Here is a 243,793-nt window from a genome sequence, read left to right as displayed (position 1 = left end):
CAATTAAATGAACCAGAGACTAATTTGATGTTAAAACATCAATAAAAATACACCTTTTAAAACCAAATGTCACTCAGCCCAGGTTCTGTTGTAAAATTTGTGGCAAAACTGGAGCAGAACAATGAGCCCTGGAGCAAGAGAGAGAGAGTAACCTTAATGCATTAATCCAAATAATAACGCCCTCCTCCGACGACTGTCTATCACTTCTATGTCATAGTAGCCTCCCTCACTGCCGCCCAGCCTCCCTCTGGGACCGTCCTCCTCCCCTCAGGGCAGGCTAGTAGTACCATCCAAGGCCATCATTATCCCTTTCTGTCACCACGCCCACAGGCTTGCCTCCTCCAACATGGAGCCGCCAATGGGTCGGCGTCTCCCGTGACGTCATCCTACCGCGTCCTGTCTGTATCTCAGCAGCAGCAGCCAGCAGCAGAAGCCCCCCTCTTCTTGTCTCCTGTCTCCGGACGGAACGTCTTGCACCGGGAGCCGCTCTTAAAGGGGAAATGCACCGAGACCGGACTCCGACACCCAGCTGGGGGGTGAGGCACCGGGCTGGGCAGTGGGAGGAGCCCCAAGGAGGGCGAAACAGGCACTTTGCCACCTGTCAGTAGGAGCAGTACTGCGGGGTAACGGGTCAAGTGTACAGCCCGGGCTATCTGCTCAGGTGTACCGGCTGCAGGGTGGCCCATAGGGAGCCTGCGGCAGATGTGTGCACTGGTCCCATCTCTCACTTACAACTCACTAATGTCTGTGTCTGCAGAGACCATTCTATAAGTGTTTATTTGTTCTACTTGTGTATTGTATGTTGTCCCCCAAGGCATGGAGTTCCAATAATTCTTAAAAAGTTCTCTCCTATGCATACTGTATTGTTCTATGCATGCATGTATGTCAGCATTACTGTTACATGTATCCATAGTATAGTTATTTTATCTTATTTGTATTTTGCATGTGTATGCATAACGCCTATATAGATATGACACTTGCAACCTTAACTTTTATTTCTCTGACGTCCTAGTGGATGCTGGGACTCCGTCAGGACCATGGGGAATAGCGGCTCCGCAGGAGACAGGGCACAAAAGTAAAAGCTTTAGGATCAGGTGGTGTGCACTGGCTCCTCCCCCCCATGACCCTCCTCCAAGCCTCAGTTAGGTTTTTGTGCCCGTCCGAGCAGGGTGCAATCTAGGTGGCTCTCATAAAGAGCTGCTTGGAGTAAAAGTTTTGATAGGTTTCTTATTTTCAGTGAGTCCTGCTGGCAACAGGCTCACTGCAACGAGGGACCTAGGGGAGAAGAAGTGAACTCACCTGCGTGCAGGATGGATTTGCTTCTTAGGCTACTGGACACTAGCTCCAGAGGGACGATCACAGGTACAGCCTGGATGGGTCACCGGAGCCGCGCCGCCGACCCCCTTGCAGATGCCGAAGTAAGAAGAGGTCCAGAAACCGGCGGCTGAAGGCTTTTCAGTCTTCATGAGGTAGCGCACAGCACTGCAGCTGTGCGCCATTGCTCTCAGCACACTTCACACCAACGGTCACTGAGGGTGCAGGGCGCTGGGGGGGGCGCCCTGGGCAGCAATGTTAATACCTTTTCTGGCTAAAGAATACATCACATATAGTCCCTGAGGCTATATGGATGTATTTCACCCCTGCCAGGTCTCAGAAAAACCGGGAGAAGAGCCCGCCGGAATAGGTGGCGGGGCCTATCTCCTCAGCACACAGCGCCATTTTCCCTCACAGAACTGCTGGTGGGAAGGCTCCCAGGCTCTCCCCTGCACTGCACTACAGAAACAGGGTTAAAACAGAGAGGGGGGGCACTTATTTGGCGATATGATTATATATTAAGATGCTATAAGGGAAAACACTTATATAAAGGTTGTCCCTGTATAATTATAGCGTTTTGGTGTGTGCTGGCAAACTCTCCCTCTGTCTCCCCAAAGGGCTAGTGGGGTCCTGTCCTCTATCAGAGCATTCCCTGTGTGTGTGCTGTGTGTCGGTACGTGTGTGTCGACATGTATGAGGACGATGTTGGTGAGGAGGCGGAGCAATTGCCTGTAATGGTGATGTCACTCTCTAGGGAGTCGACACCGGAATGGATGGCTTATTTAAGGAATTACGTGATAATGTCAACACGCTTCAAGGTCGGTTGACGACATGAGACGGCCGGCAAACAAATTAGTACCTGTCCAGGCGTCTCAAACACCGTCAGGGGCTTTAAAACGCCCATTTACCTCAGTCGGTCGACATAGACACAGACACTGACTCCAGTGTCGACGGTGAAGAAACAAACGTATTTTCCTTTAGGGCCACACGTTACATGTTAAGGGCAATGAAGGAGGTGTTACATATTTCTGATACTACAAGTACCACAAAAAAGGGTATTCTGTGGGTGTGAAAAAACTACATGTAGTTTTCCTGAATCAGATAAATTAAATGAAGTGTGTGATGATGCGTGGGTTTCCCCCGATAGAAAATTATTGGCGGTATACCTTTTCCCGCCAGAAGTTAGGGCGCGTTGGGAAACACCCCTTAGGGTGGATAAGGCGCTCACACGCTTATCAAAACAAGTGGCGTTACCGTCTCCAGATACGGCCGCCCTCAAGGAGCCAGCTGATAGGAGGCTGGAAAATATCCTAAAAAGTATATACACACATACTGGTGTTATACTGCGACCAGCTATCGCCTCAGCCTGGATGTGCAGCGCTGGGGTGGCTTGGTCGGATTCCCTGACTGAAAATATTGATACCCTTGACAGGGACAGTATTTTATTGACTATAGAGCACAGAGAGATATTTGCACTCTGGCATCAAGAGTAAGTGCGATGTCCATATCTGCCAGAAGATGTTTATGGACACGACAGTGGTCAGGTGATGCATATTCCAAACGGCACATGGAAGTATTGCCGTATAAAGGGGAGGAGTTATTTGGGGTCGGTCCATCGGACCTGGTGGCCACGGCAACAGCTGGAAAATCCACCTTTTTTACCCTAAGTCACATCTCAGCAGAAAAAGACACCGTCTTTTCAGACTCAGTCCTTTCGTCCCCATAAGGGCAGGCGGGCAAAAGGCCAGTCATATCTGCCCAGGGATAGAGGAAAGGGGAAGAAGACTGCAGCAGGCAGCCCATTCCCAGGAACAGAAGCCTTCCACCGCTTCTGCCAAGTCCTCAGCATGACGCTGGGGCCGTACAGGACCCCTGGATCCTACAAGTAGTATCCCAGGGGTAAAGATTGGAAATTCGAGACGTCTCCCCCTCGCAGGTTCCTGAAGTCTGCTTTACCAACGTCTCCCTCCGACAGGGAGGCAGTATTGGAAACAATTCCCAAGCTGTATTCCCAGCAGGTGATAATCAAAGTACTCCTCCTACAACAAGGAAAGGGGTATTATTCCACACTATATTGTGGTACTGAAGCCAGACGGCTCGGTGAGACCTATTCTAAATCTGAAATATTTGAACACTTACATACAAAGGTTCAAATCAAGATGGAGTCACTCAGAGCAGTGATAGCGAACCAGGAAGAAGGGGACTATATGGTGTCCCGGGACATCAGGGATGCTTCCTCCATGTCCCAATTTGCCCTTCTCACTAAGGGTACCTCAGGTTCGTAGTACAGAACTGTCACTATCAGTTTCAGACGATGCCGGTTGGATTGTCCACGGCACCCCGGGTCTTTACCAAGGTAATGGCCGAAACGATGATTCTTCTTCAAAGAAAATGGACGATATCCTGATAAGGGCAAGGTCCAGAGAACAGTTGGAGGTCGGAGTAGCACTATCTCAAGTAGTTCTACGACAGCATGGGTGGATTCTAAATATTCCAAAACCGCAGCTGTTTCCGACGACAATTTGCTGTTCCTAGGGATGATTCTGGACACAGTCCAGAAAAGGGTGTTTCTCCCGGAGAAGAAAGCAAGGGAGTTATCCGAGCTAGTCAGGAACCTCCTAAAACCAGGAAAAGTGTCAGTGCATCATTGCACAAGGGTCCTGGGAAAAATGGTGGCTTCTTACGAAGCGATTCCATTCGGCAGATTTCACGCAAGACTTTTCAGTGGGATCTGCTGGAAAAATGGTCCGGATCGCATCTTCAGATGCATCAGCGGATAACCCTGTCTCCAAGGACAAGGGTGTTTCTTCTGCGGTGGCTGCAGATTGCTCATCTACTAAAGGGCCGCAGATTCGGCATTCAGGACTGGGTCCTGGTGACCACGGATGCCAGCCAGAGAGACTGGGGAGCAGTCACACAGGGAAAAAATTTCCAGGGAGTGTGATCAAGTCTGGAGACTTCTCTCCACATAAAACAATGCTCTAAGCTTAGCAAGACCTCTGCTTCAAGGTCAGCCGGTATTGATCCAGTGGGACAACACCACGGCAGTCGCCCACGTAAACAGACAGGGCGGCACAAGAAGCAAGAGGGAAATGGCAGAAACTGCAAAGATTCTTCGCTGGGTGGAAAATCATGGGATAGCACTGTCAGCAGTGTTCATTCCGGGAGTGGACAACTGGGAAGCAGATTTCCTCAGCAGGCACGACCTCCACCCGGGAGAGTGGGGACTTCATCGGGAAGTCTTCCACATGATTGTAAACCGTTGGGAAAGACCAAAGGTGGACATGATGGCGTCCCGCCTGAACACAAGAGACCCTCAGGCAATAGCTGTGGACGTTCTGGTAACACAGTGGGTGTACCAGTCGGTGTATGTGTTCCCTCCTCTGCTTATCATACCCAAGGTACTGAGAATTATAAGACGTAGAGGAGTAAGAACTATACTCGTGGCTCCGGATTGGCCAAGAAGGACTTGGTACACGGAACTTCAAGAAATGCTCACAGAGGACTCATGGCCTCTGCCGCTAAGAAGGGACTTGCTTCAGCAAGTACCATGTCTGTTCCAAGACTTACCGCGGCTGCGTTTGACGGCATGGCGGTGGAACGCCGGATCCTAAGGGAAAATGGCATTCCGGAAGAGGTCATTCCTACCCTGGTTAAAGCCAGGAAGGAGGTGACCACACAACATTATCACCACATGTGGCGAAAATATGTTGCGTGGTGTGAGGCCTGGAAGGCCCCACGAAGAAATTTCAACTCGGTCGATTCCTGCATTTCCTGCAAACAGGAGTGTCTATGGGCCTCAAATTGGGGTCCATTAAGGTTCAAATTTCGGCCCTGTCAATTTTCTTCCAAAAAGAATTGGCTTCACTTCCTGAAGTCCAGAAGTTTGTCAAGGGAGTACTGCATATACAACCCCCTTTTGTGCCTCCAGTGGCACTGTGGGATCTCAACGTAGTTCTGGGATTCCTCAAATCACATTTTAAACCGCTCAAATCTGTGGATTTGAAATATCTCACATGAAAAGTGACCATGCGGTTGGCCCTGGCCTCGGCCAGGCGAGTGTCAGAATTGGTGGCTTTGTCTCACAAAAGCCCATATCTGATTGTCCATTCGGACAGGGCAGAGCTGCGGACTCGTCCCCAGTTTCTCCCTAAGGTGGTGTCAGCGTTTCACCTGAACCAGTTTATTGTGGTACCTGCGGCTATTAGGGACTTGTCGGACTCCAAGTTGCTAGATGTTGTCAGGGCCCTGAAAATATAGGTTTCCAGGACGGCTGGAGTCAGGAAAACTGATTTGCTGTTATCCTGTATGCACCCAACAAACTGGGTGCTCTTGCTTCTAAGCAGACGATTGCTAGTTGGATGTGTAGTACAATTCAGCTTGCACATTCTGTGGCAGGCCTGCCACAGCCAAAATATGTAAATGCCCATTTCACAAGGAAGGTGGGCTCATCTTGGGCGGCTGCCCGAGGGGTCTCGGCTTTACAACTTTGCCGAGCTGCTACTTGGTCAGGAGCAAACACGTTTGCAAAATTCTACAAATTTGATACCCTGGCTGAGGAGGACCTGGAGTTCTCTCATTCGGTGCTGCAGAGTCATCCGCACTCTCCCGCCCGTTTGGGAGCTTTGGTATAATCCCCATGGTCCTGACGGAGTCCCAGCATCCACTAGGACGTCAGAGAAAATAAGAATTTACTTACCGATAATTCTATTTCTCGTAGTCCGTAGTGGATGCTGGGCGCCCATCCCAAGTGCGGATTGTCTGCAATACTTGTACATAGTTATTGTTACAAAAATCGGGTTATTATTGTTGTGAGCCATCTTTTCAGAGGCTCCGCTGTTATCATGCTGTTAACTGGGTTCAGATCACAGGTTGTACAGTGTGATTGGTGTGGCTGGTATGAGTCTTACCCGGGATTCAAAATCCTTCCTTATTGTGTACGCTCGTCCGGGCACAGTATCCTAACTGAGGCTTGGAGGAGGGTCATGGGGGGAGGAGCCAGTGTACACCACCTGATCCTAAAGCTTTTACTTTTGTGCCCTGTCTCCTGCGGAGCCGCTATTCCCCATGGTCCTGACGGAGTCCCAGCATCCACTACGGACTACGAGAAATAGAATTATCGGTAAGTAAATTCTTATTTTATTTATTTATTTATTTTATGCCCCCCCCCCTCCCCCTCGGCTACTGCATGTAGGCAAGTAACGTTTCTCCTGAACGGCAGTGATCTGGGCACTTATTATGGTACATAGATGTTATTGTGCATAAAGCTTTATGCCTGTCTTTAGGCGTAGAACCACAAATACAGTATGTAAATACCGTAGATAGTGTGGGCACGTGGCCATATAGATAAGGCTTGCGCTTCGTTTGGATGTTGGATGGTCCCGAAAGTAATTTTCTTTTCATGCTGAAAAGCAACATTGTATAATCCTAAGGTGGCCATGGGCAGAAAGATTTTTCCAGCCGACGTATAACTGTTCTGATCGATTATGATTCATTGTATGTACATGGATATTAATCGTCCAATGGCAAAAAAAAGTCATGATTGTCTTTTTGTTCTTATTGTCAAATATGACAAGACCGTCGTTCTGTCAATTTAATTTGGTGTACTGTTCCTTGTATTGATGCCGTTTTAAATTTCTCAGTTTATTGTACTGTTGGTCAGCTGGTATGGAAAAAATATGCAGTGTATGGCCATCTTAAGGCTTGGTGTCACTTCCAGGTCCTGAGCACGAAGGTAAAACAGACACAACCATGAAGACAGGCTAAGTTCTGTGCATTAGATAGAATTGTATGTAAACTGCAGATTTGTTGTTGCACCTTAGGGCAACACAGAAACAAATATGCCTGCAGAATATGACTCTCCCCTTTTACAAGGCTGTCTGGTGGCGGTAGGGTTGCCATTTAAAAGTAAACCCACAATGAAGACCTAGTAGAGAGATGCACTGTAATATGTATTACATACCTCTAGTTGTTCTGTGAAGATGTTTCAACGGGTCCAGTAGAAGCCATTGGCACTTTAAGAATTTGATAGTGTGGGCTGGCTCCTCCCTCTATGCCCATCCTACCAGACTCAGTTTAGAAAATGTGCCCGGAGGAGCCGGTCACGCTGAAGGAAGCTCATGAAGAGTTTTCTGCATTTATTATCTCTGTTTGTTATTTTCAGGCAGGGCTGGTTGGCACCAGCCTGCCTGCTTCGTGGGACTTGGTTCCCCACTGACAGGACACTGAGCTCCTGAGGGAACTATTCGAAAGCCCCACCACGGCAAGCATACATTCCCACAGCACGCTGCCACCCCTAACAGAGTCAAGAATGAAGAGTGGTGAGTACTGAGCCGGTGTACCGGTTAGCGGGGCGCCGGCCATTATGGCGGCACGAGGGTACAGAGACGCACGGCTTCTCAATGGGGCGGAATGTGTCTCTGGACACAGTACACAACTGTGTCTCTGTATACTGAACACAGTACCCAGACTGGCAAACGCAGCCTTAAAATGGTTCTGCTCCATTTTAAGCACAAAAATTACCTTAGCCAGTATAAAAAAAGCGGGAAGACCACGCGCCATTGAAGGGGTGAGGCTTCACTATGAGAGGATCCAGCAGCTAACCAGCGCCATTTTCCCTCTGCAGTGGACACAGACGCTGACTGACAGGGACGCGCATCTGCTCTGGTGTTAATCCAAATTACCTCAGCGGTAACAGGGGGTCATAGCAGGGGGGGAGCGATTATTAGTGTACTAAGTCCCCTATCAGGGTACTTAGTCTGCAACCCGGCTAAGCTTGGTATTAGCGATAAGGGCGCAGTGGGGGCTGGCTCCAAAAACTCTGTGTCTCCCTGAAGGGCTCTTTGTGGGTTAATTGTGCTTAACATTTTCCTGTATGTGTGTTGTTACATTACATTATGTCAGGCAAAGAGTGTGTTTCATGTACAGCGGAGTGTATTTCCTCACCAGGGGGGTTCATTCTCAGGGCAGTGCACCTTCCCAGAATAGCAGGGCTGAACCGGAGTGGGTTCATTCTCTTAAAGAAATGATCTCCACTCTTTCTACAAAATTGTCACACAATGTGAAAGAGACGCAATACTTAAAACATACGATGGATGAGTTTATGAACAGAGACTCAGGGGCAAATGTATTAACTTGGAGACGGCATAAGGAAGTGATAAAGCAGTGATATGTGCAAGGTGATAAAGGCAGCAGCCAATCAGCTCCAATATGTAAATTAACAGTTAGGATCTGATTGGCTGGTGCCTTTATCACCTTGCACATATCACTGGTTTGTCAGGGGGGGGGGGGAATGCGGCTCTGTCGCAGGGAATAGAGGCTCTTTATAGAGGCTATCAGAGACGTTCTGCATATTCCTGATAAGGTGTCAGAGGAGTGTGAGGAATCTTATTTTAATGTAAAAAAGAAGTCCTCGGTTACTTTTCCTGCGTTAGAGGAATTGAATACCCTGTTTGAAAAACCATGGGTTAATCCTGATAAGAAATTTAAAATCCCTAAAAGGTTGCTCTCATCTTTTCCTTTTCTTTTGGAAGATAGGAAAAAATGGGAAAATCCGCCCATAGTGGACGCATCAGTCTCTAGGCTGTCACGAAAGTTTGTATTGCCTGTCCCTGGTGCAGCCTCCCTAAAAGAAGACCCACTATTGCATGTGCGTGGATCACAAAAGCCATTGCTAAATGGTCAGGTAACCTAATTGAGGGGTTAGATTCCTTGCCAAGGGGGGATGTTTTACTCCTGCAGCATATACAGGACTCTGCAAACTTTATGGTGGAGTCCATAAAAGAGATAGGCTTGCTTAACGCATGCACCACCGCTATGGCAGTGTTGGCACGCAGAGGCTTGTGGCTACACCAGTGGACTGCGGACTACAGGAAAGGCGTGGAAGGCCTACCATTCACGGGAGAGGCCTTGTTTGGAGATGAACTAGACAAATGGATCTCCAAAGCTACTGCGGGTAAGTCTATGTATCGTCCTTCCGCAGCCCCCAAACCAAGAAGATTTATTCAGCTTCTAAGTTGCAGTTCTTTCGGACGGCCAAGTTCAAGGGCAAACCCAGAGGTGCTTCTACGTCCTCCAGCGGCGCAAGAGGTAAACCAAGCAAACCAGCAAATGCAGGCGCTCAGGAACAGAGCTCAGGCTCTGCTTCCTCAAAGCCTTCAGCATGACGGTTGACATCAATCCCTGGAAGGCTGTCAGGTGGGAGCCCGACTACGATTCTTTAGTCAGATCTGGTCAAATTCGTGTCATGGATCTTATTTCCCAGGACTACAGACTGAAGTTCCAAGAGCTCCCACCTCACAGATTCTTCAAATCAGGCTTACCAGTTTCACAAGAGGCAAGTATAACTTTACAGCATGCCAACCAAAAACTGGTATAGACTCAAGTCATTGTTCCACCTCATCTGCATAACAAGGGGTACTATTCCAACTTGTTTGTAGTACCGATGTCGGACGGTTCGGTAAGGCCGATTCTGAACTGCAAGTCGTTGAACCCGTACTTACGATTGTTCAAATTCAAGATGGAGTATCTGAGAGCAGTAATCTCAGGTCTGGAGGAGGGGGAATTCCTAGTGTCTCTGGATATCAAGGATGCGTACCTTCATATTCCGATCTGGCCGCCTCATCAGGCTTGCCTATGGTTTGTACTGCAGGACTGTCACTACCAGTTCCAGACCCTGCCATTTGGTCTCTCCACGGCACAGAGGGTGTTCACCAAAGTGATGGCAGAGATGATGTTTCTACTCCGCAAACAGGGAGTAAACATAATTCCGTACCTGGACGATCTCCTGATAAAAGCACCGTCCAGGGAAAGGTTGCTGGACAGCATTGGTCTCTCAACCAAACTCCTCCAGGATCACGGGTGGATTCTGAACCTTCCAAAATCCACCTGGAGCCAACACGGAGGCTTCCATTCCTGGGAATGATACTGGACACAGAGTCGCAGAAAGTGTTCCTTCCGTTGGAAAAGGCTTTGGTAATCTAGTCGATGGTTCGGGATGTCCTGAAGCCAACCCGGATATCGGTGCATCTATGCATTCGCCTTCTGGGGAAAATGGTGGGCGCTTACGAGGAGCTTCAATACGGAAGGTTTCACGCAAGACCCTTCCAGCTTGATCTGTTGGACAAATGGTTCAGATCGCATCTTCACATGCACCAGAGGGTCTGTCTGTCACCAAAGGCCAGGATCTCCCTTCTGTGGTGGCTACAGACTTCTCACCTCGTCGAGGGTCGCAGGTTCGGAATTCAGAACTTGATTCTGTTAACCACAGACGCAAGCCTCAGAGGTTGGGGAGCAGTCACCCAGGGGGTGCAGTTTCAAGGAAGATGGTCAAGTCAGGATGTCCTATTTCCAATCAATATTCTGGAATTCAGGACCATATACAACGCTCTTCTGCAGGTCTCACATCTTTAGTTGCCCTGTACAAAGAAGGGCAACTAAAATGGTGCATGGCCTACGTCACAAAACTTCACCGGAAAGGCTAAAAGATCTTAACATGTATAGTTTGGAGGAAAGAAGGGGGGGAAACATGATAGAAACTTTCAAATATATCAAGGGTCTTAACAAAGTTCAGGAGGAAAACATTCTTCAAAGGAAGAGAAGTATTAGAACTCGACATACACTGAGACTGGAGGGGGGGAGGTTCAGGGGAAATTTAAGGAAAAGTTTCTTCACAGAAAGGGTAGTGGATAAGTGGAATAGCCTCCCATCAGAGGTGGTAGAGGCTAAGACTGTAGAGCAATTTAAACATGCTTGGGATAGGCATATGAATATCCTTACAAAGAATTAAGGTTCAAAAAGGGTTGAGATTGCCTAAAGGATAAAAAAAAGGGGCAGACTAGATGGGCCGTGGTTCTTTTCTGCCGTCAAACTCTATTTTTCTTCAAGATCGGGCCATTCAGGCCCAGTCGGACAATGTGATGTCGGCGACGTACATAAACTGGCAGGGTGGAACGAAAAGCAGAGCAGCAATGTCGGAAATGTTAAGAATTCTCCTCTGGGCAGAAAAAAACACTGGCGTTGTCAGCGGTCTTCATTCTGGGAGTAGACAACTGGAAAGCAGACTTCCTCAGCAGACACGACCTGCACCCGGGGGAGTTGGGCCTTCACCCGGAAGTGTTTAGGTGCTTGACACGTCGATGGAGATATCCACAGATCGACATGATGGCCTCTCGTCTCAACAAGAAGCTCAGGCGGTATTGTTCCAGATCGAGAGATCCACAGACAGTGGCGGTAGACGCCCTGACGACTCCATGGGTCTGTCAGATGGTGTATGTGTTTCCTCCACTTCCTCTGATCCCAAGAATTCTAAAGTGGATAAAAAGGGAAAAGGTTCAAGCAATAATCATTGCTCCAGACTGACCAAGAAGGGTCTGGTATGCGGACCTTCTGAAGATGCTCCATGAAGATCCGTGGTCTCTACCTCTTCGCGAGGATATTCTGCAACAGGGCCCGTTCGTCTATCAGGACTTACCGTGGCTATGTTTGACGGCATGAAAGTTGAACGGTCTGATTCTAGCCAGGAAAGGTATCCCTAACAATGTTATCCCGACTATGATCCAAGCCAGGAAGGGGGGTAACGTCTAAGCATTACCATCGTATTTGGAAGAAATACGTCTCTTGGTGTGAGCAGAAATTATTCTGCAGTGGAATTTCATCTGGGACGTTTCCTGCTTTTTCTGCAGGCAGGTGTGGATGTGGGCCTACGTCTGGGCTCCATAAAAGTCCAGATTACGGCCTTGTCCATTTTCTTTCAGAGACAATTGGCTTCTCTCCCTGGGGTCCAGACTTTCTTGAAAGGTGTTCTGCACATCCAACCTCCCTTTGTGCCTCCCACGGGACCTTGGGATCTCAATGTGGTGCTGCAGTTCCTCCAATCGGACTGGTTTGAACCGTTACAGGAGGTGGACGTAAAATATCTTACGTGGAAGACCGTCACACTGTTGCCTTGGCTTCAGCAAGACGTGTGTCAGAGCTGGGGGCTTTGTCTCACAAAAGTCACTATTTAATTTTCCATGAGGACAGAGCTGAACTCAGAACTCGTCAGCAATTTCTTCCTAAGGTGGTATCTGCGTTTCACATCAACCAACCTATTGTGGTTCCGGTTGTTACCGACACCTCTGCTACTTCAAAGTCTTTTGGATGTTGTGAGGGCTTTGAAGGTGTATTTAAAGCGAACAGCTGGTCACAGAAAATCGGACTCGCTGTTTGTTCTTTATGATCCCAATAAAATTGGATGTCCTACTTCAAAACAGACAATTGCACGCTGGATCAGGCTTACTATCCAGCATGCTTATTCCACGACAGGTTTGCCATGTCCAAAATCTGTACAGGTCCACTGTACTAAGTCAGTGGGTTCTTCCTGGGCAGCTGCCCGGGGTGTCTCGGCTTTACAGCTCCGCCGAGCAGCTACTTGGTCGGATTCGAACACGTTTTCTAAGTTCTACAAGTTCTATACTTTGGCCTCTGAGGACTTTCAGTTTGGTCAATCAGTTCTGTAGGAACCTCAGCACTCTCCCACCCAGTTTGGGAGCTTTGGTACATCCCCATGGTACTAAATGTTACCCCAGTATCCTCTAGGACGTAAGAGAAAATATGATTTTAATTACCTACCGGTAAATCCTTTTCTCGTATTCCGTAGAGGATACTGGGTGTCCGCCCGGTGCTTCGTTCTTCCTGCACTGTTACTTAGTTAAGTAATGTTGGTTCAGCCGTTGCTGTTCCTGTTTCAAATTTGGTTAGCTTGGCTCTCCTCCTTGTTGTGTGTGTGCTGGTTCGGAATCTCACCACTATCCTTATCTATCCTTCTGTCAAAGTATGTCCGTCTCCTCGGGCACAGTTTCCTAGACTGAGTCTGGTAGGAGAGGCATAGAGGGAGGAGCCAGCCCACACTATCAAATTTTTAAAGTGCCCATGGCTCCTAGTGGAACCGTCTATACCCCATGGTACTAAATGGAACCCCAGTATCCTCTACGGACTACGAGAAAAGGTTTATACCGGTAGGTAATTAAAATCCAATTTTCTCTTACGTCCTAGAGGATACTGGGGTTCCATACACTGTGATACTGCAGCATTTGATACTATGGGGCCTTTTCAATGACTGTCGGATCTTCTCCGACGGAGAGGATCCGACAGTTCAGTATTCAATTAGCGGGCAATTCCAACAGGTTTTGCCCGTTTTAGACAATGATGAGCCGACTTTTTTTTTAATTCGAATCAGCATTGTCGAAAAAGGGTCCAAAATCCTGTCTGAATTGGGCGCTAATTCGACAGAACACGTGGATCCACGGCTAATCCGCCGATCCACGTGTTTTTCGACAAGTGCCGGTTTTTCCGACTGTTGTAAAAACCGGCACCAATTGAATAGACTCCAAGGTGTACATTAGATGTATGGACATAAAACAGGTTTTGTGGCTATATCGATTTTGAATTTAGTCTGTCCTCTTGTCTACTCTTGATAAATTCTCAGTAAAGATGATCATGTGTTTGCTGTAAAGTGACCAGATGCAGGACAATGATCTCATTTTTAAAGCGTATGACTATTACTACACCATTACCATAACTCAGGTGGAGGTCATCCAACTCGGGGGCGGCCATTAAATAGCCTAATCCTATTTAGTATTTCTATTCTATAGGGCACTTGTCTAACATAGCGGCTTCAGGTGTTAATTTGGAGATAAATTTCAAGTAAGACCTAACAGGTTTTTTTTTCTACTTTGTAATTGATGGGTAGATTAAGGGCAATAATGGAATTTTGGTCTGCTATAAATCCTGAGATAGAAGCTTGCACGGTCACGTGTATTCATTATTTTGGAAAGCGTTCTAACGCTGTGAACAAGGATGGTTCGATGAGCCGTTACATCATAATAAAAGTAGTTTCTGTGCATTATGCAAAAAAATCATATTAAAGGGATATTGCATGGAAACGTTTTTATTCTTCAGTTTATAATGTGCTTAAACAGCCCCTTTAAAATATAGAATGAGAAAGGGACCGGAAAAGGGACAATGACACTTGTTTGACATGACATAAGAACTTTAATGTTTGTCTTTTGTTTTCAAATTTGTACTCCCACCATACAGTTGCAAGAAAAAGTATGTGAACCCTTTAGAATTTCCTGGATTTGTGCATAAATTGGTCATAAAATGTGTTCTGATCTTCATCTAAAGGTCCATACACACTTAACGAAAAAATGAGCGACGTCGCTCATTTCTCTGACGTCCTAGTGGATGCTGGGAACTCCGTAAGGACCATGGGGAATAGACGGGCTCCGCAGGAGACTGGGCACTCTAAAAGAAAGATTAGGTACTATCTGGTGTGCACTGGCTCCTCCCTCTATGCCCCTCCTCCAGACCTCAGTTAGATTTCTGTGCCCGGCCGAGCTGGATGCACACTAGGGGCTCTCCTGAGCTCCTAGAAAGAAAGTATATGTTAGGTTTTTTATTTTACAGTGAGACCTGCTGGCAACAGGCTCACTGCAACGAGGGACTAAGGGGAGAAGAAGCGAACCTACCTGCTTGCAGCTAGCTTGGGCTTCTTAGGCTACTGGACACCATTAGCTCCAGAGGGATCGACCGCAGGACCCGTCCTTGGTATTCGTTCCCGGAGCCGCGCCGCCGTCCCCCTTACAGAGCCAGAAGCATGAAGATGGTCCGGAAAATCGGCGGCAGAAGACTTCAGTCTTCACCAAGGTAGCGCACAGCACTGCAGCTGTGCGCCATTGCTCCTCATACACACTTCACACTCCGGTCACTGAGGGTGCAGGGCGCTGGGGGGGGGGCGCCCTGAGCAGCAATAAAAACACCTTGGCTGGCAAAATAATCACAATATATAGCCCCAGAGGCTATATATGTGATAATTACCCCTGCCAGAATCCATAAAAAAGCGGGAGAAAAGTCCGCGAAAAAATTCACTCAGTGATAGTGTTTATCCCTCCATTATATAGCGCTCTGGTGTGTGCTGGCATACTCTCTCTCTGTCTCCCCAAAGGGCTGTGTGGGGTCCTGTCCTCAGTCAGAGCATTCCCTGTGTGTGTGCGGTGTGTCGGTACGGCTGTGTCGACATGTTTGATGAGGAGGCTTATGTGGAGGCGGAGCAGATGCCGATAAATGGGATGTCGCCCCCTGTGGGCCGACACCAGAGTGGATGGATAGGTGGAAGGTATTAACCGACAGTGTCAACTCCTTACATAAAAGGCTGGATGACGTAACAGCTATGGGACAGCCGGCTTCTCAGCCCGCGCCTGCCCAGGCGTCTCAAAGGCCATCAGGGGCTCAAAAACGCCCGCTCCCTCAGATGGCAGACACAGATGTCGACACGGAGTCTGACTCCAGTGTCGACGAGGTTGAGACATATACACAATCCACTAGGAACATCCGTTACATGATCCCGGCAATAAAAAATGTGTTACACATTTCTGACATTAACCCAAGTACCACTAAAAAAGGGTTTTATGTTTGGGGAGAAAAAGCAGGCAGTGTTTTGTTCCCCCATCAAATGAGTGAATGAAGTGTGAAAAAGCGTGGGTTCCCCCGATAAGAAACTGGTAATTTCTAAAAAGTTACTGATGGCGTACCTTTTCCCGCCAGAGGATAAGTTACGCTGGGAGATATCCCCTAGGGTGGATAAGGCGCTCACACGTTTGTCAAAAAAGGTGGCACTGCCGTCTTAGGATACGGCCACTTTGAAGGTACCTGCTGATAAAAAGCAGGAGGCTATCCTGAAGTCTGTATTTACACACTCAGGTACTAGACTGAGACCTGCAGATAGTGCTGCTGCAGCGTGGTCTGTAACCCTGTCAAACAGGGATACTATTTTGCGAACATAAGACGTCGTCTTATATATGAGGGATGCACAGAGGGATATTTTGCCGGCTGGCATCCAGAAGTAATGCAATGTCCATTCTGTCAGGAGGGTATTAGAGACCCGACACTGGACAGGTGATGCTGACTTTAAAAGGCACATAGAGCCTTATAAGGGTGAGGAATTGTTTGGGGATGGTCTCTGGGACCTCGTATCCACAGCAACAGCTGGGAAGAAATTTTTTTACCTCAGGTTTCCTCACAGCCTAAGAAAGCACTGTATTATCAGGTACAGTCCTTTCGGCTTCAGAAAAGCAAGCGGGTCAAAGGCGCTTCCTTTCTGCACAGAGACGAGGGAAGAGGGAAAAAGCTGCACCAGTCAGCCAGTTCCCAGAATCAAAATTCTTCCCCCGCTTCCTCTGAGTCCACCGCATGACGCGGGGGCTCCACAGGCGTAGCCAGGTACGGTGGGGGGCCGCCTCAAAAATTTCAGCGATCAGTGGGCTCGCTCACAGGTGGATCCCTGGATCCTTCAAGTAGTATCTCAGGGGTACAGGCTGGAATTCGAGGCGTCTCCCCCCCGCCGTTTCCTCAAATCTGCCTTGCCGACAACTCCCTCAGGCAGGGAGGCTGTGCTAGAGGCAATTCACAAGTTGTATTCCCAGCAGGTGATAGTCAAGGTGCCCCTACTTCAACAAGGACGGGGTTACTATTCCACACTGTTGTGGTACCGAAACCGGACGGTTCGGTGAGACCCATTTTAAATTTGAAGTCCTTGAACACATACATAAAAAAATTCAAGTTCAAGATGGAATCGCTCAGGGCGGTTATTGCAAGCCTGGAGGAGGGGGATTACATGGTATCCCTGGACATCAAGGATGCTTACCTACATGTCCCCATTTACCATCCTCACCAGGAGTACCTCAGATTTGTGGTACAGGATTGCCATTACCAATTCCAAACACTGCCGTTTGGACTGTCCACGGCACCGAGGGTCTTTACCAAGGTAATGGCAGAAATGATGATACTCCTTCGAAAAAAGGGAGTTTTTAATTATCCCGTACTTGGACGATCTCCTTATAAAGGCGAGGTCCATGGAGCAGTTGTTGGTCGGAGTAGCACTATCTCGGGAAGTGCTACAACAGCACGGATGGATTCTATACATTCCAAAGTCACAGCTGGTTCCTACCACACGCCTGCTGTTCCTGGGGATGGTTCTGGACACAGAACAGAAAAAAGTGTTTCTCCCGCAGGAGAAAGCCAAGGAGCTGTCATCTCTAGTCAGAGACCTCCTGAAGCCAAAACAGGTATCGGTGCATCACTGCACACGAGTCCTGGGAAAAATGGTAGCTTCTTACGAAGCAAAATTCCATTCGGCAGGTTCCATGCAAGAACCTTTCAGTGGGACCTCTTGGACAAGTGGTCGGAATCGCATCTTCAGATGCATCGGCTGATACCCTGGTCCTTGGAGACAGGGTTATCTCTACTGTGGTGGCTGCAGAGTGCTCATCTTCAAGAGGGCCGCAGATTCGGCATACAGGACTGGGTCCTGGTAACCACGGATGCCAGCCTTCGAGGCTGGGGGGCAGTCACACAGGGAAGAAATTTCCAAGGACTTTGGTCAAGTCAGGAGTCGTCCCTACACATAAATATTCTGGAACTGAGGGCCATTTACAATGCCCTAAGTCTGGCAAGGCCTCTGCTTCAAAACCAGCCGGTACTGATCCAATCAGACAACATCACGGCAGTCGCCCATGTAAACCGACAGGGCGGCACAAGAAGCAGGATGGCGATGGCAGAAGCCACAAGGATTCTCCGATGGGCGGAAAATCACGTCTTAGCACTGTCAGCAGTGTTCATTCCGGGAGTGGACAACTGGGAAGCAGACTTCCTCAGCAGACACGACCGACACCCGGGAGAGTGGGGACTTCATCCAGAAGTCTTCCAACTGTTGGTAAACCGTTGGGAAAGGCCACAGGTGGACATGATGGCGTCCCGCCTAAACAAAAAACTAGATATTGCGCCAGGTCAAGGGACCCTCAGGCAATAGCTGTGGACGCTCTAGTGACACCGTGGGTGTACCAGTCGGTTTATGTATTCCCTCCTCTGCCTCTCATACCAAAGGTACTGAGAATAATAAGAAAACGAGGAGTAAGAACGATACTCGTGGTTCCGGATGGGCCAAGAAGAGCTTGGTACCCAGAACTTCAAGAAATAATATCAGAGGACCCATGGCCTCTACCGCTCAGACAGGATCTGCTACAGCAGGGGCCCTGTCTGTTCCAAGACTTACCGCGGCTGCGTTGGACGGCATGGCGGTTGAATTCCGGATCCTAAAGCAAAAGGGCATTCTGGAGGAAGTCATTCCTACGCTGATAAAAGCCAGGAAAGAAGTAACCGCAAACCATTCTCACCGTATTTGGCGAAAATATGTTGCGTGGTGTGAGGCCAGGAAGGCCCCAACAGAGGAATTTCAGCTTGGTCGTTTTCTGCACTTAATACAGTCAGGAGTGACTATGGGCCTAAAATTGGGTTCCATTAAGGTCCAGATTTCGGCTCTGTCGATTTTCTTCCAGAAAGAACTGGCTTCACTGCCTGGAGTTCAGACATTTGTAAAGGGAGTGCTACATATTCAGCCCCTTTTTTGTGCCTTCTGTGGCACCTTGGGATCTCAACGTGGTGTTGAGTTTCTTAAAATCACATTGGTTTGAGCCACTTAAAACTGTGGATTTGAAATATCTCACGTGGAAAGTGGTCATGTTATTGGCCTTGGCTTCGGCCAGGCGTGTGTCAGAATTGGCGGCTTTGTCATGTAAAAGCCCTTATCTGATTTTCCATATGGATAGGGCAGAATTGAGGACTCGTCCCCAGTTTCTCCCTAAGGTGGTATCAGCTTTTCACTTGAACCAACCTATTGTAGTGCCTGCGGCTGCTAGGGACTTGGAAGATTCCAAGTTACTGGACGTAGTCAGGGCCTTAAAAATGTATATTTCCAGGATGGCTGGAGTCAGGAAAACTGACTCGTTTTTTATCCTGTAGGCACCCAACAAAATAGGTGCTCCTGCTTCTAAGCAGACTATTGCTCGCTGAATTTGTAGCACAATTCAGCTGGAGCATTCTGCGGCTGGATTGCCGCATCCTAAATCAGTAACAGCCCATTCCACGAGGAAAGTGGGCTCATCTTGGGCGGCTGCCCGAGGGGTCTCGGCTTTACAACTTTGCCGAGCTGCAACTTGGTCAGGGGCAAACACGTTTGCTAAATTCTACAAATTTGATACCCTGGCTGAGGAGGACCTTGAGTTCTCTCATTCGGTGCTGCAGAGTCATCCGCACTCTCCCGCCCGTTTGGGAGCTTTGGTATAATCCCCATGGTCCTTACGGAGTTCCCAGCATCCACTAGGACGTCAGAGAAAATAAGATTTTACTCACCGGTAAATCTATTTCTCGTAGTCCGTAGTGGATGCTGGGCGCCCATCCCAAGTGCGGATTGTCTGCAATACTTGTATATAGTTATTGCCTAACTAAAGGGTTATTGTTGAGCCATCTGTTGAGAGGCTCAGTTATATTTCATACTGTTAACTGGGTATTGTATCACGAGTTATACGGTGTGATTGGTGTGGCTGGTATGAGTCTTACCCGGGATTCAAAATCCTTCCTTATTGTGTCAGCTCTTCCGGGCACAGTATCCTAACTGAGGTCTGGAGGAGGGGCATAGAGGGAGGAGCCAGTGCACACCAGATAGTACCTAATCTTTCTTTTAGAGTGCCCAGTCTCCTGCGGAGCCCGTCTATTCCCCATGGTCCTTACGGAGTTCCCAGCATCCACTACGGACTACGAGAAATAGATTTACCGGTGAGTAAAATCTTATTTTTCCCCCTCCTTAAGCGACGTCGCTCATTTTATCGTCAAGTGTGTATGCCGCCAGCGACGACCGATGCGCGGCCCCACGGGTCGGCAACGATCGTCGCTGTCGGTAGGGCACGACCTTCATGCAGGGCTGGCGGGGGCGTGACGTCGCTGAGCGATATGAGCGGTCATATCGCTCAGTGCGTACAGGCGGACGCCGACCGGCCGGCCCGGGAGGGGAAACATTAGACGCGACATCGTCTAATGTGTGTGGGCCTTAAGTCACAACAATAGATAAACACAGTGTGCTGAAACTAATACCACACAAACAATATGTTCTTATGTTTTTATTGAACACACCATGTAAACATTCACAGTGCAGGGTGAGCAAAGTATGTGAACCCTTGGATTTAATAACTGGTTGACCCTCATTTGGCAGCAATAACCTCAACCAAACGTTTCCTGTAGTTACAAATCAGACCTGCACAAACAGTCAGGGGGAATTTTGGACCATTCCTCTTTACAAAACTGTTTCAGTTCAGCAATATTCTTGGGTTGTCTGGTGTGAATCGCTCTCTTGAGGTCATGCCATAGCATCTCAATCGGGTTGAGGTCAGGACTCTGACTGGGCCGCTCCAGAAGGCGTATTTTCTTCTGTTGAAGCCATTCTGTTGTTGATCTACTTCTGTGCTTTGGGTCGTTGTCCCATTGCATCACCCATCTTCTGTTAAGCTTCAATTGGTGGACAGATGGCCTTAAGTTCTCCTGCAAAATGTCTTGATAAACTTGGGGATTCATTTTTCCGTTGATGATAGCAATCTGTCCAGGCCCTGAGGCAGCAAAGCAGCCCCAAACATGATGCCCCCTCCACCATACTTCACAGTTGAGATGAGGTTTTGATGTTGGTGTGCTGTGCCTTTTTTTTTTTCTCCACACATGTATATTTGGGTGAAAGACTCTAATGCTGTTATACTTCCAGCCAGTCAGGAATGTGGGTAGTGTCGGACGGACCGTGTCATTCTGTAGTTAGGTGACAAACGTGAAGGTTTATCCCGCTAAGTTGATGTTATGGAAATGAGTATATTGCCTGACTCCCCGTATGTTAAGTTTAAGTAGGACGGATTGTTTTTATTAAATTTTTTTTATTTTTATATATATATATATATATATATATATATATATATATATATATAATATATATATAATTAGTGTGTGTGTGTATGTATGTGTGTGTGTATATATATATATATATATATATATATATACACACACATACATATTGGTGAATACGCTCGTTTTAGTTTTTACATTCCTTATCCTGGCTCTATAGGCCCTACACACTACGCAATTACACTGAAAGATATGAACGATCTCATATCGTTCATATCTTTCAGTGTGTAGGCATGAATGATGCGCTGCCCCACGTTCGTTCATCGTTGGTGCCGGCTCGTCTATACATGCATGCCAATATGGGCAATCTTGTCCATATTAGCATGCAGGGCTATGGGGCTGGGTGACGGGGGGAGTGAAGAAACTTCACTCCCCCTGCCGCCGGGTCGCCCGTCAGCCATATAGGCTGTTCGGCACCTCGGCGGAAAATGCCCAGTGGGTAGGGCCCATAACTCTTCAGATTTCTACAGTAGACTATTGTGCACAATAAAAGCAATACTGTTATCTGTAGTAAGAGACTTCAATAGTATGTAATGATGAGTAGTATAAACATCCATATTGTTCAGGAATTAACTGAAAGCTGCCAACTTTTATTAGGAAACCGACTAACCAACAACGTCCGATATCAGCTGAGCAGTAAGAAAATATTTATTTTACAAGTGATTCACTAAGTCAGTGGCTCCCAAGCTGAGTGCCGCAGGGTACTTGGTGATCCAGCACTAAATTTAATTATTTATGGTTAGTGTGATCGGCAAACCAGCGCTGGTGGCTGGCAGTCATAAAATATGTGGACAGATAGAAGCGCAACCCTGTCCATCGACCTTTTCATTGTTTCTACCTTTAGGGGTCATCCTTTTTACTGTGTGCCTTTTGACCCACACCCATTTAAAAACAAGTAACTGTGGGGGTCATTCCGACCTGATCACACGCTAGGTTTTTTCGCTGCGGTGCGATCAGGTCAAAATTTGGCAAAACTGCGTATGCACCGCAATGCGCAGCCGCGTCATACAGGTACAAAGGGGATCGTTGCTGAGCGATGGATTTAACAACGAATCCATTCGCACAGCCGATCGCAATGAGATTGACAGGAAGAAGGCGTTTGTGGGTGGCAACTGAATGTTTTCTGGGAGTGGTTGGGAAAACGCAGGCGTGTCCAAGCGTTTGCAGGGCGGATGTCTGATGTCAATTCCGGTCCTAGAGAGGCTGAAGTGATCGCAGCTGCTGAGTAAGTTCTGGGCATCTCAGAAACTGCGCAAAACATTTTTGTACCGCTTGGCTGCCAAAGCGTTCACACACTTGCAAAGCGAAAATACATTCCCCCATAGGTGGTGACTATCTGATCGCAGCACTGCAAAAAGTAGCTAGCGAGCGATCAACTCTGAATGACCCCCCTGTGTACCTGAGCAAAGCCATGTTGCACTATAGTGCAGAGAGAGTAAAGCTGGATACATACTATAATAATATCTGTCCAATTTTTTGGGTTGGAGTGAAAAATCTGGTAATGTACAGGTGAAACTCAGAAAATTAGAATTTTGTGCGTAAGGACCATGGGGTATAGACGGGCTCCGCAGGAGACATGGGCACTATAAAGAACTTTAGAATGGGTGTGCACTGGCTCCTCCCTCTATACCCCTCCTCCAGACCTCAGTTAGATCCTGTGCCCAGAGGAGACTGGGTGCATTACAGGGAGTTCTCCTGAGTTTCTCTGAAAAAGAATTTTGTTAGGTTTTTTATTTTCAGGGAGCACTGCTGGCAACAGGCTCCCTGCATCGTGGGACTGAGGGGAGAGAAGCAGACCTACTTAAATGATAGGCTCTGCTTCTTAGGCTACTGGACACCATTAGCTCCAGAGGGTTGAACGCAGGTCTCACCCTCGCCGTTCGTTCCGGAGCCGCGCCTCCGTCATCCTCACAGAGCCGGAAGATAGAAGCCGGGTGAGTATAAGAAGAAAGAAGACTTCACAGGCGGCAGAAGACTTCAGTTTTTCTCTGAGGTAACGCGCAGCGTTACCGCTGCGCGCCATTGCTTCCACACACAACACACACTGCAGGCACTGATGGGTGCAGGGCGCATGGGGGGCGCCCTGGGCAGCAATAATAAACCTCTAGGACTGGCTAACAGGCATATATAGGCTGCGGAAGCAATACATATTTTAAAATCCCCCACCAGTATTGAAAAATAGAGCGGGACCGAAGCCCGCCGCTGAGGGGGCGGAGCTTGATCCCACAGCACTAACCAGCGCCATTTTCTCCACAGCACACTGCAGATGACACAGGGCAAAAAAGAGGGGGGGGGGGGGGGCACTTGTAAGGCGCAGTGAGTGTATAGATATACATATATTTATGTAAAAGCGCTGTTTATCTGGGAATCTTGTTTCCAGTGTCAGTTGGCGCTGGGTGTGTGCTGGCATACTTTCTCTCTGTCTCTCCAAAGGGCCTTAATTGGGAACTGTCTCCATATAGATATATCCCTGAGTGTGTGTGGGTGTCGGTACGCGTGTGTCGGCATGTCTGAAGCGGAAAGGCTCATCTAAGGAGGAGGTGGAGCAGATGATTGTGGTGTCTTCGTCGGCAACGCCGACACATGATTGGATGGATATGCTGAATGTTTTAAATGCAAATGTGTCTTTATTACATCAGAGGTTGGACAAAGCAGAGTCCAGGGATGGAACAGGGAGTCAATCCATGGCTTTGGCTGTGTCACAGGGCCCTTTAGGGTCTCAGAAATGTCCCCTGTCCCAAGTAGCAGACACTGATACCGACACGGATTCTGATTCCAGTGTCGACTACGATGATGCGAGGTTACACCCAAGGGTGGCCAAAAGTATTCATTATATGATTATTGCAATAAAGGATGTTTCGTAACGTCCTAGAGGATGCTGGGACTCCGTAAGGACCATGGCGAATAGACGGGCTCCGCAGGAGACATGGGCACTTTAAGAAAGACTTTGACTCTGGTGTGCACTGGCTCCTCCCTCTATGCCCCTCCTCCAGACCTCAGTTTGAGACTGTGCCCAGAGGAGATGGGTGCACTGCAGGGAGCTCTCCTGAGTTTCCTGTTCAAGTATATTTGTTAGTTTTTTTTATTTTCAGGGAGCACTGCTGGCAACAGACTCCCTGCATCGAGGGACTGAGGAGAGAAGCAACCCTACTTCTCTGAGTTGCAAGGTCTTGTTTCTTAGGCTACTGGACACCATTAGCTCCAGAGGGATTGGAACACAGGTTCGTCCTGGACGTTCGTCCCAGAGCCGCGCCGCCGTCCTCCTCACAGAGCCAGAAGAAAGAAGCCGGGTGAGTATGAGAAGAAAGAAGGCTTCAAAGGCGTCAGAAGACTTCGTGAGCTTCACTGAGGTAACGCACAGCACTGCAGCTGTGCGCCATTGCTCCCATACACCTCACACACTCCGGTCACTGCAAGGGCGCAGGGGGGGCGCCCTGGGCAGCAATAAAAACCTCTCCTATGGCAAAAAGAGATATATACATGTACAGTTGGGTACTGTACATGTATATAAAAGAGCCCCCGCCATGTTTTACAAATTTTGAGCGGGACAGAAGCCCGCCGCCGAGGGGGGCGGGGCTTCTCCCTCAGCACTCACCAGCGCCATTTCTCTCCACAGCACAGCGCTGAGAGGAAGCTCCCCGAACTCTCCCCTGCTTACACACGGTGACAGTGGGTTTTCAAGAGGGAGGGGGGGGGGGGGGCACATAATTGGCGGTATACAGGTGTTTCAGTGCTATTGGAAGAACATACTGTGTTTTTTTCCTGGGTTATAGCGCTGGGGTTTGTGCTGGCATACTCTCTCTCTGTCTCTCCAAAGGGCCTAGGGGGTACCTGTCTTCAGAAAAGAGATTCCCTGTGTGTGTGCAGTGTGTCGGTACGTGTGTGTCGACATGTTTGACGCTGAAGGCTCACCTAAGGAGGAGGGGGAGTGCATGAATGTCAGGTCGCCGTCGGCAGCGCCGACACCGGACTGGATGGATATGTGGAATGTCTTGAGTGCTAATTTTAATTTATTACATAAGAGATTAGACAAAGCTGAGGCTAGGGAACGGGCAGGTAGTCGGACCATGCCTGTCCCAGTGGCACCGGGACCTTCCGGGTCTCAGAAGCGCACATTATCCCAAATCACTGACACAGATACCGACACGGATTCAGATTCCAGTGTCGATTATGAGGATGCAAAATTACAGCCAAAAGTGGCTAAAGGTATTCGTTATATGATTATTGCTATAAAAGACGTTTTGCATATCACCGAGGAACCCCCTGTCCCGGACACGAGGGTACACATGTATAAAGAGAAAAAACCTGAGGTCGCCTTTCCGTCCTCATATGAACTAAGCGAATTGTGCGAAAAGGCTTGGGAATTTCCAGACAGGAGACTGCAAATTCCCAAAAGGATTCTTATGGCGTATCCCTTCCCACAAAAGGACAGGATACGATGGGAATCTTCGCCTAAGGTGGACAAGGCTTTAACACGCTTATCAAAAAAGGTAGCACTGCCATCCCAGGATACTGCTACCCTCAAAGATGCTGCTGATCGTAAGCAGGAAGTTACCATGAAGTCCATTTACATGCATTCTGGTACTATTATTAGGCCGGCTATGGCATCGGCCTGGGTTTGTAGTGCTGTCGCAGCATGGACTGATTCCCTATCAGCAGAGATTGAAACTCTGGATAAGGATACCATTTTAATGACCCTAGTGCATATAAAAGATGCTGCGTTATATATGAGGGATGCTCAAAGAGACATTTGTTTACTAAGCTCTAGAATAAATGCTATGTCTATTTCTGCTAGGCGACTCTTGTGGACCCGGCAGTGGACGGGGGATGCCAACTCAAAACGGCATATGGAGTCGTTGCCTTACAAGGGGGAAGAGTTGTTTGGAGAAGGCCTCTCGGACCTGGTCTCTACTGCTACAGCAGGTAAATCTAATTTTCTCTATCGTCCTAGTGGATGCTGGGGTTCCTGAAAGGACCATGGGGAATAGCAGCTCCGCAGGAGACAGGGCACAAAAAGTAAAGCTTTAGGATCAGGTGGTGTGCACTGGCTCCTCCCCCTATGACCCTCCTCCAAGCCTCAGTTAGATTTTTGTGCCCGGCCGAGAAGGGTGCAATCTAGGTGGCTCTCCTGAGCTGCTTAGAATAAAAGTTTAGTTAGGTTTTTTTTATTTTCAGTGAGTCCTGCTGGCAACAGGCTCACTGCATCGTGGGACTAAGGGGAGAAGAAACGGACTCACCTGAGTGCAGAGTGGATCGGGTTTCTTAGGCTACTGGACACTAGCTCCAGAGGGACGATCACAGGTTCAGCCTGGATGGGTCACCGGAGCCGCGCCGCCGTCCCCCTTACAGAGCCAGAAGAGACGAAGAGGTCCGGTGAAATCGGCGGCAGAAGACATCCTGTCTTCAGACTAAGGTAGCGCACAGCACCGCAGCTGTGCGCCATTGCTCTCAGCACACTTCACACTCCGGTCACTGAGGGTGCAGGGCGCTGGGGGGGGAGCGCCCTGAGACGCAATATAACGGAATACCTTAGGTGGCAAAACAGAATACATCACATATAGCTCCTGGGCTATATGGATGTATTTTAATCCCCTGCCATTTTACACAGAAAAGCGGGAGATAAGGACGTCGTGAAGGGGCGGAGCCTATCTCCTCAGCACACAAGCGCCATTTTCCCTCACAGCTCCGCTGGAAGGACGGCTCCCTGACTCTTCCCTGCAGTCCTGCTTCAGAATCAGGGTAAAAAAGAGAAGGGGGGGCATTTTTGGCAGCAAATAACGATAATAACAGCAGCTATAAGGGAATAACACTTATATAAGGTTATCCCTGTATATATATATATATATATATATATAGCGCTGGGTGTGTGCTGGCAGACTCTCCCTCTGTCTCTCCAAAGGGCTAAGTGGGGTCCTGTCCTCTATCAGAGCATTCCCGGTGTGTGTGCTGTGTGTCGGTACGCGTGTGTCGACATGTATGAGGAGGAAAATTATGTGGAGGCGGAGCAGTTGCCTGTGTTGGTGATGTCACCCCCTAGGGAGTCGACACCTGACTGGATGATTGTATTTAAACAATTAAGTGATAATGTCAGCAATTTGCAGAAAACTGTTGACGACATGAGAAAGCCGGCAAATCAATTAGTGCCTGTCCAGGCGTCTCAGACACCGTCAGGGGCGCTAAAACGCCCGTTACCTCAGTGGGTCGACACAGACCCTGACACAGATACTGAGTCTAGTGTCGACGGTGACGAGACAAACGTAATGTCCAGTAGGGCCACACGTTACATGATCACGGCAATTAAAGAGGCATTGAACCTTTCTGACACTACAAGTACCACAAAGAAGGGTATTATGTGGGGAGAGAAAAAACTACCAATATTTTTTCCTGAGTCAGAGGAAATAAATGAGGTGTGTGAAAAAGCGTGGGTTTCCCCCAATAAAAAACAGCTAATTTCTAAAAAATTATTAGCATTATATCCTTTCCCGCCAGAGGTTAGGGCGCGTTGGGAAACACCCCCTAGGGTAGATAAGGCGCTCACACGTTTATCAAAACAAGTAGCGTTACCGTCTCCTGATACGGCTACCCTCAAAGAACCAGCTGATAGAAGGCTGGAAAATATCCTAAAAAGTATATACACACATACTGGTGTTATACTGCGACCAGCAATCGCCTCAGCCTGGATGTGCAGTGCTGGAGTCGCATGGTCGGATTCCCTGACCGAGAATATTGATACCCTGGATAGGGACAATATTTTGTTAACTATAGAACATTTAAAGGATGCACTACTATATATGCGTGATGCACAGAGGGATATTTGCACCCTGGCATCAAGAATAAGTGCTATGTCCATCTCTGCCAGAAGAGTGTTATGGACGCGACAGTGGTCAGGGGATGCGGATTCCAAACGGCACATGGAAGTATTGCCGTATAAAGGGGAGGAGTTATTTGGGGCTGGTCTATCGGACCTGGTGGCCACGGCAACGGCTGGAAAATCCACCTTTTTACCCCAGGTCACTCCACATCAGCAGAAAAAGACACCGTCTTTTCAAACTCAGTCCTTTCGTTCCCATAAGTACAAGCGAGCAAAAGGCCACTCTTTTCTGCCCCGGGGCAGAGGAAGAGGAAAAAGACTGCACCATGCAGCCGCTTCACAGGAGCAGAAGCCCTCCCCTGCTTCTGCCAAGTCTTCAGCATGACGCTGGGGCTTTACAAGCAGACTCAGATATGGTGGGGGCCCGTCTCAAGAATTTCAACGCGCAGTGGGCTCACTCGCAAGTGGATCCCTGGATTCTACAGGTAGTATCGCAGGGGTACAAACTGGAATTCGAGGCGTTTCCCCCTCGTCGTTTCCTGAAGTCTGCTTTACCAAAGTCTCCCTCCGACAGGGAGGCAGTTTTGGCAGCCATTCACAAGCTGTATTCCCAGCAGGTGATAATCAAGGTACCCCTCCTGCAACAAGGAAAGGGGTATTATTCCACGCTGTTTGTGGTACCGAAGCCGGACGGCTCGGTGAGACCAATTTTAAATCTGAAATCCTTGAACACTTACATAAAAAGGTTCAAATTCAAGATGGAGTCACTCAGAGCAGTGATAGCAAACCTGGAAGAAGGGGACTATATGGTGTCTCTGGACATCAAGGATGCTTATCTCCACGTCCCGATATACCCTTCTCACCAAGGGTACCTCAGGTTTGTAGTACAAAACTGTCATTATCAGTTTCAGACGCTGCCGTTTGGATTGTCCACGGCACCTCGGGTCTTTACCAAGGTAATGGCCGAAATGATGATTCTTCTAAGAAGAAAAGACATTTTAATTATCCCTTACTTGGACGATCTCCTGATAAGGGCAAGATCCAGGGAACAGTTAGAAGTCGGAGTAGCACTATCTCAGGTAGTGTTACGTCAGCACGGGTGGATTCTAAATATTCCAAAATCGCAGCTGATTCCAACGACACGTCTACTGTTCCTAGGAATGATTCTGGACACAGTCCAGAAGAAGGTGTTTCTCCCGGAGGAGAAGGCCAGGGAGTTATCCGAGCTAGTCAGGAACCTCCTAAAACCAGGACAGGTCTCAGTGCATTAGTGCACGAGGGTCCTGGGGAAAATGGTGGCTTCTTACGAAGCGATTCCATTCGGAAGATTCCATGCAAGAACATTTCAGTGGGATCTACTGGACAAATGGTCCGGATCGCATCTGCAGATGCATCAGCGGATAACCCTGTCGCCAAGGACAAGGGTGTCTCTCCTGTGGTGGCTGCAGAGTGCTCATCTACTAGAGGGCCGCAGATTTGGCATTCAGGATTGGATCCTGGTAACCACGGATGCCAGCCTGAGAGGCTGGGGAGCAGTCACACAGGGAAGGAATTTCCAGGGCCTGTGGTCAAGCCTGGAAACGTCTCTTCATATAAACATTCTGGAACTAAGGGCCATTTACAATGCCCTAAGTCAAGCAAAACCTCTGCTTCAGGGTCAGGCGGTGTTGATCCAATCGGACAACATCACGTCAGTCGCCCACGTAAACAGACAGGGCGGCACGAGAAGCAGGAGGGCAATGGCAGAAGCTGCAAGGATTCTTCGCTGGGCGGAAAATCATGTGATAGCACTGTCAGCAGTATTCATTCCGGGAGTGGACAACTGGGAAGCAGACTTCCTCAGCAGACACGACCTTCACCCGGGAGAGTGGGGACTTCACCCAGAAGTCTTCCACCTGATTGTAAACCGTTGGGAAAAACCAAAGGTGGACATGATGGCGTCCCGCCTCAACAAAAAAACTGGACAGATATTGCGCCAGGTCAAGGGACCCTCAGGCAATAGCAGTGGACGCTCTGGTAACGCCGTGGGTGTACCAGTCAGTGTATGTGTTCCCTCCTCTGCCTCTCATACCAAAAGTACTGAGAATCATAAGAAGGAGAGGAGTAAGAACTATACTCGTAGTTCCGGATTGGCCAAGACGGACTTGGTACCCGGAACTTCAAGAGATGCTCACGGACGAACCGTGGCCTCTACCTCTAAGAAAGGACCTGCTACTGCAGGAGCCTTGTCTGTTCCAAGACTTACCGCGGCTGCGTTTGACGGCATGGCGGTTGAACGCCGGATCCTGAGGGAAAAAGGCATTCCAGAAGAAGTCATCCCTACTCTGGTCAAAGCCAGGAAGGACGTAACCGCAAAACATTATCACCGCATTTGGCGTAAATATGTTGCGTGGTGTGAGGCCAAGAAGGCCCCTACAGAGGAATTTCAACTGGGTCGTTTCCTTCATTTCCTGCAAACAGGACTGTCTATGGGCCTAAAATTAGGGTCCATTAAGGTTCAAATTTCGGCCCTGTCGATTTTCTTCCAGAAAGAACTGGCTTCAGTACCTGAAGTTCAGACATTTGTAAAAGGGGTCCTGCACATACAGCCTCCTTTTGTGCCTCCAGTGGCACCTTGGGATCTCAATGTGGTGTTGAGTTTTCTAAAGTCACATTGGTTTGAACCACTTTCCACTGTGGACTTAAAATATCTCACATGGAAGGTGTCGATGCTGTTAGCCTTGGCTTCAGCCAGGCGTGTGTCAGAATTGGCGGCTTTATCATATAACAGCCCTTACTTAATTTTTCATTCTGACAGGGCGGAATTGAGGACTCGTCCTCAATTTCTACCTAAGGTGGTTTCTGCATTTCACATGAACCAACCTATTGTGGTACCTGCGGCTATCAGGGACTTAGAGGACTCTAAGTTGCTTGACGTTGTCAGGGCCTTGAAAATATATGTTTCCAGGACGGCTGGAGTCAGAAAATCTGACTCTCTGTTTATCCTGTATGCACCCAACAAGCTGGGTGCTCCTGCTTCTAAGCAGACGATTGCTCGTTGGATTTGTAGTACAATTCAGCTTGCACATTCTGTGGCAGGATTGCCACAGCCAAAATCAGTAAAAGCCCATTCCACAAGGAAAGTGGGCTCATCTTGGGCGGCTGCCCGAGGGGTCTCGGCTTTACAACTTTGCCGAGCAGCTACTTGGTCAGGGGCAAACACGTTTGCTAAATTCTACAAATTTGATACCCTGGCTGAGGAGGACCTGGAGTTCTCTCATTCGGTGCTGCAGAGTCATCCGCACTCTCCCGCCCGTTTGGGAGCTTTGGTATAATCCCCATGGTCCTTTCAGGAACCCCAGCATCCACTAGGACGATAGAGAAAATAAGAATTTACTTACCGATAATTCTATTTCTCGGAGTCCGTAGTGGATGCTGGGCGCCCATCCCAAGTGCGGATTATCTGCAATACTTGTACATAGTTACAAAAATCGGGTTATTATTGTTGTGAGCCATCTTTTCAGAGGCTCCGCTGTTATCATGCTGTTAACTGGGTTCAGATCACAGGTTGTACAGTGTGATTGGTGTGGCTGGTATGAGTCTTACCCGGGATTCAAAATCCTTCCTTATTGTGTACGCTCGTCCGGGCACAGTATCCTAACTGAGGCTTGGAGGAGGGTCATAGGGGGAGGAGCCAGTGCACACCACCTGATCCTAAAGCTTTACTTTTTGTGCCCTGTCTCCTGCGGAGCCGCTATTCCCCATGGTCCTTTCAGGAACCCCAGCATCCACTACGGACTCCGAGAAATAGAATTATCGGTAAGTAAATTCTTATTTTTTGCCTTATGTTCCCCCGCAACCTAAGAAGGCGCCTCATTATCAAATGCAGTCCTTTCGTTCAAATAAAGGCAAAAAGGTACGGGGATCGTCCTTTCTTGCCAGAGGTAAGGGCAAGGGGAAGAAGCTGCACACAGCTAGTTCCCAGGAGCAGAAGTGCTCCCCTGCGTCTGCAAAATCCACAGCATGACGCTGGGGCTTCCCTGGTGGAGTCAGCTCAAGTGGGGGCACGTCTTCGATTTTTCAGCCACATCTGGGTTCACTCACGGGTGGATCCCTGGGCACTAGAGATTGTTTCTCAGGGATACAGGCTAGAATTCGAAGAGGTGCCTCCTCGCCGGTTTTTCAAGTCGGCTCTGCCAGCTTCTCCTTCAGAGCGGGAGTTAGTGTTAAATGCAATTCAAAAATTGTATCTTCAACAGGTGATAGTCAAGGTTCCCCTTCTGCAACAAGGAAAGGGGTATTACTCAACCCTGTTTGTGGTACCGAAACCGGACGGTTCGGTCAGACCCATTTTGAATTTAAAATCCCTGAACCTGTACTTAAAAAAGTTCAAGTTCAAGATGGAATCGCTCAGAGCGGTCATCGCCAGCCTGGAGGGGGGGGGGGGGATTGGATGGTTTCCCTAGACATAAAGGATGCATACCTTCATGTTCCGATATTTCCTCCTCATCAGGCGTTCCTGAGATTTGCGGTATAGAACTGTCATTACCAATTTCAGACGTTGCCGTTTGGGCTTTCCACGGCCCCGAGGATTTTTACCAAGGTAATGGCGGAAATGATGGTGCTCCTGCGCAAGCAGGGTGTCACAATTATCCCATACTTGGACGATCTCCTCATAAAGGCGAGATCTCGAGAGAAGTTACTGGACAGCGTATCACTGTCTGTGAAGACGTTACAGCAACACGGCTGGATTCTCAATATTCCGAAGTCACAGCTGGTTCCTACAACGTGTCTGACCTTTTTGGGCCTGATTCTGGACACAGACCAGAAAAAGGTTTTTCTTCCGATGGAAAAGGCTCAGGAGCTCATGGCTCTGGTCAAGAACCTATTGAAGCCAAAAAAGGTTTCAGTGCATCACTGCACACGTGTCCTGGGGAAGATGGTGGCATCTTACGAGGCCATCCCCTTCGGCAGGTTCCATGCGAGGACTTTTCAATGGGACCTACTGGACAAGTGGTCCGGGTCTCATTTACAAATGCATCACAGGATCACCCTGTCTCCCAGAGCCAGGGTATCTCTCCTATGGTGGCTACACAGTGCTCACCTCCTAGAGGGCCGCAGGTTCGGCATTCAGGACTGGATCCTGGTGACCACGGACGCAAGCCTCCGAGGTTGGGGAGCAGTCACACTGGGAAGAAATTTCCAAGGTCTCTGGTCAAGTCTAGAGACTTGTCTCCACATCAACGTCCTGGAGTTGAGGGCCATATACAACGCCCTACGTCAAGCGGAGGCATTACTTCGCAACAAGCCAGTTCTGATTCAGTCGGACAATGTCACAGCAGTGGCTCATGTAAACCGCCAAGGTGGCACAAGGAGCAGGCTGGCAATGGCAGAAGCCACCAGGATTCTTCGCTGGGCGGAAGGTCATGTAAGCGCACTGTCGGCAGTGTTCATTCCGGGAGTGGACAACTGGGAAGCGGACTTCCTCAGCAGACACGATCTGCATCCGGGAGAGTGGGGACTTCATCAGGAAGTCTTCGCACAGATCGTGGGTCGGTGGGGACTGCCCCAAATAGACATGATGGCGGTATTGCGCCAGGTCATGGGACCCTCAGACGGTGGCGGTAGACGCCCTGGTGACGCCTTTGGTGTTCAGGTCGGTCTATGTGTTCCCTCTTCTTCCTCTCATACCCAAGGTGTTAAGAATAATAAGACGAAGAGCAGTGAGAACGGATTGGCCATGAAGGACTTTGTATCCGGATATGCTGGAGTTGCTCACAGAAGATCCGTGGCCTCTTCCTCTGCGACAGGACCTACTGCAACAGAGGCCCTGTATGTTCGAAGACTTGCTGCGTTTGACGGCATGGCGGTTGAACGCCGGATCCTAGCGGAAAAAGGTATTCCGGAGGAGGTCATTCCTACCCTGATTAAGGCTAGGAAGGACGTGACGTCGAAACATTATCACCGCATATGGAGAAAATATGTTTGTTGGTGTGAGGCCAGGAATACTCCTACGGAAGAATTCCATTTGGGCCGTTTCCTTCACTTCCTTCAAACTGGAGTGAATTTGGGCCTAAAATTAGGGTCCATAAAGGTTCAAATTTCGGCTTTATCCATTTTCTTTCAAAAGGAATTGGCTTCTCTTCCTGAAGTTCAGACATTTGTGAAGGGAGTACTGCATATTCAGCCCCCGTTTGTACCTCCGGTGGCGCCTTGGGACCTTAACGTGGTTTTAAGTTTCCTTAAGTCACATTGGTTTGAACCACTCAACGCGGTGGAGTTGAAGTACCTCACTTGGAAGGTGGTCATGTTGCTGGCCTTAGCTTCAGCAAGGCGAGTTTCGGAATTGGCGGCTTTGTCACATAAAAGCCCCTATCTGGTTTTGTGGATAAGGCGGAATTGAGGACTCGTCCTCACTTCCTTCCTAAGGTGGTCTCATCTTTTCATATGAACCAACCTATTGTAGTGCCTGTGGCTACGCGTGACTTGGAGGATTCAGAGTCCCTTGATGTGGTCAGGGCTTTGAAGATTTATGTGGCCAGAACGGCTAGGGTCAGGAAGACAGAAGCTTTGTTTGTTCTATATGCGGCCAACAAGATTGGCGCTCCTGCTTCAATGCAGACTATTGCTCGGTGGATCTGTAACACGATTCAGCAGGCGCATTTTACGGCAGGTTTGCCGTTGCCAAAATCGGCTAAGGCCCATTCCACTAGGAAAGTGGGCTCTTCTTGGGCGGCTGCCCGAGGGGTCTCGGCACTACAGCTGTGCCGAGCTGCTACTTGGTCGGGGTCAAACACCTTTGCAAAGTTCTATAAGTTTGATACCCTGGCTGAGGAGGACCTCCTGTTTGCTCAATCGGTGCTGCAGAGTCATCCGCATTCTCCCGCCCGGTTTGGGAGCTTTGGTATAATCCCCATGGTCCTTACGGAGTCCCAGCATCCTCTAGGACGTTAGAGAAAATAAGATTTTAAACCTACCGGTAAATCTTTTTCTCGTAGTCCGTAGAGGATGCTGGGCGCCCGTCCGAAGTGCGGACTTCTTCTGCAAAACTCGTATATAGTTACTGCTTGCATAAGGGTTATGTTGTAGTTTCATCGGTTTTGGACCGAGACTATGTTGTTTGTTCATACTGTTAACTGGGTAGTTTATCACAAGTTATACGGTGTGATTGGTGTGGCTGGTATGAATCTTGCCCTTGGATTAACAAAAATCCTTTCCTCGTACTGTTCATCTCCTCTGGGCACAGTTTCTCTAACTGAGGTCTGGAGGAGGGGCATAGAGGGAGGAGCCAGTGCACACCCAGAGTCAAAGTCTTTCTTAAAAGTGCCCATGTCTCCTGCGGAGCCCGTCTATTCCCCATGGTCCTTACGCAGTCCCAGCATCCTCTACGGACTACGAGAAAAAGATTTACCGGTAGGTTTCAAATCTTATTTTTACATATCACTGATGACCCATCTGTCCCTGACAAGAGGGTACACATGTTTAAGAAAAAGAAACCTGAGGTAACCTTTCCCCCATCTCATGAGCTAAACGCGTTATTTGAAAAGGCTTGGGAAACTCCAGACAAGAAACTGCAGATTCCCAAAAGAATTCTTATGGCGTATCCTTTCCCTGGGCAGGACAGATTACGGTGGGAATCCTCACCCAGGATGGACAAGGCATTAATGCGCTTGTCCAAAAAGGTGGCGCTGCTGTCTCCAGACACGGCCGCCCTCAAGGATCCTGCTGATCGCAGACAGGAAACTACCTTAAAATCAATTTATACACATACGGGGGCCTTGCTCAGACCGGCAATAGCGTCGGCTTGGGTTTGTAGCGCTGTTGCGGCTTGGACGGATACCTTGTCAGCTGACATTGATACCCTGGATATGGATACCATTTTATTGACCTTAGGTCACATTAAAGACGCAGCCTTGTATATGAGAGACGCTGAGAGAGACGTTGGTCTGCTAGGTACGAGAGCCAACGCCATGGCGATTTCTGCAAGGCGAGCCCTGTGGACCCGCCAATGGTCGGGTGATGCCGACTCAAAGAAGCATATGGAAGTTTTGCCTTACAAAGGTGAGGATTTATTTGGGGAAGGTCTCGCGGACCTGGTTTCCACAGCTACCGCGGGCAAATCTACTTTTTTACCTTATGTTTCCCCACAGCAAAAGAAAATGCTGCAATATCAGATGCAGTCCTTTCGGTCGCATAAATCCAGAAGAGGTCGGGGCTCTTCCTTCTTCACCAGAGGTAAGGGAAAAGGGAAAAAGCAACCTGCTACGGCTAGTTCCCAGGAGCAGAAGTCCTCCCCGGCTTCTACTAAATCCACCTCATGACGCTGGGGCTCCACTGAGGGAGTCTGCGCCGGTGGGGGCACATCTTCGACTCTTCAGCCACGTCTGGATTCGGTCAGAGGTGGATCTTTGGGCAATAGAAATTGTGTCCCAAGATTACAAACTGGAATGCGAAGACGTGCCTCCTCGCCGGTTTTTCAAATCGGCCTTACCAGCTTCTTCCCCAGAAAGGGAGATAGTTTTAACTGCTATTCAAAAACTGTGTAAACAAGTGGTTGTCAAGGTTCCCCTACTTCAACAGGGGCAGGGGTATTATTCAACCCTGTTTGTGGTCCCGAAACCGGATGGCTCGGTCAGACCCATTTTAAATTTGAAATCCCTAAACCTGTACTTGAAAAAGTTCAAATTCAAGATGGAATCGCTCCGGGCAGTTACCTCCAGCCTGGAAGGGGGGGATTTTATGGTGACACTAGACATAAAGGATGCATACCTTCATGTCCCCATATATCCCCTTCATCAGGCGTACCTGAGATTCGCTGTACAGGAATGTCATTACCAGTTTCAGACGTTGCCGTTTGGGCTTTCCACGGCCCGAGGATTTTCACCAAGGTAATGGCGGAAATGATGGTGCTCCTGCGCCGGCAGGGAGTCACAGTTATCCCGTACTTGGACGATCTCCTGATAAAAGCGAGATCAAGAGAACAGTTGCTGAAAAGAGTGTCGCTCTCCCTGAGAGTGCTGCAGCAACATGGCTGGATTCTCAATCTGCCGAAGTCACAGTTGCTTCCAACGACTCGGCTATCTTTCTTGGGCATGATTCTGGACACAGAACAAAAGAGGGTTTTTCTCCCGATGGAAAAAGCCCAGGAACTCCAGAACATGGTCCGAGACCTGTTGAAACCGAAAAGGGTGTCAGTTCATCAATGCACTCGAGTGCTGGGGAAAATGGTGGCGTCTTACGAGGCCATCCCCTTCAGCAGGTTTCATGCGAGGACTTTTCAGTGGGATCTTCTGGACAAATGGTCCGGGTCCCATCTTCACATTCATCAGAAAATCAGCCTGTCCCCAAGGGCCAGGGTGTCTCTCCTGTGGTGGCTGCAGAGTGCTCACCTTCTAGAGGGTCGCAGGTTCGGCATTCAGGACTGGGTTCTGGTGACCACGGACGTGAGCCTCCGAGGATGGGGAGCAGTCACGCAAGGAAAAAAATTTCAGGGACTATGGTCAAGCCAGGAGGCTTGTCTACACATCAACGTACTGGAATTGAGGGCCATAAACAACGGCCTGCGTCAAGCGGAGAATCTTCTTCGTGGCCTACCGGTTCTGATTCAGTCAGACGACGTCACAGCCGTGGCTCATGTAAACCGACAAGGCGGAACAAGGAGCAGGGTGGCAATGGCGGAAGCCACCAGGATTCTTCGCTGGGCGGAAAATCATGTAAGCGCTTTGACAGCAGTCTCCATTCCGGGAGTGGACAACTGGGAAGCAGACTTCCTCAGCAGACACGATCTCCATCCAGGAGAGTGGGGACTTCATCAAGAAGTTTTAGCAGAGATAACAAGTCGTTGGGGACTTCCTCAAATAGACATGATGGCGTCACGCCTCAACATGAAGCTTCTGAGGTATTGTGCCAGGTCAAGGGACCCTCAGGCTGTAGCGGTGGACGCCCTAGTGACACCGTGGGTGTTTCGGTCAGTCTATGTGTTTCCTCCTCTTCCACTCATATCACAGATATTGAGAATCATAAGACGAAGAAGAGTGCGGACAATACTCATTGTTCCCGATTGGCCTCGAAGGGCCTGGTAATCAGATCTTCAGGAAATGCTCACAGAAGATCCGTGGCCTCTTCCTCTCAGAGAGGACCTGTTGCAACAGGGGCCCTGCGTGTTCCAAGACTTACCGCGGTTATGTTTGACGGCATTGCGGTTGAACACCGGATCCTAGCTGGAAAAGGCATTCCGGAAGAAGTCATCCCTACTCTGATAAGGGCTAGGAAGGAGGTGACGGCGAAGCATTATCACCGTATCTGGAGAAAGTATGTATCTTGGTGTGAGGCCAAGAATGCTCCTGCGGAAGATTTCCATCTGGGCCGTTTTCTCCACTTTCTACAGACAGGAGTGAATATGGGCCTGAAATTAGGCTCCATTAAGGTACAGATTTCTGCCCTATCGATTTTCTTTCGGAAAGAATTGGCTTCTCTCCCGGAAGTCCAGACTTTTGTAAAGGGAGTGCTGCACATAGAGCCTCCTTTTGTGCCTCCAGTGGCACCATGGGACCTTAACGTGGTGTTGCAGTTCTTAAAATCTCACTGGTTTGAACCTCTTCAAACGGTGGAATTAAAATTTCTAACTTGGAAGGTTGTCATGTTGTTGGCCTTGGCATCTGCAAGGCGGGTGTCCGAATTGGCGGCCTTGTCTCACAAGAGCCCCTATCTGATTTTCCATGTGGATAGAGCAGAATTGAGGACTCATCCTCAATTTTTGCCTAAGGTGGTTTCATCGTTTCATATGAACCAACCTATTGTGGTGCCTGTGGCTACGGGGGACTTTGAGGATTCCAAGTCCCTTGACGTAGTCAGGGCATTGAAAATGTATGTAGCCCGGACGGCTCGGGTTAGGAAAACAGAGGCTCTGTTTGTCCTATATGCAGCCAACAAGGTTGGCACTCCTGCTTCTAAGCAGACTATTGCTCGCTGGATCTGTAACACGATTCAGCAGGCTCATTCTACGGCTGGATTGCCGTTACCAAATTCGGTTAAGGCCCATTCCACTAGGAAGGTGGGCTCTTCTTGGGCGGCTGCCCGAGGCGTCTCGGCATTACAGCTTTGCCGAGCGGCGACTTGGTCGGGTTCAAACACTTTTGCCAAATTCTACAAGTTTGATACCCTGGCTGATGAGGACCTCATGTTTGCTCAATCGGTGCTGCAGAGTCATCCGCACTCTCCCGCCCGGTCTGGAGCTTTGGTATAAACCCCATGGTCCTTACGGAGTCCCCAGCATCCTCTAGGACGTAAGAGAAAACAAGATTTTAAACCTACCGGTAAATCTTTTTCTCCTAGTCCGTAGAGGATGCTGGGCGCCCGTCCCAGTGCGGACAATCTTTTGCAAGACTTGTATATAGTTTTTGCTTACATAAGGGTTATGGTACAGTTTTTTGATCAGTCTCGGGCTGATGCGGTTTTGTTTCATACTGTTAACTGGTTCGTATATTCCATGTTATACGGTGTGGATGGTGTGGGCTGGTATGAATCTTGCCCTTAGATTAACAAAAATCCTTTCCTCGTACTGTCCGTCTCCTCTGGGCACAGTTTCTCTAACTGAGGTCTGGAGGAGGGGCATAGAGGGAGGAGCCAGTGCACACCCATTCTAAAGTTCTTTATAGTGCCCATGTCTCCTGCGGAGTCCGTCTATACCCCATGGTCCTTACGGAGTCCCCAGCATCCTCTACGGACTAGGAGAAAAAGATTTACCGGTAGGTTTAAAATCTTATTTTTAAATACAGAAATGTCGGCCCTCTGAAAAGTATAATCATGCATATGTACTCAGTACTTGGTTTGGGCCCCTTTTGCTAGAATTACTGCCTCAATGCGGCGTGGCATGGATTCTTTCAGCCTGTGGCACTGCTGAGGTGTTATGGAAGACCAGGATGCTTCAATAGCGGCCTTCAGCTCTCCTGCATTATTCGGTCTCATGTCTCTCATCTTTCTCTTGGCAATGCCCGATAGATTCTCTATGGGGTTCAGGTCAGGCGAGTGTGGGGGAGCTTCACTAGGAGTGGACTGAGTCTGGAGTTAGTACATCAAGAGCCACCACACACAGACGGATCCTGGACATGGGCTTCAAATGTCTTATTCTTCTTGTCAAGCCGCTCCTGAACAACAAACAACAACAAAAAAGAATCTATGGGTACATGAGTAATATGCATGATTATACTTTTCAGAGGGCCGACATTTCTGTATTTAAAATCCTTTTTTTATTGATTTTATGTAATATTCTAATTTTTTGTGATTTTGGATTTGGGATTTTCTTAAACTGTAAGCCACAATCATCAATATAACAAATAAAGGCTTGAAATATCTCACTTTGCATGTAATGAGTCTATATAATATATTACTTTTCACCTTTTTAAGTTGAATTACTGAAATAAATGAACTTTTGCACGATATTCTAATTTTCTGAGTTTCACCTGTGTGGGAACAAATGACAATCAACCATTTGCTCCTAAGAGCCGGAAAATGGCCAAAAATGGTTGTTCGGATAAGGAGATTTATGGTAGACTTACCATGGTTAAAGCTCTTTCTGCGAGGTACACTAGATTCCACAGGGAATACATCAGGGTGTAGAGTTGGATCTTGATCCGAGGCACCAACAGGCTAAAGCTTTGACTGTTGCCAGGGATGCATTGTACCGCCTCCTCTATAACCCCATCTCCAGGCACTGGAGCTCAGTTTCGTTAACCAGTCCAATGCAGTAGCAGGTAAAAGAGACGGCAGATGCTAGTCACATAGAACCACATTCTCACGACAGGAGAAGGGACTAGCCAAACAAACCCAAAGAAGCTAAGTGCGTCAGGGTGGGCGCACTGTGGAATCCAGTGTACCTCGCAGAAAAAGATTTAACCATGGTAAGTCTACCATAAATCTCCTTTTCTGCAGCGGGGTACACTGGGATTCCACAGATAATACATCGGTGATGTCCTAAGGCAGTTCCTTATGGTAGGGGACGCACCGAAGCAGGCACAAGAATCCGGCGTCCAAAGGAAGCATCCTGGGAGGCGGAAGTATCAAAGGCATAAAACCTAATGAACGTGTTCACTGAGGACCACGCAGCCGCCTTGCACAATTGTTCAGCGGATGCGCCTCGGCTGGCCGCCCAAGAAGGTCCAACAGACTGAGTAGAATGGGCTTTAATAGCAGCAGGAGCTGGGAGTCCAGCCTGCGCATAGGCTTGTGCAATCACCATTCTAATCCATCTGGCCAAGGTTTGCTTATACGCAGGCCAGCCACGTTTGTGAAATTCAAAAAGGGTATCTGACTTCCTGATAGAGGCAGTCCTCTCCACATAAATATGGAGAGGCCTAACCACATCCAAAGACCGCTCTTTGGAGGACAAACCAGAAGAGATAAAAGCCGGAACCACAATCTGTTGGTTAAGATGGGAAAGATGACACCACCTTAGGTAGATAGCCGGGGCGAGTTCTAAGAACTGCCCGGTCACAGTGAAAAATCAGAAAGGGTGGACGACAGGACAAAGCGCCTAAGTCTGACACCCTCCTAGCAGAGGCAGTAGCCGGCAGAAACACGACCTTAAGTGTAAGGCATTTAATGCCCATAGATTCAAGCGGTTCAAATGGAGACTCTTGTAGGGCATTTATGACAACAGACAGATCCCATGGAGCCACAGGAGGGACATAGGGAGGCTGAATCCGTAAAACACCCTGAGTGAAAGTATGAACATCAGGAATAGACGCAGTTTTTCTCTGAAACCACACCGACAAGGCAGATATATGAACCTTGAGGGAGGCCAGACGAAGGTCTAAATCTAAGCCATGTTGCAGAAAAGCCAAAAGCCTGGCAGTTCTGAAAGAATAGACATCATAATTCTTAGTAGCACATCATGTGAAGTAAGAGTTCCAGACCCTGTAATAAATCCGTGCAGAAGCCGGTTTGCGGGCCTTCAACATAGTTTGAATAACCGCCTCAGAGAATCCCTTGGCCCTCAGGAGTGAAGCTTCAAAAGCCATTCCATCAAAGCCAGTCTGGCCAGGTCCGGCTAGACACAAGGGCCCTGAACAAGGAGGTCTGGGCGTTGAGGAAGTAGAAGAGGATGCTCTATCGATATACCCTGCAGGTCTGAGAACCATTGCCATCTGGGCCACGCTGGAGCGACTAGAAGTAGCATTCCTCTTTCTTGCTTGAACTTCCTTAGTATCCTGGGCAGGAGTGACACTGGAGGGAACACGTATGGCAGCCAAAAGTTCCATGGAATTCCCAGTGCGTACACGAACGCTGCTTGAGGATCCCTTGTCCTTGATCCGAAGACCGGAACCTTGTGATTGTGTCGAGACGCCATCAGGTCTACATTTGGTAGGCCCCATTTGTCCACTAGGAGTTGAAAGACCTCCGGATGAAGACTCCACTCTCCAGCGTAAACGTCTTGATGACTGAGGAAATCCGCTTTCCAGTTGAGGACTCCGGGAATGAACACTGCAGTTATTGCCAGCAGATGGCGGATTTTTGATACTTCCAGCATTGCCATGCAGCTTCGAGTGCTGCCTTGATGATTTATGTTCGCCGCATGGTGGCGTTGTCTGATTGTACTTGAACAGGCCTGTTCTGTACCAGAGGCAGGGCCAGTGTCAACGCATTGAACACTGCCCGCAATTCCAGAATGTTTATCGAGTGGAGAGACTCCTCCTTGGTCCACCGACCCTGAAGGGAGTGTTGCTCCAACACTGCGCCCCAACCCCTCAGACTGGCGTCCGTCGTCAGAAGGTCCCAGTTGGAGATCCAGAAGGGACGATCCCTGCTCAATCGTTGGTCCTGAAGCCACCAGCTCAGTGACAGGCGGACCTCCGGAGATAATGAGATCATATGAGACCTGATCTGGTGAGGCAGGCCGTCCCACTTGGCCAGAATCAGCCTCTGGAGAGGGCGGGAATGGAATTGAGCGTACTCCACCATGTCGAAAGCAGACACCATGAGACCTAGCACGTGCATTGCCGAATGTATCGACACTTGCGGATGAGATAGGAAGCATCGAATCCTGTCCTGAAGTTTCAGAACTTTCTTCTGAGACAAGAACAACCGCTGGTTGTGAGTGTCCAACAACGCTCCCAGGTGCACCATGCTCTGAGCAGGGACCAGAGAGGATTTCTTCCAGTTGATGAGCCACCCGTGGGCTTGCAGAAACCGGATAGTCAAATCTAGATGACGTTGGAGAATCTCTGGGGAATTTGCCAGGATCAACAAGTCGTCCAAGTACGGTAGGATCCTGACCCCTTGACGGCGGAGTACAGCCGTCATTACCGCATAACGTTGGTGAAGACTGGTCAAACCAAAAGGTAACGCCCCAAACTGGTAATGGAGGTTGCCAACCGCAAACCTCAATTACTGCTGAGGCGACACTGCAATGGGAATATGCAGGTAAGCATCCTGTATTTCCAGTGAGACCATAAAGTCTCCAGGCTCCAAGGCTAGAACAATAGAGCAAAGAGTTTCCATACGGAACTTGGAGACCTTCACAAACTTGTTCATGGACTTGAGATTAAGAATGGGCCGGGAAGACCCATTTGGTTTCGGGACTAGGAACAGCGGTGAATAGAACCCCTTGCCTCTCTGAGCCAGAGGCACCTGTACTACCACTCCTGTGTCCAGGAGGGACTGTACCACTGAATGAAGAGTTTTTGCCTTCACCTGATCCGAAGGGACATCTGTCAGGCAAAATCGATGAGGGGGACGATTCTTGAAAGATACGGCATAACCTCGAGTGACGACTTCTCGTACCCAGGCATCGGAAGTGGTCTTCAACCATTCCTGGGTATACCCTAGAAGTCGGCCCCCCACCCTGGGATCCCCCAGAGGGAGGCCCGCCCCATCATGCGGCAGGCTTGTCAGTCTTGGAAGCGGGCTGACGGGCACCCCAGGCCCGTTTGGGTTTGGGCTTATTGGGTTTGGAAGTGCGAACCTGCTTTGGGTACGCCTGACCTTTTGCTTTCCCTGAAGGATGAAAAGAGCGAAAGGAAGTACTTTTAGCCTTCGGCACCGAAGGAGCAGTACTAGGAAGACATGTTGCTTTAGCAGACGCTAAGTCAGCCACTATCTTGTCAAGGTTTTCTCCGAAAAGACTGTCTCCTTTGAAGGGTATTACCTCCAGGGTTTTCTTAGAGTCCATGTCCACAGATCAGGACCTTAACCAGAGAATTCGGCGAGCCAAAATGGACGTAGTAGAAGCCTTGGCCGCCAGAATACCGGCATCAGAAGCCGCCTCTTTAATGTAATGAGACGCTGTAACAATATATGATAGGCACTGTCTAGCATGATCAGATGCATTGGAAGGCAACTCCGCCTGATCCCACGCTTCCACAGCTTCTGCAGCCCAAGTTGCTGCAATAGTGGGCCTATGCATCGCACCGTTTATGGTGTAGATTGCCTTCAAACAACCCCCCACACGCTTGTCCGTCGGCTCTCTCAAGGACGTGACAGTAGTTACAGGCAGAGCAGAGGATACTACCAGCAGCGCAACTTGCGAATCTACTGGCGGTGGTGTTTCCCAATTTTTACTAAGCTTCACAGCGAGGGGGTAGTGAGCCAGCATCTTCTTGTGAGGCGTAAACTTCTTTCCTGGATTTTCCCAGGACCCCTGACGTATGTCAACTAAATGGTCAGTGAGGTAAAACTTGTTTAACCACCTTCTGATGTTTAAACCTGTCCGGTTTCTTAGGGGCAGTGACAGGCTCTGGATCATCATCAACCTGAAGAATAAGCCTGATAGCCTCTAACAAGTCAGGAACATCCACCTGCGAAACAACTTCCCCATCAGAAGCATCAGGATCAGAATCTGTGGGGTCTGTATAAAGCGTCATCCTTATCAGACGAGGTGTCTGGGATACGGGTGGATTGTGAGGAAGTAACTGCCCTCTTAGAGGACCCTTTGGTCTTAGGCGGGCGAGGGTTAGACTTTTGAGTAGTCAGTGATTTGGTTCAATTGCTGTAACTGATTGGACAGTTGATCTGCCCATGGCGGGTTAACCGCAGGGACCATAAGCGGTTGTACTGGCACAGGAGGTCCCATAGGGGGCGTTAGTCTAGTTACCAGCGTATTCAATAGCGTGGAGAAGGTAGCCCAAGGTGGGTCATTTTGCACCCCTGTTGCTGCAGTCCCACTGGGGGGCAAGGAACCCCCAGAACCTGTACCCTCAGCTGCTATGTTATCCTCAAATGTGTCTGCAGCGTCAACACCATGCAGTGTGGGATCAGCCCCATCTCCGTTGCCCTTTGTGTCTGACATAATCAAAAGCACAATGCAAGGCAACACAGTACAATTACAATCTGAGAGTTGGACCACAACCTACAATGTGTGCAAGTACTTGTTTTCTCTTAAGGGATGTAGTGTTTGCGACGTACAGCGCACTTTCTGCTGCGGGGTACACTGGGCTCCATAGGGAATTACATTTGGGTGTAGAGTAGGATCTTGATCCGAGGCACCAACTGGCTCAAAGCTTTGACTGTTCCCAGAATGCCTAGCGCCGCCTCCTCTATAGCCCCGCCTCCGTGCACAGGAGCTCAATTATCAGCAGCAAAATACCTGAGAACCCCCTGTGCAGTGTATCAGCACAAACAGGGAATTCAAGAGGTATATGGTGACTAAAAATCACAGAGAAAAAAACACACTGAGTATATCCTGTGAACTGCCTATATTATGTTAAACCTGACACACTTAGCCCCCTCAGGTTATAGAATATAGGGATAGCAATCTGAGTGAGAGACACGAAATGGAGTTTACACAGCAGCTATATGCACACACACAACATCACAGTTTGTACAATGCAGAAATGATGACATGCAATAAAACTGCACTGGACTAGCAATACAGAGTAGTACTATGTATAGCTAAACACTGAATCAGATATAACAATGCACAGTAAAGACTGGATGTATATCACAGGGTACTTGTACTAAATAACCCTGACTAAATGCACTTTTTCTTAACGAACACTGTGAGCAGACATGTAGAATACTTATGTGTCCTGTAAAATGCACAGCGCTGACTGGCAGGCGGCTTTACAGAGGAGGATTTGCCCAGACAGTCCCAGAAACAGTGTTGATCTGTGTAATGGCGCCCAAACACTGACTGGGAGTGAGGGAGAGAGAGATATGCAGCTCCAGGGCGGGAACATTTACTCTAAATGGCGCCCTGGGGGAGGGGCTACAGGTCAAAGCCTTATCCCCCTGCTGGAATTCACCACCGGGTACTGGGGGTTAAGAAAAACGATTTTTTGAGAGAGAAAAACGGCCTGTGCCCATGCCCTGGTGGTCTAGTGGGGTCCCTGTACTGCCACAGTGTCCGTGCCAGCGCGCGCAGCACGCCTCCCACCGGCCGCACGGGATCGCGATTTACAGCGGGACCCGTTGCGGGGACCCCTTACCTCCTCCCAGTAGTGCGGCCACGCGATCCGGGAGAGCAGCGGTCGTGTGTGTGACTGACTTCAGAAGGAAACCGGAGCCTCCGCTGTAGGTACCTGACAACCAGGGCGCGGGAGTGTACAGTGCCGTTGGGGGAGGTGATGGAGCTGCAGCAAGAGATGTCTCACTGACATGTAACACTGTCAGTGTCTCTGCTGCAGCCCTTGAAGTCTTCACATTTTTTTAAAAGCTTCTTTTAGGGCTGATGGAGCAGCCCCCGTTAAGTGCCTGCTTACTGCAAGGCACCAACTACAAAATTGAGCTCCTGTGCACGGAGGCGGGGCTATAGAGGAGGCGGCGCTAGGCATTCTGGGAACAGTCAAAGCTTTGAGCCTGTTGGTGCCTCGGATCAAGATCCTACTCTACACCCAAATGTCATTCCCTATGGAGCCCAGTGTACCCCGCAGCAGAAAGTGCGCTGTACGTCGCAAACACTACATCCCTTAAGAGAAAACAAGTTCTTGCACACATTGTAGGTTGTGGTCCAACTCCCAGAGATGTATATATTTTATATTAAAAGGGTATGCATACAATATAACACATGTACAGTATGTGTGTATGTGTGTGTATATATATATATATATATATATATAGTAGCATCAGGAAATCAGCATAGGGGTATCGACGTTTCGGGACACGCAGGTCCCTTTGTCAAGATCACAAGCCAGTGTGAGTAACCCATATAGCCCTCCCCTTCATTAGATAACCAGAAACACCTGTTATAATCAAAGAATTATATACAAAAGCGCTGAATATACCAGCACAAACAACACTTATCATGACAAGACAACATATATAGACATACATCACAGTTATATTAAAATCAATGTGTAAACACTCACAGTTATATACTCAGACAGCACAGTAACGCGGTTTGCGTTCCACTGCGCCATACTTCCTGTATTTGGAACGCATCTTCCGGTCACATATTATTTATTTATTACCAGTTATTTATATAGCGCACACATATATTCCGCAGCGCTTTACAGAGAGAATTTGCCCATTCACATCAGTCCCTGCCACAGTGGAGCTTACAATCTATGGGGGCAAATGTATTAACCTGGGCATAAAGAAGTGATTAAACCAGTGATATGTGCAAGGTGATAAAGACACCAGCCAATCAGATCCTAACTGCTAATTTACATATTGGAGCTGATTGGCTGGTGCATTATCACCTTGCACATATCACTGGTTTATCACTACCTTATGCCTTCTCCGGGTTAGTACATCTGCCCCTATATTCCCTACCACATGTACAGACACATTCACGCTACGGTTAATTTTGTTGGGAGCCAATTAACCTGCCAGTATATTTTTGGGATTGTGGGAGGAAACCGGAGTACCTGGAGGAAACCCACGCAAGTACGGGGAGAATATACAAACTCCGCACAGTTAGGGCCATGCTGGGAATCGAACCCATGACATCAGTGCTGTGAGGCAGTAATGCTAACCATTACACCATCCGTACTGCCCATAAATCATTGTGGCAGCAGTGGCTTTGACTGTTCCCAGGATGCACTGCACCGCCTCCTCTATAGCCCCGCCTCCAGGCACTGAAGCTCAGTTTGTAAGTTGGTGAATGCAAGCAACTAACAGGTGGGGCTGCGCTAGGCAGCCCTGAAAAGAGCTTTTTTTAAAGAAGACTTCAAGGGCTGCAGCACAGGCATGTCAGTCTGACAGTCTGTGCTGCGGCTCCATCACCTCCCTCAGCGGCGCTGCATACTCCCGCGCCCTTGTTGCCGGGTACTTGCAGTGGAGGCTCTCCGGTTCCCTTAAGGCACACATAACCGCTGCTGCTCTTTTGGATTGCGTGGCCGCACTTCAGGGAAGAGGTAAAAGGGTCCCCTAGCTGGGACCGCCGAAATTGCGATCCGGTCGCGGTCCCAGGAGATGGACCGCGCCACTGGTGTGGACACTGTGGCCGTGCAGGGACCCCACTATATCCACCAGGGCAGGGAGCACAGGTCGGATTTACTAAAATCCGTTTAACATAGGCTCCATAGTACCCGGTGGTGAAGTCCAGCAGAGGGGATAAGGCGCTGACCTGTAGCCCCTCCTCCAGTTCCAGGCGCCATCTACAGCAGGTATTCCCGCCCTGGAGCTGCATCTCTCTCCCTCACTCCCTTTCAGTGTTTGGGCGCCATTTCACAGAGCTGCACTGATCCTGGGACTGCTGGGCACTGTCTCCTCTGTAAAGCCGCCTGTCTCATCAGCGCTGTGCATTTACAGGACACTTAAGTATTCTACATGTCGTTTAGACAGTGTTAGTTAAGAACAAGAGCACTACTATAGGAATATTTAGTACAAGTATTCTGTGATATACTTCCAGTGTTTACTGTGCATTGTTATATCTGTATACATACATAGCTATATGTAGTATTACTAGTCCAGTGCAGTTTTATTGATTATATGTAATAATTTCTCTTACGTCCTAGAGGATACTGGGGTCCACATTAGTACCATGGGGTGTAGATGGGTCCACTAGGAGCCATGGGCACTTTAGGAATTTGATAGTGTGGGCTGGCACCTCCCTCTATGCCCCTCCTACCAAACTCGGTTTACAAAATGTGGCCGGAGGATCTGGTCACGCTTAGGGAAGCTCCTGAAGAGTTTTCTGCATTTATTTTTCTGTTTGTTTTCAGGCAGGTCTGGTTGGCACCAGACTCTCTGCTTCGTGGGACTTAGGGGGGACAGACGACCCAACCTCCTTTAGGGTTAATGGTCCCATTCCCCGCTGACAGGACACTAAGCTCCTGAGGGAACCATTCGCAAGCCCCACCACGGCGAGCATACATTCCCGCAGCACGCCGTCACCCCTAACAGAGCCAGAAGTAAGAAGAGCGGTGTCCCGCTTAGCGGGTCGCCGGCTGAAATGAGGGTAGGAGCGCAACGCTGACGGGCAGGCTGTGGCTCCAGAGACATGCAGTGTGTATGTGTGTTCCACTGTGAGGGGCGAGCTGAGGCCACAACTAACAATACCTCCACTGGCAGTACAGCTTACAGGGGTTTTAACCCACTGTAAAGCAAACCATATAACCTTAACCAGTATAAAAGGGAAGACCGTGCGCCATTAAGGGGGCGGGGCTTCTCTATGAGCAGATCCAGCGGCTCACCAGCGCCATTTTCCCTCTGCAGCTCTCACTGAACAGACTGGCAGAGAAGCGGCGCAGCTCCTCCACAAGGACTCCAGATTACCTCAGCGGTACCAGGGGGTCATAGCAAGGGGGGGGGGGGGGGGGGGGGAGAGCAGTATAAGAGTACTGATACCCTATTAAAGGTACTTAGTCTGCGACCCAGCTAGACTTCAGCTTTAGCTAGAAGGGCGCTGTGTGGCTGGCTCCATCATATTCTGTGTCTCCCTAGAAGGGCTCTGTGTGGGTTAACTGTGCTTAAACTTTCTCCTGTGTGTGTGTGCGTGTGTGTGTGTACTTTCACATTACAATGGCTAAGGCAGGCATGTCCAAACTGCGGCCCTCCAGCTGTTGAGAAACTACACATCCCAGCATGCCCTGACACAGCTTTAGCATTCTCTGACAGCAAAACTGTATCAGGGCATGCTGGGATATGTAGTTTCACAACAGCTGGAGGGCCGCAGTTTGGACATTCCTGGGCTAAGGAGTGTGTTTGATGCACGGCAGAGTGTTTTTCTTCCCCAGGGGTATCGCTACAAAGTACTCAGGATAGTACACATTCACAGGCTAGTGCAGTGGTTCGCAAACTATGTGCCGTTGCACCCTGGGGTGCCTCGGACAGTTGCAGGGGTGCCTTGGTTTTGTGGTCCAGGACCAATTAAAATTATTTATGGTCAATGTAATAGGCAAAACTAGTGCTGGTGGCTGCCAATCATAAAATATGTGGACAAACAGAAGCAAATCTTTCCCCTCAACATACAGTTGAACCTAAGGATGACATATAAACACAATTTACTTATTTTAATATTTCTTGTCAAATTTCTCTATAAGAAACTTTTGGCCTAGGGGTGCCGTGAAAAAAATTATTATACGCTAGTGCGCCATGATTCAAAAAAGTTTGGAAACCACTGGGCTAGTGGATCCGAACCAGCATGGTTGGATTCTCTAAAAGGGATAATCTCAAATATTTCTAATAAATTATCCCAGAATGAGAAAAAGACGCAATACTTAAGACAGTCTGTGGATGACCTGATGAATAGAGATTCAGCTCCCATACCAGCGTCTCAGACCCTATCATTTGTCCACAAAAGCGTACACTGGCCCAGATCCTGCAGACTGACACTGATGACTGAGGAGGGTGAGATGGACTCAGTGGGGAGGGGGGGATGCAGCTCTGTCACAGGGGGTACTGGCTCTGATAGAAGCTATTAGAGACGTTCTGCAAATTCCTGATAAGGTGACAGAGGAGGATGAGGAATCTAATACCCCTTTCACACTGCCAATGCCGGATCCCACCCGGGAATTGGAACGGGTCCTTCCCGGGTGGGATCCGGCATTGGCAGCTGCTGCAGGCTTTCCCGGTTCGCCAATATGCCGAGCGGGTTGCCATCGCCGCAGGTGGGGGGAGGTGGAGGCGGCGCTGGGAGATGAGCTCATCTCCGCTCCGCCTCTCCCTATCTAGTAAACGGGTCCTAGGTCGCATCGACTCGGGAGCCCGTTTATGCAGCCACTGACCCGGTATTCAACCCGGGTATAACAGTGCTGGGATTTCGCCTATGCCCCTTTCACACCATACGTCGACCCGGCAATATGCCGGGTCGATACCGGGTTATTTGTGCGGTGTGAAAGGGGTATTATTTTAATGTAAAAAAGAAATCCTCTGCTACTTTTCCTGCATCAAAAGTGTTGAATTCTCTGTTTGAAGAAACCTGGGTTAATCCTGATAAAAAGTTTCAGATCTCTAAGAGATTACTCACATCCTTCCCTTTTCCTCAGGATGATAGAAAAAAATGGGAAAACCCACCAATGGTTGACGCATCGGTATCTAGGTTGTCTTGTAAGATAGTCTTACCTGTCCCTGGGGCAGCCTTCTTAAAGGACACGGCTGACCGCAAAATTGAGAACACTCTCAAATCCCTGTACACATCTGCTGGGGTGGCCCAGAGACCCACTATTGCTTGTGCATGGATCACTAGGGCCATTGCTAAATGGTCAGGTAATCTAATTGACCATTAATCTAATAGATAGTTTTACTCCTACAGCATATACAGGACTCTGCAAATTTTATGGTAGAGGCCATAAAAGAAATAGGTTTGCTCAATGCACGCACCACAGCCATGGCAGTGTCAGCACGCAGGGGCTTATGGCTACGCCAGTGAACTGCAGATGCGGACTCCAGGAAAGGCGTGGAAAACCTACCATTTACAGGTGAGGCCCTGTTTGGAGCTGAACTGGATACGTGGATTTCCAAGGCTACGGCGGGTAAGTCTACATGGCTTCCTTCCGCATTTCCCCCAGCTAGGAAAACCTACTCTGTTCCAACGCTGCAGTCCTTTCGGACAGCAAAATGTAAAAATAAAACCAAAGGTTCTTCGACGGCCTTCAAAGGCAATAGAGGTTAACCCAGAAAACCAGCAACTGCAGGTTCACAGGAACAGAACCCCGGTTCTGTTTTCTCTAAGCATTCAGCATGACGGTGGACCGCACTGCCTGTAAGACAGGCAGGTGAGAGCCCGATTAAGATATTTCAGTCACATATGGGCAACATCATGCTAGGATCCCTGGGTCAAAGATCTTATCACCCAGGGCTACAGACTGGAGTTTCAGGAACTCCCACCTCACAGATTCTTCAAATCAGGCTTATCAGCTTCTCAAGAAGCAAGTATGACTTTACAGGAAGCAATTCAAAAACTGGTACAGACTAAGGTCGTTGTTCCAGTTCCACTTCAGCTGCAAAACCAGGGTTATTATTTCAAACTTCTATGTAAAATTAGGTGGTAACAGTATTGGGCGCCAAACCCAAATGACAATGAACAAATGTGTAGGATCACAATCACTCAACACCCATATATCAAATAGTGGGGTACATTCCTTAACGGTACTTGAGTTCAAGCATGTAGAGAGACCTCTGCTTTCCTCTTGGATCGGCGGACACTTGTTATCAGGTTTTTCAGTCGTCCAATATCCTAAAAGACAAGAGGAGGAGAGTATCTCGTGTAACACCGTTTTATTCTTTCTTTAAAACAATTTTTTCATAAAAAACATCTAAAACATGTCTCCTAATCCAATAAAACAGAGCACATGCAGCCGGTGCACAGCTATACTGCGTGTAAGAATGGATAATTACCACATGGTCAGAGGAAACAAAGTCCTCAATGCAGCAAAGGTCTTAAATACCAGTCGGCCTCCCGGGAAATGGCGTTCTGGGTTTTGCGGCAATCACCTCTCCCACAGACAGCAAGATGTCACCTCTAACTGCGCCGACGCGTTTCAGGCCTTCCTAGGCCCTTTTTCAAGGCAGATGTGCTCAATCCTAACAATTTCCCCCTTTTATTTCCTGACTGACCAATCACATCTTTAATCAACACTAAACTTCTTGCATGTGTGTTAAAACATGGCTCCCTCCATTTGTTATCTACTGTTGTCATGACAACCTATCACCGTCAAAACACTGTATATAGATAAAAATAACTCCTATCTAATTATTCCAAACTGTTTGTGGTACCGAAACCGGAAGGTTCGGTAAGGCCCATTTTAAACCTCAAGTCGTTGAACCCGTACTTACAAGTGTTCAAGTTCAAGATGGAGTCTCTGAGAGCGGTGATCTCAGGTCTGGAAGAGGGGGAATTCTTGGTGTCTCTGGATATCAAGGATGCATGCCTTCATATTCCGATTTGGTCGTCTCATCAGGCTTATCTAAGGTTTGCATTACAGGACTGTCACTACCAGTTCCAGGCCCTACCATTTGGCCTCTCTACGGCACCGAGGTAATGACTGAGATGATGTTTCTCCTCCTCAAACAAGGTGTGAACATAGGGGGTCATTCTGACCCGATCGCTCGCTGCAGTTTCTCGCCGTTGGGAGGGCGGTGCGCGGCGGCTGTGTAACGTCACACGCAGCCGCTGCGGGCCGGGGAGCGACGAGTAGCTCCTGTTCAGCACGCTAAAGCTGCGCTGGTCGGGACCTACTCTGGAAGTGCAAAGGCATCGCCGCTGTGAGATGCCTTTGCACTTCTGTGGGGGGGGGGGGGGGGGCGGCACTGACATGCGGGGCGGACTAGCCTTGTGCTGGGCGTCCCCCCGCATGTCAGTGTGAATGATCGTAGCTGTGCTAAATTTAGCACAGCTACGATCAACTCGGAATGACCCCCATAATACCGTTCCTGGATGATCTGCTGATCAAAGCACCATCCAGGGAGAGGTTGTTGGAAAACATTACCCTCTCAACCCGACTACTCCAGGATCACGGGTGAATTCTGAACCTACCAAAATATCATCTGGAACCAACACGGAGGCTTCCGTTTCTTGGGGATGATACTGGATACGGAGGCACAGAAGGTATTCCTTCCTTAAGACGAGGCATTGGTAATCCAGTCGATGGTACGGGATGTTCTAAAACCAACCTGGATATCGGTGCATCTATGCATTCGCCTCCTGGGGAAGATGGTAGCCTCTTACAAGGCGCTACAATACGTAAGGTTTCACGCAAGGCCCTTCCAGCTGGATCTGTTAGACAGGTGGTCCGGTTCGTACCTTCACATGCACCAGAGGATCCGTCTGTCGCCAAAAGCCAAGATTTCTCTTCTGTGGTGGCTTCACATTTCTCACCTGACCGAGGGCCGAAGGTTCGGGATTCAAAATTGGATTCTGCTAACCACAGATGCAAGCCTCTGATCACATCTTCTTGAATTTCACGCCAATTCAGGTTCAGTCGGACAATGTGACGGCGGTAACGTACATAAGAACGAAGAGCAGAGCAGCAGTGTCAGAGGTGTCAAGGATTCTCCTCTGGGCAGAAAAAAAGCTGTGGCATTGTCAGCAATCTTCATCCCGGGAGTAGACAACTGGGAAGCAGACTTACTCAGCAGACACGACCTCCACTCAGGAGAGTGGGGAATTCACCTGGAGGTGTTTGGGTGCTTGACACATCGGGGAATGCCACAAATCGACATGATGGCTTCTCGTCTCAACAAGAAGCTCAAGCGGTATTGTTCCAGGTCGAGAGACCCACAAGCAATGGCCGTGGATGGGGATCCCGGATAGGGTTATTCCAACCTTGATCCAAGCCAGAAAGGGGGTAACGTCTAAACATTACTACCGTATTTGGAAGAAATACGTCTCTTGGTGTGAGAACAGGAAATTTCCTGCGGTGGAATTTCAACTGGGACGTTTACTCCTTTTTCTGCAGTCAGATGTGGTTGTGGGCCTACGTTTGGGCTCCACAAAAGTCCAGATTTTGGCCTTATCCATTTTCTTCCAGAAACAATTGGCTTCTCTACCTGAGGTTCAGACATTTTTGAAGGGGGTTCTGCACATCCAACGCCACCTTGGGATCTCAACATGATGTTGCAGTTTCTGCAATCGGAATGGTTTGAGCCTTTACAGGACATTGATGTAAAGTTTCTTACGTGGAAGACAGTCACACTGTTGGCCTTGGCTTCAGCAAGACGTGTGTCGGAGCTGGGAGCGTTGTCTCGCAAGAGCCCTTATTTGATTTTTCATGAAGATAGAGCTGAACTTAGAACTCGTCAGCAATTTCTTCCTAAGGTGGTGTATGCGTTTCATATTAACCAACCTATTGTTGTACCAGTGGTTACTGACACCTCTGCTACTTCAAAGTCCTTGGATGTTGTAAGGGCTTTGAAGATCTAAGTGAAGTGGACAGCTCGTCACAGAAAATCTGACTCGCTGTTTGTTCTCTATGATCCCAGTAAGATTGGGTGTCCTGCTTCTAAGCAGTCTATTGCTTGCTGGATCAGGCTTACTATCCAGCATGCTTATTCTACGGCAAGCCTGCTGGTTCCAAGATCTGTACAGGCCCACTCTACTAGGTCGGTGGGTTCTTCCTGGGCGGCTGCCTGGGGTGTCTCGGCTTTACAGCTCTGCCGAGCAGCTACTTGGTCAGGTTTGAACACGTTTGCTAAGTTCTACAAGTTCGATACTTTGGCCTCTGAGGACCTTCAGTGTGGTAAATCCGTTCTGCAGGTACCTCTGCGCACTCCCAACCAGTTTGGGAGCTTTGGTACATCCCCATGGTACTAATGTGGACCCCAGTATCCTCTAGGATGTAAGAGAAAATAGGATTTTAATTACCTACCGGTAAATCCATTTCTCGTAGCCTGTAGAGGATACTGGGCACCCGCCCAGTGCTTCGTTTATTCCTGCACTGTTACTTGGTTAAGTATTGTTGGGTCACCTGTTGCTGTTCCTGGTTTAAAGTTTGGTTAACTTGGCTTTCCTCTAGTTTGTGTGTGCTGGTTTGGAATCTCACCACTATCTTTTCTATCCTTCTCTCAAAGTATGTCCGTCTCCTCGGGCACAGTTTTCTAGACTGAGTCTGGTAAGAGGGTCATAGAGGGAGGAGCCAGCCCACACTATCAAATTCTTAAAGTGCCCATGGCTCCTAGTGGACCCATCTATACCCTATGGTACTAATGTGGACACCAGTATCCTCTACAGACTACAAAAAAGGATTTACCGGTAGGTAATTAAAATCCTATTTTCTGCATTGTACCTGTGACTGTGTGTGCCTATAGCTGCTGTGTGAATTATTTTCTGTATATCACACATATTGCTATATTCTGTATCCTGGGGATTTAAGTGCATCAGGATCTCATATACCATATAGTGTTCCACAAGATATACTGTTCAGTATTTTCCACTGTGTGTTTTAGTCACTTGATACCGCTTAAATCCTCTGTTGTGCTGTGAATTTGCAGTCACATAACACTGGGGGGTTTTGTCGGGTATTGTGTTTGTCTGGCTATATTGTACTGTTACGCCCTACGGCTACATTCCCAATAATGTCTGCTACACAGTGCTGCAAACACGCAGATGCTCCTGCATCATGCAGTGCTGACGTCACGGATTTATCTGAGGAAAAGATTTCTGCTGAGGGTTCAGGTAGTTGGGTGTTCAACCTCCGTCCCCCCTCCCCCTCCCCCCTAGTCAGCCCGCAGCACCTGTGGCACATCAAGACACACCTTGGGCTGCATTTTCCAATATCCTGACTACGCTTGTAACACTGCTTACGCCCCCTGTGGGACCTCCTGTGCCATTAAAGCCACATATTGTCCCTGTAGTTAATCCACCATGGGCGGATACTCTGTCAAGCCAGTTCTAGCAATTGAATCAGTCCTTGGTTAAACAAAAACCTAACCCTCGCCCTACTGGGACCAAAGGGTCATCGAAGCGGGCCATTTCTTCCTCACAATCTACTAATATTTCGGATGATTCTTCCAAATCGGATGGGGAATATACTGAACCATCAGATGCTGATACTGCTGCTTCTGATGATGATTCTACAACACAGGTTGATGTCCCTGACCTAGTGGAGGCTATCAAGCTGATTCTTCAGATTGATAATGACGTTGACCCTCCTGACATGTCTAAGAAACCTGATAAGTTCAAACATCAGAAGGTTACTAAATTAGTTTTACCACATTCTGACCATTTAATTGACATACGTCAAGAATCCTGGGGGTAAATTTACTAAGGTGGGAGATTTTTAGAACTGGTGATGTTGCCCATAGCAACCAATCAGATTATATCTATTATCTGCTAGAAGCAGCTAGATAAATGGTAAGTAGAATCTGATTGGTTGCCATGGGCACATCACCAGTTCTAAAAATCTCCCACCTTAGTAAATTTACCCCCTGGTCTTTTCCAGGAAATACATTTTCCCTGTCTAAAAAGTTGCTAGCTCGTTATCCTATTTCTGCGGAGTTGAGTAACAAGTGGGAAACCCCGCCACCAGTGGACTCACATGTAGCCCGTCTTGTGGTGTCATCTACTCTGCCTGTCACCATCGTCACCTCTTTGAAGGAACCGACGGATAAACGTGTGGAAGGTTGCTTGAAGTCTATTTACAGCCTTAAAGGTGTTGTACATAGACCCAGTATGGCAGCCTCTTGGGCTGCAAAAGGCATTGAAGCATGGGTTCAAGCTATTGAGGAAGAGCTTCATTTTTCTGACACTGCCAGACAATATCTGTCATATGTTACCACAGCCTCCCATTATATTCAGGAGGCGGCCTCTGATGCAGGCGTTATGGCAGCTAAGGCATCTACTACGTCTACGCCGAATTCTGTGGTTACGGTCCTGGTCGGTGGACCTGGACTCTAAGATGACCTTGGAAGTGCTCCCTTTTAAGGGAGATATACTATTTGGGGAGGATCTGAACAAGATTGCGACCGACTTGGCATCGGCCAAGACTGCGTTTCTCCCAAGTACTAATCCTTCGGCTCCGAAGGCTAAGAGTACTACTTTTCGTTCCTTTCGCCCTCCAGGTAAATCAAAGGGTCAGGCGTACCCGAGACGGTCTTGCACTTGCAAATCCTCTAAGCCCAACCCTAAACGTTCTTGGGACGCCCATCAGCCTGCTTCCAAACCCGACAAGCCTGCTGCGTGACGGGGCGGGCCTCCCCCTGGGGGACCCCAGGGTGGAGGCCGACTTCTGCAGTTCGTCCAGGTATTGTTAAAGACCACTTCGGACGCCTGCGTGCAGGAAGTGGTCTATCACGGGTACGCGATCTCCTTCAGGAGACATCCCCCTCGCCAGTTTTGCTCGACGGTTATCCCTTTGGATCCGTTAAACGCACAAACTCTACATTTGGTTGTACAATCCCTCCTGGATACTGGAGTGATTTGTGCCAGTGCCTCTGTCTCAGAGAGGCAGGGGATACTATTCAACGCTGTTTCTGGTTCCGAAGCCGAATGGATCCTCCCGGCCTATACTCAGCCTCAAATCATTGAACAAATTTGTCAGGGTATCCAAATTCCGTATGGAAACCCTGCGCTCTATTATACTGGCTTTGGAACCCAAGGATTAAATGGTATCCCTGGACATACAGGATGCTTACCTACACATACCTATTGCCATGTTGCATCAGTAATGGCGGTCATGACGGCCCTTCTCCGCCGTCAGGGTATCTGGATCCTGTCGTATCTGGACGACTTGTTGAGCCTGGCGATCTCCGCAAAAGTTCCTCTCCGTCATTTGGAACTGACGGTCCAATTCCTACAAGCCCACGGGTGGCTCATCAGCTGGAAGAAATCCTCGCTGGTCCCTGCTCAGAGCATGGTGCACCTTGGGGCGTTACTGGACACCCACAACCAACGTTTGTTCTTGTCTCCAGAGAAGTTCCTGAAACTTCAGGACAGAATCAGATGCTTCCTCTCTGGTCCAAGAGTGTCGATACACTTGGCGATACAAGTACTAGGCCTCATGGTGTCGGCTTTCGACCTGGTAGAGTACGCTCAATTTTATTCCTGCCCTCTACAGAGGTTAATCCTTTCCAAGTGAGATGGCCTGCCTCACCGGATCAGGTCTCAAATGATCTCCTTGACTCCGGGGGTTCGTCTGTCACTGAGCTGGTGGCTACAGGATGAACAGTTGAGCAGGGGCCGTCCCTTCTTGATCTCCAACTGGGTCCTCCCGACAATGGACGCCAGTCTGCGAGGTTGGGGCACAGTGTTGGAGCAAGACTCTCTCCAAGGAATCTCTCCTCCCGATAAATATTCTGGAATTGCGGGCAGTGTTCAATGCGCTGAAACTTGCTCTGCCTCTGGAACAGAACAGGCCTGTTCAAGTACAGTCAGACAACGCCACCATGGTGGCATACATAAATCATCAAGGCGGCACTCGAAGCCGCATGGCAATAATGGAAGTGTCAAAAATCCTTCAATGGGCGGAACGCCATCTGCCAACCATATCGGCAGTGTTCATTCCGGGAGTCCTCAACTGGGAAGCGGACTTCCTCAGTCGTCAGGACGTACACTCCGGAGAGTGGAGTCTTCATCCTGAAGTCTTTCAACTCCTAGTGGACAAGTGGGGCCTACCAGATGTAGACCTGATGGCGTTTCGTCACAATTACAAGGTTACGGTCTTCAGAGCAAGAACAAGGGATCATCAAGCAGCGTTCGTGGACACACTGGCAATTCCATGGAACTTTCGGAGGCCGTACGTGTTCCCTCCGGTGTCTCTTCTGCCCAGGGTGATACGGAAGTTCAAGCAAGAAGGAGGAATACTAATTTTAGTCGCTCCAGCGTGGCCCAGACGGCATTGGTTCTCAGACCTGCAGGGTCTCTTGATAGAGCGTCCTCTTCTACTTCCTCGACGACCAAACCTCCTCGTACAGAGCCCTTGTGTCTACCATGACCTGGCACGACTGGCTTTGATGGCGTGGCCTTGAAGCTTCACTCCTGAGGGCCAAAGGATTCTCTGAGGCAGTCATTCAAACTATGTTAAAAGCCCGTCAACCGGCTTCGGCTCGGATTTATTATAGGGTCTGGAATTCTTACTTCACCTGGTGTGCTACTAAGAATTATGATGCATACAAGTTCAGCACTTGCAGACTTTTGGCTTTTCTTCAACAATGCCTGGACTTAGGCCTTCGTTTGACCTCCCTCAAGGTTTATAGGTTTGCCTTGTCGGTGTGGTTTCAGAGAAAAATTGCGTCTATTCCTGACGTTCATACTTTCACAAGGGGGTCCCTCCTGTGGCTCCATGGGATCTGTCTGTTGTTCTGAATGCCCTGCAAGAGTCTCCATTTGAACTTCTTGACTCTGTGGACATTAAATGTCTTATGCTTAAGCTCGTTTTTCTGTTTGCTATTGCCTCTGCTAGGAGGGTGTCGGACTTAGGTGCTTTGTCCTGTCATCCACCCTTTCTGATTTTTCACCGTGACCGGGCAGTTCTTAGAACTCGAACCGGTTATCTACCCAAGGTGGTGTCATCTTTCCACCTGAATCAAGAGATTGTGGTTCCGGCCTTTATTTCTCCTGGTTTGTCTTCCAAAGAGTGGTCTTTGGATGTGGTACGGGCTCTCCGTATATATGTGGAGAGGACTGCCTCCATCCGGAGGTCACATTCTCTTTTTGTCCTTTATGGTTTTCACAAACGTGGCTGGCCTGCGAATAAACAAACTTTGGCCAGATGGATTAGAATGGTGATTGCACAAGCTTATGCGCAGGCTGGGCTCTCAGCTCTTGCTGCTATTAAGGCCCATTCTACTCGGACCTTCTTGGGCGCCCCGCCGTGTTGCATCCCTGGAACAATTGTGCAAGGCGGCTACGTGGTCCTCGGTGAACACGTTCATTAGGTTCTATGCCTTTGATACTTCCGCTTCCCAGGATGCTTCCTTTTGGACGCCGGGTTCTTGTACCCACTTAAGTGCGTCCCCTCCCATGAGGAACTGCTTTAGGACGTCCCCGATGTTATTCCCTGTGGAATATACCAGTGTAACCCACTGCAGAAAAGGAGATTTTATGGTAGACTTACCATAGTTAAATCTTTCTGCGAGGTACACTGGATTCCACAGGGCGCCCACCCTGACGCACTTAGCTTCTTTGGGTTTGTATGGCATTAGCCGCTGGTCCCTTCTCCTTTCGTGAGAATGTGGTTCTATGTGGCTAACATCTACCGTCTCTATTTTACCTGCTACTGCATTGGACTGGTTACGAAACTGAGCTCCAGTGCCTGGAGGCGGGGCTATAGAGGAGGCGGTGCAGTGCATCCTGGGAACAGTCAAAGCTTTAGCCTGTTAGTGCATCGAATCAAGATCCAACTCTACACCCCCAATGTTATTCCCTGTGGAATCCAGTGTACCTCGCAGAAAGACATTCAACTATGGTAAGTCTACCATAAATCTCCTTTTTGTTACTACTCCGCTGGTATCGGACATTGTTGGTTGTTAAGATTCCAAATAAAATGTGGCAGAATTCCGTTCATTCCTCAACAATAAGGACACTTTATAACATTCATCATTACGTAGTATTTGATTCACTATGGATACAATCATTGCTTTTGCTGCACAGGATGGTGAAATAGGACTTGATTCTTCCTTAGGGCCCTGAATATAAAAGTGAATATAAAAATAAAGCGGTACCTGTAAAAAAGAAAAAATTGTTAATATTAAAATGTTTACACTCTTTTGAGTGAATGTGGAAGAGGAGGTAGCCGGCAACACTTTATTACTGCTGAATGTCCATGAATTCCTACCTTTCCCTGTGCTAAACTTCAGTGCCGTGGAGCTCACTGATTGCAGGAACCACCGGGTGCCAATTGAAAAGCCGCTGGACGCCGCTATGAGCACTGCGGCTCCGATGTTGTTCGTCCGCGGCTGATGGTGGTTGGTAATGCTGGCGGTGCTTCCGAGTACCGCTGAGTCCAGGGCTGGTAGCGTTCCCGTGTCCTGCTGTGTCCTCCGAGATGTACTCCGGCGTGATGCCGGTGTCAGCTGAAGCTGCAGCGGGTTCTGCTTGTGTTGCGGCTGTTGATGGATTCTCCTCTTTGGGGTGTAAATGATGATCTCCAACGCGTTTCATGCACTTTAATGCACTTTTTCGAGGAGTGAAGTAATTACCAACCACCATCAGCCGCGGACGAACAACATCGGAGCCGCAGTGCTCATAGCGGCGTCCAGCGGCTTTTCAATTGGCACCCGGTGGTTCCTGCAATCAGTGAGCTCCACGGCACTGAAGTTTAGCACAGGGAAAGGTAGGAATTCATGGACATTCAGCAGTAATAAAGTGTTGCCGGCTACCTCCTCTTCCACATTCACTCAAAAGAGTGTAAACATTTTAATATTAACAATTTTTTCTTTTTTACAGGTACCGCTTTATTTTTATATTCACTTTTATATTCACGTCTTTTATCTAACATTTCATCAAACATCCCTAGCGCTTTCTTTTAAACATCATAAAAATCCAATCTAAGAAAGCAGCTCAATCCCTTAGCGCAGGCAATTAAATACATCTGCTTCCTTAGGGCCCGTTCAGACTTCCAGCCTAGAGAAATACATACTGTACTGCCTGGGAAATGCTTCTAGCTTACCATAGATGCTGCTTTCCTGATGATGTTGACAAATAAACAATATTCCCTTAAAAATCAAACCTTTAAATTCCATTTCGGCCTGATGCTTGCTCGTTACTACTGCAGGAACCTGTCGTCACTCATTGGCCAGAGATGACCAGTTTGCCATCTGTATGGAACAAGTAGCTGCAAAAAGGTTTCCGGTCTCTAGGTCGACACAGTGTCTAGGTCGACCACTTGGTTGACAAGCTTCTAGGTCGACATTGTCTCCAGGTAGACATGTTCTAGGTCGACAGGTCAAAAGGTCAACATGAGGTTTTTTTTTTTTCATTCCTTTTTATTTTTATTTTTTTTATTCTTTTCCCTTTTTCATACTTTACGATCCACGTGGACTACGATTGGGAACAGTCTATAAGTTGACTTGGTCACTAGGTCGACATGGCAAAGATCGACACATGAAAAGGTCGACATGAGTTTGGTTTTTTAAAATCATTTTTTTTAACTTTTTCATACTTTACGATCCATGTGGACTACGATTGGGAATAGTAACCTTCGCTCACCATGTGAGGGGACATGGTGCACTAATTGGGGTTCCCTGTCACTGTACGGCGAAAACAACACCAAAAAAACATTTTAAAAATTCATGTCGACCTTTTGACCTGTCGACCTAGTTACTGTCGACCTAAGTGTGGTCAACCTTCCATACCACACCCCTGCAAAAGTGTTATTGCTTACAGTATGTGATTTCTAACAGGAAGGGACATTTCTCTTTCAGAGGCTTGGGCATCTTATGAAGCTTTCCTCTGCACTGTTAGCCTTGGCAACAATTTCATAACAGTGTATATGGGTTTGGTTGCCAATGTAACTTTTTAGGCATCTGTTATTAGATCACTGTGTGCACCTGTGTGTGAAGTCACTGACACCTGTCCCCACAAGAATGACTTCACTTGGGGGAAAATAAAAGTGAAGGCCAAAGCTTTCTATTTTGTGTAAGACCTAGCACATATCAGCAATACACGGAATAGTCTATGTTTCTGCCAGGCAAAGAGTACGCTAATCCTACCAGGATTACATTTAATTTTGCTGACATTTAATTTTTGAAGAAATGCCTATAATTGATTTAGTAACTGTTATCACATTTACTAGAAATGATTAAACTAACTCTCAAGCATTTTTTTTTCTTGTCTCCAACCCCCCCCTTGCCCCCTACCACCACCTTTACTGGCTTATGTGTTACCTCCCTGTGATGTCCGACTCCTCCCACCAACCAGCTATCACATACCTCTGTCTTTGATCTCTTTCTGGTGTGCTAGGTCCCACGCACTCCCATTCTGTTTTCCATTTAGTCTGCCTGCTTACCCTCTCCACCCATCTTCCTCATGGAGGATGTTCACCCCTCATACCTCTCAGGACAGGAAGATGTGGATAACCTACCCTACCCAATAACATCCATTGGGCAAAATGATACTTGTGCCCCTATACCAGGAGGTGTGGAGATTGTCCTTGTGGGGGGAGGAGAACCCACAGTTGGAACATATCCTGAGGAGACCGGTGTCCTTGCCTCTTACTCTCACATGGGATTCAGAGAGGAGAACAGAGAAGGTGAGCAGTATTGGTAGTCAAGATATAACTTTTAATCTTTTTTTCCTATATACATTTGTGGCGTTACTGCATTTAGAAAAGGATTTTTTTTTTTCTGTCATAGTCCAGTGCTCCAGCTGGTACTGCTCTATTCCCTTGTATATATTAATGGACAGGCCTAGAATGTATCCATGGGCCTAAGTAGTCCTAAAACAGAAAGATTTACTGCTGACCCCTGACTCTTATAGGCCCTACACATTTGGCGATATAACTGAACGACATGAACGTTCTCGTTCATTAATGAACGAGAACTCGTTCATATCGTTCAGTGTATAGGCACCAACTATGAACAATGCACGTCCCGTACACACACACACACACACCCCCTGCCGCCAGGTCGCCCGTTGGCTGTATCCGCCATCGGGCAGCTCGGTAGCGGATCGCCGAGTGTGTAGGGCCTATTAGTGGTTATGTCTATAGGTCTAATTTTACAGTATTCAGTAGAATGTCCCAAGTTTGTTGACCCTCAACAGAGAGGTCTCACTCCCCTAATATAGGCCATAAAGGTCAGGTGAATGTGTCATTCTAATGTCTCCTCATTTAGCAATAGACAGAGTAGCAAGGAAGCAAATGATCTACCAATTTAATTTGCTTCATAATGACTTCTTTTTTATTAGGCATGAGACTGACCAATCCCAGAGATCCAAATGAAATTGGCTGTGGCATCATGGGGCGGTAAGTACTACTGTGTAGTGGGCATTATGTGCTTTGATAGAATGTAAAAATGAACTGTAATCTGAAAAAATGTTTTTATTAATTGTGCCTAGCAAAGGGAGCCCTTCAGTTATGACGTACCAGGAATGTTGGTTCCAAATATTACAATACATGAGCCCCTGACAAACTCAGGCCAAATCTCCAGGACTCTAACATTACCAGTGGCATTTGCAATTAATAAATAGGCCTCCTGTTGATCCAACAGCCAGTATTTCATCCATAGCATTCAATAAATAGGTTAATTTCCCTCCAACCAACACATTATTAATAATTCCCACAATAAGCCACAACCTTAAATTACCTTACATTACATGAGGAACCACCTAACATTATACCCCTTTTCTCTGACGTCCTAGTGGATGCTGGGAACTCCGTAAGGACCATGGGGAATAGCGGGCTCCGAAGGAGGCTGGGCACTCTAGAAAGATCTTAGACTACCTGGTGTGCACTGGCTCCTCCCACTATGACCCTCCTCCAAGCCTCAGTTAGATTTCGTGCCCGGCCGAGGTTGGATGCACACTAGGGGCTCTCCTGAGCTCTTAGAAAGTAATAGTCTTAGATTTTTTTATTTTCAGTGAGACCTGCTGGCAACAGGCTCACTGCAGCGAGGGAGTAAGGGGAGAAGAAGCGAACTCGCCTGCTTGCAGCCGGATTGGGCTTCTTAGGCTACTGGACACCATTAGCTCCAGAGGGATCGACCGCAGGCCCAGCCTTGATGTTCGGTCCCGGAGCCGCGCCGCCGTCCCCCTTACAGAGCCAGAAGCAAGAAGATGGTCCGGAAAATCGGCGGCATGAAGACTCTGTCTTCACCAAGGTAGCGCACAGCACTGCAGCTGTGCGCCATTGCTCCTCTCACACACTTCACACTCCGGTCACTGAGGGTGCAGGGCGCTGGGGGGGGGGGCGCCCTGAGGCAGCAATAAAAACACCTTGGCTGGCTAAAATACCTCAATATATAGCCCCAGGGGCTATATATGAGGTAAATACCCCTGCCAGAATTCCATAAAAAGCGGGAGAATAGGCCGCGAAAAAGGGGCGGAGCCTATCTCCTCAGCACACTGGCGCCATTTTTCCCTCACAGCTCCTGCTGGAAGGAAGCTCCCTGGCTCTTCCCTGCAATCTACAGTACCAGTAAGAGGGAAAAGAGAGGGGGGGCATTAAATTTGGCAGTATATATATTTTATTGAAAAGCAGCTATTAGGGACATAACTCAGTTAGTCCCTGTATATATATATAGCGCTCTGGTGTGTGCTGGCATACTCTTACTCTGTCCCCCCAAAGGGCTTTTTGTGGGTCCTGTCCTCTGTTTGAGCATTCCCTGTGTGTGTGGAGTGTGTCGGTACGGCTGTGTCGACATGTTTGAGGAGGATAATGATGTGGAGGGGGAGCAGATGCCTTTAGCAGGGATGTCACCCCCTGGGGGGCAGACACCTGAGTGGATGAGTTTATGGCAGGAAATGAGTGCACGTATAGACTCCTTACATAAAAAATTTGACGACATGCCGACTGTGGGACAGCCGAGTCTTCAGCTCGTGCCTGTCCAGGTGTCTCAAAAGTCATCAGGGGCTCTGAAACGCCCGCTATCTCAGATGGCACAAGTAGATGTCGACACGGATACTGACACCAGTGTCGACGACGATGAGTCAAATTTAATGCCCGTTAAGGCCATTCACTGCATGATTGAGACAATGAAAGAGGTGTTAAATATTTCTGATTTACATCCAGGTACCACAAAAAAGGGTATTATGTTTGGGGAGAAAAAACTACCTGTAGTTTTTCCCCCGTCAGATGAATTAAATTAAGTGTGTGAAGAAGCGTGGGCTTCCCCTGATAAGAAATTGGTAATTCCTAAGAAGATACTAATGGCGTTCCCTTTCCCGCCAGAGGATAGGTTACGTTGGGAAACACCCCCTAGGGTGGATAAAGCGCTCACACGTTTGTCTAAAAAGGTGGCACTACCGTCCCAGGATACGGCCGCCCTTAAGGAACCTGCTGATAGAAAGCAGGAGGCGATCCTGAAGTCTGTATATACACACTCAGGCATTATACTTAGACCAGCTATTGCGTCAGCATGGATGTGCAGTGCTGCCGCTGCGTGGTCAGATAAACTGTCAGAAAATATTGACACATTAGACAGAGACACGATTCTGCTAACAATTGACCATATCAAAGACTCAGTCTTATACATGAGAGATGCACAGAGGGAAATCTGCCGGCTGGCATCTAAAGTAAGTGCATTATCCATCTCTGCTAGGAGATGCTTATGGACTCGCCAGTGGTCTGGAGATACAGATTCCAAAAGGCACATGGAAGTTTTGCCTTATAAAGGGGAGGAATTATTTGGGGATGGTCTCTCCGACCTAGTTTCCACAGCAACGTCTGGGAAGTCAGCATTTTTACCCCATGTCCCCTCACAGCCTAAGAAGGCGCCATTTTATCAGGTTCAGTCCTTTCGGACCCAGAAAAACAAGCGGGGAAAAGGAGGGTCTTTTCTGTCTAGAGGCAGAGGTAGGGGAAAAAGGCTGCAGCAAACAGCAGGTTCCCAGGAACAAAAGTCCTCCCCCGCTTCCTCTTCCAAGTCCGCCGCATGACGGTGGGGCTCCACAGGCGGAGCCAGGTACGGTGGGGGCCCGCCTCATGAATTTCAGCGATCAGTGGGCTCGCTCACAGGTGGATCCCTGGATCCTTCAAATAGTATCTCAGGGATACAAGCTGGAATTCGAGGCGGCTCCACCCCACCGGTTCCTAAAATCTGCCTTGCCGATTGCTCCCTCAGACAGGGAGGCGGTGCTAGCAGCGATTCACAAGCTGTATTCCCAGCAGGTGATAATCAGGGTACCCCTACTTCAACAAGGCCGGGGTTACTATTCCACACTATTTGTGGTGCCGAAACCGGACGGTTCGGTGAGACCCATTTTAAATTTGAAATCCTTGAACACATACATAAAAAAAATTCAAGTTCAAGATGGAATCGCTCAGGGCGGTTATTGCAAGCCTGGACGAGGGCGATTACATGGTATCCCTGGACATCAAGGATGCTTACCTGCATGTCCTCATTTACCATCCTCACCAGGAGTACCTCAGATTTGTGGTACAGGATTGCCATTACCAATTCCAGACACTGCCGTTTGGACTCTCCACGGCACCGAGGGTATTTACCAAGGTTATGGCGGAAATGATGATACTCCTTCGAAAAAAGGGAGTTTTAATTATCCCATACTTGGACGATCTCCTAATAAAGGCACGATCCAAGGAACAGTTGTTAGTGGGAGTAGCACTATCTCAGGAAGTGCTGCGCCAGCACGGCTGGATTCTGAATATCCCAAAGTCACAGCTGGTCCCCACGACACGTCTAATGTTCCTGGGAATGATTCTGGACACAGTCCAGAAAAAAGTGTTTCTCCCGGAGGAGAAAGCCAGGGAGTTGTCTTCTCTAGTCAGAGACCTCCTAAAACCAAAACAGGTATCGGTGCATCACTGCACGCGGGTCCTGGGAAAGATGGTAGCTTCTTACGAAGCAATTCCATTCGGCAGGTTCCATGCCAGAATTTTTCAGTGGGACCTGTTGGACAAGTGGTCCGGATCGCATCTTCAGATGCATCGCTTGATAACCCTGTCCCCAAGAACCAGGGTGTCTCTTCTGTGGTGGCTGCAGAGTGCTCATCTTCTGGAGGGCCGCAGATTCGGCATACAGGACTGGGTCCTGGTGACCACGGATGCCAGCCTACGAGGCTGGGGGGCAGTCACAAAGGGAAGAAACTTCCAAGGACTATGGTCAAGTCAGGAGACTGCCCTTCACATAAATATTCTGGAACTAAGGGCCATTTACAATGCCCTAAGTCAAGCAAAATCCCTGCTCCTACACCAGCCGGTGCTGATCCAGTCAGACAACATCACGGCAGTCGCCCATGTGAATCGACAGGGTGGCACAAGAAGCAGGATGGCAATGGCAGAAGCCACAAGAATTCTCCGATGGGCGGAGAATCATGTACTAGCACTGTCAGCAGTGTTCATCCCGGGAGTGGACAACTGGGAAGCAGACTTTCTCAGCAGGCACGACATCCACCCGGGAGAGTGGGGACTTCATCCAGAAGTCTTCCAAATGATTGTAAATCAATGGGGTCTTCCACAGGTGGACATGATGGCGTCCCGCCTAAACAAAAAACTAGAGAGGTATTGCGCCAGGTCAAGAGACCCTCAGGCGATAGCTGTGGACGCTCTAGTGACACCGTGGGTGTACCGGTCAGTTTATGTGTTCCCTCCTCTACCTCTCATACCAAAGGTATTGAGAATAATAAGAAAGCGAGGAGTAAACACAATTCTCGTGGTTCCGGATTGGCCAAGAAGAGCGTGGTACCCGGAACTTCAAGAGATGATCTCAGAGGACCCGTGGTCTCTGCCGCTCAGACAAGACCTGCTACAGCAGGGGCCCTGTCTGTTCCAAGACTTACCGCGGCTGCGTTTGACGGCATGGCGGTTGAACGCCGGATCCTGAAGGAAAAGGGCATTCCGGAGGAAGTCATTCCTACGCTTATTAAAGCCAGGAAAGAGGTCACAGCAACTCATTATCACCGCATATGGCGGAAGTATGTTGCATGGTGTGAGGCCGAAAAGGCCCCAACGGAGGAATTTAAACTAGGTCGATTTCTGCATTTCCTGCAAGCAGGAGTAAATATGGGCCTAAAACTGGGCTCCACTAAGGTACAGATCTCGGCTCTGTCGATTTTCTTTCAAAAAGAACTAGCTTCAGTACCTGAAGTTCAGACATTTGTTAAAGTAGTGCTGCATATTCAGCCCCCGTTTGTGCCCCCTGTGGCACCTTGGGATCTCAACGTGGTGTTGAGTTTCTTAAAATCACATTGGTTTGAACCACTAAAAACCGTGGATCTGAAATATCTCACGTGGAAGGTGGTTATGTTATTGGCCTTGGCTTCTGCCAGGCGAGTATCAGAATTGGCGGCTTTGTCCTGTAAAAGCCCTTATCTGATTTTCCATATGGATAGGGCAGAATTGAGGACTCGTCCCCAGTTTCTCCCAAAGGTGGTGTCAGCGTTTCACCTGAACCAGCCTATTGTGGTGCCTGCGGCTACTAGGGACTTGGAGGACTCCAAGTTGCTAGACGTTGTCAGGGCACTGAAAATATATGTTTCCAGAACGGCTAGAGTCAGAAAATCTGACTCGCTGTTTATCCTATATGCACCCAACAAACTGGGTGCTCCTGCTTCTAAGCAGACTATTGCTCGTTGGATTTGTAATACAATTCAGCTTGCACATTCTGTGGCAGGCCTGCCACAGCCAAAATCTGTCAATGCCCATTCCACAAGGAAGGTGGGCTCATCTTGGGCGGCTGCCCGAGGGGTCTCGGCTTTACAACTTTGCCGAGCTGCTACTTGGTCAGGGGCAAACACATTTGCAAAATTCTATAAATTTGATACCCTGGCTGAGGAGGACCTGGAGTTCTCTCATTCGGTGTTGCAGAGTCATCCGCACTCTCCCGCCCGTTTGGGAGCTTTGGTATAATCCCCATGGTCCTTACGGAGTTCCCAGCATCCACTAGGACGTCAGAGAAAATAAGAATTTACTCACCGGTAATTCTATTTCTCGTAGTCCGTAGTGGATGCTGGGCGCCCATCCCAAGTGCGGTTTATCTGCAATACTTGTACATAGTTACTGTTAACTAAATCGGGTTATTGTTGAGCCATCTGTTGAGAGGCTCTGTTGTTCCATACTGTTAACTGGGTTTCATATCACGAGTTGTACGGTGTGATTGGTGTGGCTGGTATGAGTCTTACCCGGGATTCAAAATCCTTCCTTATTGTGTACGCTCGTCCGGGCACAGTATCCTAACTGAGGCTTGGAGGAGGGTCATAGTGGGAGGAGCCAGTGCACACCAGGTAGTCTAAGATCTTTCTAGAGTGCCCAGCCTCCTTCGGAGCCCGCTATTCCCCATGGTCCTTACGGAGTTCCCAGCATCCACTACGGACTACGAGAAATAGAATTACCGGTGAGTAAATTCTTATTTTGTACAGAAACCCCCCTGAACAACCCCTCCCAGCATAAAACTAATTCCTCCTCCAAATTATATTGATTCCCCACACATACATCTTTTCCAACCTGTGCACCTTTTTGTCTTTATGACCGAATTATCTGTTGTCCCCATATTCCCTCCTACCACATCCTAGATAAGTGTGCTGCCTGGTTCCCTTGCTACCTCTCCTCCATCCTTCCCTCTCTTATCCAGGGTGACTTCAATATTTCACAGGACAAATCCACAGATGCACTGCCTCTAAGCTGCCCTTCTTTTCTTCCATCGATGTCATCCAATGTACCTCCACCTTCCACTCCAGTGGTCACTCGCTTGATCTAATCCTAGTTGATTTCCACCTCCGCTACATCCATAAATTCACTAACTTCCATCTCCCTCTTTCGGAGCATCATCTTAACACTTTGGGGTACATTTACTAAGATTCGTATTTTCCAGAATCATGTCCAAGTTCAATCACGAATGACATCGACAGTGTAAAATTGCAACTTTTTGAATTGATTACGATGGATTTACTAAGCTGTCGTATTCGGGTTTTTCTTTTGTTCCGATGTCGATGTCATTCGTGGTTTTTCTCTATCGTCCTAGTGGATGCTGGGGTTCCTGAAAGGACCATGGGGAATAGCGGCTCCGCAGGAGACAGGGCACAAAAAGTAAAGCTTTCCGATCAGGTGGTGTGCACTGGCTCCTCCCCCTATGACCCTCCTCCAAGCCTCAGTTAGATTTTTGTGCCCGGCCGAGAAGGGTGCAATCTAGGTGGCTCTCCTAAAGAGCTGCTTAGAGAAAGTTTAGCTTAGGTTTTTTATTTTACAGTGAGTCCTGCTGGCAACAGGATCACTGCAACGAGGGACTTAGGGGAGAAGAAGTGAACTCACCTGCGTGCAGGATGGATTGGCTTCTTGGCTACTGGACATCAGCTCCAGAGGGACGATCACAGGTACAGCCTGGATGGTCACCGGAGCCTCGCCGCCGGCCCCCTTGCAGATGCTGAAACATGAAGAGGTCCAGAATCGGCGGCAGAAGACTCCTCAGTCTTCTAAAGGTAGCGCACAGCACTGCAGCTGTGCGCCATTTTCCTCTCCGCACACTTCACACGGCAGTCACTGAGGGTGCAGGGCGCTGGGAGGGGAGCGCCCTGGGAGGCAAATGAAAACCTATTTGGCTAAAAAATACCTCACATATAGCCTCCGGGGGCTATATGGAGATATTTAACCCCTGCCAGAATACACTAAAGAGCGGGAGACGAGCCCGCCGAAAAAGGGGCGGGGCCTATCTCCTCAGCACACAGCGCCATTTTCCTTACACAGCTCCGCTGGTCAGGACGGCTCCCAGGTCTCTCCCCTGCACTGCACTACAGAAACAGGGTAAAACAAGAGAGGGGGGGCAAAATAGTGGCAAAAATTATATTATAAAAGCAGCTATACAGGGAGCACTTATTATAAGGCTATCCCTGTCATATATAGCGCTTTTGGTGTGTGCTGGCAAACTCTCCCTCTGTCTCCCCAAAGGGCTAGTGGGGTCCTGTCTTCGTTAAGAGCATTCCCTGTGTGTCTGCTGTGTGTCGGTACGTGTGTGTCGACATGTATGAGGACGATATTGGTGTGGAGGCGGAGCAATTGCCAAATATGGGGATGTCACCTCCTAGGGGGTCGACACCAGAATGGATGCCTTTATTTATGGAATTACGGGATAGTGTCAACACGCTAAAGCAGTCGTTTGACGACATGAGACGGCCGGACAATCAGTTAGTGCCTGTCCAGGCGCCTCAAACACCGTCAGGGGCTGTAAAACGCCCTTTGCCTCAGTCGGTCGACACAGACCCAGACACAGGCACTGATTCCAGTGGCGACGGTGACGAATCAACCGTATTTTCCAGTAGGGCCACACGTTATATGATTTTGGCAATGAAAGAGGCGTTACATTTAGCTGATACTACAGGTACCACTAAACAGGGTATTATGTGGGGTGTGAAAAAACTACCTATAGTTTTTCCTGAATCAGAAGAACTAAATGATGTATGTGATGAAGCGTGGGTTGCCCCCGATAAAAAGATGCTAATTTCAAAGAAGTTATTGGCTTTATACCCTTTCCCGCCAGAGGTTAGGGCGCGCTGGGAAACACCTCCTAGGGTGGACAAGGCGCTCACACGCTTATCTAAACAAGTGGCGTTACCCTCTCCTGAGACGGCCGCACTTAAAGATCCAGCAGATAGGAGGATGGAAAATATCCAAAAAAGTATATACACACATACAGGTGTTATACTACGACCAGCTATAGCGACAGCCTGGATGTGCAGTGCTGGAGTAGCTTGGTCAGAGTCCCTGATTGAAAATATTGATACCCTGGATAGGGACAATGTTTTACTGTCTTAAGAGCAAATAAAGGATGCATTTCTTTATATGCGTGATGCACAGAGGGATATCTGCACACTGGCATCACGGGTAAGTGTTATGTCCATTTCGGCCAGAAGAAGTTTATGGACGCGACAGTGGTCAGGCGATGCGGACTCAAAACGGCATATGGAAGTTTTGCCGTATAAAGGGGAGGAGTTATTTGGAGTCGGTCTATCAGATTTGGTGGCCACGGCTACAGCCGGGAAATCCACCTTTTTACCTCAAGCTACTCCCCAACAGAAAAAGACACCGACTTTTCAACCGCAGCCCTTTCGTTCCTTTAAAAACAAGAGAGCAAAGGGATATTCATATCTGCCACGAGGCAGAGGAAGGGGGAAGAGACACCAACAGGCAGCTCCTTCCCAGGAACAGAAGCCCTCCCCCGCTTCTACAAAAGCCTCAGCATGACGCTGGGGCTTCTCAAGCGGACTCGGGGGCGGTCGTCTCAAGAATTTCAGCGCGCAGTGGGCTCACTCGCAGGTAGATCCCTGGATCCTGCAGATAATATCTCAGGGGTACAGGTTGGAACTAGAGACAGATCCGCCTCGCCGTTTCCTGAAGTCTGCTTTACCAACGTCCCCCTCCGAAAGGGAGACGGTTTTGGAAGCCATTCACAAGCTGTACTCTCAGCAGGTGATAGTCAAGGTACCTCTTCTACAACAGGGAAAGGGGTATTATTCCACTCTATTTGTGGTACCGAAGCCGGACGGCTCGGTAAGACCTATTCTAAATCTGAAGTCCTTGAACCTGTACATAAAGAAGTTCAAGTTCAAAATGGAGTCACTCAGAGCAGTGATAGCGAACCTGGAAGAAGGGGACTTTATGGTGTCCTTGGACATCAAGGATGCGTACCTCCACGTTCCAATTTACCCCTCACACCAGGGGTACCTCAGGTTCGTTGTACAAAACTGTCACTATCAGTTTCAGACGCTGCCGTTCGGATTGTCCACGGCACCTCGGGTCTTTACAAAGGTAATGGCCGAGATGATTCTTCTTCGAAGAAAAGGCGTATTAATTATCCCATACTTGGACGATCTCCTAATAAGGGCAAGGTCCAGAGAACAGCTAGAGATGGGATTAGCACTGTCTCAAGAAGTGCTAAAACAGCACGGCTGGATTCTGAATATTCCAAAATCCCAGTTAATGCCGACAACTCGTCTGCTGTTCCTAGGGATGATTCTGGACACGGTTCAGAAAAAGGTTTTTCTCCCGGAGGAAAAAGCCAAGGAGTTATCCGAGCTTGTCAGGAACCTCCTAAAACCAGGAAAGGTGTCTGTACATCAATGCACAAGAGTCCTGGGAAAAATGGTGGCTTCTTACGAAGCAATTCCATTCGGCAGATTCCATGCACGAATTTTCCAGAGGGATCTGTTGGACAAATGGTCAGGGTCGCATCTTCAGATGCACCAGCGGATAACCCTGTCTCCAAGGACAAGGGTATCTCTTCTGTGGTGGTTGCAGAGTGCTCATCTATTGGAGGGCCGCAGATTCGGCATACAGGATTGGATCCTGGTGACCACGGACGCCAGCCTGAGAGGCTGGGGAGCAGTCACACAAGGAAGAAACTTCCAGGGAGTGTGGACGAGCCTGGAAACGTCTCTTCACATAAACATTCTGGAACTAAGAGCAATCTACAATGCTCTAAGCCAGGCAGAACCTCTGCTTCAAGGAAAACCGGTGTTGATCCAGTCGGACAACATCACGGCAGTCGCCCATGTAAACAGACAGGGCGGCACAAGAAGCAGGAGTGCAATGGCAGAAGCTGCAAGGATTCTTCGCTGGGCAGAGAATCATGTGATAGCACTGTCAGCAGTGTTCATCCCGGGAGTGGACAACTGGGAAGCAGACTTCCTCAGCAGACACGACCTTCACCCGGGAGAGTGGGGACTTCATCCGGAAGTCTTCCACATGCTGGTAACCCGTTGGGAAAGACCAATGGTGGACATGATGGCGTCTCGCCTCAACAAAAAACTGGACAGGTATTGCGCCAGGTCAAGAGATCCGCAGGCAATAGCTGTGGACGCGCTGGTAACGCCGTGGGTGTACCAGTCGGTGTATGTGTTTCCTCCTCTGCCTCTCATACCAAAAGTATTGAGAATTATACGGCAAAGAGGCGTAAGAACGATACTAGTGGTTCCGGATTGGCCAAGACGGACTTGGTACCCGGAACTTCAAGAGATGATCACGGAAGATCCGTGGCCTCTACCTCTAAGGAGGGACTTGCTTCAGCAGGGTCCCTGTCTGTTTCAAGACTTACCGCGGCTGCGTTTGACGGCATGGCGGTTGAACGCCGGATCCTAAAGGAAAAAGGCATGCCGGAAGAAGTCATTCCTACTTTGATTAAAGCAAGGAAGGAAGTAACCGTGCAACACTATCACCGCATTTGGCGAAGATATGTTGCGTGGTGCGAGGATCGGAGTGCTCCGACGGAGGAATTTCAACTGGGTCGATTCCTACATTTCCTGCAATCAGGATTGTCTATGGGTCTCAAATTGGGATCTATTAAGGTTCAAATTTCGGCCCTGTCGATTTTCTTTCAAAAAGAATTGGCTTCAGTCCCTGAAGTCCAGACCTTTGTTAAGGGAGTGCTGCATATACAGCCTCCTGTGGTGCCTCCAGTGGCACCGTGGGATCTCAATGTGGTTTTGGAATTTCTAAAATCTCATTGGTTTGAACCACTAAAAAAGGTGGATTTAAAATATCTCACATGGAAAGTGACCATGTTACTAGCCCTGGCTTCGGCCAGGAGAGTGTCAGAACTGGCAGCTTTATCTTACAAAAGCCCATATCTGATTTTCCATTCGGACAGGGCAGAACTGCGGACTCGTCCGCATTTTCTCCCTAAGGTGGTGTCAGCATTTCATCTGAACCAGCCTATTGTAGTGCCTGCGGCTACAAGTGACTTGGAGGACTTCAAGTTACTGGACGTTGTCAGAGCATTAAAAATATATATTGCAAGGACAGCTGGAGTCAGAAAATCTGACTCGTTGTTTATATTGTATGCACCCAACAAGATGGGTGCTCCTGCGTCTAAGCAGACGATTGCTCGTTGGATCTGTAGCACAATCCAACTTGCACATTCTGTGGCAGGCCTGCCACAGCCTAAATCTGTAAAGGCCCACTCCACAAGGAAGGTGGGCTCATCTTGGGCGGCTGCCCGAGGGGTCTCGGCATTACAACTTTGCCGAGCAGCTACGTGGTCAGGGGAGAACACGTTTGTAAAATTTTACAAATTTGATACTCTGGCTAAGGAGGACCTGGAGTTCTCTCATTCGGTGCTGCAGAGTCATCCGCACTCTCCCGCCCGTTTGGGAGCTTTGGTATAATCCCCATGGTCCTTTCAGGAACCCCAGCATCCACTAGGACGATAGAGAAAATAAGAATTTACTTACCGATAATTCTATTTCTCGGAGTCCGTAGTGGATGCTGGGCGCCCATCCCAAGTGCGGATTATCTGCAATAATTGTACATAGTTATTGTTAACTAATTCGGGTTATTGTTTAGGAAGCCATCTTTCAGAGGCTCCTCTGTTATCATACTGTTAACTGGGTTTGATCACAAGTTGTATGGTGTGATTGGTGTGGCTGGTATGAGTCTTACCCGGGATTCAAAATTCCTCCCTTATTGTGTACGCTCGTCCGGGCACAGTACCTAACTGAGGCTTGGAGGAGGGTCATAGGGGGAGGAGCCAGTGCACACCACCTGATCGGAAAGCTTTACTTTTTGTGCCCTGTCTCCTGCGGAGCCGCTATTCCCCATGGTCCTTTCAGGAACCCCAGCATCCACTACGGACTCCGAGAAATAGAATTATCGGTAAGTAAATTCTTATTTTTACCTATTTTTACGGCAGTGATTAGCAAAACACTGCCGACTTTTTTTACAATCAATCTCGGCCGGATCTGTGTGATCCGTGCTGGGGTTTTTTTTTTTTTTAAATTAAACACTGTAAAATCATTAAAAAAAATGCGTGGGGTCCCCCCTCCTAAGCATAACCAGCCTCGGGCTCTTTGAGCCGATCCTGGTTGCAAAAATATGGGGGGAAAAATGACAGGGGTTCCCCCATATTTAAGCAACCAGCATCGGGCTCTGCGCCTGGTCCTGGTCCCAAAAATACGGGGGACAAAAAGAGTAGGGGTCCCCCGTATTTTTAAAACCAGCACCGGGCTCCACTAGCTGGACAGATAATGCCACAGCCGGGGGTCACTTTTATATAGTGCCCTGCGGCCGTGGCATCAAAAATCCAACTAGTCACCCCTGGCCGGGGTACCCTGGGGGAGTGGGGACCCCTTCAATCAAGGGGTCCCCCCCCCCCCCAGCCACCCAAGGGCCAGGGGTGAAGCCCGAGGCTGTCCCCCCCCCCATCCAATGGGCTGCGGATGGGGAGGCTGATAGCCTTTGTTGTAAAAGAAAATATATTGTTTTTAGTAGCAGTACTACAAGTCCCAGCAAGCCTCCCCCGCATGCTGGTACTTGGAGAACCACAAGTACCAGCATGCGACGGAAAAACTGGCCCGCTGGTACCTGTAGTACTACTACTAAAAAAATACCCAAAAAAAGACAAGACACACACACCGTGAAAGTATAATTTTATTACATACATACACACATACATACATACTTACCTTAAGTTCCCACGCAGGTCGGTCCTCTTCTCCAGTAGAATCCAAGGGGTACCTGTTGAAGAAATTATACTCACGAGATCCAGGGGTCCAGGCTCCTCGGGAAATCCAGGGGTAATCCACGTACTTGCATAAAATAAGAAAACGGAAAGCCGAGCCACGAACTGAAAGGGGCCCCATGTTTTCACATGGGACTCCTTTCCACGAATGCCAGAAACCCACTCTGACTGATGTCTAAGTGGGTTTCTTCAGCCAATCAGGGAGTGCCACGTTGTAGCACTCTCCTGATCGGCTGTGTGCTCCTGTACTGAGTGACAGGCAGCACACGGCAGTGTTACAATGTAGCGCCTATGCGCTACATTGTAACCAATGATGGGAACTTTCTGCCCTGCGGTTGACCTAAAGTGACGTCACCGCTGAGCAGAAAGTTCCCAGCATTGGTTACAATGTAGCGCATAGGCGCTACATTGTAACACTGCCGTGTGCCGCCTGTCATACAGTACAGGAGCACACAGCCGATCAGGAGAGTGCTACAACGTGGCACTCCCTGATTGGCTGAAGAAACCCACTTAGACATCAGTCAGAGTGGGTTTCTGGCATTCGTGGAAAGGAGTCCCATGTGAAAACATGGGGCCCCTTTCAGTTCGTGGCTCGGCTTTCCGTTTTCTTATTTTATGCAAGTACGTGGATTACCCCTGGATTTCCCGAGGAGCCTGGACCCCTGGATCTCGTGAGTATAATTTCTTCAACAGGTACCCCTTGGATTCTACTGGAGAAGAGGACCGACCTGCGTGGGAACTTAAGGTAAGTATGTATGTATGTGTGTATGTATGTAATAAAATTATACTTTCACGGTGTGTGTCTCTTGTCTTTTTTTGGGTATTTTTTTAGTAGTAGTACTACAGGTACCAGCGGGCCCGTTTTTCCGTCGCATGCTGGTACTTGTGGTTCTCCAAGTACCAGCATGCGGGGGAGGCTTGCTGGGCCTTGTAGTACTGCTACTAAAAACAATATCTTTTCTTTTACAACAAAGGCTATCAGCCTCCCCATCCGCAGCCCATTGGATGGGGGGGGGGACAGCCTCGGGCTTCACCCCTGGCCCTTGGGTGGCTGGGGGGGGGGGACCCCTTGATTGAAGGGGTCCCCACTCCCCCAGGGTACCCCGGCCAGGAGTGACTAGTTGGATTTTTGATGCCACGGCCGCAGGGCACTATATAAAAGTGACCCCCGGCTGTGGCATTATCTGTCCAGCTAGTGGAGCCCGGTGCTGGTTTTAAAAATACGGGGGACCCCTACTCTTTTTGTCCCCCGTATTTTTGGAACCAGGACCAGGCGCAGAGCCCGATGCTGGTTGCTTAAATATGGGGGAACCCCTGTCTATTTTTTCCCCATATTTCTGCAACCAGGATCGGCTCAAAGAGCCCGAGGCTGGTTATGCTTAGGAGGGGGGACCCCACGCAATTTTTTTAAATAAAATAACAACTTTCCCACCCCTTCCCACTGATATACATGCACGGATCTCATGGATCCCTGCATGCCTATCTAATCACGGGGGGGAAAAAAAGGTCTGTTTTTTTTTAGCACTTTTTTACGAGTTGTAATTTTTCACGGCAGTGTTTGTTCTTTTTTTGCTTTGCACTTCTTAGTAAATGACCGAGATTCATACTTAAACAGCCGCGTTTTGACCGATGGTGTATTCATTCGTAATTTTTTACCTGAACTTGCAAAAAATTACGAATGCCCTCATCACTGCCGTGATTAGTGCTTAGTAAATTACCGAGATGACACTTTGATGAAAAAACGGCATCTCGGTCAAAATCGGGAGCTTAGTAAATTTCCCCCTTTGTCTTTCCCTTCCAACTACTGGCGGCGAGAGGGGGGAACCCCTAGGAGTTGTGAAGGTTGCCCACTAAGGTTACTCAGGAACGAGTAACTATCCTCTATTCTACCAGTATCAAAAATCTGTGATTTTCCTGCTGAGCGAGATCATCCAATCACAGATATTGGTAGCATAGCAGTGGGATTATTTTAGGCGACTTTTTGGTCACAAGATTGGAGAATCTGAGCTACTCAGGAGAGGAGTAATTGCAGCGCAGGAGAATGCACAGGTTGGATGAGAAGAGTGGACTATCCCAAAATACCCTAGTGGAATTGGGAGACAGCATAATGGAGCAAGAGCTTATTCTTATTATCTGGATGTGGCATGATGAGAGGGCACCACTGGCCGTGGTACCTAGAGCACTGGGTAACCAGCTGCTGTACCCAGATTAGAATCCATACAGTTAGATTGAGGACAGTGATGGACCTTTACAGATTTTAGAAATGACTTGCAAACTCCATGAGTTTTCTAAGCAGGAGTGGGCCAGATACCTAGTGCCTACTTTGCATGGAAAGGCACTGGAGGCATACCAAGGAGTGGCCACTGAGGACTGTAGAAATTGCAATTAAATCATAAGGACCATCCTAAAGCAATACTTTATACTAGTGAGTCCTACAGGAAAAAGTTCCGGGACTTGTCAGGTGCCCTACTAGCAACCATGAGCGGTTCAACACCCAGCTGAGGCAGTATGTGGTGAAGGGATCTGGTGCCACCACATGGGAAGCACTGATTGACTTGATGTGTCAGTTGCACTTCTATCACAGCTGCGCCCCAGAGGTGAAGGAGTGGGTGCTAGACCGGGAACCATCCAGTTTGAAGATGGCGGCCCAGCTGGCTGACGAGTTTGTGGTAATTCGGTCACAAGGGCAAACGTGCCTGACCAGCAGCTAACCTCAAAGGACTGTACAAACAGGTGGACACTCATCACCCCATACCCCCCCCCCCCCCCCCCCCATCCTGCATAAAACAACAACATTCAAGGGTATTTATGGCCAGGAATCACTCCATCCTGTCCATGCAAGTAATCAAAGAGATGACTGAGCCTCGACTGGTGGTGACTCACCAAGAATTTGTTTAGAGCATTTTCTTTGAAATGCACTGCAGGCGATATTCTTTTATTGTGGAACTGTCTAAGAAGGTGTTTATGAAAGACAGTTATATGCTAAATCAGACTTTCTAGTAAACTGATTTGGGTGGTATACTAAAGTATGGTAAAGATATATATATATATATATATGTTTATTTATATTTTGTGAGATAGTTGGCTGATTAGTATACACGTCTTAGAGGTTGGGAGCAGGACTGCAGCCTGTTGTGTTGTGTAATCTTGCTATAAAACAAGGCCCTGCATACCCAAAATGTGTGTGTTCTTTGAACATCAAGAAGTATATATATCGGTCACATCTTGTATGCTGTGAGTTGTCCCAAGTACTTGTTGCAATAAACATCTTGCCTTAAGATGTTTGCATCTGCTGTATTCTGTGACTAGACATACTGGGGTATATGCAATAGCGGGCGAAATCGCGGCAATTATCGCCGTTTTTTCAATTCGACCAAATTCGCCAGGTGAATTCCGGAAGGTGGCTTCCGGAATTCACCATATGCAATGAAAAACGGATTCGCCAGAGTCGCGGGCGAAAATCGGCCGATTTTGCGGATTTTACCGCGATTTTAAAAAACGGGAAAAAACGGGGAAAAACCCGAAAAAAAAATGGCGTGGGGTCCCCCCTCCAAAGCATAACCAGCCTCGGGCTCATCGAGCTGGTCCTGGTTCTAAAAATGCAGGGGAAAAATCGGGCAGGGATCCCCCGTATTTTTAAAACCAGCACCGGGCTCTGCGCCTGATGCTGGTGCCAAAAATACGGGGGACAAAACGAGTAGGGGTCCCCCGTATTTTTAACACCAGCATCGGGCTCCACTAGCTGGACAGATAATGCCACAGCCGGGGGTCACTTTTATACAGTGCCCTGCGGCCGTGGCATCAAATATCCAACTAGTCACCCCTGGCCGGGGTACCCTGGGGGAATGGGGACCCCTTCAATCAAGGGGTCCCCCCCCCCCAGCCACCCAAGGGCCAGGGGTGAAGCCCGAGGCTGTCCCCCCCCATCCAATGGGCTGCGGATGGGGGGGCTGATAGCCTTTGTGTTCAAAAAAAAAGATATTGTTTTTTCCATTAGTACTACAAGTCCCAGCAAGCCTCCCCTGCAAGCTGGTACTTGGAGAACCACAAGTACCAGCATGCGGGAGAAAAACGGGCCCGCTGGTACCTGTAGTACTACTGGGAAAAAAATACCCAAATAAAAACAGGACACACACACCGTCGACAGTAAAACTTTATTTCATACGTCGACACACACATACTTACCTATGTTCACACGCCGACATCGGTCCTCTTCTCCATGTAGAATCCACGGATACCTGAAAAGAAAAGATCAATTATACTCACCTCAACAGGCTCCAGAGATAAATCCACGGACTTGGCAAAAAAAGAAAGCGCATTTACCCGCACCAAAAACGGACTGAAAGGTGTCCCATGCTGACACATGGGACACCTATCCACGATTAAGATCTGTCAGTGACAGTTGTCACTGACAGGTCTCTAAGCCAATCAGGAAGCGCAACTTCGTTGCGCTAACCTGATTGGCTGATCGCTGTGACAGCGCATCGCACAGCTCCCTCCATTATATTCAATGGTGGGAACTTAGCGGCTAGCGGTGGGGTCACCCGCCGGTCACCGCTGACCGGCGGGTGACCTCACCGCTAGCCGCTAAGTTCCCACCATTGAATATAATGGAGGGAGCTGTGCGATGCGCTGTCACAGCGATCAGCCAATCAGGTTAGCGCAACGAAGTTGCGCTTCCTGATTGGCTTAGAGACCTGTCAGTGACAACTGTCACTGACAGATCTTAATCGTGGATAGGTGTCCCATGTGTCAGCATGGGACACCTTTCAGTCCGTTTTTGGTGCGGGTAAATGCGCTTTCTTTTTTTGCCAAGTCCGTGGATTTATCTCTGGAGCCTGTTGAGGTGAGTATAATTGATCTTTTATTTTCAGGTACCCCGGGATTCTACATGGAGAAGAGGACCGATGTCGGCGTGTGAACATAGGTAAGTATGTGTGTGTCGGCAGTGTGTAATAAAGTTTTACTGTCGACGGTGTCTGTGTCCTGTTTTTATTTGGGTATTTTTTTTCCATTAGAACTACAGGTACCAGCGGGCCCGTTTTTCTCCCGCATGCTGGTACTTGTGGTTCTCCAAGTACCAGCTTGCAGGGGAGGCTTGCTGGGACTTGTAGTACTAATGGAAAAAACAATATCTTTTTTTTTGAACACAAAGGCTATCAGCCCCCCCATCCGCAGCCCATTGGATGGGGGGGGACAGCCTCGGGCTTCACCCCTGGCCCTTGGGTGGCTGGGGGGGGGGACCCCTTGATTGAAGGGGTCCCCATTCCCCCAGGGTTCCCCGGCCAGGGGTGACTAGTTGGATATTTGATGCCACGGCCGCAGGGCACTGTATAAAAGTGACCCCCGGCTGTGGCATTATCTGTCCAGCTAGTGGAGCCCGATGCTGGTGTTAAAAATACGGGGGACCCCTACTCGTTTTGTCCCCCGTATTTTTGGCACCAGCATCAGGCGCAGAGCCCGGTGCTGGTTTTAAAAATACGGGGGATCCCCTGTCAATTTTTTCCCCGCATTTTTAGAACCAGGACCAGCTCAATGAGCCCGAGGCTGGTTATGCTTTGGAGGGGGGACCCCACGCCATTTTTTTCCCGGATTTTACCGTTCCAGCAATAAAAAAAAAAAAAAAAAAAAAATATTATTTTAAAAAATATATAAATAATATTTGTGCCTCCCCCAAAAAAAAAAAAAAAACCTAATCCCTTCTAATATAAATAGATCTGCTATTCCTAAAAAAAAAAACACAAAAAAAAACATGTTTAAAATTTTTTTATTTGTTTTCACCCTCCAAAGTGTGGCGGAGTGAAAATCGCGAATTTGCTGTCTAAAAGCACTGCAGGCGAATTTCCAAACTTGAATTGAATATGCTGGAGGCGAATTGCAGCATCTGTACCATTGCAGAAAAGGCGAATTCGGAAAAAGGCGAATTGAGAAAAGGCGAATTTTGACGGGCCGTTTTTTTGCGAAAAATGACTGCACTGCATAGGCGAATTGATTTTTGGAGGCGAAAACGGCCCGGAATTCGCCTATTTTGCCAATTCGCCCGCTATTGCATATACCCCATATAGTGGCAGATGCTCAATTAGCTTAGTGATATCATTCAGGTGCTTGAAAGGGAGGGGTATTTCTAAGCAAGAAAAAAAAGGCATTTTGTTTCTCTCAGCACCCTGAATGATAACAGTAACCAGGGTGCCACACCCTGCACCAAGATATAGCGCTAGGGACCCCAAATATACAGAGAGGCCTTGACGCGGCTTTGGGGCTTATTCATACATTTGCGCAAATATATGTAACCGAGAGCTCTGAAATCTAATATTGTGTGGGATTTAAATCTGGTTACTGTTATAATTCAGGGTGCTGGGGGAAACAAAATGCCTTTTTTTCTTACGTATTCTGTGACTACTCTGTTCTCCACCTATTCTGGATTGAGCCCAGTCTCCAAGCTGAAACCCTTTGCCCGCTTCCCTAGAGGTTGGTTTAGAGTACGGAGCCAGTGGGAATTAGCTGACATTACCCGGGAAATATTGCAGCAGCACCCACACATACCAGGAAGCAGGGGGTTGTGGGTGCCAGTGGTAGGAGCCTGGGAGAAGTGGTTCCAGGTGCCAGAGTAGGAGCCTTGGTGGAACAAGAGGTTACAGATGCTGGGGAAGGAGCCTGGTGGTGGCAGTGAGTTATCTGTCCACTACGCAGTGGGAGGAGTCAGTAACAGGTGGTTACTGATGGTGAAAGGGAATCCCTAGGAATGGTGAAGTAAGCCCACTTAGGTTACTCATGGACAAGTAACCAACCTCTATTTTATCAGTGCCAAAGTCTGTGATAGCCTGGCAGAGCGAGGTCATCTGGCCATAAAAAATTTGTCCAAATTGGCTTAACACATCACACAAGAAAAAATGGGAAAAATGTAGGCGCATTTAATATTATAGTTTCCATATATAACATGATCAATGGAATATGAATGTATAATAAGGTGTAAATACATGGGAAATATGAAACTACTAGCAGATCAGAGTGCAAGTGGTTACAGTAGTCTTGCGGCTTACAATTACTGATGCTGGGTTACTTTTAAGAAGGGGTTGTAAACTTGTGAAAGTGACTTCTTCCTAAACACAAGTCCTCAGGGCTCTATTTGCAAGAGCTAAATAACGAAATCACTTCTGATATTTCTCTGTAATGGTGCCCATACACTTGTGCGATTGACAGCAATGCAATATCGCGCTGCAATTTGCCCGGCAGGCAAGGCTGCGATAAATCGCATCTGAAGTGCTTTTTTTTTTTTTGCATTCGATGTGCATGCGATTAATCGCATGCCCCTTACGACCTGAAATCGGGTGATCGCATGCTGCCCAAAGCACACCACATTTATCTGTCAGATCACTCTTTTCCTGTATCCTCAGCAAAATGGGTGGAGGGGGTGTCCAGGAAGTGAGCTCAAAACAACACAGATCGCACATCGCAGTGCGATAAATCGCATGTGCTTAAAAACCACATGCGATGCGATAAATATTAAGTGCAGCAGATAATATTTTGAGATGCGAGATTCGACCAGCGTGCCCCCGCATCGCATCGGGGGACACATGCAATTGACATGCGATAGATTACACTGATGCAATCGCATGATTGAACCCGATATTGCCCTAGTGTATGGGCACCACAATAGTGGATCATCCAGCCACAATATCATTGCAGGTATTCACACATTCTCAGCAGTTTGCAAGCATACTACTGTACTTAAGACATTAGTTATTTCAACTGCAGTTTCCCCCTTCTTCACTGCAGGTTCCTCTATACCCCACTTGTGTGCATGCAGTCTCTTGTTCCCAGTACTGCCCTCTACTCCCTGACTCCTGTGTCCCAATTACCCCCTACCTGTAAAAAACTGTCATTAACTGCTTCGCTCCCTAATCTCAACTGCTCCTAATCCTCAACAGTCGGCCTTCCCGTATCAGTACATTGCTAGTTGATGTAGAGGCTTGCACCTCTCACTGCCAGCGCTGCAATGGGGAAGGGGAGTTGCATATTAGTATGCAACTATTAGTATATTAGTATTAGAACATTAGTATGCTCACAGTAGTACAGATTTATGTTGCGGGAGTCAGTGATATTGATACATGATCAGGGGGCTTGAGGTATGCAGGATCAGGGTCCACTGCCAGCTGGGAGTTGTTAGGCTAGTAGTGTATTGTCCCCAGACTTCATCTCACCTTTATTTTTAACCTTGGACTTATTTTACCTTTCTAATTTTTACAGCTCAGAACAAGACCATCTTTCTTCTAAATTCACTCTTCCGCCTCCTAACCATCAGACCTTGCACCACATTGGGTCACACCAGCCTAGCACACATGCCACATCCTGGGGATTCTCTGCTGCAGACACTCATGAAGATGTTGAAAGGCAATCTGATGCAATGGCTTCAGAGGAGCAGTACTTGCATGATAGAAGGATAGATTGGTCTTCAGGCTTGGAGGATGTAGAAGGTCATTCACAGTTAATCATGGGAAGGTCTGACCCACCACCCATAACAATGCCAGCGTTCAGAAGAGCCCTACAATTAGGAACTGCTCATGAGGCCTGGCAAGGGGGAAACTACTCTGAAGAAGATGCACATGTAGAGGTGGAAGAAGAGGAGGAGGAAGAAGAGGGTTCTGTCTACACTTGCATTGAGTGCAGCATTTACTTCAAGAAAAAAGCCCACCTGTTGGAGCACATGTTCCAGCACTCGCAGGAAGGAGAGGGCGAGGGGGTGCAGACAGGTGAAGATCCTCACACCTGTGGAGAGTGTGGGAAGGTGTTTGGAGATGGGGAGAGTCTGGAATCTCACCGCCAACTTCATCAGGAGTCCAGACAGAAAATAATAGAGGAAATTAGCAAATTAGAGAGCTTGACAGATGAGGGACGAGATGCCCGATTGCAGTGCCCCAAATGCCTCTTTGGTACAAACTCTTCCAAAGTTTTTGTTCAGCATGCAAAGACTCATGTGAAAAAAGTTGGTGGGGAAACTCGAGGAACCCCAACATCTTTCAGAGTGTCCTCTGAAATACCGGATGGAGGGGAAACTTCAGAACCAGCAAATGAAGAGATATGGAAAAGTCCGGAAGCAGAAGCTACATTTGAACAGGGGTGGAAAGCTGAATTGCCCCAGCCTGTAGTTCAGGGTCCTAGTAAGGCAAAGAAGAAGACTCCAACTAGAGAAGACTCTGAAAGTTCTCTGCATGATAAGCAGCTTAATGCGGGAGAAATGCATAAGCAAAAAAAGGCATTCCAATTGCCAGAGGCCGCTGTAAAGCTGAAAAGTAAATTTAAAGAGGCTCTGAAAGCTTGTGGGGGAGGTGAGGAAGACCAGCGACGACAACTGAGAGAGAAGGTTGCTGTTGTTCTTCTACAAAATATTAGCTCCAAGAAAAGGAGCATTAAGGGCCCTAAGACTTGGGGTTATGGGAAAAGGCTTTCTGCAAATAACAAGAACCTGGTTTCACGCAGCTCCCTTAATCACCATCTAGGCAGAGATGAATGGGCAGATGATGGGGAAGATGATGTACCCTTAGATGTCCTATTAATGGATCCCAAATATGCAAGCCAGCTGGAAGCCCTTGGGCTAAGGAGTGAGGAACGGGAGTGTCCATATTGTCCTGATCGCTTCCACAATGGGATAGGTCTTGCCAATCACGTCAGGGGACACCTAAACCGAGTTGGAGTCAGCTATAATGTACGGCACTTCATATCAGCGGAAGAAGTGAAGGCCATCGAACAGAATTACTCCTTCCAGAAGAAGCGCAAGAAAGGTGAGAGAGGAGCTATTGTCTTGTTTGTCTGACTAGTGAGAGTGAGTTATAGCTGTTGTACACCAGGAATGATAGACTCTTCCTGCTGCAATTAACTTTGATATAATTGATATAATTTAGACCCTTAGCCCTGTAAATTTTAAAATGTCAGTAACATCAAACAGTATATATATATATTTTTTTTAAATCACGTTGTTAAAGAAAACATAGGGCTGGATCTATTAATTTTGCAGTTCGTTTCTAGAAATCTATCTTTGATCTCGTTGTAAAGGATTAATAAAATATGTAAACGAACACTTTATTGCTTGTATATTATTGAGCTTAATACATCTCAGTATGTAAACAAAGGCCTTGGGCATGGCCTTTGTGTTCAATTTCACAAAAATGTTTACATTATAATATTTAATATAATTTATTCCCCGATCTCTATTTTGTCTGCCGGGCTAAACATACATTTAGCTTGATAGTTTGCAAGTGTTTATACAAGACCAGATCTAGCTTTGTAGATCTAAAGGAGGATTTTGTTGAAGATGTTTGATGTTATTGGGCCTTTTAAAATTATTTCTGTGATCACACTCTAGGTTACATTTTCTGCTGTTTAATTTGCTCTATTTTATGTTATGTTAAATCTATTTAGCCAGCTGAGGTAGCATTTTACTGAGACATGTCATGTTTATTGCAGATTGCTGATGATTGTATTGTCATGTAATAATTTTTGCATGTGAGTAATGTGAATTAAATTTAATAGCACAGAATATGTAGTCCAGGCTACATAAAGAAAGATACCAGAACAGCTGTGCAGTTAGTATACCCCAGTGTTTCCCAATCTCGGTTTTCAAGGCACACTGACAGTCTCTATTTTAATGGTTGTGCACAGATGGGTCAATCAAAATAACGGAGATGCTAATTAAATCACTTGTGCTCATGTATGGCTATCCTTAAAACCTGGACTGTTATACCCCTTCCAGACCGCAAATGGCGGCTCGCACCCGGGAGCCGTACACGGTGCTTCCGGGGTGCAACCCATCTCAGGCCCCTTTCACACTGGCATATTGCCGGGTTGGTGACATCACCGGTGACGCACACTGATGGCGGCGCTTGGAAATCAGATGATCTCCAAGCGCCGCCCGTCCATACAGTATAAACGGGAAATGGGTTGCATCGAGCCGGCAACTCGTTCACACCGCACGATGACCAGGGTTGAAACCGTGTCACTACCAGGGTTGAAATACCGGGGCGCTCGGCCCGGGATATTTCCCTTGGGCCCTTTTAGATCACACAGCAACCCGGGTCATTCGCGCTCATGTGCAATAACCCGGGTTACAAGCTGGCGGTCTGTAAGGGGTATTAGTGTGCCTTGGGTGCCGAGTTTGGGAAACACTGATTTAGGCTGTATACCAGGCATTCCCAACCGCGGTCCTCAAGGCACACCAACAGTGCAGGTTTTAGTGATATCCAGGCTTCAGCACAGATGGTTAAATCAAAATAACTGAGGTACTAATTAAGTCACCTGTGTTAAAGCCTGGATATCACTAAAACCAGGACTGTTAGTGTGCCTTGAGAACCGTGGTTGGGTAACACTACTGTATAGTGAGCAGATGTGTAGCATAGGGGGCCAGGATAGCTAGGTTGTATAGTAATAAGCGGCTGGGGTATATGGTCAGAGTTTGGTGGCCACCAGACATGGCTTCAGTGGTCTACTTAATATTCCCAGAAGCTGGCATTAAGGTCAAGCTGATTAGCGTAGAGGAGAAGTAGACTATAGCAGAAGGAGTTGTAGAGCAGGCATGGGCAACCTGTGACTCTCCAGCGGTTGTAAAACTGCACATAACAGCATGCCTTTCCTTGGAACACTTAGCCACAAAACTGTGGCAGGGCATGCTAGGACTTGTAGTATCACAACAACTGGAGAACTACAGGTTGGTTAGACCTGCTATAGAGTATAGGGCAGTGGTGGATTCTGGAGGTGAGGGGGGAACCTGATTAGTTAGGTCAACTGGACACAAATGGTAGCAGTGGGACAGATGAACCACCCGGCCTCAGTGAGGCAGTAGTAGGTCTGGTCTGAGGAGACAACAGCCTTGCATACAATGTTAGTGGAGCCCAGGCTGTATTGTTTGTAGGGCATTGGTGACTATACCATTGCTGAGTAGCACAGTGCACATTAACTGGAGGTAGATGGGTTTAGCAGAGCAGGAGGAAGGTGACCCAGGATTTGTACTGGAGGCCGGGTGAGAAACACTGAATAGCACAGGAGGAAGGCGAGATAAGGTTTAGTACCAGAGGAGGCCGGGTGAGCAACATTAACTAGCACAGGACACCAGGTGATCTCGTCTCCCCCTCTGCAGTGGCGAACTTTGACCCCAGTACCTTCAGCCTGATGCGGTGTGAGTTCTGTGGTGCTGGTTTCGACACTCGTGCTGGCCTCTCCAGTCACGCCCGTGCCCACCTGCGAGACTTTGGTATCACCAACTGGGAGCTCACAGTGTCTCCCATCCATGTCCTTGCTCGTCTGCTAGCCCGCTCACCCGGTCGTCCACTGCCCCCTTTTCCAACTTGGCACCAGGACACTGACACAGACGGTAAGAAGCCTTTTGTGCCTGTTTATGCCATCACTGATGACATCACATTGCATCATCACCAGCCTGCAATCAATCCCAAGTGTGTATCCTGGCTTTATCCCTTCCCTCCCCTGCTCTAACAGCCTTATTTTCCACTCCAGCCCTTTCAGCATCTCTCTTCCTTCTACCCTTGTTGTAAGCAACTTTCAATAGCAGTGATGATGTCACAAGTAGTTATGCTTCACGTGACATCATCACATGGCCGTCCTCCTGTTCTAACACTGGCGTATGGAGATGTAAATTGCCATAGACACGAAATTCATTTTATTTCTGTTTCAAAAGTCTTGTCTCTGTTCACATTTTTTAATAGAAGTAAAAACCTTAAATAAAAGTCTAGTTACCGTATATACTCGAGTATAAGTCGACCCGAATATAAGCCGAGGCACCTAATTTTACCACAAAAACCGGGGAAAACTCATTGACTCGAGTATAAGCCTAGGGTGGGAAATGCAGCTCTAGCCGTACACAGCCCTCAGTGCCAGATATGCCCTCATACTGCCAGATATGCCCCACAGTGCCAGATATGCCCTCATGCTGCCAGATATGCCCCACAGTGCCAGATATGCCCTCATGCTGCCAGATATGCCCCACTGTGCCAGACATGCCCCACTGTGCCAGACATGCCCCACTGTGCCAGACATGCCCCACTGTGCCAGACATGCCCCACTGTGCCAGACGTGCCCTCATGCTGCCAGACGTGCCCTCATGCTGCCAGATGTGCCCTCATGCTGCCAGATGTGCCCTCATGCTGCCAGATATGCCCCACTGTGCCAGATGTGCCCTCATGCTGCCAGATATGCCCCAGTGCCAGATGTGCCCTCATGCTGCCAGATGTGCCCTCATGCTGCCAGATGTGCCCTCATGCTGCCAGATGTGCCCTCATGCTGCCAGATGTGCCCTCATGCTGCCAGATGTGCCCTCATGCTGCCAGATGTGCCCCACTGTGCCAGATGTGCCCTCATGCTGCCAGATATGCCCCACTGTGCCAGATGTGCCCTCATGCTGCCAGATATGCCCCACTGTGCCAGATGTGCCCTCACGCTGCCAGATATGCCCCACAGTGCCAGGAAGGGTACTTACCCTCCATCGCTCCCGCGTTGTCTTCTGAAGGAGGGACACGGAGGGCACAGTGCGCGGCTCTCCTGTGTCCCTCCTGCGTCTCCGGCGGCGTGTGTGTATTAAATGAAGTGCCGGTTCGTGAGCCAATCAGAGCTCACGAACGGGCAGTTCATTTAACACACACACGCCGACGCAGGAGGGACACAGGAGAGCCGCGCGCTGTGCCCTCCGTGTCCCTCCTTCCACTGACTCGGGTATAAGCCGAGGGGGCTTTTTCAGCACAAAAAAACGTGCTGAAAAAGTCGGCTTATACTCGAGTATATACGGTAGTTTATTTTTCTTTTTTATGAATTAACGGAGAATGCCACACTTTCAGGGAAATTCATCCCGGACAGCTCTGCTAACAGTCACTTCTCTGTAGTTAAGGAGTCTATTTACTAAGCCTTGGAGAGAGATAAAGTGCCAACCAGACAGCTCCTGTCATTTTTCAAACACAACCTGTAACATGAAGCTGGTTGCTACTTTAGCACTGTCCACTTTCTCTATCTTAGTGTAAAAGTCTATCGATGGTACACCCTGTCTCCAATACAGGGCAACTGGGTTTACAGTTATCCTGTTGTCACACCAGGAGTATTCCATGCCCATGGGGTTGAGATTCTCAGGAGCTGCAAATTTCTGAATATGGAAACCCAGCAGTTCTGACAGTCTTTGGGGGCTGTCTGTGGTAAAACTTGGCTGGACTTGGCAATGATTCTTTAAACACAGCGGGCCAAGAGGTTGGTGTTCAGGTGCAATCTAATACTTAACAATGTTCCTTAAAGAACCAAGGTCAAAGGGTGTCGTGTTTCCTTGGCTGGATCCTGTCATTCAGGTTTGCCCACAAGTTGACCACATTGCGTATTTTTAAATAATTGTGGTTTTTCTCCTGTATTTAGAGTTAGCGGAATCTCCCCTATCTGCTCACATTTGCACCGGTACTACCGTGTTTCCCCGAAAATAAGACCTAGCCATAAAATAAGCCCTAGCATGATTTTTTTCAGGATGCTCTTAATATAAGCCTTACCCCCAAAATAAGCGCCAGTTAAGAAAGTCAGCCAGACGGACGCATTTAGAACGTCCGTTGCAACACACGAATGACATACTGAATTATAAAATAATATATAATGAAATCTAAATAAATCATATTATTGACATTAATACTTTAAATAAATGATAATATAAATTATAATTGAAATAAATGATACTATAAATTATAATTAAGTATTTGTACAGACACAATGCACGAATAACGTGCGCACTTGATAACTACTGTTGTAACGGACGTACTTAATGCGCTTGTGTGACAAGATGAGTGCAAAAAGAAAGCTATTCCGTCGAGCACAAAAAAAAAAAATCCCTGAAAAGCCCTGATCCTTTTTTTTTTTTTTTTTTTTGGAGCAAAAATTAATATTAAACCCGGTCTTCTTTTCGGGGGAAACGCGGTATACTTGGCGCAAGAGCTTTGTGTGATTTAGACGGATCTCGTCACTGCCCATAATTCCTTCTACATACCCTCTGAGCACTTGAGTGAACACCCGCTTACAAACTTGCAGCTGCAAGTGGAGATGCGACTTACAGCCATAAGTGACATTGCCCCCATAGTCTCACGTTTGCGTACATTTGGATGCATGCGCAGCACATAATGGGGGTAATTCCAAGTTGATCGCAGCAGGAATTCTGTTAGCAACTGGGCAAAACCATGTGCACTGCAGGGGAGGCAGATAAAACATGTGCAGAGAGAGATAGATTTGGGTGTGGTGTGTTCAATCTAATTTGCAGTGTAACAATAAAGCAGCCAGTATTTACCCTGCACAGAAACAAAATAATCCACCCAAATCTAACTCTCTCTGCAAATGTTATATCTGCCACACCTGCAGTGCACATGGTTTTGCCCAACTGCTAAAAAATTTCCTGCTGCGATCAACTTGGAATTACCCCCAATGTGACAAGATACATCTGCAAAATGGACTCTCACCCAGCTCTTTATCAGGCCGTCCATGTTTAGATCAGATGCCTGGCTTGTGGTCTTTAGTGGACGGCATTTCCCTTCCGTTCCAATGTCCATTTTGTTTGTCCCCACATGTCCCAGTTTTATGTCAATTTGGATAAAAACATCCATCTAAGCAAAGTCCGCCTGTGCCTTGATAGTTCTAAAGTCCTAATAACAAAACAAATATTCAGATTCTAGCTATTGTTCCATCACGCATACCCCTTTCACACATGCAACTATGTCCCGGGTTTTTACACGTGAACGCGCATCAACCCGGGATTTCTGCATGTGTGAAAGGATACAACCCCATACTAACGGTGGGTACACACTGTGCGATACGCTTCATGAGCAATTTCGCAGTGTGTTCACTTCCCTCCCAGGGTGCTCGACATTGTGCACAAACGTTATCGCTCAGTGATGTCCTACCGCAGCAGTTTTGGGCGACATAGCCAAAGCTGACCTGCATGTACGGCCGACAGAGAGGGTCATTAACGACACCCGGAAACGTGAATTGCCTGTTTGTGGCATACACAGTGTGATATTTTAGTCAAAATCGCTCAGTAGGGGAAAATTTGCGATATTGACTAAAATAGCAAACAGCGTGTATGCACCTTAAGTCTTAAGGCGAGTGCACACTGAAAGATATATCTGCAGACAGATCGAGCAGTGTTTTGAGCATACACACTGCCCGATCCGTCGGGGACTGACGTCATGAACTGGGCGGGCGTGTACACACACTTGCCCAGTTCAGCTGTCAATCGCCGCCGCAGCATGTGTACGGGCGGTCGGCCGCCCACCCGTACATACACAGCGACGCGCCAATATATCGGTAGATATATTGGCCGTCGGCTGTGCTGCGGGGCCGACGTGATACATCTGTGAACGACGGAGTTCACAGACGTATCGGCCCGGCCGTACACACTGGCCGACGGACCCGCGATGTATTGGCCGTTCAAGAGAACGGACGATATATCGGCCAGTGTGTACGGGCCTTTTAAGTACTCGATCCTGTTCGCGACCAGGGTCACATATCTGAGCCCCAGGAATTTGTCAGTTTGCTAGACCAGGCAAAGTCCCGGGTCACATGTCTGAAAGCGGCATAAAGTAATTCTGAACAAGTTCTATCAACCAGCAATTTCCTTGTATATAAAGGGCAAATCAAAGCCTGCACCAAAACAAGGCTGGCAGGCACGGCACTGTGGATTGGCATGGTGATATGCACACCACTGCACCCTGTCATTTACTGGCATAGGAACTGGCAGGTACACTCAAGAAGGGCATGGGGGAGCCAGGTTACTCCCATAGCACTGAGTGTGACTCAATGCTACCAGTGGTCCAGCAGAGACGTGGGGGTAATATTATTGTGTATGGACTCCTCCAGGGCACCAGCCTCCCCAGGAGCACGGCCAGCAGGCAGGCAAGTAGTGTGACATAGATGTATATGTGTATTGTAGCCTCAGCCTGCTGCTGCACTGTGACTGTGTGTATATACTACTGTTCCCGCCTGTGCTACTGCTGCTTCCCTCTCTCTCTGTCACTCAGTCCCCCCGCTGCTGCTGCTGCATCACATTCCATCACCCGCGCGCTCCCCGCTAGTGTCTGATTGGCTGCTCCCTCATTCTCGGCGCCGCCGACGCTCGTCACTCCATTGAGGCGGTCTGGCCTGTGCTCCACTCCCCAGCGTGTGCGCGCTCGTCTCCTCCCCCCCTCTCTATTTTTTCCCCCCCACCATGATGGCGGCGCCCAGCGAGCGGACAAAGGAGGCCGGGCCGTGGCAGCCAGGAAGGAGCGCGGCGCTTCTGGGAGCCATCGGGGCTGGGGAGTTTGGCACACCGGAAAGGAGGGGCCTAGAGGAGGAAGAAGAGAGGGCGGCGGGAAGGAGAGGGCGCCCGTGGCCGCGGGAGGAAGCTGCTGGGCCTGCGAGACGGGCAGAGGAGGAGGCGGAGGCCGGGGCTGCAGCGGGTGAGAGCCCAGAGTGAGTGGAGGCGGAGTGCGCTGCTGTGCCCCATCCTGCTGCTGCTGCTCTCAGCCGTCGCCACACGCCTGTGATATGTTATATGTGACCGCTCCATGCTGCTGCTCTGTACACACGGGGCTTGTACATGTGTTATACATGTGTGCTTACATGTTACACGTGTGATTCATGTGTGTCACTGAGTGACGGGGTTATACAGTAGCCCTGCCCCAGCTATGTGTGTGTGACACATGGGCACTGGCTGCATGTGATGTAGGTGTGGGGACTCTGCTCATGTGGATGTCTGCTACTGACATCACATGTGTTACTCTGTAGCTGCAGGCAGGGGTGACATGTTTGCAGCTTAATGTTAATGCGTCTGTGACCCCAGCGCTCGGTAGATTTATTTAAAGGCCTGAATGCTAAAGTTTGTGAGCAACTGGTTGGCGGAGGGGCCCGGGCATAGCCGCTGCAGCGTGTTGCACGCCCTTCACTTGTGCATTTTGTTTTTAAAGAACTTTAGCTCCGTATATTGTGTCCCGTGTGAATGTAGTTGTTTTGTAACTCTGTCTCTGCATACAGCAGGCATGTAGGTATAGAAATGTGATAACTCCTGACTGTATAGGATTAGTACAAACGCTAAATGACGGTATGGGGGTTGTTAGGGGTGCGGGTTTTGGCGCCGCTTGCATATTCACATCCACTTTATATATGAGGTGCCCCTTGTCACTGCTCATCTGCCTCTCCTTTGCATTAGCTGGAAAGCTGCATGCTCTGGGTCAATGGAGTTAATACTTTCTCAGCCACGAGGGTTACACTAAATGGCTCTTCATTCACATTTTTTCATTATCATGTGCGACAAGAATTGTGGGAAGCCAATCGCTAACTACCCTTACCCTATCAGTATTGATTTTTGCCAACAGCCCCTTTATCCCTTATTGGAAACAATCGATGTTGCTGATAATTCTATCTTGTCTCGCAGCTTTAGGGTCAGATGAGGATGATGACACACCATTAGATCTGGGGCGACCGCAAATCTCAAAACCCGAACAGAACCGCTTAGAGAAAATGGCGTCTGATCAGAATGCTAGCAAAGGGGAAGACTCTAAAGGTAGGTGATCTGTGCCTTGTGTATTAGAGTAAGTCAAGATTTAATACAAAAAACAAAATGGTTAACCTTCCTCCCCTTTTCAGTGTCCATTTCCAAGTACAATGCTGTTTAGCAGCTGCTTATCCACCAATGCCATTGACTTCTAGTTTAAAGCATTGACAAGTTTGAAAATACAAATGTAGTAAACCTTTCCAATGCAACTGCCCTATTATCTACATCAGTGGCTCTCAAACTTGGTTCTCGTTTTTCAGATCATGTAGCAGGTGCACAGGTGTGTTTATTACTCACTGATATAATTTAAAAGGATCCACAGGTGGAGCTGATTATTTCACTTGCGATTCTGTGAGGAGACCTGAGGGCTTAGTTTGAGAACCTGTGATCTACATTGATGGCATATCAATATACTGTATAGCCTGTGTACTTTTTTCCAGGTTTGTATGCCTGTAGTATAATGCTTATCCCAAGTGTTAGGGTTTTAGGTCGAAGATTATAGATGGGCTGATGTTCTGCTGGGAGGGAAGCAGGCATAGTTTAGTGTTACAGGTTGCAAAGTGTTAAATAAGTTGAACTACATTGCTCTCTATTGCTCCCTCAGCCATCACAGGGACACAGACAAGCACTTGAATAAAGTATGCTCTTTCCCCAACAGGAAATCACCAGTCTTAAGGGCCCTACACACTGGCCGATGTGTATGACCGATAGATTGTTCATATCTTTCACTGTGTAGGCACAAATGAAGAACGATGCGCGGCCCCCGTGGTCGTTCACCGTTGGTGCCGGCTCGTTTATACCTGCAGGCCAATATGGACAATAGCGTCCATATTAGCATGCAGGACTGTGGGGCCGGGTGACGTCAGGAAGTTCCAGACATTTGTCAGGGCTGTAAGGGCTAAAACACACTAACCGGCTTTTGCCGGCCGGGAAAAAGCCGGACGGCTTTTTCCCGTGCCGGCATTGTAGTTAACAGTGTGAGGGGTAGGGTCCCTTCACACTGCACGGCCCCGGCCCGGCTCGGCTGCCGGGTTGCAGCTGGGTCTCACCACTGGAAGGTCCGGCGGCCGGGCCGTCTTTGCAGCCAGTGAACCGTGTGTGTGAAGGGGAGCTTTCACACACAACGTTTTTTTCGGAAGCCGTATCTGATGCTGCGCATGCGCACAGCATCACACACGGCTCAAAGCCGTCCTGTGTGCGAGACTCTGCCGTTTTTTCCCGGATGGCAAAAAGCCGGACAAACTTTGTCCAGCTTTTTGCCATCCGGCAGAGTCTTTCACACATAATGGCTTTGAGCCGTATGTAATGCTGTGCGCATGCGCAGCTGCAGACACGGCTTGAAAAAAAACGTTGTGTGTGAAAGCTCTCATTCACACACTCGGTTCACTGCCTGCAAAGACGGCATAGCCCTGGCCTGGCAGCCGGACCTTCCACTGGATATTTCCGGCTGCAACCTGGCAGCCGTGCCGTGTGAAAGGACACATTGCACTGCATGTGTCTGCTGCACGTCAGCGTGAAAAAGCCGTCCAGGATTTTGCCAGGCGGCGTGAGCCGGCGTGTGTGTTACAGCCCTTACAGTTCTTATAATGTCTCTGCCATAGTAAGATGGAGATTTGAGATAACTTAACTTACCTTTTGGGTTCTAAAGGGTAGATGTATTAAGCCTGGAGAAGTGCAAAGTGATAGCACACCATCCAATCAGCTCCAATATGTAAATTGACTGGTGCGTTATCACCTTCTACTTGTCACTGCTTTATCACTTATCCAGGCTTAATACATCTGCCCCTAAATTATTTCTACTTCTGCACTTTTGTACGTTTAGGTATGAAACAGTGTTATAGTTTGCAAAGAATGTTATAGGATTACTATGGTAAAACGTCAAATGATTTTACATTTTGATGTTTCATCAAGGTAATTTGTAAGTTATAAGCTATCGGATTCACTGTATGTAGAACACAGCAGTGGGGCAGATTCAATTAGCCACGGGTTCTTTTGTGCCAATGTTTCCTGTGGGTAAAGTGCCCAGAGAGATTCTATTACAGACACACTACCAACCTGCGAGTAGGACCAAGGCCACAGTGAATGCTCGCTTATGCTCACCTTCCCCAGAGGGTGCAAGCAGAAATAAGCATCAGCTGCTGCCTTGGGGCTGCTCGCCGGTCTGTGATTTGTATAGCTTAAAGCATTTTACCTGCGGTAACAGACTGGATGGCCCATTCTGTCAATGCTGCACTGTCAGACGCAAGACCATGACCATTTTCTCACATTGTTTGTGGGTTGCACAACACGCATGGGTCAGCTGATTTGTAGCTTGCGTTTTACTTGTGGTTCACCTGCTCTGCCTAGAAGGATGCTTTAGATATCACAAGGCCGTATCAAGTATCTGCCAGTTGGCCTGAGCACAAGGGTAGTGATCTGTGTGTATATAATTCTTATTCTCATGGGCACGCTTTGTACACATTTATATATGGGGAAAGATTCCGTTAGCTGCGCACGTTTCTGGTTATTACAACTGGTCTTGCACCTCTATGGGGAGCAAAAATAATCTGTTTTTCTACCCTTATATTTTGCTGAGTGTTAGCAAGTCGTAACCTCACAGCTATTTGAATCTGCCTTATAGTTTTAGGTCTTTCTTTGTTTCTTTAACCAGTTTAGACCTAATCTAGGGTTAATATGTTACTTACTGTATACCAAATAGGAAAAAAGTATTAGCTGTTGATTAGGAGCAGCCAGAGATAATGGTGAAAGCTCCATAACAGTGCAGCATCTATGTAATTAAGGATGTTGTCTTGTTTATATTGGTCGTTGATGTTGTGCAGAGTGCACAATACATCAAGGTAACTTGTACATCTTATCTGTACACTTGTTTATTGTAAGAGCTACTTGTATTTTCAGCAATATCCTACTCTATTCCCAATAGCTCAGTCTTCTTGGGCCCGTTTAGTAACTGTATCAGTGCCCGCCAAGTAATTCAGTGTATATGATTGGTACCCCTGCCAGGCCCAGGTCCCATCACGTGTGAGCTGTGTGGAGCATGCTTCGAGACCCGGAAGGGCCTATCCAGCCATGCACGCTCTCACCTGCGCCACCTCGGGGTGCCAGAATCGGAGAGCAGTGGGGCCCCTATTGACCTTCTGAACGAGCTGGCCAAGCAGGGCAAGCTGCCGAAAGACGAGAGTATATTGGGGGCCAAGAAGGTGGTAAACCCCCCGCCAGCATCCCCCAAAGGCCAATGGGGGGACGAGGACGGGCCTCTGAATCTGAGTGAGTGGTGTTGGGATGGCAAGGTCTCTTCATGGGTGATGGGAAGTTAGAGACAGGCATCTCTTGTAATATTCAGCCTGTCTCGTGCCTTTCTTACTCTGCTTTCTTTTTTCCTTGTTTCCTTACACTCCCATCATATTTACCATCCTCTGTCACTTCTTTACAACCTGTCTCTTTCCCTGTTTATTCCCTTCATCCATTACCACCTTATAATTTTCTCATCCTTACTATTTGTATATTTATATGTTTATCATGTTTTCTTCCATTGCATGTCATTGCCTCATTACCTTTCCTTTTGGTGTTTTTGTTTTTTGTTTTGTTTTTTTTGTCCATCCCTCCCTCCCTCCCTTAACAGCTATGGAAGGAGAGCCTAGCAGAGAAAATGACTGCCAGTTTTGTGGTGCTTGGTTCGAGACTCGAAAGGGCTTGTCCAGCCATGCCCGGGCACACTTGCGACATCTAGGTGTAATGGATCCAGATGCAAAAGGTTCCCCAATTGCTGCGCTCAACTCCCTCATCAAAAGCGAAGAGTTCAAAAAGAGGTTGTCTGGACACACTCCAGCAGACACTGAATGTCATGCCAAAGCTTCTGGGGACAGCACCTCGACAAACACTGGCACAGATCGTGGTCAATCAAGCAACAGCACAAAGGTCAAAGAAAGTGGTATATTTACTAAGAAGGTAGAGAGCACAAACAAGGGGAGCAATGATACCTCTGCTAACATATCTGACAGCAGCCCTCACTCCATGCAAGCAGAAAGTGGCCTAAAGTTATCTGACCGCATGGGACCAATAGAGACCTCCACACACTTCAAATCTCCTACTGGGAAAGGAAACGGTACACAAATCAAAATTGTTGAAGCTGGTGCCTCACATCTTCTGTCACCCGAGGTTGGTTCCCACACAAAGATAGTTGATGCTGGCAGTCCCCACATAAAGACTGAGGCTGGACGTGCTCATGGCAAGATGGAACCTAGCACCCAGCCCAAGGCCTCACTAGCCGGTCTCACACACCCCAGACCACTACCTTCTAGGACACCACCGGTGAAGAAGCTGAAGGCCTCTCCTCAAGCCTGTAAATCCAACATGGACTCTTACTGGTCCCAAAAGAATTCCTCCACTCCACTCAATCTGTGTAAGTATTATACATTATAGTTTACGCATGCAGATTGTAGAGAGCAGACGTGTCGCTACCGTTTAGGAGGTTTCAGCTTGATTTATGCTAAGTACCTTGCTTGTGTGTTCATCATTATACTTGCTGATTTTCACAAGTTCTTAAAATAGCAAATGCAGATTTTTAGGTCTGATGATTAACATGTTTTAGGCATGCCATGTAGTGCCACTTACTAATCAAAGTTCTGCGAATGTAGACTGGCACATCAGGTATTTGCTAAACACTGGTGATTTTCCACAAAGTTCATTTGCTCTGCAGTTTTGAACATTCTTTGCAGGATGTCATAATGGAGTTCTACATGATATCTGTGTATCCCTATAATCTGGTAATAGATGAAAGCAAATGACAATCAACCATTTGCTTCTAAACCCTGGTTAACAAAACCTATCGTTCAGACAAATTGGTTTAATCACTGATTTAACCAATTTATATGTTCCACAGCTTTTGTCCATTTTCTGCGGTTTTGGAACAAATGGTCGATTGTATAGAGTATGCCCAGCTTTAGGCTGAATATTGTTTCAGCCTACTAAATGGCTTCCTCTGCGGTATGTAGCTGACGGGTGATCTTAAGTTGCCCTCCGCAAGTCGAGTTGAATGGAGACAAACTTGAGGTTAACTATACAAAATGAACCCATTAGCCTGTACTAGGTGTTGTATAAGGTCACCACCACTATGAATCCGCCTCCTCCAGGTACGTTCTGGTGTCCCTGCTACTGCAGAAGAGTTGCTGTGGTGACTGTCACCCTAGCTGCCAGAAGGTGCATGAGAGAATAGAATGCAAATGTGTTACTGGCAGCATGCAATGGTTTCTGTTCCACGAAACTGATGGTTTTACCACGTCCCACGTTCTGTAGGTGCTCTGCACAGGCTCAGATTGCAGCTGTACATAATAACAAAAATAAGGCAGGAGCCCCAACATGCTTCTTAACCTTTACTTGCTCTCATTGATTGGGTTGGTGCATGATGGATTTTCTAATGTATTTCACATAAAGGGGTGTTTTGACGAGACTATCTGACCCATCAGTGCCCAGTTCTGCTGATACTAAACTGCTTTTTCTGCAACTAATAATGCCTGCTACCAGGTCTGGGAGAGTTCTGGCAGCACATGCATCTTCCGTTGGCATACTCAACAGATGCCAGGTTCTCGCCTCCTCTGACCCTTTCTAAGCCGTTATCCTAAGTTGTTTGAATTGCTGTTAGATGCACCTGAGTGCTGGCATCAGAAGTGGATTTGCAGGAGTTGGTTTTGTTTGACAAAGAATTTTCATAGTAACATAAACATTCCTTAAGTAAATCTCAGTTTTCAGTTTGCCATTGTGATCTCACACACTCTGATGTTGCTTATGGATGGTAACTTTCCAGTTGCTGACATATAGTGAAGGCGACTGTTGTGTGAACAGAGATTATGTAGGTACTGTGATAAGTGCACTGTTTGGCTGCATGTAGGTGGCGCAACTGCTGTAAGGCCAGTAAAGTAACATTTTATTCTGTTCCCTTCCTTTAACCTGAGATTTTCAGCAGGTGTGTAGGAGAACTTTGAGGGAATGGCTTGGCTACAATTAGGTACAGTTAGATTGCAGTTAAATCCCCCTGCCTGCGACTCTCCTGCTAAGCTCTGTTTTGCATGGCCTGGCTTAAGCATCTTGGCTTCACCTTCCAGTCTCTGCTTGCATGCTGTTTCCTGTTTGCTTAGTGTAGTCTGGTTCTAGCTATTGTGTATTTATGTGATTATGTACAAGTGCAGGCTTAAAAAAAAAAAAAAAAAAAAAGTGAAGTGACCTTTTGAGCTACACACCACCATGCTTGCAATGCATTTTATTGCAGAGAACCTTTTAGTGTTCGTTTTGCCTCCTTGCACGAGCAGCTTCCAGTCTGTGGCTGGAGTAATATTGATCCGAGTGCGGCCTATCCATTCGCTAGGAACTGATGACACAGCTGAGGCGTAAGTGTCTCTTGTGTCAGTGTTACTAGTTTCTAGCGAATAAATAGGCCAGGCTCAGCCACCGGAGAGGCTGCCCAGGCTGTAGGTCTGTGACATATACACCTTGAACCCTCTTTTGATGATAAATCTATTTTGGTGACCAGCCTAAGCAGTGTACATATGTAATATGGTTTTTCAATATTGTTTAAGGTTGTATTTAGGTTAAATGGCCGCTTGGTTATCACATATCAATGTGCCCTAAGCGAAGGCTATCAGTTTGTGGAGCACCTTTTATTGCCCCGATAGCCCCTTTCATTTTTCAAGACCGCAATTTATTTGTCATCCCCTCCTCCTCCAGCCCCAAGTTCGGAAGAAGTCCGCTGCGAGTTCTGCGGCGAGTTCTTTGAGAACAGAAAGGGCTTGTCGAGCCACGCCCGCTCCCACCTGCGCCAGATGGGTGTTACAGAGTGGCATGTCAACGGCTCGCCCATCGACACCTTACGGGAGATCTTGGCCAGTGGGACCTGTCCCAGAACAGGCAACAGGATCAGAGACCCCAACTCGGAGAAGCTCCTCCCACATCATCCTCCCTCCTCCCCCACCGGCTCCCACCCATACAGTGGGTTGGCTCCGGCAGTGCAACAACGCAAGCCTCCTCGGCTTCCTACCTACCAGGCCAGCGAGTGGCCCTCCGATCTCTCACCTTTAAACTTATGTAAGTGGGTCACCGATCGCCAGTTCTACATGTTACTTGCTCATCTTCATTGCTTCCCATTTTGTCTGTTGCATTCTTTAATTCAAACAACCCTTCACTCTGCCAAGTAACCCTTCGTAGTGTCCTCAGGGGCTAGCTCATTACTTGTTTAATGAGAAGTTTGGTTTGATGTCGGCCCATAGTGTGCTTGGTTTTTGTGTAGGTCACAGTATTTTACATTTGTCCATCCTTGTAATAAGGAAATTAACACACTTGCCTTGCTCTCTGTGAGGAATCAAACTGGTTTTAAGGCTGTTTCCCTTCTTGTTGTAGCAATCTTGTGTGGTCTGAAATTGGCATTGCATGCTCGCCAATAACCTTTTGTATTAATGGGTGCTGGCATTTTAAGTGTCTTGGATGTAGGCAAGAGTTTGCAAGTAGACCGTTGTGTACCTTCTGTGTCATGTGTTTACTGTAATAACATGCTGCACTGAACAGTAATGTGCTATAACATGTAGTAGCCAATTGGATCTTTCCTGCTTAGTCTTATTGTACTGACCATTAGGATATTGGCTGCTATTTGGCACATTACGGCTCACTGTACCATGTACGAATAAAGCCTAATGTTTATAGGGCATAGTGGAGATGACAGTATACTTCTACTGTATGTAATAAGCAACATGTCTCCTAATCACAAGAAAAGGTTTAGGCACTTAGTCTTTTCACAATCAGTGTTTGGATCAAAACTTTGTATTAAGTTCGTAAACTCTGTGTTATAAACCGCTCTGCTAACTGGAGGCTGGAAGATAGTGCTTGGTGAAGGTTTAATCCTATGGCATGTAGAACATATTTGTGTATAGTGTTTCCCAAATTCACCAGCCTGCTTCATAAAGCAGGCATTATCTTTAATCTCAGATTGAGCCTTTGTACCTCTCTGTGCTTGAGGTTGAAAGCAGGACGAGGATGTCCCATTTATACAAGTGTCCTCAAACCTGGCCATATACTCGCCCTGGATTAGACAACCCTGCTGTGCCCTTTATAACTATCAGCCAGTGACTTGTGTCCCTTCTCTTTTGTTTGGGGGACACTTCCTGGGTGCATGTGTGTGTCTTGTGCATTGTAAGAGACTGATGTCGTCGTCCAGCTGCTGTGTGACTACTGGAATGTGTCGGATTACCGTGTTCTATTCTTTCCTTTTCCCCCCTCTTCCTGCTCCTTTTTTTTTTTTTTTTTACCATTTTTTTGCCTTTTTTCCATATATTTATTGCAGTTTTCTTTTTCTATTAATTCTACACTTTCTCCTACTCCCCAGCTTCCCGTGCAGACCCCACCCGCGACATCCGCTGTGAGTTCTGCAATGAGTTCTTCGAGAACCGCAAGGGACTGTCTAGTCACGCCCGCTCACACTTGCGCCAAATGGGTGTTACGGAATGGCATGTGAATGGCTCACCCATTGACACTTTGCGGGAAATTATACGCAAGAGACGTCCTACACCGCCGCATGTTGCTAACATTAAAAAGGAACCACGAGGAGAAGAACGGCCTACCAGTCCATCGCACAGACTGTCGCCACTAGGTATTGGATCAGGAGGCATGAATCGAGATCTTTCAGTGTCGCCTCATGGGCGCCCGCACAACAACTTTCTTTCCCCCATGCTAACAAAAAGGCCAGCATCCCATGAACCAAGACTTACCCAGTCTGAGCCAAAGGGCTATATGAATATAGAGTCAAAACCTTGCAACCAGTCACAGTCTAAGTCTTACATGCCAGGTGAGAATAGGCCAAAAGCCTATGGTCAGGATGAGGGTAGGCCGAAGACCTTTATTCAGAGTGATGGAAGGCCCAAACAGTTCCTGCAAAGTGGTGATGGGAGGCCAAAGACTTTCATGCATGACGGGAGACCAAAGGGCTTCTTGACGGGTGAAAACAGACCCAAGCAATTTATGCAAGGGGAAGGCAAGCCTAAAACATATTTGCAAGGTGATGGGAGGCCAAAATCTTTTATACCTGGGGAAGGTAAACCTAAACCCTACATGCAGGGTGAAAGCAAGCCTAAGACTTATTCTCCAGATGGCAAGCCAAAGGCTTATATCCAAACTGAGCTTCCATTCAAAGTAAAGGTGAAGGCATCTCCCGACAAAGCAGTCACTACTTGTAAGTAATGCTTATGATTGCTCCTGCTGCCAGTTGTTGGATTTTACAGTGTTTGTAATATGCTGGGTTTCTCACTCCTCTCTTCCTCTTGCCCTTATTCTGTTTCCCCTAATCCTACACCCATTCTGTTCTCTTCCAATTACCCCTTCCTCCCCTCCTTCTCCTTCAGCAGTGGAGGCTTGCTGCGAGCTCTGTGGGCTTTACTTTGAAAACCGGAAAGCGCTTGCCAGCCATGCCCGAGCTCACCTTCGCCAGTTTGGGGTTACAGAATGGTGTGTCAACGGTTCCCCCATCGAAACACTACGAGAGTGGATGAAACAGCGACCTCAAAAGGCTGGGGCTTATCTCAGTTATATCCAAGGAGGTCGCCCATACACTAAAAAGTTCAAGCGAGCTTCACACACCCCAAAACCTGGCGCACCGGAGAGAGAGAGTCCAGCTGTTACTCCTGGGAAAGTAGTGGAGACAGATCGTCCCGCCGGAGCACAAGGGACGCTACCAGAAAAGCCGGCAGAAGCACAGGGGCTGAGTAAGTGTGACATTAGGGTGGGTGTGGAGGAGATTGACATGTAATAGATGGGTAATAATGTAAAACTATTTATCAACAGAAACAGAGCGCCGTCCGTCTAAACCAACCGAGGTTCCACTTTCACGAGATGATGCAGTCTCTGAAACACTACCCAAATCTGAGGAACCGCGACCACCCCCAAGAGCACGTCCTGTCCCTTCCCTGGTTCCAAGACCACCTCAGACCTCCTTAGTCAAGTTTGTGGGGAATATTTACACATTGAAGTGCAGGTGAGAATTTATTTCTATTTCCCTTCATAACTTTTCTGTTTGTGTTTTTGTTTTGTTTTTTCAATAGCTGTGGAGTTGCTGGTCTTTCACCCAGTTGCATTATCTACTTTTCCACTTCTGTGGTTCCTTCTCTAATCATTGACTCGAGCTTACCCAGACAGGTTACTATTTTGGAACTCAAGTATTTTAAAATATAAAGTAGTCAGTCTGTTCATTACTTATGTATTGAGGGATAGCTCTAAAGGCCATTAATATACATTTCTGAAGTTTAAAGAACATTTTGGGCTTATGTTTGGTTCTTTCTTCTTTTAAAGCCTGCTGGTTATAAATCGTGTCCTTAACATTTGTCAGTAAAGTTTTAGAGAATGATCATTTAAGGAAAAACTAGAGAGCCTTTCCCTAAGGTTTTCTTTGCCATTGCTACCCAGTGCTTTGTGCATTATGTACTTGGCAGGAGAGGAGCAGGGATTCCTCTATGGTAATTTCCCAGGCTGCATTTAGGAGAGACTGCTCTGTATGTGATGGTCTCTCCTGAGCGAGGTTACACCAAACCTCACCAGGACAGAGCTGTAGAGTTACAAGGCACAGCATGACCCAGTATAATAGCCCATTGAGGAAACACTTAATGCTAGGTTGGTGGGACTCTGCTCTCTAAAGAGCCTGGAGCATGAGAATAATGATGCATTAAATGCTTAATTGTGGGAGAATACAAACATGCCATTAACCTAGTATTCGTATAGTTTTCTTGGCAGTAGATGGGGACATACTAATACTCTAGATCAGTCTAACCATGATGAAATGTATGTGTTATGAACTTTGGTTGAGATGGGACGGATAAGTTTAGTCTCTCAGTTTAGTTGTCATGCCTAAATGTTACCCAATTGTTATATGATTTCTCTATCGTCCTAGTGGATGCTGGGGTTCCTGAAAGGACCATGGGGAATAGCGGCTCCGCAGGAGACAGGGCACAAAAAGTAAAGCTTTTCCGATCAGGTGGTGTGCACTGGCTCCTCCCCCTATGACCCTCCTCCAGACTCCAGTTAGATTTTTGTGCCCGGCCGAGAAGGGTGCAATCTAGGTGGCTCTCCTAAAGAGCTGCTTAGAGAAAGTTTAGCTAGGTTTTTTATGTTACAGTGATTCCTGCTGGCAACAGGATCACTGCAGCGAGGGACTGAGGGGAGAAGGAGTCAACTCACCTGCGTGCAGGATGGATTGGCTTCTTGGCTACTGGACATCAAGCTCCAGAGGGACGATCACAGGTACAGCCTGGATGGTCACCGGAGCCGCGCCGCCGGCCCCCTTGCAGATGCTGAAGACAGAAGAGGTCCAGAATCGGCGGCTGAAGACTCCTGCAGTCTTCTAAAGGTAGCGCACAGCACTGCAGCTGTGCGCCATTTTCCTCTCAGCACACTTCACACGGCAGTCACTGAGGGTGCAGGGCGCTGGGAGGGGGGCGCCCTGGGAGGCAAAATGAGTACCTATAAAGGCTAAAAATACCTCACATATAGCCCTAGAGGCTATATGGAGATATTTAACCCCTGCCTGATTTCTCAAAATAGCGGGAGACGAGCCCGCCGGAAAAGGGGCGGGGCCTATCTCCTCAGCACACGGCACCATTTCCTCTCACAGCTCCGCTGGTCAGGACGGCTCCCAGGTCTCTCCCCTGCACTGCACTACAGAAACAGGGTAAAACAGAGAGGGGGGGCAAATTTATGGCGATATTTTTATATAACAAAGCAGCTATAGGGGAGCACTTATTATAAGGCTATCCCTGATATATATATAGCGCTTTTGGTGTGTGCTGGCAAACTCTCCCTCTGTCTCCCCAAAGGGCTAGTGGGTCCTGTCTTCATTAGGAGCATTCCCTGTGTGTCTGCTGTGTGTCGGTACGTGTGTGTCGACATGTATGAGGACGATATTGGTGTGGAGGCGGAGCAATTGCCAAATATGGGGATGTCACCTCCTAGGGGGTCGACACCAGAATGGATGCCTTTATTTATGGAACTACGGGATAGTGTCAACACGCTAAAGCAGTCGTTTGACGACATGAGACGGCCGGACAATCAATTAGTGCCTGTCCAGGCGACTCAAACACCGTCAGGGGCTGTGAAACGCCCTTTGCCTCAGTCGGTCGACACAGACCCAGACACAGGCGATGACTCCAGTGGTGACGGTGACGAATCAACCGTATTTTCCAGTAGGGCCACACGTTATATGATTTTGGCAATGAAGGAGGCGTTACATTTAGCTGATACTACAGGTACCACTAAACAGGGTATTATGTGGGGTATGAAAAAACTACCTATAGTTTTTCCTGAATCAGAAGAACTAAATGACGTGTGTAATGAAGCGTGGGTTGCCCCTGATAAAAAGCTGATAATTTCAAAGAAATTATTGGCATTATACCCTTTCCCGCCAGAGGTTAGGGAGCGCTGGGAAACACCTCCTAGGGTGGACAAGGCGCTAACACGCTTATCTAAACAAGTGGCGTTACCCTCTCCTGAGACGGCCGCACTTAAAGATCCATCAGAAAGTATATACACACATGCAGGTGTTATACTACGACCAGCTGTAGCAACTGCCTGGATGGGCAGTGCGGGGGTAGTTTGGTCAGAATCCCTGATTGAAAATATTGATACCCTGGACAGGGACAATATTTTACTGTCGTTAGAACAAATAAAGGATGCATTTCTTTATATGCGTGATGCACAGAGGGATATATGCACACTGGCATCACGGGTAAGTGCTATGTCCATTTCGGCCAGAAGAGCTTTATGGACGCGACAGTGGACAGGCGATGCGGATTCAAAACGGCATATGGAAGTTTTGCCGTATAAGGGGGAGGAGTTATTTGGAGTCGGTCTATCAGATTTGGTGGCCACGGCTACAGCCGGGAAATCCACTTTTCTACCTCAAGTCACTCCCCAACAGAAAAAGGCACCGACTTTTCAACCGCAGCCCTTTCGTTCCTTTAAAAATAAGAGAGCAAAGGGCTATTCATATTTGCCACGAGGCAAAGGTCGAGGGAAGAGACAGCAACACGCAGCTCCTTCCCAGGATCAGAAGCCCTCCCCGGCTTCTACAAAAGCCTCAGCATGACGCTGGGGCTTCTCAAGCGGACTCGGGGACGGTGGGCGGTCGTCTCAAAAATTACAGCGCGCAGTGGGCTCACTCGCAAGTAGATCCCTGGATCCTGCAGATAATATCTCAGGGATACAGGTTGGAATTAGAGACAGATCCACCTCGCCGTTTCCTGAGGTCTGCTTTACCAACGTCCCCCTCCGAAAGGGAGACGGTGTTGGAAGCCATTCACAAGCTGTACTCTCAGCAGGTGATAGTCAAGGTACCTCTTCTGCAACAAGGGAAGGGGTATTATTCCACTCTTTTTGTGGTACCGAAGCCGGATGGCTCGGTAAGGCCTATTCTAAATCTGAAGTCCTTGAACCTGTACATAAAGAAGTTCAAGTTCAAAATGGAGTCACTCAGAGCAGTGATAGCGAACCTGGAAGAGGGGGACTTTATGGTATCCTTGGACATCAAGGATGCGTATCTCCACGTTCCAATTTACCCCTCACACCAGGGGTACCTCAGGTTCGTTGTACAAAACTGTCACTATCAGTTTCAGACGCTGCCGTTCGGATTGTCCACGGCACCTCGGATCTTTACAAAGGTAATGGCCGAGATGATGATTCTTCTTCGAAGAAAAGGCGTATTAATTATCCCATACTTGGACGATCTCCTAATAAGGGCGAGGTCCAGAGAACAGCTAGAGATGGGATTAGCACTGTCTCAAGAAGTGCTAAAACAGCACGGGTGGATTCTGAATATTCCAAAATCCCAGTTAATGCCGACAACTCGTCTGCTGTTCCTAGGGATGATTCTGGACACGGTTCAGAAAAAGATTTTTCTCCCGGAGGAAAAAGCCAAGGAGTTATCCGAGCTTGTCAGGAACCTCCTAAAACCAGGAAAGGTGTCTGTACATCAATGCACAAGAGTCCTGGGAAAAATGGTGGCTTCTTACGAAGCGATTCCATTCGGCAGATTCCACGCAAGAATTTTCCAAAGGGATCTGTTGGACAAATGGTCAGGGTCGCATCTTCAGATGCACCTACGGATAACCCTGTCTCCAAGGACAAGGGTGTCTCTTCTGTGGTGGTTGCAGAGTGCTCATCTATTGGAGGGCCGCAGATTCGGCATACAGGATTGGATCCTGGTGACCACGGACGCCAGCCTGAGAGGCTGGGGAGCAGTCACACAAGGAAGAAACTTCCAGGGAGTATGGACGAGCCTGGAAACGTCTCTTCACATAAACATTCTGGAACTTAGAGCAATATACAATGCTCTAAACCAGGCAGAACCTCTGCTTCAGGGAAAACCGGTATTGATCCAGTCGGACAACATCACGGCAGTCGCCCATGTGAACAGACAGGGCGGCACAAGAAGCAGGAGGGCAATGGCAGAAGCTGCAAGGATTCTTCGCTGGGCAGAGAATCATGTGATAGCACTGTCAGCAGTGTTCATCCCGGGAGTGGACAACTGGGAAGCAGACTTCCTCAGCAGACACGATCTTCACCCGGGAGAGTGGGGACTTCATCCAGAAGTCTTCCACATGCTGGTAACCCGTTGGGAAAGACCAATGGTGGACATGATGGCGTCTCGCCTCAACAAAAAACTGGACAGGTATTGCGCCAGGTCAAGAGATCCGCAGGCAATAGCTGTGGACGCGCTGGTAACGCCGTGGGTGTACCAGTCGGTGTATGTGTTTCCTCCTCTGCCTCTCATACCAAAAGTATTGAGAATTATACGGCAAAGAGGCGTAAGAACGATACTAGTGGTTCCGGATTGGCCAAGGAGGACTTGGTACCCGGAACTTCAAGAGATGATCACGGAAGATCCGTGGCCTCTACCTCTAAGGAGGGACTTGCTTCAGCAGGGTCCCTGTCTGTTTCAAGACTTACCGCGGCTGCGTTTGACGGCATGGCGGTTGAACGCCGGATCCTAAAGGAAAGAGGCATGCCGGAAGAAGTCATTCCTACTTTGATTAAAGCAAGGAAGGAAGTAACCGTGCAACATTATCACCGAATTTGGCGAAAATATGTTGCGTGGTGCGAAGATCGGAATGCTCCGACGGAGGAATTTCAACTGGGTCGATTCCTACATTTCCTGCAATCAGGATTGTCAATGGGTCTCAAATTGGGATCTATTAAGGTTCAAATTTCGGCCCTGTCGATTTTCTTTCAAAAAGAATTGGCTTCAGTCCCTGAAGTCCAGACCTTTGTTAAGGGAGTGCTGCATATACAGCCTCCTGTGGTGCCTCCAGTGGCACCGTGGGATCTAAATGTGGTTTTGGACTTCCTAAAATCTCATTGGTTTGAACCACTAAAAAAGGTGGATTTGAAATATCTCACATGGAAAGTGACCATGCTTCTAGCCCTGGCTTCTGCCAGGAGAGTGTCAGAATTGGCAGCTTTATCTTACAAAAGCCCATATCTGATTTTCCATTCGGACAGGGCAGAACTGCGGACTCGTCCGCATTTTCTCCCTAAGGTGGTGTCAGCATTTCATCTGAACCAGCCTATTGTAGTGCCTGCGGCTACAAGTGACTTGGAGGACTCCAAGTTACTGGACGTTGTCAGAGCATTAAAAATATATATTGCAAGGACAGCTGGAGTCAGAAAATCTGACTCGTTGTTTATATTGTATGCACCCAACAAGATGGGTGCTCCTGCGTCTAAACAGACGATTGCTCGTTGGATCTGTAGCACAATCCAACTTGCACATTCTGTGGCAGGCTTGCCACAGCCTAAATCTGTAAAGGCCCACTCCACAAGGAAGGTGGGCTCATCTTGGGCGGCTGCCCGAGGGGTCTCGGCATTACAACTTTGCCGAGCAGCTACGTGGTCAGGGGAGAACACGTTTGTAAAATTTTACAAATTTGATACTCTGGCTAAGGAGGACCTGGAGTTCTCTCATTCGGTGCTGCAGAGTCATCCGCACTCTCCCGCCCGTTTGGGAGCTTTGGTATAATCCCCATGGTCCTTTCAGGAACCCCAGCATCCACTAGGACGATAGAGAAAATAAGATTTTACTTACCGATAAATCTATTTCTCGGAGTCCGTAGTGGATGCTGGGCGCCCATCCCAAGTGCGGATTATCTGCATAAGTTGTACATAGTTATTGTTAACTAATTCGGGTTATTGTTGAAGGAAGCCATCTTTCAGAGGCTCCGCTGTTATCATACTGTTAACTGGGTTTAGATCACAAGTTGTACGGTGTGATTGGTGTGGCTGGTATGAGTCTTACCCGGGATTCAAAATCCTCCCTTATTGTGTACGCTCGTCCGGGCACAGTACCTAACTGGAGTCTGGAGGAGGGTCATAGGGGGAGGAGCCAGTGCACACCACCTGATCGGAAAAGCTTTACTTTTTGTGCCCTGTCTCCTGCGGAGCCGCTATTCCCCATGGTCCTTTCAGGAACCCCAGCATCCACTACGGACTCCGAGAAATAGATTTATCGGTAAGTAAAATCTTATTATATAGGCAGAGGTGCTCTAATATTGGTGCAAGATTACGCTGTACATGTGACACTCACAAAAATAAGTACAGGACATTGATGGCTTAACCTCAGTGTCACAGACACATGACAACCGAGGGAATTTAAATTAAAAAAACAAAACATTGGCTACTAAACACATTTTTGACAGTAAACATCTGCTATGGTTTATTCTTGCTTTTATGGGGAGGTAAAAAAAAAAAAAAGAGAAAGGTAAGACTCTCTTTGGGGCACTCTGCCTGTGTCTAAAATAGAACTGTTATTGAATTTGGCTAATTATGGGGGGGGGGGGGTCTTTAAAAGTTGAAAGCCCATCGTACAGGAAGAATTGTGGAAGTAGTAGTGCTCGCGGTGAAAAAGAAAATTACATTTAGATTTATTTTTATATCTGCATGTGTAATTTCTCCAATTAATAAGCAATTACCAATTTTGTTTATGCTTGCTTTTTTTAACATGCTAAATGTATAAGCTCCTCTCTGAATGTCCAAAAGAAAAAGGGGCAGGTATTAAATATTTTAACTAATCGCAGGGCAGTTTTGATTGGTTTAGGATGCCTAGCTTATCTTACTAGAGGATTTATCATAGTGTCTTTATTCTGTGTATGACGAGGTAGTATGTCATTGACAAATTGAGTCAGTAATTGCTGTGTAACAGAAAAACAAAGTAACAGAAGAACAAAAATCCAGAGAATACAGTGAATACAGTTGAGCATGACGTTGGCAATGGTAAAAAAAAAAAAAAAAAAAAAGTGATCCAGTCAATTCTCAGTGACAATGTTTAATTGACTGAGGCGCCTCATTAGTGTTTCCGGGACCGACTCTGTAAATTCACAGATATTTCTCTAACGTCCTAGTGGATGCTGGGGACTCCGTAAGGACCATGGGGAATAGACGGGCTCCGCAGGAGACTGGGCACTCTTAAGATAGATTTAGTACTACTGGTGTGCACTGGCTCCTCCCTCTATGCCCCTCCTCCAGACCTCAGTTAGAATCTGTGCCCGGACAGAGCTGGGTGCATTTTAGTGAGCTCTCCTGAGCTTGCTAATAAGAAAGTATTTTAGTTAGGTTTTTTATTTTCAGAGAGCTTCTGCTGGCAACAGACTCTCTGCTACGTGGGACTGAGGGGAGAGAAGCAAACCTACTAACTGCGGCTAGGTTGCGCTTCTTGGGCTACTGGACACCATTAGCTCCAGAGGGATCGAACACAGGAACCTAACCTTGGTCGTCCGTTCCCGGAGCCGCGCCGCCGTCCCCCTCGCAGAGCCAGAAGACAGAAGCCGGCGGGTTGAAGCAAGAAGACTTCAAAATCTGCGGCAGAAGACTCCTGTCTTCATATGAGGTAGCGCACAGCACTGCAGCTGTGCACCATTGCGCCCACACTAACCCACACACTCCGGTCACTGTAGGGTGCAGGGGGGGGGCGCCCTGGGCAGCAATTGATTACCTCCTGGCAAAAAAGCAGCATATATACAGCTGGGCACTGTAATATGCATGAGCCCCCGCCATTAATTTTACACACAATCGCGGGACAGAAGCCCGCCGCTGAGGGGGCGGGGCCTTCTTCCTCCTCAGCACTCACCAGCGCCAATTTCTCTCCACCGCTCCGCTGAGAGGAAGCTCCCCAGGCTCTCCCCTGCAGACTCACGGTAGAAAGAGGGTAAAAAGAGAGGGGGGCACATAAATTTAGCGCATTAATCATATATACAGCAGCTACTGGGTAAACACTAAGTTACTGTGTGATTCCTGGGTCCTATAGCGCTGGGGTGTGTGCTGGCATACTCTCTCTGTCTCTCCAAAAGGCCTTGTGGGGGTCCTGTCCTCATATAGAGCATCCCCTGTGTGTGTGGTGTGTCGGTACGCATGTGTCGACATGTTTGACGAGGAGGGCTATGTGGAGGCAGAGCAGGTGCAGATGAATGACGTGTCTCCGCCGACGGCGCCGACACCTGATTGGATGGATATGTGGAAGGTGTTAAATGATAATGTAAACTCCTTGCATAAAAGGTTGGATAAAGCTGATGCCTTGGGACAGTCAGGGTCTCAGCCCATGCCTGATCCTACAGCGCAGAGGCCGTCAGGGTCTCAGAAGCGCCCACTATCCAAAATTGTTGACACAGATATCGACACGGATTCTGACTCCAGTGTCGATGACGATGATGCAAAATTGCAGCCTAAAATGGATAAAGCCATCCGCTACATGATTATAGCAATGAAGGATGTATTGCACATATCAGAGGTAAACCCTGTCCCTGACAAGAGGGTTTATATGTATGGGGAGAAAAAGCAAGAGGTGACTTTTCCCCCTTCACATGAGTTAAATGAGTTATGTGGGATTCCCCCGATAGGAAAGTGCTGATTTCCAAAAGGTTACTTATGGCGTACCCTTTCCCGCCAACGGACAGGATGCGCTGGGAATCCTCCCCTAGGGTAGATAAAGCTCTGACACGCTTATCTAAGAAGGTGGCCCTGCCGTCACAGGATACGGCCTCCCTAAAGGATCCTGCCGATAGGAAGCAGGAAAGTATCCTGAAGTCTGTTTATACACATTCAGGTACTCTACTAAGGCCGGCAATTGCGTCGGCCTGGATGTGTAGTGCTGTAGCAGCATGGACAGATAATCTGTCTGAGGAACTGGATACCTTAGACAAGGATACCATTTTACTGACCCTGGGGCATATAAAAGACGCTGTCCTATATATGAGGGATGCCCAGAGGGACATTTGCCTACTGGGCTCTAGAATAAATGCAATGTCAATTTCTGCCAGAAGGGTCCTGTGGACTCGGCAATGGACAGGTGATGCCGACTCCAAAAAGCACATGGAGGTTTTACCTTACAAGGGTGAGGAATTGTTTGGGGACGGTCTCTCGGACCTAGTTTCCACAGCTACGGCTGGGAAGTCAAATTTTTTGCATATATTCCCTCACAGCCTAAGAAAGCACCGTATTACCAAATGCAGTCCTTTCGATCACAAAGAAGAAGAAGGTCAGAGGTGCATCCTTTCTTGCCAGAGGCAGGGGTAGAGGAAAGAAGCTGCACCATACAGCTAGTTCCCAGGAACAGAAGTCCTCCCCGGCTTCCACTAAATCCACCGCATGACGCTGGGGCTCCACAGGTGGAGCCAGGAGCGGTGGGGGCGCGTCTCCGAAATTTCAGCCACCAGTGGGTTCGCTCACAGGTGGATCCCTGGGCTATACAGATTGTGTCTCAGGGATACAAACTGGAATTCGAAGTGATGCCCCCTCACCGTTACCTCAAATCGGCCCTGCCAGCTTCCCCCATGGAAAGGGAAGTAGTGTTAGCGGCAATTCACAAGTTATATCTCCAGCAGGTGGTGGTAAAGGTTCCCCTCCTTCAACAGGGAAGGGGATACTATTCCACAATGTTTGTGGTACCGAAACCGGATGGTTCGGTCAGACCCATATTGAATTTAAAGTCCCTGAACATTTATCTGAAAAGATTCAAGTTCAAAATGGAATCGCTCAGAGCGGTCATTGCAAGCCTGGAAGAGGGGGATTTTATGGTGTCTCTGGACATCAAGGATGCTTACTTGCATGTCCCCATTTATCCACCTCATCAGGAGTACCTCAGATTTGTGGTACCAATTCCAGACGTTGCCGTTTGGGCTCTCCACGGCACCGAGAATATTTACCAAGGTAATGGCAGAAATGATGGTGCTCCTTCGAAAGCAAGGAGTCACAATTATCCCATACTTGGATGATCTCCTCATAAAGGCGAGGTCCAGAGAGCAGTTGCTGATCAGCGTAGCACACTCTCAGGAAGTGTTGCAACAGCACGGCTGGATTCTGAATATCCCAAAGTCGCAGCTGATTCCTAAAACGCGTCTGCCTTTTCTGGGCATGATTCTGGACACGGACCAGAAAAAGGTGTTTCTCCCGGTGGAGAAGGCTCAGGAGCTCGTGACTCTAGTCAGAGACCTCTTAAAACCGAAACAGGTGTCGGTGCATCGCTGCACGCGAGTCCTGGGAAAGATGGTGGCATCATACGAAGCCATTCCCTTCGGCAGGTTCCATGCGAGGATCTTTCAGTGGGATCTGTTGGACAAGTGGTCCGGATCGCATCTTCAGATGCATCGGCTGATCACCCTGTCCCCGAGGGCCAGGGTGTCTCTTCTGTGGTGGCTGCAGAGTGCTCACCTTCTCGAGGGCCGCAGGTTCGGCATACAGGACTGGGTCCTGGTGACCACAGATGCGAGCCTCCGAGGATGGGGGGCAGTCACTCAGGGAAGAAACTTCCAAGGGTTGTGGTCAAGTCAGGAGGCTTGTCTGCACATAAATATCCTGGAACTAAGGGCCATATGCAACGCCCTGAGTCAAGCGGAGCCTCTGCTTCGCAACCAACCGGTGCTGATTCAGTCAGACAACATCACCGCAGTGGCTCATGTAAACCGCCAGGGCGGCACAAGAAGCAGAGTGGCGATGGCGGAAGCCACCAGGATTCTTCGTTTGGCGGAGAATCACGTGCAAGCACTGTCAGCAGTGTTCATTCCGGGAGTGGACAACTGGGAAGCAGACTTCCTCAGAAGGCACGACCTCCACTCGGGAGAGTGGGGACTTCATCACGAAGTCTTCACTCGGATTACAAATCGATGGGAACTGCCACAGGTGGACATGATGGCATCCCGTCTCAACAAAAAGCTGCAACGGTATTGCGCCAGGTCAAGAGACCCTCAGGCGATAGCTGTGGACGCACTAATAACACCGTGGGTGTTCCAGTCGGTCTATGTGTTTCCTCCTCTTCCTCTCATACCCAAGGTGCTGAGAATCGTAAGAAAACGAGGAGTGAGAACAATACTCATTGTTCCGGATTGGCCAAGAAGGACTTGGTACCCGGAACTGCAAGAAATGCTCACAGAGGACCCATGGCCTCTGCCTCTCAGACAGGACCTGTTGCAACAGGGGCCCTGTCTGTTCCAAGACTTACCGCGGCTGCATTTGACAGCATGGCGGTTGAACACAGGATCCTAGCGGAAAAAGGCATTCCGGATGAAGTTATTCCTACGCTGATAAAGGCTAGGAAGGACGTGACAGCAAAACACTATCACTGTATATGGCGAAAATATGTTGCCTGGTGTGAGGCCAGGAAGGCCCCTACAGAGGAATTCCAGCTGGGCCGGTTCCTGCACTTCCTACAGTCTGGAGTGACTATGGGCTTGAAGTTGGGGTCCATAAAGGTCCAGATTTCGGCCCTATCCATTTTCTTTCAAAAGGAACTGGCTTCTCTTCCTGAAGTTCAGACGTTTGTTAAGGGAGTGCTGCATATTCAGCCCCCTTTTGTGCCACCAGTGGCACCTTGGGATCTCAACGTGGTGTTGGGTTTCCTGAAATCCCACTGGTTTGAGCCTCTTAAGACCGTGGAGCTAAAGTATCTCACGTGGAAGCTGGTCCGAGGGGTTTGATGCTCTGTTGTTGTTCATACTGTTGACTGGGTAAGTTTATCACAAGTTATACGGTGTGATTGGTGTGGCTGGTATGAGTCTTACCCTGGATTCCAAAATCCTTTCCTTGTAATGTCAGCTCTTCCGGGCACAGTTTCCTTAACTGAGTTCTGGAGGAGGGGCATAGAGGGAGGAGCCAGTGCACACCAGTAGTACTAAATCTTTCTTAGAGTTCCCAGTCTCCTGCAGAGCCCATCTATTCCCCATGGTCCTTACGGAGTCCCCAGCATCCACTACGGACTACGAGAAATAGATTTACCGGTGAGTAAAATCTTATTTTCCTCTGATGGTTTTATGCAAAACACAAAAAAAGATGGCTTTTCATTTGGCTCCGTGATCACTGAGTGTCTGTAATGATACCAATTTGTTACATTGTAAAGAACATCCTACAACTTAGTGGAATAGTAACAGTGTAATTACAGTGCTTATTGATACATTGTGTCAAATGCCTAAAAGGCACGGTGGCATAGCATTTAGTACAGGACATTACTCTAGACAGGCAGCACTCGGAATCATGCACATGAGGCAGTTGCATGCGGATAATACACTGTAATAACAAACAGTAGGTCCTGCAATCAATCCTCATGCGGCTGCAGAAGGAAATAATTCTCTTAGAAGATATTGCAGCTACAATCCAATCCGTGAGCTGCTAGAGAGTATTGGAAGATTTATACTGTTATGAGAATATATGTTAAATTGTATTGGAAAAAAAAAATATATAGATTTAGGAAATTCCAAACCCCCTCTTATGCTGCGGGTCAGTCATGCAGCTGCTGCTCGGTCATTTGCATATTAGTATAGAATGGCTGAGTGAGCGTGCATCTGTGTTACAATAAAGAGAAGGAACAAAATCACGATTTAGAGCTATAACTTTAATTTACATTTTAATAATTTTTTAAAATTTTAGTAACTTAATAGTTCTAGATCTCTTAGATCTAGAATTCCCAGACAGCCTTGATGTATGTCACAGTGCAAGGCCAAATATAAAGGGTCAATCTAATGAGAGAACCCTGAATTGGAAAAGAATAAAAAGGTAATAAAGTAAAAAGGGGGCAACCCCAGAATTTGTGACTGATTGCTACTGCCAATTGTGTGTGGCTAATGCCACAGTGAACAATAGTGAGGGCTTCACATTCACAGTCCCGAAGTTCACTAAGAGAGTAGTAGTAGTAGTAGCCGGGTGTATCGGTCGTTGGGTCAACCCAACTTAGATCGACACTCGTTAGGTTGACTACTGAAGGTTGACATTGCCACTATGTCGACATAGACATTAGGTCAGAAGGTCGACATGTTTTTTTTTTTTTTTACTGTTTTTGGTCTCTTTTTCTCCGTAAAGTGACGGGGAACCCAAATTAGTGCACTGTGTCCCCTCGCTCGGCACAGGTTACCGTTCCAGTTGTAGTCCACGTTGATCGTTAAGTATGAAAAAAATCCAAAAAAATGAACAAAAAAATATTGAAAAACGCATGTCGACCTAGTACATGTCGTCGTAATGGCAATGCCAACCTTCAGTGGTCGACCTAACGACTGTATCCCGTAGGCTGGTAGACATGGACAATCAGTGCATGTCCTGTACTGGAGCATTGCAGGAACATGTAGCTGCTTTGCAGAGCCACGCTGTCAGCCTACTGGTAGTGAGAGGAAAGTGTCTGGTGTGGTAGTGCAGCAATGTGTACAGAGGGTGCCAGCGGACTGTCATCGGGAAGGGGGGTAGCTGCTCGTGTACAGTGGGAACCCCACAGAGGTCCGAGGCTACGCTTCACTGGGGCTTCATCAGTTGGGATGGTGTCGTGTCTATTTGGATGTTGGAAAGTGGGGTAAGAGTCCTCTACATCGGTGGAAAAAATGTACCTCATCAATGACAAAAACAATGTCCGATGCCCATCTCTCACAAAAGGAATTGTTTTATGAAATGATCTCCTATGCAAGAACAGCGTCACCCAAAAATTTAACGTTTTTATGTAGTTATGGAGGGGGGATAGTAGATGATTAAATGCTTAATTGTTTCCCACTCCCCTTTCCGTCTTTCAGGTTTTGTGACATCCAATTCCAAGGTCCACTCTCCATCCAAGAGCAATGGGTCCGTCACCTGCAGCATCACATACTGGAAATGAACTTCTCCAAATCCCCAAGCCCACCCCATGAGCTCTCCTCCCAAGAGCAGCCTGAGCCTACCAAAGCTCAATAGCCAGCCAATAGCTCCGGGACAAGGGTACATCACCTTCACGCCAGGACAGCAAGCGTTCAAGTTATGTGGAAGAAAGCTATAGGTGGCAGCTTGAAATGTGTAGTCCGGGGAGTAATGTGTAATAAAATTCTGAGATGGAGTTGGATGGCCAGTTAGGTAAAGAGCAGGTGTCGACAGATCATAGGGCTCCTGGGGATGTTGTATGGGCTGGAATGTTACAGTAAGTAGAATGAGTATGATACTGTGGTCACAGTAATGGCTTTAAGGGTCTGGCAATGGGTAACTTTTTAGAGGGTGTAACAGACAATTGATGTTGTATGGAGATGGGTAAAAGGCTGGCCTATTGTTTAACACGCATGGTATTTAGGCATTGTAAAGTGGGAAGAATAAAACTGCAATTACAATACAACCTTTATCTGATAGGTGGTGGGTGTTTTATATTCATGGTCCCCATGAATATTTCTTCCAAAATTGGAGTTAGCTCCCTTCCATCGAAGTTTGCTGAATGGCATCATACCGCATGGGCTTAATATCTGCTCTGGCTGGAACAACTGGATTTCCTGTTGTGTCCTTGACGTTATGAAACTAACATTGACATGACTGAGGTTGAGTAGGTTGGACTTCCTTTGGTGACTGTGTTTAATAGTTTGGTAATGTTTGTGGCAACAAATCAAACACACTAGAGATATTAACTCAAAATTACAGGACCTCCTTCTTCGAAGTACTATAAATCCAGATGAATAAACTCCTTTCACTGCACTGTGACATATACCATCTGAGTGACTTGATGGCGATTATGTGACCAGTTTCAGATGATGTATCTCCTCCCAGGTTCCTGCTTCAAGATCTCATCGGGGCAGTGTGTACTGACTGGTAATGGTGGTCTAGTGAGTAGTACTTGGATGCTGGCTGCAGTGCTAGTTACTCCTGACTGACCAGATTTTATTTTGTTTCATCAATTAGTCACTTAAAGGGTGTACTGGGTCACAAAGTCGTGGTGATGGCTAAAGGGACCTTATTGTAAATATGCTTTTATATAGTGTTTTTAAATAGGACAGTGTCCTGTAATATTAAAGCAGTTTTTTTTTTTTTTTTTTTTAATTGGTTTGGAGCTCCTGTGGTCAGGTTTACACAGTTTCTACAAGAACCTTGCACAGCCATCTGCTCTCACATGGTTATATATATCTTCCCTTACTACAGAGTTTTTCAGCTCATCAACTTTTAATACATAGAGAAAATCACAAAGCAGAGTCTGAGGGAGAAATGCTACAATTAAATGCTAAGCCGACAAACTGTAAGAGTAATAAACAATTTCATTTAATGTTCAAAAATTAAATTTGCCGGATCAAAATCATTAAACTGGGTATTACAACTTGCTGGAATAACTTAAACCTTGCTAAGACTTTTGCCTGAAATCACATTTTGAAACTCTAAAAACACACTTAACAGTTTTGACTGACTTCTGGTCGCAACATATGTAACCATGGAAACTGCATTGTTTTTGTTTTTAATATCCAAAATAATTACAAAAAATAATTTTACCCCTTTTTTTTTTTTTTTTTTTTTTTTTTTTAAAGACCCAGAATATGCAGCGTTATTGTGATAGTGTCCCTTTAATGCAATCTTGCACAGGGAGCGTAAATACTTTTTTTTTTTTTAGCAGTTATTGTGATGGGAGAACACAGGCAAAACGGCTTGGGGGGAAAGTTGTGTCTTTACTGGGGGTTTTTTTTTTTTACCCAGATTGCTTTTTGGAAGGTTGGCTGTAGGAAAGAGCTGAAGTTCAAAGATTCCATTTGGTGTTACCACTCCTAGTCTATGGGTGTAGTCTGCATACACAGTCGCCCCTCACAGCCCCTTTCCCATTAAATATGGGTTTTGTTACAGGGTTTTCAAATGAGGAACCTTTATGTATATAATATATACGTTGTAATATTGTGGTTGTATATTTTGTCACCTCCTGTATTTGGGCTAACAGATCTATGGTTTTAGAGCCAGTAAAACGTAACTGTGTCCAAAATCTGCGGACCTTTTACGTAAATGCTCTTTCCTGCTTGAATGTATTGAACATTTACTTTTCTATCTGTAGATGGAGGTACTTCTATCACTAAGGATGCGTCTTCATGGTGATACATACCGTAACTTGTAGATGGGTGTGACCTATATTATAAATATGAAATGTGGAGGGGTGTTTGTTTATTAAGGTGACCAGACTGGAGTAGATCTCCTACCCTCACTCACCACACCCGCCTATGTGGTGGGATTAGTAGAAGTGAGGCGTTACTTTGCGCATGCATCCTGTAAAGGTCTTCCACTAGTCACATGTTAATTTATGCACACATGCTTCCTACTGTCTGCAGAGAGAGTATTATCCTATAGACCCATTATGAATATTGTGTATTATATAGTGGGGCACCATCCAATGCAAGTATTCAAAGTAGGGTTCCTGAAGTAATTGTTATCCTTTCCTACATTTACCAAGAGGTTGGGTCACACTTTTGTTGTCCCCCTCCTCCACCTCTTACCCTGAAGATTACAATGTGAAATCTTGTCCCCTGATGACCCTTAAGACGCTATTTGACGTTTTCCTGGTAACCTGAAGTTTTATTTTCTGTATCAACTCTTTGATTTAACGTTATTGTGTAGAATTTAAGTAAAGTGATCTGTTTTTACCCTGGATGTATGTTTTTTTGCTGTCACTCACTGTCTTAGGTCTTGTGATATACATAATGTCAGCACTGAGCTATAATTCAGTCCATGTAGTAGGCTGGGAGAGCTCACCTTACAGTGTGGTGTAACAGCAGATCTGGGCAAATGGCACACACATCTGGGATTTGCAGAAGCTCTAATGTCACAGGAAATCAGGATAACGAGCATTTTCAGGTGATTGGGAATTTGTAATTAATTGTTTTATATAAAGGTTAATTAAACTTTTAATTGTTTCCTGAATTCCACAGTGACATTTGTCAGTGGTCTAAGACTTCATACAGCAGCTATTGAGATGCATTCATTTTCTATTTGTCTGAGGTTCTTGCACTTACTGAACAGCAAAAGCCTTGTGATATATTTACAAAGCTTCTCTGCAGTTCTGTCATCTGGATTTCAAAGGGCAATAATAATTGCAAAGCACACCTGGTCTTGCATTTAATATTAATGTGCTTTTAAATCCGTGTCTGGATGATAGGTTAACACCAAATGGTCGAAATGAGTATTTCTAAAAAATAAAATAAAAATTAAAAATCAGCACCTTTTTTTTATACTTTACCATGGCAAGAACCACTGACAAGCTGTAGCTTTGAAAAGCTACTGCTTAGTAAATATACCCTCTACTGTAGTGTTGGATGTACTTTTGGTGAACCCTCTTACCTTCCCCCTTCCTACAGCAGTTTTGAGTAATGACCCTCCCCCCAACCCACACCACCACTGTTGCACCTCAAACACGCCTGTCTACATACAAGCAGCAGGTTTTTTTTGTGGCTTGTGTAATAATGGAGGAGCTTAATCACGCAGGGCTAATAGGTCAGTGGGTGTTTCCGATGCATCTGCAATTTGAATGTGCAAACTCTTAATTATGGTGCAGGTTTTTCCAAAGGTGTTCGGTTTCTTTTCATGTCTGTTCACCCAGGCCATTACACCCACCGACTCAGATTTTCATGAACCTTCATACCACCACATAGCTTCAAACCCATGTACATTTCATACCACCACATAGCTTCAAACCCACGTACACTTCATACCACCACATAGCCCTGGCAGCAATTGAAGTACCTTTTGGCAATAAAAATACATATATACAGTCTGGCACTGTATATATGTAAAACCCCCCGCCATTTTTTTACACAGAAAGCGGGACAGAAGCCCGCCACTGAGGGGGCGGGGCCTTCTTCCTCAGCACACCAGCGCCATTTTCTCTTCACAGCTCCGCTGGAAGCAGCTCCCCAGGCTCTCCCCTGCAGTATCCAGGTACAAGAAGGGTAAAAAAGAGAGGGGGGGCACATAAATTTAGGCGCAAATAAAACCTATAAGGCAGCTATTGGGTAATCACTTATTATAAGTGAAAATCCCTGTGTTATATAGCGCTGTGGTGTGTGCTGGCATACTCTCTCTCTGTCTCCCCAAAGGACTTTGTGGGGTCCTGTCCTCAGTCTGAGCATTCCCTGTGTGTGTGCGGTGTGTCGGTACGGCTGTGTCGACATGTTTGATGAGGGTTACGTGGAGGTGGAGCAAGGGCAGATAAGTGTGGTGTCGCCCCCGTCGGGGCCGACACCTGATTGGATGGATATGTGGAAGGTCTTAAACGACAATGTAAGCTCCTTACATAAAAGGTTTGATGACGCTGCAGCCTTGGGACAGCCGGGGTCTCAGCCCGCGCCTGCCCAGGCGACTCAGAAACCGTCAGGGGCTCATAAACGCCCTCTATCTCAGATGGTTGACACAGATGTCGACACGGAGTCCGACTCAAGTGTCGACGATGATGAGGCACATTTACGGTCTAAAATGACCAAGGCCATCCGATACATGATTATTGCAATGAAAGATGTATTACACATTTCTGAGATTAACCCTGTTAATACCAAGAGGGTTTATATGTTTGGGGAGAAAAAGCAGCCAGTGACTTTTCCCCCATCTGATGAATTATGTGAAGAAGCGTGGAGTTCCCCTGATAAGAAACTAGTGATTTCTAAGAGGTTACCGATGGCGTACCCTTTCCCGCCAACGGACAGGTTACGTTGGGAAACATCCCCTAGGGTGGACAAGGCGCTGACACGCTTATCTAAAAAGGTGGCCCTGCCGTCTCAGGATACGGCCGCCCTAAAGGAGCCGGATAGAAAGCAGGAAGCTATCCTGAAGTCAGTGTATACACACTCTGGTACTCTACTGAGACCTGCTATTGCTTCAGCCTGGATGTGTAGTGCTGTAGCAGTATGGACAGATACTCTGTCAGACGACATAGATTCCCTCGACAGGGATACTGTTTTGCTAACCCTGGGCCATATAAAAGACGTCGTCTTATATATGCGGGTTGCTCAGAGGGACATTTGCCTGCTGGGCTCTAGAATTAATGCTATGTCCATTTCTGCCAGGAGGGTCTTATGGACTCGGCAATGGACAGGAGATGCTGATTCTAAAAAACACATGGAGGTTTTGCCTTATAAGGGTGAGGAATTGTTTGGGGACGGTCTATCGGACCTCGTGTCCACAGCGACAGCTGGAAAGTCGACTTTCTTGCCTCAGGTTTCCTCACAGCCTAAGAAAGCACCATATTATCAAATGCAGTCCTTTCGTTCTCAGAAAGGCAAGAGGGTCAGGGGCGCATCCTTTCTTGCCAGAGGCAGGTGTAGAGGTAAGAAGCTGCACCATGCAGCCAGTTCCCAGGAACAAAAGTCCTCCCCTGCTTCCACTAAGTCCACCGCATGACGTTGGGGCTCCACAGGTGCGGTGGGTTCGCTCACAGGTGGATCTCTGGGCTGTACAAATTGTATCTCAGGGATACAAGCTGGAATTCGAAGCGACTCCTCCCCCCCCCCCCCCCCCCCCGTTACCTCAAATCAGCCTTGCCAGCTTCCCCCATGGAAAGGGAGGTAGTACTGGCGGCAATTCACAAGATGTACCTCCAGCAAGTGATTATCAGGGTCCCCCTCCTTCAACAGGGAAGGGGTTACTATTCCACAATGTTTGTGGTACCGAAACCGGACGGTTCGGTGAGACCCATTCTGAATTTAAAATCCTTAAACACTTATATAAAGAAATTCAAGTTCAAAATGGAATCGCTCAGAGCGGTTATTGCAAGCCTGGAAGAGGGGGATTTTATGGTGTCGCTGGACATCAAGGATGCTTACTTGCATGTCCCCATTTACCCACTTCACCAGGAGTACCTCAGGTTTGTGGTACAGGACTGTCATTACCAGTTCCAGACGTTGCCGTTTGGCCTGTCCACGGCACCGAGGATATTTACCAAGGTAATGGCCGAAATGATGATACTCCTTCGGAAGAAGGGAGTTATAGTTATCCAGTACTTGGACGATCTCCTCATAAAGGCGAGGTCCAGAGAGCAGTTGTTGATCAGCGTAGCACTCTCTCAGGAAGTGTTGCAACAGCACGGCTGGATTCTGAATGTTCCAAAGTCGCAGCTGATTCCTGCGACGCGTCTGCTTTTCCTGGGCATGATTCTGGACACAGAACAGAAGAAGGTGTTTCTCCCGGTGGAGAAGGCCCAGGAATTAGCATCTCTGGTCAGGGACCTCCTGAAACCAAAACAGGTATCGGTGCATCACTGCACGCGAGTCCTGGGAAAGATGGTGGCTTCATACGAAGCCATTCCCTTCGGCAGGTTCCATGCATGGATCTTTCAGTGGGATCTGTTGGACAAGTGGTCCGGATCGCATCTTCAGATGCATCGGCTGATCACCCTGTTCCCAAGGGCCAGGGTGTCTCTTCTGTGGTGGCTGCAGAGTGCTCGCCTTCTCGAGGGCCGCAGGTTCGGCATACAGGACTGGGTCCTGGTGACCACGGATGCAAGCCTCCGAGGATGGGGGGCAGTCACTCAGGGAAGAAACTTCCAAGGGCTGTGGTCAAGTCTGGAGACTTCTCTACACATAAATATACTGGAACTAAGGGCCATTTACAACGCCTTGAGTCAAGCCGAGCCCCTGCTTCGAAACCGGCCAGTGCTGATTCAGTCAGACAACATCACGGCGGTCGCCCATGTAAACCGCCAGGGCGGCACAAGAAGCAGGATGGCAATGGCGGAAGCCACAAAGATTCTGGCTTCACTGCCTGAGGTTCAGACTTTTGTTAAGGGAGTGCTGCATATTCAGCCCCCTTTTGTGCCACCAGTGGCACCCTGGGATCTTAACGTTGTGTTGGATTTCCTGAAATCCCACTGGTTTGAGCCACTTAAGACCGTGGAACTAAAGTATCTCACGTGGAAAGTGGTCATGCTGTTGGCCTTAGCATCGGCTAGGCGTATGTCGGAATTGGCGGCTTTGTCACTGGGTGCTCCTGCTTCAAAGCAAACTATTGCTCGCTGGATCTGTAGCACCATTCAGCTGGCTCATTCTGCGGCTGGATTGCCGCATCCAAAATCAGTAAAAGCCCATTCCACAAGGAAGGTGGGCGGCTGCCCGAGGGGTCTCTGCTTTACAGCTTTGCCGAGCGGCTACTTGGTCGGGTTCAAACACCTTTGCAAAGTTCTACAAGTTTGATACCCTGGCTGAGGAGGACCTTGTGTTTGCTCATTCGGTGCTGCAGAGTCATCCGCACTCTCCCGCCCGTTTGGGAGCTTTGGTATAATCCCCATGGTCCTTACGGAGTTCCCAGCATCCACTAGGACGTCAGAGAAAATAAGAATTTACTCACCGGTAATTCTATTTCTTGTAGTCCGTAGTGGATGCTGGGCGCCCGTCCCAAGTGCGGACTTTCTGCAATACGTGTATGTAGTTATTGCTTAAATAAGTGTTATTGTTATGAGCCATCCGTTGAGTGAGGCTCAGTTGTTGTTCATACTGTTAACTGGGTAAGGTTATCACAAGTTGTACGGTGTGATTGGTGTGGCTGGTATGAGTCTTACCCTGGATTCCAAAATCCTTTCCTTGTAATGTCAGCTCTTCCGGGCACAGTTTCCCTAACTGAGGTCTGGAGGAGGGGCATAGAGGGAGGAGCCAGTGCACACCAGATAGTACCTAATCTTTTCTTTAGAGTGCCCAGTCTCCTGCGGAGCCCGTCTATTCCCCATGGTCCTTACGGAGTTCCCAGCATCCACTACGGACTACGAGAAATAGAATTTACCGGTGAGTAAATTCTTGTTTTCTGTGTCTAATCCACGTATCACTTTGAAATTTTGACCCTTCGTCAGTTAGAATATGGATATTCCAGAATTGCCATTAGGTATAATTTTGCCCACCAGAGGAGTATTTTAATTTGTGTATATCTATCTTTATTATAAAGATTTCTTATTACACATAATCTGGGATAATTCATACTAATATTTAAGAACTTTCAAGAATTTTCATTAATGCATAAACCAAAAAATAATAAAATTTATTCTTGGATGATCATAAAAAATGTTTATGTTTTAAATCGATTATATATATATATATATATATATATATATATATATATATATATATATATATATATATATATATATATATATATATATATAAATCTATATTTTTTTTTTTTTTTTTTTTTCAATACAGAGGGAAAAAAACAAGAGCGGACAATAGTGATGACATGTACACATTGCCAAATTGATTCTTAACACAGTGAAACTTGAAATAAATTACAACTTGTATTATACAATTTTATTACCAGTATTTCTGTTCAATGATTTAGGTGTATATTCAATAACTGTCGGGAAGACGGCAGCTTCCGACAGTTTTAGGTCGGAAGGTGTTCCGACCTATTCATTACGGCCCCATTTATTCCCACAAGTCGGGAAACCCGACTTGTCGGAATACACGCTGCCGCCGATCAGCGTGCATTGTCGGAAGCGGGGCCAAACCCGATAGGTTTTAGCTCCGTTTCCGACAATCTCAATCCAACTTTAAAAAAAAGTCGGATTGAGATAAGTGAGCTGAGAGCAGGGACGCTGTCGTGAGCCTCCGCTGCTGCAGCCGCTGCTCCCCCTCCCGCTCTGTCTCCTCCGCTGCTCACCCCTAGCAGGTCCATATGAATGCATTAACTTAACTTCAACTTCACATTCCTCATGTTGTGCTATTGCCAATCCAAAAAAACAATGACTATCATAAACACTTGCTATGTATGGATTTGTGACCTATTGGCTGGTGCTGTATTGTTCTGATCTGAGAAATGGAGCGGACTGTTTTTTTGTTTTTTTAACTGAGTCGCTTTGTTACTATAGAAACTTCAGATACACAGGTGAAGTGATGAAAATAAGATTTTACTCACCGGTAATTCTATTTCTCGTAGTCCGTAGTGGATGCTGGGACTCCGTAAGGACCATGGGGAATAGCGGCTCCGCAGGAGACTGGGCACAACTAAAGAAAGCTTTAGGACTACCTGGTGTGCACTGGCTCCTCCCACTATGACCCTCCTCCAGAATTCAGTTAGGATACTGTGCCCGGACGAGCGTACACAATAAGGAAGGATATTGAATCCCGGGTAAGACTCATACCAGCCACACCAATCACACCGTATAACTCGTGATACTATACCCAGTTAACAGTATGAAATATAACTGAGCCTCTCAACAGATGGCTCAACAATAACCCTTTAGTTAGGCAATAACTATAAACAAGTATTGCAGACAATCCGCACTTGGGATGGGCGCCCAGCATCCACTACGGACTACGAGAAATAGATTTACCGGTGAGTAAAATCTTATTTTCTCTGACGTCCTAAGTGGATGCTGGGACTCCGTAAGGACCATGGGGATTATACCAAAGCTCCCAAACGGGCGGGAGAGTGCGGATGACTCTGCAGCACCGAATGAGCAAACTCTAGGTCCTCCTCAGCCAGGGTATCAAACTTGTAGACTCTTGCAAAAATGTTTGAACCCGACCAAGTAACAGCTCGGCAAATTTGTAAAGCCGAGACCCCTCGGGCAGCCGCCCAAGAAGAGCCCACTTTCCTCGTGGAATGGGCTTGTACAGATTTAGGGTGCGGCAGTCCAGCCGCAGAATGTGCAAGTTGAATTGTGCTACAGATCCAGCGAGCAATAGTCTGCTTAGAAGCAGGAGCACCCAGCTTGTTGGGTGCATACAGGATAAATAGCGAGTCAGTTTTCCTGACTCCAGCCGTCCTGGAAACATATACTTTTCAGGGCCCTGACTACGTCCAGTAACTTGGAATCCTCCAAGTCGCCGCAGGCACCACAATAGGTTGGTTCACATGAAAAACTGATACCACCGGAATTGGGAACGAGTCCTCAATTCCGCCTTATCCATATAAAAAAAAACAGATAAGGGCTTTTGCATGACAAAGCCGCCAATTCTGATACACGCCTGGCCAAGGCCAATAGCGACCACTTTCCACGTGAGGTATCGTAGCTCCACGGATTTAAGTGGCTCAACCCAATGCGACTTCAGGAAATCCAACACCACGTTGAGATCCCACGGTGCCACTGAAGGCACAAACACGGGGGCTGACTATGCAGCACTCCCTTAACAAAAGTCTGAACTTCAGGCAGTGAAGCCAGTTCTATTTTGGAAGAAAATCGATAGAGCCGAAATCTGGACCTTAATGGAACCCAATTTTAGGCCCATAGTCACCCTGACTGTAGGAAGTGCAGAAATCGACCTAGCTGAAATTCCTCGTTTGGGGCCTTCCTGGCCTCACAGCACGCAACATATTTCCGCCATATGCGGTGATAATGGTTTGCGTTCACTTCTTTCCTAGCTTTAATTAGCGTAGGGATAACTTCCTTCAGAATGCCCTTTTCTCTGACGTCCTAAGTGGATGCTGGGGACTCCGTCAGGACCATGGGGAATAGCGGCTCCGCAGGAGACAGGGCACAAAAGTAAAAGCTTTAGGATCAGGTGGTGTGCACTGGCTCCTCCCCCTAGGACCCTCCTCCAAGCCTCAGTTAGGTTTTTGTGCCCGGCCGAGAAGGGTGCAATCTAGGTGGCTCTCATAAAGAGCTGCTTAGAGTAAAAGTTTTATTAGGTTTTTTATTTTCAGTGAGTCCTGCTGGCAACAGGCTCACTGCAACGAGGGACTTAGGGGAGAAGAAGTGAACTCACCTGCGTGCAGGATGGATTGGCTTCTTAGGCTACTGGACACTAGCTCCAGAGGGACGATCACAGGTACAGCCTGGATGGGTCACCGGAGCCGCGCTGCCGACCCCCTTGCAGATGCTGAAGAGAGAAGAGGTCCAGAAATCGGCGGCTGAAGACTTCTCAGTCTTCATGAGGTAGCGCACAGCACTGCAGCTGTGCGCCATTGCTCTCAGCACACTTCACACCAACGGTCACTGAGGGTGCAGGGCGCTGGGGGGGGCGCCCTGGGCAGCAATGAAAGTACCTATACTGGCTAAAAATACATCACATATAGCCTCTGGGGCTATATGGATGTATTTAACCCCTGCCAGGTTGTCAGAAAAACGGGAGAAGAAGCCCGCCGAAAAGGGGGCGGGGCCTATTCTCCTCAGCACACAGCGCCATTTTCCCTCGCAGAACTGCTGGTGGGAAGGCTCCCAGGCTCTCCCCTGCACTGCACTACAGAAACAGGGTTAAAACAGAGAGGGGGGGCACTTATTTGGCGATATGATTATATATTAAGATGCTATAAGGGGAAAACACTTATATAAAGGTTGTCCCTGTATAATTATAGCGTTTTGGTGTGTGCTGGCAAACTCTCCCTCTGTCTCCCCAAAGGGCTAGTGGGGTCCTGTCCTCTATCAGAGCATTCCCTGTGTGTGTGCTGGGTGTCGGTACGTGTGTGTCGACATGTATGAGGACGATGTTGGTGAGGAGGCGGAGCAATTGCCTGTAATGGTGATGTCACTCTCTAGGGAGTCGACACCGGAATGGATGGCGTATTTAGGGAATTACGTGATAATGTCAACACGCTGCAAGGTCGGTTGACGACATGAGACGGCCGGCAAACAAATTAGTACCTGTCCAGGCGTCTCAAACACCGTCAGGGGCTTTAAAACGCCCATTTACCTCAGTCGGTCGACACAGACAGGGACACTGACTCCAGTGTCGACGGTGAAGAAACAAACGTATTTTCCTTTAGGGCCACACGTTACATGTTAAGGGCAATGAAGGAGGTGTTACATATTTCTGATACTACAAGTACCACAAAAAAGGGTATTATGTGGGGTGTGAAAAAACTACCTGTGTTTTTTTCCTGAATCAGATAAATTAAATGAAGTGTGTGATGATGCGTGGGTTTCCCCCGATAGAAAATTATTGGCGGTATACCCTTTCCCGCCAGAAGTTATGGCGCGTTGGGAAACACCCCTTAGGGTGGATAAGGCGCTCACACGCTTATCAAAACAAGTGGCGTTCCCGTCTCCAGATACGGCCGCCCTCAAGGAGCCAACTGATAGGAGGCTGGAAAATATCCTAAAAAGTATATACACACATACTGGTGTTATACTGCGACCAGCGATCGCCTCAGCCTGGATGGGCAGCGCTGGGGTGGCTTGGTCGGATTCCCTGACTGAAAATATTGATACCCTTGACAGGGACAGTATTTTATTGACTATAGAGCATTTAAAGGATGCATTTCTATATATGCGAGATGCACAGAGGTATATTTGCACTCTGGCATCAATAGTAAGTGCGATGTCCATATCTGCCAGAAGATGTTTATGGACACGACAGTGGTCAGGTGATGCAGATTCCAAACGGCACATGGAAGTATTGCCGTATAAAGGGGAGGAGTTATTTGGGGTCGGTCCATCGGACCTGGTGGCCACGGCAACAGCTGGAAAATCCACCTTTTTTACCCCAAGTCACATCTCAGCAGAAAAAGACATCGTCTTTTCAGCCTCAGTCCTTTCGTCCCCATAAGGGCAAGCGGGCAAAAGGCCAGTCATATCTGCCCAGGGATAGAGGAAAGGGAAGAAGACTGCAGCAGGCAGCCCATTCCCAGGAACAGAAGCCCTCCACCGCTTCTGCCAAGTCCTCAGCATGACGCTGGGGCCGTACAAACAGGTGCGGTGGGGGGTCGTCTCAAGAGTTTCAGCACGCAGTGGGCTCACTCGCAAGTGGACCCCTGGATCCTACAAGTAGTATCCCAGGGGTACAGATTGGAAATTCGAGATTTCCCCCCCTCGCAGGTTCCTGAAGTTTGCTTTACCAACGTCTCCCTCCGACAGGGAGGCAGTATTGGAAACATTTCACAAGCTGTATTCCCAGCAGGTGATAATCAAAGTACCCCTCCTACAACAAGGAAAGGGGTATTATTCCACACTATATTGTGGTACTGAAGCCAGACGGCTCGGTGAGACCTATTCTAAATCTGAAATATTTGAACACTTACATACAAAGGTTCAAATCAAGATGGAGTCACTCAGAGCAGTGATAGCGAACCAGGAAGAAGGGGACTATATGGTGTCCCTGGACATCAGGGATGCTTACCTCCATGTCCCAATTTGCCCTTCTCACCAAGGGTACCTCAGGTTCGTGGTACAGAACTGTCACTATCCGTTTCAGACGCTGCCGTTTGGATTGTCCACGGCACCCCGGGTCTTTACCAAGGTAATGGCCGAAATGATGATTCTTCTTCAAAGAAAATGGACGATCGCCTGATAAGGGCAAGGTCCAGAGAACAGTTGGAGGTCGGAGTAGCACTATCTCAAGTAGTTCTACGACAGCACGGGTGGATTCTAAATATTCCAAGATCGCAGCTGTTTCCGACGACACGTCTGCTGTTCCTAGGGATGATTCTGGACACAGTCCAGAAAAGGGTGTTTCTCCCGGAGAAGAAAGCCAGGGAGTTATCCGAGCTAGTCAGGAACCTCCTAAAACCAGGAAAAGTATCAGTGCATCATTGCACAAGGGTCCTGGGAAAAATGGTGGCTTCTTACGAAGCGATTCCATTCGGCAGATTTCACGCAAGAACTTTTCAGTGGGATCTGCTGGAAAAATGGTCCGGATCGCATCTTCAGATGCATCAGCGGATAACCCTGTCTCCAAGGACAAGGGTGTTTCTTCTGCGGTGGCTGCAGAGTGCTCATCTACTAAAGGGCCGCAGATTCGGCATTCAGGACTGGGTCCTGGTAACCACGGATGCCAGCCTGAGAGGCTGGGGAGCAGTCACACAGGGAAAAAATTTCCAGGGAGTGTGATCAAGTCTGGAGACTTCTCTCCACATAAATATACTGGAGCTAAGGACAATTTACAATGCTCTAAGCTTAGCAAGACCTCTGCTTCAAGGTCAGCCGGTATTGATCCAGTGGGACAACATCACGGCAGTCGCCCACGTAAACAGACAGGGCGGCACAAGAAGCAGGAGGGCAATGGCAGAAACTGCAAGGATTCTTCGCTGGGCGGAAAATCATGTGATAGCACTGTCAGCAGTGTTCATTCCGGGAGTGGACAACTGGGAAGCAAACTTCCTCAGCAGGCACGACCTCCACCCGGGAGAGTGGGGACTTCATCGGGAAGTCTTCCACATGATTGTGAACCGTTGGGAAAGACCAAAGGTGGACATGATGGCGTCCCGCCTGAACAAAAAACTGGACCGGTATTGCGCCAGGTCAAGAGACTTTCAGGCAATAGCTGTGGACGTTTCTGGTAACACCGTGGGTGTACCAGTCGGTGTATGTGTTCCCTCCTCTGCTTCTCATACCCAAGGTACTGAGAATTATAAGACGTAGAGGAGTAAGAACTATACTCGTGGCTCCGGATTGGCCAAGAAGGACTTGGTACCCGGAACTTCAAGAAATGATCACAGAGGACTCATGGCCTCTGCCGCTAAGAAGGGACTTGCTTCCGCAAGTACCATGTCTGTTTCCAAGACTTACCGCGGCTGCGTTTGACGGCATGGCGGTGGAACGCCGGATCCTAAGGGTAAAAGGCATTCCGGAAGAGGTCATTCCTACCCTGGTCAAAGCCAGGAAGGAGGTGACCGCACAACATTATCACCACATGTGGCAAAAATATGTTGCGTGGTGTGAGGCCAGGAAGGCCCCACGAAGAAATTTCAACTCGGTCGATTCCTGCATTTCCTGAAAACAGGAGTGTCTATGGGCCTCAAATTGGGGTCCATTAAGGTTCAAATTTCGGCCCTGTCAATTTTCTTCCAGAAAGAATTGGCTTCAGTTCCTGAAGTCCAGAAGTTTGTCAAGGGAGTACTGCATATACAACCCCCTTTTGTGCCTCCAGTGGCACTGTGGGATCTCAACGTAGTTCTGGGATTCCTCAAATCACATTTAAACCGCTCAAATCTGTGGATTTGAAATATCTCACATGAAAAGTGACCATGCTGTTGGCCCTGGCCTCGGCCAGGCGAGTGTCAGAATTGGCGGCTTTGTCTCACAAAGCCCATATCTGATTGTCCATTCGGACGGGGCAGAGTTGCGGACTCGTCCCCAGTTTCTCCCTAAGGTGGTGTCAGCGTTTCACCTGCACCAGTTTATTGTGGTACCTGCGGCTACTAGGGACTTGGAGGACTCCAAGTTGCTAGATGTTGTCAGGGCCCTGAAAATATAGGTTTCCAGGACGGCTGGAGTCAGGAAAACTGACTTGCTGTTATCCTGTAGGCACCCAAAAATCTGGGTGCTCTTGCTTCTAAGCAGACGATTGCTAGTTGGATGTGTAGTACAATTCAGCTTGCACATTCTGTGGCAGCACTGCCACAGCCAAAATATGTAAATGCCCATTCCACATGGAAGGTGGGCTCATCTTGGGCGGCTGCCCGAGGGGTCTCGGCTTTACAACTTTGCCGAGCTGCTACTTGGTCAGGGGCACACCCTGGCTGAGGAGGACCTGGAGTTCTCTCATTCGGTGCTGCAGAGTCATCCGCACTCTCCCGCCCATTTGGGAGCTTTGGTATAATCCCCATGGTCCTGACGGAGTCCCCAGCATCCACTTAGGACGTCAGAGAAAATAAGAATTTACTTACCGATAATTCTATTTCTCGTAGTCCGTAGTGGATGCTGGGCGCCCATCCCAAGTGCGGATTGTCTGCAATACTTGTACATAGTTATTGTTACAAAAATCGGGTTATTATTGTTGTGAGCCATCTTTTCAGAGGCTCCGCTGTTATCATGCTGTTAACTGGGTTCAGATCACAGGTTGTACAGTGTGATTGGTGTGGCTGGTATGAGTCTTACCCGGGATTCAAAATCCTTCCTTATTTTGTACGCTCGTCCGGGCACAGTATCCTAACTGAGGCTTGGAGGAGGGTCATAGGGGGAGGAGCCAGTGCACACCACCTGATCCTAAAGCTTTTACTTTTGTGCCCTGTCTCCTGCGGAGCCGCTATTCCCCATGGTCCTGACGGAGTCCCCAGCATCCACTACGGACTACGAGAAATAGAATTATCGGTAAGTAAATTCTTATTTTCCTTCAGGATCCGGCATTCAACCGCCATGCCGTCAAACGCAGCCGCGGTACGTCTTGGAACAGACAGGCCCCCTGCTGCAGCAGGTCCTGTCTGAGCGGCAGAGGCCATGGGTCTTCCGAGATCATTTCTTGGAGTTCTGGGTACCAAGCTCTTCTTGGCCAATCCGGAACAATGAGTATAGTTCTTACTCCTCTCCTTCTTATTATTCTCATTACCCTGGGTAAGAGAGGCAGAGAAGGGAACACATACACCGACTGGTACACCCACGGTGTTACCAGAGCGTCCACAGCTATCGCCTGAGGGTCCCTTGACCTGGCGCAATATCTTTGTAGCTTTTTGTTGAGGCGGGACGCCATCATGTCCACCTGTGGCCTTTCCCAACGGTGTACAATCATTTGGAAGACTTCTGGATGAAGTCCCCACTCTCCCGGGTGGAGGTCGTGTCTGCTGAGAAAGTCTGCTTCCCAGTTGTCCACTCCGGGAATGAACACTGCTGACAGTGCTAACACATGATTTTCCGCCCATCGGAGAATCCTTGTGGCTTCTGCCATCGCCATCCTGCTTCTTGTGCCGCCCTGTCGGTTTACATGAGCGACCGCCGTGATGTTGTCTGACTAGATCAGCACCGGCCGGTGTTGAAGCAGGGGTCTAGCCTGACTTAGGGCATTGTAAATGGCCCTTAGTTCCAGAATATTTATGTGTAGGGAAGTCTCCTGACTTTTCCATAGTCCTTGGAAGTTTCTTCACTGTGTGACTGCCCACCAGCCTCGAAGGCTGGCACCCGTGGTCACCAGGACCCAGTCCTGTATGCCGAATCTGCGGCCCCCTAGAAGATGAGCACTCTGCAGCCACCACAACAGCGACACACTGGCCCTTTCTTTCTAGGAGCTTAGGAGAGCCCCTAGTGTGTATCCAGCTCAGCCGGGCACAAGATTCTAACTGAGGTCTGGAGTAGGGTCATAGTGGGAGGAGCCAGTGCACACCAGGTAGTCCTAAAGCTTTCTTTAGTTGTGCCCAGTCTCCTGCGGAGCTGCTATTCCCCATGGTCCTTACGGAGTCCCAGCATCTACTTAGGACGTCAGAGAAATCCTCTTGTACCAGGTACTGTTTTTGCTTGGGGAAAATCCGTTTTGTAGCTGCTTGCGTGTTCTGAAAGTTTCTATTGATTTTAGCCAGATCTTTATTTGCAACTCTTTTTTAACTTGAAGGAATTTAAGACTTTTTCACCTGAGTTGATCTGTCACATGTTATTATCTGTAGGCTCTCTGGCAACCACATGCTTTAATTGTTCCACCAATGCCATCACAAGAAGATTTACCGTATCTGGCTGTAAAATAATAACCATAATGCTTTAAAAGTGAAGTCTTGATCATGGCAGCACACTTTTTTGTTTGTTTTTTCTTCGATGTACTGAATAATTTACTTTCTCTGACGTCCTAGTGGATGCTGGGAACTCCGTAAGGACCATGGGGAATAGCGGCTCCGCAGGAGACTGGGCACAAAAGTAAAGCTTTAGGACTACCTGGTGTGCACTGGCTCCTCCCCCTATGACCCTCCTCCAAGCCTCAGTTAGATTTTTGTGCCCGGCCGAGAAGGGTGCACACTAGGGGCTCTCCTGAGCTTCTTAGTGAAAGTTTAGTTTTAGGTTTTTTATTTTCAGTGAGACCTGCTGGCAACAGGCTCACTGCATCGAGGGACTAAGGGGAGAAGAAGCGAACCTGCCTGCTTGCAGCCAGCTTGGGCTTCTTAGGCTACTGGACACCATTAGCTCCAGAGGGACTGAACACAGGCCCAGCCTCGGAGTCCGGTCCCAGAGCCGCGCCGCCGGCCCCCTTACAGAGCCAGAAGCAAGAGGAGGTCCGGAAAAATCGGCGGCAGAAGACATCTGTCTTCAACAAGGTAGCGCACAGCACTGCAGCTGTGCGCCATTGTTACTCAGGCACACTTCGGTCACTGAGGGTGCAGGGCGCTAGGGGGGGGGGCGCCCTGAGCAGCAATGTAAACACCTTGGCTGGCGAAAATACACCACATATAACCCCCAGGGCTATATGGATGTATTTTAACCCCTGCCAGATCTCACCAAAAAGCGGGAGAAAAGGCAGCCGAGAAGGGGGCGGAGCCTATCTCCTCAGCACACGGGCGCCATTTTCCATCACAGCTCCGCTGGAAGGACGTCTCCCTGACTCTCCCCTGCAGTCCTGCACTACAGAAAAGGGTAAAAAAGAGAGGGGGGCACTAATTTGGCGCAGTTCTAATAATAACAGCAGCTATAAAGGGAAAAGCACGTTTTATAGTGGTATTCCTGTCTATATATAGCGCTCTGGTGTGTGCTGGCATACTCTCCCTCTGTCTCCCCAAAGGGCTAGTGGGGTCCTGTCCTCTATCAGAGCATTCCCTGTGTGTGTGCGGTGTGTCGGTACGATTGTGTCGACATGTTTGAGGAGGAAAATGAGATGGAGGCGGAGCAATTGCCTATTATAGAGTTGTCACCCCCTAGGGAGTCGACACCTGAGTGGCTGAGCTTATGGAAGGAATTGCGTGACAGTGTCAGTTCTTTACGAAAGACAGTTGACGACATGAGACAGCCGGCTACTCAGCTTGTGCCTGTCCAGGGGTCTCAAACGCCATCAGGGGCTTTAAAACGCCCGTTACCTCAAATGGCAGACACAGACACGGATACTGACTCCAGTGTCGATGATGAGGAGACAAACGTGACTTCCAGTAGGGCCACACGTTACATGATTGAAGCAATGAAAAATGTATTGCATATCTCTGATAATACAAGTACCACTAAAAAGGGTATTATGTTTTAGGGTGGATAAAGCGCTCACACGCTTGTCTAAACAGGTAGCACTACCCTCTCCTGATACGGCCGCCCTAAAGGAACCTGCCGATAGAAAGCAGGAGAATATCCTAAAATGTATATACACTCACACGGGTGTTATACTGCGACCAGCAATCGCCTCAGCCTGGATGTGCGGGCGTGGCGTGGTCGGATTCCCTGACTGAAAATATTGATACCCTTGATAGGGACAGTATATTACTGACTATAGAGCATTTGAAAGATGCATTTTTATATATGCGTGATGCACAGAGGGATATTTGCCAACTGGCATCAAGAGTTAGCGCGCTGTCCATTTCTGCAAGAAGAGGTTTATGGACACGGCAGTGGTCAGGTGATGCGGATTCTAAAAGGCACATGGAAGTATTGCCTTATAAGGGGGAGGAGTTATTTGGGGTAGGTCTATCAGACCTGGTAGCCACGGCAACTGCTGGAAAATCCACATTTTTACCCCAGGTAGCTTCTCAACCTAAGAAGACGCCGTATTATCAGGCGCAGTCCTTTCGGCCCCATAAGGGCAAGCGGGCAAAAGGCGCCTCATTTCTGCCTCGTGGCAGAGGGAGAGGAAAAAGGCTGCAGCAAACAGCCAGTTCCCAGGAACAAAAGCCCTCTCCCGCCTCCGCAAAGTCCTCAGCATGACGCTGGGGCTTTACAAGCGGACTCAGGCACGGTGGGGGCCCGTCTCAAGAAGTTCAGTGCGCAGTGGGCCCACTCGCAAGTGGACCCCTGGATCCTTCAGGTGGTATCTCAGGGGTACAAATTGGAATTCGAGACGTCTCCCCCTCGCCGTTTCCTAAAGTCTGCTTTACCGACGTCTCCCTCAGACAGGGAGGCAGTATTGCAAGCCATTCACAAGCTGTATTCCCAGCAGGTGATAATCAAGGTACCCCTCCTGCAACAGGGAAAGGGGTACTATTCCACACTATTTGTGGTACCGAAGCCGGACGGCTCGGTGAGACCAATTTTAAATCTAAAATCCTTGAACACTTACATACAAAGGTTCAAATTCAAGATGGAGTCACTCAGAGCAGTGATTGCAAACCTGGAAGAAGGGGACTATATGGTCTCTCTGGACATCAAAGATGCTTACCTACATGTCCCAATTTACCCTTCTCACCAAGGGTACCTCAGGTTTGTGGTACAGAACTGTCACTATCAGTTTCAGACGCTGCCGTTTGGATTGTCCACGGCACCCCGGGTCTTTACCAAGGTAATGGCCGAAATGATGATACTACTTCGAAAGAATGGAGTTTTAGTTATCCCTTACTTGGTCGATCTCCTGATAAGGGCAAGATCCAGGGAACAGTTGGAAGTCGGGGTAGCACTATCTCAGATAGTGCTGCGGCAGCACGGTTGGATTCTCAATATTCCAAAATCGCAGCTGATCCCGACGACACGCCTTCTATTCCTAGGGATGATCCTTGACACAGTCCAGAAAAAGGTGTTTCTCCCAGAGGAGAAAGCCAGGGAGTTATCAGAGCTAGTCAGAAATCTCCTAAAACCAGGCCAAGTCTCAGTGCATCAATGCACAAGGGTCCTGGGAAAGATGGTGGCTTCTTACGAAGCAATCCCATTCGGCAGATTCCACGCAAGAACCTTCCAGTGGGATCTGCTAGACAAGTGGTCCGGGTCGCATCTTCAGATGCATCAGCGGATAATCTTGTCACCAAGGACAAGGGTGTCTCTCCTGTGGTAGTTGCAGAGTGCTCATCTTCTAGAGGGCCGCAGATTCGGCATTCAGGACTGGGTCCTGGTGACCACGGATGCCAGCCTGAGAGGCTGGGGAGCAGTCACACAGGGAAGAAATTTCCAGGGCTTGTGGTCAAGCCTGGAGACATCACTTCACATAAATATCCTGGAGCTAAGGGCCATCTACAATGCTCTAAGCCTAGCAAGACCTCTGCTTCAAGGTCAGCCGGTGCTGATCCAGTCAGACAACATCACGGCAGTCGCCCACGTAAACAGACAGGGCGGCACAAGAAGCAGGAGGGCAATGGCAGAAGCTGCAAGGATTCTTCGCTGGGCGGAAAATCATGTGATAGCACTGTCAGCAGTGTTCATTCCGGGAGTGGACAACTGGGAAGCAGACTTCCTCAGCAGACACGACCTTCACCCGGGAGAGTGGGGACTTCACCCAGAAGTCTTCCACATGATTGTGAACCGTTGGGAAAAACCAAAGGTGGACATGATGGCGTCCCGCATCAACAAAAAACTAGACAGGTATTGCGCCAGGTCAAGGGACCCTCAGGCAATAGCTGTGGACGCTCTGGTAACACCGTGGGTGTACCAGTCAGTGTATGTGTTCCCTCCTCTGCCTCTCATACCCAAGGTACTGAGAATCATAAGAAGGAGAGGAGTAAGGACTATACTCGTGGCTCCGGATTGGCCAAGAAGGACTTGGTACCCGGAACTTCAAGAGATGCTCACAGAGGAACCGTGGCCTCTACCTCTAAGACGGGATCTGCTCCAGCAGGGACCCTGTCTGTTCCAAGACTTACCGCGGCTGCGTTTGACGGCATGGCGGTTGAACGCCGGATCCTGAAGGAAAAAGGCATTCCGGATGAAGTCATCCCTACCCTGATCAAAGCCAGGAAGGATGTAACTGCACAACATTATCACCGTATTTGGTGTAAATATGTTGCGTGGTGCGAGGCCAGGAAGGCCCCTACAGAGGAATTTCAACTGGGTCGCTTCCTGCATTTCCTGCAAACAGGACTGTCTATGGGCCTAAAATTAGGGTCCATTAAGGTTCAAATTTCGGCCCTGTCGATTTTCTTCCAGAAAGAACTGGCTTCAGTTCCTGAAGTTCAGACGTTTGTCAAGGGGGTACTGCATATACAACCTCCTTTTGTGCCTCCAGTGGCACCTTGGGATCTCAATGTAGTTTTGGGTTCCTAAAATCACATTGGTTTGAACCACTCACCACTGTGGACTTAAAATATCTCACATGGAAAGTGGTAATGCTGTTGGCCCTGGCTTCAGCCAGGCGTGTCTCAGAATTGGCGGCTTTATCCTATAAAAGCCCTTACCTAATTTTTCATACGGACAGGGCAGAATTGAGGACTCGTCCTAAATTTCTCCCTAAGGTGGTTTCAGCGTTTCACCTGAACCAGCCTATTGTGGTACCTGCGGCTACTAGGGACTTGGAGGACTCCAAGTTGCTGGACGTAGTCAGGGCCCTGAAAATATGTTTCCAGGACGGCTGGAGTCAGGAAATCTGACTCGCTGTTATCCTGTATGCACCCAACAAGCTGGGTGCTCCTGCTTCTAAGCAGACTATTGCTCGTTGGATTTGTAGTACAATTCAGCTTGCACATTCTGTGGCAGGCCTGCCACAGCCAAAATCTGTGAAAGCCCATTCCACAAGGAAGGTGGGCTCATCTTGGGCGGCTGCCCGAGGGGTCTCGGCGTTACAACTTTGCCGAGCAGCTACTTGGTCAGGGGCAAACACGTTTGCTAAATTCTACAAATTTGATACCCTGGCTGAGGAGGACCTGGAGTTCTCTCATTCGGTGCTGCAGAGTCATCCGCACTCTCCCGCCTGTTTGGGAGCTTTGGTATAATCCCCATGGTCCTTACGGAGTTCCCAGCATCCACTAGGACGTCAGAGATAATAAGAATTTACTTACCGATAATTCTATTTCTCGTAGTCCGTAGTGGATGCTGGGCGCCCATCCCAAGTGCGGATTGTCTGCAATACTTGTACATAGTTATTGTTACAAAAATCGGGTTATTATTGTTGTGAGCCATCTTTCCAGAGGCTCCTCTGTTATCATGCTGTTAACTTGGTTCAGATCACAGGTTATACGGTGTGATTGGTGTGGCTGGTATGAGTCTTACCCGGGATTCAAAATCCTTCCTTATTGTGTACGCTCGTCCGGGCACAGTATCCTAACTGAGGCTTGGAGGAGGGTCATAGGGGGAGGAGCCAGTGCACACCAGGTAGTCCTAAAGCTTTACTTTTGTGCCCAGTCTCCTGCGGAGCCGCTATTCCCCATGGTCCTTATGGAGTTCCCAGCATGGACTACGAGAAATAGAATTATCGGTAAGTAAATTCTTATTTTTCAAATAAGACAAGACACAAACTTGTGATGAACAGGTCATCAGACTGGGGAACATGAGTATAAACTACAGCTGGGTGCAGTGTACAACCATCGTTCGTCCAATGATACCCTTGAACTTTATCCTGAATCGCGTAAGAATAGTTTTCACAAAAGTCCAGGAGAACAACGGTGTCAAGTTCAAGGTTGACCTTCATATCTTTTAGAAACTTTGATTGTCCCTCATTTATTTATTGCTAAGGCACAAGTTTTTTTTTTTATTAAAATTTTAAAAAATGAATCAAATGTTGCAGGCATCTCACCATCTCTGTTCTGTCAGTAGATACCCACTGACTAAAAAAATTAATCTTCATGGTCACAGTATTCAAATTTCTCAAGTAGAATGGTTTTTACATGTTCAGTTGATGGGCACTGAGAGCAGTGTCGGAGCATGTAGTCTCTTATCTTTTGAACAGACTAAATCCTGGTAGGTCTCTTGTATATGACAGACATAAAGCAGGAGACTTATAACCCTTTCACACTGCCAAAGCCGGATCCCAGCTGGGAATTGGGAATGGGTCCTTCCCGGGTGGGATCCGGCATTAGCCGCTGCTGCAGACTTCCCCGAGCGGGTTGCCATAGCAGCGGACGTCAGAGGTGGAGGCGGCTCTGGGAGATGAGATCATCTCCGCGCCGCCTCTCTCTGCTGTAGTAAACGGGTCCAGTGACGCATTGGACCCGGAGCCCGTTTACGCAGCCACTGACTCGGTATTCAACCTGGGTATAACACTGCTTTATTCCCGGGTTGAATTGCTGGGTCAGGCGACCCGGGATTTCAGCTATGCCCCTTTCACACCGCACGCTGACCCGTGTTGCCGGGTCGATACCGGGTTATTTGTGCGGTGTGAAAGGGGTATTACATTGTGATGAAGTGTACAAACACATACAGAATGTTCCAGAGGACCCTGCTAGCACGCACCATTTTGGATGCAGCATACAGTTTTGAGAAGCCTATTTTAATGTTAGAATATTGTAATATAAATGCAGCATATATATTTCTCATACGTCCTAGAGGATGCTGGGGATGCTTCAAGAACCATGGGGTATAGACAGGATCTGCAGGAGACATGGGCACTTTAAGACTTTAAAAGGGGTGTGAACTGGCTCCTCCCTCTATGCCCCTCCTGCAGACTCCAGTTAGATTCTGTGCCCAGTGAGACTGGATACACACTGAGGAGCTCTCCAGAGTTTCTCAGAAAAAAATACTTTTTGTTAGGTTTATTATTTTCAGTGAGACCTGCTGGCAACAGGCTCCCTGCATCGTGGGACTGAGGGGAGAGAAGCAGACCTACTTCTGTGAGTTTCAGGGCTCTGCTTAGGCTACTGGACACCATTAGCTTCAGAGGGTCTGATCGCTAGGTACGCCTAGATGCTTGTTCCCGGAGCCACGCCGTCAACCCCCTTGCAGAGCCAGAAACCGGGTGAGTAGAAGAAGATCAGAAGACTTCAGTGACGGCAGAAGATTTCAGACGGCTTTTGAGGTACCGTGCTGCGTGCCATGCTCCCACATACAAAAGGGTGCAGGGGGGCGCCCTGGGCAGCATAAAACCTCAATAGCGACTGGCACAAGTGTATACAGTGCCTGGGCACTAAATACAGACCCCCGCCAGTATAAATATGTAAAAATAAGCGGGACTGAAGCGCGTCATTAAGGGGGTGTGGCTTAGCCCTCACAGCTCTGACCAGCGCCATTTTCTCTTCACAGCTGCAGAGACGCTGAGCCTGGCCTCCCACACTACTGTACAAGTAACGGTGCAAAACGGGGGGGGGGGCACAAGTGATTTGATGCTATTTTATTGAATTTAAAAGCGCTAACAGGTCTGGGCAATATATTACTCGCTTCAGTACCGGGATAGGCGCTGGGTTGTGAGCTGGCAGAACTCCCTCTGTGTTTCTCTAACAGGCTTTGCTGTGGGTCTGTCTCCTATAGCCCCAGTGTGGTTGTGGGTGTCGGTACGCGTGTGTCAACATGTCTGAGGCTGAATGCTCTTCCCAGGAGGAGGCTGGAGTGGGGACAAAAGGCTGTGGGAGTGACCGTGTCGGCACCGCCGACGGCTGATTAGCATTCAAAACACAACATATTTACCCAATGTGACTCGGTTGACTAAGAGATTAGATAAATCTGAGTCTAAGAACCAGACATGGAGGAAATCCATGGAGGATGCATTGTCGCAAGCTCAGACCCCTTAGGGATCACAGAAACGTGCATTTACCCAGATACAGATACCGACACGGACTCTGATTCCAGTGTCGACTATAGTGATGCCAGATTGAATCCTAAACTGGTTAAGAGCATTCAGTACATGATTGTGGCGATAAAAGACGTATTACATATCACAGAGGACCCTGCTGTTCCTGATACAAGGGTCTGCATGTTTAAAGGAAAGAAACCTGAGGTAATGTTTCCTCCCTCTCATGAACTGAACGCTCTTTTTGAAAAGGCTTGGGAAAATCCTGACAAGAAGGTACAGGTTCCCAAAAGAATTCCAGTGGCATATCCGTTCCCCTCTGGGGACAGGGAAAAGTGGTAGTCAACCCCCACAGTGGACAGCTCTATCGCGTCTGTCCAAAAAGGTAGCGCTTCCGTCTCCTGACATGGCAGCCCTAAAGCATCCTGCGGGTCGTAAGCCGGAAAATACACTAAAATCCATTTGTCACTACAGATTCGCTGCTCAGGCCTGCCGTTGCTTCGGCATGGTTGACTAGCACTATTGAAAAGTGGGCAGATAACTTGTCATCTGAGATAGATACCCTGGACAGGGATAGCGTGCTTTTGATTTGATCATATCAGGGATGCTGCAGCATATTTAAGAAGCTGCAAGGGATATTGGCCTTTTGGGATCAAGGGTCAATGCCATGGCAGTCTCTGCTAGGAGGGCATTGTGGATTCATCAATGGAATGCTGATGCTGACTCTAAGAAGACTATGGAGTCTCTACCGTTTAATTATAGTGTCTTGTTTGATGACGGCCTCACTAACCTGGTATCTACAGCTACCACTGGTAAGTCATCATTTTTACCTTATGTTCCTGCACAACAAAAGAAAACGCCCCACTATCAGATGCAGTCCTTTCGGCCCAATAAATACAAAAAAGGACGAGGGTCCTCCTTCCCTGCTGCGAGTGGAAGAGGAAACGGAAAGAGGTCACAGGCTGTGGCAAGTTCCCAAGAACAGAAGTCCTCTCCGGCTTCTACCAAATCCACCGCATGACGCTGGGGCTCCTCTGCGGGAGTCCGCACCGGTGGGGGCACGTCTCAGACTCTTTAGTCAGGTCTGGGTTCACTTAGCCCTGGATCCTTGGATATTAGAAATAGTAACCCAAGGGTACAAATTAGAGTTTCAAGACATGCCCCCTCACCGATGTTTCAAATCGGCCTTGCCAGCTTCTCTTCCAGAAAGGGAGGTAGTATGTGCTGCAATACTAAAGCTGTGTCAAAATCAAGTCATTGTCACGGTACCCCCGTCACAACAGGGGGAGGGCTTTTATTCGAGTCTGTTCGTGGTCCCGAAGCCGGATGGCTCGGTCAGACCGATTCTGAACCGAAGATCCCTCAATTTCTTTGTAAAAAATTTCAAATTCAAGATGGAATCTCTCCGAGCAGTGATCTCCAGTCTGGAGGAGGGGTATTTTATGGTGTCGGTCGACATAAAGGATGCCTACTTACACGTCCCCATATATCCTCCACATCAGGCTTACCTGAGGTTTGCTGTTCGGGATTGTCATTTCAGATGTTGCCGTTTGGTCTGTCCACGGCTCCAAGGATTTTCATCAAGGCGATGGCGGAAATAATGGTTCTCCTGCGCAAGCAAGGAGTCACAATTATCCCGTACTTGGACGATCTCCTGATAAAGGCGAGATCCAAGGAGCAATTACTGAAAAACGTTTACGCTCTCCCTGACAATTCTGCAACAACATGGTTGGCTCCTAAACTTGCCAAAATCACAGTTGCTTCCGACAACACGGCTGTCGTTCTTGGGTATGATTCTGGATACAGAATAACAGAGTTTTTCTTCCAGTGGAAAAGGCTCTGGAAATACAGAACATGGTAAAACAGATTCTGAAACCGGCAAGAGTGTTGATCCTTCAATGCACTCGGTTGCTGGGGAAGATGGTGGCGGCCTACGAGGCCATTCCGTATGGCAGGTTCCATGCCAGGGTGTTTCAGTGGGACCTGTTGGACAAGTGGTCCGGGTCTCACCTGAACATGCACCGGAAAATAATCCTATCTTCCAAGACCAGGATCTCCCTCCTGTGGTGGTGGCTGCACAGTTCTCACCTTCTGGAGGGACGCAGGTTCGGGATTCAGGATTGGATCCTGGTGACCACAGATGCAAGTCTCCGAGGCTGGGGAGCAGTCACGCAGGGGAGAAATTTTCAGGGAAAATGGTCAAGCCAGGAAGCTTGTCTGCACATAAACATTCTGGAATTAAGGGCCATTTACAACATAACAGCAGTGGCATACATAAACCGCCAGGGCGGAACAAAGCAGAGCGGCAGTGGCCGAGGCCACGAAAGTTCTTCGCTGGGCGGAGAGACATGCAAGCGCGCTGTCAGCAGTTTTCATTCCAGGAGTGGACAACTGGGAAGCAGACTTCCTCAGCAGACATGATCTCCATCCAGGAGAGTGGGGTCTTTATCAAGAGGTCTTTGCAGAAGTGACAAGTCATTGGGGAATTCCTCAAATAGACATGATGGCGTCCCGCCTCAACAGGAAACTTCAGAGATATTGTTCCAGGTCAAGGGACCCTCAAGCAATAGCGGTGGACGCCCTAGTGACACCGTGGGTGTTTCTGTCGGTTTATGTGTTCCCTCCACTTCCACTCATTCCAAAGGTGATAAAGATTATAAGAAGAACAAGGGTTCAGGCGATACTCATTGTTCCAGACTGGCCAAAGAGGGCCTGGTATCCAGATCTTCAGGAGTTGCTCATAGAAGATCCCAGGCCTCTTCCCCTACAGGAGGACCTGTTACAACAAGGACTGTGCGTGTATCAAGACTTACCGCGGCTGCATTTGACGACATGGCGGTTGAACGCCAAATCTTAGCCCGAAAGGGTATTCCCAGTGAAGTCACACTTCTTCAGGCTAGAAAAGAAGTAACGGCAAAGCATTACCACCGTATTTGGAGGAAATATGTGTCTTGGTGTGAATCCAAGAAGGCTCCTATGGAGGAATTTCAGCTGGGGCATTTGCTCCATTTTTTGTAAGCAGCTTGGATGCGGGCCTAAAGTTAGGCTCTATTAAAGTACAAATTTCGGCCTTATCAATCTTTCAGAAAGAATTGGCCTCCCTTCCAAAAGTTCAGAACTTCGTGAAAGGCATGCTGCACATCCAACCTCTGTGTGCCTCCTGTGGCACCGTGGGATCTTAATGTGGTATTGCAGTTCCTGCAATCTCTCATGGTTCGAACCTTTGCGTAAGGTTGAGTTGAAATTCCTTACTTGGAAAGTAGTCATGTTGTTGGCCTTGGCATCTGCAAGGCGGGTATCTGAGTTGGCGGCTTTGTCTCACAAAAGCCCCTATTTAATCTTCCATGCTGATAGAGCGGAGTTGAGAACTCATCAGAAATTTCTGCCAAAAGTGGTTTCATCATTTCACGTAAACCAGCCTATTGTGGTGCCAGTGGCTACTGACGCCTTGGTGGAATCGAAGTCTCTCGATGTGGTCAGAGCTTTGAAAATATGTCGCCAGAACGGCGCAGATTAGGAAAACAGAGGCTCTGTTTGTCCTGTGGGCTACCAACAAGATTGGGGCTCCTGCTTCCAAGCAGACTATTGCGTGCTGGATCTGTAATACGATTCAGCAGGCTCATTCTACGGCAGGATTGCCGTTACCGAAATTGGTGAAAGCCCATTCTACCAGAAAGGTGGGCTCATACTGGGCGGCTGCCCGAGGGGTCTCTGCGTTACAGCTTTGCCGAGCTGCTACTTGGTCGGGTTCAAACTAGAGATGTTCTCAAAACGGCATCTGATTGGCTATCCAAAACACGTGACATCCGTGAGCCAATAAGATGCCGTTTTGAGAACCGAGTAAAACCGAATCTGCTCATCTCTAGTTCAAACACCTTTGCGAAGTTTTACAAGTTTGATACCCTGGCTGAGGAGGACCTCTTGTTCGGTCAATCTGTGCTGCAGAGTCTTCCGCACTCTCCCGCCCGTTCTAGAGCTTTGGTATAAACCCCATAATTCTTGAAGCATCCCCAGCATCCTCTAGGACGTATGAGAAAATAGGATTTTAATACATACCGGTAAATCCTTTTTTCTTAGTCCGTAGAGGATGCTGGGCACCCGTCCCAGTTTGGGCTGTATCTGCAGTTTGGTTATGGTTACACTCATGTTGCGTTAAGTTCAGTCAGTCTGTGGCTTATGTTGGTCATGCCGTTGCATGCGTTGTTGTTGAATGCCATGTTGTACGGCGTGTTTGAGGTGTGAGCTGGTATGTATCTCACCTTAGTTAAAAAATTAAATAAATCCTTTTCCTCTAAATGTCTGTCTCCCTGGGCACAGTTCCTATAACTGGAGTCTGGAGGAGGGGCATAGAGGGAGGAGCCAGTTCACACCCGTTTTAAAGTCTTAAAGTGCCCATGTCTCCAGCGGATCCCGTCTATACCCCATGGTTCTTGAAGCATCCTCTACGGACTAAGAGAAAAGGATTTACCGGTAGGTATTAAAATCCTGTTTTCTCATACGTCCTAGAGGATGCTGGGGACACCAAAAGAACCATGGGGTATAGACAGGATCCGCAGGAGACCTGGGCACTAGGGAGGCCAATCCCGGGCCGTTTTTTCAATCCCGGGATTCGGGATTGAAAAACGGTCAATCCCGGGATTGCAGTAGGGACCAGTGAAGGTTGTAGGGAGCAGCGCTGGAGGGAGGGTGTAGGTAGTGGTGCGGGAGGTAGGGAGGGTGTAGGTAGTGGTGCGGGAGGTAGGGAGGGTGTAGGTAGCGGTGCGGGAGGTAGGGAGGGGGTAGGTAGTGGTGCGGGAGGGAGGATGTAGGTAGCGGCGCGGAAGGGTTGGTAGCGGCGCGAGAGGGAGGGTGGGTGTAAGTAATGACACTATCAGGCGGGCGGCCGCGGCAGCCATGGACTCACTGAATGCGGGAGCATTTCAAATGAAGCGCCGGCCGCCAGCCAACCAGAGCTGGCGGACCGGCGGCCAATCAGGGAAGCGTTCGCAGCAGTGGCTCCTGATTGGCTGCCGCTGCTGCGGCAGCTTCCCTGATTGGCTGCCGAGCCGCCAGCTCTGGTTGGCTGGCGGCCGGCGCTTCATTTGAAATGCTCCCGCATTCAGTGAGTCCATGGCGGCCGCCCGCCTAATAGTAAGTGTCATTACTTACACCCACCCTCCCGCACATGCGCACTGTAATCCCTTGAATCCCGGGATTGGAAGCTCCAATCCCGGGATTCAAATACCGGCATTTTTGGGCCCAAATCCCGGGATCCCGCCGATCCCGGGATTGACCTCCCTAATGGGCACTTTAAGACTTTGAAAAGGTGTGTGCACTGGCTCTTCCCTCTATGCCACTCCTCCAGGCTCCAGTTTTAGAATTGTGCCCAGTGAGACTGGACGCACTGCAGGGGATCTCTACTGAGTTTCTCTGAAAATACTTTTTTGTTATGCTCAGATGCTCGCTCCCGCAGCCGGCCGTCACCCCCTTTACAGAGCCAGAAGTCAGAAGACAGGTGAGTAGAAGAAGAAAGAAGACTTCAATGACGGAACTTTAGAGCCTGGTCAAACAAATTCTGAAACCACCAAGAGTCAATCCATCAGTGCTCTCGGTTGCTGGGGAAGATGGTGGTGACCTGCGAGGCCATTCAATTTGGCAGGTTCCATGCCAGAGTATTTCAGTGGGACCTGTTGGACAAGTGGTCCGGATCCCACCTACACATGCACCGGAAGATAGTCCTATCTTCAAAGACCAGAATTTCTTTTTCATCCACTAGGGGTCACTGGAGTACTCTTGGGATATGGACGGTTCCACAGGAACTAGGCACTGAATAGTTAAAATTTGACTATACCTCCCCTCCATATCCCAGAGTACCTCAGTGTTTTTTTGGTGCTCACCGAGCAACTAGGCTTGTGGAAGTTGGTCCACAATTATTGATTTTTTGTTTGAAGCCACATTCCTTTCCCCCTTCCAGGAAGGCGAGGGTCTGGGATAGTGAAAGCTGCGGAAGCAGCTGTGGGTGTCGGACCTCTCTAGAAGAGCTCCCTCACTACCACGTGCAGGACTCCTGCAGTAAAAGGCTGACAGTACTTACAGAGAAGCCCCGTCATTGCCCTCACCACAGGGTCCAGGTATGTTGATAGGGGCGGTCAGCTCATGCTGCCGCCCCGCTGTGTGAGATTACTGTGTGTGTATGTGCCGCCCGCCGCTGCCCTCAGCCGCCCGCCGCCGTTGTGTAAGTGCCTCTCCCGCCGCTCTGAGCCACGCCGGTCTTTTGATTTTGCATATGCCGCTCCACGGCTCTATGTGGCATGTTCACCTGCTCCAATGCGCTTCCGGAAGGCGCAGTGTCATAGCCCGGTCTCCGTGTACAGAGAGCGGTACACGGGGGAGAGGGGGAGACGCACTTAATATCGAGTGTGTATGGTATTAGCCTAGCACAGGGCCAGCAGCGCTGCATGAATAGGTTTTTAAGCCTTTGTAACAGGAATGTGCATATAAGCATATAAAGAATTATAAATCTGCTACATAAGTTATAAGTCTGCACTTTTGTGATATACTGTGAGCATGGGGACATATTAACCATGCTTCCTGTTTTTCCTGTTTTCTTTTCCAGAATTCCTGTATTACATCTCTCCACCATTGGGCGCAGGGGTGTTAGGGGGAATTTGGGATCAGGCATATTGCTGGCACACTTGGCCAGAGATATAGAGACACTTTAGTGCTATTTACTGAGTCGCGCAAGTTGTTTGTCTTTGTATTTTGTATTGTCTATTTGCATAATGAGTAAAACACCAGCAAAGTCCAAAAAGCAGTTTTACTGCCATGTCTGTAAGGGTGTATTACCTGATGGATTTACCACATGTAAAGTATGTTTTGTAAATTCAGAAACAAATACAATTTCTGCTCCGGTTTCAAATCCAATTTCAACCCCACACCCGCCATGGGCTATATTAGCAGATGTCTTAGCTGGATTGCAATCAGAGTTGGCCGCCTCTCGGCAGGAGCGAGAGGCGGCAAGATCTGAATCTAGGGTGAGACCGCTAGAACTACCAGAGGGGTCTCAGCCTTACCAAAGGTCCAGATCCTCTTTATCTAAGGGGGATAAGTTTCATTTTTCTTATAAACTACCGGTTTCTGCTATGTTACTGTCTGATGATTCTTCGCCAGACCTCACTGTACAAGATGTGGTTGAGGAGGGCGAAGTAGACCAGCAGTCAGATGGTGACGATTTTGACAGCCCGGGCATTGATAATCTCATCAGAGCGGTGCGTCAGTCTCTGAATTTTACAGAGACTGAGGAGCCTCTGACAAATGATGAGGTCGTTTTTACTAAACGACAGAGAACTCCAATATGTTTCCCTGTTTCAGAATCTCTTAATAAAATGTTACTAGAAACTAGGAAGAATCCGGATAAACGGTTTTCTGTACCTCACAGATTTAGGTCTAGTTATCCGTTTCCAGAGTCTATGACAGCTACATGGGAGAATCCGCCGTTGGTGGATTCATCTGTGTCTAAACTTACAAAGAAATTAACCATACCAGTACCAGCTGCAACTACACTCAAGGACCCTTCGGACCGTAAAATAGAAGTTATGCTAAAGTCCATGTATACAGCAGCAGGAGTGCTGCTTAGACCTGGGTTGAGTGGCATTTGGGTAACTAAGGCTCTAATGGTATGGATATCAGAACTCAGATCTGCCTTAAGTGATGATCATCTTATACTTCTCGCTGATCAAATCTGGGAAGCGGCTGACTATTTATGTACAGCTTCTACTGACGTCTGTCAGCTCACTTCTCGCCTTTCATTATCGCTAGTCACAGCACGACGTGCGTTCTGGCTACGTTCTTGGCGAGCAGAGACAGAGGTCAAAAAAGGAATAGAAGCGTTACCTTACGAGGGCGAGAAGTTATTCGGTCCTGAATTGGACAAATGGATTTCTGAGGCAACGGGAGGAAAGTCGGTTTTCTTACCATTTCCTCCAACAGTTCCTAGAAAAAGGTATTCTGGACCGGCATTCAAATCCTTTACACCTCAGTCCTTTCGCGGGTGTGGCAGGGGAACGGCCACACCAGGTAGACGAGGTCGGGGACGTAGTTTCCAACGAACCAATACCACTCGTCAGGATACTAAAGTCACCGGTAAGCCAGTGGCATGACGGGCTCCCAGCCCATCTCGGATCTCCTATTGTGGGAGCACGTCTTCAGTCATTCCAGTTGGCGTGGCTTCAGACGTCCACAGATGGGTGGATCCGCAATTTAGTTTTAACAGGTTACAAAATAGAGTTCGACTGTCTCCCGCCAATGCGGTTTTTCAGGACAGGACTGCCTCTGTCGGACGGTAAGAGGGCGATTCTGCAGACTGCCATTCAGTCTCTGCTGGACGCAGCAGTTTTGATTCCGGTCCCTGTGCACCAACAGGGTCAGGGTTATTATTCCAGTCTGTTTGTGGTACCGAAGCCGGATGGCTCGGTCAGGCCAATATTGAACTTAAGGGGCCTCAATCAGTACGTCACTTACTACAGATTCAAGATGGAATCTCTACGGTCAGTAATTGCAGGTCTAGAGCCACAGGAATTTATGATTGCGCTGGATCTCAAGGATGCGTACTTACACATTCCGATTTGGCCTCCTCATCATAGGTTTTTGCGGTTTGCAATACGACAGAACCATTACCAGTTTCAGGCTCTACCATTTGGCCTCTCGTCAGCGCCTCGGGTATTCACCAAGGTGATGTCTGTGATGATAGCTCATCTCAGATCCCTAGGAGTGATAATAGTTCCGTACTTGGACGACTTACTCATCAAAGCTCCGTCTCAACAAATCCTCCTTCAACAGGCATTGCTGACATACAATGTACTGGTTCACCACGGTTGGATTGTCAACTTCAAGAAATCACATCTAGTTCCGTCTCAACGACTTCAATTCCTAGGTATGGTTCTCGATACGGTAGATAAAGAATTTACCTACCCGAACAGAAAGTACAGGTCATTCGTCATCTGGTACAGGTCGTTCGTCTCGGTTCATTTGTGCATTCGCCTCTTAGGCACAATGGTGGCGGCTTTCGAATCGCTCCAGTTCGGAAGACTTCACTCACGTCCTTTTCAACTGGATGTGCTCGCACAGTGGTCGGGCTCGCATTTACAGATTCACCACAGGGTGAGGTTGTCTCCAAGGACCAGAGTGTCTCTACTCTGGTGGCTCAAAGTACAGAATCTAACCGCAGGGAAACGGTTCGGTGCCTGGAATTGGATAATTCTCACGGCAGACGCAAGTCTCAGAGGTTGGGGAGCTGTAGTTCAAAATTTTCAGCTCCAGGGTCTCTGGGCGGATCACGAAAGATTGCTGTCTATAAATGTCCTGGAACTCCGGGCAATTTACAATGCATTGCGACAAGCAGTGCACATGCTGCAGGCTCAGGCTGTTCAGGTGCAGTCAGACAATGCGACGGCGGTCGCATACATCAACAAATAAGGCGGAACGAGAAGCCGCATGGCAATGCGGGAAGTAGCTCGAATCCTCAATTGGGCCGAATATCACCAAGTGATATTGTCGGCAGTGTTCATTCCGGGAGTGGACAACTGGGAGGCGGATTATCTCAGTCGTCGGGATTTTCATCCAGGAGAATGGGCATTAAATCCAGAAGTGTTTCAAATGCTGGTCCAGAGGTGGGGTTACCCGCAGGTGGACCTGATGGCATCTCGCCACAATCATCAAACGCCTCAGTATGTGTCCAGAATGAGAGATCCAAAGGCGGTGGCGGTGGATGCTCTCAGTCGCGTGGCCATACAGCCTCGTGTATCTGTTTCCACCGTTTCCGCTGCTCCCTCTGTTGCTAAAACGGATCAAGAGAGACTCCGTCACAGTCATACTAGTGGCGCAACATTGGCCTCGGAGAGCTTGGTTCTCGGATCTTCGCGGATTACTCGCAGACGATCCTTGGCCGCTCCCACTACGTCCGGACCTGTTACAACAGGGTCCGTTCCTTTACCCCGATTTAGCGCGACTGCGTTTGACGGGGTGGCTGTTGAGACCGCCCTCTTAAGAAGAGAGGGCATTCCAAAATCGGTCATTCCAACCATGTTACGAGCTAGGAAGCCGGTTACGGCAGCTCATTATTACAGAATTTGGCGTGCCTATATAGGTTGGTGTGAAGCTCGGAAGTTTCTTTCAAGTTATCCCGTCTTTTTTTGTTATTTCTACAGATGGGGTTAGATGGAGGTCTACGTTTATCCACACTAAAAGTGCAGATATCTGCATTGTCACTTTATTTCCAAAGAAGATTGGCTCTATTGCCGTCGGTACACACCTTTATGCAGGGTGTCCTCAGAGTACAGCCTCCATTCACTCCACCTACTGCGCCATGGGACTTGAATCTGGTTTTAGATTTCTTACAGTCTTTTCATTTTGAACCGTTACAACAAGTGGATATTAAGTTTCTCACTTGGAAAACCATTTTTCTCCTAGCCTTGGCTTCGGCAAGGCGTGTTTCAGATTTGGGAGCCTTGTCTTGCAAGCCACCATATTTGGTGTTTCATGATGACTGAGCGGAACTTCGGACGAATCCCGCTTTCCTACCAAAAGTAGTGTCATCTTTTCACATCAACCAACCAATAGTAGTTCCTGTGTTAACAGGACATTCTGAAACTCTGGATGTGGTACGCGCATTACGCGTTTATGTATCCCGAACGTCTACAGTTCGTAAGACGGATACGTTGTTTGTTCTCTATGATGCTGCCAAGAGGGGTTGGCCAGCCTCTAAGCAGACCTTATCCAGATAGATAAAACTGACCATACATCAGGCTTATCTTCAGGCTAGGTTATAGCCGCCTACATTGGTAACAGCTCATTCCACACGTTCTGTGGGAACTTCATGGGCAGCTGGTCGTGGAGCTTCTACGACACAGCTTTGCCGTGCGGCTACATGGTCGTCAGTGCACACGTTTGTGCGCTTTTATAAGTTTGCTACTTTTGCGGCATCAGCATCTAGCTTTGGCCGTTCAGTGTTACAGGTGCCAAATAGCTCTCCCGCCCACGGGGGAAACTGGTACGTCCCAAAAGTACTCCAGTGACCCCTAGTGGATGAAAAAGAAAATAGGATTTTGGTACTTACCAGGTAAATTCTTTTCTTTGAATCCATAGGGGGCACTGGACGACCACCCAGAGCAGTTGTTTACCTGGTTGTGGTAAGTGCAGGGAATTTTATGGTAACACGCTCTTACCGACTGTTTCAAATTAGAAATTCTATCGGGTTGGTGTCAACTGTTAGTTGTCATTTTCATTTTGTGTCAACTTTATTGTTGTCCGTTTTTGGTTATATGTATTTCTCCATTGTCAACCTCTATAGCTCCAGTTCGGTTCCGTAAAAAAACACTGAGGTACTCTGGGATATGGAGGGGAGGTATAGTCAAATTTTAACTATTCAGTGCCTAGTTCCAGTGGAACCGTCCACATCCCAAGAGTACTCCAGTACCCCCTATGGATTCAAAGAAAAGGATTTACCTGGTAAGTACCAAAATCCTATTATTGCTCCTGTGGTGGCTACACAGCTCTCACCTCCTGGAGGGACGCAGGTTCGGAATCCAGGACTGGATCCTAATGACCACGGATGCAAGTCTCTGAGGATGGGGTGCAGTCACGCAAGGGGTGAACTTTCAAGGAAGATAGTCAAGCCAGGAAACTTGTCTCCACATAAACATTCTGGAGTTAAGGGCCATTTACAACAGTCTTGTACAGGCGGAACATCTTCGAAATCTGCCCGTGCTGATCCAATCGGACAATGTGACAGCAGTAGCGTACATAAACCGCCAAGGCAGAACAAAGAGCAGAGCGGCAATGGAAGAAGTCACAAAGGTTCTCCGCTGGGCAGAGAAGCATACAAGAGCGCTGTCAGCGATCTTCATGCTAGAGTGGACAACTGGGAAGCAGACTTCCTCAGCAGACACGATCTCCATCCAGGAGAGTGGGGCCTCCATCCAGAGGTGTTCACGGAGGTGACAAATCTTTGGGGGGGTTCCTCAAATAGACATGATTGCCTCAACAAGAAGCTTCGGAGGTATTGTTCCAGGTCAAGAGACCCGCAAGCAATGGCGGCGGACGCCCTAGTGACTCTGTGGGTGTTCCAGTCAGTGTACATGTTTCCTCCACTTCCACTCATTCCAAGGATTCTAAAGCTCATAAGGAGAACAAGAGTTCAGGCAATCCTTATTGCTCCAGACTGGCCAAGAAGGGCTTGGTACGCGGATCTTCTTGGTCTACTGCTGGAAGATCCGAGGCCTCTTCCTCTTCGGAAGAACCTGCTACAACAGGGGCCGTTCGCTTATCAAGACTTACCGCGGCTACGTTTGACGGCATGGAGGCCAGATCTTAGCTCAGAGGGGCATTCCGAACAAAGTTATTCCTACCCTGATACAGGCTAGGAAAGGAGTAACATCTAAACATTACTATTGCATTTGGAAGAAGTATATATCTTGGTGTGAATCCAAGATGTTTCCCACGGTGGAGTTTCAACTGGGGCTGTTTCTCCTCTTCCTGCAAGCAGGTGTGGATATGGGCCTGAGGTTGGGATCCGTAAAGGTCCAGATTTCGGCCTTATCCATTTTCTTCCAGAAACAGATGGCTTCCCTCCCTGAGGTTCGGACTTTTGAAGGGGGTTCTGCACATCCAGCCTCCCTTTGTGCCACCTACGGCATCCTGAGATCTTAACGTGGTGTTGCAGTTCCTCCAATCGGATTGGTTCGAACCTCTACAGGAGGTTGAGGTCAAGTTTCTCACGGGGAAGGTTGTCACTCTGTTGGCCTTAGCTTCTGCTAGACGTGTGTCGGAGCTGGGGGCTTTGTCTTGTAAAAGCCTCTACTTGATCTTCCATGAAGATAGGGCTGAGCTCTGGACATGTCAGCAGTTTCCTTCCAAAGGTTGTCGGCTTTTCATATCAACCAACCTATTGTGATGCCAAGTGTTACTGACTCCTCAATTCCATCAAAGTCCTTGGATGTTGTAAGAGCGCTTAAAATATATGTGAAGAGGACTGCTCATCACAGAAAATCGGACTCTGTCCTGTATGATCCCAAGAAACTTGGGTGTCCTGCTTCTAATCAGACGATCTCTCGCTGAATTAGGTTTACTATCCAGCATGCGTATTCTATGGCAGGATTGCCGTGTCCAAAATCTGTTAAGGCCCACTCTACTCGTAAGGTGGGTTCTTCCTGGGCGGCTGCCCGGGGTGTCTCGGCTTTGCCGAGCGGCTACTTAGTCTGGGTCGCACATGTTTGCAAAATTCTACAGTTTCGATACTTTGGCCTTTGAGGACCTTAAGTTTGGTCAATCAGTTCTGCAAGAGACTCTGCGCTCTCCCTCCCGTTCTGGGAGCTTTGGTACATCCCCATGGTACTAATATGGACCCCAGCATCCTCTAGTACGTAATATAAAATAGGATTTTAATTACCTACCGGTAAATCCTTTTCTCGTAGTCCGTAGAGGATGCTGGGCGCCCGCCCAGCGCTTTGTTATCCTGCAATGGTTACTTGATTTAGTACTGCTGTGTTCTTAGTTAAGTACTGCATTATTACTTGGTTCAGTAATGTTATTCAGCTGTTGCTAAGTTTTCCAGATAGTTAGCTTGGTTTGCCTTGTTTGTGTGAGCTGGTGTGAATCTCGCCACTATATGTGTAAAATCCTTCTCTCGAAGTTGTCCGTCTCCTCGGGCACAGTTTTTAGACTGAGTCTGGTAGGAGGGGCATAGAGGGAGGCCCAGCCCACACTATTAAACTCTTAAAGTGCCAGTGGCTCCTAGTGGACCCGTCTATACCCCATGGTACTAATATGGACCCCAGCATCCTCTACGGAGTTATCGGTAGGTAATTAAAATCCTAGTCCGTAGTGGATACTGGGTGCCCGCCTCAGTGCTTCGTTTCCTGCTTACCTGTGTAAGTTTTGGTTGAACCGATGTTGCGGTGCTCTTCTGTTGTTGGGATAGCTGTGCTATCCTGGTTAGGTTGGTGTTGCTATCCTCTGTTCTGGTTAGTGCCCTCCTTTCGTTTATGGTTGTGTGTTGGCTCACCGCTGTTTCGTTCTCTCAGATTATGTCCGTATCCTCGGGCACAGTTTCCTAGACTGAGTCTGATAGGGGGGGCATAGAGGTGACGAGCCAGCACACGCATGTACACAAAGTTTTTAAAGTGCCAGGCTCCAGTGAACCCAATCTATACCCCATGGTACTAAAGTACAAAACCCCAGTATCCACTACGGACTAGGAGAAAGGGAATTACCGGTAGGTATTAAATTCCCATTTTTTTTTAAATTACAAAGTAACCACCTCCTTTTGCATTTGTCATTTATTTTTATTTTTTGAAAATACTGATCCTTTTTCTTTTTCCTGCCATAATTCTATTGTTTTTTTTGAGTGGGCACACCTATGTGGCACCTGCGCTTCCACTCCACCAATCCCCCGGCACAGTGCTGTTGAGCAGGGTCAGCTACTTCAGCCGTGCCCTCTACAAATACACTTGGGACTGCAGCTGGACACTTTGGGGGCCAGGTAAGGTGGCTCCCACCACCAATGCGGGAGCCCATCGGCGGCACTGGCAGGTGGTGGCTGGGTTTGCCTGCACCCCCGCTAAACCACCAGGGCACATGGTACCTTTGTAAATTCTCGAAGAGAAACAGAAGGACAGCAGACTATCTACCCCACCTGTAAAAAAAAAAAAAAAAGACCTGCAATCAACATACTACAGAGAGTAACCTAATCCACTGCCACCAATGCCTGCAGACTGCACAGCCTGGACACTGACCTCCCTGTCTGATTAAGTAACAGATATACTGCTCTCACACATTGCTTTCTACACCTCCTTTATACTCTCTACAACCACTGTGTAACATTCTAGGCATTTCCGTTCCTTCCATTATTTAAAAAAAAAAAAAAAAAAAACACAGTTTGCTCTGTCTCTGCTTTTACTACAACCCCCTTCTCATTGTTCTTTCTATATTACACCCACTCCATTCTATATTATTCTTCTGAACAACACTACTGTACTGGAATTATGGCTCCTCGATCCTGTCCCATACCAATCCTCAGTGCTAGGTCACCCCCCACCCAAATTTCCAGACCGCCCACACGCATTCAGAACCCAGCCAACCTGATCCCCATCTCCCCTGTCCCTTCCCTTCTCCTGTGCACTCTGGAATGCTAGCTCAATCTGTAACAAACTGCCAACTATCCACAACCTCTTCATCTCGCACTCTTTTAACCTTCTTGCCATCACTGAAACCTGGCTCTCCTTCTCTGACACCACCGCCCCGGCTGCCCTCCTACGGAGGCCTCTCCTTCACCCACACGGTCTGACCTGATACCCTGCCTCCACCCTGGTGGCCATCCTTCTCTCCCCAAACTGCACCTTTTGTGTCATCCCTTCAAGCCCTCCCTCACCTCCACCTTTTGAGGACCACACTATCCGCCTCTTCTACCCCATTCACCTCCATGTGGCAGTGATCTACCGCCCCCTGGCCGCTGTTCACCTTTCCTTGACAACTTTGCTGACTGGCTTCCCCACTTTCTCCGACCTCCCCTCTATCATCCTCAGTGACTTTAACATCCCTATCGACATCACTAATGCAGCTTCCACTAATCTTCTTGCCCTCTCCACCTCCTTTGGACTTGCTCAATGGTCTTCCACCCCTACTCACAATCTCGGCCACTCCTTCGACCTTGTCTTCACCCACCGATGTGATCTTTCTGATTTCTCTAACTCTTCCTCCCCTCTCTCTGACCACCATCTACTTTCTTTCACCCTCTCATCTTCCCCTCCACGCCCAGACCCACCATCACCAGACGCAATCTCGGGTCTCTCAACCCCGCTATCCTGTCCTCCCTCGAGACCTTCCTCTTTCCACTATGACTTGTCCCAAGCAGGCAGCCTCCTTCTATAATTCTTCCTTTACCGCTGCTCTCGACTCTGTGCCCCCCCTCCTCTGTCCCCCTCCGCTGCTCCAAACCCCAACCCTGGCACACCAAACTAACATGATTCCTACAAAAAATTTTCACGCTCCGCAGAACGCTCCTGGAGGAGATCCCACACTCTGGCGGACTTTCTCCATTTCAAGTTTATCTTCTCCTCCTACAGCTCTGCTCTTTCTCTCGCCAAGCAATCCTTTTTCCAAGCACTCATCTTGTCTCAGTCCTCCAGTCCACGCCGACTCTTTGAAACTTTCAACACTCTCCTTCGCCTCCCTCACTGCCACTGACTTTGCCTCCTTCATCTCCAAAATCTAGGATATCCAAAATTACATCTCCCGTCACCCCTCTGCTTCTCCCCTAACCCCACCATCCCTCCCCTCCATCTATCCCACCCTGTCCTGCTTCCGTCCCACCTCAGACAAGACAAGGAAGTCCCCTCCCCCATCTTATCCTCCCCCCCCCTCAACCTGCCCCTTGGACCCCCTCCTATCTTCTCCGTGCCCTCCTCCCCCCCCCCCCCCCCCCCACTGCCTGCTCCCACCTTGCTCACTTCTTTAATCTATCGCACTCTACTGGCATCTTTCCTTCACCATTCAAACATGCTCTGGTGTTCCCTATTCTCAAAAAATAAACCTCGACCCTTCATCACTCACTAGCTACCACCCCATCTCTCTCCTCCCTTTCGCCTCCAAACTACTTGAACAACTGGTCTACAGCCGTCTCACAAGCTACCTCTCTGACAACTCCATCCTTGATCCACTACAATCTGGCTTTCGCCCACTCCACCGAGATTGCCCTGGGGAAAGTCACCAATGACCTGCTTTCGGCCAAATCCAAGGGCCATTTCTCTCTGTTCATCCTTCTGGACCTCTCTGCTGCCTTTGACACCGTGACTCCTTTGCACACTCCAAAATGTTGGCCTCTCTAGCACCGTACTTGACTGGTTTACCTCATACCTCACTAACCGCTCCTAGTGTCTGCCTCTTGAACCACTTCACGCCCTTCCATCCTTTCTGTTGGTGTCCCTCAGGGTTCTGTCCTAGGCCCCCTTCTGTTCTCCCTGTACACCTCTTCCCTGGGTGCAGTCATTAACTCATTTGGCCTTCAATACCACCTCTGTGCTGATGACACACAGCTCTACCTCTCCTCTCCTGAACTGTCCCCCTCTCTCGGATCTCCAGCTGACTCTCTGCCATCATGTCTGAGCGCTCTCTGAAGCTCAACATGGACAAAACTGAACTCATTATCTTTCCCCCAGCCAGAGCAACACCCCCTACAAATATCTATCACTGTTGACAACACAATCATCTCCCCCGTTCCCCAACTCTGCTGCCTGGGTGTCACTCTTGACTCCTCCATCTCCTTTGCACCCTACATCCAAGCTCTGGCGCAATCTTGTCGGTTCCAGCTACGCAACATTGCTTGCATTAGGCCATTTCTCTCCCAGATTGCAACTAAACTTATCATCCACTCACTGGTCATCTGACGACTCGACTACTACAATGTTCTCCTCACTTGCTCCCACCTCGCTCCCCTCCAATCTGTCCTAAACTCTGCAGCTAGGCTCATCTTCCTCTCCCGCCGCTTCACATCTGCCACTCCCCTTCAACAAAATCTACACTGGCTCCCATTCCCCTACAGAATCCTCTTCAAACTCCTCACCCTCACATACAAGGCCATTTCTAATTCCACTGCTCCCTACATCTCCAACCTCCTCTCCCTTCATACTCCCTCCCGCCCAGTACGGTTGGCCGATGACCGTCGCCTCTCCCCTGCCTTGGTCACTGCTTCCCATGCACGAGTTCAAGATTTTGCCCGTGCTGCACTCCTTCAGTGGAACGCGTTCCCCCGCTTCATTAAACTCTCCCCGACATTGCAAAGCTTCAAATGGGCACTGAAAACCCATCTATTTATCAAAGCATACCCCTCCAATGCATAACCTAGTCCTTAGGCTGCTCCTCCATCCCCCTACCCCATGCCTTGAACATCTCTGCTTTGCTTGCATACTGCCATCGGGCTTCCTCCTGCTTGCTTGCACCTCATGTCATCTGTCGCCCCTCCCCACTAGATTGTTAGCTCTTCAGAGCAGGGCCCTCTTTCCTATTGTTGTCTAAGCCCTCTTCTCGACACATTTCACTCAGCGACCATCTTTACCTGCTTTTTCTCCTACTGGTAAAGGCTCCTCTCTATCTATGGCCGCCAGCCCCAAGTAGTACAATGATTACTCCCTCGCTACTTACATCTAAGCTGTTTTATGTTGTGAGACGTGTGGTGCTCTTTGTTACCTGCACTATTTTTGTTATTTATTTACTGTTATGCAAAGTTTTATCTCCCTGTACTGTCCTTTGTACGGCACTGCAAACCACTTGCGCCCTATAAATAAAATGTAATAATAATAATACCAAGGTATGTGGCCATTGCCCTGGGGCTTCATGTCAGTAGAAGGGGGGGGGGGGTTAGACTCTCCTCATTAGCATCTCTCCTGGCCCATTGCAGGTTCCCACCACTGGGTTTCTCTCATACCCCTCCAGTAGAGTGGACATTTCATCTCACTGCTGGCTCCGGAGAGTTGGACTCCTGTCTTCCTGTAGTCCTTACTCCCAGGCCAGGTTATACCGTTTATGCTCCTTCCAGCTAACTTGGGTTTAGCCTGTTGAGCACTCTATGCCCATTTTTATTGCATTGATGTTTTTGTCCTCAGTCGATAGGTATTATCTTGTCAGATTCTGTAACTGTTATCTCCTGCAGTGTCTACCTTTCCTGGACAGAAAGTCCTTATGTAAGTAGAGCCAGGGGTTCACTTTTTCTCCCTCTACTATGCCCCACGTTTTTTTCAATTTGTGCGGCCTTTACATTCATTGCTCTGTCCCTTTATTACATACCTCTGTTACTATAACCTAGTGTGCGGGGATTGCCTTGGATGTTTGTAACGTATCTTCCAAGCACAAAATGCCTAAGGAGTTGGGGGCTCCTGTGTTTCGCACATGTAGAATTTGTTACACTGGTCTTTCCCTGCAGGATCTGGTCCAGGATGGTCTCTATCCGTTGCTACACAGCTATGAAGTCCTATCCACCCGTTTCCAACCAGGAGCCGGCTTGGGTTGCCTCTATCGCAGGTAATGTCACGGTTAATCATCTGACAACACCTGCACCCATCCCACCTACTACGGAGGCCCAGCCTGTCACAGTTACGCAGTTTAATCTGGAACCACCATGGATGAGTTCCGTCTCCCAGACAGTGTTTAGCGCAGGTGTCTGCCGTTTTCTAGCAGAAGCTGGATAAGGACAGAGTTTCCAATAGCAGGCTTTCCAGTTGGGGAAAGCTCTACTCCATCCCCCTCCCAGTCTGGTTATGTGCTGTATTCCGAGGTTTCTACAGACCATGAGGAGAATGTATCTGTTTCTACTTATGTTTAGATCTCCTCTGTCCAGGAGGATTCCCTGTCTCAGCTAGATGTTGCAGTCTTAATTAAGGCAGTTAAATTGGTCCTTTTCAGGGCGAGGAGCTGGTTCCGGTATAAAAATATTTGGTTTACAAATGTCAGAAATGGATTTTAGTGGAATTCCCTAAGTCTGCGCAGCTTGCTGAACTTTTAGCGGAGGCTTGGACCATTCTTAATAGGCACTTTCAGGTCTCCAAACGCATTGCAGCCTTTTATCTGTTCCCTGCCGAGGAATGTATCAAGTGGAAGTCTCCTCACCCAGTTGATGTTCATATTGCCTGTCTAGTTAAGAGCTCTACCCTTACTATGCCTGATATGGCTTCTTTTAAGGATCTGACACAGGTAGTTGGAGGCCTTCCTTAAAGTTATTTATTCTCATGCTGGTGCTATTGTACATCTGGCATCACATTGGGTTTCTAAGGCAATTGGCAGTTGAGCAGACGCCCTGGAAGAGCCTTTCCTCCTGGTACCCACAGAGACCAGTTATCCATAGATGCACATATAACGGAAGTGGCATATATATATATATATATATATATATGTATGTACCAGGTGTGTTGGAAAATCCAACAGAGGGCACTCACCAGTCCATAAGAGTATAAAGGTTTATTGATACATTATAATCACCAATAGTGTGTCGACGTTTCGGCCCCTAGGGCCTTTCTCAGGACAATCAATGGAGACATCCAAACAGCATGCCAATTACACACATGATTGGCATGCTGTTTGGATGTCTCCATTGATTGTCCTGAGAAAGGCCCTAGGGGCCGAAACGTCGACACACTATTGGTGATTATAATGTATCAATAAACCTTTATACTCTTATGGACTGGTGAGTGCCCTCTGTTGGATTTTCCAACACACCTGGTATATGTGAAACCCTTTTGGGGTTATCATGAGCAGCACCCCATGGTGACGATTTTTTGGACGTGAGTGCGGACATTTCTATGGCTATATATATGTATGTATGTATGTATGTGTGTGAGGCAGCCCTTGACACCGGTATCCTAACCTCCAAGGTGTTGGCTTCCTCTGTCTCAGCTAGTAGAGCACTCTGGCTTTGTTCCTAGTGCACTGACACACTAAGGGGGAAATTTATTAAGCTCCCGATTTTGACCGAGATGGTGTTTTTTCTTCAAAGTGTCATCTCGGTCATTTACTAAACAGAAATCTCGGCAGTGATGAGGGCATTCGTATTTTTTTAGAAGTCAATGGGAAAAAATACGAATGAATACACCATCGGTCAAATACGCCTGTTATTTGGTAGAACTCGGTAATTTACCAAGAATTCGTATTTGTTTTTTTCACCGTGAAAGGTCCATTACGTTCGTGTTCAAGATAGAATCGTAAAAAAATACGCCAAAAAAAATAGACCTGCTTTTGAAAAGCGTGTTTACATGTGTTGCACCCTCACCAAAAATTACACATATAATTGTGATACTTTAAAAGGTCAATAAGTACAAGATTAACACTTCACCCTCAGAAATGGTAGAAATAACGATTATTCACAACATTTTTATGTTTAAACCACAAATATGTTTATTAAAGTGTGAAAGTGTGTACATTGCAAACGTCAACAGACAGTGTTAACCCCACTTATGCATCTGCCATCTGCAGAGGCTGGCTTTATTTTTTTCGTGTAGCCTTGGAGGCTTCAGAGGTGGGGCCAGGGACATGAGGTCTTGATCTGCTTGACCTCCTTATTGGGGAGGTCACTGGGGTATTTATTGGAGTTGTAGTTCCTGAGCTAGTGCTCGCTTGTTGGGAGTGTAAAGCACTTATGTTGTGGCTTAAGTTAGTGAGTGTAGCATTTAATTGGTTATTGGAGGCCGTGTTATTCTCTATAATTCTACCCAGACTTTCTGTAAGGCTATTGTTCCTTTCAAGGAGATGCAGGTAGTTTTGGTGTTGCCTCATTTGTTCATCCAGAATTCTCTGTAAAGTGGTCATCATGGTGCTGTTTTCTGCCCGCATTTGCTCCAGACAAGTCGCCACACGACTGGTTTCCAAATGTTCTCTGCTGAGATTTCGACTTATGCGTGGCATGTTATGTGGCAGACTTGCCAGCAGCTGATTTTGTCTTTGGAGACGGTCTGAATTGAGCCACTGGTGGTTTGCCCAGTTGGCCCAAAATGTCTGCTCTTCAGTTTGAGCCAGTGGTGTACTTGGGCTCATTATTGGTTGCGGACTTGTTTGTTGTGGAGGCGTGGCCAGAGGTACCGTGCTAGGTTGCGTTGTCTGTAATGGGCGGAGATCCAGAACAAACGTGGCATCAGTTTGCAGTGTCTGCTGGTCCGTGGGCATGCTGTCATCATCTGTGTGTGGTATAAGAATACAACATTGTAGTAATATGCAACATGTATTTTATACTTCTATCATATTGCATTGCATTTATTATTCTGTTTGTCAAAAAATAACACACATATGTTTGTAACAAAAGCCACAACAAATATTTTTCTTAACGGAAGACCCTATTTTGTTTTAGGTTCGTGGTTTTGATTGATTTTAAAACATTAGACAATCAGGAATAGACAAAAAAAATCATGTACAAACCCTGTTGAAGTAAGATGAGGCAGAAAACACAACATGAATGGCATAGTAGACCAACATTATTTTCTTTTTTGTAAGGTCGCAGGAGCAGGGACTTCTTTCCTCCTGTTCCTTTTCTTTAATTTTTTAAACTATCTTATACTCAATACTCCCTTTGATGGCACCTAACACCGGCTTTTCTAAACCTCTCCTATTTTGTCCTGTAGTATAACTGTGCTTTTCGAAGTTTGCAGATTTAATTATGTACTGTGTTATGGGCGCTTCGGATCCCTTGTGCCGCCATATAAATCAAGGAAAATATTAATAATAAGATTAAAACCCAATAAGCAATGATCCTTATGTGCTGAAGCTTGCCCAGCAGATTATGGTGTGCACTTTAATGAGCATTATATTACTGTATACCTCAAGTGTGCACTCATGTAGTTTGGCTGCTTTAGTGAGGAGGTGTTCAGCCCTTTACATTAATGTTTGTTTTAGTAGTAAAAAAAATTATACTGACGCTGCATTACTGTGTGTTTGTTTCGTTGACATAATTATCAGAAGTACACTGTGTAAGTGTTCAGATGTGTTATTTTATGGACTCACCAGCCAGATGAGGGGATTCTGCTTCCCGTGGTGGGGAAGGTGCCAGTAATTGTGATGGTGGCCTTGAGGACACAGTAGAGATGCGTCTGTGAGGGGGAGATGCAGATGTGGCCCTCGGGAGATCTGGCCGTGGTCTTTTCAACGCCACGTGTTTGCGGCTGGATGTTGGTTGTCCTGTGCGCATTTGCAGACTAAGGTGTGGCCTGGATGGGGCTATGGAAAAACGCTATACATTAGTGTATTTTCAAAAATATATTTTGGCAAAAAACCCCCAAAAAGGATACTTTACCTGTAGTAGCAGCAGCATCCTCCTGTGCAACATTTGTCCTGCTACTACGGGCTGCTCTTCTTTGTGACACTGAAAAAAATTTTGCATTATGGTATGTATTTTTGCCAAAACATTTACAACATGATAATCAACATTAGCCATGTAGCCATTAGGAAAATCAAAACCATACCTGTGTTTTGAAAATTGTTGTTAAAAATAGTCCGCCATATATTGTCGTCGGCAAGTACAGATATAATATACATCTTAAAAAAACAACATGACCACACCTGCTTACTTTACCAAAAACACCTATGCTTACTACAACATAGATGTTTGCCACAAACAAGGAATGTGCAGTAAAACACTACATAACAAATGCTATATTCAAATACCACATATGCTTACAACTTATACATACAGTAGAACTGACAAAAATCAGCTGCAGAAAATATACCATCTGATACTGAAAACAAAAAACCATGCTAAGCACATTCAACAAAAATGGATAAAGGTAATGGTTACAACTAGGAACACAACGTTTTACACACATCACTACTTCAACAATTTGTACCAGACAACGTAAGCCAATATTAATAGGTTTAAACATTAAACTATCAAACTGGGAACATACAAATTGCAAAAAATACAGTATGCTCTGAGCCCCATATGGCACACATAATCGTTCCTTTTACATCACGTAAATGATGGTGAAAATCCCCCCCCCCCCAAAAAAAAATTATAATTCATATGTCATAATACATATCCCTCACACACAAACACATTAAAACAACACATCCTCAATGCAACAAATATGCCAAACACTATAAACAGTTTTGCACACATTAAAACACATTTTTAAAACAATTACACTGTTAAGAAGAAACAAAACAATACTCACCATCCTGCCTGGGCCGATCAGAATCTCTGACATGAGTGGCACGGACAACTTCGTGTGGAATAATGCGACGCACGGGCTCCTCCCACTCAGCATATGTGGCAATGAAAGGATGGCCACCCCCAGTTTGTCGGGCTGACTTTGCCTCCTTGGCCATCTTTGCCTTTACCCTGCGCTTTATGTCATAAAATCGCTTTCGGCAAGTGTCCTCAGTCCGCCTCACCACACCCTCGCAGTTCACTGCCGAAACTACTTGACCCCACAGCACAGCCTTTCTGCGAGATGTCACCTTGGAGGCCTGAGGGCCAAACAGGTGCCGATGATGACGCATTAACTCATTCACCAATGCCACATTTTCTGCGTGACTAAATTGTACATTTCTGCCTGTCTTCGTAGTGGTGCGTGGCTGCGGAGCGCCATCAGCATCACTCTCACTGGAGGCCGCAGCAGCAACCTCACCCTCCTCTCTGCCTCACTAACCTCCTCCCTCTCACTCACCTCCTCCACCTCACTCACCTCCTCCACCACCTCACTCACCTCCTCCACCACACTCACCTCTGACTGGGACATAATCAGGACAAACAACAAATAACACTGAGAAAAAAACAGTAAACACACTCCTCCACTACCACTACACACCAAACACACACACACTCACTCACTCACTCACTCACAAACAATGACAATAGACGTAAAAAAAAAAACCAAGACAAAAAAACTAGACAGACTTTTAAATAACTACACAACAAGTATGACAAGACTACTTACACACACAGTACAGCACTCAACAATCGCAAATAACCTCCTCCAAATCGCCAAAAACTCCAAACAACTCACCAACTCCTAACACACCTTCCTCTCACCTCTCCACTAACTAAACCCACGAGGTGCGGCCGGTTTGGGGCGGATTTATAGTAATGAGCACAGACACTACTCCATCACGAAACAAACCAATCACGGACGAGTGACAAAAACAAAACTTAGAAAAAAAATGCGGCCGGGAACGGATAAACACTTACGTAACCGAAAAATGACGCAGTCGGTAAAAAAACCGCATAACACGGCCGCAAATCTACAAAATCGGCCGCATTCTACCTTTGAAAAACACGAATGACATCGACATCGGAAAACACGAAAATTTCAAATACGACAGCTTAGTAAATGAGTCGTAATCCATTCAAAAAGTTGCACTTTTACACATTTGATGTCATTCGTGTTTGTACTTTAAGCTCATTCTGAAAAATACGAATTTTAGTAAATTTCCCCCTAAGAATCCTCTTGAGGCTCTTTCGTTTTTCTGGGGACATTCTATTTGATCCAGAATTGGCACAATTATAACCATGTCAGCATTCAAAACAGATTTTCTCTTACGTCCTAAGGATGCTGGGGTCCAAATTAGTACCATGGGGTATAGACTGGTCCACTAGGAGCCACTGGCACTTTAAGAGTTTGAGAGTCTGGGCTGGCTCCTCCCTCTATGCCCCACCTACCAGACTCAGTTTAGAATATGTGCCCGGAGGAGCTGGTCACAGCTAGGGGATCTCTCCAGAATTTCTCTAGTAAAAGTTATTTTCTCTGGCAGGGTCTACAGGTTATCCACAGGATAACAATGGGATATGATGGAGCGACAGCGGATTGGCACCAAACGATCACAAGCTTTCAGGCCTCCCAGGATGCAACGGGCTCATCCATATATTCCCACCCACTGGCTCAGGCAAATCAGTTGTATTCCAAAGCATTTACGCAGGAGCATTATGTAGAACCCTCTTCAGGCGAGAAGAACACACATGCAAACCCGTCCATAAATCCCCGCTTACTGGCTCAGGCAAATCCGTTTTTTGTTTGGTGCGGCAGGAGCCGGACCATGGTCAGAGGGCTGCTGTTCTAGGGCAGCCCTAAGTTTCTTATTTTATTTTTATAGTCTTACTATGTTTTTGAGTGATCTTTCTTAACAGCGTCTTATACACATATTGGAAAGAGTCGCTCCAACAACTCTCCGCCGGGTCGCAACAACGCTTACCCATGTGTACAGTGCTGTCTCGGCGGGCGTCTGTGTCGGATATACTAGCAGGTCCAGCAGACGTGACCAGTGTTAAAGCTGATTAACTTGGGGGACGTGGCTTGGCTGGAGAAGAGAGCAGATGTGTCTCTGCTGGCCTCTCTCCAGAGCTCTTTAACACCCTATTCTGAGCGCTCACCCCCTGTATTCCCTCTCTGGGGGCTCCCCTTCCCTCCCTGTAGGCCTCCTCAGCCCTGCTGTGACTGCCGCGGAGCAGTTTTCACTGCTCTCGCAGGTTGCGGCCTATACACTCCCGGAAGCCGGGGACTCGCGTACTCCCGGGGCCCGCGATTTGAGCTCCATGGCGGGGACGTGGCGCCGGGAAGCAGCGCGGACCCCCAGACGCGCACCGGACCATCCAGAAGCCTTCCCCTGACCCCCAGGGTGGACACCCTCTGAGGCAGCAGGTCGGGGAGACGCCTGGCAGCGGGGGACAGCGGTGGATCTGAAGCCCAAGGAGACGCGGCGGCCATCTTTATTCCTACTGGAGGAGCTGGATTTGAGGTAGCAGTGTGTCTATATAACTGTGGGGCCTCTGGATCAGGGCTACACCAGGACTGGTGGCCCTCTGGCACTGTTCTCCCCCTACTCTTACTCTGGGGCCCCTGTTGAGGGAATTGTGCATTTCTTGTGTGGGGAGAAATAGCCTTTTACTTGGCACTATTATCTTCTACTATAACTGCCCCATTTAGTGGCCTCTGGATGTAATAGCATACAATTCTAACACAGTGGGCTGGATATATAACACATATTGCTCTGCAGACTTCGTAGGACCGCAGATTTCCCGGCACCCGCCGAGACGATCGGCCGTGATGTCCTCATGGTTGAATGACCACGATATTATGATGTGACCGCTCTGAGATAACTCCGCCTACGCCTGAATGCTCCTATGACATATGACAACTCGACTTTTCTGTGGATCCTTCCTCGATTGATATTCCAGACGCCTCTTGCTTCCAGTTCCTCTACCTTTGTCGTTCAGCGTTGTAATGCCTCCCAAGAAATATAAGGCCGCTAAAACTGTTTCCCAGGTGGCGTTCTTTAAGGATGCACGGGGTGGCGCCTCTAAGCCTGCTGTCCTCACGCCCTCACCACTTAGAGATGCGTCCGCCCCTGCCACTGCACACACCAGCTCCATTGAAGACGGCGACTCGCTTACGGTGGGCGCTATGAAGCATCTCCTAACCCAATTTAAGGATGAAGTCGCGGCAGAATTTAGAGCGACTATGAAGGAATGTCAGATCTATTGACGAGATTGGTGGCCGCACCGATCACCTAGAAACAAAAATGGGTGAAGTGGTGTCGTCGCACAACGACCTGATCTCTTCACATGAACTGCTCCAAAATGAGGTCACGGCGCTCAGGGACAAACTCTCGGATATAGAGGACAGATCGAGACGAAATAAAGCTACGTGGTGTTCCTGAAGCTGTCGCTAATAGCGCTTTAAACGATTTTGCAGTTGACCTCTTCAGCAAACTCCTTCCTTCGTACCGCTCCGTGGACTTCCTAATCGATCGTATCCATATGCTCCCTAAAGCCAGGAACGCTCCTGATGGTGTCCCCCGGGATGTCCTTATGAGGCTACACTATTTCCATGTGAATGAGGCAATCCTGAAAGCTGCTAGACCCTCGGATGCTGCGTCGGAGGCTTTGGGCTCACTTCAGATATTCGAAGACTTGTCCCCTGCTACTTTAGCGAAACGGCGCTCTCTTTACCCCATCACATCAGTGCTACGTAAAGAGAACATTCTATACAGATGGGGATTTCCTACTAAGTTGCTAATCTCTCGAGAAGGTTCCACAGTTGTTATAACGAACGTCGAGGAGGGTAAAAAGATCCTAGCATCATGGAACTTTGCAAGTTCTCCTACACACACCTCTCCCGATCGGGCCTTGAGCGGGACTGGGCCTCTTCGGCTGTAGAACTTTGATTATTGTTTGATTTACTACACTTGCATTGATTTCATGTTTCTCTAACGTCCTAGAGGATGCTGGGACTCCGTAAGGACCATGGGGAATAGACGGGCTCCGCAGGAGACATGGGCACTTTAAGAAAGACTTTAGACTCTGGGTGTGCACTGGCTCCTCCCTCTATGCCCCTCCTCCAGACCTCAGTTTTTAGACTGTGCCCAGAAGAGATGGGTGCACTGCAGGGAGCTCTCCTGAGTTTCCTGCTAAGAAAGCATATTTGTTAGGTTTTTTCTTATTTTCAGGGAGCACTGCTGGCAACAGACTCCCTGCATCGAGGGACTGAGGAGAGAGGAGCAGACCTACTTAAATGATGGGCTCAGCTTCTCGGCTACTGGACACCATTAGCTCCAGAGGGAGTGGAACACAGGTTCGTCCTGGGCGTTCATCCCAGAGCCGCGCCGCCGTTCTCACAGAGCCGGAAGAAAAGAAGAAAGAAGACTCTGAGGCGGCAGAAGCCTTTCGGGTGCTTCACTGAGGTGACGCACAGCACTGCAGCTGTGCGCCATTGCTCCCATACACCTCACACACTCCGGTCACTGTAAGGGTGCAGGGCGCAGGGGGGGCGCCCTGGGCAGCAATGAATACCTCTCCTATGGCAAAATGACCTATATAAATGTACAGGTGGGCACTGTACATGTATATAAAAGAGCCCCCGCCATGTTTTACAAAGTTTGAGCGGGACAGAAGCCCGCCGCCGAGGGGGCGGGGCTTCTCCCTCAGCACTCACCAGCGCCATTTTCACGCCACAGCACCGCTGAGAGGAAGCTCCCCGGACTCTCCCCTGCTTGACACATGGTGAAAGAGGGTTTTAAAGTAGAGGGGGGGGCACATAATTGGCAATTATACATTACAGCAGCGCTACTGGGTAAACATTCTGTGTTTTTCTCCGGGGTCATATAGCGCTGGGGTGTGTGCTGGCATTCTCTCTCTCTCTCTCCAAAGGGCCTAAAGGGGAACCTGTCTTCAGAAAAGAGTTTCCCTGTGTTTGTGGAGTGTGTCGGTCAGTGCCGTAACTAGACATTTTGGCGCTGTGTGCAAGAAACAGCATTGGCGCCCCCCCCCCCCTAACATAAACCGGCGGCAGTGCGCGTCGTAGGCGCGCGCAAAAAAATATAGGGAAAGGGGTGTGGCCACAAAATAATACCGGTTCATATAATGGTGCACAGTAGTCTCCATTATTCAAATTACGCCGCACAGTAGCGCCACTACACCAGGTAGAGCCGCTTTTTCACATTACGGCAGACAGATTCCCCTTTTTACACATTACGGCAGACAGCGTCCCCTTTTTACACATTACGGCAGACAGCGTCCCCTTTTTACACATTACGGCAGACAGCGTCCCCTCTTTACACATTACGGCAGACAGCGTCCCCTTATTACACATTCAGGCAGACAGCGTCCCCTTTTTTACACATTACGGCAGACAGCGTCCCCCTTTTACACATTACGGCAGACAGCATCCCCCTTTTTACACATTACGGCAGACAGCGTCCCATATAAACATACGTATATATATATATATATATATACACACACACACACACACACACACACACACACATTACATACATAGACACACACATAAAGCAACACAGAGAGCCAAAAATTCAAATTTTATAAACCGCAGCATAATAAAAAAAACAACATTATAACAGCAGGATGATTTAAACAAAAAATGAAAAAAATACAGCTAACTTACTTTTTTTCTCTGCAGCTGGTAAGCTGCTTGTGGCACTCTGCTGGCTGGCTCCACAAACTCTTCTTTCCTGCAGCCTGCGTGCCCAGCCAATGACTGAGCCGCAGGCTGCACCTTAACACCATTGGACAGCTGAGCCGTCGCTCAGCTGTCCTGAACTTCTATGCGGCGCTGAAGCCTCTGCTGTTCGGTTGCCAGGGCAACCTACAGAGAGCCGTCGGAGGCTCTGACCGCAACCGCCGCCTGCCCAATCACCCGCCGATCAGTGAGCCGCCTCCTCAGGGACGGGCAGTGGGAGCGCAGCCAGGGGGAATATGCGCTCTAACTAGGTGTGCGCTGTGGGCAATGCCCCTTCAGCACACACCTAGTTACGGCGCTGGTGTCGGTATGCGTGTTTTGACATGTTTGACGATGAAGGCTCGCCTAAGGAGGAGGGGGAGTGCATGATTGTCAGGTCGCCGTCGGCAACGCCAACACCGGACTGGATGGATATGTGGAATGTCTTGAATGCTAATGTAAATTTATTGCATAAGAGATTAGACAAGACTGAGGCTAGGGATCAGTCAGGTAGTCAGACCATGCCTGTCCCAGTGGCACCGGGACCTTCTGGGTCTCAGAAACGCACATTATCCCAGATCACTGACACAGATACCGACACGGATTCAGATTCCAGTGTCGACTATGAGGATGCAAAATTACAGCCAAAAGTGGCTAAAGGTATTCGTTACATGATCATTGCTATTAAAGAGGTTTTGCATATTACTGAGGAACCCCCTGTCCCTGACACGAGGGTACACATGTATAAAGAGAAAAAGCCTGAGATCACCTTTCCGTCCTCATTTGAGCTAAGCGAATTGTGCGAAAAGGCTTGGGAATCTCCAGACAGGAGACTACAAGTTCCCAAAAGGATTCTTATGGCGTATCCCTTCCCACAAAAGGACAGGGTATGATGGGAATCTTCGCCTAAAGTAGACAAGGCGTTGACACGCTTATCCAAGAAGGTGGCACTGCCTTCCCAGGATACTGCTACCCTCAAGGATCCTGCGGATCGTAAGCAGGAAGTTACCATGACGTACATTTACACACATTCTGGTACTATTGTTAGGCCGACTATGGCATCGGCTTGGGTTTGTAGTGCTGTCGCAGCATGGACAGATTCCTTGTCTACGGAGATTGAGACCCTAGATAAGGATACCATTCTAATGACCCTAGAGCATATCAAGGATGCTGCGTTATATATGAGGGATGCTCAAAGAGACATTTGTTTGCTAAGCTCCAGAATTAATGCTATGTCTATTTCTGCTAGGCGACTCTTGTGGACCCGACAGTGGACGGGGGATGCCGACTCAAAGCGGCATATGGAGTCGTTGCCTTACAAGGGGGAGGAGTTGTTTGGAGAAGGCCTCTCGGACCTTGTCTCTACTGCTACGGCTGGTAAATCGGATTTTTTACCCTATGTTCCCCCACAACATACTAAGAAGGCACCTCATTACCAAATGCAGTCCTTTCGTTCAAATAAAAGCAAAAAGGTACAGGGATCGTCCTTTCTTGCCAGAGGTAAAGGCAAAGTTCCCAGGAGCAGAAGTCGTTCCCCCCCCCCCCCCCCCCTACGTCTTCAAAATCCACCGCATGACGCTGGGGCTTCCCTAGGGGGGGTCAGCTCAAGTGGGGGCACGTCTTTGATTTTTCAGCCACGTCTGGGTTCACACACAGGTGGATCCCTGGGCAATAGAGATTGTTTCTCAGGGATACAGGCTGGAATTCGAAGAGATGCCTCCTCGCCGGTTTTTCAAATCGGCTGTGCCAGCTTCTCCGTCAGAAAGGGAGTTAGTGTTAACTGCAATTCAAAAATTGTACCTGCAACAGGTGATAGTCAAGGTTCCTCTTCTCCAGCAAGGAAAGGGGTATTACTCAACCCTGTTTGTGGTTCCGAAACCGGACGGTTCGGCCAGACCCATTTTGAATCTGAAATCCCTGAACCTGTACTTGAAAAAGTTCAAGTTCAAGATGGAATCGCTCAGAGCGGTCATCGCCAGCCTGGAAGGGGGGGGATTGGATGGTTTCCCTGGACATAAAGGATGATTTACCTTCATGTTCCGATTTTTCTTCCTCACCAGGCGTTCCTGAGATTTGCGGTACAGGACTGTCATTACCAATTTCAGACGTTGCCGTTTGGGCTTTCCACGGCCCCGAGAATTTTCACCAAGGTAATGGCGGAAATGATGGTGCTCCTGCGCAAGCAGGGTGTCACAATTATCCCATACTTGGACGATCTCCTCATAAAGGCGAGATCTCGAGAGAAGTTACTGGACAGCGTGTCACTGTCTTTGAGGACGTTGCAACAGCACGGCTGGATTCTCAATATTCCGAAGTCCCAGCTGGTTCCTACAACGCGTCTGACCTTTTTGGGCCTGATTCTGGACACAGAACAGAAAAAGGTTTTTCTTCCGATGGAAAAGGCTCAGGAGCTCATAGCTCTGGTCAGGAACCTATTAAAGCCAAAAAAAAAGAGGTTTCAGTGCTTCACTGCACACGTGTCCTGGGGAAGATGGTGGCATCGTACGAGGCCATCCCCTTCGACAGGTTCCATGCGAGGACTTTTCAATGGGACCTACTGGACAAGTGGTCCGGGTCTCATTTACAAATGCATCAAAGGATCACCCTGTCTCCCAGAGCCAGGATATCTCTCCTGTGGTGGCTGCACAGTGCTCACCTCCTGGAAGGCCGCAGGTTCGGCATTCAGGACTGGATCCTGGTGACCACGTACGCAAGCCTCCGAGGTTGAGGAGCAGTCACACTGGGAAGAAATTTCCAAGGTCTCTGGTCAACTCTTGAGACTTGTCTCCACATCAACGTCCTGGAGTTGAGGGCCATATACAACGGCCTACGTCAAGCGGAGGCATTACTTCGGGACAAACCGGTTCTGATTCAGTCGGACAATGTCACAGCAGTGGCTCATGTAAACCGCCAAGGCGGCACAAGGAGCAGAGTGGCCATGGCAGAAGCAACCAGGATTTTTAGCTGGGCGGAGAATCATGTAAGCGCACTGTCGGCAGTGTTCATCCTGGGGGTGGACAACTGGGAAGCGGACTTCCTCAGCAGACACGACCTGCATCCGGGAGAGTGGGGACTTCATCACGAAGTCTTCGCACAGATCGCGGGTCGGTGGGGACTGCCTCAGATAGACATGATGGCGTCCCGTCTCAACAAAAAGCTAAAGCTATATTGCGCCAGGTCAAGAGACCCTCAGGCGGTAGCTGTAGACGCTCTGGTGACACCATCGGTGTTCAGATCGGTCTATATGTTCCCTCCTTTGCCTCTCATACCCAAGGTGTTGAGAATAATAAGGCAAAGAAGAGTGAGAACAATCCTCATTGCTCCAGATTGGCCACGAAGGACTTGGTATCCGGATCTGCAAGAGTTGCTCACAGAAGATCTGTGGCCTCTTCCTCTAACGCAGGACCTGCTGCAACAGGGGCCCTGTTTGTTCCCAAACTTACCGCGGCTACGTTTGACGGCATGGCGGTTGAACGCCGGATCCTAGCGGAAAAAGGTATTCCGGAGGAGGTCATTCCTACCCTGATTAAGGCTAGGAAGGACGTGACATCGAAACATTATCACCGCATATGGCGAAAATATGTTTCTTGGTGTGAGGCCAGGACTGCTCCTACGGAGGAGTTCCATTTGGGCCGTTTACTCCACTTCCTTCAAACAGGAGTGAAAATTTGGGCCTAAAATTAGGATCCATAAAGGTTCAAATTTCGGCCTTGTCCATTTTCTTTCAAAAAGAATTGTCTTCTCTTCCTGAAGTACAGACATTTGTGAAGGGAGTGCTGCATATGCAGCCTCCTTTTATACCTCCAGTGGCGCCTTGGGATCTTAACGTGGTATTAAGTTTCCTCAAGTCACCTTTGTTTGAACCACTCAAAACAGTGGAGTTGAAATATCTCACTTGGGAAGGTGGTCATGTTGTTGGCCTTAGCTTCTGCAAGGCGTATTTCGGAATTAGGGAATTTTAAATGACAAAGCCGCTATCTGGTTTTTCACGTGGATAGGGCAGAATTGATAACTCGTCCTCAATTCCTGCCTAAAGTGGTCTCATCTTTTCATATGAACCAACCTATTGTCGTGCCTGTGGCTACCGAGACTTGGAGGATTCCGAGTCACTTGATGTGGTCGGGGCTTTGAAGATTTCTGTGGCCAGAACAGCTAGGGTCAGGAAGACAGAGGCGCTGTTTATCCTGTATGCAGCCAATAAGGTTGGCGCACCTGCTTCAAAGCAGACTATTGCTCGCTGGATCTGTAACACGATTCAGCAAGCACATTCTTCGGCAGGATTGCCATTGCCAAAATCTGTTAAGGCCCATTCCACTAGGAAGGTGGGCTCTTCTTGGGCGGCTGCCCGAGGGGTCTCGGCATTACAGTTGTGCCGAGCAGCTACTTGGTCGGGATCAAACACCTTTGCAAGGTTCTATAAGTATGATACCCTAGCTGAGGAGGACCTCCTGTTTGCTCAATCGGTGCTGCAGAGTCATCCGCATTCTCCCGCCCGTTTGGGAGCTTTGGTATAATCCCCATGGTCCTTACGGAGTCTCAGCATCCTCTAGGACGTTATAGAAAATAAGATTTTACACTTACTGGTAAATCTATTTCTCGTAGTCCGTAGAGGATGCTGGGCGCCTGTCCCAAGTATGGACTTCTTCTGCAAGACTTGTATATAGTTATTGCTTACATAAGGGTTATATTATAGTTCATCGGTTTGGACCGAGACTATGTTGTTTGTTCATACTGTTAACTGGGTAGTTTATCACAAGTTTATACGGTGTGATTGGTGTGGCTGGTATGAATCTTGCCCTTGGATTAACAAAAATCCTTTCCTCGTACTGTCCATCTCCTCTGGGCACAGTTTCTCTAACTGAGGTCTGGAGGAGGGGCATAGAGGGAGGAGCCAGTGCACACCCAGAGTCTAAAGTCTTTCTTAAAGTGCTCATGTCTCCTGCGGAGCCTTTCTATTCCCCATGGTCCTTACGGAGTCCCAGCATCCTCTACGGACTACGAGAAATAGATTTACCGGTAAGTGTAAAATCTTGTTTTTTCTAATCGGTTTGTCATGTCGTATTTCCTACGTTGCACCAGCTCCTTGGCGATTGTTTGATGAGGGTGTTTATGTGTTATTTGAGTGCTATTAGAATGTTTTTCAGTGTTGCCTCCTCACCGCCGATTAACTGTTTACTGTCTATCTCTGCTGCCCCGACTGCCGCCCACATTTCTTTGTTGGCTGGGAATTCTACCTGAGTTTCCTTTAATCCCGGTAGCTGTCGGGGGACCGGAGATGAGGTGCCGAGGAACTACATTTAGTTTAATTTTGGTTCGGTGCGGGCGGATTGACCACTACCCCCCACCGTTTAACTCTGAGTCGCCATGGTTAGGCGCCCAAATGTGCCCCCAGGAGGGGTTAATGTTCTGTTTCTTCTTCCTGTTATCCTTCATCTTTTTTGTCCTTTCTTTCCCTTTTCCTCTACTTTTGTCCGGGTATGTTACACACACTTTCTACTTGCCAGTTGGTTGTTGATAGCTACGCCATCCCCGACAGTTTTACAATATGGTTAACATTGTTTCTATAAATGCAAAGGGTCTTAATTCCCCACATAAGAGGAGATTAGCGCTTAATTATTTCCATAAATTTAAAGCTTAAATTATAGCAGTCCAAGAGACTCATTTTATTAAATCTTCCCCTCCACGGTTTACTAATGGGAGATTCCCCCATTGCTATTTGGCTAACTGGCCAGCAAAGAAGGCGGGGGTGGCAATCTTGATATCTCAGCACTGCGCGTTTTCACTCACTTCGCAATACTGCGACCCTGAGGGGAGAATTCTAATTCTGGTAGGTACTCTTGAAAATAAAGAGGTGACATTAGTTTCTTGCTATGCTCCTAACACCAAGCAACTAGCATTCTGCAGGAAACTCTGCGCTAAGGTGCAACAATTGGCTAAGGGCGCCCTACTCTTAATGGGGGACTTTAACTTGACTCTGGACCCTTTAGTTGATAACTCTGGCAGGCGGCCCTCGCTCTCCAGTCAGCTCCATAGGAATGCAAAGGGCTTTAGCCAGCTTCTGGCGGAATATGATCTTTTAGACCTCCTGACGCGTTAAGCATCCAATGGACAGAGATTACACATTTTACTCCCCGGTGCATGCATCCTATTCTAGAATAGATCTAGCATTAGCAGATAAGTGGACTCTACAGTCCATCCGTAAAATCTCCATTCTCCCCATGTCCTGGTCGGATCACTCCCCACTATTCATCGAATGGGATATAAATAGTAGAAAGGTTACCCCGGCCCCCTGGCGTATAGGTAAACTCAGTCTTCTTCAGCCGGAGACCACGCAGGCGATCCAATCCTTGGATTATTATCTTTCTGAGAACTCTCCTCAGGAGACGTCTATCTTCACATTCTGGTGCGCCCTCAAAGCAGTGACACGAGGGACGGCGATTCAAACAGCGGCTAAACTTAAAAGGGCATATCGTAAAAAATTTGAACAAGCTGAGCTTACAGTCGCTTCCCTGGAGAGTTCTCACAAGGCACATCCACACGATAAGGCCCTCCTTAAGTCATTGAAAGAAGCAAGGGAGGCGGTGAATGTTTTCTATCTAGCGGAGGTCCAACGCAACCTACATAGACTGAACCAAAAAATTTATGTTTATGGTAACAGGGCTGGTAGACTACTGTTGAGGAAGCTGAGGGGTAGGAATGCTAAAGAAAAAATTCATATTGTCCACTCGGATAGGGGTAAAAGAGTCTACGATCCTGACGAAATTGCAAATGTCTTTGCATCCTATTACTCTAAATTATACAACTTGAAGGGGGATTCTTCTACTTTTCAACCTACAGGCGTAGATGTTCAGAATTTTCTGAGCAACTTTCCTCTCCCCTCGCTGTCGGCGGAATCTTGTAGCTCTCTAAGTGTGCCTTGGACTTTAGCCGAAGTCGAAAAGGCTATTGACTCCCTCCCAGCGGATAAGGCCCCGGGACCCGACCGGTTATCCTTCTGGTTTCTATAAATCCTTTAGGGAGAGCTTGGCCCCGGTGCTCTTGTCTGTGTTTAATGAAGCCTCAGAGGCAGGCCACTTCCCCAAAGAGATGCTGGAAGCTCAAATCATCACCATTCCCAAACCGGGGAAAAACCCTACCTCCGTCCAAAATTTTAGACCAATTGCTTTATTAAATACGGATCTAAAAATTTATTCCAAATTAATTGCCAACCGTATCAGTCCCCTGCTCCCCTCTCTTATCAACCCTGATCAAGTGGGCTTCATTTTAAACCGACAGGCCCCGGATAATACGCGTAGGGTGATTAATGTGATTGAGCATTCTGCCTGTAGAAGAGAACCCCTCCTAGTTTTGTCTCTGGATGCTGAAAAGGCGTTTGATAGATTGAACTGGGATTTTATGAGATTAACTCTGGACAAATTTGGCTTCTCTGGAAGGATCTTAGACTCTATCCTAGCTCTTTATTCCTCACCCAGTGCGCGGGTCTTTGTTAACGGATGCCTTTCATCACCCTTCAATATCTCTAACGGCATGCGTCAGGACTGCCCGCTATCCCCTCTTATCTTTGCGTTGGCGATAGAACCCTTGGCTGCTTGCATTAGATCCCGGGACGCGATTAATGGCCCTGTTTATAGGGGGCATTTCTCACAAAATTAGCTTGTTTGCGGACGATATTCTGCTATGTCTTTCTGACCCTGAGGCTTCCTTGCCAGTTCTGCATGACGTCCTTCAAAGCTATTCAGATGTTTCTTTTTATAAATTAAATACAAATAAAACTGAAGCCCTCCCACTCAATATATCTCCGACTGTGGTCTCTAGGTTGAAGGATTTGTACAAATATGCCTGGAAGTCCTGCTCTTTGAGATATCTAGGGATTAACTTAACCAGAGAAGATAACTTGATTGAGTGTAATTATGCCCCACTATTAAAAGCGTTTACGGAGCTGACTGGGGAGTGGATGCTACAGGAAGTGTCTTGATTGGGTAGGATTGCTGCTGCCAAGATGGTCTTATTGCCGAAATTAATGTACCTGTTTCGCGCCATACCAAGGCCCCTTCCCAGACTCTTCGATAATAAATTTAACCAGGTCCTGATCAGATATGTGTGGGGAGGCTCTAGACTGAAAATTGCTAAAAAAATTCTTATTCTGCCCAAACTGTCTGGTGGGGTAGCCTTCCCAGATATAGAAAAGTACCATGCTGCATGTCTGATAAGTCAGTCTAGAGACTGGTTTGACACCTCGAGTCTGAAACCTTGGGTTATTCTGGAAGCTTCATGCTTGGACGCTGTTTCTCTCCCTGATTTGTTTTGGTTACCACTATCTGCTGCTCGGAGGAGGGCCGGATCCTGCAAGTCTATTAAAACGACCCTAGATTCATGGCATAAACTAGTACTCTCTTCGGAAGAGATTAATTTACCCGCCCCCTGCCTGTCGTTAACTGCTCTTATGTCATTGATTCCTAATGTTTCCCTAGAGGAGTGGATTCGGAAGGGGCTCTCCACTGTGGGCAATTTATTTGTAGGAGATGTCTTGATGTCCTTTTCTCAATTGCAAGAGAGATTTGGGATTCGGACTCAGGATTTTTTCAAATACCTGCAGGTGAGAAGTTGGTTACACTCATTTACTCCCTCACATCTCCACAAACCTTCTCTTCCGGCTTATATTATAAGCCGATTGGAGACGTACTCGCATAAATATGGTATTACGTGGTGGTATCAATTTCAATTGACAAACGGCACACAGACAAAATTAAAAGCTCAGACTTTATGGGAAAGAGATTTGAATAGGTCCTTTATTGATGCAGATTGGGACAGTATACTTAGATCTTGTTTTAAATTCTCCAAATGTGTTAACCACTCCGAAATGATCTACAAGCTTGTACAGAGGGCCTACTTCACCCCTGAAAGACAACCCAGAATCTGGCCTTCACAATCTAAATCATGTTGGAGGAAATGCGGCTCTGCGGGGGGATATCTATCATATCTTCTGGGCATGCCCTCATATACAACCACTATGGAGAGAAGTTTTAAATATGGCTAGCATGGTGTTAGGGCTCAGCATCCCCATGGACCCAGCTCTAGCGCTATTTCATTTGTACGTAGATCGCCTCTCTGCAGGTGATCGCTACGTCTTGGGGCATATCTTGATAGCCACTAAAGCTGCTATAGCACAATTGTGGAAATCTGAGAATATTCCCACCTTAGCATTCATCCAAAATAAGATTCACAAACATTTCATTTTTGAAACAGCGGAGGCTAAATATTCCTCCTCGGCTAACTCTATCCACCTGAAATGGTTAGGAAGGTCCGATTATAGGAGTAGAGAAGGTAGGCTAACCGTTTACAGCTCTCCAATTGATATGTCTGTGCTTGGCCCTTCCTAGATTGACCTCTACGAGAATGCTGTGATACCAGATATTTTCTATGTTTCCTGTATTTTGGTCCTTATTGCTTTTTTTTTTTTTCTCCATGCCTTTTCTCAGTGCTTTCTCCTTTCCTTGTATCTGTACGCTTAATGTAGCCAATTGTATATTCATCCGACTGTGCGTTGTTTGTATTTGCATATGGTAACCATTCCGGACTTCCCCTGTGTTTCCCTTATCTCTTTTTTCTGCTCCCCATTTCTGTGTGTAAACTCTTCAATAAAAATGTAATGTTTAAAAAAAAGCTGATTAATTTACAGGACGAAAAAGCAATACCTTATTTCAATAAAGTTCAAGCTGCTGCGGCCGATGAATATAATCCTGAACCTCTGTACTGTTTACACACCTTGCGTACACAAGCCTGTACAGTGTACGCACTCTGCGTACTCACACCGAACGGGCGTAATAAGTACACACTTTGCGTATACAGGCCTACACGCTGTGAGCACAATGCAGCAACACGTGTGGCTGAGATACACTTTAAACCTTTAGCAGGAAAGGGACAAGGCACCAATTGTATTTAAAATGTTGGGATCCAACCCACCAACATATATTTACTAAAAGGGGGTTACAACAATAATACAATCACAATAAGAGAAGAGGCTACAATCAATGATACATACGTTTGTTTCGCAAGCGCCACCTGGTCCCGGTCCTCTGTCAATCAAGATAGATGACCTTCAGAGAATGTGTCTGGCCGGCAAGGCAGCTTGGCTATTATACTTTTGTCCAAAACATGATACAATGGAAGCTGTAAACTCTTCACCTATAGGTAACTGGGATGGTCATTTACAGTACAGGAGGGGTCATAAGTCGTTTTGAATAGGTGGGCGATGCCTGGTCCAGGTGTACTTGCAGTTGGTCTCCGCTGGGTTCCCGCCGAATATCAGGAGTACAGTAAATACAGTTAATATTAATATTCTGTTCCTGCGCATATCTATGCGCAGGAGCGTGCTATCTTCTGCAAACTGCTACCAGAATATTGCTCTTAAAATACCTTACAGCAGGATACCAAACACCACCTCCTAGCCTAATGCTGTCCCCTCATATCCTGTAAAGGTGAATCCCTCTGTTGTTATACCTTTTAAGCAAGTATAACTCGCTGGTGTGGTGCATGCGGGCTATGTGTAAATTGTGCACTATGTGGATTAAATATGAGATGTGTTTGTGGCTTTTCCATGCGAACATGTGTGCTACCGTATTTACTCATACCACGCGCTAATACGCAGGACCGCGTGAGCGACCATACGCCATTTGCGAGTATGCGCACGCACGGCAGAACAAGTATACGCAAGGAGGCCATCTGTGTGGTGTTTGTACGTGATGTGTGTGGCTGTAATATTTTCGACTTTGAAAGTCCACCCTTTGACAGTCATCAATAACTGCCACACTTAACTACTGAACAGAAAATATTATCTATACAATATATACAAAGTTTGGATGGTCGGGGGAGAGTTGTAGGTGGGAATGTATAGCCTAATGCAGGCATGTCCAACCTGCGGCCCTCCAGCTGTTGAGAAACTACACATCCCAGCATGCCCTGACACAGCTTTAGCATTCTCTGACAGCAAAACAGTGTCAGGGCATGCTGGGATATGTAGTTTCACAACAGCTGGAGGGCCGCAGGTTGGACATGCCTGGCCTAATGTGATAGTAAAAGCATGTATGTATGAATCAATGTCTGAGGGGCATGTATCATCGTGCCGTATATGTTCTTAGTAAGCTTCGAGGTATTGCGAAGTATACATTAAATCCTCCTTATCCCGTATTAAGGGTCTGTACTTGGGCAAACAAACACTACCAAGCTCTGTTCGGGCAATGGCTTTCAACCCTCACCTTTTCGGCTCCTTATACCAACAAATGGGGAGCACATTTATTTGATGATACATGGAGGGGAACCATATGTGTGCGCGCTACTATATGTAGATAACACCTGTCGACTATGTGTGCCATTAACTGGAGGTTGCAGAGATGAGGGTAAGACACACACACATACATGCATATATACATACCCTGCTCAAAAAAATAAAGGGAACACTAAAATAACACATCCTAGATCTGAATGAATTAAATATTCTTATTACATACTTTGTTCTTTTCATAGTTGAATGTGCTGACAGCAAAATCACACAAAAATTATCAATGGAAATCAAATTTATTAACCCATGGAGGTCTGACTTTGGAGTCACACTCAAAATTAAAGTGGAAAAACACACTACAGGCTGATCCAACTTTGATGTAATGTCCTTAAAATAAGTCAAAATCAGGCTCAGTAGTGTGTGTGGCCTCCACGTGCCTGTATGACCTCCCTACAACCCACACAAGTGGCTCAGGTAGTGCAGCTCATCCAGGATGGCACATTAATGTGAGCTGTGGCAAGAAGGTGTGCTGTGTCTGTCAGCGTAGTGTCCAGAGCATGGAGGCGATACCAGGTACAGGCCAGTACATCAGGAGACGTGGAGGTGGTCGTAGGAGGGCAACAACCCAGCAGCAGGACCGCTACCTCCACCTTTGTGCAAGGAGGAACAGGAGGAGCACTGCCAGAGCCCTGCAAAATGACCTCCAGCAAGCCACAAATGTGCATGTGTCTACTCAAACGATCAGAAACAGACTCCATGAGGGTGGTATGAGGGCCCGACGTCCACAGGTGGGGGTTGTGCTTACAGCCCAACACCGTGCAGGACGTTTGACATTTGCCAGAGAATACCAAGATTGGCTAATTCGCCACTGGTGCCCTGTGCTCTTCACAGATGAAAGCAGGTTCTCACTGAGCACTTGTGACAGATGTGACAGAGTCTGGAGACGCCAAGGAGAACGTTCTGCCTGCAACATTCTCCAGCATGACCAGTTTGGCAGTGGGTCAGTAATGGTGTGGGGTGGCATTTCTTTGGGGGGCCGCACAGCCCTCCATGTGCTCGCCAGAGGTAGCCTGACTGCCATTAGGTACCGAGATGAGATCCTCAGACCCCTTGTGAGACCATATGCTGGTGCGGTTGGCCCTGGGTTCCTCCTAATGCAAGACAATGCTAGACCTCATGTGGCTGGAGTGTGTCAGCAATTCCTGCAAGACGAAGGCATTGATGCTATGGACTGGCCCGCCCATTCCTCAGACCTAAATCCGAATTGAGCACATCTGGGACATCATGTCTTGCTCCATCCACCAACTCCACATTGCACCACAGACTGTCCAGGAGTTGGCGGATGCTTTAGTCCAGGTCTGGGAGGAGATCCCTCAGGAGACCATCCGCCACCTCATCAGGAGCATGCCCAGGCGTTGTAGGGAGGTCATACAGGCACGTGGAGGCCACACACACTACTGAGCCTCATTTTGACTTGTTTTAAGGACATTACATCAAAGTTGGATCAGCCTGTAGTGTGTTTTTCCACTTTAATGTTGAGTGTGACTTCAAATCCAGACCTCCATGGGTTAATAAATTTGATTTCCATTGATAATTTTTGTGTGATTTTGTTGTCAGCCCATTCAACTATGTAAAGAACAAAGTATTTAATAAGAATATTTCATTCATTCAGATCTAGGATGTGTTATTTTAGTGTTCCCTTTATTTTTTTGAGCAGTGTATAAAGAAAATACATTCACATAAAATTGGGTAGGGTTGACTTCTTTACCGGTTGGATGTTTCTGGGTAGAGGGGGAAACAGAGAGAAATGGTGAAAGAAACAGGCCATGAAATTCATTTGCAGTGAGTGGAGCTCCTGCCTTACGCCCGAATAAACTGCCATTCTGCTGCTCCTTAGTGATTTTGGGGACCCCCCTTTATCAGCTGGGGTATACCTGTATCGGGCAGTGAGGTCCGCGGAGCCGGCGGGTGTCCCCTACACCCGTGCGGGTTGCGGCCTTCTGTCCCAGGTGAAGCCAGGACCTCCATCTCACTGCTGCCCCGGAGGAGGAGGCCTTGGGTGGCTGGAATTCGCCAGAGGGGGTGCCCCCCACCACATCGGGATTCTACTCCCTGCAGGACGCTTCACTTTGTTCCTCGGTGGGAGGTGAGTGTTGCCCGCTGCCCCCTTACCTCGGATGGAGGCCCGCGGGACACCGTCGTTGCGCTGAGGGGAGCCGAAGGCGGGAGGACTGTGCCGCTTTCCCCAGCCGAGACTACTCCGCCCGCTTACCGCCCGGATTGGCGGGTCCCGACCTGGGCGCCGCACGGCCACTGCACCCGTCCCTGACTACCCGACTGGTGACCTCCGGAGGCCTAGACGGCCGGGAGCTTCCACGGAGGTCGGGACACGGGAGGCGCCATTTTGATTACTGGCGCTGCGCCCACACTTGGACCCCTTGCAGCGGATGTGCTTCTGGCGCTGCCTGGGGAGACTTCATCAGAGCCTCTGTCCCCCGGGCGCTCTCTGGGGCCGCACCGGATACTCACTGTAAAATAAGGGGGGAAAATAAAAATAAAATAATAATAATAATAATAAAAAAATAATTATTATAGGTTCCTTAAAATCACTCTTGCTCCCCTCACCCACGCTCCAACTCCCTGTAAACATATTCTCCTTCTTTCTGCCTGCCTGGGGTTAGTGTCCGCGGAGCCGGGAGGGGCTCTAGGCCTCTCTGCGGGTTGCGGCCTACCCCACCCACTCAGACCGGGACCTCCAGCTACCAGCCGGCCGCGCTGTGGAGCATCGCAGACCCTCCGGATCCCTGCCGCGAATCGACGGTGACCGGCCCGACCCCTACTGCACTCACTGCTTTGGGTCTCGACTTGTCCTCTCAGTGCGGCCCGAGCTCCCTGAGACGGCCGCAGCTCCTCTTGAACCGGAAGCGCCTCCATCATCTTACGACTGACGACCCGATCGTTTAGGCGGGCCAGGACGCCGCATATCGTGGGGAACCTTCTCCCAGTGGACCCAGTGGCCTCATCCTTACCCTGCTCCCCACCCTCCGAGGCGGGTCCCGGTGTGCACACCTGCCGCCCTAGAAGTCTCTGCAGCACAGCCAAAAAGGAAGGGGGAAAAAAAAGGGGCCTGCAGCATCCAGCAAACCTGCAATATTGTGAGTACCCGCTGTCTCCACAGCACCTATTTCTTATCTGCACCCCTGCTCCATAGAAACCCACGACAGGAACCCAGAGTCGCCATTTTACTTTCTGGCACCCAGCCAGAGTAAAGAAAAGCCGCACTATACCACACACTCCTCACCTCTGTAAGAGCCCAGATTCTGTTTACACCACCGCCGGCACCGGCGACGGTTATGGAAGTGCTTTAATACCAACCATGAGTGACCGGGCCACTGAATAGGGGGTTGGACTGCGACCTGCCTCGACAGCGGAGCTGGCACCTGGAAAAGACGCGGTCTCAGCGTTATGACACTCGGATCCATACATCCCAGACCTATCCTTAAGACGACTTGCAAGATGATTTAACGCAAAATAATCATATACTACATGTGCCATAGCTAAATGGTTGGACTCCATATATAACACTCTGGCACCCTACCCCCAGCCCCGCGGTTGGAGGATCAGACCTGACCAGAGTACTTGCTCATTAAACGGACTGACCTGTGTCCTATCAATAATTTTTCTTCCCTTTTTCCTTTTTTACCACCACTCCTATCCTCCCCTTTTTTTTATATATATACCACTATGTCCAAAAACAAAAAAGCAACGCAAGCTCCGACTAACTTCTTTGGCTCAAAGACTAAGGGCCCACAGAACCCCACCATGGCCGCAAGCTCCCCCCCCTCCCCGTGTTTCTCGGAAGCGGGTATCGATCCCCAGATACAGGCGGTTATGTCGAGCCTACTGGAGGGAGTGCAGTCCGCGTTCAAACAGGAACTCTCGAACGCTATAGCTGAATTTAAATCGGATCTTACAGTTCTCGATATCCGGACGGACGCTTTGGAAACAAAGACAGACGATCTCTGCCGCTCCCAACACCGCATTGACAGTGAACTCGCTAGATTGCACGAGGAAATGGAGACCCTCAAGGAGCGACAAGAGGACCAAGAAAATCGCTCGCGTAGAAATAATCTTCGCATACGCGGCGTCCCAGAATCGGTCCTCGGCCCATCGCTACCAACATTCTTGAGAGAATTCTTCACACACTTGGTACCGGACCTTACGGTCGAAGAATGTCTCTGCGACAGGGCACATAGAGCACTCCGGGCAAAACCGTCTCCCGCCCAACCACCCAGGGATGTTATTGTCCGTTTCCATTACTTCCGCTCGAAGGAAAAAATTTTGTCCTCAGTTCGAGATTCATCGGAGATCCTGTTCAAAGGCACGCAGTTGCAGATTTTCCAGGACCTGGCACCCTCCACCATCCAAAAACGGCGAGACCTCCAACCGGTCACCCGGATCCTGCGACAACACCAGATCAGATATAGATGGGGATTCCCCTTCCATTTACACGTTTCGGTTAATAACTCTGTCCACTCGGTCAAGACCCTAACCCAAGGACAGGAATTGCTGGCAAAGCTAGATCTCCTCCCAACATCAGCTGAAGATGACATGGCGGCCTCATCATCTAAACCGCCACACCCTCAGCCCCCTCTTCCTGACTGGACACGGGTGACCCGACAGCGCAATGTGGACAAGGATCCTCCCTGAACTGGGGAAACCCCCCCGACGTGTATAGTGCACGAACTGACGATGCAACGCCTCCACGACTCGAAACGAGTGGGAGCAGTGGAGAACTCGACATCAGCTCAAATACCAGTATCGTAACTATCCTCGGTTAATGCTGTTATAATTAAGTTATGATTGTTTGCACCCCTGTGGTATTCCCCCCTCCCCCTTTCCCTCCCCCCCCCCTTCTTTTTTTCTCTTTCCTCCCCCTCCCCTCTTGCCCAATTCCCCCCCCCTCCCCTCCCCCTCACTATTTTTGGTTTTATGTTTGCATTTTTGTTGCTAGGACACAGTTCTCAGAGTCCTATATTATATTATGTCTGCCATAAATGTAAAATGGTTATAGCCACCCTCAGCCCTTGTGGCCCGGGAGACTCATATCCTCCCACATGGTAGCTCAGTTACCCCCCCATAATCCCTTACTGTTGTTAATAATGTTACTTATTCGATGCTTTTCCCGTGCGGCCCCTGAGTGGGACCCACAAACACAGGGATGTTTCCCCATTTGGGGTATTTCTTCTTCTTCTCTATGTTCTTCTTTCTCTCTCTTTTCTTGTGGCCTCTGCTCGACCTTCCCGCTCCTTCTCTCGCTTGGCCTGGAGGGGTGGCCTTCGCCTGGCATAAATTGTACCTTGCTGGACTATACCCGGCAAAACGCCATACTCCTCCACGTAAATAACCATGTCTCTTAAAATATTTTCGGTCAATGTAAATGGCCTGAACTCCCCTAGGAAGCGTACCGTGTTCCTGAGTGCTTGCAGACGTGAGAAAGTTGACGTAGCATTCCTACAGGAAACACACCTCACCGGTCCCCACACCCGGCTTCTGGGCAAATGGTTCTCCCAGTCCTATTTTGCCTCAGCAGACTGTAAAAAACGGGGTGTAGCCATCTTAGTTCATCGTAATATCCCGTTTATCCATTCCAGGACAGTGATAGACCCAGATGGACGGTTCCTTATGGTAATGGGTACCCTCCGTTCTAAGGCTCTCACTTTGGTCTCCGTCTACGCCCCCAATCAAGACCAATCTTTGTTTTTTGACTCTCTCTCTAAACGCCTATCACGAGAAGCACAGGGAAGCATTATCATGGGTGGCGACTTTAACACCATAATTGACCCCTTGCTAGATAGATCCAGTCCTCCGCCCCACGCTTCTATAACGACTCTCCCCCGGGCTTCCCGCACACTCACCGCCATCATGAAACTCCACGGCCTCTGTGACACTTGGCGTTCCCAAAACCCCCACATCAAAGATTTTACGCACTTCTCTGCTCCACATCAACACTACTCCAGGATTGATATGATCCACATATCCTCTGCCCTAGTGCCATTGATCTCGGATACGGGCATCACACCACTGACTTGGACGGACCACGCTGGGGTCTACCTCCTCATAGATATACACAGAGCGCCTCATAGGAAATACAAATGGCGCCTTAACGACTCGCTTCTACAACACCCTTCTGCACTAGAGGAAACTAGACTAGCGATCGCACACTATTTCACCGAAAATATGTCTCCTGACATCCCACTTAATATCCTTTGGGAAGCGCACAAAGCCACGATCCGCGGCACCTTGTTAGCAAAATCGTCGGCAATTAGGAAAAAAGCTGCACAGGAGATAGCCTCCCTCGAATCAGAAATAGCCACCTTACTATCCAAACATAAAGTATCCCCCGATCCCTCTTTACTCACTCAGATAGACTCCCTCCGGGGACAGCTAAACACCCTCCTATCCAACCGTGCGGCACTAATACTTCGGAAACTGCAACAACGCTTCTACGACAAAATGGATAAAATAGATACCCTATTAGCCAACAAACTTTGTCGTAAGCAGGCGCTGGGCGCAATAGATAAATTGTACTCGTCACAAAGGGGAACCTATACATATGACCCTGAACTGATGGCTGAAGATTTTCGCCTATTTTATAGCTCCCTTTATAACCTACCTGACCCGCCCCTGCTGTCTCCTGACGGATCTGGGGGAGTGCGCTCATACCTATCTGATACCCCCCTCCCAACCCTATCTGACAATCAATTGGAAGCCCTTAACAGTCGAATCTCGGAGGAGGAGACAATAGCCGCCATACGATCTATGCGCTCGTCGGCTGCTCCAGGGCCGGACGGTTTCACAGCCCAATATTATAAACTCTTCGCGAAGGAACTGGCACCACACCTAGCCTCCTTGTTTAACGGTATCCTCGAGGGAGCCTCCTTCCTGCCGGAGACAACCCGGGCCAACATAGTGGTAATCCCAAAGCCTGACAAAGACCCGACTAGTTGCTTAAACTACAGACCAATCTCATTACTGAATGTTGTCTTGAAGATATACGCGAAAATATTAGCTAACCGTCTGGGTCCCTTGATGCCCGGCCTGGTCCACCCGGACCAGGTCGGCTTCATCCCTGGACGCCAGGCGTCTGACAACACCAGAAGGGCAATAGATCTAATATACTCAATCCAAAAACGGAAACTTCCCTCTCTCATTTTGGCTCTCGACGCGGAGAAGGCCTTTGACCGCATATCGTGGCCTTTTGCCTTCGCAGTCCTTGACAAAATGGGATTCTCCGGAAACTTTCTAGAGGGAATCAAAGCACTCTACCGCTCCCCGTCAGCCCAGGTCATGGTTAACGGTGTCTCCTCCTCCAGTTTCGGAATCACCAATGGTACCAGGCAGGGATGCCCCCTTTCCCCCTTAATTTTTGCACTAGTCATGGAGCCCCTAGCAGCAAGGATCCGTAATAACAGTGCAATCCATGGAATACCCACAGGCCTTTCCGAACACAAGATAGCGCTATATGCCGACGACGTCCTGATCTCTCTCACTGATCCAGCCCAATCTCTCCCTGCTCTTCTATCCGAGATCAATTCATACTCACAGCTCTCTGGCTATAAAATAAATGTGAACAAAACAGAGGCCCTCAACTTTTATATCCCGGCAGCTCTTAAACAGGACCTTCAAACTACCCTCCCCTGTAACTGGCATACCAAGAAAATTAAATACCTTGGTGTGTACTTGACTCACCATCACCACCAACTTTTCCAAGCAAATTATCCCCGTTTATTACAGATAATTAAGGAGGACTTGGTGGATTGGTCCAGTTATTTTATATCGTGGATAGGCAGAATCAACTCCGTTAAGATGAGCGTGCTCCCCCGACTCCTGTACTTATTTCAGACCCTCCCGATTTACGTCCCTACCTATGTCTTCAAGACCCTACAACGCCAATCCTCCCTTTTTATTTGGAACCACAAACGCCCACGAGTCAGACTTAAACTGCTCCAACGCCCCTCCAGAGGCGGCGGCCTGGGTATCCCGGACTTTAAGAAATACTTTTACGCCGCGCAACTCGCTCAATGTGCACAATGGTGCAACGAGGGCGGAACAAGGAAGGTCTGGGTGGGGATTGAGGCGGAGGAGACGGGCCTAGCCACGCTATCTTCTCTATTGTGGCTCCACCGGAACCGGCGTCCCCGTGCGGCCCTATCGCACCCTGTAGTAGGTCGCTCCCTAGCGACTTGGGACCTGACAAACAGACGGTTCAGCTTGGCCCCATACCCGTCCCCGCTAATCCCGTTGTTTCACAACCCAGCCTTTCCGCCAGGTATGAGTGGAGCCACGCATACATCTTGGCGCTCGAGTGGTATACTATATGTTAATGATATCACCTCCACAGCTACTTTCCCACAATTCACAGATATCCGTGAAGGAACAGTAATCCCCTCATCGGACTTCTTTCGCTATCTGCAAATTAGACATTTCCACTCCACCACCACCACTACCCTTCTCCACAGACATCTATCCCCCTTCGAATACATTAGCTGGAAACGCACCAACACTAAAGGCCTCATATCAGATATTTACGCCCTCCTGGACGACCTCCCCACAACATCCCGGGCCCCTCACGAATCAGCATGGGAAAAGGAACTGGGACTTACTATAGACAATGAAGACTGGGTAGATATATGGGACAATGCCGCTTCCAGCTCCATATGTGTGAGAATCAAAGAAAATATCTATAAATTACTATACCGATGGTACTATGTCCCTTCCCGTCTGCATACTATGTTCCCCGGCACCCCAGATGGATGCTGGAGGGGCTGTACGGACAGTGGTTCATTCTTACACATATGGTGGGCTTGCCCCAAAATCTATAAAATATGGGGTGAACTCATCACTTTGCTTTCGCGCCTATTTGACACCTCCATCTCCCCTGATCCCCAATACTTCTTGCTCCCCATGTCCCTTCCCACCCTCAATAGACACCAAAACAAACTATTCCGACATATAGTTTCGGCAATGACTTGCCAAATTGCCACAGACTGGAAGAACCCGACCCCCTCACCAATGCCGGTGATAATTTCCCGGATATGGTATGTCCACAAAATGGAATACATGACCGCAGTCATTCGTAACACTTCGAAGCGATTTGATAAAGTATGGTCCCCGTGGCTAATCCTGCAACAGGCTCCGTCTCCATTTATAACCTGACACGGCATACCAAGGCCCTATTCACCTCCTGCCCCCGAAGGCTACCCCTCCACCCCATCACCCTTTCTCTACTCCCCCCCCCTCTTCTCTTCAACCGGAGGTGCCCAGCCTCCTATGCTTTCCTGTTCCCTCCTGCTCGCTATCTGAGCACTTTCCTCCTCTCATCTCTTCTGCTGACTCTCTATGACGGAAGGCCACTCCGTTGCCGAGAGTTCCCCATCTCTTATGCTCTGACTTGAATCTCTAAACATGGGAAAACACAAAAACAAAAATCGGATCTACTCTGTTGTTGTAACAATTCACCCTAATTATGCCTGTTCTTTAAGCACCCAAGATGTTCGGGTGTTCTGTTATGTTATCATTGTACATATTTTACGATCCATCCAATAAAATGTGTTTAAAAAAAAAAAAGAAATTCATTTGCAGTCCTTATCCTGTCTCTACGGATGGATCATAAATCAAATCTGCTGCTGTAACAACGCCCTCGCTCCTTAGACTCATCAAATTTGTGCTGAGTTTGCGCCGTGTCAGAATTCGAACACACCTGAATATCAGACCAATAATTATGACGACACCCAGGATACAAAGGAGAAACTTTCCTACATTCATGATTACATTCTGCGCCTACTCTCCTAACCCTGAGAACCACTTGCGTGGGTTCAGCCATGAGACCCAGCCGGTCAGTTCATTACCCACAGCCGTCAAGGTAAGGTTGTGTTTCCTCCTGAACTCCCACTTCAACTGCAAGATCTCGTCCATCTTTTGATCGATGATCTCCGTGGGGTCGTCAGTGCTATTCGTAATATACGTACAGCACTTCACACCATATTGAGTTGCCAGGGTAACACAGTACCCACCTGTCACAGCCGTAACATAATTAAGGACCATCCTGTTCTGGATCAGCTCCTTGTAGGCTTGTAACTCTCTAACCGTATACCTGAAGGTGTCATCACACATCTCAGTGATATTATCTATCAAGTTCGCTAGCGCATGGATGTACCTATAATGTATAGTTCCTCTGGCAGTACGGGTGATATCTAATGCGAGAAGGAACTGAATCCCGGTGGATTCATGGATCAAATCAGAGGCTGCGTGCTCTGCCCTATCTATGAGGTGTCTCTTGATGATGTGTTCATAATGGGTATGAGTATAAGGAGTCTGAGCGTTGCGGTGAATGTCTTTCATTTTGTCGTGTGGTATGGTCATGACCTCTGGTAGTACTCTCCCAATATAACACAACCCTTCAGAGCTCAGAGTAAGACACTTGTACGCTTTCCTCCCACATATGAAATATGCATCATCTGGGAGAACATAAGGGACAAAATGTAACACCATGGTGGTCATTCCGAGCTGTTCGCTCGCTGCCGTTTTTAGCAGAATTGCGATCATGCTAAAAACCGGCAATTCTGCGCATGCGTATGGCCCACAGGGTAACCGCGCTAAGTAATTTCACACAAAACTATGCAATTTTACACACGGTCGAGCGACTCTTTTCAGTCGCTCTGCTGATCGGTGAGTGATTGACAGGAAGTGGGTGTTTCTGGGTGGTAACTGAGAATTTTCAGGGAGTGTGCTAAAAAACGCAGGCGTGCCAGGCAAAAACGCAGGAGTGGCTGGAGAAATGGGGGAGTGGCTGGCCGAATGCAGGGCGTGTTTGTGACGTCAAACCAGGAACTAAACAGACTGCTGTGATCGCAAGACAGGAGTAGGTCTGGAGCTACTCAGAAACGGCATGACATTTTTTAGTAGCAATTCTGCTACCCTTTCGTTCGCACTTCTGCTAAGTTAAGATACACTCCCAGAGGGCGGTGGCTTAGCGTGTGCACTGCTGCTAAAAGCAGCTAGCGAACGATCAACTCAGAATGAGGGCCCATATCACATATCTTCCTCATAAAGAAAACAATCCCTAGTTCTCTCATTTGCTCAGTACACGTATCGGGTTGGATGATGTTGGCACAATACCCCTGCAATACTTTTCCAACCCACATGGTTTTGATCCCACGTGTATACCTGTACCGAAAATACCTCCCACTTGTGGCTATCTTACGTACAAGTTCAGAGTTGATGGGAACATTATCAACTCTGTGTGAAAAGGTCATTGTCTGGTTATTCCAAGTCACTTCCCAATTTCCTGGTTTCTGGAAATTGGACACATTAAAACATAGGCCCTCATTCCGAGTTGATCGGTCGCAAGGCGAATTTTGCAGAGTTACACACGCTAAGCCGCCGCCTACTGGGAGTGAATCTTAGCTTCTTAAAATTGCGACCGATGTATTCGCAATATTGCGATTACTAACTACTTAGCAGTTTCAGAGTAGCTTCAGACTTACTCTGCCTGTGCGATCAGTTCAGTGCTTGTCGTTCCTGGTTGACGTCACAAACACACCCAGCGTTCGCCCAGGCACTCCCACCGTTTCTCCGGCCACTCCTGCGTTTTTTCCGGAAACGGTAGCGTTTTCAGCCACACGCCCCTGAAACGCCGTGTTTCCGCCCAGTAACACCCATTTCCTGTCAATCACATTACGATCGCCGGAGCGATGAAAAAGCCGTGAGTAAAATTACTTTCTACATAGCAAAGTTACTTGGCGCAGTCGCAGTGCGAACATTGCGCATGCGTACTAAGCGGATTTTCATTGCGATGCGATGAAAAATACCGAGCGAACAACTCGGAATGAGGGCCATAATAATTACCTATCTACGTGGTACTGGTGGAGCTTCAAGCTAGGGGGCCTAGATATATTGAATTTCTTGTCCACCGGTCTCCCACCCCGTAATTTGAGTACCTCATCTATCGCTAAAGTATATGGCACTAATCCCGACTTACTCGTCCTTGAGGTACTTGAGAGCACACCCAGCATTCCGTCTGCTTTAAGACCTTACCCACTAATGAGTGGTAATCACTCAAAGGATGTCGGCCAATGTCAATATTACTGTTTGACATCTCTGGATGCACCCATCTTCGACTATGTTCTCGCAATTTCTACATATACAATATTCGTCAGACAATAACCCTTCACAGTGCCTCCGAGCTCCGTGACTACCAGATCGCTTACTGATACCAGCCTTTACTAGAGTGATGTGCTGCTCCTGAGATCCTACAAATCTGTACTCGCCATCAGAACCCATTCCAGATCCTTGCTCGACGTCTCTGGGGCCCTCACAAAAACAGATTGTCCTGATCAAAAACAGAGTCACCAGAAAAACCCGAAATACAGTCTCTTGAGGTAGATCCATTTCGTTAAGGAGCAAAAGAAAAATAAGAGGGGAAATAATAAGAAACAAAAAATGCAGTGGGGGGGTGAAAAAAGAAAATGGTACGACAACCGTCCTTGACCTTGTTGTTCTCCACGCTCAGGTGCCTTTCAACAGTCCTGCCTCTCAGCTTTCCTGTAATAAATTCTCTAGTGATACGAGGTTCTCTTCACCTTGCTCTCTGTCACAAGTTTTCTCAAGGGTCAGCGACCTTCTTGCAGTGGGACGAGTGAACCCAAGTCTCTCTCTCGGCGACCTTTAGTGCTGTCGTGCTGGTCAACAAAACTTGATACGGTCCTTCCCACCTGTCTATGAGGCAACCTGAGCGTAAATTTTTTTGAATCATAACATAATCCCCAGGCTCAATGTCATGACAATTACTGTTCGGTAGGTGAGGAATCACCAGCTTTAGATTCCTTTGTTGATTTCTTAGTTGCTGGCTCATCCTAACGAAATATTGCACAGTTATTTTGTTATTGCACTTCAAATCATCCTGGGGGTCTATCATTACATGAGGTTGTCGACCAAAAAAGAACTTCAAAGGGTGATAAGTTAAGCAGTGACCTGGGAGTGATTCTGATGCTGTACAACACTAATGGTAAGGCCTCTGGCCACAACAATCCAGTTTCAGCCATCACTTTGCTCAGCTTATTCTTAATAGTGCTGTTCATTCTCTCCACCTTTGCACTTGCCTGTGGCCGGTATGGAGTATGCAGCTTGCTATTAATACCCATCAGCTTGCACATGACCTGAAAGACTTCACCTGTAAAATGGGTACCCCTATCACTTTCAATCATTCTAGGGATACCATATCTGCACACAAATTCCTGCACGATTTTCTTTGCAGTGAACACAGCAGTATTTGTGGCAGCGGGGAACGCTTCTACCCAGTTTGAAAACACATCAGTACATACTAACACATTTTAAATTCCTACAGGGTGGTAACTGTATGAAGTCGATTTGTATTACCTGAAAAGGTCCGTCTGTAGGAAGGATATAGGATGGCTCTGTTGGTATTGCCTTACCAATATTCCTCAAGCAAGTAAGACATGTCATTGCTTTCTTACCTGCATGAGAAGAGAACCCTGGTGCACTCCAGTAGGCTCTTACCAGTATGCACATACCTTCTTTACCTAGATGAGTCAGACCGTGTGCCGCCTCAGCTAGGGTTGGGAGATATGCTCTGGGGGCCACTGACTTACCGTGTCCATCTGTCCAAAGTCCTGAGGACTCCTGACCATATCCCTTCGCCTTCCAGACAGCCTTTTCCTGTAGGGAACACAAATTTTGCATTTCAATTAACTGTTGTGTGTTAACTGTGTTAAATGTCATCAGTGGTGTGATGTTCGTTTGTATGGTGGTGCTTGCTGTGGATTTTGCAACTTCGTCTGCCCAGCTGTTACCAAGTAAGATTGGGTCTTGGTTGTGAGTGTGTGCTTTACACTTGATAACAGCCACTCTGTCTGGTTCCTGTATTGCTGTCAGAAGCCTTTTTATGTAGGACGCATGCGCTACAGGTGTGCCAGCTGCCGTCATGACATTTCTGAGGCGCCACAGGGCCCCAAAATCATGTACTACTCCGAAGGCGTACCTAGAATCTGTGTATATATTAGCTGACTTACCCTTTGCCAACTCACATGCTCTGGTCAGTGCTACCAGCTCAGCAACTTGTGCTGAGTGTGGTGGGCCAAGGGGTTCAGCTTCTATAATACCTTTGTCATCTACAACTGCGTATCCAGTGCACAGGTCTCCCGATTCCATCTGTCTATGGCAACTACCGTCAGTGTAGAAGGTAAAGTCTACTCCTTCCAGTGGGTTGTCACTAATGTCAGGTCTCGCAGTGAAAGTTTGGTTCAGGTATTCCATACAATCATGCGTATCAGTATCTGCACTAAATCCTCCTTCACCATCGTTCTCATCCTCCACCCTTTGTGCATGACAAGGCACGCTTGGCAAGTAAGTTGCAGGATTTAGTGAGCTGCATCTCTTAATGGTGATGTTTACAGGGGCCATCAGTGATAATTCCCACTTTGTAAACTGAGCAGATGAGACATGTCTGGTTTGGGCGGAGTTCAGCAAGGCTGATACTGCATGAGGTGTATGAATGGTCAAGTCATGCCCTAACACTACGTCCTCGCTTTTACTTACCAGCAAAGCAATGGCTGCAACACTTTGCAAGCAAGTGGGGAGAGACCGTGCTACAGTGTCCAACTGTGCACTGTAGTAGGCTACAGGTCTGCTGGCATCACCATGTTTCTGTGTTAAGACTCCTGCCGCGCACCCAGCGCTTTCAGTACCGTACAATTCAAAGGGCTTCTCATAATCTGGCATACCCAACACAGATGCTTGTGATAAACACTGTTTTAGTCTCTCAAACGCCAGTTCAGACTCATCTGTGTGAGAGACCCATTCCGGTTTGTTCGAAGAGACCATTTCTTGCAAAGGTAGTGCCAGTATAGAGAACCCTGGAATCCAGTTCCGACAGTACCCACACATTCCGAGGAAAGTGCGGATCTGTTGCTGAGTTTGCGGCAGAGTCATGTCACGAATGGCCTGTATTCGATCAGTGGTCAGGTGCCTAAGTCCCTGCGTCAAGCAATGCCCCAAGTATTTAACCTTAGTCCGACATAACTGCACCTTATTCTTTGAAACCTTGTGTCCTGTCTGGGAGAGGTGAAACAGAAGTTGTTTAGTATCTGCCAAGGACGACTCGAATGAGTCAGAGCACAACAACAAGTCATCAACATATTGTATTAGCACTGACCCACTCTCAGGTTGAAAAGATTGCAAACAGTCATGTAAGGCCTGGGAGAAAATACTCGGGCTGTCAATAAAACCTTGGGGGAGACGAGTCCAGGTGTACTGTACTCCCCTGTAAGTAAAGGCAAAGAGGTATTGGCTGTCAGGGTGAAGAGGGACAGGAAAGAAGGCAGAACAGAGATCAATGACAGTGAAGAATTTTGAGGTAGAGGGAATTTGCATGAGAATGACAGCTGGATTGGGTACTACAGGGAATTGACTCAACTATTTTGTTTATCCCCCTTAGATCCTGCACTAGCCTGTAACCCCTCCGTCCACTCTTTTTAACAGGGAAGGTGGGACTGTTTGCTGTGCTGGACGTCCTGACTAGGATGCCCTGCTGTAGCAGCCGTTCTATGATGGGGTATACTCCTGATTCCACTTCTGGTTTCAGAGGATACTGAGGGATTTTTGGAGCTATCCTGCCATCTTTTACTTGTACTGCTACTGGGGCTACATTTGCCATCAATCCAGTGTCCTGTCCATCTTTGGTCCATAGGGAACCCGGTATTTGTGAGATCATTTCCTCTACCTGCGATAGACATGTGTCTATAACAGTAGAGTGTAACATTAGCCTTTGAGGGGTGTCTAATATATCTTGCACTTCTTGTGCATGGTTCTCAGGTATATCTAAGAACACACCCTCAGGGGGTACAATATATGACACACCGCATTTTACACAACAAATCTCTGCCCAGTAGATTAGTCGGAGCCGATGCAGCCAGCAGAAAGGAATGTTTAGTCTGCAAGGGCCCTATCGTAATCTCTGCAGGTCTACTCAAAGGGTATTGTTGCACCGTTCCTGTTACTCCCATTGCCAAAATCGTTTTCACCTGTGGTGGAATTCAACACTGATCTGGCCGCCCCTGTATCTACAAGAAAAGGTAGTGGTACACCAGCTACATCAACCATGATCTCAGGTTCACTACCAAGGCTAGCAATCAATTTCACTGGCTGTAGACTACAGGTGTGGCCCAACCTCTGTTGTGTAGTGGGACCCTCCCGCAGTGCATTGGCAGCTACCATATGTGTGGGGGGATAACTGTCAGTTTTAAGAGGCCTGCCAGTCCCTCCGGGGTGGATACCTCCTTGTTTCCCCTCTATGCAGCTCATAATCCCTTCTATGTGGTCCCTGGTCCCAACTATGTGTATTGTAGCGTGGTTCGTAATCAGGTCTAGGGGACCTATATATATGTGTCCCGCTACTTCTACAGTCTCTGGCAAAGTGCCCTTCTCTCCTGCAAAGAAAACATGTGATTGACCGTGACCTACCATCAGGGATCTGGGGTTTAGGCTGTTGGGGCTTTCCTGTAAGAGCCTGTATACTTACCGTCATCAGCTTATCCCCTTGCGACTCCCTGTGTTTACTGATGTTATGATCATGCTCGATAGCGGACTCTCTCAGCGCAGCCACCGAGATACCTCTCCAATTTGGCAGAGAGGTTTGCACCCTCATCCTCAGTGCCTCCTTTAATCCATCCATTAACACAGAGACAGCTACCTCCCGGTGGTTTGCATTCTCCTTAATATCCTCTATCCCAGTGTATCTAGCCATTTCCTGCAGTGCTCTATGGAAATACTCGGATGCCATTTCACCTTCCTTTTGTCTTATGGAGAAAATTTTATTCCATTTAACAACAGTAGGGAAATACAATCCTAATTGTATGTTAACTTGCCTAACATTCTCCTGGTTGTACACATCAGTGAGAGGCACTTCTACATCTAATTTACAATCAGTAATGAATTTTGGGATGTCAATATTCGAGGGTAGACTCGCTCTGAGCACTGTCCGCCAATCCTTGTTCGTGGGCTCATGGGAGTTACCCAGTTCTTTAATGAATTTCTGGCATCCGACTAGATCTTTTCTGGGATCAGGGAATTCTGACATAATTGCCTCAACTCTGCTTGGGACCAAGGACAATGCATTGCAATGTTCCTGATGGGAGTTACTCCCTGACTATCAGTTCTCCCATTGGGAACTGCAATCACCCTGACTGGGTTTAACTCAACTACATCATTTTGTTTTGATTCTATAATACAGGGAGCTATCGTCTCTGCATAATGTATGGTACCGTACTCACCAGTGGACACAACCTTACTAACCCCTTTGTTGGGGGGTATCGCTACTACTCTTGGTGGTTGGGCCGTGCCCACCTGGGTATCCTGTATGGTGGCTGCTAAAGAGAGTGCCAATGTCGTGCTATGCTCATCATTGTCCTCACAATCCTGGGGAAAATTCAAAATGGGATACAACTGGCAAAGGTTAGGGTTAATACATTGATTAATCACTTTTCTATCCTTTACCAATGCACCATTGGTTGTAGCCAATTTCTTCCCATCGACATATGGCGGTGGTGGTGTGCTCGCAATCGTTTTCCTGCTAGGTTTGGAACTTGCTGTGCGAGCCAGTTCCCTTTGCACCTCCCCCTCTTGCTGCCACAGGTTTAAACAGTTGGTATGTCTGATCCTCTGTTTTCTAGATTTGATCAGACATATTCTAATCCTTATGTTCTGTAATACCTCTGATTCAAAGCTACCCACCCTAGGTAATGATGCCCTATCTTCAGCAGTCATACGCTTCCATTCTTTGCAAAAAGCCTCCGTGTGTGGACCATATTTCTCACACATAATAAACCTCGCTGACCCCCTGGGCCGCGGCTCTCCAGCCTGAACCCTGGCTACCAAACGCTTACTGCTTGTGCAATTGGATCCCATTGTGGACTTTTTGCCTGATACATAATCCCCAAATGCACAACACGAATAGACGGTGAAAGTCAACCTAGCGCCTTCACTCGCTCCTTCTCCGCTGATGTACCACGACTCACTCCAGTAGTAACCACTGCGTACCCAGTGAGGACCCTAACTGGTTTCTATTCACTGGAAGTTATAGGAGTGACTTACCTTTTCCAGAGAATATCTCCCGTTGAAGATTTTCCTGAGGGAGACCAGTGAAAACTTCCATTTTTGCTATACACAAATCACGCTTGCGTATGCTCTACATGGCGCTAATGATACCGCAGTTTGCGCAAAAGCTCGCAAAAGGGTATCAAGTTGCGCCACGTATCGCATACTCAAACGCGCGGTCCAATCGCACAGCGTATAGATACTTGTTACCTATCTGCCCTACGACCACTGGAGTCGAATCCACAAGCTGCGCTCCAGAGCCGGAGCGTAACACAAAACCTTAACTTCAATTCACAATTCTAAACTTCACAATGCACAATTCTATATCACGCTCCTCTGCAAATCTCCTCACGATTTGCGTATTTCTCTATCTGTGTTAACGTAAGTCAGCCGCCTCACGCCACCGAGCCTCTGCTTACTCAGTGTCACCACGGGATCCCGACTTCAATACACTCACTCCTACTTTCAGCTCACACAAATACACAGTGTTTTTCTGTACAGAAAAATATCACTCCCTTTGATTTGCTACTTTACCCCAGAGGTAGTACAGTTTAAACAAAATATCACAGTAATCTGCTTTTGAAATCGGATAGTTATGTGCTTATAGTATTAAAGTATACTATCCCACCTTTAATTAAACAGCTATCATGTGGTTATACTTTGCGTCCGCAATCCTACGCAACCTTGCGTAAACACGCGACGTGCGTGCCTCTAAGCCACGTGTGCGACCCTGCACCACGTGCACGCTTCTGTACTTTGTCCGTACCACGTGTACAAAAGTGCGTCCGCAATTTAATAAACCACACTTACTTCGATAAATGTGAGCAATACAAACTACTATCGCTCACTAACACAACCCACACTTGTTCTGTATAAACCTTAACGACTAGGCCAGAACTGTGTTTTGTGTTTTTATAATTACTCCCTTAATACACTATTTCAAATATATATATATATAGAGAGAGAGAGAGAGAGAGAGAGAGAGCAAACAAATGTATCCGATTTCACACAGATCTAAAATGACTGTTAACCTATGGCAACAATTTGTGAGAGAATATGCAAAGTATTGGTATGCTTTGTGTATGCTTTTCGCGCCAAAAATTACACTACGATAATAAAACGGCTTTTTTCCTGTGTCCGAGTTTCACACCAGCACCTCTTAAGACTGCAGCACAGACGTGATCTAACAACACAAAAGAGGGTTTAAAAACAACACCCAAGCAACCAGGAAAAGGTTTTACTTATAGATGTGTCTCCACCCTTTGTTGATAGATCAAAGTCTGTTTTATGGCCTGAAAGTCTGTGAGTGTGTGATGAACCGGAGGAGCCCCCAATTGTTAAAGCTGATTAATTTACAGGACGAAAAAGCAATACCTTATTTCAATAAAGTTCAAGCCGCTGAATATAATCCTTAACCTCTGTACTGTTTACACACCTTGTGTACACAAGCCCGTACCGTGTACGTACTCTGCGTACTCACGCCAAACGGGCGTAATAAGTACACACTTTGCGTATACAGGCCTACACGCTGTGAGCACAATGCAGCAACACGTGTGGCTGAGATACACTTTAAACCTTTAGCAGGAAAGGGACACGACACCAATTGTATTTAAAATGTTGGGATCCAACCCACCAACATATATTTACTAAAAGGGGGTTACAACAATAATACAATCACAATGAAGAGGCTACAATCAATGATACATACGTTTGTTTCGCCAGTGCCACCCGGTCCCTGTCCTCAGTCAATCAAGATAGTTGACCTTCAGAGAATGTGTCTGGCCGGCCAGGCAGCTTGGCTTTTATACATTTGTCCAAAACATGATACAATGGAAGCTGTAATCTCTTCACCTATAGGTCACTGGGATGGTCATTTACAGTACAGGAGGGGTCATAGGTCGGTTTGAATAGGTGGGCGATGCCTGGTCCAGGTGTACTTGCAGTTTGTCTCCGCTGGGTTCCCGCCGAATATCAGGAGTACAGTCAATACAGTTAATATTAATATTCTGTTCCTGTGCATATCTATGCGCAGGAGCGTGCTATCTTCTGCAAACTGCTACCGGAATATTGCTCTTGAAATACCTTACAGCTGGATACCAAACACCACCTCCTAGCCTAATGCTGTCCACTCATATCCTGTAAAGGTGAATCCCTCTGTTGTTATACCTTTTAAGCAAGTATAACTCGCTGGTGTGGTGCATGCGGGCTATGTGTAAATTGTGCACTATGTGGATTAAATATGAGATATGTCTTTGTGGCTTTTCCATGCAAACGTGTGCTACCGTATTTACTCATACCATGCGCTAATACGCAGGACCGCGTGAGCGACCTATACGCCATTTGCGAGAATGCGCACGCACAGCAGAACAAGTACACGCATGGAGGCCATCTGTGTGGTGTTTGTACGTGATGTGTGTGGCTGTAATATTTTCAACTTTGACACCAGGCTGTGGCCGGAGCACGGGGAGAAGGTAACGCATCGGTTCCCCGTAGTCGGGGAATATGGACACAGCTGCACTGTATTGGAAGGAGACTACCAAACAGTAGCTGACGCGCCCGCCACCACGGGTGCTCCAGCACAAGGCCTTAGGGATCATAAGGCACCAGGAATAGTATGAGGCTGCGATCCCTAGGGTTGATGTCAGCGGTGGGGAGTTAGACGCTATCCTGGTCACCCCTCCCCCCAGTTCATGGCCAGTATCCGCGAGTCTCCCACCATGAACGGTTGCCTTACTTTCGTCTCAGACGCTACCATGAGGGGCCTCGGTCACAGCATAGGCCGGTGCGTCTGTGTTCACTTAAAGTTCCTGGAGCAGCGGTGTACACTAGTAGTGTCTGGATCTACTCAGCGTTCGTTAATGTATTGATCGATCTTGGAAGTGAGGTGAGTCTCCCTGTATCCCACTCTACCGAGTACGGGTTATACAGCACTAAATTTCTATCTACTTTTGTCAGTATGAATAGTTAAGTTTAAGTGCCTATTGCATATGAGTCTGTCACTGTGTACATTACTGTGGTTTTCTTCGCAATGCGTCTGAATACATTAAGATCTGTATAAAACAGAATTCAGTAATATGTACTCCTACATACTTTAAAATGTGTTTGTAGTTGATTATGTGCTCATATAACTAATATATAACATGTGACTGACTGCTAGTGTGATTGCTGACTTTAATATATGTTTGTCAGTTGGTCTTCTGATCCTTAATGCTGGTGCATGGGTAGGGTCAGATTGATATCACTTTAGAACAATAAAGTGGTTACAGTCACAAATTGTGTAGTACACTGTGAAAGTGATGATTATTTATCATGTCTAAGAGTGGCAAAGGTGACGAGAGTACACTTAAAGTAGCACCAACACTCATATCATGTCTTGCAATAAATGTATTATCCCCTCTGATCTGGAACAGGATGGTTAATGTGTAAAATGGTTTGCTTGTCAGCATAATAGATAAATCCCCTTTGGGTGATGTTTGCACAGACCTTGTCCAGTATAGCTGAAAGGTTAATTCCTACAGCTTCGATACCAGGAATAGGGTTCATTATTAACCCGTACAGGCAGCTCTCTACCTACAGTATCCCCAACAGCTTCTCTAAACAAGCTGAGAAACCAAGTGTAAATAAATCATCAACTGCACAGGCTACATAGGATGATTCATTAGACGATGAAACCTCTATATACTCTTCTTCGGGTAAAAAGAACAGGTAAATATGGCTGAGTTAATGAGAGCAGTAAAGGCTTTTCTGTCATTAGAGGATTCAGCAGAGCCAGTGTTTAAAAATAAGGTACCTATGTTTAAATGTCCCAAAAAAATAGGGCCTCCTCATGGGGGACCCCTGCAGCTGATGAAAATCAGGGAAAAGGTTTGGGCTATACCCAATAAAGAATATAGGTTCCCAGAAAAATGGGATTCCAAATATCATTTTCCAGCTGAGGACTGTTTAAAAATGGGAAATGCCTCCTATAGAGATACGCATATCATTTGATAGTGTGAAAATATATATGGCCTTTGCCGTCAACGTCAAAAGAGGGATGGTTTTCTGAAAACCATATTGTCTCTGGGGCAGTCATAAGACCAGCCATGACTTCACCTTGCAATCTACAGCATACCACACTGGATGGGCTCAATCTCACTAGATCTTGGAAGCTAAGCAGTGTTGGGCCTGGTTAGTTCTTGGATGGGAGACCACCTTGGAATACCAGGTGCTAGGCTGAGGTACTGGAAGACAGGTTTTTCAGCACCTGCAAGGGAGCAAGAATCCCATATAGCTCATATGGACACTAATGTTCTAGGGCATCAGCATTAACAATAGTTGCTCGCAGAGCAGTGTTACTTACATACATGAAAAGCTGATTCAAAATCAAAGAAGGTTCTGGAAAATTTGCCTTTGGCTGGAAGTTTCTGTTTGGTAAGGAGTTAACAGATATTCTGGAGTCAAAATCAGACTCCAAGAAGGTCACGTTTCCTTCCACATATAACCCCAAACATAGGGGTCCGGTTTCGGCCTTGTCGGTCATAAAGGAACATAACAGCCCCAATACAATAAGTTTGGTAAGGCAAAGAAACAAAGGCAACCAGAGGGCCAGCTTCCAAACCAGAGGATAAGCCATCAGCATGATAGTGCAGGCCTCCTTCTGGGGGACCCCAGGATAGGGGGCCAACTTCTTCAGTTTGCACAGATCTGGTAACAGTTTACAAACAGATGCCTGGGTGCAGAAAGCGGTATCTCTAGATTATGTTTCTCTTCAAGAAGTATCCTCCTCGAAGTTTTCTGTTCCAGTCTGTCTTGGGTAGAGGCGTAGGACAGGGGTTTGCAAGAAGCAGTTCAGAAATTGCTTTGGTCAGGAATAGGCATTCCAGTAACCCCTGCACAATAGGGACAGTGGGTTTTACTCCAACCGGGTTTGGGTTCATACTTTCACCCCAATCTCAAAATCCTAAACAAATAAGTTTGGGTACCACGGTTCACAGGGAGCCGTTGCGCTCCATAGTTTTGGAATTGAGCCAGGGAATTACAGGGTATCCCTGGATAGACAGGATGTTTACTTACAGGTTCCTATAGCACTGTTCCATCAGTGTTATATCAAGGTTCACCATCCTCCAGCAACATTTTCAGTTCCAGACCTTACCCTTGGGGTTAGCCACAGCCTCCAGAGTATTTACCAAAATTATGATGATTATGGCAGTTTATCTCCGCAAGAAGGGGAAAAGAAAATTGTCATACTTCGACCACCTTTTTTTATCCTGGCACAGGAAAGGCTTCTGTGCCATCTCCAACAGACAATGACTTGTCTGCAGAGGCACTGGTGGTTCATGAATTGGGCAAAGTCATCTCGGGTTCCGTCACAACGGATGACTCACTGTGGGACTGTACTGAATTCCAGTCTGCAGAAAATGGATTACCTCGGAACAAGATATCCAAGGTACAGTCAAGTACTCAGGAGTTGTTACACAGTCAAACGATATCAATCCACGCAGCTATGCAACTGATGAGTATGATGGTGTCAACATTCGACATGGTGGAGTATGCACAATTCCACTCAAGACCTCGGCAGCGTCTGTTTCTAGCCAGATGGAATGGAATACATCAGACAATATAGAAACAGACTATGGTACTTTCACACAAGGTAAGAAAGTCATCAGCCTGGTGGCTATAGACATCCCATCTAGACAAAGGGAGAATCTTTTGGATATCAGATTGGAGATCCTGACAACAGATGCCAGTCTCCAGGGCTGGGGAGCAGTGTCCGGAAGATTATGGTTCCAGGTACAATGGACCATACAAGAAAGTTGCCTGCCGATAAATCTGTTAGAACTTCGGGCCATATACATGGCACTGATTCAGGCAAAAGACACTCTTCAAGGAAGACCAGTCCAGATCCGCTCGGACAATGCAACGGCGGTGGCGTACCTCAACCATCAGGGAGGAACGCGCAGCCAAACAGCAATGAAGGAGTTAAGTCACATACTAAACGTGGACAGAACTCCATCTTCCAGCATTGTTCGCAGTATTCGTTCCGGGAGTCCTAAACTGGGAAGCAGATTTTCTCAGTCGACACGCCATTCAAGCAATCGAATGGGCTCTTCACCCGGAAGTCTTTCAGACTCTGGTAAACAATTGGGGTTTGCCAGAAATAGATCTCATGGCGTCCCGTCTGAACAACTAAGTGCCCGCATATGGGGCAAGAACAAAGGATCCCGGAGCGATCTTTGTGGATGCCTTGTTAGTGAAATGGGAGTTTCATTAGGCGTATCTATTTCCTCTGATCATCCTGCTACCCAGGGTGGTGAGGAAGATAAAAGAAGCAAAGGGTGCCGTGATTCTAATAGCTCCGGCTTGGCCCAGAAGGCAATGGTACACAGATCTACAGAGAATGTCGATGGATGCTCCATGTCTGCTCCCTCAACGTCCAGATCTACTAATGCAGGGTCCTTGTTATCACAGGCATCTGGATCGACTATCGCTCATGGCGTGGCTCTTAAAACCTCTATCCTGAAGTCAAGAGGATGCTCGCTACAGGTAAATTCGAACATTGCACAGAGCAAGGAAACCCTCCTCAGCTCGCATTTATCACCGAATATGGCAGGCCTATATTCACGGTGCAGTGAAAGAAATATGGACCCGAAATCTTTCCAAGTTTCCTGGATCTTAGATTTCCTTCAGGCAGGAATGGATAAGGGTTTAAAGGTGGCTTCCTTGAGAGTACAAGTATCAGCATTGACTGTAGGGTTCCAAAAGAAAAATTGCCAATTTACAGGATGTGCATACTTTTTCCAGGGAATGCTGCGCATTCCACCTCCTCCTTTTGTTCCTCCTACAGTGCCTTGGGACTTAGGTCTAGTCCTCAAAGCCCTTCAAGTTGCTCCATTTGAACCACTTAATAAAGTGGATCTTAAATGGTGACAGCTAAAGTTCTCTTTTTACTGGCTATGGTGTCAGTTAGTAGAGTATCAGATTTAGGAGCACTGCAATATTGTTCTCCTTTTCTGTTTTTTTATCCAGATAAAGCAGTTCTCAGAACTAGGTCTGGGTATCTTCTAAGGTGGTGTCTAAATTCCACCTTAATGAAGAAAATGTAGTCCCGTTTTTTCATGTATCGGGATTTTCTGCGGGAGATGCGTCGCAGGACATAATCCGAGCATTAAGGATCTACGTGGATCGTACAAGTGCCGTCAGAAAGACAGATTCTCTCTTCCTTTTCTACGGAATTCACAAGAGAGGACGACCTGCTACTAAATAGACGCTGGCTAGAGGGCTTCGAATGACGATTTCGGAAGCATACTCTCAAGTGGATCTCCCTGTTCCGGCTAATGTCTCTGTTCACTCTACTCGTAAGGTAGGTCCTTCATAGGCAGCACAACATGGTGCTTCAGCAGAACAGATATGTAAGGCAGCCACATAGTCTTCCATTAACACATTCATTAGACATTATGCTTGGATACTTTTGCCTCTCATGACGCTGAATTCGGGCAAAAGGTTCTCCTGTCCAATCAGGAGCGTCCCCACCACTAAAATTGCTTTGGGAAATCCCATTGTTATCCTGTGGATAACCTGTGGACCCTGCCGGAGAAATATACGTTATGGTAAGAACTTACCGTTGATAACTGTATTTCTCCTATGTCCACAGCGACTGGCCCGTTGCATCCTGGGAGGCCTGAAAGCTTGGTGCCAATCCGCTGTCGCTTCATCATATCCCATTGTTATCCTATGGGACCTGTGGACTTAGGAGAAATACCGATATCAACGGTAAGTTCTTACCATAACGTATATTTTAGAATTTATTATTTTACAGGGAAGCTGCTGGCAACAGCCTCCCTGCTTCGAGGGACTAAGGGGGGGAGAGTAGTGTCCGCCCTGCGGGGTCTGAGTCACTATCTCTCCGCTGACAGGACACTGAGCTACTGAGGGGATCGAACGTTCGCCGCCACAGGGCATCGCTCACCCCAGCAGCATGCCGCCATCCCTTACAGAGCCAGAAGACTTCAGTGGTGAGTTAGTCACCGCCCCCCCTGGCAAGCGGGGAGCCGGTGTGAAGATGGCAGCAACAGGGTAGGGAGCGCAGTACTAACTGCGCTCCGGGGCTCAGCGGTACATGGTGCGGCGCTGTGAGTGGCACCCTGAGCCAGCGCCTACACTGTCCAACAAGCCTGTCAGGGTCCCAGGTTCGCTGCCACCACAATTCCTCAGGCCAGTATAAACTACAGCATAGTGTGAAGCAGCGCCATGAAAAGGGGTGGAGCTTCTCAGAGTGGACCCATCAGCGTTCAGCGCCATCTTCCTGCCTGCAGAAGCGCTGTCAGGGAGAGCTGTCCCTCCAAGTTAACTCCAGCTATCTTGTACGGTACCAGGGGGTTGTAGAAGGGAGGGTGAGGCTGTGTAAAGTCTGTGTAGCCTATTAAGGTACACAGCTCTACCTTTAAAAAGCGCTGTGTGTGGGTTGGCTCCAATCTCTGTGTCTCTCTGTGGCATGCTTGGGGGGGAAACTGTGTCTGACATTTCCGTGGGTGTGGGTGTTTACTATCTCAAATAGCCATGTATAGGTACTCTGTGTCATATACTGCAGAAGATGTTTCCTCTCAGGAGGGATTAATTCCATGTTCACAGGATTGTAATGCTTTGTCTCAGATCCCTATTGTTAAAGCTAATACTGAGACTGAAACTCAGGCGTTGAAGAAGTCTATGGCAGTTTGGTCAGGCTCTGTCCCTATTCTGCAAAATCTCCGAGCATGTTCCCACAGAAACGTGCACTTGCCCAAATCATGCAAGAAGACACGGATACCGATTCTGATACTGCAGACGGTGATGGGGAGGTGCTGAGGGGGGCGGCATCCATTGCTAAGGGGGTGCAGCTCATGATTGAGGCCATTAGAGATGTGTTAAATATTAATGACACCACACCTGAGCAGGTTGAGAAGGCTTACTTCACTAACAATAAGAAAGCCGTTTGACGGCATGGCTGTTGAGCGCCGGATCCTAGCCCGAAAGGGCATTCCCAAAGAAGTCATCCCCACTCTTATTCAGGCCAGGAAAGGAGTAAAGTCTAAACATTACCACCGTATTTGGAGGAAATATGTGTCTTGGTGTGAATTCAAGAAGGCTCCTATGGAAGAGTTTCAGTTGGGATGTTTTCTCCATTTTTTACAGGCAGTTGTGGATGCGGGCCTAAGATTGAGTTCAATCAAGGTCCAGATTTCGGCCTTATCAGTCTTCTTTCAGAAACAGCCTCCCTTCCAGAAGTTCAGATGTTCGTGAAAGGGGTGCTGCACAACCAACCTCCATTTGTGCCCCCGGTGGCACCATGGGACCTTAATGTGGTGTTGCAGTTCCTTTAATCGAATTGGTTTGAACCTCTACATGAGATAGAATTGAAGTGGAAAGTGGTGATGCTTTTAGCCTTGGCATCCGCAAGGCGGGTGTCTGAGTTAGGGGCCTTGTCTCACAAGAGCCCTTACCTGATCTTCCATGAAGATAGGGCAGAGTTGAGAACTCGACAACAATTTCTTCCAAAGGTGGTTTCGTCTTGTTATGCACACCAGTGCCTGCAGGAAAGTACTGGTGTCAGAACTGTTATGCACTACAGTGTCTGCAGGAATGTACTGGTGTTTGAACTGTTATGCAAAACAAATGGACTTACAGACAAACTGGGGAATATGACATAACGTACACAGAAGGTAATAGGGTAACAAAATACACACAAAGTGAACAGAGAAGCCCAGAGGCTAAGGAACTGGGTATCTCCCTTGTATTAGAACTGCACAGATGGAAAAAGCAAGATGTTGTGTTTTAATACGTAGAGAACCCGAAATGCTGTTGCTAAGGGCAACAGCAAAACCCTAAAGGGTTACCAACGGGTGTGGCAGTAAACTCCTTGGTCAGAGATGGAATGATAGACACAAGGAGAGTCTCCACAATCCTATTTCTCACTTGCAGTGCACAGGTTTTAGCTTACTGCCACTAAACTGACCCCTGACACCTAGCACAGTGAGACAGGATTAGACAGGCAAGTCTTAGAATACAGCCGCAAACTTGCTAAGTTCACAGAGTAGTAACAGAACCCCAGCAAGCTAAACGACTGACTCCAGTCTTACTGCTAGGTCTGGATTGGCAGAGTGTAATACCAAATCCCCAGGCCTATTTGCAGTAAGCAACAAACAAATACAAAGCTACACAGTACTGGCTAACTTTCAGAAACTGACTAACCAACAAAGATTCAGCAGCATCTGCTTACCCTGAAAAGAGGCCTTATAAAGCAGGTGCTGTCCACGCCCCACTCAGACCTCACAGACTGTGAGCACAAAAACCAGCACCGGATCCCCTGCCGTGCACAGAGCCTATAACCACTGCACAGCAAAAGACCCGAACCGGAGTATCAGCTGCGCTCAGGTTACTCCACTAGCACTTGTCTCCCGGTTGCCATGACGACGTGGCAGCACAGGGCAGGAGACCCTAACAGTACCCCCCCTCTGACGAGGGGTCAAAGAACCCCTACCACCGGGTTTATCGGGGAACTGCGAGAAGAAAGAGCGTATCAGTCTGGGGGCATGAAGATCACAACTGCGCACCCACGACCGCTCCTCCGGGCCATACCCCTTCCAGTGCACCAAAAATGACAGCCGACCCCGAACCACCTTGGAGTCAAGAATCCTTTCAACAACAAACTCCCTCTGGCCACGTATCAGAAGAGGGGAAGGTCTTCCACTGGAAGAAGGATTACTAATCGCCCGTTTTAAAAGGGAACAATGAAATGTTTTATTGATACCCAAAGAACGGGGCAGATCTAACTGAAATGCCACCGGATTGATAACCCTGGTGATCTTATAAGGGCCGATGAACCGGGGCCCTAACTTATGAGATGGCTGTCTCAACTTCAAATTCTTGGTAGACAACCAGACGAAGTCTCCTAATTTGAAGCTGCAGGGTCTTTTCCGCTTATCAAAAACCCTTTTGGTCACTAATGACACAGACACAAGGGCTTTCTTCACTTTCCGCCAAATACCTCTAAGGACCGAAACCACAGAGGAACCACCAGGCGTGGAGTCCAGGGGGTCAAAAGAATTGGCCTTAGGATGATGCCCATACACACAAAGGAAGGGAGAGATCCCTGTAGCAGAGTGAGCCGCGTTGTTATAGGCAAACTCCGCCATGGACAGATGAGCAACCCAGTCAGTCTGACACTTGGAGACATAACACCTGAGGAACTGCTCCAAGGACTGGTTCACCCTTTCAGTCTGCCCATTAGACTGCGGATGGTAGCCTGACGACAAGCTGACAGAAATCTGGAGATCGGAACAAAATGCCCTCCAGAATTTGGCCACAAACTGGGATCCGCGGTCAGAGACCACATCAAGTGGCAACCCGTGGAGACGCACAACATGCAGCATAAATAATTCAGACAGGCGTCTGGCCGATGGCAGCCCAACCAGTGGAACGAAGTGCGCCATCTTCGAAAACCTGTCAACGACAACCCAGATGGCTGTCATCCCCGAGGATTTGGGCAAGTCCACCACAAAATCCATTGAAATGTGGGTCCATGGCTTAGATGGGATAGAGAGTGGATGTAATGGGCCAACAGGAACCCCTCTAGGAGTCTTATTTCGGGCACAGATGTCACATGCCCGAACCCACTGATCCACATCCTTAGCCACCGAGGGCCACCACACCGCCCTAGATAGCAACTCCCGAGTTCTGGCAATACCCGGGTGACCTGCCGACTTCTTGGCATGGAATTCCAGGAACACTCGCTGTCTTAACCTAGGAGGCACAAACAAAAGACCTACCGGAAGGTCTGGAGGAGCCTGCTCCTGTGCTCTAAGGACTAATGATAAGAGGTCCTGGGTAATGCCCACTTTAATACATGATGGGGAAACAATGGGCAACGGCTCCTCGGTGGTCTCCTGGATTGGAGCAAAACTCCGCGAGAGCGCATCAGCCTTGATGTTTTTTGACCCAGGGCGATATGTTATCAAAAAATTAAAGCGAGCAAAAAACAAAGCCCATCGTGCCTGCCTGGCATTGAGACGCTTCGCTGACTCTAAATATGCCAGATTCTTATGGTCAGTGAGAATTGAGACCACAAACTTAGCCCCCTCAAGCCAGTGTCTCCACTCCTCGAGTGCATCCTTAATAGCCAACAATTCCCGGTTACCCACGTCATAATTCATCTCGGCAGGCGAAAATTTACGGGAAAAGTAAGCACAGGGATGAAGGCGATTATCAGACACTCCCATCTGAGAAAGCACTGCCCCAATACCCATCTCAGAGGCATCCACCTCCACCACAAAAGGACGCTCTGGATCTGGGTGTCGCAGCACCTTGGCCGAAACAAATGCCCTTTTGAGACGGGCAAAAGCCGCTTTAGCCTCACAAGACCAGTGAGCAACATCCGCCCCTTTCTTAGTGAGTGCCACCAAGGGCGCCACTATAGACGAAAATCCAGCGATAAATCGTCTATAAAAATTTGCAAAGCCCAGGAAACGCTGAAGCGCCTTCAAACTAGTGGGCTGCACCCAATCCAGGACTGCCTGTACCTTGGAACCCTCCATTTGGAAACCTTCTGGGGAGATAATATATCCTAGAAATGCGATTTGCTGAACTTCAAATTCGCACTTCTCCAGCTTCGCCCCAAGCCGGTGGTCTCTGAGTTTCTGGAGGACTAAGCGTACATGCTTCCGATGTTCCTCCAGGGAATGGGAGAAGATTAGGATGTCATCTAAGTATACAACTAAGAATCTATCCAAATATTCCCTGAGCACATCATTCATGAAATCCTGGAAGACTGCCGGGGCATTACAGAGCCCAAAAGGCATCACCAAATATTCATAATGCCCTGAGTGGGTATTAAAGGCAGTCTTCCATTCATCCCCCTCTCTTATTCGGATTAGATTGTACGCACCGCGTAGGTCAATCTTAGAAAAAATGGTGGCAGTACGAAGCTGGTCAAACAAGACCGAAATGAGAGGCAGTGGGTATGAGTTTTTAATCGTGATACGGTTCAATTCCCTGAAGTCGATGCAGGGTCGCAACGAACCGTCCTTTTTACCCACGAAGAAGAACCCCGACCCAACTGGAGACTGTGAAGGTCTGATAAATCCCTTAGCCAAGTTCTCCTGAATGTACTCTGCCATAGCCTGAGTCTCAGGACGTGACAGGGAGTACAACCTGCTCTTGGGAAGCTTAGCATTTGGCAACAAATCAATGGCACAGTCATAGGGGCGATGGGGAGGTAGTACCTCTGCAACTTTTTTGGAGAACACGTCCGCAAAATCTGCATAACACCCTGGCAATCCTGGCAAACTTAGCTGCGAGAGCCTGACTGGAAGGCTCAAGCAACTCCTGAAACAATCAGTACCCCAACTAAGAATCTCCCCAGAGACCCAGTCAAATTGAGGATTGTGGGCCCTTAACCAGGGTAACCCCAACACCAATGGGGCAAAAGTACAGACAGTCACATAAAAGGACAATTTTTCAGAGTGTGTGGCTCCAATAAACAAAGAAATCTGGCTAGTGCAAGAGGTAATTTTACCTTGGGATAATGGTTCCCCGTTTAACCCACAAATCTCAATTTCCGATGCCAAGGGTACTAAGGGAACAGAGTGTTTCAGGGCGAATTGGCGGTCCATAAAAACCCCGTCGGCCCCACTGTCCACAAAGGCCTCAGTCTTGACAGTTTGACCGAGGATCTTCAAGGTCACCGGAATGATAAAAGTCTTCTTGGGAAATTCTGACTTCTGGCCTGACAGGATATTTCCCATCACCCTCAGGCCCTGAAGTTTTCCGGCTTTTCTGGGCATGATACTACCACATGACCTTTATTCCCACAGTACAAACACAACCCCTGCTGTCTCCTCCGCGTCTTCTCACGCGAGGAGAGGCGGGTAGCCCCAATCTGCATAGGCTCCTCAGAAAATTCCTCAGAGTCTGAGGTTCCCTTGGGAAGGAAGGAAATCTCAGTCTCCCTTTCAAGCCTACGCTCTCTCAGCCGTCTATCCACCCGGATGGATAACTGCATGAGCTGATCCAAGCTATCAGGCAAGGGATATTGTACCAGTTGGTCCTTTATCTGGTTAGAAAGACCTCTTCGGTACTGGTGTCTCAGGGCTGGGTCATTCCACTGGGTATCATGGGCCAACCTCCGAAACTCCGTACAGTAAACCTCAACTGGCCTTCGCCCTTGCTTAAGGATCGAAATCTGAGCCTCGGCTGAGGCCGTCTTGTCAGGGTCATCATACAACATGCCCAGTGCCGTAAAAAAAGCATCAACACTTTTAAGCGACGGACAGTCAGGCTGCAACCCATATGCCCAGACCTGTGGGTCTCCTTGTAGCAAGGAAATCACTATGCCCACCCGCTGAATCTCCGACCCAGAAGACTGAGGCCTAAGCCGGAAGTATAGCTTGCAGCTCTCCTTGAAACAAAAGAACTGCGAGCGATCTCCAGAAAAACGATCCGGGAGATTTACTTTCGGCTCCTTAACCCCTGCAGGTGCTGCTGCTGCGGGAGCTCCGCCAGCAGCCTGGGAGGTGTGCATTTTAATGGACAAATCATTAAATTGTCGAGTCAGGACCTGCACCTGATCGACCACCTGTTGCAACGTATTTTGAGGGGTATGCTCCATATTCCCACAAAATTTCAACAGGAGTATTAGGCTGCTGAATATGTTATGCACACCAGTGCCTGCAGGAAAGTACTGGTGTCAGAACTGTTATGCACTCCAGTGTCTGCAGGAATGTACTGGTGTTTGAACTGTTATGCAAAACAAATGGACTTACAGACAAACTGGGGAATATGACATAACGTACACAGAAGGTAATAGGGTAACAAAATACACACAAAGTGAACAGAGAAGCCCAGAGGCTAAGGAACTGGGTATCTCCCTTGTATTAGAACTGCACAGATGGAAAAAGCAAGATGTTGTGTTTTAATACGTAGAGAACCCGAAATGCTGTTGCTAAGGGCAACAGCAAAACCCTAAAGGGTTACCAACGGGTGTGGCAGTAAACTCCTTGGTCAGAGATGGAATGATAGACACAAGGAGAGTCTCCACAATCCTATTTCTCACTTGCAGTGCACAGGTTTTAGCTTACTGCCACTAAACTGACCCCTGACACCTAGCACAGTGAGACAGGATTAGACAGGCAAGTCTTAGAATACAGCCGCAAACTTGCTAAGTTCACAGAGTAGTAACAGAACCCCAGCAAGCTAAACGACTGACTCCAGTCTTACTGCTAGGTCTGGATTGGCAGAGTGTAATACCAAATCCCCAGGCCTATTTGCAGTAAGCAACAAACAAAAACAAAGCTACACAGTACTGGCTAACTTTCAGAAACTGACTAACCAACAAAGATTCAGCAGCATCTGCTTACCCTGAAAAGAGGCCTTATAAAGCAGGTGCTGTCCACGCCCCACTCAGACCTCACAGACTGTGAGCACAAAAACCAGCACCGGATCCCCTGCCGTGCACAGAGCCTATAACCACTGCACAGCAAAAGACCCGAACCGGAGTATCAGCTGCGCTCAGGTTACTCCACTAGCACTTGTCTCCCGGTTGCCATGACGACGTGGCAGCACAGGGCAGGAGACCCTAACACGTCTTTCCATATAAACCAAACTATTGTGGTGCCAGTGGCTACTGATACCTTCACTGCGTCAAAGTCTCTTGATGTGGTTAGAGCTTTAAAAATTTATGTCACAAGAACAGCTCAGATAAGAAAACAGAAGCTCTGTTTGTCCTGTATGCTCCCAACAAGATTGGGGGTCCTGCTTCTAAGCAGACTATTGCGCGCTGGATCAGAGGGACGATTCAGCACGCTCATTCCACGGCAGGATTGCCGATACTGAAGTCGGTAAATGCCCATTCTACTAGAAAGGTGGGCTCATCCTGGGCGGCTGCCCGGGGGTCTCGGCTTTCCAACTTTGCCGAGCAGCTACTTGGTCAGGGTCAAACACATTTGCTAAATTTTATAAGTTTGACACTTTGGCCGATGAGGACCTCAAGTTTGGTCAATCGGTGCTGCAGGGTCATCCGCACTCTCCCGCCCGTACTGGAGCTTTGGTATAACCCCATGGTACTGATGTGGACCCCAGCATCCTCTAGGACGTATGAGAAAACAGGATTTTAATACCTACTGGTAAATCCTTTTCTCCTAGTCCGTTGAGGATGCTGGGCACCCGACCTAGTGCGTATTTACCTGCAGTTGTTAGTTTTGTAGTTACACGAGTGTTGTGTTACAATTATTTTCAGCATGTTGCTGCAATTGTTCATGCCCGTTGGCGTGTATTAAGTTGAATGCCATGTTGTGCGGCATGGTTGAGGTGTGAGCTGGTATGAATCTCACATTTAGTTTAAAAGTAAACCCTTTCCTCAAAAATGTCCGTCTCCCTGGGCACAGTTCCTATACTGAGGTCTGGAGGAGGGGCATAGAGGGAGGAGCCAGTTCACACCCTTGAAAAGTCTTAAGAGTGCCCATGGCTCCTGCGGAAGTCTATACCCCATGGTACTGAAGTGGACCCCAGCATCCTCTACGGACTAGGAGAAAAGGATTTACCGGTAGGTATTAAAATCCTGTTTATTTTATTTTTATAGTCTTACTATATTGTTTTGAGTGATCTTTCCTAACAGCGTCTTACACACAATCTGGAAAGAGTCGCTCCAATAATTCTCCGCCGGGTCGCAACAACACTTACCCACGGTACAAGTGTTGTCTCGACGGGCGTCTGTGTCGGATGTAACTAGCAGGTCCAGCAGACGTTACCAGGCTGTGGCCGGAGCACGGGGAGAAGGGTAAGGCATTGGTTCCGCTTAGAAGGGGAATGCGGACACAGCCGCACTGTTAGGGAGGAGACTACCAAACAGTAGCTGGCGCGCCGCCACCATGGGTGCTCCAGCGCTAGGCCTAAGGGATCATAAGGCACCAGGATTGGTTTGAGGCTGCGATCCCTAGGGTTGATGTCAGCAGTGGGAAGTCAGACGCTCTCCTGGTCGCCCCTCCCCCCCAGTTCATGACCAGTTTCCGCGTGTCTCCTGCCATGAACTGATTGCCTCACTTCCGTCTCAGACGCTACCACGAGGGGTCTCGGTCGCAGCATAGGAAGCTGCGTCTGTGTACACTAAGGTTACCGCTAAGAGACCGGGTCGCAGACAGGTGCGTCTGCATGCACTAGCGTTCACTGAGCGTCTGTGTCCACTAAAAGTTACCGGAGTGCCAGTGTACACTAGTAGCGTTTGGATCCACTCAGCGTTCGCTAACGTATTGATCGATCTTGGAAGTGGGGTGAGTCTCCCTGTATCCAACTCTATGGAGTGCGGGTTATACAGCACTAAAATTCTATCTACTTTTTGTTAGTATGAATAGTTAACTTTAGTGCCTATTGCATATGAGTTTGTGTACATTACTGTGGTTTTCTTCGCAATGCGTCTGAATACATTAAATAACTGTATAGAACAGAATTCAGTAAATGTACTCCTACATACTTGAAATATGTTCGTAGTTGATATGCTCATATGACTGATATATGACATGTGACTGCTAGTGTGATTGCTGACTTTATATATGTTTGTCAGTGGTTTCTTCTGAGCCTCAATGCTGATGTTTGGGTTGGGGTTAGATTAATATCACTTTAATGCAAGTAAAGTGATTACAGTCACAGATTGTGTAGTATACTGTGAAAAGTTGATTATTTATCATGTCTAAGAGCGGCAGAGGTGACGAGGTTACATTAACAGTAACACTAACACTCATAACATGTTTATCCTGCAAGGTGGGGTTATCAACTCAGCATCTGGCACATGATGGGTTATGTGCAAATTGTTTTGCGTTTCAGAAGATTGTAAGGCAGATCCCTGTTCAACGACAAATAGATCCACCTTGGGCTATGTTTGCACAAACCTTATCCAGTATAGCTCACAGGTTGGTCCCTACAGCTTCAACCTCAGGAATAGGGTACACTATTAACCCATACATGCAGCTCCCATCTTATGGTATAGTCCCAACAGCTTCTACAAATCAACAAGCTGATAAACCAAGGGTAAATATATCCTCAAATTCACAGGCTACACAGGATGATACATCAGACGAGGATAGCTCCATATACTCTACTTCACCATATGAAGAACAAGTGGAAGGTTTCAGCTCAGAGGATATAGCTGAGTTAATTGGAGCAATGATGGCTATTCTGTCTCTAGAGAGCCAATAATAAAAACTAAGGCACCTGTTTTTAAACATCCCAAAACATTTAAGGTTGAGTTTCCAGGGTCAGAGGAACTGACAGAAATTATGGAGGTAGCTTGTGCTACACCCAATAGGAAATATAGAATTCCAAAAAAATGGGATTACCCTTTTCCAACTGGGGACTGTTTAAAAAGAGAAGTGCCTCCTAAGGTAGATATGCATGTCAATCGATTAGTGCGAAAATCTATTTTGCCTTTACCATCAACATCATTAAATTATGTCACAGACAGAAGAGAGGATGGTTTTTTGAAAAAAATATTTTCTCTGTCAGGGGCAGTCATAAGACCAGCTATGGCCTCAGCCTGGATGGCAAAGGCGGTAGCTGGATGGGCTGACGAACTGGAAAATGGGCTTTCAACACCTACTAGGGAGCAGGGATCCCATATAGCTCACATGAAGCAGGCTGCGCTATTCTTAGAAGAAGCAGCAATGGATATGGGTACGATTGCTTCCAAAGCGTCAGCCTTAACGGTAGCTGCTCGCAGAGCAATTTGGCTACTTACATGGAAAGCTGATTCAGAATCCAAGAAGGTTCTGGAAGCTTTGCCTTTTGTTGGGAACATTCTTTTTGGTAAGGAAGTGACAGATATTCTGGAGTCAGAAGCAGAATCCAAGAAGGTCAGGTAACCTGCCAGTTATAACCCTAAGCCTAGGGGTTTGGGGTTTTGCCCATTTCGGTGGCAAGGTAAAACAAAAGGTAAAAATGAATCTAAACAGACCCAATACAATAAGTCTGGTAAAGAAAAAAAGCAATGGGCCACCAGAGGTCCAGCTTCCAAACCAGAACAGAAACCATCAGCCTGATGGTGTGGGCCTCCACTTGGGGGACCCCAAGGTAGGGGGCCGACTTCTTCAGTTTGCACACATATGGCAGCAGTCGACAACAGATGCTTGGGTGCAAGAAGTGGTATCTCTGGGTTATGTTTTCCCTTTCAAGAAGCAGCCTCCTCGAAGGTTTTTTTGCACCAGCCCTTCTCATATAGAGTCAAAGGCCAGAGCCCTGCAAGAAGCAGTTCAGAAATTGCTTCAGTCTGGGGTAATTATTCCAGTACCCCCAGCAGAACGGGGGCAGGGTTTTTACTCCAACCTATTTTTGGTTCAGAAGCCAAATGGGTCATTCTGGCCAATTCTCAATCTCAAAATTTTAAACAGATACATTTGGCTCCGAAGGCTCCACATGGAACCGGGGGATTACATGGTATCTCTGGATATACAGGATGCTTACCTGCATGTGCCTATAGCATTGTCTCATCAGTGTTACCTTAGGTTCGCTATCCTCCAGCAACATTTTCAATTCCAGGCCTTACCCTTTGGGTTACCCACAGCCCAAAGAGTATTTACCAAGATCATGTTGGTTGTGGCAGCTTATCTCCGAAAGCAGGGGATAAGGATTTTTCCATACCTCGACGATCTTTTAATCCTAGCACAATCCCAGAAATTGCTCTTGAGCCATCTCCAACAGACAATAACTTGTCTACAGAAACACAGATGGATCATAAATTGGGCAAAGTCGTCTCTGATTCCGTCACAACGGATGATTCACTTGGGGGCTGTATTGGATTCAAGTCTGCAGAAAATATTTTTACCTCAAGAAAAGATATCCAAGGTGCAGTTAATGACTCAGGAATTGTTGCACAGTCAGACAATATCAATTCACGCAGCAATGCGAGTGATGGGGTTGATGGTGTCTACAATCGACATGGTGGAATATGCACAATTCCACTTAAGACCTCTGCAGCATCTGATTTTGGCCAGATGGAATGGAGTTCATCAGACAATATAGAAACAAATGATGATACTTCCAGTAAACGTAAAAAGGTCATTAGCCTGGTGGCTACAGACATCCCATCTAGACAAGGGGAGACCCTTTTGGATATCAGATTGGGAGATCCTGACAACGGATGCCAGTCTACAGGGCTGGGGAGCAGTGTCCGGAAAGTTATGGTTCCAGGGACAATGGACCACAGAAGAAAGTTGCCTGCCAATAACATAGTAACATAGTATCTGAGGTTGAAAAAAGACAATTGTCCATCGAGTTCAACCTATTTGTGGTCTCCTATGCATGATGATTTGACTAAAATTTCTGACTGATGCTGCTGTCAGCCGTTGCATTTTATCCCTATTTATAGTAACTATAATGCATGACTATGCACCATACCCCTGGATATCCTTATCCATTAGGAATTTATCTAACCCATTCTTAAAGGTGTTGACAGATTCCGCCATTACAACTCCCTCGGGCAGGGAATTCCAAACACGTATTGTCCTTACCGTGAAAAAGCCTTTACGCCGTATTGTGCGGAATCTCCTCTAACCTGACCGAGTGTCCACGAGTCCTCTGTGTTGATCTAACCAAAAACAGGTCCCGCGCAAGCTCTGCGTATTGTCCCCTTATATATTTGTAGATGTTGATCATATCCCCTCTTAGTCTCCACTTTTCCAATGTAAACATGCCTAGTCTTTCAAGCCTTTCCTTGTATTCCATCGTCTCCATGCCCTTAATTAGTTTGGTCGCCCTCCTCTGTACCTTTTCTAGCTCCAGGATATCCTTTTTGTAGTACGGTGCCCAGAATTGTACACAGTATTCAAGGTGTGGCCTCACTAGTGATTTATATAACGGGAGTATAATACTCTCGTCCCTAGCATCAATACCCCGTTTTATGCATGCTAATATCTTATTAGCCTTCTTTGCTGCAGTCCTACTTTGGGTACTACTGCTTAGCTTGCTATCTATGAGGACACCTAAGTCCTTTTCCAGTACAGAATCCCCTAATTTTACCCCATTTAGTAGGTAGGTGTAATTTTTGTTCTTGTTACCACAGTGCATTACCTTACACTTGTCTGTGTTGAAGCGCATTCTCCATTTGGCTGCCCATACTTCTAATTTAACTAAGTCGTTCTGAAGAGACTCTGCATCCTCCTCTGTATTTATAGCCTTACACAATTTGGTATCATCTGCAAAAATTGACACCATGCTCTCTAGACCTTCTGTTAGGTCGTTAATGAAAATATTGAACAATAGCGGTCCTAATACTGAGCCTTGCGGCACACCACTTAGCACTTCAGTCCAAGTTGAAAAAGATCCATTAACCACAACGCGCTGCTCCCTATTATCTAACCAGTTTTTGACCCAAGTGCATATTGTGCTTCCTAGCTCTGATTCTTGTAGCTTGTAGATAAGTCTCATGTGTGGTACAGTATCGAACGCTTTGGCAAAGTCTAAAAAGATTACATCCACGTCTTTACCCTGATCTAGGTTTGTGCTTACTTTTTCATAAAAGCCAAGTAAGTTGGTTTGACAGGATCTGTCCTTAATAAACCCATGTTGATTCCTTTTAATGACCTTATTGACTTCAAGGAACTTCTGAATACTATCTCTTAGAATACCTTCCAATACTTTCCCCACTATAGATGTAAGACTAACTGGTCTATAATTACCTGGTTCAGCTTTACTTCCCTTTTTGAATATAGGCACTACTTCCGCTATACGCCAGTCTTTGGGAACCATACCTGATATAACTGAATCCTTAAAGATCAAAGATAGCGGTTTTGCCAGTTCAGAGTGAAGCTCCATTAGAACCCTTGGCTGAATACCATCGGGCCCTGGGGATTTATTAATCTTTAAATGTTTTAATCGGTCACAGACTACTTCCTCGCTTAAATAAGTACCTATCAGTGGGATATTCTCATTATTGAGATTGTGTGTCAGTCCCTGAATTGGGTCCTCTCTAGTGAATACTGTTGAAAAAAACTCATTTAGTGTGTCCGCTATGTCATTATCATTTTTGCTTAAGACTCCCAACTTGTCTTTTAAAGGGCCTATACTCTCTTTCTTTAATCTCTTGCTATTAATGTATTTAAAGAATTTTTTGGGATTCGCTTTGCTTTCCTTTGCTACTAGTTTTTCAGTTTCTACTTTAGCCGCTCTTATTTCCTTTTTGCAAATTTTGTTACATTCCTTATAGTGCTGAAATGACTCTGCTTCCCCGTCAGATTTGTATTTTTTTTAAATGCTCGCCTTTTCTTACCCATAAGTTCCTTAATCTTTTTGTTAAGCCACATCGGTTTATGATTTTTATTCCTTTTTTTGCTGCTCATAGGAATAAATTTGAGTGTATTTTTAGCTAGCAGGAATTTTAGTACCTCCCATTTCTCCGTAGTATTTTTTCCTAAAACCAAACCTTCCCATTCAATATCCCTGAAAAATACCCTCATCTTTTCAAAATTTGCTTTGCTAAAGTTTAGAGTCCTAGTTGAGCCAGTATAGGGCTGTTTATGGAAACTGATATTGAATGTGACCATATTGTGGTTGCTGTTTCCTATGGGTTCCCCTACTATAATACCTGATACCAAATCCCCATTGTTTGTTAATACCAGGTCTAAGATTGCATTGTACCTAGTTGGTTCCTCAATTAGTTGGACTAAATAGTTATCATTAAGTGTGTTTAAAAACATATTGCCCCTAGCAGTATCACATGAATCGTTTTTCCAGTTTATCTCTGGATAGTTAAAATCTCCCATCACTACTATGTCTCCTACTCCTGCTGCTCTTTCAATTTGCTTTAGTAACAATTCCTCATCAGATGCGTTGATACCAGGCGGCCTATAGCATACACCCAATACTAACTTTTTTATTCCTTTTTCCCCGCAACCTGTTGGAACTTCAGGCCATATACAAGGCACTGATTCAGGCAAAGGACATTCTGCAAGGAAAACCAGTCCAGATCTACTCGGACAATGCAACGGCGGTAGCATACCTCAACCATCAGGGAAGAACTCGCAGCCAAAAAGCAATGAAGGAGGTAAGTCACATACTAAAGTGGGCAGAGCTCCATCTTCCAGCATTATCCGCAGTGTTCGTTCCAGGAGTCCTAAACTGGGAAGCAGACTTTCTCAGTCGACACACCTTTCGAGCAAGCGAATGGGCTCTACACCCGGAAGTATTTCAGACTCTAGTAGACAAGTGGGGTTTGCCAGAGATAGATCTTATGGCGTCCCGTCTGAACAACAAAGTTCCGGCATACGGGTCAAGAACAAAGGACCCCGGAGCGATCCTTGTGAAATGGGACTTTCATCTGGCATATCTGTTTCCTCCAATCTCCCTGCTACCCAGGGTGGTGAGGAAAATAAAACAAACAGAGGGTGCCATGATTCTAATAGCTCCGGCTTGGCCCAGAAGGCATTGGTACATAGATCTGCAGAGAATGTCGATGGATGCTCCAATTCTGCTCCCTCATCATCCAGATCTACTGATGCAGGGTGCTTGTTATCGCAGGCATCTGGATCGGCTGTCTTTGACGGCGTGGCTGTTGAAACCTCTATCCTGAAGTCAAGAGGTTTTTCACAACAAGTAATTCAAACTATGCTCAGAGCAAGGAAACCCTCCTCAGCTCACATTTATTACCGAATATGGTAAGCCTATATTCATTGGTGCAGTGAAAGAAGTATGGATCCAAAATCTTTCAGAGTATCCAGAATCTTTAGATTTTCTTCAGGCAGGAATGGGTAAGGGTTTGAAGGTGGATTCCTTGAGAGTACAAGTATCAGCATTGACTGTATGGTTCCAAAAGAAAATTGCCACTTTACAGGATGTGCTTACTTTTTTTTCCAGGGAATGCTGCGCATTCAACCACCCGTTGTTCCTCCTGCAGTACCTTGGGATTTAAGTCTGGTCCTCAAAGCCCTTCAAGGGGCTCCGTTTGAACCACTTAATAAAGTGTATCTTAAATGGTTGACAGCTAAAGTACTCTTTCTACTGACTATGACATCAGCTAGAAGAGTATCAGATTTAGGAGCGCAGTCATGTAAGTCTCCTTTTCTAATTTTTTATCCAGATAAAGCAGTTCTCAGAACTAAGTCTGGTTATCTTCCTAAGGTGGTCTCGAAGTTTCACCTTAACGAAGAAATTGTAGTCCCGGCTTTTCAGGTGTCGGGACTTTCTGCGGGAGAAGCGCCGCAGGACGTAGTCCGCGCATTAAGAATCCACGTGGATCGTACCAGTGCCATCAGAAAGACAGATTCTCTCTTCATTCTCTATGGATTTCTCAAGAGAGGACGGCCTGCTACTAAACAGACGCTAGCAAAATGGCTTCGAATGACTATTTCAGAAGCATATTCTCAAGCTGATCTCCCTGTTCTGGCTAATGTCTCTGCTCACTCTACACGTAAGGTAGGTTCTTCATGGGCAGCACAACATGGTGCTTCAGCAGAACAGATATGTAAGGCAGCCACATGGCTTCCAATAAACACATTCATTAGACATTATGCCTTGGATACTTTTGCCTCTCATGACGCTGAATTCGGGTGAAAGGTTCTCCTGTCTAATCAGGAGCGTCCCACCACTAAAAAACTGCTTTGGGAAGTCCCAATGTTATCCTGTGGATAACCTGTGGACCCTGCCGGAGAAACCCACCCATTGTGGACGCATCGGTCTCCAGACGGTGGTTTTACCTGTCCCTAGATCTACCACGTTAAAAGAACCGTCTGATCGTAAAATTGACACTGCGCTCCAATCCATTTACACTGCTTCAGGAGTGGCGTTAAGGCCCACTATTGACTGTGCATGGATTTCTAAAGCCATAGTAAAGTGGTCTGGCACATTACTAGAGGATTTGGATACAATGGATAGAAGTGACGAAGAATTGTTTTTACATAACATACAGGATTCTGCGGGGTTCATGGTGGAATCCATGAAGAACCTTGGGACGCTGACTGCACGGATATCTTCCATGTTGGTCTCAGCCCGCAGGGGACTCTGGCTACGCCAATGGTCTGCAGACGCGGAATTCAGGAGAAGCATGACGATCCTACCCTACACAGGTCAGTCTCTATTTGGGGAAGCGTTGGATGCATGAATTTCCATGGCAACCGCGGGTAAGTCACTGTCCCTTCCCTCTGCTACACCTTTTATGAAGAAACCATTTTCTTCAGCTATGCCGCAGTCCTTTCGGACTGCTAAGGCAAAAAAAATAAAAATTCCAAGCCTCCTACCACTTTCTTTAGAGGTGGTCTGGCAAAATCCAAAAAAGCCTGCTCCCACAGGCTCCCAGGACCAGAGACCTGCTTCTGGTTCCTCAAAATCCTGATAATGTCGATTATCTTACAGGAAAGAAAGCTATACCTTAAATACACTTTAAACCTTTAGCCGCTGCGGCCGCTAAACTTAATACACACGCTACGTACTTTATACACTGTTTGTGTATGGAGTCCGTATCACTGTACGGACTTAGCGTACAAACGCCGCGCTGGGGGTACAAAGTACACACTGCGCGCACACACCCAGAGATACACTTTAAACATTATACAGCAATGCGATGCGTTACTAATACACTCTTAAACCTTAGCAGGAAAAGGAAGACACAACACCGATTTGTAGTTAAACCACTGGGTTCCCACACCACAGCGTAATATTTGCTGAAAGGGGGTTTACAATACAAATCATACACTACAATACAAGACAATATAACAGAATAATGGCTACAGTCAATGTACATACGTGATTGGAATCGCTTGCGCAACCCGGCCGGTCCCCGGTCATCTGATAGATAACGTTGTGAGTCTTGTGCCAGGCCAGGCTGCAGCAGGCTTTATTTATACAATTCTTCCAAAAGCAATACAATGGATACTGTAATCCCTTTGTCCATTGGACACAGAAATGCACTTTTACCGTACAGGAGAGGTCATAGGTCGATTTGAATAGGTGGGCGATGTCTTTCCCAACTGCTCTTGTGGGTGGTCTCCTCTGGATTCCCGCCGCATACATAATATACAGTAAATACAGTTTATATCTATATTCTTCTTCTGCACATAACTATCCACAGGAACATGCGATCTTCCCCAGACCAACACCGGAATGTTACCCTTAAAATACCCTACAGCTGGATACCAAACACCACCTTATAACCTTAGTCTGTCCCCTCTTATCCTGTAAAGGTGAATCCCTTTGTTCTGAAACCATTTAAACTGTTGCTATTTTCTGGTGTGGTGCAGGGGGACTATGTATACAATGTGCACTATTTGGATTAAATATGTAATGTGTTTTGATAGCTCTTCATGCGTTCACAAACTCTACCGTAAATACCCATACCACGCGCTGATGCGCATGACCGCGGGAGCGACCATACGCAAATTGCGAATATGTGCACGCACAGCAGAACAAGTACACGCGCGGAGGCCATCTGTGTGTTGTTTGTATGTGATGTGTGTACTGCAATATTTTTTGACGTTGACAGTCCACCCTTTGGCAGTCACCAATAACTGCCACTATCTAATCACTAAACAGAAAAATATCAATACAATATCTACAGACGATTGGATGGTCGGAGGAGAGTTGTAGGTAGGAAATGTATGACCTAGTGGGATAGTAAAAAGCATGTATGTATGAATCCATGTCTGAGGGGCATGTATCATTGTGCCGTATATGTTCTAAATAAGCTTCGAGGTATTGCGAAGTATACATTAAATCCTTCTCATCCCGTATTTAGGGTCTCTAAGTGGGCCAACAAACACTACCGAGCTATTTTCGGCTTCTTGTTCCAACAAATGGGATGCACATTTAGTTGATGATACATGGAGTGGGAACATATGTGAGTGCTAGTATATGTGGATATCATCTGTCGACTATGTGTGTCATTAACTGAAGGTTGTAGAGATGAAGATAAGACACATGTCTAAAATACATTCACATAACATTTTCATAAACATTCTTGGGTAGGGCTGATGTCTTTTCCGGATGGGTGTATCTGGGCAGAGGGGGAGACAAAGGAAAAACGGGTGAAAGAAACAGGCCATGGAATTCATTTGCAATCCTTATCATAACACTGTCTCTATGGATGGGTCGTAAATTAAATCTGCTGCTATAACAATGCCCTCGCTCCTTAGACTCATCAAATTTGTGCCGTGCTTGCGCCGCATCAGAATTCGAACACACCTAAATATCAAGCCAATAATTATGACGACTCCCAGGATACAAAGGAGAAACTTCCCTACACTCATATAATAACATTTTTAGCCCACTCTCCTAATCCTGAGAACCAATTTCGTGGGTTCAACCATGAGACCCAGCCGGTCAGCTCATTACCCACAGCCGTCAGGGTAAGGTTGTGTCTCCTCCGGAACTCCCACTTCAACTGCAAGATATCATCCATCTTTTGATCGATGATCTCCGTGGGGTCGTCAGTGCTGTTCGTGATATATGTACAGCACTTCACACCATATTGAGTTGCCAGAGTAACACAGTACCCACCCGTCACGGCTGTGATATAATTTAGGACCATCCTGTGCTGAATCAGTTCCTTCTTGTAAGCTTGTAACTCCCTTCCCGTATACCTGAAGGTGTCGTCATACATCTCAGTGATATTATCTATCAAGTTCGCTAGCGCATGGATATACCTATAATTTATAATTCCTCTGGCAGTACGGGTGATGTCTACTGCGAGAAGGAATTGAATCCCGGTGGATTCGTGGATCAAATCAGAGGCTACGTGCTCTGTCCTCTCTATGAGGTGTCTCTTGACGATGTGTTCATAGTGAGTATGAGTATAAGGAGCCTGAGCACTGCGGTGAACATCTTTCATCTTATCATGGGTTATGGTCATGACCTCTGGCAACACTCTTCCAATATAACACAATCCCTCTGAGCTCGGGGCAAGCCACTTGTACGCCTTCCTCCCACATATGAAATAGGCATCATCGGGGAGAACATAGGGGACAGAATATGACATTACCATATTACAAACTTTCCAAGTGAAAAACCCAATCCCTAGTTCTCCCATCTGCTCAGTACAAGTATCGGGCTGGATGATATGAGCACAGTACCCTGGTGATACTTTTCCAACCCACATGGTCTTGCTTCCTCGAGTATACCTATACCGGAAATACCTCCCACTGTTGGCTATTTGGCGTACAAGTTCAGAGTCTATGGGTATCCTATCAGCTCAGTGCGAAAAGGTCATTGTCTGGTTATTCCACGTCACTTCCCAATTTCCTGGTTTTCGGTAATTGGAAATATTGAAACATAATAAGGATCTATCTACATGATACTGGTGGAGCTTCAAGCTAGGGGGCCTAGAAATATTGAATTTCTTGTCCACCGGTCTCCCACCCCGTAATTCGAGTACCTCATTTATTGCTAAAGGGTATGGTACTAATCCTGACTTGCTCTGACCTTGAGGTACTTGTGAGCACACCCAGCATTCTGTCTGGTTTAAGACCTTACCCACTAGTGAGTGGTAATCACTCAATGGATGACTGTCCATGTCGATATTAAGGCTGGACTGACATCTCTAGATGCACCCATCCTTGACTATGTTCTCACAATTCCTACAAATGCAATTTTCCTCAGACAATAACCCTTCACAGTGCCTCCGAGCTCCCTGACTACCAGAGCACTTTCTGATACTCGCCTTTGATCGAAAGATGTGTTGCTCTTGAGATTCTACAAATCTATCCTCGCCATCAGAACCCATTCCAGATCCTTTCTCGACCTCTCTGGGACCCTCACCGAAACAGACTGTCCTGGTCAACAACAGGATTAACAGGAAAACCCAGAACGCAGTCTCTTGGGGTAAATCCATCTCGTTAAGGGAAGAGAAGGGAAACAAGAAGGGGGAGAAAGAGAAGGAGGGTAGTGGGAGATGAAGAAAATAAAAAAAAAACTGGTGCGACAACCGCCTCTGGTCTTGTTGTTCTCCGCGCTCAGGTGCCGTCTCAACAGTCCTGCCTCTCAACCTTCCCGGAACAGACACTCCAGTGATACGATGTTCTCTATACTCTGCTCTTTGTCACGGGTTCTCTTCGGGTCAGCGACCTTCTTACAGTGGGACGAGTGGACCCAAGTCTCTCTTTCGGGAACCTTTAATGCTGTCGTGCTGGTTAGCAAGACTTGGTACGGTCCTTCTCACCTGTCAATGAGGCAACCTGAGCGTAGAAAATTTCGAATCATTACATAATCCCCAGGTTCAATGTCATGACAATTACTGTTCGGTAGGTCAGGAATCACCAGCTTTAGATTTCTATTTTGATTCCTCAGCTGCTGGCTCATTCTAACCAAATATTTTACAGTCACTTCGTTATTGCATTTCAAATCATCCTGGGGGTCTATCATTACATGAGGTTGTCAGCCAAAAAGAATCTCAAAGGGTGATAGGTTAAGGGGGGACCTGGGAGTGGTTCTGATGCTGTGCAATACTAGTGGCAAAGCTTCTGGCCACAACAATCCAGTCTCAGCCATCACTTTGCTCAGCTTGTTCTTAATAGTGCTGTTCATTCTCTCCACCTTCGCACTCGCCTGTGGTCGGTACGGAGTATGCAGCTTGCTATTAATTCCCATCAGTTTGCACATTACCTGAAAGACTTCACCTGTAAAATGGGTACCCCTATCGCTTTCAATTATTCTAGGGATACCAAATCTACACATAAATTCCTGCACAATTTTCTTTGCAGTGAACGTAGCCGTATTTGTGGCGGCAGGGAACGCTTCTACCCAATTGGAAAATACATCAATACAGACTAACACATATTTTAAATTCCTACAGGGTGGTAACTGTATGAAATCAATTTGTATTACCTGAAAAGGGCCGTCTGTCGGAGGGATATGGGATGGCTCTGTTGGTATTGACTTTCCAATATTCTTCCTCAAGCAAGTAAAACATGTCATTGCTCTCTTACCTACATGAGAAGAGAATCCTGGCACACACCAGTAGGCTCTCACCAGCTTACACATACCCTCTTTACCCAGATGAGTCAGACCGTGTGCCGCCTCAGCTGAGCTTGGAAGATATGCTCTGGGGGCCACTGGCTTACCATGTCCACCTGTCCAGAGTCCTGAGGACTCCTGGTCACACCCCTTTGACCTCCAGACCGCCTTTTCCTGTGGAGAACACAAATTTTGCATTTCAATTAATTTTTGTGTGTTGAATGTCATCAGTGATGTGATGTTCGTTTGTATGGGGGTGCTGGCTGCTGATTTAGCAGCTTCGTCTGCCCGGCTGTTACCAAGTGAAATTGGGTCTTGGTTGTAAGTGTGTGCTTTGCACTTGATAACAGCCACTCTGTCTGGTTCTTGTATCGCTGTTAGAAGCCTTATGTGGGACACATGCACTACAGGTGTGCCAGCTGCCGTCATGAAATTTCTGAGGCGCCATAGGGCCCCGAAATCATGCACCACTCCAAAGGCATACCTAGAATCTGCGTATATATTAGCTGACTTACACTTGGCCAATTCACACACTCTGGTTAGGACGACCAGCTCAGCAACTAGTGCTGAGTGCGGTGGGCCCAGGGGTTCAGCTTCTATGATACCTCTGTCATCTACAACTGCGTATCCTGTACACAAGTCTCCCGAGTCTGTCTGTCTGTGGCAACTACCGTCAGTGTAAAAGGTAAAGTCTACACCTTCCAGTGGGTTGTCACTGATGTCAGGTCTCGCAGTGAAAGTCTGATTCAGGTATTCCATACAATCATGCGTATCAGTATCTGCACTAAATCCTCCTTCACCATCATTCTCATCCTCCACCCTTTGTGCCTGTCCAGGCACACTTGGCAGATAAGTTGCAGGATTTAGTGCGCTGCATCTCTTTATGGTGATGTTTACAGGGGCCATTAGTGCTAATTCCCACTTTGTAAACCAAGCCGATGAGACATGTCTGGTTTGGGCAGAGTTCAGTAAGGCGTATCAGCCTGAGGTGTATGGATGGTCAGGTTGTGTCCTAACACTACGTCTTCGCTTTTACTTACTAGCAAAGCTATCGCTGCAACACTTCGCAAGCATGTGGGGAGAGACCGTGCTACGGTGTCCAACTGTGCACTGTAGTAAGCTACCGGCCTGCTGGCATCACCATGTCTCTGGGTTAAGACACCTGCTGCGCACCCTGCACTTTCTGTACCGTATAATTCAAAGGGCTTCCCATAATCTGGCATACCTAATGCAGGTGCCTGTGACAGGCACTGTTTGAGTCTCTCAAAGGCCAGTTCGGACTCATCTGTGTGCGAGATCCGATCTGGTTTGTTCGAGGAGACCATTTCTTGCAAAGGTAAAGCCAGTATGGAGAATCCTGGGATCCAGTTTCGGCAGTACCCACACATTCCAAGGAAAGTGCGGATCTGTTGCTGGGTTTGTGGCAGAGTCATGTCGCGAATCACCTGTATTATATCAGCGGTGAGATGTCTAAGTCCTTGAGTCAAGCAATGTCCCAAATATTTTACCCTGGTCTGGCACAGCTGTAACTTATCCTTGAAACCTTGTGTCCCGTATGGGAAAGATGAAACAGAAGCTATTTCGTGTCTTTCAAGGACGATTCGAGTGAATCAGAACACAGCAATAAGTCATCGACATACTGTATTACTACTGATCCGCTCTCAGGTTGAAAGGATTGTAACAGTCATGCAAAGCCTGGGAAAAAAGACTTGGGCTGTCAATGAAACCTTGGGGAAACGAGTCCAGGTGTACTGTACTCCCCTGTATGTAAATGCAAAGAGGTATTGGCTGTCAGGGTGCAGAGGGACAGAAAAGAAAGCAGAACAGAGGTCAATGACAGTGAAAAATTTTGCAGTAGGGGGAATTTGCATGAGGATGACAGCTGGATTGGGCACTACAGGGAATTGGCTCTCAACTATCTTGTTTATCCCCCTTAGATTCTGCACTAGTTTGTAACCCCTCCCCCCACTCTTTTTCACAGGGAAGATGGGACTATTGGCAGTGCTGGATGTCCTGACTAGTATGCCCTGTTGTAGCAACCGCTCTATGACGGGGTACACTCCTAATTCTACCTCTGGCTTCAGAGGATACTGAGGGATTTTTGGAGCTATCCTACCGTCTTTTACTTGCACTACTACCGGAGCTACATTCGCCATCAATCCAGTGTCTTGTCCATCTTTGGTCCAAAGGGAACCTGGTATTTGTGAGATCATTTCCTCTACCTTTGCTGGACACTTGTCTATAACAGCAGAATGCGACATTAGCCTTTGATGGGTGTCTAATATATCTTGTACTTCCTGAATGTGATTCTCCGGTATATCCAAGAAGACACCCTCAGGAGTACAGTATATGACACACCGCATTTTACACAATAAATCTCTTCCAATCAGGTTAGTCGAAAACGCTGCAGCCAGCAAAAAAGAATGCTTGGTTTGCAAGGGCCCTATCGTAATCTCTGCAGGTCTACTCAAAGGGTAGTGTTGCACTGTTCCTGTTACTCCCATTGCTGCAATTGTTTTACCCGTGGTTTTTATACCTACAGTTGAATTTAACACTGACCTGGCCGCCCCTGTGTCTACAAGAAAAGGTAATGATATACCAGCTACATCAACCGTGACCTCAGGTTCACTACCAAGCAGTGACGTGCGGTGAGGTCTTTGGCTGGGGAGGCACATATATATCTCCATCTGCCCCCTCTCTCACTTGAGATGTGTGTGCAGGCCAGAGTGTAGGCGCCGCTCAGGGCCGGTGCAAGGGTGTTCGGCGCCCTCCCTCCCTTAACTCATAAATGGACAGCGTGCATCACAAAAGAGGGGTGTGGTCTCCCAAGGAAGGGGCGTGGACACAATAGCACCTGAGAACAGTACCTCCAATTCAAATTACGCCACACTGTAGCGCAATCTTATTCACATGACACTGTATGCAGGCAGGGACGCTGAGGGGGAGATACAGGGAGGGTGAGGGCAGGAAAGCTGACGGGGAGGGTGAGGGCAGGGACGCTGAGGGGGAGATACAGGGAGGGTGAGGGCAGGGACGCTGAGGGGGAGATACAGGGAAGGTGAGGGCAGGGACGCTGAGGGGGAGATACAGGGAGGGTGAGGGCAGGAAAGCTGATGGGGAGGATGAGGGCAGGGACGCTGAGGGGGAGATACAGGGAGGGTGAGGGCAGGGACGCTGAGAGGGAGATACAGGGAGGGTGAGGGCAGGGACGCTGAGGGGGAGATACAGGGAGGGTGAGGGCAGGGAGGCTGAGGGGGAGATACAGGGACGGTGAGGGCAGGAATGCTGACGGGGAGGGTGAGGGTAGGGACGCTCATGGGGTATTATAGGGAGAGTGAGTGCATGGACGCTGACGGAGTTAGAGGAAGGGTGAGGGCAGGGACGCTGACAGGGAGTTAGAGGGATCATGAGGGGCGCGTTACAGGGAGGGTAAGGGCAGTAGAACTGAAGAGGGAGTTACAGGGAGAGTGAGGACAGGGGCCTAAAAAATAGATTAGAATAAACAAATGCTCTAAATCCCCCCAACCGTCACTTACCAGATATGTGCAGTGCCTCCTCACTTCTTCAGTCTGTCACACGTGATTGTGCAGGACAGGACTCGGAGCTGATAGTGTGGTTTCCGCTCACCACCGGCAAAGCTCCTGACTGTGAGCTGGGTCTGGATCCCATCTTTATGTGCCTGGGGGGGGACATGGCACACACTTTAGTTAGAGGGGGGGACACTGCACACACTTTAGTTAGAGGGGGGGACACGGCACACACTTTAGTTAGAGGGGGGACACGGCACACACTTTAGTTAGGAGGGGCAGGGGGGGGACATGGCACACACTAGTTAGAGGGGGGACACGGCACACACTTTAGTTAGGAGGGAGAGGGGGGACATGGCACACACTTTAGTTAGGAGGGGGGGGGACATGACACACACTTTAGTTAGTAGGGGGAGAGGGGGACACGGCACACACTTTAGTTAGAGGGGGGGACATGACACACACTTTAGTTAGGAGGGGGAGGGGGGACACGGCACACACTTTAGTTAGGAGGGGGGACATGGCACACACTTTAATTAGGAGGGGGGGACATGGCACACACTTTAGTTGGGAGGGGGAGGGGGGGACACGGCACACACTTTATTTAGAGGGGGGACACGGCACACACTTTAGTTAGGAGGGGGACCCCCTCCCCCTCCTAACTAAAGTGTGTGCTGTGTCCCCCCCTCTAAATAAAGTGTGTGCCATGTCCCCCCCTCCTAACTAAAGTGTGTGCAGTGTCCCCCCCTCCCCCTCCTAACTAAAGTGTGTGTCGTGTCCCCCCCTCTAACTAAAGAGGCACACACTTTAGTTAGAGGGGGGGACACGGCACACACTTTAGTTAGGAGGGGGGCACATGGCACACACTTTAGTTAGGAGGGGGAGGGGGGACATGGCACACACTTTAATTAGGGGGGGACATGGCACAGACTTTAGTTAGGAGGGGGAGGGGGGACATGGCACACACTTTAGTTAGGAGGGGGGGACATGGCACACACTTTAGTTAGGAGGGGGGGACATGGGACACACTTTAGTTAGGAGGGGGGGACATGGCACACACTTTAGTTAGGTGGAGGGGGGGGACATGGAATACACTTTAGTTAGGAGGAGGGAGGGACATGGAACACACTTTAGTTAGTAGGGGAAGGGGGTCACAGTAGACAGATCTGCCGTTCCGCTCTCACCCTATACCGCTGCTGGTGCGCCCCATGTCTTCCGCTCTCCCCCCTCCTCCATGTACTGCTGCTGCTGCTCTGTGTCTTCCGCTCTGCCTGTGTGTGACAGGCGCTGGTCCGGCAGCGGCAGCAAGGACAGTGCTGTGCAGTGAGTAAGGAGGCAGGGAGGGGGGAGCCGCTCTTAAGTCAGCGCCGCATCCCGGTGTCCGGGCGCCGCCGCAGCAGTACCTGTCGGGTACCGTCGCTTCTCCTGGCCACGTCTATGTGATTGGACCAGCGGATCCAGCACTGGATCCGCTGTCCAATCACTGGTGCCTCGCTAGCAGGGGCGTGCTTTCCCTGCCAGCGAGGCACTTGTATATGTGCCGCATTCCCCTTCTTATGTAATGGGCTTTTACAGCCCAGCGCATGCCCCCCCCCCCCCCCCCCGCTTTGTCCCCGTTTCCACTGGCTACGGGAGGCACTAGCTATTAGTGCCTCCCAAACTAATTACATGGCCTACAATGATTATAATAATATAAAGTGGATACAAATGGCACAGAATATGTGTCATATGTATCTGCTTTATATTATTTGAACCATTAATGGCAGTAGAGGCACTGCCTCCCCTGCCTCCCCTGACTGCACGTCCCTGCTACCAAGGCTAGCAATCAACTTCACTGGCTGCAGACTACAGGTGTGGCCCAACCCCTATAGTGTGGTGAGACCCTCCCGCAGCGCGCTGGCAGCTACAATATGTGAGGGAGGTAGCTGAGAATTTTCAGAGGTCTGCCAGTCCCTCCTATGTGGGTACCTCCTTGTTTCCCCTGCGTGTGGCTCGTAGCTTCTCCTATGCGGTCCCTGATCCCAATTATGTGTATTGTAGTGTGGTTCATATCCTGGTCTAGGGGGTCGGTATACATTATGTGAACCTTTATTTCTACATTCCCTTGCGTAATGTCCTACCTTGTGACAATTATAGCATGTTGCTTCACGTGACTTACCATCAGGGGTCTGGGGTTTCGGCTGATGTCGCTTTGTGGTAAGGGCACCTATACTTTCAGTCATCAGTTTCTCCCCCTGTGACTCCCTGTGTTTAACAATGTTCCTATCATGCTCGATAGCGGACTCTCTCAATGCAGCCACTGAGATACCTCTCCAGTTTGGTAGAGAGGTCTGTACCCTTGTCCTCAGTGTGTCCTTCAACCCGTCCATTAATACAGAAATGGCTACCTGCCTGTGGTGTGCGTTTTCCCTAATGTCCTCGATCCCAGTATATCTAGCCATTTCCTGCAGTGCTCGATGGAAATATTCAGATGCCGTTTCACCTTCCTTTTGTCTTATGGAAAAGATTTTATTCCATTTGACAACAGTAGGGAAATATACTCCTAATTGCAGATTTATTTGCCGCACATTCTCCTGAGTGTACTCCTCAGTGAGAGGTACCTCTGCGTCTAACTTGCAATCAGTTATGAACTTCACGGGGTCAATATTGGAGGGTAAACATACTCGTAGCACTGTTCGCCAATCTTTGTTGGTGGCTTCAGTGGCGTTACCTAACTCTTTAATGAACCTCAGGCATGCGACTACATCTTTCCTAGGGATCAGGAAATTCTGACATAATTGACCTTAATTCTGTCCGGGACCAGGGACAATGCATGGCAATGTTCCTGGTGGGAGTGACTCCCTGAGCGTCAGTCTTCCCATTGGGGACTGCAATCACCCTGACAGGATTTAATTCAATTACATCATTCTGGTTTGATTCTACAATGTGGGGTGCTATGGTTTCTGCATAATGTACGGTACCGTACTTACCTGTGGACACGACCTCACTTATCCCTCCGCTAGGGGGCCTGACTACTGCTCTTGTTGGTTGGGCCGTGCCCACCTGAGTGTCTTGTATGGTGGCTGCTAGAGAGAGTGCCGATATCGTACTGGGCTCATCTTCCTGCTCGCAGTCCTGGGGAAAATTTAAAATGGGATACAACTGGCAAGGGTTAGCATTAGTACAGTTATCAATTACACTCTTATCTTGTACCAATGTGCCATTGTCTGTAGCCACTTTCTCCCCCACAATATACGGTGATGGTGGTGCCGTCGCCATTATTTTCCCGCTAGGTTTGGAACCTGCTGCGCGAGCTAAGTCTCTTTGTATTTCCCCCTCTTGTTGCCATAAATTTAAACAATCTGTATGTCTAATTCTTTGTTTTCTGGATTTTATTAAACATATCCTTATCTTTAAATTCTGCAATACCTCTGGTTCAAAACTGCCCACTTTAGGGAATGGTACCCAGGGCTGTCTTAACGGCAGTGTAGGCCCCTGGGCACAGCAATGCATTGGGCCCCCTACCCATCCTCCAGCGGTAGGGGTGGGGTGTGCTATCAGCGGCAGTTTTGATGTCCCGCGGGCGGTAGGGGGTGTTCTATCTTCCGCTCAGCATGTAGGACCTGGAGCAGTAATTTCTGCTAATTGCTCCTTTACTGCACAGATGGGGTGGGAGGGAGAACACTAAGCTGTAGAAGGGGGCATTGGGCTGAATAAAGGTGCCCTGGTACATGACTTCCGGGGTGGTAGGGGTTGTTTAATACGCAGGGGAGGGGTGGCTAATGGAGTGGGCTTAATATTTATCATTTTCTGGTGGGAGGGCAGCTTGCTTGACTGCAGATATCTCAAGTTCCTGAAAATATATTTCTTAGCTTTGAATGGGATAAAAAACTAGAGAGACCCACCTTTCAGAAGGTTCTGGGGACTTGGGGATCAGAGGTCAGGAGCCAGAGCAATCCTCCAATGAATATATAAAACTATATACCAGGCGTGTGGAGCTGGAGCAGGGACCAGCTGCTGGAAGGCTGATATCTCTGGTTCTGGGCACAGTAGAGACAAGCAGACAGTGTCCAGCAAAAGGGGAGAGTCTCAGCTTTTGGATTTTACCCTCATAAAAACTATATGTCAGACAGAACCTGAGATATCTGGCTGGGAAGAGAAATTAACAGGCTCGGATGGGGACCACTGCTTTCACGTTGGATATCTCCGGTTCCCCAAGGCCGATTTTCAAAAATCTGGTACCCCTGGAAAGAGGGGACCCTCAGCTATCAGCATAGGGCCCTTATACTCTTGGGGCCCTTGGGCAAGAGCCCATTGAGCCCATACGAAAAGACGGCCCTGATGGTACCCTATCTTTGTCAGTCATACGTACCCATTCAGACAAAAAGTCTTCAGTGTGTGATCCATATTTACCACACATAACAAACCTCGCTGACCCCTTGGGCCGCGGCACCTCAACCTGAACCCTGGCTAAACGTCCACCGCTTGTGCAATTGGATCCCATCGCAGACTTTTTTCTTATTACGCAATCCCCAATGCACACCGAATAGACGGGGAAAGTTCTTAGAGCGCTTTCACCCACTCCTTCTCCGCTGGGTACCACGACTCACTCCAAGAATGACCACCGCATACCCAGTGAGATCCCTATCGGATTTCTATTCACAGGAAGTGTTTAGGAGTGACTTACCTATTCCAGTGAATGTACACCGCTGGAGATTTTCCTGAGAGAGACCAGCGACAACTCCCTATAACCTTATGCACAAATCACAAGTGCTTATGCTCTATACAGTGCTAATGGTACCGCGATTTTACGCAATGCACGTAAAGGGGTATCCAGTTGCGCTATATATATCGCATCCACAAATGCGTGGTCCAATCGCACAGCGTATAGGTACTTGTTACCTATCTGCCGTACGATCACGGGTCGTTGTACAAACTGGGACCCTCAGTCCGGAGCGTAATACCAAAAAAACCTTTTTATTTCAAATACTTCGCACTACAATGCACTATCATGCTCCGCTACAAATCACCTCACGATTTGCGTTTTAAACCTTATACTAACGTGAGTCAGCCGCCTCACGCCACCAAGTCTCCACTCACTTGATGTACCACACGACGAGATTCCGAATTCCGGGGTTCAAATTTCCACTCACTCCTACGTTCACTAACTCAAATATACTTTGGTTTTTCTGTACAGAAATTATCATTCATTCAGACAAGCAGTTTTACTCCCAGAGGCAATACAGTAAATAAGAGTTTTATACTAAACTTTGGAAACTGGGCAATCTTGTGCTATTGTAGCGTGGCTACTGTACCACCTTTAAACTAAACAAACTATCGTGTGGTTTTATTATGCGCACACAACGCTACGCAAGCTTGCGCAATTATGCAACCGTGCGTACCTCTATGCCACGTGTGCGTCCTTGCCTCACGTGCACGTTTTGTGTACGCTGTCCTCACGTTCCATACCACGTGTACTTATGTGCGGATGCAATAAAACAACTCACACAATTTCTATAAATGTGAGCAATATTAACTATAATCGCTCACTTAACACGCCACACAGTTTCTTTACTGTATAAACCCTTATAACTAGGCCAGACTGTGTTTGTGTTTTACACTTACTTCCTTAATATTTATATTATGAATCTAGCAATCATTCCTATGGCAACAATGTGAGTGGGTGTACAAAGAGTATGGGTGTACGCTTTTGTTGTGTACGCATTTGGCGCCAAAAAAATAAATTCACAGATTTTAAATAGCTTTTTTTTCTCTTTATCTTACGAGTTCTACCAGCATCTCT

General features: G+C 47.8%; 1 protein-coding gene and 1 pseudogene across 6 annotated transcripts; both read left to right on the top strand.

The window, feature by feature from the left end:
• The first annotated feature begins 338 nt into the window (after positions 1-338).
• On the top strand, positions 339-123,210 carry WIZ (WIZ zinc finger). Of its 6 annotated transcripts, none has more exons than XM_063931657.1 (13): positions 341-536; positions 63,591-63,921; positions 64,578-64,635; positions 86,036-87,567; positions 89,916-90,149; positions 96,213-96,341; positions 99,333-99,596; positions 99,952-100,731; positions 103,050-103,406; positions 104,698-105,540; positions 105,713-106,069; positions 106,149-106,338; positions 120,377-123,210. In XM_063931657.1, the coding sequence occupies exons 2-13, from the start codon at positions 63,699-63,701 to the stop codon at positions 120,531-120,533; spliced, it is 5,124 nt and encodes a 1,707-aa protein (XP_063787727.1). In that variant the 5' UTR covers positions 341-536; positions 63,591-63,698; the 3' UTR covers positions 120,534-123,210. The 6 variants fall into 6 exon arrangements, with proteins under 6 accessions (XP_063787729.1, XP_063787727.1, XP_063787726.1 ...); XM_063931656.1 differs by having other exon boundaries at positions 105,710-106,069; XM_063931659.1 differs by lacking the exon at positions 99,333-99,596 and having other exon boundaries at positions 339-536; positions 105,710-106,069.
• An 85,447-nt stretch (positions 123,211-208,657) lies between these two features.
• LOC134937761 (5S ribosomal RNA) lies at positions 208,658-208,773 on the top strand (annotated as a pseudogene).
• Positions 208,774-243,793: the final 35,020 nt, after the last annotated feature.

Source organism: Pseudophryne corroboree, chromosome 6 (genome assembly GCF_028390025.1).
Source record: "Pseudophryne corroboree isolate aPseCor3 chromosome 6, aPseCor3.hap2, whole genome shotgun sequence".
Lineage (NCBI taxonomy): Eukaryota > Metazoa > Chordata > Amphibia > Anura > Myobatrachidae > Pseudophryne > Pseudophryne corroboree.
Note: the sequence above shows the minus strand (reverse complement) of the source record. Positions and strands in the feature narration are given on the sequence as shown.

Coding starts and splice junctions, on each gene's coding strand:
- WIZ (XM_063931656.1), top strand. CDS start 63,699: ATGGAGGATGTTCACCCCTCATACCTCTCAGGACAGGAAGATGTGGAT. Junction 105,541..105,709: donor CGACAAAGCAGTCACTACTT/GTAAGTAATGCT, acceptor CTTCTCCTTCAG/CAGTGGAGGCTTGCTGCGAG. Junction 106,339..120,376: donor ATTTACACATTGAAGTGCAG/GTGAGAATTTAT, acceptor TCCGTCTTTCAG/GTTTTGTGACATCCAATTCC.